Source organism: Hyla sarda, chromosome 3, assembly GCF_029499605.1.
Source record: "Hyla sarda isolate aHylSar1 chromosome 3, aHylSar1.hap1, whole genome shotgun sequence".
NCBI classification, from domain to species: domain Eukaryota; kingdom Metazoa; phylum Chordata; class Amphibia; order Anura; family Hylidae; genus Hyla; species Hyla sarda.
In genome coordinates this window covers 368,840,046-369,083,723 of record NC_079191.1, presented here as the reverse complement: position 1 = coordinate 369,083,723, position 243,678 = coordinate 368,840,046, and the positions used below count along the sequence as shown (strand labels likewise).

Genomic DNA, 243,678 nt, shown 5'->3' with positions numbered 1-243,678 from the left:
TTGACTTGTAAGGATCCCACTAATAAATATGTAGGTCAATTGCAATCACTGCTGCAAAGGTATGTAGGATTGGGGGTCATCTCAGAGAGGACAGCAGTAAAACTATTACCCAAGTACCCCCAAAAAAACATATTGGTATTACCTTCCTAAGATTGTTTTCCAAAGCGCTGGAGAGCCGGACAATATACAGTGTCTGCAGGCAATAGTGAGGCATGATGGAGGTTCCTAAAAAGTTTGGTTCTGTAGTCTACAATTTTGAAAAAGCAGGCAAATACTTACCCATCATGCAATACCATCAGTGAGATGTCTAATGGGCAAAATATATTCTGCAGCCGGACACCAACATACAACCAAGGTCATTAAGAACTATCTTTAGCATAAACAAGGAGTTCTGGAAGTGATGATCTGGCCCCCACAGGGCGATGATCTCAAAATCATGGAGTCTGTCTAGAGAAAGCAACAAGAGAAAACTTGGATCTGAGCAAGCCTACATCCACAGGAGATCTGTAGTTAGTTCGCAAAGATGTTTGGAACAATTTCCCTGCCCAGTTCCTTCGAAAACTGTGGGCAAGTGTAGAAGAACTAATGCTGTTTTGAAGGCAAAGGGCGGTGCATTTTGGTTATTGCTAAAAATAAACTAATAACTAGTGATGAGCGGTAGGGGCCATATTAAAATTTGCGATATTTTGCGAATATATGGATGAATATTTATCCTATGTTCGCGAAAATCCCATATTCGCTATGTTTGTTCTCTTTTTTCCATGCGAAAATTCGTAATGAAATTTGCATAGTGTGCATGCGCGATTATATCTGTCACCTAAAAGAAGGGAGGGATCAGTGTCCTCTCCTGGAAGTACCAATATTCGCGAATATTTGCATATTTGCAAATAATTCAATTTTTGCATATATTCGCATATTCACAAAAAAATGAATATTCGTCATTATGAATATATATATATATATATATATATATATATATCACTATATTCTAAATATTCTCGAAATCGCAAAGTGACGATATTCGTGGTAAAAATTTGCATTTCGAATATTCGCGCTCAACACTACTAATAACACTTTTTTTTTTTTAAAGCAGTCCTACTTTGCACCATGTTGTCCACTTCTGTCTAAAACATTTGCGCAACACTGTTAGTGGATATGGAACGGCACTGTGTAGCCAAAATAATAAGAGGGTGCAAAGCTATGTCTATGTGAAGCTATGTGATCTAATTTAGCATTTTCCCTGTGCTGTGACCATAATCACTTAACTTAAAGGGTACCTCTCATCAAATAAACTTTTGATGTATTTTAGATTAATGAATGTTGAATACCTTTCCAATAGCATGTTAACGAAAAATATGCTTCTTTCTATTGTATTTTTCCCGATCAGTCCTGTCAGCAAGCATTTCTGACTCATGCTGGAGTCCTAAACACTCAGAGCTGCCAGCCTGCTTTGTTCACAGCCAAAAAGGCTGTGAACAAAGCAGGCTGGCAGCTCTGAGTGTTCTCCTTTGTGAACAAAGCAGACTGGCAGCTCGTAGTGTTTAGGACTCCAGCATGAGTCTGAAATGCTTGCTGCCAGGACTGGTAGGGAGACCCCTAGTGGTCATTTTTTCAAAGTGGAAAATTAAATAGAAAGAAGCATATTTTTTTAATAACATGCAATTGTGAAGTTATTCTGCATACATTAATCTATAATTGACAAGTAAAAGCAAAATGTCCAGCGCGAATGTGAAGGAACTGGATGTTTATTCCAATAGCCAAAAAGACAAGGAGAACATGACAAGGTGACGCGTTTCGGTCCTAAAGCTGGACCTTAGTCATACACTAGTATACAGTGAGTACAAACCTTATATAGGTGGCCCCTCAAGCAGCGACCAGTAATCCGGCCGCATCTGAATAGGGTCCTCCTCCTTTTTCCGTGACGTGGGGGTGATAGGTAAAACCCGGAGAAAAGATAAGAAGGTGAGGAGGAAAAAACGGAGACAAAGAAGGAACCAGGGGAATAAAAATGGAAAAAAAAGAGAGAAGAGAAAAGAAAAAGCGGGGAAGAAAAGAAAAAAAGGGAAAAAGGAAAAGAGAGAAAAGGAAGGAAAGGAAAGGAAAAGAAAGGAGAAAAGGAATGAAATCTATAATATATCAAAAGTTTTTTTGATGAGAGGTACCCTTTAAGAGTGCAAGAGGGTGAGGTAATGGTGATTTCTGAGGATGGATAAGCGCTCAGAAAAGAATAATAAAACACAAAAAAATATTTTTTACCAGTAGCTCAATTTTCACATTTCACAATTCTCACAAGTTTTTTGTTTCTCTTTGAGCCTATAAACTGTGATACAGCCAGTTATATATTTACAGTGTCTGTCCAGTTTTCATATTTTAATTTCTTTTTTTTTTTTTGTAAAACACATTATAAGTTTGTGGTCACTTTTAAACTGATTTATGAATGAGTAATTTTTGGTGTTAGAGTAAGGGGTACTCCGGTGAAACACAATTTTTTACTTCTATTAAAAAATGAGCAGCCGGGAAGCATTTACTTTCACTTTCGATGCAGCGCTCAGCTTTGAGCGCCGCATCGGAAGGGTTAATAGCGCATGGCTGAACGATCGCGGCCGCGCGCTATTAGCTGCGGGTCCCAGCTGTGAATAGTCGGCGGGACCATCCTGCTATGACGCGGGGTCCCGCCGGGACCCCACGTTATAGACAGGGACCGGCCTTAGGACATACTCATACGTCCTAAGTCCTTAAGGAGCTATAGAATATAGGAATAGTTCAATAGATAAAATGAAACTTAGCCCCTGCTTCCAATGAGTGAATACAATTCCACACTTCTTTAAAGGGGTACTCCGGTGGAAAACAGAAAGTTAAACAGATTTGTAAAATAATTCTGTAAAAAAAAAAAAAAAATCTTAATCCTTCCAGTACTTTTTAGCGGCTGTATTCTACAAAGGAAATTCTTTTCTTTTTGGATTTATTTTCTGTGATGACCACAGTGCTCTCTGCTGACACCTCTGTCCATGTCTGGAACTGTCCAGAGCAGGAGAAAATCCCCAATCCCCATAGCAAACATATGTTGCTCTGGACAGTTCCTAAAATGGACAGAGGTGTCAGCAGAGAGCACTGTGGTTGTGAAAGAAAAGAAATCCCAAAAGGAAAGAATTTCCTCTGTACTATACAGCTGCTAATAAGTATAGGAAGGATTAAGGATTTTTAACAGAAGTAATTTACAAATCTATTCAACTTTCTGGCAGCAGTTGATCTTTAAGTAAAGATATGGGTGGGGGGGAGATTTATTAAAACCTGTGTAGAGGAAGAATGGTGCAGTTGCCTATAGCAACTTATTTTGTATACAATCATTTGAGAAAGTATTGGACCACAAATATTCGTAAGAAAAGGCACCAATAATTACTATTTCACCAGTTAAATATTGATGTCGACACAGTATGCAGCATATGTCTGAGAAAAGTAGCCAACAAACCCTAATGACGAAAACATTTTTGAATTGTATTTTCCATTGTCCTGAACCCTATCACCCTCTTCCCTGTTTGTCAAAACATACACAAGACCGAAATATTTGTTCTACCAGTGTTTGCTCCGTAAATACAAAGGGAAGCTTGATACTTTTTTCAGGCTGTTATGACACTTCAACAAAAACAGAAGTCGGTCAATGTGCAATATTTTCAAGTCTTTTTACATTTTTTGGGATCTACAAATGCAAAGGCCTTTTGCAAGCAGCGTTGTGTGCAACACATTTCTCGTATATTGTGAGATATTTTAATGCACAGATGAAAATATTGTCAGAGAAAACATTTGTGACCTTCCCTAAGTAACTACAGGGCACAGTCATATCCTTCATCCATGCACATGGGGGTCCTAAGTTGTTGACTGTGGGAGGCGGCAGTCACTTACAGCATGTTTTTATGTTCTATGACCTCACAGTGTGTAATACACCTTTCCTGTGATTTCATGTTTTTTTTTATATCCTGACAAATTTAGTTAGTTGTTTTTCCTGTTTTGTGATCTAATTTAGCATTTTCCCTGTGCTGTGACCATAATCACTTAACTTAAGGGTGCAAGAGGGGGAGGTAATGGTGATTTCTGAGGATGGATAAGCGCTCAGAAAAGAATAATAAAACACAAAAATAAATCAGTAGCTCAATTTTCACATTTCACAATTCTCACAAGTGTTTGTTTCTCTTTGAGCCTATAAACTGTGATACAGCCAGTTATATATTTACAGTGTCTGTCCAGTTTTCATATTATTTTTTTTTGTAAAACACATTATAAGTTTGTGGTCACTTTTAAACTGATTTATGAATGAGTAATTTTTGGTGTTAGGGTAAGGGGTACTCCGGTGAAACACAGTTTTTTTCAAATCAACTGGTTCCAGAAAGTTTAACAGATTTGTAAATTACTTCTATTAAAAAATCTCTTAAAGGGGTACTCCACCCCTAGATTTGTTATCCCCTATCCAAAGGATAGGATGTCTGATTGCGGGGGTCCCACCATACCAGATGACTGTCGATGCGGGGCGGATGCTCGTAACACCCCCTCAATGCAAGTCAATGGAACAGGGTGTGACAGCCATCACGCCCCCTCCCATAGACTTGCATTGAGGGGGCGTGGCCATTACATCACGAGCGGGCGTGACCATGACATCACGAGCCTCCATCGCTGCACCCGACGCTCTAAATGAATGATGGGTGCAGCAGGGAGATCACGGGGGCCCTCGCGATCAGACAACCTTTAACATTCTGCCACTGTTCCATTTGTTAACAGATGGAGAAGTCCCTCTTAAGGTTATAGGTGATAATCAAGGTTTGGAGTATTTAGGTATTAAAATTACATTGGATGTGGGAAAGTATAATTCTTTTAACTTGGGCCCCTTGTTAGCTAAGCTGGAGAAGATGGATCTTTGGAGTAAGTTACCTCTTTCCATGCCAGATAGGATGTCCTTGTCTAAGATAGTGATTTTGCCTCAAGTCCTGTTTTTTTAATGCATTTCCTATTTTGATACAAGAATCCTGGTTGAATAATTTTCATAGACATTTGAATAAATTTATATGGGGGCCCCAGAAGAGGAAGGAGGTTTTGGAATGCCTAACTTTAAACTTTATTTTCTGGATAGAATTTTAAATATGATTAAATATGAGCAATTAGGGTTTGGCACTTACCATATTCTTGTTTTGGAAAACAATAATTCTCTTATGGAAAGTCTGGAGGCAAAATACATAGATATATATATTTCTCATATGCCTGGATGACATAGGCGTGCGCACGGGGTGTGCCGGGTGTGCACAGGCACATCCTAATCACCGCAGCCGCGGCCCGCTGCTGCAGGACTTTTTTTTTCCCCTCACTACTAAACCCCAGCCCCACCGGACATCCCCGACATCACCAGCCGGAGGACGGGGGATAGATTGGCCGGAGCCGCAAATTAAAAAAAAAAAATGCATTTTTAAACATCCGGTGTGCCCTGAAAGACTTTCAGGGCACACCGGATGATTAAAAATGCATTTTTTTATTTATTTGCGGCTCAGGCCGCTCTATCCCCCCTTCCTCTGGGCCGCTCTATCCCCTTCATCCGGGCCGCTCCTCCCCCTTCCCCGGCCGCGCACACTGCTGCGCTAACTGCAGACGCAGGGGCTGCCCCGCAGCTGCGCACGTCTGCTTACACCTCCTGGGATGATCCTGGCCACAACTCCTGGCACCGAGTGTCCATTCCTCGGCATGAGGAAGAAGTGGGCGATGGTGCAAAGTGTGGAGCAGATGGGAGTGGACGTGCCCGGCCTCTGACCCCAACATGGCTGCCGCAGGTAAGAAAAGTGCACAGACCGAGGATGGGAGGGGGGGTGGGATGTGTGTAATATGTATGTATGGTGTGTGTGTAATATGTATGTATGATGTGTGTGTAATATGTATGTATGATGTGTGTAATATGTATGTATGATGTGTGTAATATGTATGTATGATGTGTGTAATATGTATGTATGGTGTGTGTAATATGTATGTATGATGTGCGTAATATGTATGTATGATGTGCGTAATATGTATGTATGGTGTGTGTGTAATATGTATGTATGATGTGGGTAATATGTATGTATGGTGTGTGTGTAATATGTATGTATGATGTGTGTGTAATATGTATGTATGATGTGTGTAATATGTATGTATGATGTGTGTAATATGTATGTATGATGTGTGTAATATGTATGTATGATGTGTGTGTAATATGTATGTATGATGTGTGTAATATGTATGTATGATGTGTGTAATATGTATGTATGATGTGTGTGTAATATGTATGTATGATGTGTGTAATATGTATGTATGATGTGTGTAATATGTATGTATGATGTGTGTAATATGTATGTATGATGTGCGTAATATGTATGTATGGTGTGTGTGTAATATGTATGTATGATGTGCGTAATATGTATGTATGGTGTGTGTGTAATATGTATGTATGATGTGTGTGTAATATGTATGTATGATGTGTGTAATATGTATGTATGATGTGTGTAATATGTATGTATGATGTGTGTAATATGTATGTATGATGTGTGTAATATGTATGTATGGTGTGTGTGTAATATGTATGTATGATGTGTGTAATATGTATGTATGATGTGTGTAATATGTATGTATGATGTGTGTAATATGTATGTATGATGTGTGTAATATGTATGTATGATGTGCGTAATATGTATGTATGGTGTGTGTGTGTAATATGTATGTATGATGTGTGTAATATGTATGTATGATGTGTGTAATATGTATGTATGGTGTGTGTAATATGTATGTATGGTGTGTGTAATATGTATGTATGGTGTGTGTAATATGTATGTATGATGTGTGTAATAGGTATGTATGATGTGTGTAATATGTATGTATGATGTGTGTAATATGTATGTATGGTGTGTGTAATAGGTATGTATGATGTGTGTAATAGGTATGTATGATGTGTGTAATATGTATGTATGGTGTGTGTGTGTAATATGTATGTATGGTGTGTGTGTAATATGTATGTATGATGTGTGTAATATGTATGTATGGTGTGTGTAATATGTATGTATGGTGTGTGTAATATGTATGTATGATGTGTGTAATAGGTATGTATGATGTGTGTAATATGTATGTATGGTGTGTGTAATATGTATGTATGGTGTGTGTGTAATATGTATGTATGATGTGTGTAATATGTATGTATGATGTGTGTAATATGTATGTATGATGTGTGTAATATGTATGTATGATGTGTGTAATATGTATTTATGGTGTGTGTGTAATATGTATGTATGATGTGTGTAATATGTATGTATGATGTGTGTAATATGTATGTATGGTGTGTGTAATATGTATGTATGGTGTGTGTAATATGTATGTATGGTGTGTGTAATATGTATTTATGATGTGTGTAATATGTATGTATGGTGTGTGTAATATGTATGTATGGTGTGTGTGATATGTATGTATGGTGTGTGTGATATGTATGTATGGTGTGTGTGTAATATGTATGTATGGTGTGTGTAATATGTATGTATGATGTGTGTAATATGTATGTATGGTGTGTGTAATATGTATGGTGTGTGTAATATGTATGTATGATGTGTGTAATATGTATGTATGATGTGTGTAATATGTATGTATGATGTGTGTAATATGTATGTATGGTGTGTGTAATATGTATGTATGATGTGTGTAATATGTATGTATGGTGTGTGTAATATGTATGTATGATGTGTGTAATATGTATGTATGATGTGTGTAATATGTATGATGTGTGTAATATGTATGATGTGTGTAATATGTATGTATGATGTGTGTAATATGTATGTATGATGTGTGTAATATGTATGTATGGTGTGTATTATGTATGTATGATGTATTTATGTATGACGTGTGTGTATATGTAATGGATTTGTGTATGTATTATGTATGGTGTGCATATGTATGTATGTATGTATGATGTTTGTATTTATGCATTATGTATGTATAATATATATATATATATATATATATAATGCATAAATACAAACATCATACATACATACATACATATGCACACCATACATAATACATACACAAATCCATTACGTATACACACACATCATACATAAATACATCATACATACAGAACATACAGTACATACATACCATATATGTGTTATGTATGTACTGTATGTTATGTATGTATGATGTATTTATGTATGATGTCTATGTATATATAATGGATTTGTGTATGTATTATGTATGGTGTGCATATGTATGTATGATGTATGCATGTATTATATATGTATGATGTTTGTATGCATATAGTATGTATTTATGCATTATGTATGTATGTGTGTGTATATATATATAATATATATATATATGTATGTAGGTTATGCATGTATGATGTGTGTATGTATGTATGACGTATGTATATATGTATTATGAATCAGAACAAAAGAAAAAAGAAAGTTTCCTCCAGCTCTTCCAAGGATAACGGTGCTTGTAGTATTAAACCATCAAACCTTTAATCTGTATACATTAAAAATAGAAAAAGGTGACATCATAAAAGAGAAGTGAAACTCCAGTGCGTTTTGGGCTACATATAGCCATGATTAAGAGCTACATTTTGCTCAAAACGTGTTGGCGTTTCACTTCTCTTTAATGATTGATGTCACCTTTTTCTATTTTTAATGCATACAGATTAAAGGTTTGATGTTTTAATACTACAAGCACCTTGAAAGAGGCAACTTTCTTTTTTCCTTTGTTCTGATATACGGGACACGGCTTGTTCTCTGCAGTCCGTGCTCTTCTACCAGCAAAAATACTAAAAACGACTACACCACCGACCCGGGAGCTGAAATAAACATTTTTTAATTTTTTTTATGTATTATGTATGTATTTTATATTATGTATGTATTATGTACGCAATCCCCCACACAGCACCCATAGCACCCCTCAAACACACACACAGCACCACCACCCCCCCCCCCCACACTCACACGCAGCACCCCCTCCACACACAGCACCCCCCCCCACACTCACACACAGCACCCCCTCCACACACAGCACCCCCCCCCACACTCACACACAGCACCCCCTCCACACACAGCACCCCCCCCACACTCACACACAGCACCCCCTCCACACACAGCACCCCCCCCCCCCCCACACTCACACACAGCACCCCCTCCACACACAGCACCCCCCCCACACTCACACACAGCACCCCCTCCACACACAGCACCCCCCCCCCACACTCACACACAGCACCCCCTCCACACACAGCACCCCCCCCCCCACACTCACACACAGCACCCCCTCCACACACAGCACCCCCCCCCCCCACACTCACACACAGCACCCCCCCACACTCACACACAGCACCCCCCCCCACACTCACACGCAGCACCCCCTCCACACACAGCACCCCCCCCCCACACTCACACACAGCACCCCCTCCACACACAGCACCCCCCCCCCCCCACACTCACACACAGCACCCCCCCCCCACACTCACACACAGCACCCCCTCCCACACTCACACACAGCACCCCCCCCCACACTCACACATTGCACCCCCTCCACACACACACACAGCACCGCCCCCCCACACACACACACACACAGCACCCCCCCCCACACACACACACACTCACACACAGCACTTCACACACACACACAGCACCCCCAGTGCAACATAATGGGAGTTGTAGTTTTGGTCACCATATATTGTATCAGGGCATGCTGGGAATTGTAGTTGGTAACTGCAAATCCCAGCATTGCATTCCTTGAAGGAATGCAATGCTGGGAGGTGCAGTTACCAACTACAATTCCCAGCATGCCCTGATACAATCTATGATGACCCAAACTACAACTCCACACATCTATATAGGAGTACAATTTAGATTATGGTGCAACATGCTGGGAGTCCTAGTTTTGGGTCAGCTGCAGACCCAAAACTACAACATGCATGCTGCTCCAAGCTTGCTGGGTGCCGCATCACTTTTTCAACCAATCTGGTGCAAAAAAAAATTCTATTTGGAATATTCCCCCCTCTGTGCCCCCATCTTATAGTAAAAGCGTTCTTCTGTAAAGAAAAACATGAGTTTTACCATTCAACTTACAATTTTTTTTTCAAATCCACATCAAATGCCTCCCTATAAACACCAGCAGCATACACACAAGTGGGAGGTCTAGTCAGGGCTGATGCATGGATTTTTGACACTCTAGGCAAAACCTAATTTCGACAACCCATTGGCTCCGCCCATTGAACCCCTTGGCAAATATAAGATCAGGGGTAGAATTAGTCCCGTAAGCCTCATGGTAAATTCTAGACTTGTCCTCCTCCCTACAATTATAACTATACTGCACCTAATGTGGAGAACTATACTGCACCTAATGTGGAGAACTATACTGCACCTAATGTGGGGGAACTGTACTGCACCTAATGTGGGGGAACTATATTGCCCCTAATGTGGGGGAACTGTACTGCACCTAATGTGGGGGAACTATATTGCACCTAATGTGGGGGAACTGTACTGCACCTAATGTGGGGGAACTATATTGCCCCTAATGTGGGGGAACTGTACTGCACCTAATGTGGGGGAACTGTACTGCACCTAATGTGGGGGAACTGTACTGCACCTAATGTGGGGGAACTATATTGCACCTAATGTGGGGGAACTATATTGCACCTAATGTTGGGGACTATACTGCACCTAATGTGGGGGAACTGTACTGCACCTAATGTGGGGGAACTATACTGCACCTAATGTGGGGGAACTATACTACACCTAATGTGGGGGAACTGTACTGCACCTAATGTGGAGGAACTATATTGCACCTGTGGGGGAACTGTACTGCACCTAATGTGGAGGAACTATATTGCACCTGTGGGGGAACTGTACTGCACCTAATGTGGAGGAACTGTACTACTAACCTAATGTGGGGGAACTATACTGCCAACCTAATGTGGGGGAACTATACTGCCAACCTAATGTGGGGGGACTGTACTACTAACCTAATGTGGGGGAACTATACTGCACCTAATGTGGGGGAACTATACTGCCAACCTAATGTGGGGGAACTGTACTACTAACCTAATGTGGGGGAACTATACTACACCTAATGTGGGGGAACTATACTGCCAACCTAATGTGGGGGAAATATATTTCCATCCTAATGTGGGAGATTTATACTGCCAACCTAATGTGGGGGAACTATACTGCCAACCTAATGTGGGTGAACTATACAAAAATATAAAATTGTACTATTTTGATCCCTATAGCACTTTTATTTTTCTGTATATGGGGATGTGAGGGTCATTTTTAGCGCTGTGATTTGTAGTTTTTATTGGTACCATTTTTTTTTTTTTTTTTTGCTTTTTAGATATTTTTTATGGTATTTGAAGTGACTAATAGTGCTAATCTGATTAGTGCACTATTATGACTTTTGGGACCCCACTTCTGATTTTGCCCATGGCCATGTTAAGCCTAAAACCGGCCCTGGATACAATCCTCCTACACTATGCAAGCAAGAATGTGTGTGTGTATATGTATGTGTGTGTATATATATATATATATATATATATATATATATATATATATATATACATACATAAACACACACACACGCATGCGCGGAGTGAGTTTGTGCTTTAGGGTGCACACCCTAATGCAATAGGCTGCGCACACCTATGCTGGATGATCATGAAGGGATGGATGTTATTTAGGAAAAAGTTTTTAGGGAAGAGCAGCACATTAGTCACACCTATTTGGAATAATTGGGAATTTCTTTGGAGTTTTCTTCTATTCCAGACAGTGTATTTTAGGTGAATTTTGGGATAAGATATATCACACAAATAGTTGAAGAGGGTGTCCTGATTCCATTTGTTAAATTAATTTATCAGTTTGGGTTAAAAAAAAATGTAACTTTTTTAGGTACTTACAATTAGCTTATGCATATTACAAGACGGATAATAAAACATTGTTTGATAACTCGCATGCACATTTACTTAAATTTTTATTAGATAACACTGTGGTTAAAGGGGTATTCCAGGCAAAACATTTTATCCTGCGGGGGGCCCGCTGTTGAGACCCCCCGCGATCTCCCTGCAGCACCCGCATTCTATGCAGGTGCTGAATCTCCAGTTTCGGAAACCTCCGGGTTTCCGGGACTGGGGACGTGACGTCACGCCATGCCCCCTCCATTCATGTCCATGGGAGGGGGGCGTGATGGCCCCCCCGCGATCAGACATCTTATAAAATGTTTTTGCACGGAATACCCCTTTAACCCCTTAACGACGCAGGACGTATATTTACGTCCTCCGCCGGCTCCTGCGTTATGCCTCGGGGTCACGCAGTGTCCCCGCGTCATATCGGGTCGGTCCCGTCGGCTATCAAAGTCCAAAAAAGCGTATTTTTGGTCACTTTTTATACCATTAAAAAATGAATAAAAAGTGATCAAAAAGTCCAATCAAAACATAAATCATACCGATAAAAACTTCAGATCACAGAGCAAAATATTTGTCCTCATACTGCCCTGTACGTGGAATAATAAAAAGTTATAGGGGTCAGAAGATGACATTTTTAAACGTATAAATTTTCCTGCATGTAGTTATGATTTTTTCCAGAAGTACGACAAAATCAAACCTATATAAGTAGGGTATCATTTTAATCGTATGGACCTACAGAATAATGATAAGGTGTCATTTTTAACGAAATATGCACTGCGTAGAAACAGAAGCCCCCAAAAGTTACAAAATGGCATTTTTTCTTCGATTTTGTCGCACAATTATTTTTTTTTCTGTTTCACCGTGAATTTTTGGGTAAAATGACTAATGTCACTGCAAAGTAGAATTGGTGACGCAAATAATAACCCATAATATGGATTTTTAGGTGGAAAATTGAAAGGGTTATGATTTTTAAAAGGTAAGGAGGAAAAAACGAAACTGCAAAAACTGAAAAACCCCGAGTCCTTAAGGGGTTAAGAAGTCAATGGTGCATATTTACAAATCACTTAATAGGGAAATGTCTGTAGGCACTAATCGAAAAATTCAGTCACGCTGGGAGAAGGAAGTGGGGTATCTATGAAGCAGTGGATTAATTGTACACAGAATGTAAGTAAGATATCTGTTAAAAGCAATTTCAGACTTTACCTATCGCCAAAACATATAAAAAAGTTTGGTTATGTGAATCAGGTAGCCTGTCCTAGATGTCACTTATAGAGCATATCATATGCTCTATATTATAAATATTATATTGCTCTATATTGGAAGGAAATATTTTCATACCTAAATGTTATTCTAGGCCAAGAGTTGGACATCTCTTTTTTTACATGCTATATTAGGGAGCATGGTTGAGAGCACGAAAAATAGCGTTCTTTTATTAAAACTACTCTTCTGTGCTAGGGTATTCATTTTGAGGATATGGTTATCGGAGGAGGTCCCTAGAGCTGAAGAGTGGTTTAAGATGATTGACAAAATAAAAAGCTATAAAGATCTTTCTGCTACGGGTTTTAGGAAAAGGAAGAAAAAAATTGAAAGAATTTGGGAGGCTTGGAAGCCAGAAAAGTAAAAAAAAAAAAAAAAAAAAAATCGCTGATACGGCTCTGAGGGAGTTTATTTAAAAAAAAAAATTCTCTATCTTTCTGGTTAGGGTGGGTAGGGATGGGGTGGGAAGTATTATGGTTTCTTATTGATTATGTAATTATGTAATTTGGAATGTCATGCAATTTAGTGATTTGTGTTCTTTGTGGATTTTCACTGTTAAAAGCAAACATTTTTTATTAAAAAAAATTACAAATCTTAATGCTTCCAGCATTTATTAGCTGCCGTATGCTCTAAAGGAAGTAGCATAGTTCTTTTCAGTCTGATCACAGTGCTCTCTGCTGACACCTCTGTCCATGTCAGGAACTGTCCAGAGCAGGAGAAGTTTGCTAGGGGGATTTGCTCCTACTCTGGACAGTTCCTGACACGGACAAAGGTGTCAGCAGAGAGCATTGTGGTCAGACAGAAAAGAACAACTCAACTTCCTCTGGAGCATACAACAGCTGATAAGTAACGGAAGGATTAAGATTTTTTAACTGAAGTAATTTACAAATCTGTTTAACTTTCTGGCACCAGTTGATTTGAAAACAATTGGTTTCCATCAGAGTACCCTTTAAGGACACTGTGAGAGCACTACATTCATGCTTGAAAAAGTCTTTTGTAAGTTGAGATGTTGCATCTGGTGGGAATAACAACCACTTTTTGGACATGCTGCCTCTATTACTGAATACATATATCTGTGCTGATGCAATATATACCCAAATTATAGAGAGGCCACCATGGCTTTTTAGTCAAGTGTCTCCAAATCCATGATTCCAAGATTTGTTTTTACATAACAACCAATAGCATATATTGACCTATTTATTGAAAGTAATCAAATATAGTCTGCACTCACCACGTCTTCTGATCATATCTTTTATTGAATACTTACATGTAAATGACAGGGTAGGATGACATACAGAGGGGGGGGGGGGGGGGGACCACAGGGCGACAGCTCTGTTTCGCACTTTCATGTGCTTCAACTGGCCTCTGATTCCAACTGGAGTGCAGATACACATATACAGGTGTTCATTAACTATAAACCACAAACTTCCACCTAATCATGCGACTACATGACGTAACTAATCTGGCATAGATGTCAAACAAAATAATTCAAGTCCACTCTATCGGTTAACCCTAGAGGGCCCGTCACTTCAGTTCTTATGATCCAGGTAGTTTCTCTCTGTAACAGCTTCTTATCTCTAAGTTCTCCTGGCTTAGCAATAACTAATTCTATACCGGCAAAGCAAAATACTTCGGGATCACCTCCATGGGTATTCATTACGTGGGACATAAGACGAGGCAAAAATGTTTTCCTCTGATACAGATTCTCAATTGCCTCTTTGTCTTGCCCACGTAATAATACGCACATGGGTATATACTATGTATTTAGAACGACAGGTTATCAATTCATCCACAGTATGTACATTTGCGCCCATTCTCAGAGTTTTTGCATTAAGAGTTTATTTACAAAAGTTACATGATTTGCATTTCAACCTTTTGGAATCATTTCTTTCAACCATGATATCTGTCCTCTACTGTCTGTCCCAGATTTATTTTTTAACAATAGGCGATGTGTTAAAAAATAAATTTAGGATAGACAGTAGAGGACAGAAATCATGGTTGATTCCAAAAGGTAATATGCAATACAAATCATGTAACTTTTGTAAATATAATCTTAATGCAAAAACTCTGAGGATGGGCACAACTGTACATACTGTGAATGAATTGATAACTTGTCGTTCTAAATACATAGTATATACCACCTGGGCAAGACAAAGAGGCAATTAAGAATCCATATCAGAGAACATTTTTATTCTGTCCGTTCTGGAAAAGGATCGCCTTGTCTCTGTTACACAAAGAGAAACTACCTGGATCATAAAAACAGAAGCGACAGGCCCTCTAGGGTTAAACGATAGAGTGGACTTTAATTCTTTTGTTTGACACCAATGCCAGAGTAGTCACATGATAAAGTAGAAGTTTGTGGTGATTGGTTTTTAGTTAATGAATACCTGTATCTGTGTATCTGCACTTGTCAAGGGCTGGATAGTGGATCCACTAGCCCGTGTGGACAATGACTGAACCGTACCAGGGAGCGGAGTCTAAGGTGCCGCTGGTTTTCACCAGAGCCCGCCGCAAACGGGATGGACTTGCTGCAGCAGGCGGCACCCAGGTCGCTACCCCTCACACGATCCAACTACACAGGTTGCCCAGATGTAACTCAGCACAGATGGTAAGAGTAGTCAGGACGAAGCACAGGTCAGAAGGCAGGAAGGGAGCATAGTCGGGTCACAGGCACAAGGTCAGGAGTCAGACGGCAAAGGAGCAAGGTCAGGTCACGAGTTGGAGGTCAAGAACACAAAGTAGGCTCTCTCTTGGCACAATGCACGTAGATTTGTTACCAAGATAGGGAGGTTCCGGGCTTAAATAAGGTCCGCCCTGCAGCTGACCAATTAAGGGCATACTGGCCCTTTAAATCTAGTAGCGCCGGCATGCACGCCCTAAGGAAAGGGGAGGCGTACGTCGACAATGCGCAGAGAGAGGGAGGCCAGATACAATGTTGGGTAAGGAGATGCCGGGACTCATATGCAGGCATGTCCCACTCAGCGAGTCCCGGAGCCGCCGCAGCCATAAGAAGGGGTGCGCTCACAGCCGGAGCGTCACCCATATCAATGCCCGGGACACGCGTGTGGCCGTGTCCCGCACCGCAAGTCCCAGGGCCACTGATACTAGCAAGGAGGGAGTGCTCACGGCCGGAATGAATGGCCGGAGCACTGCCCATAAAAGCACTCCAGTTGGAATCAAAGACAAGTTGAAGCACACGAAAGTGACAAACAGTGCTGTGGTGACTACATTTGATTACTTTATTCATGCAAGTTACAGTTTGTATCTGATGTCAGAGCACCACGAGACACTTCTATAATCAGTGACAGTGTCCTTCTATAGTGCAGCAGGAACCCGAGTGTCATAGCAGTGCCGAACAGATTCTTCTATACGAGTGACCTATTTATTGACCTAACATGGTGGCACTTTAGGGATGTGGAAAAGCTCCTGCCAGAGTCCCTTTAACATGGCTGCTTAATCTGCTTTACATTTGCAGAACACTTAGTTTCTTGGAACATGTGAGTCAGAGACAGCATCTGGATTCCCCTCCAGGACAGGAGAATGCAGAAGAAATTAGCTTTTACACGGAGACATAAATAAGGTATATATTGCTTTTACATAAACCACTAAGGCTCAATAACATTGTAAGTGAATTATCACTATGTACTGTGCTTTTCTTTCTGGGTCAGCCACATATGCTCCTCATGACCACATTTTGCATTTGCAATAAAATCAGGGAAGTAAACAATTAATAGCTGAGCTATCATTTAGACACAAAGTCATACATTGTCTTTGCCCTTTTTTTCCTACCCTCTATTCTTTCTATGGAATCTCATATTAGGGTTCACATTGCTACAAGAAATTACACAAACATTTCCTTGACCCTTAACCCCATCAAGCACCATCAAAATGTTGGGAATTATGGTTTCTCAACAACTGGAAAGCCATGGATTTTAAGGGGTACTCCGGGGAACTAAACCCATAGCCCATCCTTTCCCTCTCACCAACCTATTTAACAGTCCAAATATCATTAATTAGCTTTATAGAGCAATTAACCCTTTTTGGTTGTCACGTACATGATGTGAGAGAATGACATCAGCCAGCCATCTACTCTGTCTCTGTCCAAATCCCTCTCTGAAAGCAGCCCCACCCTCCTGACAGACACAGACCAAGTGTCGTCTACCCTACACTTATGATTCATGCTCTCTTTAGTGCTGAGAACTGGGAGGTGTGGGAGGAGACACTGAACCTGCAATGAACAAAGCTGCAATGATTGCTGGGAGATGTAGGCAAGGGGAGGGAGGGATGGTAAAGAATATCAAGCAGCCAGAGAAGGCAACTGGGGCCACAGGAGCCATGCATATCTGAAAGAACGGTTTACAGAGTACATCACCTGAAAGTGTGGTGGCTTTGGAGCTTTTTTATATATACTTCCCTGGAGTACCCCTTTAATGATCTCTGTTCAAAGTGAATGACAGTGTTAGAGGTTGTTGTCATCAGTTGGCTATAAACCATAAAGGCAGGACATGTGATTGGTATCAAGCCTGTGATGGGATGAAGCACATCTCCAAATTGCAACCATTACTAACCACAACAATGTCATAGCAACTATCTCACCACTGCAGTGATAAAGATACTACATTCATATAAGTAAAGCTCTGATTAGGTTCAGTTTTAGCTGTATAAATCCATATGCTGTTAACTCCTCAAACATGTGTCTATCCTATTACCATCTCTATAACTTTTCCCATGTTGCACCAGTTTTCAAGAATGCATACCCCAAACAATCAGACTAATAAGCAACATCCACAGTCCATACATGTCCATTCATTTTACCACCCCATCAGCACCTTTTAAATTTTTGCTCAAAATCTGATCCTGTTATTTACTGTGGTGTCTCGGGGTGTGAAGGTGAATTGTATGGGGCAGATGTTGTAGCCCAGTGGCAAGGTGTTATTAACCCCTAAATGTTCGTGATGCCAGGGAGTGGTTTTCCCAGTAACCACCCGAACAGTAGTACCGCTATCCCAAGGTTAGGCAGGGCAATAATAGCCCAAGACCAGGTTAGGGTTAACAGTAGCTTTACTGAGGTAGAGAGATGGAAATAGTCTTTACAGCTAGGCGAGGATGCCAGAGAGGTGGCCAGTAACATAGAAGGACCTTGCAGCTTGCTGGGACTTGCAGTGACTTTGACAGACTTTAGGACAGCCACGCTGACTATAATAGACCTGACAAGACTGTAGGTCTTTACTGTGCCTCAGTAGGAATGATAAAAGAGAGATTGTAATGGCTGCCGCTCTTATAAAGGGGGGCTGAGCCAGAAGCCCATAGGTAAAGCTGCAGGTCACCTGGTTAGCTGGTGCTCTCTGGGTAACAAACACATCATGTGAACACATTATTATGTGACTAACTCAAAGGTCCTTAAAGGTTCTTTATCAATAACAAACCTAACACTATACATCATAAATATATCACTATGGGGGAGACAATGCAGGAGATCCCCTAGGAAACAGAGGGACTCAACCTGACAGGGTCTAAGTACATGTGACATCACATTACCATTATCGCTCCTTACTCTAAAGCACTTCATATCTGTACATACATAGATAATGGTTAGTAGTTTATGTGCACTATTTTATGTTCTGGATCTGTGTCTTTTTTAAACTAATTATAGGTTATGGATTACTATTAATGCTTGTTTGTGTTTATTAAGGTGCAAAACATTTTCTCATAGGTCTTTATTACAAACTTTTTTTAGTTTCTCTTCTATGGCCTCCTGCAGTATTCCATTCCTACAGTTAAGTCTGGCAGGCTTCAGGCAGGTTCAGTCTGCAACTCTCATCTTTTCTCTGCTAAACATACTTCTAAGCTGGCGTTTCACACGCCTGTCTGTAGTAAAGTTTGTGCGACCGTAACTGTGGGCTCTTAATGAATCAGCTGATGCATGCCGCACTCTGAAATCTACACCAGCTCTGAGCTGGTGTAGAATTCAGATACAGTATAAGTCAGCTCGTTGGCCATGTCCCCTTTTTTACCAAGAAATGCTCACTTTAAAAAAAACAGGTGCAACTGCCATAAAAGGGCATAAACACGTCACACATTTTTGTGCAAACCAAGGTATTGGACAAAAATTTACGACTTTTCAACGCCTAAAAAACAAGAGTAGCAGCTTGATGATTTTTTTTGCAGTGGGGTCTTGTGTGCACTATAGTTGTCACTTCAGGCTGACAACTTTTGGTTTTTTAGACAAAGTTTTTATGGACAAATTGGACACCAAAAGCGAGTGATAAAAAGTGTACACTATAGAAAGATGAGAATAATTATATTTATAATAAAAAATATATTTATAATAAAAAAACAAACTCTAACAATGATTACTCATCAATGTATTACATAGTCACTTCTTAAATATACATGCCATTATCTGACTGCTGTGTGAATTATTCTTTCCTTCCCTTTCTATTACACTCCTGTCCTACCTTCACTGATCTTCTAGAGTTTTTTAGTTTGACCCTTCAACAAAAAATATCTGTGGCTAAAGATAAGCGCATCGCACTGCACAGAACACCCTGTTAACTATGTTGTGTAAAGATTGTAAGTACAAAGATGAAGAGCGCAATCTGCTGGTTATTTGTGGTAAAGTGATTTAAAACTAGAGTTGAGCAAATTTACAAACATAATCGGTTCGATACGAATTAATTTGTGGCTAATCTATATTAAAAACGGCTATTTCCGGGCTACAGAGAGCCTCAATAGGGGTATAGAACAATTTTCCTTGCCGTAACACGCATAGGGAGTGTGCTGGGTTAGTGAACTAATACTGTTATTCAGTATGATATGCAAATTACAGGTGTCGCTGTTAGAATCACTGCCACAGAGCGTCTGTATGTGGCAGCAGGGTCGGGAGACCATATGGCGTCACAATTGAAGAGATTAAAGAGATTTTCTTAATGTAATTTTTATTTAATGTAATGTAATTTTAATTTATCTTATTTTTTTTAAATCCTTTTTTGAGGACCCATTCTGGTGAGCATCAAGCTGGTGGTCCCCCGCGAGGCAAGCTACCACCTGTTTCAGACCCTGTCTCTCAGCGCGCCAACCCGCCCCCCCCCCGAATGTTTCATTTAATCAGTTATGGTTCATTTATATTGCTCCAACCTGTTTCATTGGATTCTTGTGGTAACTCCAGAGGTAACACATGACGACGACTATAGGGCCTCACAATTGAAAAGATTAAAGAGATTTTTTTTATTTAAATGGAAGGTTTTGAATAGATTCACAAGTTGTCCCAGCACCTAGCAGCATGAGGAGATCACATGGCGGCATAATGACAGAGCCTGATAATTGGAATGAGCAAACTTTAAATAATTTTTTGAGGACCTATTGGAGGGCAAGTCTGGTGCCAGCAGCCGCGGTGTATAATTGCTGTAGTGTAAAAGGTGCTGCAGTGAAAAAGCTCATACTTGTATCTTAAAATCGAGATGTGGTTTCGGGCTACTACCTGTTCCAGCCCCTGCCTCTCAGCGCCACCCCTCCCCCTCCCCCCCCCCCCCCCCCCCGCCCCCTGAAACTGCACATGAAACTGCAAATGTTTAATTTAAACAGTTATGGTTCATTTTTTGGCTAAAGGACTGGTCCACATCCTGTTAAACATATATGGGCAGGGCTGGTACTGTCTTTTTAGAAAATAAATGATGGCATGGGACTCAACACCTCGGTTCGGCACAAGTCATCAGTTCTCTGAAAGGTGCAGATTCCACCACTTGAAAAGGGAAGGACTGCATTGCCAGCAACTTGAACAGGAGCACATTCAGCTTCTGCGTAGTTGAGTGGGCGCATACTGTTGTCTCTTGGTCATGGCTTCGCTGATGGATTGCTGCCGGAATGACTGCCAGCTCCCTTTGGCTGAGGTGGTGGAGCTGGGCCTCATGAATTTAGGCCTCTGCCATGTCCTGGCACTTCTGTGCACGTCCTGGCACTTCTCTACCTGACATACTTATACACCAGCTGAGTGTATATATGTTACACTTATTAGTGGAAAATACGCCCCAGCACGCTTACACCTGAATAAGGAGTTAAAAGCAGGTGCGTAGGTATTGCTGGACTTTAACAGTAAGTGGCCCTTATGAGTTTAACAGGAAAAAAAACGTACATAGCCTGGGTGTACATATAGGTTACACCTATGTGAGGACAATACACCCTAGTATGGTTAACCTAATTATTGCTCACACTAACTAGCCCCTATTAGCTTTAGAGTAGTACACCCCAGTACAGCAACAGAAAAAAAAAGCTCTCCCTCCCCCACCCTGTAAAGCTTTTTTTTTTCTGGAACACACCACACACTGTCTTCTCTCTCTGTGAACAATCCCAGAAATGCCTGTTTGCAGCAATGGCTGACGATTATATAGGGCTGTGACATCACAGGGGCTGGCTGGCTGCTGATAGGCTGCATGCCACCATGTGATTGAGGGGGTCATCCCTCCCTCCCATCTTCCCAGAATTCCTTGCCCCATGTCCTCACACGTGGATCCGCCATTTTAGGCCCCCAGCCTGCACAGAATGAAGTTTAATGAAGTGATTAATTTTATCATGGCGATATTCAGAATCATTACGAATCAAATTTTTTAGGAAATTTGTAAGGAATTTAGATTTGTCCGATTTGATTCACTCATCTCTATATAAAACCATATATAAGGTATTATAAAAAAAATCTTATTTTGAAATACCCAAAGGCATTGAAAACAACTTTTGGCATGTCCATCAGACATGTTGATCACATAAGCTTGTTAATCTCCAATCGTGAGTCATTCTGCGGGTGGCATTGCCCTCTGCTCCCCAGCCGGCCAAAAGATTTGTACGTTTCTCTGCATAGACTTCTATAGACTTCTTCCTTGGCTAATAACTCAGGATTGTAGTTAGTCTCAGGAGTAAGACTGAATATCTGATCTACATGTCAAAAGTTGTTTTTAATGACAGTTAATACTTTAAGGGTTTTGATTCTAGTATCTTGCAAGACCAGACATTAATAAACACAAAAAACATTGGGGGGAATTTATCAGGGGATTTACACTGGATTTTTGGTGTATATTTGGCTCAAAAAAAAAAACAGCTGTTTTACACGAGATCTGTTTTTTACGTAGCTGTAGGCAGGGATTTACTAATCCCTAAAAGTCGCAAAAAAAAGTCTCAAACGGCCTAATAAGTTGCCTAACGGCCTAATCTTATGCGGGTGGCAGGGGAGATATGGGAGATATTGTGCACCTCACAACTACAACTCCCAGCATGCCTTTACAGTAAGGACATGCTGGGAGCTGTAGTCATTCAGCACAGGTGGTGGGACATAAGCGGGCTTCCCTGGCTGTTGCTAAACTACAACTCCCATGATGGGAGTTGTAGTTTAGGAACAGGGTTCCTCCAGCTGTTGCTAAACTGGAGACTCGCTGTTGCTAAATTACAACTCCCGTCATGGGATAGGGGTTGTAGTTTAGCAACTGCTGGAGGCACCATAAATGTATTAACATATTTTCTGTGTTTTTTTTTCTCATTTCAGATCAGTGTATGCAGAAGACTTCTTCACATTCGGTGGATTACGTCGATGACCAGAATTTTGTTTTTTGTTTAATATCAATAAAATGGTTCAAGGAGTTATCCACCATAAAATGATTTTAGTACGTACCTGGCAGGCAGTCATGCACATGCTTTGGAAGGATCTGCGCTTGTCTTGGGGCTAAATGGCTATGTTGTGAAATTACCATAACACTGTAGCTAGCTTTTTGTGAACTTGTATTTCCTGTTTGACTTTTCTTTTTTGACTACAAATCCCACAATTCCATTTTCCTCCCTCCCACACATCAGCCACCCCACCGATTGAAACAAAAGACCTGTGGTTTTCAATCAGGGTGCCTACAGCTGTTGCATTAGTTGCAGATTGATCTCTCTCCCACCAAGCGATCGCTCCACCCATTGAAGCAGACAGGCTCCCTGTCATCAGCTGACTAGTGAATCAGGTCTCGGCCGCATTGCAAGCTGGGAAAAATCCGAGACAACAATAATTTTGCATATTGGAGTGAAAATCACAGAAGAATTGTGAGAAAACCATCACAGACAGGTACAGACACTATATTATGAACTACACTAACTTTACAGCCCCTGTAGCATAGTCACATAAAAAAAATTCCTGGAATCCCCCTTAAACGAGAGCTTGTGGGGGAGTGTTTTTTGGAATAAAATTTTTTTAAACATGTGATGTTTTTTTTCTTCGTTTTTTTAACAGGATTAGTAGTGGAAGCTGTCTAGCAGACGGAATCCATTACTAAGAAGGGATTAGCATTAGCCACAAAAACAGCTAGTGCTAACCCCCAATTATTACCCCGGTACCCACCACCACAGGGGTGCCGAGAAGAGCCGGTACCAAATGGCCTGGAGCGTCAAAAATTGCACTAGCCCACCCTGGTAATGTCAGGCTGTTGCTGCTTGGTTTGTATTGTGCTGAGAATGAAAATACGGGCAACCCTATGTGTTTTTTATTTAATTATTGATGCAAAAAATGTGTGTTGTTCCCCGTATTTTCATTCTCAGCACAATATCAACCAAGCATCAACAGCCTGACGTTACCAGGGTGGGTTAGAACTATTGTTACTCTCCAGCCTAAATAATGCCAGCCTGTTACCACCTAGGCCCAGAAGGGCTGTTTTTGATGCTCCGGGCCTGTTTGTACCGGCTATTCCCGGAAACCCTGTGGCGGTGGGTACCAGGGTAATAATTGGGGTTAGCGCCAGCTGTTTTTGTGGCTAACTCTAAGCCCGGTTTAGTGATGGAATCCATCCACTAGATGACTTCCACTATTAATCCTGGTAAGAAAAAAATAATAATAATAATTTAAAAAAAAAACACACGTTTAAAAAATTTTTATTCCAAAAAACATTCCCCCACAAGCCCTTGTTAACCATTTTATTGATATTAAACAAAAAAATGCTGGTCGCCATAGTCCGAAGTAGTCCTTTGCATACCCGGAACTGAAATGAGAAAAAAACATACAAAAAATGGGTTACTTCATTTAGGGGAAAAAAAGTGGTAAGAAAATGAAATAAATACATATATATTGCACATTTTTGTCACAAATGGGGCTTTAAAGCAGAAAAGTCACAGAGGAGAAGAGGTGCTGTTACAAAGTTGTGTTCTGAAGTAATTTCTTGGTTTTTGCTTATGTATGCTAAAAAAGTATTTTTGCTTATGTATGCTAAATTTATCAGCCCCTGTGATAGTATGACAAATGTGTCACATGTAAGAAACACATACCCCATGGAAAAAAGTGTACAGAAGTCATGTACGTAAGCACAGCTTGATGAATTTCCCCATTGAGTGTCACCACGATCAGAATTGATAGACTGTTCTATCCAACAACTCTCTGTAGTGTACTGGGACATTAGACTGTTACATTGTAGTATAAGGACACCAAAGAAAAGGATCTATGATGCAATTGGCTTTAAAACTAATTTAAAGGGGTATTCCAGTGCTGTAAAATAACATAGGTCTGGGAGCCTGGTAAAATTGAAAAAAAATATCTAAATTTACTTATACTATCTTTTTATGCAAGTTGTGTATATGAATGACATCTTTTACACTAAAGTCAAAGCTTGTTAGCCTTTCACACAAAATACATAACTACACTAGAACTGCAGGATACAAGAAATGGTGTTCTACTGCTAGAAAGCGTGGGTGATACCATCAAAAACTCCTGCTTCCTTAGAAAGATTAAACTATTGTCTTTGTTACCTAAAAGCAAGACGTTCAGACACTCATTTACTTGCTGTAAATTATCTTTTTTAAGAGAATAGATGAATAACATATATTCCTGGAATGTGGGATTCATAGGCGCACACATATCTTTATGAACATAAAAAGACAACACTATTGTTACGCCGAGCGCTCCGGGTCCCCGCTCCCTAGGGCGCGCGCGCGCCGGGTCTCTGCGATTTAAAGGGCCACTGCGCCGCTGATTGGCGCAGTGGTTCCTATTAGTGTTTACACCTGTGCACTTCCCTATATCACCTCACTTCCCCTTCACTCCCTCGCCGGATCTTGTTGCCTTAGTGCCAGTGAAAGCGTTCCTTGTGTGTTCCTTGCCTGTGTTTCCAGACCTTCTGCCGTTGCCCCTGACTACGATCCTTGCTGCCTGCCCCGACCTTCTGCTACGTCCGACCTTGCTTTTGCCTACTCCCTTGTACCGCGCCTATCTTCAGCAGCCAGAGAGGTGAGCCGTTGCTAGTGGATACGACCTGGTCACTACCGCCGCAGCAAGACCATCCCGCTTTGCGGCGGGCTCTGGTGAAAACCAGTAGTGGCTTAGAACCGGTCCACTAGCACGGTCCACGCCAATCCCTCTCTGGCACAGAGGATCCACTACCTGCCAGCCGGCATCGTGACAGTAGATCCGGCCATGGATCCCGCTGAAGTTCCTCTGCCAGTTGTCGCTGACCTCACCACGGTGGTCGCCCAGCAGTCACAACAGATAGCGCAACAAGGCCAACAGCTGTCTCAACTGACCGTTATGCTACAACAGTTACTACCACAGCTTCAGCAGTCATCTCCTCCGCCAGCTCCTGCACCTCCTCCGCAGCGAGTGGCCGCTCCTGGGATACGCTTATCCTTGCCGGATAAATTTGATGGGGACTCTAAGTTTTGCCGTGGCTTTCTTTCCCAATGTTCCCTGCATCTGGAGATGATGTCGGACCTGTTTCCCACTGAAAGGTCTAAGGTGGCTTTCGTAGTCAGCCTTCTGTCCGGAAAAGCCCTGTCATGGGCCACACCGCTCTGGGACCGCAATGACCCCGTCACTGCCTCTGTACACTCCTTCTTCTCGGAAATCCGAAGTGTCTTTGAGGAACCTGCCCGAGCCTCTTCTGCTGAGACTGCCCTGTTGAACCTGGTCCAGGGTAATTCTTCCGTTGGCGAGTATGCCGTACAATTCCGTACTCTTGCTTCAGAATTGTCCTGGAATAATGAGGCCCTCTGCGCGACCTTCAAAAAAGGCCTATCCAGCAACATTAAAGATGTTCTGGCCGCACGAGAAATTCCTGCTAATCTACATGAACTTATTCACCTAGCCACTCGCATTGACATGCGTTTTTCCGAAAGGCGTCAGGAACTCCGCCAAGATATGGACTCTGTTCGCACGAGGCGTTTCTTCTCCTCGGCTCCTCTCTCCTCTGGTCCCCTGCAATCTGTTCCTGTGCCTCCCGCCGTGGAGGCTATGCAGGTCGACCGGTCTCGCCTGACACCTCAAGAGAGGACACGACGCCGTATGGAGAACCTCTGCCTGTACTGTGCTAGTACCGAACACTTCCTGAGAGATTGTCCTATCCGTCCTCCCCGCCTGGAAAGACGTACGCTGACTCCGCACAAAGGTGAGACAGTCCTTGATGTCTACTCAGCTTCTCCACGTCTTACTGTGCCTGTGCGGATGTCTGCCTCTGCCTTCTCCTTCTCTACAGTGGCCTTCTTGGACTCTGGATCTGCAGGAAATTTTATTTTGGCCTCTCTCGTCAACAGGTTCAACATCCCGGTGACCAGTCTCGCCAGACCCCTCTACATCAATTGTGTAAATAATGAAAGATTGGACTGTACCATACGTTTCCGCACGGAGCCCCTTCTTATGAGCATCGGATCTCATCATGAGAGGATTGAACTTTTGGTCCTCCCCAATTGCACCTCGGAAATTCTCCTTGGACTTCCCTGGCTTCAACTTCATTCCCCTACCCTGGATTGGTCCACTGGGGAGATCAAGAGTTGGGGGTCCTCTTGTTCCAAGAACTGTCTAAAACCGGTTCCCAGTAACCCTTGCCGTAACTCTGTGGTTCCTCCAGTAACCGGTCTCCCTAAGGCCTATATGGACTTCGCGGATGTTTTCTGCAAAAAACAAGCTGAGACTCTACCTCCTCACAGGCCTTATGATTGCCCTATCGACCTCCTCCCGGGCACTACTCCACCCCGGGGCAGAATTTATCCTCTCTCTGCCCCAGAGACTCTTGCCATGTCCGAATACGTCCAGGAGAATCTAAAAAAGGGCTTTATCCGTAAATCCTCCTCTCCTGCCGGAGCCGGATTTTTCTTTGTGTCCAAAAAGGATGGCTCCCTACGTCCTTGCATTGACTACCGCGGTCTTAATAAAATCACGGTTAAGAACCGCTACCCCTTACCCCTCATCTCTGAACTCTTTGATCGCCTCCAAGGTGCCCACATCTTCACTAAATTGGACTTAAGAGGCGCCTATAACCTCATCCGCATCAGAGAGGGGGACGAGTGGAAAACGGCATTTAACACCAGAGATGGACACTTCGAGTATCTGGTCATGCCCTTTGGACTGTGCAACGCCCCTGCCGTCTTCCAAGACTTTGTCAATGAAATTTTTCGTGATCTGTTATACTCCTGTGTTGTTGTATATCTGGACGATATCCTAATTTTTTCTGCCAATCTAGAAGAACACCGCCAGCATGTCCGTATGGTTCTTCAGAGACTTCGTGACAACCAACTCTATGCCAAAATTGAGAAATGTCTGTTTGAATGCCAATCTCTTCCTTTTCTAGGATATTTGGTCTCTGGCCAGGGACTACAGATGGATCCAGACAAACTCTCTGCCGTCTTAGATTGGCCACGCCCCTCCGGACTCCGTGCCATCCAACGCTTTTTGGGGTTCGCCAATTATTACAGGCAATTTATTCCACATTTTTCTACCATTGTGGCTCCTATCGTGGCTTTAACCAAAAAAAATGCTGATCCCAAGTCCTGGCCTCCTCAAGCAGAAGACGCCTTTAAACGACTCAAGTCTGCCTTTTCTTCGGCTCCCGTCCTCTCCAGACCTGACCCTTCCAAACCCTTCCTATTGGAGGTTGATGCCTCCTCAGTGGGAGCTGGAGCTGTTCTTCTACAAAAAAATTCTTCCGGGCATGCTGTCACTTGTGGTTTTTTCTCTAGGACCTTCTCTCCAGCGGAGAGGAACTACTCCATCGGGGATCGAGAGCTTCTAGCCATTAAATTAGCACTTGAGGAATGGAGGCATCTGCTGGAGGGATCAAGTTCTCCTGTTATTATCTACACCGACCACAAGAACCTCTCCTACCTCCAGTCTGCCCAACGGCTGAATCCTCGCCAGGCCCGGTGGTCTCTGTTCTTTGCCCGATTTAATTTTGAGATTCACTTTCGTCCTGCCGATAAGAACATTAGGGCCGATGCTCTCTCTCGTTCCTCGGATGCCTCAGAAGTTGAACTCTCTCCGCAACACATCATTCCACCTGACTGCCTGATCTCCACTTCTCCTGCCTCCATCAGGCAGACTCCTCCAGGAAAGACCTTTGTTTCTCCTCGCCAACGCCTCGGAATCCTCAAATGGGGTCACTCCTCCCATCTCGCAGGTCATGCGGGTATCAAGAAATCTGTGCAACTCATCTCCCGCTTCTATTGGTGGCCGACTCTGGAGACGGATGTTGTGGACTTTGTGCGAGCCTGCACTATCTGTGCCCGGGATAAGACTCCTCGCCTGAAGCCCGCTGGTTTTCTTCATCCTCTGCCTGTCCCCGAACAGCCTTGGTCTCTGATTGGTATGGATTTTATTTCTGATTTACCCCCTTCCCGTGGCAACACTGTTATTTGGGTGGTCGTTGATCGATTCTCCAAAATGGCACATTTCATCCCTCTTCCTGGTCTTCCTTCTGCGCCTCAGTTGGCTAAACAATTTTTTGTACACATTTTTCGTCTTCACGGATTGCCTACGCAGATTGTCTCGGATAGAGGCGTCCAATTCGTGTCTAAATTCTGGAGGGCTCTCTGTAAACAACTCAAGATTAAATTAAATTTTTCTTCTGCATATCATCCCCAGTCCAATGGACAAGTAGAAAGGATTAACCAGATCTTGGGTGATTATTTGCGACATTTTGTTTCCTCCCGCCAGGATGACTGGGCAGATCTCCTCCCATGGGCCGAATTCTCGTATAACTTCAGGGTCTCTGAGTCTTCCTCCAAATCCCCATTTTTCGTGGTGTACGGCCGTCACCCTCTTCCCCCCCTCCCTACTCCCTTGCCCTCTGGTCTGCCCGCTGTGGATGAAATTTCTCGTGACCTTTCCATCATATGGAGAGAGACCCAAAATTCTCTCTTACAGGCTTCATCACGCATGAAGAAGTTCGCGGATAAGAAAAGAAGAGCTCCCCCCGTTTTTTCCCCTGGAGACAAGGTATGGCTCTCCGCTAAATATGTCCGCTTCCGTGTCCCTAGCTACAAGTTGGGACCACGCTATCTTGGTCCTTTCAAAATTTTGTGTCAAATTAATCCTGTCTCTTATAAACTTCTTCTTCCTCCCTCTCTTCGTATCCCTAATGCCTTTCACGTCTCTCTTCTCAAACCACTCATCCTCAACCGTTTTTCTCCCAAGTCTGTTCCTCCCACTCCTGTTTCCGGCTCCTCGGACATCTTCTCGGTCAAAGAAATTTTAGCTGCCAAAAAGGTCAGAGGGAGAAATTTTTTTTTAGTGGACTGGGAGGGTTGTGGTCCTGAAGAGAGATCCTGGGAACCTGAGGACAACATCCTAGACAAAAGTCTGCTCCTCAGGTTCTCAGGCTCTAAGAAGAGGGGGAGACCCAAGGGGGGGGGTACTGTTACGCCGAGCGCTCCGGGTCCCCGCTCCCTAGGGCGCGCGCGCGCCGGGTCTCTGCGATTTAAAGGGCCACTGCGCCGCTGATTGGCGCAGTGGTTCCTATTAGTGTTTACACCTGTGCACTTCCCTATATCACCTCACTTCCCCTTCACTCCCTCGCCGGATCTTGTTGCCTTAGTGCCAGTGAAAGCGTTCCTTGTGTGTTCCTTGCCTGTGTTTCCAGACCTTCTGCCGTTGCCCCTGACTACGATCCTTGCTGCCTGCCCCGACCTTCTGCTACGTCCGACCTTGCTTTTGCCTACTCCCTTGTACCGCGCCTATCTTCAGCAGCCAGAGAGGTGAGCCGTTGCTAGTGGATACGACCTGGTCACTACCGCCGCAGCAAGACCATCCCGCTTTGCGGCGGGCTCTGGTGAAAACCAGTAGTGGCTTAGAACCGGTCCACTAGCACGGTCCACGCCAATCCCTCTCTGGCACAGAGGATCCACTACCTGCCAGCCGGCATCGTGACAACTATATAGACAATACTTAACTATACAATTTAGACAAAATACTTTAAAATTCTATTATGACTCTCTCAGATTAACAACTATCGATTCTTGTGAATACACATGTGAATACACATCAGGTAGTGACAAACATCCACTACCGAAATATCTGTGACAATAATGAAAATTACACCACAAAATAGAACACAAAAGTGCAAATGTAGGTCAGGAAATATGACAAACATAATAACTCCCAATGAACCTCACCCCCCCCCCCAGCCCCCCACCCACGCAAGAGAGCAAACAATAAATAAATAAAAGTATGAAAGCATAAACGTCATGGGCCTCCGAACCCACTCCCCGACAGTCATGAAGCAAACTAAAATATCCCTACCTAAGCAATACCGGGTCATCCCGCCATGTCTCCAGAAAGTCACTGTCTTCTACCCTCTGTACACCTCACCGCCAATCTACCTAGGGATCCCATCAATTCCCTCATCAGAAACCAGGAGGTATCCTTAAAAGGAGCAACTACCTTGCTATCTCAGAATCAGACAGAAAATAAATAATAAAGGTCTTTCACTTCTTTAAAAAGGCCTTGGCGGACTTCTCCTTTGTTCTCCCATATTCCATCTGATCCATAAAAAGATATTTAGTCATCTGCTGGATTACCTCCCCAACAGTAGGTATATCAGACATCAGCCAGTGCGTGAGCAGGCATCTCTTGGCTACCTTAATAAAGGAATGCAGAAGTAAAGTAACTTCCATGAAAACTAGATCCACTGGCAACCATACTCCAAGTTTATGGTCCAAGAGGGCAAACAACTCAGTCTATAAGCGGTGAGAAGGACCACAGTGGACAAGGCCATGAAGCAAATCGGTGGCTCACTCACCACAGCTCGGGCAATGCGGTCAGGGCATTTGGGCGTCTTTGGCAATGGAAAGTGCATTATCTTATACTGAGTTTCGTGTCACGTTTCACAAATTATAGCTTTACAAATTTTTGCCCAACTGTTCACAACCAGCAAAGTGAAGGACTCCTTCCCTAGCTTTCCCTCCCAATATCTGAACAGATATTCAGCAACCATACCGCTGCCCCTTATAGTTAAATGACACAGAAAAGACAAGGAATGATAAGAAGTGTCTGAACTGATCTTTGAGTCAAAAGAAGTTGGTTTACTCTCTCTGGTAAGATCAGACAAGCAAGGTCGAAGAAAGGCCATAAGCTGTTGGCTTTGGAGAAACTGTCCCTCTCCCAAGCCAAAAGTGTCCATGACTTCCAACAAAGTCTATGAGCGTGGTTCAAAGGAATGAAAGAGCTGTTTTGCTGTAAGAATTCCGGCCTCCCTCCACAGGACATACAGCCTATTACTCCTTCCTTCCAGGAACTCGGGATGTGATCATAAGAGTAAGGGTTTACTAACCAGAAACGTTAAATTCATTACCACCCTGCATTCTTTCCACACTGCAACTGTGTCTTTCAATAAGAAAGGCTGAGTATTTGGTGTGTAGTAAAGCAGCCAAAGACCAAGGCACCACCATAACCGATTCCAGGGACCAGTTAGAATACTGGCTTGTCGGCGTAAGGGTAGAGACAGATGGAGCGAGGTTCAACAGGACACTCTTAGATATATTTATCTTAAACCCAGAGGCCCTCCCACAGTCAGTAAGGAGATCAAGAACTAGACCCAGGTCCCTCCCAGGTTGGCTAAGGAATAAGAGCAAGTTGTCAGCAAATAAGGCATGTTTAAGTGACGAACAGCCCACAGCAATTCCCTCAATCACGGATTCAGCAGCCAACACTCGAGAAAGAGGCTCCATGGCCAGGAGCCCTGTCTCGTGCCCGTCTGAGGCATGAAAGGGGATGAGAGGACACCTGGAGTATGAATCCGGGCTTGCAGGAAAGTGTATAGAGCCTGCACCTAGCGCAAAAAAGTACCCTCATAACCCATAGTCCAGAGAACCTCTTATAGCCAACCCCAGCGTACATTGTCAAAAGTCTTTTCAGCATCTATAACCAATATAGCTGGGGTCGCATGGGCACCAGGCCGAAGTTGGATATCGTCCAACACAGCTACCACCTTCCTCACATTCACCACCACCAATCTGCCCTGTACAAAGCCTACCTGTGCCGGTGATATTATCCTGGGGAGTACCCTTGCCAGTCGGTCTGCCATGAGCTTAGACACTTTGAAAATGTACATTTATCAATGAAATCGGTGAATAACCATCAGGCACCTGAAGATCTTTGCCAAGCTTAGGCAGCACATTTATATAAGCGGTGTTCATATCCCTCGGGATTGGGGAACCCCAGGGAGGAATTATACAGGGCCAGTAAGGACAGACCCACCTCTGCTCTCAAGATTTTGTAAAAATCTTCTGTGAAGCCGTCCGGGCCAGGTGCTTTATGGGGGGGGGGTCAGGTTTTTAATAACTTGCTCCAATTCATCCTGAGGAACAGTAGTATTAAGAGAAAGCTTTTCTTCCTCCGACAGAGGCTAAACCCACTCATTAAAATAAATCTATGGTTGGCTGCGAAGGGGGGTTCATCTAAATAGAGAGACTTATAGTAATCCTATAAAACCATTTTGATGCTTTTAGGATACCTCCGAGGGAACCCTCTGACATCTTTCAGTACAGGGATTTTACTAGGGGGAGAACTGTCCTTTTGCAAAGCGTGCCAAAAGTTTCCCTGGTTTGTTCCCGAATCTGAATATTTGCACCTCAAAGTGAGAACGTGTGAGGTTTTTATCCCTTTGCTCAAGCCAGCTCTCATAAGCCGCCTTGGCCACCACCCAAACCCGCTTAGTAGTGAAGGAGGGGGACTCCTGAAAAGCCGTGCAAGCCATCTGAGATATTTGAGCGCCACCTTTGTTCTTTTTTTTATGTTACCCAAGTTATAAGAAAGTTTCCAAAGCTTTAGCAAAAACACATTTTTCATGTAGTTTTAGAAAAATAGAAAACACTGGTCTTTTATGTGTCTCTGTTTGGGAGCATAACTCTGCCTGTAGTTTTGGGTGGGTCTTTACAGTTCTCAATACGTTATACAGTGACATGTGACATAACTTATGTAGCGACCCACTGAAAAGTAAGTAACTGTATATAAGGTATAGAAGATATATCCTAATACTGTGCTGCTTTAATATGTATTGTTACTCAAGAGATTAATGTATTTAACATTTCCCCTGCATGGCAGTGATGCTTAACTGGGCTGGTGGATATATATGAATCTAAGCAGTCAGCAGTCTAAAGGCTCCATTAAGTTAGGATTTAAGAAAAAGTATATTAAAATTGCTTTAAATAGAAGTGTTAACATTTTATCAGCATTCTAGGAGAAAGTCTGAAGAATTTTGTAGAATTAAAAATAGTTATAAGCTTCCCGCACCCTACCCCTCTAGCAAAGAGATTATGCTTTTCCCCCATAAATTTGCAGTAAACTCACAGAGAAAAGCATCTGCTACCATATAATATATAGCAATATAGTCTATGATTGATCCTGCTAACAAAAATATAACTTATTTACCTGAACATAAAGAATCATAAAATGTAACCTTGGTTTTATTAATCACTAGCTGAATACCCGGCGTTGCCCGGTTTTTCCTTCCTAATCCTTGTTGGAGAGGAAAATAAACAAAGGAGGAAGCTTTTGACTTCATATCCCATCCTCATATATTGTTGTCATATCCCAACCCCATATCCCGTCCTCATATCCCGACCTCCTATCCTGACCTCCTATCCCGACCTCCTATCTCGACCTCCTATCCCGACCTCCTATCCCGTCCTCCTATCTCCACCTCCTATCCCGTCCTCCTATCCCGTCCTCCTATCTCGACCTCCTATCCCGTCCTCATATCCCGTCCTCATATCCCGACCTCCTAACTCGACCTCCTATCCCGTCCTCCTATCTTGACCTCCTAGCCCGTCCTCATATTCCGACCTGTAATATTTGACCAGGTATTGAAATATCTCCAGCCGTACAGAAGTTATGTGAGAAAATAAATTTCCCATTGATTTGCATGGGACTTTAAACAAAATCCCCGACCCTCACAAATGGGGGTAGTTAAGGGTTAAATGAACTATCCTATATTTTAAGTGGACATATAAGTAACATGTGACCAAGTATTATCGAAATATCTCCATCCGTTTGGAAGTTATGCAGTAACATATATTTCCCATTGACTTGTATAGGACTTTAAACAAAAACCCCGACCCTGGCAAATGGGGGTGGGTAAGGGTTAAATCACCTATCCTATGTTTGTTGTTGACATATAAATAACATGTGTGCCAAGTTTCATGTTAATATCTTTAGCCGTTTGGAAGTTTTTGTGGAACATACATACACACACGTTGAGTTTTATATATATAGACTAGCTGAGTACCCGGCGTTGCCCGGTTTTTCCTTCTTAATCCTTGTTGGGGAGGAAAATAAACAAAGGAGGAAGCTTTTGACTTCATATGCAGTCCTCATATATTGTTGTCATATCCCAACCCCCCATCCCGACCTCCTATTCTGTCCTCCTATCTCGACCTCCTATCCCGACCTCATATCCCGTCCTATCTCGACCTCCTATCCCGTCCTCCTATCCCGTCCTCCTATCTTGACCTCCTATCCCGTCCTCCTATCCCCTCCTCCAATCTCGAGCCCCTATCCCGACCTCCTATCCTGACCTCCTATCCCAACCTCCTATCCCGTCCTCCTATCTCAACCTCCTATCTCAACCTCCTATCCCGTCCTCCTATCCCAACCTCCTATCCCGTCCTCCTATCCCGACCTCCTATCCCGTCCTCCTTTCCCGTCCTCATATCTCGGCCTCCTATCTCGACCTCCTATCCCATCCTCCTATCTCGACCTCCTATCCCGACCTCCTATCCCGTCCTCCTATTCCGTCCTCCTATCCCGTCCTCCTATCCCGACCTCCTATCCCAACCTCCTATCCCGTCCTCCTATCTCGACCTCCTATCCCGACTTCCCATCCTGTCCTCACATCCCGACCCGTAATATGTGTACCAAGTATTGAAATAGCTCCACCCGTACGGAAATTATAAGGAAACATACATTTCCCATTGATTTGCATGGGACTTTAAACAAAAACCCCGACCCTCACAAATGGGGGTAGTTAAGGGTTAAATTAACTATCCTATTTTCTAAGTGGACATATAAGTAACATGTGACCAAGTATTATGGAAATATCTCCAGCCGTTTGGAAGTTATGCGGTAACATATATTTCCCATTGACTTGCATGGGACTTTAAACATACAAACACTGGCAAATGGGGGTGAGTGAGGGTTAAATTACCTATCCTATGTTTGTTGTTTACATATAAGTAACATGTGTGCCAAGTTTCATGTTAATATCTTTAGCCGTTTGAAAGTTTTTGTGGAACAAACACACATACATACATACATACATACACGTTGAGTTTTATATATATAGATTGAAATACTTAAAAAAACATTTAAAAAGGAATTCCTGACATCCAACAGTTTCTTCCAGACAAAGGCTGAGCCGAAAGTGCACTGGGGTGGCTCCATCCCTTTGTTCCGCATTCCTTATTGATTCTTAGGCTTTTGGTCTCCTATTATATGTTTTGATTTGAATTATTTATTTATTTGCTCAGAACCTTTGTATGCACATTGTTATATGTATACTAACTGCACTGTGGTAAGCAGGGGATGTCACCTTTTTCTTCCTCTGTAGTGGCAACTAGTGTTGAGCGGCATAGGCCATATTCGAATTCGCGAATATTCGCGAATATATGGACGAATATTCGTCATATATTCGCGAATATTCGCATATTCGTAATATTCTCGTTTTATTTTCGTATAAGTGAAAATTCGCAAATGCGAAGATTAACATATGTGAAAATTAGCATATACAAAATTAGCATAAGCGACAATTCGCATATGCGAAAATGCACACACCAGTCTCACACAGTAGTATTAGAGCCTTCTTTACACCACACAAGCTGGAAGCAGAGAGGGATGATCACTGTGATGTGTACTGTGAAGAAAAAAAAAATTAAAAAAAAATAAATAAACAAATATTCGTAATTACGAATATATAGTGCTATATTCGCGAATTCGCAAATATGCGATATTCGCGAATAAAATTCGCATTGCGAATATTCGTGAGCAACACTAGTGGTAACTGCTCTGTCTCCAATATTTTAAGACTTTTTTTAGATGTAAATGTTTAAAGTGTTAGAAAAAAAATTACTTTTGTATTTACATTTTCCAAAACAACTCTTGTTATTTGTTAGGGTTTCTTTATGTTTTTTTTTAACTCTCATAAAAGATGTCCAGCTCCCCACATGCCCAATCACCATGATTGCACAGATCCCCACTCTGGCTCCTATGTGTTATACCTGTAGTAGTACCTGTCATATTTCAGAAAAAAATTAAGTTTATATATGTTTCTCGCCAGGTCATGCAGATACTTTACAAGTCTTTTTTATGTGTCCAACTTTTGTATTTGGCTCACAAATCCATCTGTTCTGCTGCTTAGTCATCCTCAGATCCACTGCTCAGAAATGGGCATGTTTGAGGCAAGCACTGAGCCCACCCTCACTCACCCATGCATTCACTTCCTCCCTGAGTCTGCTGTGCTGTCCTGGGTCTCTTCACCCAATCACTGCAGGCTGCTCTCTTAACCCCCTTCTCTCTGTTTTCCGACAGGAATCTTATAGACAGGCATGAGCATAGAGCAAGGCTAGTCTCGCTCTCACTTCCTGTACTTTGTCTATGCCTAACATAGAATGTGTTGGCAGATAAGAACCATTTGGCCCATCTAGTCTGCCCAATATATATACTGAGAAAATGAATTAAAACAAAAAGGGAATATATGTAATGAAAATCATATATATATATATATATATATATATATATATATATATATATATATAACAAAAATACTCTTTAGCAGCAAAGAAAGAGGAGGGGCTTCACCTGAGGGGTCCTTATATTCACCTGGACTGTACGATTCCTGATAAAATGCTGGGCTTAATGTACTACTTCAATTTTTTCTTGTTAACTGTTTATGTAAGAGCGGGATACACGCCCCTTCCCTGCGGGGGTTGTAATTGCCACTTCTGGCAGACTTCCGGGGCCCCGTCCCAGCGGTCAGACCCCTGTGATCTATAACTTATCACCTATCCTTTGGATACGGGGTAAGTTATTTTTCATTACTCCTTTAAAGGGGTATTCCACTGCAAAACATTTTTTTACATCAACTGGTGCCAGTTTTAAATTACTTCTATTTAAAAATCTTAATCCCTCCAGTACTTATCAGCTGCTGTATGTTCCACAGGAAGTTCTTTTCTTTTTGAATTTCCTTTCTGTCTGACCACAGTGCTCTCTGCTGACAACTCTGACCATTTCAGGGACTGTCCAGAGCAGAATAGGTTTGCTATAGGGATTTGGACAGTTCCTAAAATGGACAGAGGTGTCAGCAGAGGCAGAACTTCCTGTGGAGCATACAGCAGCTGATAAGTACTAGAAGGATTAAGATTTTTAAATAGAAGTAATTTACAAATCTGTTTAACTTTCTGGCACTAGGTGATTTGAAAAAATCCCCTTTAATGTATTGTGTGCTGCTTCAAAGCCTGTGCTCCCCTCACAGTACATTCTATGTATGCTTATGACGGCTGATTGCTAAAAAAGTTATTTTTAATAAAAAAAAGTGAAGACACAAAATAATAAAATTTTATTAAAATGCTCAAAAAGTTAAAAAAGAAAAATGTTGGCAATCAATGTTCATTCTGATACAAATTTGTTCTAAAAGTTAAAATATTACTATATTGTTTTGTGATAGAGAGGTGTGCAAATCTCATCTTCTTTTCAAGTCAGCTTATAATTAAAGATACATTATTTGTGCCTTATAACAACACTCTCTTGGCCCAGGTTGGGTGACTTCTCTAACCTCAAGTGGATGCATATTAATGGATGTCACAGATTCTATATAATAATATATAATAAGGCTGCAATGAGTAAACACGGGAGGCAGCCGCAGGCTCTCACCGCAGCCTGTACGAGCGACTTAACACAACGTATCAGCCTTTGACTTCAGCCAGCTGTTTTCTGTCATCTCCACAGTTCAAATTATTTCATTATTGTAAACTTAATTATCCATCCTTGGCTGAAAATATAATACGGCTGACCTTTGCAACATTGATCCTAAAGAGATAATTCAGCTATGAGTAGAGATGAGCACATTTTTTTAAAAATTTGATTCGGCCGATTCGCCGTATTTTCAGAAAAAATGTGGTTCGGTCCAAATTTATTTGCGGCGAATCGCTATTAAAAACGACTATTTCTGGGCTACAGAGAGCCTCAATAGGGGAGTGTAACACTCATAGGGTGTGTGCTGTGTTGGTGAAATAATACTGTCATTCAGTATGACATGCAGATTATAGGCATCGCTATTAGGATCACTGCCGCAGAGCGTCTGGATATGGCAGCAGGGTCGGGAGACCATATGGCGTCACAATTGAAGAGATTAAAGAGATTTTTATAAAATTTTTATTTTATTTTGATTTATTTTAAGTTTTTTTAAAGGACCCATTCTGGTGAGCATTGAGCTGGCAGTCTGCTGCGAGGCGAGCCACCTGTTCCAGCCCCTGCCTCTCCGTGCCCCTGCCCCCTTACTGTCTTACTCTGTTTGGAACTGTGAATGTTTCATTTAATCAGTTATGGTTCATTGTTATCACTCCAACCTGTTTCATTGGATTCTTGTGGTAATTCCACAGGCAGTAATATGACGACAACCATGGGGCCTCAGTCTTGGAAAGAATACATAGATTTTTTAAATTTAAATAGAAGATTTTAAATTGATTCACAAGTTTAATGTGCCAGCAGCATGAGGAGATCACATGGCAGCACAATGATAGAGCCTGGTAATTGGAATGAGCAAACTTTAAATCCTTTTTTTGAGGACCCATTGAAGGGCAAGTCTGGTGCCAGCAGCCGCAGTTATTCCAGCTCCAATAGTTTATAATTGCTGCAGTGTAAACTATAGCAAAGCTCCTAGTTGTATCTTAAAAATCGAGCTGGCGGTCCGGCACGAGGCCAGCTGCTGCCTGTCACAGCCTCTGCTGCTCAGCGCACCCCCATACTGTCAGTGTCCACTTGAAAAGGGAGGGACTGCAGTACCAGCAACTTGGACAGAAGCACATTCAGCTTCTGTGCCGTTGGATAAGTGGGCGCATAAAGCTACAAGTGGCTGCAGTGAAAAAGCTCATACTTGTATCTTAAAATCAAGCTTTCGGTCCTCCGCGAGGTGAGCTACCACCTGTTCCAGCCCCTGCCTCTCAGCGCCTATGAAAGTGCAAATGTTTAATTTAATCAGTTATGGTTCATTGTTATCGCTCCAACCAGTTTCATTGGATTCTTGTGGTAATTCCACAGGTAATATATGACAACGACCATAGGGCCTCACAATTGAAAAGATTGAAGAGATTTTTTTAAATTTAAATTGAAGATTTTATATAGATTAACATTTTAAAAGTTTATTTAATGTGCCAACAGCATGAGGAGACCATATGGTGGCACAATGACACAGCCTGGGGGTAGCAGCAGCATGCGGAGACCATAATGTGGCAGAATGACCCAGCCTGGAAATGGCAACAGCCTGAGGAGACGATATGTCCTCACAATTGAAAAGATTAAAGATATTTTGTAAAATTTAAATTGAAGATTTAAAATAGATTAAGATAAAGTTTCATTTAACCCCTTAAGGACTCAGCCCATTTTGGCCTTAAGGACTTAGACAATTTAATTTTTACGTTTTCATTTTTTCCTCCTCGCCTTCTAAAAATCATAACTCTTTTATATGAGACTAGTGCACAGACTAGTATGAGGGCTTGTTTTTTGCGCGACCAGTTGTCCTTTGTAATGACATCACTCATTATATCATAAAATGTATTGCGCAACCAAAAAACACTATTTTTGTGGGGAAATTAAAACGAAAAACGCAATTTTGCTAATTTTGGAAGGTTTCGTTTTCACGCCGTACAATTTATGATAAAAATGATGTGTGTTCTTTATTCTGAGGGTCAATACGATTAAAATGATACCCATTATTACATACTTTTATATTATTGTTGCGCTTAAAAAAAATCACAAACTTTTTAACCAAATTAGTACGTTTATAATCCCTTTATTTTGATGACCTCTAACTTTTTTATTTTTCCGTTTAAGCGGCGGTATGGGGGCTCATTTTTTGCGCCATGATCTTTACTTTTTTTTGATACCACATTTGCATATAAAAAACTTTTAATACATTTTTTATAATTTTTTTAAATAAAATGTATTTAAAAAGTAGGAATTTTGGACTTTTTTTTTTTTCGTTCACGCCGTTCACCGTACGGGATCATTAACATTTTATTTTAATAGTTCGGACATTTACACACGCGGCGATACCAAATATGTCTATAAAAAAAAAATTTACGCTTTTTGGGGGTAAAATAGGAAAAAACTGACGTTTTACTTTTTTATTGGGGGAGGGGATTTTTCACTTTTTTTGTTACTTTTACTTTTACATTTTTTTACATTTTTTTTTACACTTGAATAGTCCCCATAGGGGACTATTCATAGCAATACCATGATTGCTAATACTGATCTGTTCTATGTATAGGACATAGAACAGATCAGTGTTTTCGGTGATCTTCTGCTCTGGTCTGCTCGATCACAGACCAGAGCAGGAGACGTCGGGAGCCGGACTGAGGAAGGAGAGGGGACCTCCGTGCGGCGTTATGAATGATCGGATCCCCGCAGCAGCGCTGCGGGCGATCCGATCATTCATTCAAATCGCACACTGCCGCAGATGCCGGGATCTGTATTGATCCCAGCACCTGAGGGGTTAATGGCGATCTCGCGGGCGTCGGCCATTGCCGGCGGGTCCCTGGCTGTGATCAGCAGCCGGGATCAGCCGCGCATGACACGGCATCGCTCCGATGCCCGCGGTTATGCACAGGACGTAAATGTACGTCCTGGAGCATTAAGTACCACCTCACCAGGACGTACATTTATGTCCTGCGTCCTTAAGGGGTTAATGTGCGAGCAGCATAAGGAGACCACATGGCCATGGTGTGTCTGGCTCCTCTGTCTCGTCTTCCTCATCACCCTGTAGCTCCACAGCCTGCTCCCGCTCTTGCTCTCCTGTCAGATGACTATAAAAACAACCCATTTTGCAAAACCTTGCCTGTGCTCCACTGTCCCTCTCCCCCTCCCTTCCTCCTTAAGTTCAGCCCCCACAGGGATTATGTAGCCTCGAAATGTAGGAGCCATGTCTCCAGTACCCTGACCAGCCATCATTTCCATACGTGTTGTAGGATATGAAGGAGGGGAATGACGTTGTTTATTCCGTAATCCTGGCTAATAATGTGCCTTCCTCTAAGGGCCTGAGCAAACGGCAGGTGTCACATATGAGCTGCCACTGGTTGATATTGAAGTTACACAGGGGAGTCCATCTATCATCAAGAAATCGGTGATGGCTTTTCTCTGTTCGTATAGTCGGTCCAACATATGGAGGGTGGAATTCCAACATGTGGAAACGTTGCAAATCAGACTATGTTAGGGGATGCCGTTCTGACGCTGCAGCTCAAGGAGGGTGTGCTTTGTGGTGTACGAGTGGCTGAAGTACGTGCAACGTTTTCTTCCTATAGTTAAGATGTCTTGCAGATGGGGGTGAAAACTTCAGGAATTGCTTGAAAACCAAATTGAACACGTGAGCCATGCAGGGAACATGGCTCAGGCTTCCTTGACGCAGCGCAAACAAGATGTTCTTAGCGTTGTCGGTCACCATGGTTCCCATTTCCAGTTTTTGTGGAGTAAGCCATGATTTGATTTCTTGATGAATCATTTTTGCAGTTCCTCCCCTGTGTGACTTCGTGCGCCAAGGCAAGCCATGTGAAGAACAGCGTGAGCACCCATGGTATGCTGGAGGGGCACTGAGACTTGTCTGTGCAGTAGTGGCTGAGGACACTGTGGAGGATGAGGAGGCAGAGTCGCACACTGTCGCAGGACTAACGAACGGCCTGAGAGAGTGGAGACGGAAAAGGCGTGACCTGTCCAAGTTGCTGTTGTGGCTGTGCAGGAACCACATTCACCCAGTGGTCCGTAAAGGACATGTATTTTCCCTGACCGTAGTTGCAGCTCCACACGTCGGCGCTTCCATGCACTTTGGTACACTTTGGTAGAGTGGGGTGGTGGGTGTTAATACCAGTACCCGGTGACGAAGGTGGGTGAAAGAAGGAAAACTTGGCATCAAATGTGTGGCATCAGGCGGACGGCAGGATCAGAACAGTAGTTGAGGCAGGTAGGCAGAAGAAAACGGCAAAGTGTTGATGTGCACAAGTAAGTATTGAGGATATGCATTAGCTAAAACTTAACTTTCTTAGGATAAAATATATGGATCAAGAATTTTTTAGAAATCTAACAAAAGGAAAGGTGTACAATAAAACACCATGTGCCACCTACACCATCAAGTATTGATGTGATGCAAAGACCTCTAAAAGGTGGAAGGGAACAACATATTGTCCATTGTAACAGGCAGGGGTAAAAACTTCCCCTGTAAGGCCCTACTCTCGCCCCATTAATTCCCTTTTTGGCAAGTGTTAACTCACCGGAACCTCTCCCTATTTCCAACTAAAGACCCTGGGAAATGGCAGTATTTTTAGGTGGAAATAGGGAGAGGTTCCTGTGTGGGGCTGCCCATTTTAGGGCAAGTAACATTTGCCAAGAAGGGAATTAATAGTGCGAGAGTAGGCCCTTACAGGGGAAGTTTTAACCCCCACCGTGCCTGTGCCACGTTTCTGTGCACGTCCTGGCACTTCTCTGCCTGACATACTTATACACCAGCTGAGTACGTATATGTTACACTTATGAGAGGAGGACAATACGCTCCACTACACTTAAAACTGTATTAGACTACAGAAACAAAGGCGTAGCTTTGGCTGGCCTTTCACAGTAACTAGGCCAAAATTAGTTTTCCAGGAAATAAAAAACACGTGCACACCTATGTACGCACAGGTTACACTTATGAGAGGACAATAAGCTCTGCTACGCAACCTGTATTAGGCACTGTAATCAGGTGACTATGGCTTTTCGTGCTCACCCTAACTGCAGCAGTACAGAATCGCTGTGTAGTAGAGCCCAGTACAGTATTATTAGGCACTAATAGCAGGTGACAATGGCTTTTAGTGCTCTGCCTAACTGGCCCCTATAAGCTTTAGAGTTGCTGTACAAGATGGCTGCCGCAAGATGGCTGCCGATTATATAGTGGCTGTGACATCACAGGGGTGGCTGGCTGCTGATAGGCTGCATGTGATTCAGGGTCATTTTGCCATGCCGCCTTCCCCGAGTTTCTTGCCCCATGTCCTCACATGTGGATCCGCCATTTTAGATGCAACGGAGCCTGGACCGCACTAAATAGAGTTTAATGAATCGATTTGTGCGATCGAATCGTGGCGATATTCGTATTTGTTGTGAAACAAATTTTTCCTGAAATTTGTAACAAATTCGGATTTGTCAGATTCGATTCGCTCATCTCTAGCTGTGAGCTCTGCCAGGTAAGTCAATCTCAACAGTAAATCAACATTCACCCATCCAAACCCCCAATATTCAAGTGTTTCTTGCTGGGGGGGGGGCTACATATACATATATACACATATATTACCTATGCAGATCTGAGGAGACATGCGGAGGGAGTTTTTTTTTTTTTTTTTTTTAGAAGTATGTCTATAGTGTAGTGTATAAAAATAAATAAACCTCTACTAATCTCCAGTGCTCCCGTCGGGCCTCTGATGTAGTGCCCTGGTCCATCTTTTTTCGGTTTCTGGGGGTCGACATGTCACACTGATGCTCAGTTAATCGCCACCTGCAGTAATGTCCCACCTTGGCCAGTGAACATGTGATGTTTTATGCCCGGGCCCCAGGAAGATGACCAGGACCAGGGCTCAATACATCACCCTCCCGTTCAGCCTATCACAGGCCGAGGCGGGGCACCACTGCAGCTGCAGCGTTATCTGTCAACCCCCCGAAGCAGGAGAGCAGACACACCAGGGACCAGAGCACAACACCAGAAGCCCTACAGGAGCGCTGGAGGGGAGTAGAGTTTTATTTTTTATTTTTTTATATGCTACACAATGGCTACACTCCATGCCAGCTGGGCCAGCCTATCTCCTCCTCCATGGCCTCAGTTTCTGCCGAAGGCCAGCACTGTGGGTTTTGGTCACATCACATCCCACAAAACATGGAACAGAAAAGTCTCATCTACCTCGAAATGGTCCTGATAAAAGCTACAGATCTGCCCACAAAGATTTCAGCAGACACACAGCTCTGTAGACGGAAAAATACTAATATTTTAGGGGTCAGAATATGTTGATGCACAGCAATTAAGAAAAACAAAAAACACTTTCTTATGTCTTTTTAAGGAGTAATATATACAACTCTATTTGGTATTGCTATGATTGTGCTGATTCAGAGAATAAAGTTCACATGTGTATTATACAGTCAGTTTTTTTTATCCCAAAAGTTGTTTTGTTCTGGATTCACAAAACATTATATGGTAAAATGAAGGGTGCCAAAGTATAGTTTGGCCTAAAAAACAAAGCCTTTAGAACTGCTAGCTTTAGAGTTCTGCCATTGTATTCATAGTTCAGCATAAAGAAAATAGGAGTGTGTGCTGCAGGGTAGGGATTTGTAGGGGGATCCAGGAAAAGTGATTCTGTGATAGTGAACAGACCGACATGCTGATCACAGTAAGAGTCAATCTCTCTCAGCACATAGCAGTCAGCTTAGTAAATTCACAACAAATGTTTATTAGACCCCTACCCTGCTGTGTGTATAGGTGGAGGAGGCAGCCATATATAAGGAGTGTGTGTTCATGCAAGGCTCAGACTTGATGCTGAAAGCACATATACCGTATTTTTCGCCGTATAAGACGCCGTATAAAGTCGGTGCGTCTTATACGGCGAATACACCCTTATCGCGGCGGTCCCTGCGGCCATCAACGGCCGGGACCCGCGGCTAATACAGGACATCACCGATCGCGGTGATGCCCTGTATTAACCCTTCAGACACGGCGATCAAACCTGACCGCCGCGTCTGAAGGGAAAGTGACACTAACCCGGCTGCTCAGTTGGGCTGTTCGGGACCGCCGCGATTTCACCGCGGCGGTCCCGAACAGCCCAACTGAATAGCCGGGTTAGTGCTTACAGGACACCGGGAGGGACCTTACCTGCCTCCTCGGTGTCTTCTCCGTTCAGGGATCCACTGTATGGCCGGCGCTCTCCTTCCTCGTCATCACGTCGTCGCGTACGTGCGTCGGCGTGCGTAACAACGTGATGGCGGCGACGGAGAGCGAGGATACCCGGCCGGCAGCAGTGACGTTCCAGAGCGACGGGGTCACGGCGACAGCGATGAAGCGACATCCAGGGCAGCGGTGACGGGTCCAGAGCGGCGGGGACACGTGAGTATTACCTCCTATGCAGTGGTCTTCAATCTGCGGACCTCCAGATGTTGCAAAACTACAACTCCCAGCATGCCCGGACAGCCAACGGCTGTCCGGGCATGCTGGGAGTTGTAGTTTTGTAACATCTGGAGGTCCGCAGGTTGAAGATCACTATTGGGTTCAAAATCTTTATTTTTTTAGATTTTGCACCTAAAAATTGGGTGCGTCTTATACGCCGGTGCGTCCTATAGGACGAAAAATACGGTACATCCTCCCAGACCCCCACCAAATGAAGTTTTCCTAGAGGTTTTCTGATTTACAAAGCTCCTTGTTTCTTTCTTACTGACAGCTGTCAGAGAGAAGTCCTGCACATGAAAAAACACCAACTCTCATTAACAAGTAGGACACATGGGGACCCTCCTTGGACGGTGTGGAAGTACCTAAACATCATGACTGTCCCATTGGAAGGGTTGGGAAATATGGCATTACCTATTTAAGGCTGTTTCGCCTGCCTAAGCAATACTTTGATTTTGCCATAGCAAAGGTTCTGATCGGCTATCCTGTATCTGGTGTGTGTCTTTTTACCTGATGTTGCCTCGGCCTGACCCTTGTGTAACTCACTTTTTGGACAGTTTAGCCAGCCGTTACCTATACCGGGGCAGGACCAATCTTGGGGGAATGACCTGGTATCCTCTAGCTGCAGCCTCCAGCTTCTGCAAACTGGAGCACGATAAAGGGACAAAATCCTAGAGAATACTTAGATTCCACTCCCGAGTTTGGCCCTAAGTCAAACTGGTAAGGTAACACAGTGGTTCCACAACCATTGGTGCGTTACACTTTGATGTAACCAAGACATCAACACTTGTCCTCTGTATTAACCCTGTGTTGTGATGTCACTTTATGATCGCTGTGGTATATACAGTATTATCTAGGTTCTGTGACAAAATAAAAAAAATATATATATCCTGTATGCTGACATTTTCAGGGGCCAGAGAGGTTGCACATGCATTTGGGAACTCATGCTTAAAGGGGTACTCCACTGCTCAGCATTTGGAACAAATTGTTCCGAACGCTGGAGCCGACGCTGAGAGCTCGTGATGTCATAGCCCCCACCCCCTCATGACGTCACACCCTGCCACCTCAATGCAAGTCTATGGAAGAGGGTATGACAGCAGTCACGCCCCCTCCCATAGACTTGCATTGAGGGGAGCGGGGTGTGACATCATGAGGGGACGGGGCTATGACATCACAAGCTCCTGGCACCGGCTCCAGCTTTCGGAACAGTTTGTTCCAAACGCTGAGCAGCAGAGTACCCCTTTAAGGAGGCACAATAATTAATTAGCCACAAAAGAATATACAAGTACGAATTTTGGAGCCTAGGAAAGTTATACCTCATACAAACGTAGCTGTGTGAATAGAAAATTAATATAACATGTAAAAATATTTTTACAGGCAATTTTATTTCAGGGGGAAATCCATTTTGAATTGAGAACCATCTGTAAGCTATGAAGAGGATTTACAAATAGTTCATGAAATATATAATCTTACTACTCATAAAAGAAAAAACTCCAAATCAACCTTTTTTGTCAGATCTACTCTGGTACACTTATGTCATTTCCAGCACTTTGATTCCTTTATATTACTCTCATTTTCTTAATTTCCTTTTCTTGCAACTGTCTTGATCATTTCCATTTATGATCTTTATGCTTTCAGAATGGTCCTCTGAGATGCTTCAATATCGTCATAATCAAAGGTCTCAATAAGACCTGCATTGATTATGAGTTAAAGGGGTACTCCGGTGGTCAACGTGTTTTTCCGTTTTTGACTTACCCTATTTGTTTTGTTTTGTTTCTATTTATGGTGTTTAGCCTACACTATTTCCGTTCCTTGTTGTCTTTTTATACCCCACTTTGTTTTCCTATCTTTGCTTCTATTTCCTGTTTCTTGCTGTGCTGAAAACTACAAATCCCAGCATGCCACATGCCTTGCTGGTTTGGGGCGGCTTTTTTTGTTTCTTTGTTTGTTCCGCCCTTTACCCATCCTACTATTATACACAGCACACTAATATAATCAGCCTTGGTTGGGATACATTGTCATACACACACAAAAGGGACTACAACTCCCAGCATGTGTCATTCAGGAGTCTTCAGTCTGTGGTATAACACCAGCATGCTGCATCTGTAGGCTCCTGGGGGTTGTAGTTCACCACACCTCTATAGGGCATACATCACTGTTTCCCAACCAGGGGGACTCCAGGTGTTGCAAAACTACTACTACCAGCATGCCTAGACAGCCAAAAGCTGTCCGGGCATGCTGGGAGTTGTAGTTTTGATACAGCTGAAGACACCCTGGTTGGGAAACAATGCACTTTGGGAAACACTGGCCTAGCCTATTCAGTATATTACAAACAACCAGTGTGCCTCCAGCTGTTGTAAAACTACAACTCCCAGCATGCCCAAAGTCTGTCCAGGCATGCTCGGAGTTGTAGTTTTGCAACAGCTGGAGTACACTGGTTGTTTGTAACAACACTAGCATACACATACATTACAGGGACTACAACTCCCAGCATATGTCATTCAGGAGTCCCCCTCCCCCCCTCCTTCACACACAGAAATCATCCCCAGTCCGAGATTTATTCCCCTGCAGTCTATACATCCCCAGCCCGTGCACCTTGTCATCCTCCCCTTCACATAACACTCTTATCTTCTCTGTCTTCTTTCAGTGCAGACCTGCGTCCTCAGAAGACAGAGCAGGGGGAGGGGAGATGAGGAGCTGTGTAGGAGCTTCTTGCTTTCATGCAGACCTGCATCCTCCAGGAGGGGGAGATGAGGGGCGTGGCTTATCTCTGTCATGCACACCTGTGTCCTCCAGGAGGGGGAGATGAGGGGGCGTGGCTTATCTCTGTCATGCACACCTGCGTCCTCCAGGAGGGGGAGATGAGGGGGCGTGGCTTATCTCTGTCATGCACACCTGTGACCACCTGGAGGGGGAGATGAGGGGGCGTGGCTTATCTCTCTCATGCAGTTCTGAAAGAACAGAGAAAAAATAAGCTATGACATCTTGTCCACAGCCTAATTCTAACCTGTGGACAACAGTAAGAGATCCAACACAGAACTACAGAACTTCCTGGCCCACAAACAGGTAAGAAAAAAAGACACATGCTACACATATAATACATGTCAATTGCAAAAAACATGAACATTGAAAGAAGATACAATATAGCCAAAAATCTTAACCACCAGAGTACCCGTTTAAGTACTGTTAGGTCTTTGCCAACTTATGGCGACCTGTTGGATGGCTTCCCGGAAATGTGTTCAGGGCTGGACTGGCCTACTGGGATACCGGGAAAATTCCTAGTAGGCTGCCCGGCCACTGACTGCCTTACTCCAGCATACAAGGTCCTGACACTAGTATCAAGACCTTGTATGATCTCCAGGCAGACAGTGTTTCCTCTCTGTATGAGCCGCATATGCGGCCTACATAGGGAGGAGTCGTGACCTGTGCCACCACGCAGTGCAGGCACCAATGACGTCACTCATCGGTGCCTGCACTGTGGAGGATGGAAGATGCGCTCCTTCGGAGATTGCTAATTGCTGCGTGGGACATCAGGTGAACATATTTTTTTTTTCATCATTGGGAGGGGGACTCTGCTGCCTGTACCTACTGTGGTCGAACGCTGCTGCCTGTACCTACTGTGGGGGAACTCTGCAGCCTACACCTACTGTGGGGGAACTCTGCAGCCTACACCTACTGTGGGGGAACTTTGCAGCCTGTACCTACTGGGGGGAATTCTGCTGCCTGTACCTTCTGTGGGGAAACTCTGCTGCCTGTACCTACTGTGGGGGAACTCTGCAGCCTACACCTAATGTGGAGGAACTCTGCAGCCTACACCTACTGTGGGGGAACTATGCAGCCTACACGTAGTGGGGGGAACACTGCAGCCTACACCTGCTGTGGGGGGACTCAGCAGCCTACACCTACTGTTGGGGGACTCTGCAGCCTACACCTAATGTGGGGGAATTCTGCTGTCTACACCTAATGTGGGTGAACTATGCTGCCTACACCTACTGTGGGGGGAACCTTTAGCCTAGAGCTAATGTGGAGGAACTCTGCTGCCTACACCTAATGTGGTGGACTATCTACTATGTCCCTGCCTAGCTAATATGGGGACAAACTACCAAACTAATTGGTAGTTTGGTATACAGGTAAGATATATATATATTATATATATATATATATATATATATATATATATATATATATAAAATAGGAAAATATGGATAAGTATCTGGGATCCGTGACCGGGATCAACTGGACGCTTGCACCCAACTTCAATGCTATTTGGCTTGGTAGTGCTGCTTATCCATTATTTCACTATATATATATATATATATATATATATATATATATATATATATATATATATAGCCATATAAAGTGATATGCCTGCGCTCAGTGGCCATTGGCTGGCACAATGACACAATGCTGTGGGGCTGGTATGCAATTATTTCTAGGGCTGGTTTTTATCCCCAGTCCGGCCCTGTGTGACTCGGTACTGATATCTTCATATCTGAAGGGGTTGGTATAAAGTCAAGGCAATGTGTGGCAGGTCTAATGCTCTCCTATTTTCTTTCCCAGTATGACGTCTTTATCAATCCAACTCTTTTTATAAAATAAGTTGAGCCTTGGTCATCTGAGCCTCCAAAGACATCTTAGTATGATCTCTTCTATCACAGACTGGTTTGTTCTAAGTCCAAGTATCCACAATATGGGGTAAGATCTAATACTTACTATAAATTCTTGAAGCCTTTCTGTAGTCTCTGTCTGCTTCCAACTCTTTGCAGCCACTCGTCCCTCATCTTTCCTTTTCCCCCTTCCCTCCTCCATGGACTTGCATAGGTAGCTCAAACATGATACTTCAGTGAGCCGACTTATCTCCAGACAGACCTGAGCTGTTTTCCAGAGTGAATGATGATTTTATGAGAGGGTTGAGCAACAAAGGAGCCAGATAAGTGGAAACGTAGCCATTTTTCTTGATAAGACACGTGACAACATTTCTTATGTTTATTATTATTTATTTATTTATGCAAAGTTTGTTGAAACAACAGTGCATTTAAATTATCATTTATGGTACAGATGTAGAGCTATTATCTTTAGGTATAGTCATTTTTGCAGTATGTATTATGAGGCAAAAAATACACCACGCCATTAGATATATATATATATATATATGCACTACTACAAGGGTGGAAAAATACATGTAAACTTTGGTTGTAAGCTAGACCACTCCTGAACACTCCCAAATCCAGGCCGATCTTCTTTAGTAGCCATAAAAGAAGAACTTCTATAGACATCAATAGATACAATAAATAAAATGTAAACAAAATACCACCAGCAAAGATCTAAGCAAATGGAGAACCTAGCTTCTAGGATTTGTTTTATTCTGCCCAAATAGGCCATCCAGGAAGGGTTAAAAGAGTTGCCCAGTGGGATTAATAAAAAAAAATAAAAGGGGGCAGGGTGAGTTAAACAAATACAAAAAAGCAGTACCAGTACTTACCTTATCCCCTACCACTACTATTTTGATGGTGCTTGAGTCCCAATTCCTGTTCTGCTCTCAACACCAAGGAAATGGGGCCAGAAAGTGGCGACCAGTGGTGACCAGGCAACAACAGCAGTGTATGGGGTTCAGTGAGGTGAGGAATGTTTTTTCTAACCCAGCTGGTCCCATTTTATTATATCTTGCCAGTTAACCCCTTTAAAGTAGGCAAGCACTTTAAATGAGTACTCTGCCCCTAGACATCCTATCCCCCATCCAAAGGATGTCTGTTTGTGGGGGTCCCGACGCTGGGGACCCCCACGATCTCCCTGCTGCACCCGGGGTTCGCTTAGATCGTTGGGTGCAGTGCCGGATGCTCGTGAAATCACAGCAACACCCCCTCAATGCAAGTGTATGGGAGGGGGAGTGACGGAAGTCATGAGTGGGCATGACCGTGATGTCACAAGCCTCCGCCCTGCATCACAAGTCATCTGGCACGGAGCGAAGTTCGCTCCGTGCACCGGATGTCTGGGGTGCCGCAGACGAGATTGCGGGGGTTCCCAGTGGAGGGACCCTCATGATCTGACCTCTTCTCCCCTATCCTTTGGATAGGGGATAAGATGTCTAGGGGTGGAGTACCCCTTTAACAGAAAAAGTACCCACTAACTAAACTAGTGTGTTGGTATAACGGACATGTATTGTATCTTTAAAAGCATAGCAAACACAATATACTTTTAAATAGGGGTTGTAACAGGACAAAACAGCTTGAACACAATGTACTCAAATAGCAAGCACTGAGCACAAATATTCCATGTTTCTGAGAAACCATCTGGATATATTTATCAGGATTTTTGTTAGAAATATTTATTAATCTATTTCTGTGAATTAAAGGCCCCCATACAACCTGTTTTATATTAATGTGTAAAACAGATGCGGAAAGAATAATTTGGAAAGTCTGTGCAAAAAGTATTTCCACTGGGGGCCCACACAATTTGCTTGATGGGTCAGGTAATCATGAAGTTTTGGTTGCACATAGTATATGGTGATTACTATCTTGGGTCCATTTTCAAAGTTTATGTTTATTTTGTGGGGCATACTGTATTTTTCGCCGTATAAGACGCACTTTTTCTTCCCCTAAACTGGGGGGGGGGGGAAGTTGGTGCATCTTACTCGGCGAATTCACACCTATCGGGTCGGTCCCTGCGGCCATCAACAGCCGGGACCCGTGGCTAATACAGGACATCACCGATCGCGGTGATGCAATGTATTAACCCTTCAATCGCGGCGATCAAAGCTGACCGCCGCATCTGAAGCTAAAGTCGGGCTGTTCGGGACCGCCGCGGCGTCCCGAACAGCTTACAGGACACCAGGAGGGGCCTTACCTGCCTCCTCGGTGTCTGCTCCGTGCCGGGATCCCCTGCATGGCCGGCGCTCTCCTTCGACGTCATCACGTCGCCGTGCACGCCGTCCCGTCATCCAATAGGAGCGATGTGCGTAGCGACGTGATGACGGCAACAGAGAGCGTGGATCCCGGGGAAGAAGACGTCCGGAGCGTCGGGGACACAACGGGGACGCGGCAACAGCGATGGAGCGACATCCATGGCAGCGGTGACAGGCCCGGAGCGGCGGGGACACGTGAGTACTATCTCCTATCCAGTGGTCTTCAACCTGCGGACCTCCAGATGTTGCAAAACTACAACTCCCAGAATGCCCGGACAGCCATTGGCTGTCCGGGCATGCTGGGAGTTGTAGTTTTGCAACATCTGGAGGTCCGCAGGTTGAAGATCACTGTTGGGTGCAGAATCTTTTTTTTTCTAGATTTTGCACCTTTAAAGTTGGGTGCGACTTATATGCCGGTGCGTCCTATAGGGCGAAAAATACGGTAAATGCTCAGCAAATTATGGTGTGAAGAAGGGGTTCCATAGGCCTTAGGTTGGAGGGTTGAGATGCTGGCAATATTTTTGCACGGCATGCACAGTACATTTCTTTATAAATGCCCTTTATATGTTTATACATCTTTTAGTGGATATGCCTAGTGCTACAAGCATGTGTTTGTCAAAGTGTCATTAGCCCTGGAAGACAGCTGTTTATTTGTGGTAAAATATGTTGAGAGGGCACTGTTGTGTGTTTTTAAGGCAGCAGTGAATATATTTAGTCAGGTAATGCATTTGGCGTGGCATTATATAGTCACAAGTGATATACTGACCTACTGCTAAAAAGCAGAGAGTGATCTCATTAGGATAGAAAAAAAATAATACATCACTGGTTTCCTGTTGCATTTTTCATGTTGGGTATAATTCATTCTGGTAAAAGTTTTAACAATCAGGCGATTGTAAGGTCCAAGTGATGTAACCGGTACTACAAGCACAATCAGGAACTGAGCTGCAGTACCAGGCACCACTATAACATGTATGGAGCTGTGCCTGGTAATAAAGAGGTGACAGTGCTTCTCCAAACATCATGGCCATTTCAATCAGCTGATCAGTGGGGGTGACCATCTATACTAAAGTACCAAAAACCACTTTAAGGGCATACATGTATAAAGTAGCTCTTGAAAAGAGTTTGAATACAAGAGAAATTCTACACATGTCTACCAGTGGCGGATCCCCTGGCTGCCGACATACCCTTACACACTGCTTGCAGCGTGTGAGCCGCGGAGACGCTGTCCCCAGCAGGCCAGCACAATGATGTGACATCATGGCGCCGGCTCAGAGATCACGTCCCCGTGGCTCACACACTGCAATTATGAAGAGAGGGAGAGAGCTGCTCGTGGGTTAGGAAGGCAGAATTTTTTATTTTTTTTAATGTTTGGGGCATTTAATAACATAGTTCAGAAGGTTGAAAAAAGACCAGAGTCCATCAAGTTCAACCTATATCCCTAATGAGTCCCTACTGAGTTGATCCAGAGGAAGGCAAAAAACCCTCATACTAGAGGTAAAAATTCCTTCCCGACTCCAAATATGGCATCAGAATAAATCCCTGGATCAACCTTCTGTCCCTATAGATCTAGTATCCATAAACAGCGATGTTATTACTCTCCAAAAATGCATCCAGACCCCTTTTGAATTCTTTTACAGAGTTCACCATGACCACCTCCTCTGGCAGAGAATTCCACATTCTCACTGCTCTTACAGTAAAGAACCCCTGTCTGTGCTGGTGTAGAAACCTTCTTTCCTCAAGACATAGAGGATGCCCCCTTATTATAGATACAGTCCTAGGTATAAATAGATCGTGGGAGAGATCTCTGTACGTCCCCCTGATATATTTATACATAGTTATTAGGTCTCCCCTAAGCCTTTTTTTTTTTCTAAACTAAATAACACCAATTCTGATCATCTTTCAGGGTACTGTAGTCCTCCCATTACCCTGATGGCCTTATTTGAGCCCTGTACACTGGTGCCCAGTACTGTACACAGTATTCTATGTGTGGTCTGACTAGTGATTTGTACAGCAGTAAAATTATTTCCTTGTTGTGGGCATCTATGCCCCTATTGATGCACCCCATGATTTTATTTGCCTTGGCAGCAGCTGCCCGACACTGGTCACTACAGCTAAATTTGCTGTTAACTAAGACTCCTAAGTCCTTTTCCACGTCAGTCGTCCCAAGTGTTTTCACATTTAATACAGCCCGGATTTTTCTTCCCCATGTGCATTACCTTACATTTATCAGTGTTGAACCTCATCTGCCACTTCCCAGCCCAAACCTCCAACCTATCCAGATCCATTTGTAACAATGCCCTGCCCTCTATAGTGTTTACCGCTTTATAGAGTTTAGTATCATCTGCAAAGATTGCTACTTTACTATTCAACCCCTCTACAAAGTCATTAATAAATATATTAAATAGAACAGGACCGAAGACTGACCCCTGTGGTACCCCACTAGTAACAGTCACCCAATCAGAATAAGTACCATTAATAACCACCCTCTGTTTCCTATCACTGAGCCAGTTACCCACTTACACACATTCTCCCCAGTCCCATCCTTCTCATTTTATGCACCAATCTTTTATGTGGTACCGTATCAAATGCTTTAGAAAAATCCAGATATACGACATCCAGCGATTCCCCCTGGTCCAGTCTGGAGCTCCCCTCCTTATAAAAGCTGATCAGGTTAGTTTGACAGGACCGATCCCTCATAAAGCCAAGCTAATATGGAGTCACACATTTCTTGTTATCAAGATACTCCAAAATAGCATCTCTTAGAAAACCTTCAAACAATTTACATACAACCTAGGTTAAACTAACAGGCCTATAAATCCCTGGGTCAGCTTTTGACCCCTTTTTAAATATTTGCACCACATTTGCCCTGCGCCAGTCCTGGGGAACAGTCCCTGTCACTATAGAGTCCCTGAATATTAAAAATAGGGGTCTGTCTATTACGTTACTTAATTCCTTTAGAACATGGGGGTGAATGCCATCTGGACCTGGTGATTTGTCTATTTTGATTTTTTGTAGGTGGCACTGTACTTCTTCCTGGGTTAGACAGGTGACCTGTACTGGAGAGTTTACCTTATCTCGCTGTATTTCACCTGTATTTCATTTTCCTCAGTGAATACAGTGGAGAAGAATTTGTTTAATATATTAGCTTTTTCCTGTTTTTTTTTTTTTTTTTTTTTTATATATGTTTGGGGTACAGGAGGCATTACTAAAACTTGGGGGGCACAGGATAGGGGCCATTATATGTGAGGGGCACAGAACAGGGGCATTATAGGTGAAGGGCATAGGACAAGGAGCATTTTATGTGAGGGGCACAGAACAGGAGGCATTTTATGTAAGGGGCACAGGACATTGGGCATTTTATGTCAGGGGAACATGACAGGTGGCATTATATGTAAGGGGCACAGGACAGGGGGCATTATATTTGAGGGGCACAGGGTTATTTGGGTGGGAGGAGGGGGGCACAGGATGGGGCATTACTATATGTAAGGGGCACTGAGTGTTTTTCATTTCAGAGGTATTGTTACAATCTGTGCTCCGGCAGCTCACGCTGGCCGTGAACGCACTGCCCCGCTCTCTCCTCCAGCGGGACGCACCCGCTTGCGCATCCCAGCAAGTCACTCACCTCGGTCCTCTGCTGTCTCCTCCCCTGCCTCTCAGCTCTGGCACACGTGTCCCCGTCTCCTTGGGCACGTGCACACCGGAGCTATAAGATTTAAAGGGCCAGTAAGCCCATAATTAGTTTTACACCTGTGCATCCCTTATCCTGCTCCATAAATTCCTGCTCCTCCCACATAACCTTGCCGGATCTTTGTAGCCTTGTGCCATTGAGAAAGCATTACTGAGTCTTGCCTTACCGAGTTTCTGACCCCTTGTTCTGGGACCTGACCTTGCTCCTGTGCCGCCTGCCTTCTGACCTCCTGCTACGTTCCCAACTAAACATCTGTGCTGCCTACCCTGACCTTCTGCTATCCTGAATATGAGTTGCTGTATCCCTCCTCAGCCGCCTGTGTAGTCGAGTCGTGCCAGGGGTAGCAACCTGGGTGCCGCCTGCTGCAGCAAGACCATCCCGCTTTGCGGCGGGCTCTGGTGAAAAACAGGGGCACCTCAGACTCCGCTCCCTGGTGCAGCCCACATCATCAGCCACACAGGTCCAGCAGATCCACTACCTCCAATGTTCCTGTCTTCTAACCGTGAGTGTTACAGGTATATTGTATATTATAAGGAACTTCTGGGGTAATGCGAATTTTATAGGGCACAATATGTTACAGTATTTTATCTAGAGGGTGCACTGTACGTCAAGGTTATATTCAGAGGGCGCAGTGTGTGGTATTATTATATTCAGAGGGACTGTGTATTGCAGGTTTATATTTAGAGAGTGCAGTGTGTGATAATATTATATTCAGAGAGCGCAGTGTGTGGCAGCATTATATTCAGAGGGCTCAGTGTTTGTCAGTATTATATTAAGAGGGTACAGTGTGTGGCAGTATTATATTCAGAGAACACAGTGTGTGGCAGTATTATATTCAGAGAACACAGTGTGTGGTAATATATTTAGAGAGCGCAGTGTGTGGTGGTATTATAATCAGAGGGTACAGTGTGTGGCAGTATTATATTCAGAGAATGCAGTGTGTGGCAGCGTTATATTCAGAGACCGCAGTGTGTGTTAGTATTATATTCATAGAACACAGTGTGTGGCAGTAGTATATTCAGAGGGTACGGTGTGTGGTAGTATTATATTCATGTGCACAGTGTGTCGTACTATTATATGTAGAGGGTAGAGTGTGTGGCAGGGTTATAATGATTATTGTTTTCATATAGAGGATCAGAATCTGCCATCTGGGTAGATTCATATAGAGGATCAGAAGAGCCAATGCTATCTGGGCATCAAGTTCTGCAGAGAGAAGATTTAGCTGGAGCAAGTCATGGCGGTATATACCAGCTGAATTAGATAAGGCAAGACTATAGAGAAGACAATTGTATAACACAAAGAGAAACAAAGTCACACATCCACCATTCGTATTTTGATCTACTTGCTTCTCAGCATAAAATTTTAAAACTAACAGGTTGTTAGTATACATTTTGATCAAAAAGTACAAGCCCACTTGCCACGTCAAGGCCACCTAGTCAAAGTGGGTCCCTAACCTAACACTGGCATAGCACCAAGCGGTGACCACTGCCTCCGAGACACCAAGCCCGCCGGGGGAATGACCCAGTGGCCAGGCAGCCCCACGGCTGCCCGACCAAGCCTATGGTACAATTGTAGTCTCTCCCTTCATCCACGGCCAGCACTCCACTTTACCCATTCGGCCCAGGCGTTTTTAATTAGCAGGAGACTGCATAAGGGTTTCCTCCTAACATTCTCCCAGCCCTCTGGTAGGGAGAACATGGTAGGTGTTCCTCTGTGGTGGCCAATGTTTCTGTGATGCTTTGCCTGTGGGGTGGTGTGGCCCAGAGTCAGGAGCTTGGTTGGGCAGTAGTGGGGCTGCCTGGCCACTGGGTCATTCCCCCGGTGGGCTTGGTGTCTCGGAGGCAGTGGTCACCTACTGGCGCTACGCCAGTGTTAGGTTAGGGACCCATTCTGACTAAGTGGCCTTGACATGGCAAGTAGGCTTGTAACAGGTGTGGGCAATATAAAAATCACACCTAAAAGCAGATAAAAAGGAGAGAAGTTCACTTAGTCTTTGCATTGTGTGTCTGTGTGTGCCACACTAAGCATGGACAACAGAAAGAGGAGAACTGTCCGAGGACTTGAGAACCAAAATTGTGAAAAAATATGAACAATCTCAAGGTCACAAGTCCATCTTCAGAGATCTAGATTTGCTTTTGTCCACAGTGTACAACATTATCAAGAAGTTTGCAACCCATGGCACTGTAGCTTATCTCCCTGGACGTGGACGGAAGAGAAAAATTTATGAAAAGCCCCAAACAAGTTCCAAAGAAATTCAAGCTGTCCTTCAGGCTCAGGGAGCATCAGTGTCAGCGCGAACTATCTGTCGACATTTAAATGAAATGAAACGCTATGGAGACCCAGGAGGACCCAGGAGGACCCCACTGCTGACACAGAGACATAAAAAAGCAAGACTACATTTTGTCAAAATGAACTTGAGTAAGCCAAAATCCTTCTGGGAAAACATCTTGTGGACAGATGAGACCAAGATAGAGCTTTTTGGTAAAGCACATTGTTCTACTGTTTACCAAAAATGAAATGGGACCTACAAAGAAAAGAACAAAGTATGAAATATGGTGGAGGTTCAATGATGTTTTGGGGTCGTTTTGCTGCCTCTGGCACTGGGTGCCTTGAATGTGTGCAAGGCAACATGAAATCTGAGGATTACCAACAGATTTTGGGTCACACTGTACAGCCCAGTGTCAGAAAGCTGGGTGTCTGAGATCTTGGGTCTTCCAGAAGGACAATGACCCCAAACATACGTCAAAAAGCACCCAGAAATGGATGGCAACAAAGCACTGGAGAGTTCTGAAGTGGCCAGCAATGAGTCCAGATCTAAATCCCTTTGAACACCTGTGGAGAGATCTTAAAGGGGTGCTCCAGTGCTAAGACATCTTATCCCCTATCCAAAGGATAGGGGATAAGATGCCTGATCATGGGGGTCCTGCTGCTGGGGAACCCCGTGATCTTGTACGCAGCACCCCGTTACAATCAGTCCCCGGAGCATGTTTGCTTCGGGTCTGATTACTGGCAATCACGGGGCCTGAGCATTATGATGCCCCGGCCCCGCCCCAGTATGGGACGTCACGCTCCGCCCCCTCAATGCAATCCTAAGGGGGGGGCCAAGTGTGACGTACCCCTTTAAAATTGCTGTTGGGAAAAGGCGCCCTTCCAATAAGAGAGACCTGGAGCAGTTTGCAAAGGAAGAGTGGTCCAACATTTCGGCTGAGAGGTGTAAGAAGCTTATTGGTGATAAGGGTGCCAATCATTTTGTCCAGCCCATTTTTGGAGTTTGGTGTGACATTAAGTCCAAATCCATTTCAAGAGTAGATCTAATAAAGAAAAAGAACAGAACACAAAAAGCAAGTGATCAGCAAAGTAGGATGAAAAATTACAGTGGTAAAAGATTCACGTTTTCTTTTACATATAGCCTTATGGAGAAGGTGGTAAAAACCGCTATATATAAAAACTGGCATATTTTACAAACAGATGAGGTTTTAAAAGACACTGCTTGTAATAGACCTCTTATTTCCTTCCGTAGATATAAAAACTTACATGATCATATAATTCGTGGAAGACTGCCGAAAAAAACACACATCCAACAGGTTAAAAGATCAGCTCCCGATAGGAAATTTTAAATGCGGGAACTGCAATTTTTGTGACTGGATATATGCTACTAACCAATTATACTAACCTATAATCAACGATTTCATCACTTGAAAAACTAAATATCTAGTATACACGCTAATCTGTGATTGCGTTTTTTATTACATAGGTTAAACCATCCGTCCACTATACATACAAGCAAGAGAACATTTTCATTCACTCACCACAGGCCGAGATTGTCCAAGAATAATGGAACACATGAGGACTGTTCACAACAATAACAAGATGCAGTTGCGATTTTTGGGATTATCTGTAGTGAAACCATGACGAGGAGGAGGGGATAGACATAATACATTCTAAAGACAGAAGCTGTGGGACCTTTGGGTCTGAATGAGTGAAGTTCTATAAATATTTTTCCATAAAAAAGTAATGGTAATAATTGTTTTAAAATTTGAAAACACTTAATGAGTGAGGATTTGTTTTTTGGTAATACCCAAACTTATTCCTTTGTTCTTTATGTCTATCCCAATCTCCAAATATATAATAAGAATATCTATATATATTAAGTGCATTAACCTTTCCATGAATAACTAGTGGTAGTAATATTTTATTACATTGTTTTTAATAGGGAAGTTTTTGTATTATTTCATGCGATTTAAATAAAGTAGTGTATAAAAGGAAGGGGTTGTACCTATGATGTCATGATTAAGCACCTGTAAGCGGTGAGAGACAGCACCTTCAGCCAATGCATCTTGTTCCCATACTGTCGAAATAAACGGACCTTGTTCTATGCCACCTGGTGAGCGCCATCATTCATTCATACCAAGAGATAGCTACATTTTTATGTCTTTGCCCACTTACATAAATTTGTCCCTGATTGAAAAATAAAAAATTTTGTTCTAAAAAATATAAATTTCGTTACCTACAATTTTTTCCATCTCTACTGCCTCATTTTTATTATTAAATTTTTTTGGTACCCAACAAAATTCTTACTCAAAACTGCCAAAGGGGCCAAAAATGCAATTTCCACACAAAGGTAAAAAAAACACCAGAAAAAATGCCAAAGCCCAAGAAAATGCTGTGGGTTCTTTTCTGATGTTTTTTTCTGGCCAGAGTGGGAATTTTACCCTAACTGCTGCTAGTATACATGAATCTATACTCTATTACTGCCACTACTGATTCTGTCTCAGCATATCATTGAGGCTATGTTCACACGTCTGAATGCCTGCACAGAAAATCTCTGAACGGACATTCCCCAGACTGTGGGCTGCGGCATAATATAGGAATGCACAGGAATGCGCTGTTTAAGAGAAAGCTAAGCATTATTTGCCGATTACACTGAAAGATTGAAAGGTTCATTCTTTTTGAGGAAGCGGAATTTGGAATTTCCGCATTAGAAACATCAGGCGCAGAAATTCCACCGTGTGCACAATGCAGCAGAATCCCATTGATTACAACAGGACTCTGCTGCTGCGGAATCTCCAGCGGAATTCCACATGGAAATTCCTGACGTGTGAACATGGCCTGAAAATGCAAAATATGCCAGTGCATCACAACAGTGAGAAAACTACAATCGGCTGTCCGGGCTTGCTGGGAGTTGTAGTTTTGAAACCTCTGGAGGTCCGCAGGTTGAAGACCACTGAGGGCGGAGAGTTCACTCCAGACCCCCCACCCCCATCCCCTTTAGTTTTGTACTCACCTCCGCTCGGCGGGACGTTAGGGTGCACTGGTCCGGTGCTGCAGGACTGTCCGGTGGGGAGGTCGTCCGGTGGGATAGTCGTTCCGGGCTGTCCATCTTCACCGGGGGGGCCTCTTCTCCGCGCTTCTGCCCCGGAATGGTCACGTTGCCTTGATGACGACGCACAGGGACGTTCATTAGCAACGTCCCTCTGCGTCGTCATCAAGGCAACGCCTCTATTCCGGGCCCGAAGCACGGAGAAGAGGCCCCCCGGTGAAGATGGACAGCCTGGAACGACTATCCCACCGGACGACCTCCCCACCAGACAGTCCTGCAGCACAGATGGCCCGGACCAGAGCACCCTAACGTCCCGCCGAGCGGAGGGGAGTACAAAACTAAAGGGGGTGAGAGGGTGGGGGGGCTGGATGATGTCAAAGGCCGCAGTGGCCGATGGCTGCCCGGGCTTGCTGGGAGTTGTAGTTTTGAAACATCTGGAGGTCCGCAGGTTGAAGACCACTGTATCAGACATTGACAAGCGGTGATGATGAAGGGGGGGGAGGGGGGGTGATGACATGTGGTGATGATGACAAGGGGACGATGATGGGGGGTGTGGAATGATGACAAGGGGATGATGAAGGGGGAGTGTGGAATAATGACAAGGGGATGATGAAGGGGGAGTGTGGGATAATGACAAGGGGATGATGAAGGGGGGTGTTGGATGATGACAAGGGGATGATGAAGGGGGGGTGTGGGATGATGACAAGGGGATGATGAAGGGGGTGTGGGATGATGACAAGGGGATGATGAAGGGGGGGTGGGATGATGACAAGGGGATGATGAAGGGGGGTGTGGGATGATGACAAGGGGATGATGAAGGGGGGGTGGGATGATGACAAGGGGATGATGACAGGCGGTGATGAAGGGGGGATGATGACAGGGTGATGATGATGAGGGTGTTAATGACGGGGGTCTGGATGATGACAGGGGGGATGATGTATTTCCCACCCTAGGCTTATACTCGAGTCAATAACGTTTCCTGGGATTTTGGGGTGAAATTAGGGGCCTCGGTTTATATTTGGGTCGGCTTATACTCGAGTATATACGGTATACATACAATTATTTTTCAGTTTCTCGTGGCTTATTTTTTTTGGAAAAATATAACAAATACAGTACAATCGGTTTGTGTCATCCTGAACTTCTTTAATCCATTACGTCTCGCCTGAGTGCGATAGGATTTTTAGATTAGCCTGGTAACATTGTATAAAGAACATTTAGGACTCTTCAAAATGGGATTTCTTTCCAGTCAAAGGCTTCAAAGAACTCCAGGAACTGATTACTTCATTATAAATAATTATTTTGCACTTCATAAGAACAGCAGATTTTTGGTAGAAATGGGCAACAGAAAACAGGCTGAATCACCAAAAATATTAACGTGTAAAGATAGGTATACATACACAGATTTCTAACCAATCACTCCGATTTTACAGATATGAAAATAAGTCTGGAAAGGGACAATTTTCTTGCTCATCTTTTGTAGTGTTCCTAAAATAAAACTCTCTATTCATTATAATAGAGAATCACTTTCAGATGCTGGTAAGGGCCCTTTTACAGTAGATGGAAGGACATATGCACAAAACAAATGCAGATCTAGTAAAACAGTGTTAACAGCAAAACAGTGTAAACAGTAAAACAGCAAAAAGTAACTTATCCTCTATCAGAACGACCCGAGTGCTATACTTAGGCATCTCCGTCACTCTCATAGAAATGTATGGAGCGCGTTCCATCGCTTGCATGTGTTCCTCTCAGAGAGCTGGGGCCCGTTCAGGAGATCATGGGGGGTTGCAGCGGTCACAACCCCCTGAAATCTGACACATCCTCTATCCTGTGGAAAAGGAAAGAGTTACACGTTGCACGTCTAGATCTGTGGATGGTCACTAAAGAGTCACAGCAGGAATCTGTGGTGAGTGCTTGGATTATTTACTTTCTTTAATGTATATCTCTTTAAAGTTGAGCATCTTCTCAGTCTACCGTATTTTTCACCCTATAGGACGCACCGGTGTATAAGACGCACCCTATTTTTAGGTGCTAAATCTAAAAAATTAATTGAAGATTGAAGACCACTGCATAGGAGGTAATACTCACGTGTCCCCGCCGCTCCGGACCCGTCACCTCTGCCCTGGATGTCGCTCCATCGCTGTCGCCGTGTCCCCGTCGCTCTGCTGCCGGCCTGCTGCTGAACGTCTCTGCTGCCGGCCGGGTATCCTCGCTCTCCATCGCTGTCATCACGTCGTTACGCACGCCGACGCACGTACGCGGCAACGTGATGACGAGGAAGGAGAGCGCCGGCCATACAGGGGATCCCTGAACGGAGAAGACACCGAGGAGGCAGGTAAGGTCCCTCCCGGTGTCCTGTAAGCACTAACCCGGCTATTCAGTCGGGCTGTTCAGGACCGCCGCAGTCCAGAACAGCCCGACTGAACAGCCGGATTAGTGTCACTTTCCCTTCAGACGCGGCGGTCAGCTTTGATCGCCGCGTCTGAAGGGTTAATACAGGGCATCACCACGATCGGTGATGTCCTGTATTAGCCGTGGGTCCCGGCCGTTGATGGCCGCAGGGACTGCCACGATAGGGGTGTATTCGCCGTATAAGACGCACCGACTTTTTCCCCCGTTTTGCGTCTTATACGGCGAAAAATACGGTAATTTCTATTTTCCTGCCTTTAGCATTATTATGTGCAGCAGGCAGGACATCTACTCTACTCTTGTATACGCAGTTATGCATATCTGTTTACTAAGCATTTATATGTTCTGTGATATTTTTGTACCAAGTGTCCTGCATGTTTCTACATAGAAAAAAGAACAAAAATGTAATTGTAATTGTGATCAGTGTAAATGCTTGTGAAGTGTTCATATCACTATTCTAAACTAAAGACTACTGCTTGAACTTTGTAAAATCACATTCAGCAAAATTATATCAGGACTTCTACCAACCAGAAAGAAGTGCTGTCCAAATAAAACTCTCATGAGGTCATATACAGTGGGGCAAAAAAGTATTTAGTCAGCCACCAATTGTTCTCCCACTTAAAGGGGTACTCCGATGGAAAACTTTTCTTTTTAATCAACTGGTGCCAGAAAGTTAAACAGATTTGTAAGTTACTTCTATTAAACAATCTTAATCCTTCCAATACTTATTAGCTGCTTAATACTAGAGAGGAAATTATTTTCTTTTTGGAACACAGAGTTCTGTGCTGACATCACGAGCACAGTGCTCTCTGCTGACATCTCTGCCCATTTTAAGAACTGTCCAGAGTAGGAGAAAATCCCTATAGAAAACATATGCTCCTCTGGACAGTTCCTAAGATGGACAGAGATGTCAGCAGAGAACACTGTGGTCATGATGTCAGCAGAGAGCACTGTGTTCCAAAAAGAAAAGAATTTCCTCTGTAGTATTCAGCAGCTAATAAGTACTGGAAAGATTAAGATTTTATAATAGAAGAAATTTACAAATCTGTTTAACTTTCTGGCACCAGTTGATTAAAAAAAAAAATAAGTTTTCCACCGGAGTACCCCTTTAAAAAGATGAGAGAGGCCTGTAATTTTCATCATAGGTATACCTCAACTATGAGAGACATAATGAGAAAAAAAATCCATAAAATCTAGTTGTCTGATTTTTTATGAATTTTTTTGCAAATTATGGTGGAAAATAAGTATTTGGTCAATAACAAAAGTTCATCTCAATACTTAGTTATATACCCTTTGTTGGCAATGACAGAGGTCAAACATTTTCTGTAAGTCTTCACAAGGTTTTCACACACTGTTGCTGGTATTTTGGCCCATTGCTCCATGCAGATCTCCTCTAGAGCAGTGATGTTTTGGGGCTGCCGCTGGGCAACACGGACTTTCAACTTCCTCCCAAGGTTTTCTATGGGGTTTAGATCTGGAGACTGGCTAGGCCACTCCAGGACCTTGAAATGCTTCTTACAAAGCCACTCCTTCGTTGCCCGGGCGGTGTGTTTGGGATCATTGTCATGCTGAAATACCCAGCCACGTTTCATCTTTAATGCCCTTGCTGATAGGAGGTTTTAACTCAAAATCTCACAACACATGGCCCCATTCATTCTTTCCTGTACACGGATCAGTCATCCTGGTCCCTTTGCTGAAAAACAGCCCCAAAACATCATGTTTTCACCCCCAGATATCTTCACAGTAGATATATTGTTCTTTGGATGCAAGCATTCTTTCTCCTCCAAACACAATGAGTTGAGCTTTTACCAAAAAGTTCTACTTTGGTTTCATCTGACCATATGACATTCTCCCAATCCTCTTCTGGATCATCCAAATGCTCTCTAGAAAACTCCAGACAGCCCCAGACATGTACTGGCTTAGGTAGGGTGAGAGGTTTGGCACTGCATGATTGAGTCCCTGGCGGCGTAGTGTGTTACTGATGGTAGCCTTTGTTACTTTGGTCCCAGCTCTCTGCAGGTCATTCACTAGGTCTCCCTGTGTGGTTCTGGGATTTTTGCTCACCGTTCTTGTGATCATTTTGACACCACGGGGTGAGTTCTTGCGTGGAGATTCAGTCTTCCCAGCCTGGCGCAGGTCTACAGTTTGGTTTCTGGTGCCCTTCGACAGCTCTTTAGTCTTGGCCATAGTGGAGTTTGGAGTGTGACTGATTGAGGTTTTTATACTGATAAGAAGTTCAAACAGGTGCCATTAATACAGGTAACGAGTGGAGGACAGAGGAGACTCTTAAAGAAGAAGTTAAAGGTCTGTGAGAGCCAGAAATCTTGCTTGTTTGTAGTTGACCAAATACTTATTTTCCACCATAATTTGCAAATAAATTCTTTCAAAATCAATGTGATTTTATGGATTTTTTTTTCTCATTCTGTCTCTCATAGTTGAGCTATACCTATGATGACAATTACAGGCCTCTCATCTTTTTAAGTGGGAGAACTTGCACAATTGGTGGCTGACTAAATACTTTTTGCCCAACTGTACATCTGTGATGTCATCATGGCTTGGATTTTCCATTGCTGTTCACAGGTTCTCTGCTCTTTCTTCCTCACATTGGTGGTGCAGAGCTACAGCCAGTACAGGAGCAGAATCTAGGGATGACCTAAAGTTCCCATCAGGCCACATACAAAGGTAACTATAGTAATTGCATCAGTGCTGATGTTCTAGTGTTTCCTGCTGCTGTGATGTTTAAGGGCAATGAGAAGATCACTGTTATATGTAGGTCATTTCTTCTTTGGTTTAGGTAGATGGAGACAAGCAGACTGGAGAAATAGATCATCCAGCACACGGATAAAAAAAACTCAGCTGCATTGAACTTCTGTAGAAGCAAGTATTCACAACACCAATTATAGTGTCTGGACGCGTTTCGAGTAGGCCCTCTGATCCAGTGGATAAATCATGACTTGTCAGAATGAATATACAGAGGCTCAGAGGATCTCTGAAGAGGAAAACAGACAACTTCACCATGTGACAAAGAAAAAACTCGGCAATCTAAAAAAAAGCGTCCGGTTGGTGGCAGAGAAAGAAAAAGAATCCATTTATTTTTCTATATCCTATACATTTTTTTAAATTAATTTATATATATTTTTACAAAGTTTATTTTATACATTTTAATTAGATATTTATTTATAGTTTTATTTATATATATTTTATATTGTTTCTTTATTTCTACTTTTTTATATTGCTTATTTTTTTATCAAAGTTATATATTTTTTTACATATTTTTATATATTTAAAATGTTATACATCTTGTTTATACATTTTGATATATTTATTTTATATATATTTTTTTTTTTTATTGTTAATTTTTTATCAAAGTTATATTTTTCTACATATTTTAATTTTTAGATATTTTAAATAATGTTTATTACAAAATGACACTTTTTATACATTTTATACATATATTTATTATGCATTTTATTTATATTTTGTTTATATCAAATGTATATTTTTATACGTTTTATTTATATACAGTCATGGCCGTAAATGTTGGCACCCCTGAAAATGAAGTACTTCTCACAGAAAAGGATTGCAGTAGCACATGTTTTGTTATACACGTTTATTCCCTTTGTGTGTATTGGAACTAAACCAAAAAAGGGAGGAAAAAAAGCAAATTGGACATAATGTCACACCAAACTCCAAAAATGGGCTGGACAAAATTATTGGCACCCATAACTTAATATTTGGTTGCACACCCTTTGGAAAAAATAACTGAAATAAGTGGCTTCCTATAACCATCAATAAGCTTCTTACACCTCTCAGCCGGAATGTTGGACCACTCTTCCTTTGCATACTGCTCCAGGTCTCTCTTATTGGAAGGAATTTTAAGATCACTACACAGGTGTTCAATGGGATTTAGATCTGGACTCATTGCTGGCCACTTCAGAACTCTCCAACGCTTTGTTGCCATCCATTTCTGGGTGCTTTTTAACATATGTTTGGGGTCATTGTCCTGCTGGAAGACCCAAGATCTCGGACGCAAACCCAGCTTTCTGACACTGGGCTGTACCGTGTAACACAAAATCTGTTGGTAATCCTCAGATTTCATGATGCCTTGCACACATTCAAGACACCCAGTGCCAGAGGCAGCAAAACAACCACAAAACATCATTGAACCTCCACCATATTTCACTGTAGGTACTGTGTTCTTTTCTTTGTAGGACTCATTTTGTTTTCGGTAAACAGTAGAATGATGTGCTTTACCAAAAGGCTCTATCTTGGTCTCATCTGTCCATAAGATGTTTTCCCAGAAGGATTTTGGCTTACTCAAGTTCATTTTGGCAAAATGTGGTCTTGCTTTTTTTATGTCTCTGTGTCAGCAGTGGGGTCCTCCTGGGTCTCCTGACATAGTGTTTAATTTCATTTAAAGGTTGACGGATAGTTCGCGCTGACACTGATGCTCCCTGAGCCTGCAGGACAGCTTGAATATCTTTGGAACTTATTTGGGGCTGCTTATCCACCATCCGGACTATCTTGTGTTGACACCTTCATCAATTTTTCTCTTCGCTCCAGGGAGATTAGCTACAGTGCCATGGGTTGCAATCTTCTTGATAATGTTGCGCACTGTGGACAAAGGCAAATCTAGATCTCTGGAGATAGACTTGTGACCTTGAGATTGTTATTTTTCCAAAATTTTAGTTCTCAAATCCTCAGACAGTTCTCTTGTCCTCTTTCTGTTGTCCATGCTTAGTGCGGCACACACAGACAAACAATGCAAAGACTAAGTGAACTTCTCTCCTTTTTATTTGCTGTCAGGTGTGATTTTTACATTGCCCACACCTGTTACTTGCCCCAGGTGTGTTTTAAGGGGCATCACATGCTTGAAACAATCTAATTTTCCACAATTTTAAAAGGGTGCCAACAATTTTGTCCAGCCTATTTTTGAAGTTTGGTGGGACATTATGTCCAATATGCTTTTTTTCCTCCCTTTTTTGGTTTAGTTCCAATACACACAAAGGGAATAAACATGTGTATAGCAAAACATGTGTTAATGCAATCCTTTTCTGTGAGAAATACTTAATCTTCTTGAAAAATTTCAGGGGTGCCAACATTTACGGCCATGACTGTATTTATATTTATGTTTATATAATTTATATTGTAAATTTTTGTTATCAAACGTCTATTTTTAATGTTTTAAATTTTACTTTTTTTTCCAAAATTAATTTTACAATGTATTTATATATTTTAATATATTTATATCTATTTGTATATATTTTATATTGTTTATATTTTTTACATTTATTTAATTATATATATATTTTTTTTTACAAAAAGGCTTGCAGTGTTGAACTATACGATGTATAGACACCCAAATAAATGCACTATACAGTGGGGATCAAAAGTTTTGGCACCCCAGGTAAAAATTTGTATTAATGTGCATAAAGAAGCCAAGGAAAGATGGAAAAATCTCCAAAAGGCATCAAAGTACAGATTAGACATTATTATAATATGTCAACAAAAGTTAGATTTTAAAATCCTTGTAATCCAATGTATAGGAGAAATACGGAACCAGCACCAGCTGCCTACTGCTGTACGGATCTTAAGGATATTACTGGTGTAGGTACGCTCATATAGGAAGTCACACCTGTGTAACTGTGTGGTGCTGAACACGCTGTAGATATAGTTCAAACAGTTCCAATGTAAAGAGATGAAGCGGAGCAACTCACCAGTATTGTAGTGCAGGGACTTCGTTTATTTCATATCAACATGAAAAGCAGGATACAGACAGGGGAGCAGGATGGAATATACGGGGGTATTCAAGCTGTGCAACAGGCCGGTATCGCGCCGAAGCGCTTTGTCAGGCAGCACCTGCCTGACGAAGCTCTTCGGCGTGATACCGGCCTGTCACACAGCTTGAATACCCCCGCATATTCCATCCTGCTCCCCTGTCTGTATCCTGCTTTTCATGTTGATATGAAATAAACGAAGTCCCTGCACTACAATACTGGTGAGTTGCTCCGCTTCATCTCTTTACATTGGAAAAGTTAGATTTTATTTCCATCATTTACACTTTCAAAATAACAGAAAACAAAAAAATGGCGTCTGCAAAAGTTTGGGCACCCTACAGAGTTAATATCTTATACTGCCCCCTTTGGCAAGTATCACAGCTTGTAAACGCTTTTTGTAGCCAGCAAAGAGTCGTTCAATTCTTGTTTGAGGTATCTTTGCCAATTCTTCCTTACAAAAGTCTTCCAGTTATTTGAGATTTCTGGGCAGTCTGTCACGCACTACTCTTTTAAGGTCTATCCATAGATTTTCAATTATGTTGAGGTCATGTAATGTTGAGGCCATGGCAAAACCTTCAGTTTACGCCTCTTGATGTAATCCCCCGTGAATTTCGAGGTGTGTTTAGGATCATTATCCATTTGTAGAAGTCATCCTCTCTTTAACTTCAGCTTTTTCATAGATGGCATCAAGTTAGCATCCGATATTTGCTGAAATTTTATTGAATCCATTTTTCCTTCTACTGTTCCATGTGCCACTGGCTGCAATACAACCCCAAAGCATGATTGATCCACCCCCATGCTTAACAGTTGGACAGAGCTTCTTTTCATTAAATTCTGTTCCCCTTCTTCTCCAAACGTACCTTTGCTCATTCCAGCCAAAAAGTTCAATTTTAACCTCATCAGTCCACAGAACTTGTTTCCAAAATGCATCAGGCTTGTCTATATGTTCATTTGCAAAGTTCAAACGCTGATTTTTGTGGTGAGGATGTAGAAGTGGTTTTCTTCTGATGACTCTTCCATGAAGACCATATTTGTACAAGTATCTCTTTATATTGGAATAGGGTACCACAACTCCAGTGTCTGCCAGATCTTTTTGGAGGGATTGTGCAGTCAAACATGGGTTTTGAATTGTTTTTCTCACGATCCTGCGAGCTGTTCTATCTGATATTTTTCTTGGTGTTCCAGATCTTGCTTTAACTTCCACTGTTCCTGATGACTGCCATTTCTTAATTACATTCCGAACAGAGGATATTGACATCTTAAAATGTTTTGCTCTCTTCTTATAGCCTTCTCCAGCTTTGTGAGCGTCAACTATTTTCAGTTTCAGATTTCTAGACAACTGCGTAGAAGAACCCATGGTGCTGATTGTTGGGGCAAGGTCAGCTGAGTCTGGGCATTTAAAACCTTTGAGATTGACATCATCTGGTCTTCCAAGATGATGATTGAGAACAATCCATGACACTGGCACGTCTCAGCTTTGCAAAGGGGCAGTGCATGCCATAAATTCTGCAGGGTGCCCAAACTTTTGCAGATGCCATTTTTTTGTTTTCTGTAATTTTGAAAGTGTAAATGATGGAAATAAAATCTAAGTTTTGTTGACATATATTATGTCTAATCTGTAATTTGATGCATTTTGGAGATTTTTCCATCTTTCCTTGGCTTCTTTATGCATATTAATACAAATTTTTACCTGAGATGCCCAAACTTTTGATCCCCACTATATGCACTGATCAACATTACGTTCACAACATTAGTTTGATAAACCTGGGTCATTACTGACATCACTATAAGGGCAATGTCCACACAGGATGGAATTCCTGCAGATTTTAGCTGCAGATTTCTATAGGTGAACTCTATTGCAGGTTACAATAACAGGATAATACATGAGATTTCAAAAATCATGATCATAGGGAAGAAGGAGCTGATGTTAGTACAGAACCCCACTGGGAAACAAGAAACCTGTTGCTTGGAAAGCCATTACTATGTTGGAACAGGGAGTTCCTGCTGAGTAACGGTGCGTTCACACTGAGTAATTCAAGAAGAATTTACTCAAGTAATTCCTCTTGAATTCTCCACTCCAAATTAATGCACATCTCCTCTGCCCATTGATTTTAACGTTTTTTTCTGCTGTCCTGTTCACACTGTGGAAATTCTGCTAGCAGAATTCAGACGCTGAATTTCTTTCCACTTGAAGAAAGAACATGCTCATTCTTCAAGCGGAATCCGTGAGCAGAATCCAATAGAAGTCAATGGTTAAAAAAAAATTCCGCCCGACATCGTTTTAAAGTGGAATTCAAGCGGAATTCAGAAAAGTAAATAGCCTCCTTCTTCATTCCTCTTCATTTCCGCATGGAAATTCAGCTCGAATTCCACTTAATGCATAAAATGACAGAAGGCAACAGTTTCCTGACCAAAATTATTCCTCGTGAATTTCTCCTTAAATTCCTCAGTGTGAACACACCCTATAACATCCCTAACCAGACATCTATCCAGAAGGGCACTGATTGCCTTATTCTGTGGACAGCTGTTATTGTGCTTTCTTTTGTATTGTACAAGGACTGCAGAAAAGGTTCTGTGGCTGAGCTCTGAACACACACTATTACTGAGTCTGACTGTCCCTCAGAGATCTTCTTCTGACCCTGACGTGACAAGGTGAATGTGGCCCACACCACCACAGTGCAGCTGCTATAGTGCTTTGGTGGTGTAAAGATGGAGTGCAGCACTGCACCTCTGGCCTCTGAATACACACACTGCGGGAAATGTATCATAACCTGTGGAGAGCAAAGTTGACCGGTTGCCCATAGCAACTAAGTAGATTGCTTCTTTCATTTTTAACAAGGCCTCTGGAAAATGAAAGAAGAAATCTGATTGGTTGCTATAGGCAACTGGTCAACTTTTCCTGAGCACAGGTCTTGATGAATCTCCCCCGCTGTCCTTACAGAGATGTTTGGACTTGTGATTCTGTCACGTCCAGTGTAGAGATCAGTGCAGACCTAGAATTCGTCCCAACCACTGTCCCTACTTACTTGGACGATCCGCCCTTAACAGTGGGCACAAACTGGGCAACAGTCCCTGCAATGGACTAAGTGCAGGGGCATCAGAAAGGTCAGTAACAAATGAGCATAACAGTACAAAACACGGCAAACAAGGGGCTAACAAACTGACAAACATAAAAAATGCCATGTCAAGAAACAAACAATGGGTCAAACTTATACAGCAGGGCACTACAAAAACAGCAAGACAGAAAAATAGTCAAGGTACAAGGTTATTATCTACACTATATAAAAGGTTTTTGCAAATGACAGTGCCAATTTAAAGGGATACTCTGGCCCTGATACATCTTATCCCCTATACAAAGGATAGGGGATAAGATGTCTGATTGCAGGGATCCTGCCGCTGAGGCCCCCCGCAATCTGTCATTCAGCACCAAACTTTGTGAGCTCTCCAAAGCACTGGAGGCTCCAAGTGTGCAGCGTGATGACCACCGGGCAAGAGTATCGTGACATCCCATAGACTTACATTGAGGAGGCGAGGCATGATGTCACATGGTGGCGGAGTCGTGACTTCACGATACTCTGGCCCCGTTGTCGTCACGCTGCACACTCAAAGCCTCCAGCGCTGCGGAGAGCTCTCAAAATTGGGCGCTGAATGACAGATTGCGGGGGTCTCCAGCGGTGGGACCCCCCGCAATCAGACATCTTATCCCCTATCCTTTGGATAGGGGATAAGATTAATTAGGGCCAGAGTACCCCTTTAAGTGTTATAGTGGGCAGAACAGAAAAGGCTCTCCCTATCTCATTATATATAGGGAGATTGTTCTGAGTAGTTCTTTGGCACTGACACTGAATGTATATATGTGTGTGTGTGTGTGTGTGTTTTCATACCTTGTTATATAGCTGCTGGCATAGTGCTGGTAATCATCATATTGATTGGCATTGGGGGTGTGGTGTCCCAGTACGGAATATGGTCCCATATGGTCCTACAGTCCCGTCAGGATGAGTCCCTGTCTGTCCCCAGGGCTCTCAAGGACCTTTATTGTTGGTCACATGATGATATTGTTACCCAGAGAACACCAGTGACCAGGTGACCTCCCAAGTAACCTATGGGCTCCTTGCACAGCCCCCCTATATAAGATAAGGAGGAGCGGCAATCTCTCTATCTGTTGTGATTCTCTTCCTGCTGATCAGTTTTGGAATATAAGGATAAGCCTAAAGGCAAGACGCAGAATAATGTTTTCTGCACATTCTGACATAGGTGGAAACTGCAGACCATCTAATGGGTTACTGACTCTCTTTTTCTTTTCAACTGCACTTATTTACTCTATTGCCATGCAAGTGTAGAGGTGGGTGGTCAGGGGAGATAGCTATTGGCCAAATTGGTTTAGTCTGTAAATATTTAAGATGTATGTGCAGCTTTATTAGACATTCCCCTGTAAGATTATCCAGGGTCCTGTTCTGGCATACTGAGCGGATGCTTATCCTTGTTGCTGTGACCATGCATGTTAAGCACACATACGTGGCAGGTGGTGAAGTCTGCCTGTCCTACAGGCCCACACAGGATCAAAGACAAACAGGGTAAAAACAGCAAAACACATCAGATATGTTTGGCACTTACCATGCACAGGGATAACAAACACTTTAGGTAAAGGATCCCATCATGGTGATGCTCAGTGCTTGAATGTAGAAGTATTGTATTACCATAGTCTAACAGTAAAGATGAATTACATGGCACTCACCATTTTTGTTAAAAGCTGTTATCTTTAATTCATGCTTCATAGCATACAGAATAGTTCATGGAAATAACACAAAGAAACTGCCCGGCCATTTTGCATACTTTAACACTTTGTCAGGGCCAAACAGCAGATGATGTGGTACACGTAGAAAACCCCTGTGGTGAGCCACAGGGTGTGAGGTGAGGTGTAAGGGGCAGATAGTGTTGCCCAGGGGCAGATGGTATGAACCCCTTTGTGTTCGTGATGCCAGGGAGTGGTTTGCCTATGTAACCGCCCAAAGGTAGTACAGCGAGTCTTAGGTTTGGCAGGGGCAATAAAGAGTCCAAGGCCAGGTTAAGGGTAACGGTAGCTTTTACTGAGGTTAGACAGTCTATACAGTTCAGTTAATATCCCAGAGAGGTGGCCAGTGACACAGAGAGACCTTGCAGGCTTGCTGGTACTTGCAGTAGGTAGACTGACTATAATGCAGGCCACGGTGACTAGACAGTAGACTTGACTTGACTGACTTGATGACTGACAATTAGATGACTTGAGCTTACTTGCAATTGACAGGTGTCTGCAGACTTTAGGCTTGAGGCCTCCAATGGGTGGACACAAACAGAGGTGGCAGCAGAAAGCACTGTGGTCAGACTGGAAATAACTACACAACTTTCTCTTTAGTATACAGCAGCTGATAAGTACTAGAAGGATTAAAGGGGTACTCCACTGGAAAAAAAAAAGTTTATCAACTGGTCCCAGAAAGTTAAACAGATTTGTAAATTACTTTTATTAAAAAAATCTTAATCCTTACAGTACTTATCAGCTGCTGTTATGATCCACAGGAAGTTCTTTTCTTTTTTAATTTCCTTTCGGCCTGACCACAGTGCTCTCTGCTGACACCTCTGTCCATTTTAAGAACTGTCCAGAGCAGGATAGCTTTTCTATGGGGATTTGCTCCTACTCTGGACAGTTCCTAAAATAGACAGAGGTGTCAGCAGAGAGCACTGTTTTTTTTTTTTTTTTAACATTGTTTTTTTTATAGTTTTTTTTTTTTTACATTGTTTTATTTAAAAAAAAAAAAAAGGCCCCCCTAGGGGCCTATCATAAGCCATAATTAGATGGCTTACATAGATCAATGTTATGCTATTGCATTACATTGATCTATGTTTTTGGCGATCGATTGCTGTCACGGTTCGGCTGGCAGGTGGTGGATCCTCTGTGCCAGAGAGGGATTGGCGTGGACCGTGCTGGTGGACCGGTTCTAAGTTGCTACTGGTATTCACCAGAGCCCGCCGCAAAGCGGGATGGTCTTGCAGCGGCGGTAGCAACCAGGTCGTATCCACCAGCAACGGCTCAACCTCTCTGACTGCTGAAGATAGGCGCGGTACAAGGGAGTAGACAAGAGCAAGGTCGGACGTAGCAGAAGGTCGGGGCAGGCAGCAAGGATCGTAGTCAGGGGCAACGGCAGGAGGTCTGGAACACAGGCTAGGAACACACAGGGAAATGCTTTCATTAGGCACTAAGGCAACAAGATCCGGCGAGGGAGTGCAGGGGAAGTGAGGTATAAATAGGGAGTGCACAGGTGAACACACTAATCAAGCCAACTGGGCCAATCAGCGGCGCAGTGGCCCTTTAAATCGCAGAGACCCGGCGCGCGCGAGCCCTAAGGAGCGGGGCCGCGCGTGCTGGGACAGGACCGACGGAGAGCGAGTCAGGTACGGGAGCCGGGGCGCGCATCGCGAGCGGGCGCCACCCGCATCGCGAATCGCATCCCGGCTGGGAGAGGTATCGCAGCGCACCCGGTCAGCAGGTCTGACCGGGGCGCTGCAATTGCGAGGATGTTGCGAGCGCTCCGGGGAGGAGCGGGGACCCGGAGCGCTCGGCGTAACAGTACCCCCCCCCCTTGGGTCTCCCCCTCTTCTTGGAGCCTGAGAACCTGAGGACCAGACTTTTGTCTAGGTTGTTGTCCTCAGGTTCCCAGGATCTCTCTTCTGGACCACAGCCCTCCCAATCTACCCAAAAAATTTTTTTTCCTCTGACCGTCTTGGAGGCCAGTATCTCCTTTACAGAGAAGATGTCAGAAGAACCGGAAACAGGAGTGGGAGAAACAAGTTTGGGAGAGAAACGGTTGATGATGAGTGGTTTAAGGAGAGAGACATGGAAGGCATTGGGAATACGAAGAGAAGGAGGAAGAAGGAGTTTGTAAGAGACAGGATTAATCTGGCACAAGACTTTGAAAGGACCAAGATAGCGTGGTCCCAGTTTGTAACTGGGGACACGAAAGCGGACATATTTAGCGGAGAGCCATACCTTGTCTCCGGGGGCAAAAATGGGGGGAGTTCTTCTTTTCTTATCGGCAAACCTTTTCATGCGGGATGAAGCCTGTAAAAGAGAATTTTGGGTCTCTTTCCATATGGTGGAAAGATCACGAGTCACTTCATCCACAGCGGGCAAACCAGAGGGCAAGGGAGTAGGGAGGGGGGGAAGAGGGTGACGGCCGTACACCACGAAAAATGGGGACTTAGCAGAAGATTCAGAGACTCTGAAGTTGTATGAGAATTCGGCCCATGGTAGAAGATCTGCCCAGTCATCCTGGCGGGAGGAAACAAAATGCCGTAAATAGTCACCCAGGATCTGGTTAATTCTTTCTACTTGCCCATTGGATTGGGGATGATAAGAAGAAGAGAAGTTTAATTTAATCTTGAGCTGTTTACAGAGGGCCCTCCAGAATTTAGACACGAATTGGACGCGTCTATCCGAGACGATCAGCGTGGGCAAACCGTGAAGACGAAAAATGTGTACAAAAAATTGTTTTGCCAACTGAGGCGCTGAAGGAAGACCAGGAAGAGGAATAAAATGTGCCATCTTGGAAAATCGATCAACGACCACCCAAACAACAGTGTTGCCACGGGATGGGGGTAAGTCAGTAATAAAGTCCATACCAATCAGTGACCAAGGCTGTTCGGGGACAGGCAGAGGATGAAGGAGACCAGCAGGCTTCTGGCGAGGAGTCTTATCCCGGGCACAGACAGTACAGGCCCGCACAAAATCAACAACATCCGTCTCCAGAGTCGGCCACCAATAGAAACGAGAGATGAGTTGCAAGGACTTTTTGATGCCCGCATGGCCTGCGAGGTGGGAGGAGTGACCCCATTTGAGAATCCCGAGACGTTGGCGTGGAGAAACGAAGGTCTTCCCTGGAGGAGTTTGCCTGATGGAGGCTGGAGAAGAGGAGATCAGACAGTCAGGAGGAATGATGTGTTGCGGAGAGGCCTCTACTTCCGAGGCATCCGAGGAACGAGAGAGGGCATCGGCCCTAATGTTCTTGTCGGCAGGGCGAAAATGAATTTCAAAGTTAAAACGGGCAAAGAACAAGGACCACCTGGCCTGGCGAGGGTTCAGCCGTTGGGCAGACTGGAGATAGGAGAGATTCTTGTGATCGGTGTAAATGATGACTGGAAATTTTGATCCCTCCAGCAGATGCCTCCATTCCTCAAGTGCCAATTTAATGGCCAGTAGTTCTCGATCCCCGATGGAGTAGTTTCTCTCCGCCGGAGAGAAGGTCCTAGAAAAAAAACCACAAGTCACAGCATGCTCGGAAGAATTTTTTTGTAGAAGGACCGCTCCAGCTCCCACTGAGGAGGCATCTACCTCCAATAGGAAGGGTTTAGATGGGTCAGGTCTGGAGAGCACGGGAGCAGAAGAAAAGGCAGACTTGAGCCGTTTAAATGCGTCTTCCGCTTGGGGAGACCAGGACTTGGGATTGGCATTTTTCTTGGTTAAAGCCACGATAGGAGCCACAATAGTGGAAAAGTGTGGAATAAATTGTCTGTAATAATTGGCGAACCCCAAAAAACGTTGGATAGCACGGAGTCCGGAGGGGCGTGGCCAATCTAAGACGGCAGAGAGTTTATCCGGGTCCATTTGTAATCCCTGGCCAGAGACCAAGTATCCAAGGAAAGGAAGAGATTGACATTCAAACAGACATTTCTCCATTTTGGCATAAAGTTGATTGTCTCGAAGTCTCTGAAGAACCATGCGGACATGCTGGCGGTGTTCTTCTAAGTTGGCAGAAAAAATCAGAATATCGTCCAGATACACAACAACACAGGAATATAGGAGATCACGAAAAATTTCATTAACAAAGTCTTGGAAGACGGCAGGGGCGTTGCATAGGCCAAAGGGCATGACCAGATACTCAAAGTGTCCATCTCTGGTATTAAATGCAGTCTTCCATTCGTCCCCCTCCCTGATGCGGATGAGATTATAAGCACCTCTTAAGTCCAGTTTGGTAAAGATGTGGGCACCTTGAAGGCGATCAAAGAGTTCTGAGATAAGAGGTAGGGGGTAGCGGTTCTTTACCGTGATTTTATTAAGTCCGCGGTAATCAATGCAAGGACGTAGGGAGCCATCTTTTTTGGACACAAAAAAAAATCCAGCTCCGGCAGGAGAGGAGGATTTGCGGATAAAGCCCTTTTTTAAATTTTCCTGGATGTATTCAGACATAGCAAGAGTCTCTGGAGCGGACAGAGGATAAATTCTGCCCCGGGGTGGAGTAGTGCCCGGGAGGAGGTCAATAGGACAGTCATAAGGCCTGTGAGGAGGTAAAGTCTCAGCTTGCTTTTTGCAAAACACGTCAGCATAGTCCATATAAGCCTTAGGGAGACCGGTTACAGGAGGAACCACAGGGTCACGGCAGGGAGTACTGGGAACCGGTTTAAGACAGTCCTTGAAACAAGAAGTACCCCAGCTCTTGATTTCTCCTGTGGACCAATCAAGGGTTGGGGAATGGCGTTGAAGCCACGGTAATCCAAGGAGAATTTCGGAAGTGCAATTGGTGAGGACCAAAAACTCAATTTTTTCGTGATGAGGTCCGATGCACATTAGGAGGGGTTCCGTGCGGTAACGCACGGTACAGTCCAATCTTTCATTGTTAACACAATTGATGTAGAGGGGTCTGGCGAGACTGGTCACCGGGATGTTGAACCTGTTGATGAGAGAGGCCAAAATAAAATTTCCTGCAGATCCGGAATCCAAGAAGGCCATGGTAGAGAAGGAGAAGGTAGAGGAAGAAATCCGCACAGGCACAGTAAGGCGTGGAGAAGCAGAGTTGACATCAAGAACTGTCTCATCTTTGTGCGGAGTCAGCGTACGTCTTTCCAGGCGGGGAGGACGTATAGGACAATCCTTCAGGAAGTGTTCGGTACCGGCACAGTACAGGCACAGATTCTCCATGCGGCGTCGTGTCCTCTCTTGAGGTGTCAAGCGAGACCGGTCAACTTGCATAGCCTCCACGGCGGGAGGCACAGGAACGGATTGCAGAGGACCAGAGGAGAGAGGAGCCGGGGAGAAAAAACGCCTCGTGCGAACAAAGTCCATATCCTGGCGGAGCTCCTGACGCCTTTCGGAAAAACGCATGTCAATGCGAGTGGCTAGATGAATAAGTTCATGCAGGTTAGCAGGAATTTCTCGTGCGGCCAGAACATCTTTAATGTTGCTGGATAGGCCTTTTTTAAAGGTCACGCAGAGGGCCTCATTATTCCAGGATAATTCGGAGGCAAGAGTACGGAATTGGATGGCGTACTCGCCAACGGAAGAATTACCCTGGACCAGGTTCAGCAGGGCAGTCTCAGCAGAAGAGGCTCGGGCAGGTTCCTCAAAGACACTTCGAATCTCCGTGAAGAAGGAGTGTACAGAGGCAGTGACGGGGTCATTGCGGTCCCAGAGCGGTGTGGCCCATGACAGAGCTTTCCCAGACAGAAGGCTGACTACGAAAGCCACCTTAGACCTTTCAGTAGGAAACTGGTCCGACATCATCTCCAAGTGCAGGGAACATTGTGAAAGAAAGCCTCGGCAAAACTTAGAGTCCCCATCAAATTTATCCGGCAAGGATAGTCGTAGGCCGGAAGCGGCCACTCGCTGCGGAGGAGGTGCAGGAGCTGGCGGAGGAGATGATTGCTGAAGCTGTGGTAGTAGCTGCTGTAGCATCACGGTCAGTTGAGACAGCTGGTGGCCTTGTTGCGCTATCTGTTGCGACTGCTGGGCGACCACCGTGGTGAGGTCGGCGACAACTGGCAGACGAACTTCAGCGGGATCCATGGCCGGATCTACTGTCACGGTTCGGCTGGCAGGTGGTGGATCCTCTGTGCCAGAGAGGGATTGGCGTGGACCGTGCTGGTGGACCGGTTCTAAGTTGCTACTGGTATTCACCAGAGCCCGCCGCAAAGTGGGATGGTCTTGCAGCGGCGGTAGCAACCAGGTCGTATCCACCAGCAACGGCTCAACCTCTCTGACTGCTGAAGATAGGCGCGGTACAAGGGAGTAGACAAGAGCAAGGTCGGACGTAGCAGAAGGTCGGGGCAGGCAGCAAGGATCGTAGTCAGGGGCAACGGCAGGAGGTCTGGAACACAGGCTAGGAACACACAGGGAAACGCTTTCACTAGGCACTAAGGCAACAAGATCCGGCGAGGGAGTGCAGGGGAAGTGAGGTATAAATAGGGAGTGGACAGGTGAACACACTAATCAAGCCAACTGGGCCAATCAGCGGCGCAGTGGCCCTTTAAATCGAAGAGACCCGGCGCGCGCGCGCCCTAAGGAGCGGGGCCGCGCGCGCCGGGACAGGACCGACGGAGAGCGAGTCAGGTACGGGAGCCGGGGCGCGCATCGCGAGCGGGCGCCACCCGCATCGCGAATCGCATCCCGGCTGGGAGAGGTATCGCAGCGCACCCGGTCAGCAGGTCTGACCGGGGCGCTGCAATTGCGAGGATGTTGCGAGCGCTCCGGGGAGGAGCGGGGACCCGGAGCGCTCGGCGTAACAATTGCTAAGGGCTGCCTTTTCCCTAAATGGGCACTGCCAGATACAAAAACTTTTTATATGTTGTACATCTTGGCAAAACATTAACTTCACAATATACTTCACAAGAAAATTTGATTACATTTTTATAGAAATCATGGCTTAAAAAACTGGCCATTAGGGGTCCCCATACCTGCTGGGATACCATCGAGTCCAGAGTCAGCATCATGATAACGCATTGACCCTGGACAAGGCTCTACTCCTGGCCTGTCACTCCTCCTACAGGAGCACACAGCAGCCGGGAGCAAGCACACAATAAGTGAGGTTTTTTTTACTACAACGGAGCTCCGCAGCAGCCATTAGCTGTTTTCCATTCCTAGCATCACTGATGCTGTAAGTGCTCGGAGCGCACGGGGAAAACAGCTTATGTCGGCTGCTGCGGAGCTCCAGAGACTGCGCTGCACATATCACATCAACACCGCTCCACTGCTAACACAGCCGCCCGCTGCCGCTGACTTCTCTGCACGCCGCTGACTTCTCCCGCCCACCGTTAATTTTACTGTATGCCCGCCACTTACATTTCCCCTAGGGTTATCAAGACTACAACTCCCAGCATGCCCTGACAGTGAGGAGAAGCTGAGAGTTGTAGTTTTGCTAATGCAAAGAGAGGTGAGCTGACAGCATACTGAGGGAGGAGGCTGAGTCCTGCGCAGTGAGGCCACACCCCCTCCCTTTGAGAGAAATTCAAGCAAGTGAGCAACAATTAAAGTGAAATAAAAAAATAATAATAATAATAAAGGTGCTAGACACATATAAATTATATATGCATGTTCAGGATTAGGTACTGAGTAACATATTAGTTTTTTTTAGTTGTTGTTGAATCTGACAGGTACGCTTTAAGCAATCGCTGATGCACAGAGCATCGGGAAGGACGGGTAAGTCCTCGTTCTTCCCCGGCAACCAATCTGCAGCCCATGATAATATCGCAGAGCTGTGGATGGGTTCCCTAGACCCCAGGGATTACCAGCATTTAATGTTTGAGGGTACGTTCCCACACGGCGTATTTTGCTGCGTATTTGCTGCGTATTTGGTGCTGCGTATTTTCCTACCCATTGACTTCAACAGAGAAAATAAAATACGCAGCAGCAAATACGCAGCAAATACGCCGTGTGGGAATGTACCCTAAAGGAGTAATCCAGGAAACAACGTAATCCTTTCAGTACTTATAAGCTGCTGAAGTTGAGTTGTTCTTTTCTGTCTAAGTGCTCTCTGATGACACCTGTCTCGGGAACTGTCCAGAGTTGAAAGAAAATCCCCATAGCAAACCTCTTCTACTCTGTGCAGTTCCCGAGACAAGCAGAGATGTCAGCAGAGAGAACTGTTGCCAGACAAAAAATAACAACTCAACTTCAGCAGCTGATAATTATTGGAAGGATTAAGATTTTTTAATAGAAGTAATTTACAAATCTGTTGAACTTTCTGGAGCCGGTTGATATATATCTATACAAAAAGTTTTTCCTGAAATACCCCTTTAAGTGCTGGGATCACCATTGATCATTACATTTATCCATTTCAATGACGGACATCGGAGCCAGCTCTGATGTCCATCATTATCGGCAGATGTCAGCTGCTGATAGCAGCGGGGATCTCCCAGTTATAATGCAGATCCGACCCGCAGGCCGCATCATGTTCCCCCCACTCGACCCATGATGTACGGTACGTCATAGGTCAGGAAGGGGTTAAACAAGGTAACTGTCTTCTTCTGAGGTTACAGCTCAGGACTCTAACTCTCATCAGAGGTTCCTCATAGCCTCTGATGACTCGGTTATACCTTTTGTAAGCCCAGTATTAATCGGCCTCAGCACCTGTGCTTACTGACTTGGGCTAACCTGAAAAACTGGACTGGCCCAGAAAGGGGAATAAAGGGCCTCACTACCAAACCTGTCTTTCATCCCATAAATATTGGGGCCCAATAAGATGACTTACCAAATTCCCTAGCAAACTAAGTCTTGCAATGGATTTTAACTATTTCCTTGATTTCCCATATCTCACCCAGCTTCCCCTGAATGGGATATGTGCTTCCTAAAACCTAATGTCCACATAAGGCTGGGTTCACACTACGTTTTGTCCCATACGGGAGCGCATACGGCAGGGGGGAGCTAACACCTCGCGCTCCCGTATGTGACCGTATGCGCTCCCGTATGTCATTCATTTCAATGAGCCGACCGGAGTGAAACGTTCGGTCCGGTCGGCTCATTTTTGCGCCGTATGCGCTTTTACAACCGGACCTAAAACTGTGGTCAACCACGGTTTTAGGTCCGGTTGTAAAAGCGCATACGGCGCAAAAATGAGCCGACCGGACCGAACGTTTCACTCCGGTCGGCTCATTGAAATGAATGACATACGGGAGCGCATACGGTCACATACGGGAGCGCGAGGTTTTAGCTCCCCCCTGCCGTATGCGCTCCCGTATGGGACAAAACGTAGTGTGAACCCAGCCTAAGACAGGTACCTTAGGTAAATATAGCGATCACAGACGACTATTCCTGTCACTGTCTCACACTGCACTTTCCAATGTTTGACCTATCTGACGGGCAATTTTACTAATGCACTTACATCTCTATTGGAGCCATCCTGACCTTTATTCAATATAAAAGAATGGAAAAAAACACAAGAAATATTTCCTTTTACAGGATCCTGAGATTGTGTAACATCTTTACCATGTATCAGATTTCAGTTGAATTAACGTGTATTGAACTTTGTATAATAAATGAACAATAACATTTTAGGATCATTTTGAGGGGGACCACGAGCAGAGCATCTATATGCAATATAGAGTGAACATTCCCTATGAGGGGTAATGGATTCCATGTTTACAATCAAATGCAGTTTAAAAATCGACCAGTTGTCAAAGTAAGGTGTCAGTTCGGGTCCTGAGAAACGTGGTCAGGCCAGGACTTGCCTCCTTGAAGCCAGTCTTAGGCCACTATACTATACACAACATTATTTAAATCAGTATTTTGCAAAGGTAGTTATAAGCCAATACTAGGCATAGATAGAATTCCATTATAGTTTTGCCTTGTGTAGATGATCCATTCCTAGTTTTGGCTTACAAATATCGATCGATGCAGTCCAACAGATACAAAAATGGAAACTGTGCACCCATTCGATGTATGCACCAGGAGAATTTTTGTGGCACATAAACTTAACCCCTTAAGGACTCAGGGTTTTTCCGTTTTTGCACTTTCGTTTTTTCCTCCTTACCTTTTAAAAATCATAACCCTTTCAATTTTCCACCTAAAAATCCATATTATGGCCTATTTTTTGCGTCGCCAATTCTACTTTGCAGTGACAGTCATTTTACCCAAAAATGCACGGCGAAACGGAAAAAAAAAAACGCAATTTTGTAACTTTTGGGGGCTTCCGTTTCTACACAGAGCATATTTCTGTAAAAATTACACCTTATCATTATTCTGTAGGTCCATACGGTTAAAATGATCCCCGACTTATATAGGGTTGATTTTGTCTCACTTCTGGAAAAAATCATAATTACATGCAGGAAAATTTATACGTTTAAAAATGTCATCTTCTGACCCCTATAACTTTTTTATTTTTCCACGTACAGGGCGGTATGAGGACTCATTTTTTGCGCCGTGATCTGAAGTTTTAATCAGTATGATTTTTGTTTTGATCGGACTTTTTGATCACTTTTTATTCATTTTTTAATGGTATAAAAAGTGACCAAAATACGCTTTTTTGGACTTTGGAATTTTTTGCGCGTACGCCATTGACCGTGCGGTTTAATTAATTATATATTTTTATAGTTTGGACATTTACGCACGCGGCGATACCACATATGTTTATTTATTTTTTTTACACTGTTTTATTTTTTTTAATGGGAAAAGGGGGGTGATTCAAACTTTTATTAGGGAAGGGGTTAAATGACCTTTATTAACACTTTTTTTTTACATTTTTTTTTGCAGTGTTATAGGTCCCATAGGGACCTATAACACTGCACACACTGATCTCCTATGCTGATCACTGGCGTGTATTAACACGCCTGTGATCAGTGTTATCGGCGCTTGACTGCTCCTGCCTGGATCTCAGGCATGGAGCAGTCATTCGTCGATTGGACACCGAGGAGGCAGGTAAGAGCAGCCGGGTCACTTTCACTTTCACTTTAGAAGCGGCGGTCAAAGCTTTAACCGCCGCTTCTAAAGGGTTAATACCGCACATCGCCGCGATCGGCGATGTGTGGTATTAGCCGCGGGTCCCGGCCGTTGATGAGCGACGGGACCGACGCAATATGATGCGGGATCGCGGCGCGATCCCGCTTCATATCGCGGGAGCCGGCGCAGGACGTAAATATACGTCCTGCGTTGTTAAGGGGTTAAAGGGGTACTCTGCCCCTAGACATCTTATCCCCTATCCGAAGAGATCTTGGCTGCAGTACCCCAGACATCCGTTGCACGAAGCAAACTTCGCTCCGTGCCGGATGACTGGCAATGCGGGGCGAAGGCTCGTGACATCATGGCCAAGCCCCCCCCCCCCCCCCCTCAATGCAAGTCTATGCATGTGGGCATGGCCGTGACGTCACAAGCCTGCGGCACTGCACCCAACGCTCTAAACGAACACCTGTTGCAGAAGGGAGATCACGGGGGTCCCCAGCGGCTATTAAAGGGATACCCAGCCCCTAGACATCTTAACCCCTTTGGATAGGGGATAAGATGTCTAGGGGTGGAGTACCCCTTTAACACTGACAAGGAAAGTGGTGTGAACATAAATATAAAATAAATAAAGTGAGCATTAAATGTATAAAGTGCGTAAATCATTGTCCAAGCCAAAAATCTTTCAGCATTACAACACCGGGTGGGACCAGATGTGCATTGCAGAATTATATATTTTTTATAGGATAAAAATGTTCCAGATGTAGCATCTCATTTATAGTATGACATCATTTGTATACCAGTTCTAGTTTAGACAGGTTCTGCAGCAGTTTCCATACATGAGGTCCAAACTATTCAATGATGTATATATGTCCTCTGATCAAACATTGTCCTGGGCGCTTAGTACAGGAAAATAGGAAAAAGTAATGTAGAGTGGCTGTGCCCTCTAGTGGCGAACACAAGAAAACAGGAAAAGCAGTATTTTAGGTCTACAAATTGTTGATTTGTAGTTTGTAAATGTGACCCAGATCACCCAGACTGTATTTCCCTGTGACTGGGGCTAATACATCAACCACAGATACAGGGAAATCAGCAATAAAATAAACAAACAAATTGTTAAATTTTCCCTTTCATGGCACCATGTATAAACAAAAAAATAAAGATACTACATTTTTCTTTTATGACAAATTAATTATAAACAATATATAAATTTATGAGCAAATGAAAAATTAAATTTTTCATTGTAACGGAACACTGTTCCTAAGATCTGTCAAATGGCAGTGGGGTGTAAATAATCACTGCACCCCTTATTAAATTCTGTGAGGGGTGTAGTTTCCAAAATGGGGTTACATGTGGGGGGGGTCCACTGTTCTAGCACCACGGGGGGCTTTGTAAATGCACATGTCCCCCGACTTCTATTCCAACCAAATTCTCTCTCCAAAAGCCCAATGGTGCTCCTTCTTTTCTGAGCATTGTAGTGCGCCAGCAGAGCACTTGACATCCACACATGGGATATTTCCATACTCAGAAGAAATGTGGTTACAAATTTTTTTTATTTTTTTTGGGGGGGGGGGGGACCCGGCATTTTAGTGAAATTTTTTTTTTTTTTTTTTACACATCCGACTTTAACGAAAAGTCGTCAAACACCTGTGGAGTGTTAAGGCTCAATGTACCCCTTGTTACGTTTCTTGAGGGGTGTAGTTTCCAAAATAGTAGGCCATGTGTTTTTTTTTTTGCTGTTCTGGCACCATAGGGGATTCCTAAATGCGACATGTCCCCCAAAAACCATTTCAGCAAAATTTGCTTTCCAAAAGCCAAATGTGACTCCTTCTCTTCTGAGCATTGTAGTTCGCCCGCAGAGCATTTTACGTCCTAACATGGGGTATTTCCATACTCAGAAGAGCTTGGGTTACAAATTTTGGGGGGCATGTTGTCCTATTACCCCTTGTTAAAATGTAAAGTTTGGGGGAAACCCAGCATTTTAGTAAAAAAAAATTATAATAATTTACACATTCAACTTTAACGAAAAGTTGTCAAACACCTGTGAGGTGTTAAGGCTCACTGTACCCCTTGTTACGTTCTTTGAGAGGTGTAGTTTCCAAAATAGTATGCCATGTGTTTTTTTATTTTTTGTTTTTTTTGCTGTTCTGGCACCATAGGGGCTTCCTAAATGTGAAATGCCCCCCAAAAACCATTTCAGAAAAACTCACTGTCGTTCCTTCCCTTCTGAGAGCTCTAGTGCACCCACAGAGCACTTAACATACACATATGAGGTATTTCCTTACTCGAGAGGAATTGGGTTACAAATTTTAGGAAGATTTCTCTCCTTTTACCCCTTCTAACAATTCAAAAACTAGGTCTACAAGAACATGCGAGTGTAAAAAATAAAGATTTTGAATTTTCTCCTTCACTTTGCTGCTATTCCTGTGAAACACCTAAAGGGTTAACACACTTATTGAATGCCATTTTGAATACTTTAAGGGGTGCCGTTTTTATAATGGGGTCATTTATGGGGTATTTCTAATATGAAGGCCCTTCAAATCCACTTCAAAACTGAACTGGTCCCGGAAAAATTTTTCATCAAATTTTGGAATTTTTCACCAAGAAATGATGCAAGTATCGAGAAAAATTTACCACTAACATGAAGTAGAATATGTCACGAAAAACAAACACGGAATCAGAGTGAAAAGTAAAAGCATCTCAGAGTTATTAATGCTTAAAGTAACAGAGATCAGATTTGCAAAAAAGGGCTGCGTCCTTAAGGTGAAAATTAGCTGCGTCCTTAACCCCTTAAGGACCAAACATTTTTCTGTTTTTGCGCTTTCGTTTTTTCCTCCTTATCTTTAAAAAATCATAACCCTTTCGATTTTGCACCTAAAAATCCATATGAGGGTTTATTTTTTGTGCCACCAATTCTACTTTGTAATGACATCAGTCATTTTACCCCAAAATCTACGGTGAAACGGACAAAAAAATCATTGTGCAACAAATTTGATGAAAGAACACCATTTTGTAAATTTTGGGGGCTTCCATTTCTACTCCGTAAATTTTTTGGTAAAAATTACACTTTATCTTTATTCTGTAGGTCCATATGATTAAAATGATACCCTACTTATATAGTTTTGATTTTGTCGTACTTTTGGAAAAAATCATAACTACACGCACGAAAACTAATACATTTAAAATTGTCCTCTTCTGACCCCTATAACTTTTTTATTTTTCCGCATAAGGGGTGGTATGAGGGCTAAAGTTTTAATCGGTACCATTTTTGTTTTGATCAGACTTTTTGATCGCTTTTTATTCCTTTTTTAATGGTATGAAAAGTGACCAAAAATACGGTATTTTGGACTTTTGAATTTATTTTGCGCGTACGCCATTGACCGTGCGGTTTAATTTACGATACCATATATGTTTATTTTTATTATGGTTATATATTTTTATATGGAATTTGGGAAAAGGGGGTGATTTAAACAATTTTTTTTTTTTTTTTTTTTTTTTTTTTTTTTTTACACTTTTAGTCCCCTTAGGGGACTTTTAGGAGGAATCATTTGATTCCTCATACAGATCAATGGGATTACATACAATCCCATTGATCAGTGTGCTCTGTGCTCGATTGATAAAGCCTGGCCCTGCCAGGCTCTATCATACTGAGCACCGGAGCCTCCGCAGCAGGAGAGGTAAGCCTTCAGGCTACCTCAGTAGTGGATCGCTCCCCCCCCCCCCCCCCCCCCCACAATCGCACTGCGGGGGGGGGGGCAATCCACTTCACCTGACCACCAGGGTCTGTATACAGGCACCTTTAGACGCTGCTGTAAATTTTGACAGCGGAGATCTAAAGGGTTAATAGTCGCCCGCGGCCACAGGAATAAGTTGGGGGCCGGTTGGTATGACGCTGGCTCGAGTCGGGAGCCTGCATCATACCCCGTTAACGGCCATTGGACGAGCATAGACGTCCATGGTCGTTAACGGGTTAATAAGGTACTCCACTGGCCAGTGTTCCGGCTGTGTTTGGAACATTTAGTTCTGAACGCTGTGCGTGCGCTGCAAGGGTCGGCCACACCCTCTCGTGACGTTAGGCATTGCCCCCTCAATGCAAGTCTATGGAAGGGGGCGTGACGGCCACCACAACCCCTCCCATAGACTTGCATTGAGGGGGTTTGGCGTGACGTCACAAGGGGGCGTGCCTGTCTTATTTTTTTACTTTTTGTATGTTGCAGGTCCTTTTCTGCCTATTTACCCTCAGACAGAGTTTGCCCTACTTAATCTCCAAAATTGATCAATAACATGGCGTGCCCCAAGTTGGAATAACAGAGAGCTGCCGCATCTGTCTGTTAAGGCACATGCACCAACCTTCAGACTAAATGCAGCTCACCTGTTACCAAGCTGTCTATCCCACAGCGTTTTCAATACCTAGGCCAGTGTTTCAACCAGTGTGCCTCCAGCTGTTGCAAAACTACAACTCCCAGCAAGCCCAGACAGCCAAAGCATGCTGGAAGTTAGTTTTGAAACAGCTGGAGACACTGATTGGGAGACACTGGCCTAGGCCATTGTGGCTATGATTGTCACCGCTCCCTGGTCTCAAAACCTGGGGCTCTCACTTTGCCCTCTCTAGTTTATTAGGTGAGCGATAATTTAAAGGACATCTGCAGCGTGATTAACACTTATCCCCTATCCACAGGATAGGGGATAAGTGTTTGATCGCGGGGGGGGGGGGGGGGGGGTCCGACCGCTGGGACCCCCTGTGATCTCCTGTACGGGGCCGCAGCTGTCCCGTGCAGGGGGCGTGCCAGCCGCAGCATGACGTTGCAGCCGGCACGCCTCCTTCATACATCTCTATGGGAGAGGCGGGGAGGCTGCGTTCGTGCCTCCCCTCATCCCCCATAGAACTGTATGGGGACGGGGAGGAGACGGGGCGTCACCGTCGACCTCTAGGTCGACGCTACGTCACCATGAGCGCTAATGGCGGCGCCCCGTTAGGGAGATCGAGGGGGGGTCCCAGCGGTCGGACCCCCGCAATCAAACATTTATCCCCCCTGTGGATAGGGGATAAGTGTCATATCGCTGCAGTTGTCCTTTAAGCCGATTTGGCTCATAGAGCAACCCAAATACATGAATACTCTCTCCAGCTGGTTGTTAAAAAATACAAAGATAGCCGTGGTGTCTCCAGCTGTTGCCAAATATGAAATAAAATTTAACATGAGAATACTAGCTTGTTTGGCATGTCCTAATGTACATAATAATATATTAATCTTAGTTAAGAATAATGTACTGTATTGATTTATTAGATGATCTGATTTGGTCACACAACTCTGCTTTGTGCTTATGGGGAGATTTATTTAAACCTGTCCAGAGGTAAAGTTGCTGAGTTGTCCATAGAAACCGTCTGTTTAACTTTCTGGCACAAGTTGATTTGGAAAAAAAAAAAAGTTTTCCACGGGAGTACTCCTTTAACCCTTCCAATTTCCTTACTGTCTGACCACAGTGCTCTCTGCTGACACCTCTGTCCATTTTAGGAACTGTCCAGGGTAGGAGAAACTCACCATATCAAACCTATCCTGCTCCGGACAGTTCCTAAAATGGACAGAGGTGTCAACAGAGAGCACTGTGGTCTGACAGAAAGGAAATTAAAAAAGAAAAGAACTTCCTGTGGAGCATACAGCAGCTGATAAGTACTGGAAGGATTAAGATTTTTAAATAGAAGTCATTTACAAATCTGTTAAACTTTACGGCACCAGTAGGTTAAAAAAAATAAAAAGGTTTTCCAGGGTCCATACTGGAAAGCCATTGACTTAAATGGGTGTGAAGCAAATATGCAATAGTGGAGGATTTGCAAGTTTTCTTTGAAGTCAAAGGGTTATAAAATCATTGAATTCTCTACATGTGAATGATCGCATAGGATACCTTCACACATTGGGATATGTTCACAAAGGACTGATATGCTGCAGATTTTGACTTCCCTACAGTTATTAATTGTGGAAACGCCACAACAAATCTGAAGCATTTTAGTCCTGTGTGAACATATCCAAAGCCATCATTGGAAGTTGTAGTTTTGCAACCACAGGTCTTGGAACAAGTTGCTCTATTGCTAATCATGGCAGCTTCCCAAAACAAAGATGGAAGACACACTGCCTTTTGTCATATAAAGACCTTTTTTTTTTTTCATACAGCCGCCATTTTGACGAAGCCTAAAACTAACTATAACAAAAAAAATAAGAAATACAGTGAGTGACCCCAGAGCATGGCTATAATCACTGCTGTGAAGATACTCATCACTATATCAGTATTTTAGCTAGACACCTCATTATACTTATCGTAGTCATTGCCTTTAGGAGACACCGACGTGGAGAACGCTTCTACCTCTAGTGTTTAAACTTCCCGGAGTGACGTGAAGGAGGGCGTGCGTCACGTGATCAGCGGCGGAGGTCGGCGTGCTCTCTAAAATCCGCAAAGAGGTAAACGCTTGTCATGCCGGGTGTCCTGCGGGAGATACCATTGTCGGTGTTATATCTAGGGGGGGCATGCTGCTCCTTGCAGTTCATCTCTACCTTTGGGTTAAAGTATTAATGTGGTCAGACTGGGGGGTTAACCCAGGTAGATGTCAGGGATGAGATCACGTGCACGTCCATGTAGCAGTGTTTCCCAACCGGTGCGGCAGTCAGGGCATGCTGGGAGTTGTAGTTTTGCATCACCTGGAGAGCTGCTGGTTGGGAAACAATGCTAAATAATAGCCAATAACAGAAAGAAAGAAAAAAAAAAGTCTTCATGCAGAGTTATGAGAGACATGACAGGTTTACAAACACCATTTCATGAGGATCACATGATGGAGGATGTTGTCCTGTCCTCCTTATACAGTCCTGGAGCTAAGTTTGCTGCTGGCACCCCAGGAAGTGCACTTGTGTGTGTAGATCAGTGTTTCCCAACCAGGGTGCCTCTAGGTGTTGCAAAACTACAACTCCCAGCATGCCTGGACAGCCTTCGGCTGTCCAGGCATGCTGGGAGTTGTAGTTTTGCAACATCTGGAGGCACCCCCGTTGGGAAACACATATATATGATACCTGTACCCCAATACAGCACCCTAAGTGAGGCCGAATTCACACAGTCTGTCAGTGTATGTTTCTCTGTGTTTATAGACGTTTCCTGGGGCGGACTATACAAGAAGATCCCCTGGTAGCGGCAAAGAGGAGGGTAAGAGACCTCCAACCGCCATTTTCCCTCATCAGACCCCAAAGTCATGCTGAGGCTGGTCCGTTGAGTGCCCCCCCTCCCAAAGCCCCACAACTGCTTAAGATGCTGTGATCAGCACTAATCGTGGCATCTAAAGGGGTTATCCAGGGAGAAGAAAAAAATTTTTATATATCAACTGGCTCCAGAAAGTTAAACAGATTTGTAATTTAGAAAAAATATATATAGTTGATAAGACAACTAGATACCAGTCCTCAAGGTATATGTGAAGGTATAGTAGAGAGTAGAGAATAGAAAGTGATCCAGATAACAATTAAATATATTTATTAGGAAGTATATGGTGGTCACTGGTATAAGATATCCATGCAGGGCCCTTGCATAGGACACAGACAAGGGCCCTGCATGCAATATACTGTTTTATTATAATTCAATATTACGCTGTGTCTGTGTCCTATGCAAGGGCCCTGCATGGATATCTGATACCAGTGACCACCATATACTTCCTAATAAATATATTTAATTGTTATCTGGATCACTTTCTATTCTCTACTCTCTACTATACCTTCACATATACCTTGAGGACTGGTATCTAGTTGTCTTATCAACTATATATATTTTTTTCTGCATTTTTAGACCTTTGGGTGAAGGTAACACCAGTTCACCTCAGGTATATGTTCTCACTGAGTGAGCTACACTATCTTTTATATTGATTTGTAATTTACTTCTATTAAAAAGTCGTAATCCTTTCAGTACTTATAAGCTGCTGAAGTTGAGTTGTTCTTTTCTGTCTAAGTGCTCTCTGATGACACCTGTCTCGGGAACCGCCCAGTTTAGAAGCAAATCCCCATAGCAAACCTCTTCTACTCTGTGCAGTTCCCGAGACAGACAGAGATGTCAGCAGAGAGCACTGTTGCCAGACAGAATACAACAACTCAACTTCAGCAGCTGATAATTATTGAAAGGACTAAGATTTTTTTTAATAGAAGTCATTTACAAATCTGTTTAACTTTCTGGAGCCAGTTGAGATAGATATATATATATATATATATATATATATATATATATATATATACACAGTGACCCCCCCCCCCCAACCTACGATGGCCCAGACATACGATAATTTCAACATGTGATGGCCTCTGAGAGTTGAAGGCAGCATCAACATGCGATACTTTTGTATGTCGGGGCCATCGCATAAACGGCTCTCCGGCAGCGCAGACTGCTTCAGCTGCCACCGGATAGCTGTTTACTGTGCCCTGTGTGGTCCGCTGACGATCCCTTACCTGTCCTCTGGGGTCCGGCGCGTCCTCTTCGGGATCCCCTCCATCGTAGTCATCACGTCGCTTCGCACACCGTCCCGTCATCCAATAGGAGCGGCGTGCGTAGCGACGTGATGGCGGCGACAGAGAGCGAGGATGCAGGGGAAGAAGAGGCCTTGCCGGAGCGTCGGGGACACCTCGGGGACGCAGTGACAGCGATGGAAGGCGACATCCAGGGCAGTGACGATCCAGAGCGGCGGGGACACATGAGTACAACCTCCAATACCAGTGGTCTTCAACCTGCAGACCTCCAGATGTTGCAAAACTACAACTCCCAGCATGCCCGGACAGCCGTTGGCTGTCTGGGCATGCTGGGTGTTGTAGTTTTGCAACATCTGGAGGTCCGCATGTTGTAGACCACTGTCCTATACTTTACATTGCACGGATCCCTCAACATACGATGGTTTCAACAAACGATGGTCCGTCTGGAATGGATTACCATCGTGTGTTGAGGGACCAATGGGGGGACATGTATCAAAGATTTGACCCCTGTTTTGTGTGTATTTTTTTGCGCAAAATTTTGCGCAAGCCCTTTTTTTGCGCAATTTTTTTGCGCACGTTTTGGTAGAGCATGTCCTCCAGATGTGGCTGAATCAGGGTACCTTGGAGTGACATCTATAGTACACATGGATTTATTAACTGCGTACTTTTTTTTTACACCAAAAATTTTGCCGCAAGAGCTGTTTTTTTTTGCGCAAGTATAAGCCATCTTGGACTTAACGTAGCAAGATGCTATAAATCATTGATTCTATTTTCCAAAGAGTGGATTGAGGAGATTACTATATTTACCCGCAATTTATGAAGCTCATTGCACTTGATTGATAAATTTAGCGCTTCTGCTCATAATTTAGAATTCGGGAAAAGGGGTAAAATGCTTCTACCATACACAAATAATGATACATGTCCCCCATTGTGTATGTATATATATATATATATATATATATATATATATATATATATATAAAAGTTTTTCCTGGGATACCCCTTTAATGGTGAAGTATGATCGCTGATGTCTGTCTTTACCAGTGAGGTCCTTGTTGTCTATGAAGCGAGGGCAGCTCTTTTGATCTCGCTTCATGTGCGTGACTAAATGTACATCATGGTGCGCTAAGTACCGGGGCACCATGACGTATTTCCGGTTAAAATTATTATTTATAAAAAAAATGTTATGCAATGGTCCTATGCTGCCTAATAACACACACGAAATGTTATCCTGAGCCTCCGGTATTAGTTGCCTGATCCCCGACAAACTTAGTTAGGGTGGGTTCACATCACATTTTGTCCCATACGAAAGCGCATACGGCAGGGGGGAGCTAAAACCTCACGCTCCCGTATGTAATTCATTTCAATGAGCCGGCCGGAGTGAGACGCTGACTTCGGCCGGCTCATTTTTGCTCCATATGCGGTTTTCCCACCGCACCTAAAATCATGGTCGACTACGATTTTAGGTCCGGTGGAAAACCGCATACGGAGCAAAAATGAGCCGACCGGAGTCAGCGTCTCACTCCGGCCGGCTCATTGAAATGAATTACATACGGGAGCGTGAGGTTTTAGCTCCCCCTGCCATATGCGCTCCCGTAAGGGACAAAACGTGATGAGAACCCAACCTTACAGACATGTCGTAGCCGCTCAGCCAATCACCTTCCTCAGCAATGCCCCGCCTCAGGCAGTGATTGGCTGTGCGGTGCTGCTATGTGACATCTGCAGCTTCATGAAGGGGAAGTTTGGCAGAGACTGAATAAATATGTAGAAGATTTTTTTTTGTGTTTTATTAGGCAGTCTGGGCGCATATAAAAATAAATGACTGAATATCCCTTTTGTGTCCATTTGACATAGGGTGCATTTCCATCACATGTTCTTTCTCCGTCAGTTGACCTCCTGCCATCTCCCCACCGGACCTGTGCCATCACAGCTCAGTGTCAGATTATATAAGGACAAATCCGAATAGTAGAAAGAGAGACCGATGCACTCACCACTTCAGTTGCTTAATTCTTCTTTATTAACGAAAGCATTCGTTACAAAACCAGACCACGGTGCAGGGAGAGGACCGGCGACGCGGTGTTCAGCGGGCTACGGAACCATCTCGCACTAACAAGTGCTTCTTAAGGGTCCCATTGATGCATCCGGTCTGTTAGTTTTCCGCTCCTCTAATGCCGTATCACTACGTCGCCGTCGCCCTCAGCCGCTGTCATCACGTCGCCACCTCTATTGGATGAAGGGGCGGCGTGAGCGGCAAAGTGATGACGGCAACATGATGATGATGATGATGATGACAGAGAGCAACGGTTGCAGGGCAACGGCAGTAGTGGAGCTGCAAAATGACGAGCCGCGGCAGGGACATTAACCCCTTAAGGACGCAGGACGTAAATGTACGTCCTGGTGCGGTGTTACTTAACGCACGAGGACGTACATTTACGTCCTGTGCATAACCACGGGCATCGGAGCGATGCCCGTGTCATGCGCGGCTGATCCCGGCTGCTGATCGCAGCCAGGGACCCGCCGGCAATGGCCGACGCCCGGGATCTCGCGGGCGTCCGCCATTAACCCCTCAGGTGCCGGGATCAATACAGATCCCAGCATCTGCGGCAGTGCGCGATTTGAATGAATGATCGGATCGCCCGCAGCGCTGCTGCGGGGATCCGATCATTCAGAACGCTGCACTGAGGTCCCCTCACCTTCCTCCATCTGGCTCCCGGCATCTCCTGCTCTGGTCTGAGATCGAGCAGACCAGAGCAGAAGATAGCCGATAACACTGATCTGTTCTATGTCCTATACATAGAACAGATCAGTATTAGCAATCATGGTATTGCTATGAATAGTCCCCTATGGGGACTATTCAAGTGTAAAAAAAAAAATTTGAAAAATCCCCTCCCCCAATAAAAAAGTAAAACGTCAGTTTTTTCCCATTTTACCCCCAAAAAGCGTAAAAAAAAAATTTTATAGACATATTTGGTATCGCCGTGTGCGTAAATGTCCGAACTATTAAAATAAAATGTTAATGATCCCGTACGGTGAACGGCGTGAACGAAAAAAAAAAAAAAGTCCAAAATTGATACTTTTTTAACACATTTTATTAAAAAAATTTATAAAAAATTTATTAAAAGTTTTTTATATGCAAATGTGGTATCAAAAAAAAGTACAGATCATGGCGCAAAAAATGTGCCCCCATACTGCCGCTTATACGGAAAAATAACAAAGTTAGAGGTCATCAAAATAAAGCGATTATAAACATACTAATTTGGTTAAAAAGTTTGTGATTTTTTTTAAGCGCAACAATAATATAAAAGTATGTAATAATGGGTATCATTTTTATCGTATTGACCCTCAGAATAAAGAACACACGTCATTTTTACCATAAATTGTACGGCTTGAAAACGAAACCTTCCAAAATTAGCAAAATTGCGTTTTTCGTTTTAATTTCCCCACAAAAATAGTGTTTTTTGGTTGCGCCATACATTTTATGATATAATGAGTGATGTCATTACAAAGGACAACTGGTCGCGCAAAAACAAGCCCTCATACTAGTCTGTGGATGAAAATATAAAAGAGTTATGATTTTTAGAAGGCGAGGAGGAAAAAATGAAAACGTAAAAATTAAATTGTCTGAGTCCTTAAGGCCAAAATGGGCTGAGTCCTTAAGGGGTTAAACGGCTATCCGGCGGCAGCTGAAGCTGTCAGCGCTGCCGGATAGCCGTTTTTTCGGTTGCACTGACACACAGAAGCATCGTATGTTTAAATGATTATATGTCGGGCCATCGTATGTCAGGGGATCACTGTATTTACTAAAACAGATATGTCAGGAAAGGCCACAGGCCCTCTTTAAATGGGGTTTAACAACCAAAAACTTTTTAAGGCCCATCAATAGTCAATCAGCATTGTGTCGGCACTCGGCACTGAAATGGCACCAGAAATAAACAGTGTATGGGGGCCAGAAGCCTACATGCGTTTTTTTGTAGCGGTGCTGCTGTTGAGCAACTACAGAGCAGCTCCCATTGACGTTAATGTGATGATCATATGCTCTGGCATAACATATGGACAGGGTTTCATTACTTATAGTGTTAAATCCAATGAGCCATGTTCAGAAGCTTTTTAAAGGAAACCGGTCACCCATTCACCCGCACTGTAACCCGATGCATCCAGGTTATAGTGCGGATGAACAGGAGCCTGATGCGGGGTGTGGGAGCAGGGCCGCTGGCTAGATTTAAATATTCATAAGCACCGGTCACATGAGCGCTCAGTAGGCACAAGCGCTCACGTGTCCAGCGCTGATAAATGTTTAAATCCAGCTGGCGGGCCGCCTCAAAGCGCAAGTCAACGCTGGAAGAGGGGGACCTTCGGAGGATCGGGTCTCCGGACTGCAGGTATGTATTGTAGTCCGAGACCCCGCATCGGGCTCCTGTTCACCCACACTAAAACCCAGTGTATCGGGTTACAGTGCGGGTGAACGGGTGACCGTCTTTGAAAGGTTTCTGTACTGTAGAAGCCTCTCTATATACTGGGTTGCTTCGCTTTAATCAGTCGATTAAATGGGAATGAATAGAACAGAAGAGTTAAGTATGTGATCGTTGGGGGAATATGAATAATCAGTCAGTTTCCATAAAATAATTTTTTTTATTTTCCCCCTTGTAGGAAAATGAACAGGAATATCTTACAGCGGATAGAACAAGTCGTCCAGATCCACAATGTTTGCCGACAGATGAATATCCCTTGCCTCAGAAATCTGTCCACCAGGCAATGGAGACCTGTACAGATCCCTTCTCATTCCTTGGCTGCCGTTCAGCATTGTCCTCAAACAAATGTATTCCTGAAGACAACAACACAGCAATGCAGGTTCTTATCTGCCAAGAAGGTACTAACTCCTGTGTCCCAAAGAATTATTCCTATGCCCTATAGTGCGTAATGCACTGGTCTTCACGTTAGGTTGGTACTTGTACAGTAAGGTGTCTACATCTGGTGCACTTTAGGTGACTAGTAGAATTTTGTGGTCTTTTTAGCTTGTGAACTATAAAAATTTCTAAAGACATACATTAAAGGGGTATTCTGGGGAACTCAACGTATCCCTTATTTACAGGATAAGTGTCTGATTGCTGGGTGTTACCACTGGGGCCCAGCGGTCACCCACCACCCTAGTAGGGCTCCTACCCCCCACCCTAGGAGATGAGTGACAGCTGGCTCAGCCCCATGCAGGAGATCGGAGGTCCCAGTGGTCAGACCCCTGTGATTTGACACTTATCCCGTATCCTGTGGATAGCAGAAAGGTTAAGATCTCTGGAATACTCCTTAAAGGGGTATTTTCACATTTTCAGGTGGTCTTTTTTATAGTTAGAAACTTTGACTCTGGTTTTATTATTTAAAAGGAGAAGGTGCAAAAGAAAGAGAAGCTGAAGCCAATCAAAGTGAAAGAGCAGAAGAAAGTGGTAGAAGTGTGGCACGGCATGACCATTCGTGAACTGGCCAAAGCCATGGACAGAGACATCGGTGAGTTTCTCCTGTGTGCTTCACATGTCCAGGACAGAGTTTTAACCCCCTGGAAATAAACACTGAAAAGTCTTATTGAACATCAACAAGCAGAGAACGTGAAACTAGTTGATACAGGAATTAATACAGAAAGCATATTGGCAAACTGTAAATCTCTTCATTATATAACACTTATTTGCAGAAACATAATACCACAAAATTGTATTAGTTACATATTTCCACATAGTTCACTAACAGTGAATGCCAAAAATATGCATAATAATTACTGGGAGTGATTGTATGCTCTTGTTCATATGTCTCATAACCCCTGAAGACGTGGTTAGAACCACGAAACATGTGGGGGAGACATATTGTTGTGGTTTTATGTCAGCTTAGGTCCCTTTATAAAACGTACTGCAGACGTTAGTATATCATTAGTTACTCCATATAGGAGAACTGGAACTTATTATCGCAGGGACTATGCTGGTAGTTTTAATTCACTTTTTTGGACCTTTTAATTATAACCAATAAAAGTAATGTTTTAATAATAACACTAATCCTATTAGAGGGGGAATTTGTTTGGTGTTTTATACCCCGTCACCTTTTGGTGATTGGGGTTTGGTTATTAGTTGTTTATCAACCCCTCCCCTCTCTGGGCGTTTTTTGTTAATCTCTATTCTCTTGTTAGCACTAGAGATGAGCGAATTTACAGTAAATTTGATTCGTCACGAACTTCTCGGCTCGGCAGTCGATGACTTTTCCTGCGTAAATTAGTTCAGCCTTCAGGTGCTCCGGTGGGCTGGAAAAGGTGGATACATTCCTAGGAAAGAGTCTCCTAGGACTGTATCCACCTTTTTCAGCCCACGGGAGCACCTGAAAGCTGAACTAATTTATACAGGAAAAGTCATCAACTGCCGAGCCGAGAATCAAATTTACTGTAAGTTCGCTCATCTTAGCACCTTTTTATACATTTAGTTTTGCAACATACCTGAATACATTGGTTGAGCGCAGGATGGATCTTGTCTGAGGCTTAGATTCTATTCTTAGTAATATAAAAAAATATATATATTGGGAACCCAATTTAATTTAAAATTGTCTTTTAAATCTATGTAGAAGAGCAGACATCCTTCTTATGATCCAAATGCCAAAAATAGAACAATATTTATACCTTTGCAGGGATAGTATTTATCCTGGTCATTTTCTAATGTTATTTTTCAGATGACGTTTACGAAAGTCTCATGTACTCGGACTTTGAAGTAGACGACTTAAAACCATCCTCCTCCCTCACTGCAGAGATGATTAAGGCGACCATAAAGAAGTCTGGGATGAAGTACGTGTACATGGAGAAGAAAGTAGAAAAAGTCATGGAAAATAAAAATGCTGTGAAAAGGTATACAAGTACGAAAAGTAATGTATAAACATTGTCTGTGTCTGTTCTTTCTTTAGGTAGTTTTCTGCTCACTAACTTTTGTTTTAAATTGTGTGGTTGTCTGAAGGCCAAGATAGGAGGTTCAGGGAAGATTTCTTTTAGCATCTCATCTTCTGCCAATATTGGCTGCAGGTCCTTGATAATTTTTCGTATTTCTTCAATGGCCGGATTGTATGTGGCTACCAGTGGTACGTGTGGTGATGGTTGTATCTCTCTGTATTGTAGCAGGTGTTCCCGTGGTGTTTGAAGGGCGGAGTGTGTTTTCCTATTTATTATCCTTTTTGTTTGAATTTCTCAGACAGTTTTTGTAGGTGCAGGTCTCTGTCTTCAGGGTTGGAGCAGATGCGATGGTACCTGGTGGCTTGGCTGTATATGATGCCTTTCTTTGTGTGTGATGGATGGAAACTGGATTTATGTAGATAGCTGGATCGGTCTGTGGGTTTTCTGTATACAGATGCCTGTATTGTGTCCTTGTTTATAGTTACAGTAGTGTCCAGGAAGTTCACACTTTCTGTAGAGAAGTCCATTTTGAGTTTGATAGATGGATTGAATGTGTTAAATCCAATAAAAAAGGTATTACAAGATACTGCAACATTTTTTGATTTGCATCTGCATCACTGGACTAATACGGCTACTCAAATTTACTACATTATGATCAGACCAGGTTGGAAGAGAGACTTTCCTTGTGACAGATTATCTTCTTTTACTTTCTGAACTTCAGTTCTTAGAAATAAGTCTGCACATACAACCATGTCACTAAGAATTATAATTTTGTTAAATCATTTGTTCAATATCCAGAGGTCCTGCAGACCCTTCTCTACTGGTGCCCAGACATCCTGTAGTTACTATAATGGGACATGTTGATCACGGAAAAACAACATTGCTTGACCAACTGAGGAAATCCCAGATTGCTGCAATGGAGGCCGGTGGTATCACCCAGCACATCGGAGCATTCAGCGGTGAGGCTTGCTTATACTTGCTACAAGCATGTAATGTAGATGTACTGTTTAGAGAGCATTTCCCCTTGGTATATAATACTAGTATGGACAATATAATATAAGGAAATTATTATTATTATTATGAGCTTTTCTTGTTTTTGCTTGTAATGAATTTTTCCATTTTTGTTTGCTAGTCTGTTTAGCTTCAGGAGACAAGATCACTTTTCTTGACACTCCTGGACACGCAGCCTTTTCAGCAATGCGGGAGAGAGGTGCTAACGTCACTGATATTGTTATACTGGTAGTAGCAGCAGAGGATGGTGTAATGAAACAAACCATTGAGTCCATCCAACACGCCAAGAATGCCAGAGGTAAGTTAAAATACTTTGCTCGGGTTGCACATCTCAAGATATTTTTATGAGAATTCAGCCTGATACCTCATGATATCAGAATATGATAGGCTGCGGGTTCTGGAAATGTATCTCTGCTCATTGTACCATATTTTGTGCACTTTCAATGTACAGAACACCACTGGGTATTAAATGCGTGCATAGGGCTGGGCGGTATGACTAAATGTGTGTATCGCTGTATTTTTAAAACTTTTGGCGGTTCCACGGTATATAACAGTATTTCCTAGACCCCCCCCCCATATTAATTATCAGCCCACATCCCCATCAGGGTACTACTCACATATGTCACCTGCATGCGCTGCCCTCCTCGTCTTGTTTGTTGCGGCCGCCGGCGCTCTACACTGTGCGGTAGCCCTATGCCCGGGCTGCAGAAGGTAAACAAAATAAACTTTAACGCACCTACGTCAGCCTTAACGGGAACGTCGTCGACGGGAACGTCGGAGAGCCGTCAGCCTATCACTGGCCGCAGCGATGTTCCGCCTCGGCCGGTGATAGGCTGAGCCCACTGTCCTGTAAGAAGCCGGCTTCTTACATGACAGTGGGCTCAACCTATCACCGGCCAAGGCGGAACATCGCTGCAGCCGGTGATAGGCTGACGGCTGTCCGACGTTCCCGTCACCAGGAAACAAGTGAGGCCGGTACCGGACCAACGGGAGGTGAGTTAAAGTTTATTTTGTTTGTTTTTTGCAGCCCGGGCATAGGGATACTGCACAGTATAGAGCAGTGGTCTTCAACCTGTGGACCTGTGGATGTTGCAAAACTACAACTGCCAGCATGCCCGGACAGCCAACGGCTGTCCGGGCATGCTGGGAGTTGTAGTATTGCAACATCTGGAGGTCCACAGGTTGGAGACCACTGGTATAGAGTGTCTGCGCCGGCGGCCGCAACAAACAGGACGAGGAGGGCAGTGCATGCAGGGGACATGTGAGTAGTACCCTGATGGGGACAGCGCTGGGCTGGGCTAATAATTAATTGGGGGGGGGGGCAGAACAGCGCTCGTGGGTCACATAGGATTAGTTCCCCGATGTGGGGACAGCACATCGCTGGGTGGTTCATTCATTCCCGAGGGGGAGGGGCCAAACCGGTATTGCGGTATGGGTTAAAATTCATATCGTGCAGCATAAAAATTTCGGTATGAACCAGTATACCGCCGATTCTTATGCGTGCAGTATAATATGTAAATTGTAGCAATAGTATGGTGCCTGAATATAACATGTAAATACCTTGTTTTGGTGTTTAAAAATTTGACTGTCCTTCAAACATGTTCAATGGATCGTGTCTTTAAAGGAGCTATCCATGATTAGAAAAACAGTGATTTCTTCAAAAACCGCACCACCCCTGTTCTCATGTTGTCTGTGGTATTGCAGCTCAATTCCTTTAACCCTTTAACGACACAGGACGTAAATGTATGTCCTGATGCCCTGGTACTTAACGCACCAGGATGTTCATTTTCGTCCTATACATGATGCGAGTGCTCGTATCATGAATGGCAGGTCTCGGCTGCTATCAGCAGCCAGGGACCCGCCAGTAATGGTGGACATCAGTGATCGCACTGATGTCCGCCATTAACCCCTCAGATTCCGTGATCGATACATATCACGACATCTGCGGCAATGCGGTGGTTAAACTGGATGATCGGATAACCCGTGGCACTGCCGTGGGGATCCGATCATCCAACATGGTGGCCAGAGGTCCCCTTACCTGCTCCAGCCGTCATCTCTGGGTCTCCTGCTCTGGTCTGAGATCGAGCAGACCTGAGAAGATCACTGATAATACTGATCAATCTAATCTATCTAATGATTGCTATAAGTACCCTATGTAAAAGTGAAAAGTAGAAAAAAGTTAAAAAAAACTCCTCCTCCAATAAAAATTTTTATGAACTTTTTTCTTATTTTATCCCAAAAAGCGTAACAAAAAATGTAGTAAAATAATTAATAAAAATATTTGGTATTGCCACACATGTAAATGTCAAATCAAAATATAATGTTTATGTTCCCATACATTGAGCGGTGTAAACGTTAAAAAAAAGTCCAAAATTGCTGCGTTTTTGTGACATCACAAAAACGCAAATAAATCAAGCAAAAAGTTACATATTGGCAAAATTGGTACCGATAAAAAGTGCAGATCACGGAGCAAAAAAATTTGCCCTCATACAGCTGCGTATACGGACAAAATGAGAAAGTTATAAGTGGTCAAAATAGAGTGATTTTAAAACATACTAATTTTGTTTAAAAAGTTTGAGATTTTTGTAAAGCGGTACAATAATAGAAAAGTATATTATCATGGGTATCATTTTAATTGTATTGACCCACAGAATAAATAAAACATGTCATTTTTACCGTAAAGTGTACAGCGTGAAAACAAAACCTTCCAAAATTTGCAAAATTGAATTTTCTTTTCAATTTCCCCCCACAAATAATATTTTCTCTATCGGCTCCATTGGGGGACACAGACCGTGGGGGACACAGACCGTGGGGTGTATGCTGCTGTCTCTAGGAGGTGTGACACTATGGTATTAAAAAAAAAGTCGGCTCCTCCCAGCAGGTGATACCCGCCTTCAGGAGGTGGACATGGTCTGGAATTCTCCAGAACAGGTCTTCTGATTTTTTGTTTTCCTAGTTAGGGACGTGTTAGTTTTTTATTCCTTTTTCTTTCTTGTTTTTAGGTGGGGACCCAGGGACTCTGGTTCCCTGTTTCCCCATTGCGAGTAAGGGGGCACAGACATTGCGCATATGCGCTGTTCACCCCCCCTCGCCAACGGTCAGCGCCTGGGTTGGTACCTCATGAGTCCGGGTCCCCCTATTTACCTGCTCGCCTCGCTTGCGCATAGCAGCTAGGCGTGATGCAGGTGACAAAAGCTGACTGAAGACTTCACTGTAGACTCCATTAGGTAAGTTATTCTGACTGAGGTAAGTACTTTCCCCCTTTTCTCCTTAGGTGCGGACTTGCAACCTCTGGAGACCCCCTGTTTTTGGCCCACCTTTTCAGGTTATAGGGCTGGCTTATACAGGAGCTGGACTTTTTATTCTGGGGGAGCAGTGGCATTTTAGGGGGTATGTAATCTGTGTTTTACTTCACTATGTGCGTGAGTGTGTGTGGTTACTTTGACCGCAGCACCTTATATGCGGCTGACAGCCACGGCGCTTGTACGGGCCAGGCACTCTGAGCGCCGGCTTACTTTCACTTTCTCCGGCAGTCTCTGCCGGCATATAGGCCGTCCGCTCTATTCCCCCGATCGCACATGCGGCTGACATGTGCGCTCGGGACAAGGAGCGGGCGCCATTACAGCTTCTTCTCGGCCAGTCTGTAGCTCCGCCCACAGGGCTGTCGGAGCTCTTCAGAGGCGCGAAGTAGCCTCCAATCAGCGCCGTGGGCGCGATTTTCATTTAGGAGGGGCCAATTAGTTAGTGCCTCTGCTTCAGGCACGCCCCTCTCTGCTATTGGCTGGCCTGTTTCTGTCACTCTAGCTGCACGGAGCCGGGTTCTCCTCACCGCTGCTGACAGGGGACACAGACTAGGGTGAGAGAGTTCCTGACGTCAGTGACTTATTTTGTCTGTAAGCACTTTAATACTAAGATGCCTGGCTCTACTGAGCCCACGTGCCCTGCCTGCTCCACTGCTCCCCCTGGTACCCCCTGATCCCCTTTCGGTTCCGGTGGATTCAGCCGCTCCACCAGCCTGGGTTTCTTCCCTGACCCAGTATATGGCTGACTTGACCCAAGTCTCCAGTTCGGTGGCTGAGGCCTCCCGGGAGGTGATGTCCGCCTTGAAGGGGTCTACCCTGCGCAGGGCCTCTGAGAGGGCCCGCTCCTCGTCTCCACATGCTTCACGCTCTCACAAGCGCACTAGGGGTGCCTCGTCTGACTCTTCCAATGAGTCTTCAGATAGACGTGGGCGTCCCCCTCGTGGGTCCCGCCCCCCCCCTCCCCCTGTCATCTGGGCACAAACGTCGCTCCTCCAGAGGACGTTCTTGGAGTCGCCGCTCTGCCACGCCAGAGACACGTACCCGGTCAGGGTCGCCCCCCCTCCAGGACTGCCTCCACTCGTTCACATTCTCCTAGTGAACTGGTGGACGAGGCTTCCGAGCTGGCATCTGACTCAGAGGACCGCTCGGATTCAGTTGAAACGGTGTAGTCATTGGTGACCGCCATAAGAGACACCTTTCACTTAGAGGACCCAGGATCTTCAGATGCCACTCCAGGAGTATCCTTTCATCGTGCTAAGCCAGCACCTCAAAGGTTCAGCTCTCACGCTGACTTTGACGCCATTCTGTAATCTGCATGGAAACATCCAGACAAGAGGTTCCCGGGAATCAAGAAGATTCAAGAACGTTATCCATTTGACAAGGACCTTGTCACTAAGGTGTTTTCCCCTCCCTCAGTGGATCCACCAATCTCCCGGATCTCTAAGGCGACTACACTGCCACTGGCAGATGCCGCTGCCTTCAAGGATTCCACGGACAAAAAGGTAGAATCCTTAGCGAAGTTTGCCTCTGAAGCAGCTGGCTTTTCTCTTCTTCCCATCTTCGCCTCGACATCGGTGTCCAAGGCTCTAAAGCTCCACCAGGGTATCTTAGCGGGATCCCCCCCAGAGGATCTGTCTTCTCTGGCTCTCCAATGTTCTAAAGCTGGGTACTTACTGTGTGCGGCTTCCATGCAGTCAGCCCGTTGTTCTGCCTTGCTGTGGGTCACCTAGCGGCTCTCCGATGCTCTATGTGGCTTAAAGCTTGGAATGCGGATGCCGCTTCCAAAAGGTCTCTCACTGAGCTTCCCTTTATGGGTGGCCATCTTTTTGGCAAGCGCCTTGATGAGATTATCTCTGAGGCGACAGGAGGTAAGAGTTCCTTGTTGCCTCAAAATAAGGCTCGCCCTTCTTCCCAAAGGAAGTCCTCTTCCTTTCGGTCCTTTCGGACTTTTGGCTCCAGCAAAGGGTTCGGGCAGGCGCCTTCGCGGGACAAGAAGGCTCCCTCGTTCCGGATGCGCCCGTCTTGGAAGTCGGACACCAACCGGTCCGGCCGGTTTGTGCCCAAATCAGGCAACCGCAAACCCACTTCTGCATGAAGTGAAGCCCCCACCCGCGGTTTTTTTCTCGGGTGGGAGGTCGTTACTTTTTCGAGACATCTGGACCTCACACATTCAGGACTCTTGGATCAGGGACGTGGTGTCAAACGGTTACCTAATCGAATTCGCCTTCCTTCCGAGGGATCGCTTTTTTCCGATCCCGGGCTCCCCGGTCTCCTTTTCTGGCGAAGCAATTTCGAGAGGCTCTCCAGCCTCTGCTTTTCCAAGGGGTTATCGTTCCCGTTCCTCCAGGGGAACGGTTTCGGGGTTTCTATTCCAATATTTTTGTGGTTCCCAAGAAGGACGGTTCTGTGCGACCAATCCTAGACCTCAAGCGTCTCAACCGTCATCTTCTTATCCGCCGCTTCCGAATGGAGTCTCTCCGTTCAGTGGTGGCGTCCATGGAACAAGGGGAGTTTCTTCCTCGATGGACATCAAGGATGCCTACCCCCTTTGGCCTGGCCACAGCTCCTCGGGTCTTTACCAAGATCCTTGCGCCAGTGATGGGCCTGTTACGGTCGAGGGGAGTCCCTACCTGGACGATCGGTGATACCCTACCTGGACGACCTTCTCATCAAGGCTCCAACCAGAGCCCAGACTCTGGAGAATGTGGACGTCTCTCTCCACACTCTGGATCGCTTTGGGTGGATGGTCAACCGGGACAAGTCAGTCCTCTCTCCTACCCAGTCTCTAACCTTCTTGGGACTTCGCTTCGACACGGCCTCTGCCTGAATTCGCCTCCCGCCGGACAAACGTCTGGCGCTTCTGTCGGGGGTCCGCTCCAGTCTCCATCCGTACTTGTATGGAAGTCCTGGGTGGGATGGTGGCAACTATGGAGGCCGTACCCATTGCCCAGTTTCATTAACTCCCTCTTCAACTGGCGATTCTCTCTCGGTGGGACAGGTCTCCTCTGTCCCTCGATCGTCAGATTGTTCTCCCTCGCAGGGTCCGTCAGTCTCTGCTCTGGTGGCTCCGCTTCCCCTGCTTCTCCAAGGGCGGTAATTTCTTCCCCTTCACTGGCAGGTAGTTACAACGGATGCCAGCCTGTCGGGCTGGGGCGGCGTGTTCAGGGATTGGACGGTTCAGGGACTCTGGTCTCCCCGAGAGGCCCTTTTTCCGATAAATATATTGGAATTACGGGCGATTCTTCTTTGTCTTCTTCATTGGGAGTCCCGGCTTCAGTCCCGTCCTGTCCGCGTCCACTCGGACAAAGCCACGGCCGTGGTGTACATAAATCGACAAGGCGGCACTCGCAGCTCGGCAGCCATGGCTGAGGTGACCAAGATTCTCATCTGGGCGGAAAGCAAGGTTCTGGCCATTTCGGCAATTCACATTCCGGGGGTGCTCAACTAGGAAGCGGACTTCCTCAGTTGGTCCTCACCCGACCCCGGCGAGTGGTCTCTACATCCAGAGGTCTTCGCGCAACTCTGCGACCTCTGGGGTCCTTTCCAGACGTGGACCTCTTCGCGTTCCGGCACAATCGGAAGATCCTTCCTTTTGTGTCCAAGTTCCGGGACCCTCAGGCTCTGGCCGTGGATGCCCTAGTGATTCCTAAGGAGTGGTTACTACACAAGCTGGATGTAGTTCAGGCCGTTCGGTCTCATCTCTCCATCACTTCTTCGTTTCGTCAGTGTGAATCCTTTTTCGTCCTTACAGAAGGTCGTCGTAAGGGATAGTCTGCTTCCAAGGCCATCATTTCTCGGTGGATTCGGTCCGCCATTTCGGAAGCCTATCGCTGTAAGGGGAAGATTCCTCCTTTCAGGGTTGTGGCTCATTCTACCTGTCCTGTTGGGGCATCCTGGGCTCTCCAGAATAGAGCCTCGGCCTTGCAGATTTGCAAGGCGGCTACCTGGTCGTCTTTGCTAATTTTTTCGAGGTTCTACCGAGTTCATACCTTTGCATCGCCTGATGCTAGTCTGAGCCGTAAAGTGCTGCAGGCGGCCGTGGAACGGCCGTCTGCCTGACTGCTTATCTGCCCACCCAAGGGATGGCTTTGGTACGTCCCACGGTCTGTGTCCCCCAATGGAGCCGGTAGAGAAAAGGAGATTTTTGTTTACTTACCGTAAAATCTCTTTCTCAAAGGATCCATTGGGGGACACAGCTCCCGCCCTTTTTTGGGGTTTCCTTTGGTTCTCTGTCCGAGGGTGTGTTCAGTTATGTTTTTTTTTTTTTTCTTTTGGTTCTCGGACAGTTTGGGTTTTCTTTGACCTGTTGGTCCTCTCCTATTGCTCTGGAACTTAAACTGATTACCTCAGAGCCTGAAGGCGGGTATATCCTGCTGGGAGGAGCTGACTTTTTTTATTACCATAGTGTCACACCTCCTAGAGACAGCAGCATACACCCCCTCGGTCTGTGTCCCCCAATGGATCCTTCGAGAAAGAGATTTTACGGTAAGTAAACAAAAATCTCCTTTTTTTGGTTGTGCCATACATTTTTATGGTAAAATGATTGATGTTATTACGAAGGACAATGGGTCGCACAAAAAACAAGCCCTCATATGCGTCTTTGGATGGAACTATAAAAGAGTTATGATTTTTAGAGGAGGAAAAAATGTAAATACAAAAATAAAATTATCTCTGTCCTTAAGGGGTTGAAATGAATGGAGCAAAGTTGTAATTCCACACACAACCTGAATACAGGAGTGGTGCTGTTTTTGGAAGAAATTATCTCTGGTTTTCAATTCCTGGATAACCCCTTAAAGCCGCAGTGAACGGTCATCCATGTAATGCGTAGAGATAGATAGCATTATCTAGCGATAATTTATGTAAACCTTTCATCTTCTGAGTTCAGAGCAAAATATAGAGCTGATAGATTCTTTTTAAGGTTTGCTGCATATAAAACATATTGGGCCTCATTTACTAAGCTGAAACCAACCAGTTTGTCGGGTTATTTTGGATCAGAGTGTCTGCAACATGTCTGCGCCAGTCTGCACCAGAGTGCGACAGTATGCACCAGGAAAATCCAACAAACCCGACATTGCACTGTGAAAAGCCTAAAAGGGGTGTAGTCTGCCGCAAAAGGGCGTGGTTTCACAACCCGACCTATTTACTATTGAATTCACAGAAAAACCTGTGGATAATTGGCTGGAAATTTCCACCTAGAAAAAGCTGGTCAGAAAATGTTCCCGACTTTTCCCCATAGTAAATCGAGAGGAATCCTGCAAGTCTGAAACTAAATTTCCACTAGTAAAAACCCAACACTCTTAGTAAATGAGGCCCACTCTGTTATTAATGTCAGGTTTTCTCTCCTACCTTTTCTACAGTCCCTGTCATCTTGGCTATAAACAAGTGTGACAAACCTGAGGCCAATCCAGAAAGAGTCAAGATGGAGCTCTTATCTCATAATATAGTATGTGAGGAATTTGGGGGAGATGTCCAAGCAGTTAACATTTCTGCACTAAAGGTAACGTCAATGCAAAACTACAAATAGACAGATTGTACCTATTATGCTGGTTGGAGTACAGTATGGAGCTATATTTTGGGAAAACATAAAAAAAATTGTCATTGCCTTTTAATAATACAGAGTAGGGTGTTTCATTTTGTAAGGCAAAAAATTAAATGTAACATTTTTGCAGACTTTGCTTACGCCCCGAGTCTCAGTGATGTAAAAGATTATATATGCCAAATTTCAAGAATGGATAATATTTAGAGGTTATTGTTGGATAACACTTTGATCAGTTTTGTAAAAGTAGGCGACAAACGATTTTTCAATGTTAATGACTTTTATTGGGAAAACTAGAAATCACAAACTTAAAATAATAAAACTAGACACTTAGATTAATAGGTAGTATAATAGACAAAACGTGTCATATTAATCAACTTTGAACGATGCAATCCCTTCTTTTGTTTGCTTGGTGATGACTTTTCTGTGATGCTCAACTACTCTCAACAAGAATTGTTTTTGTTGTTCTTCCCTGAACGATTTGTTAAACTCTTTTATCAGAGCAATTCATCTTTCTGCGGTATCCTTGACCACCTTAATGGAGAACTCCAGAATATAAAAATTGTCCCCCATACTGCCGGCAGTAAAAAAAAATAAAGATGTACATACCTTCCTCCGCTCCCCCGGGGCCTCCGGTAACCTGCTCCGGTTTCCGCCGCGATTCACTTCCTGGTTGCCGGTGGTCGGAGAGTCATACTGCGCTCAGCCAATCACCGGCCGCAGTGAAGTCCCGACTTGGCCGGCGATAGGCTTAGCGGCAGTGTGACGTTTTTGGCCCCGGCAGTAGTTGCCGGTGTAGTGAAGAATTTTGTGTCCTGAAGCGTTCTCACACTGCCGATCAGCCTATCGCTGGCCGAGTCGGACTTCGCTGCGGCTGGTGATTGGCTGAGCGCAGTATGACTCATCCGACCACCGGCAACCAGGAAGTGGATCGCGGTGGAGACCGGAGCCGGTTACCGGAGGCCCCAGGGGAGCGGAGGAAGGTATTTACATCTTTATTTTTTTTATTGCCTGCAGTATGGGGGACAATTTTTATATTCTGGAGTTCTCCTTTAAGAGCGTTCACATGGCTGTTCTCGATCCCAAGTAGAAGTGAGTGATCAAGAGGTTTTAAATTAGGACTTCAACGTAATTTTCTCGTTGCTGGGGGTGAAAACTCGGCCTCTTCGTCACTAGGTGCCGATGATGATGGAGAGGAGTCTTCCAGTATAACTGTCTTATTGATTTCAGCGATAGCTTTGTAATGTTTATTCTTATATGAATCATTTCTTCTTTTGTACACTTAGTTCTTATTTTCGAGGCAAAAACCTTGTCTACTCCACTCATTGACAAACTCATACGATCTTCTCTTTATGACCTAAGAAATTCTTTATCTTCTTGTGATACGCTAGTCGTGTCCATCACATTTTGCCAGGAAATGTCAAATACCTCGACGAGATCACCTTTCCAAATCTGCAGTTTCATATTTGCATTATCTGTGTTACTCAATTTCTCTTTACCCAGATTTTGGTATTCTTTGTACAGCTTCTGTATACCAGCACGGATATTCTCCTCCGTCTGTACAGAGATATATGATTTCCTCCACACTTGGTGCTGTAGTTTGGTGCTGGTAGATTTAGCAGCATCCGAAAGTGTTGCTTTCATTTCCTTGTGATGGTAAATAAAAACTAAAAAAGTCCCAAGATAAGATAGCCGACACTGCAAGCATGCATATGCTATAAATGGTAACACACTATGGATGTATTAATTGGACCGCTAAAGAGGTAGGTCATTCCAGCTGGTGCTCTTGTGGAAAATAAAGTCCATGGAAAGATAAAATGGGTACAGAATGTAAAACGGAGCACTCACCCGCTAGACTGAAGTTCCAATGATAATGCGAAAGTCCCCTTCGGACCAGAGCAGGGAGGCGGCAGGTAGTACCGGTGGCGTGATACGGTCCGTGGCCAGGGTCTGAACTCCCCCGATACCCCTGCTCTGGTCTGAAGAGGACTTTCGCATTGTTATTGGAACTTAAGTCTAGCGGGTGAGTGCTCCGTTTTACATTCTGTACCCATTTAAAAAACTGAAAGTACTTGTTCCTTTGAATGGAGGCGAGCTCCTAAAAACTCGCCACTAGGCACCTTTTCTAGCAGCCAAATTCCTCTTTTGGTTCCCAATGGTTTGGTTGAAAGAAATACATGAGAAACCCATTAGTACAAAGCACTTCAATATTAGAAATTTTACTAGTTTGAGATAAGTGATCAATGTGTGCAACCCCTAAATATTATCCAATCTTATTGAAATTTGGCATATATATCTTTTACATCACTGAGACTCGGGGCGTAAGCAAAGTCATATGAAAATCACAGCTTTGAGATAATGAAACACCATGAGGCTAAGTTTATACTTGGCCAAAAAACGCTGTGGCCAGATATTAGCTGTAAATCAATGAGAAATTGCAAAATTCTTTTTCCACTTGGCGTTTTTCAGTTTGGTGTTTTTTTTTTTAAACCTTTAGACGTTTTTTCACTCTTTTCTGGTGTTGTTCAGCTCCTTGGCGGTTATTTAAAATCGCAGCATGTTGAGCTACTGACGTTTTTTCCCCTGAAATCGTGGTGTTTTTCTTCTATAGAAGTCTATGGGAGTAAAAAAAAACGCCAAGAAAAACGCCATGTGAGTTTTAACTTTGGCATTTTTTCAGGCGGTTTTTATTCTCTTTTGGACTTTAGCGATCCAAAAAAGTGATAGAGATACCTTTTTTAATAAAATTTCGTAGGGTACCATTAAAAAAATAAAATAAATAAGATACAGTAGTGATGGAAAAATTTTTATTTACCGAAATGTATCTTCTTTTTTTACAACAACATTTTAATACATTTTTAAACAGGGATCAATTTATGTGTGCGGGCAGGGACCTAAAAATATAGCCGACAATAATAAAATGTAGTGTGTGTGTATTTCACTTTTTATTCTTTAGTTTTTAGGTGGTACTACTACTCTCAGCATGGAACACACACTGCTCCATGATGGGAGTAGTAGTACCTGTACTAATTGACCGTCCCGGGTTCCATTGCGATCCTTCTGTATAATGCTCTTCTATGGTCCCCTGCACTGATGTATATATACACCTATTCACATTTCCCGCAGAGAGCTGTAATTGGCCAGATGATTCCAGCCAATCACCGCTCTCTGTGGGAAATATGAATAGGTGTATATATACGTCAGTGCAGGGGACCATAGGAGCGAGGCCGGCCTCATCTATACATTATACAGGAGGATCCCAGAAGGTGTCAGAAGTGACATCCACTGTGATTTTTCCTTAACTACAGCTCCCAACATGGAGCAGAGTGTGCTCCATGATGGGAGTAGTAGTACCTGCAGTTAAGGAAAGATCACAGCGGGTATCTCTCCTGACATCCGATGTGATCGTCCTTTCTATTGCAGAGATTTGGAGTGGCTCTATACAGCGCTCGCATATCTGCACTATACTGTACTATCAGTACAATGTGTTCCATGCAGGGAGTAGTAGTACTACCTAAAAAATGACAAAAAAAGAGAGGGAAAAAAAAAAAAAGTGAAACGCGCACACTTTATTAAAAATTTAAATTGCGTTATAAAAAATATAAATTTCGTTAAATAATACATTTTTTTTTCCATCACTACTGCATCCTTTATTTTTGGTACCCAACAAATTTTGGGTACCAAAAAAAAAGCCAAAGGGTCCAAAAATGCAATTTCCACACAATTTCCACACAAAAACGCACTGGCGTTGTTTCTTGCTTTTTTTTCAACCCAAAAAATGCAGGACAAGTAGAAACTTAGCCTAATACATGATGAGTTCATGATGTTCAGGCTGCAAGTGACATTGGCTTTTATAAAGATGTTAGTGATGCCATGTGCAATTCAGATAACCTACAGCCTTCTGACCAAAGGCACTGATATAAAAAATACTGTCAGTTGCATTACATTATTGTACATATATTATATAGCCAACATTTTTTTATATATATATATATATTAGGGATCGACCGATATTGCTTTTTTAGGGCCGATACCAATAATCTGTGGCCTTTCAGGCCGATAGCCGATAATTTATACCGGAATATCGGTATAAGTTATCGGTCCATCCCTAATAAATAAATATAATGTCCTCATGTATGCTTGTTTTGTTTACAAACACAGGCTGGTAAGTCCATATGCCACGATTCCTTCCCGCCCTACATAATGATGCTCTTGACTGGTGTCAGCTGATGTAATTATGAATGTTTCTTGATTTTAATGTTCTTATCACTAGGGTTGTTATGTATACCACTTGCACTGTTTGATACTCATGCAGTATCCTTATTTGTACACTCTTGCTTGAAGATTATGTATTATCACTTTAATTATGTATGATGTATGCTAATTATTGTAGCACATGATGATGTATATTTAAACTGCTATTGATCACTTGCACTGTGACGTGAGAAAGGTGGTGTGAGACCACAGAAACGTTGTCTTATTTTTAGCTGGAATAAACCACTTTGTATTTTTGCTACTCCGGTGTGCTGCAGCCGCTTCCTTCTTTTTTCTGCATTTTTGAACCCAGGACCGGGGTCCCTGAGACTGCTTGCAACCACATACTAGTTTTCTTTTGCTTTGAGTGTGCTGCTTCGCCATTTTTTTCTATCTATATATATTACAAATGGTACATTACACACAGTTGGTTTTCTAGTAATTTAACATAGTATAAAGTATAATCTTTGAAAAGAGAATAGTCTAAGACAATGGTCTCCAAGTTGTGGCTCTTCAGCTTTTGCAAAACTACAACTCCTAGGCATGCTGGGAGTTGTAGTTTTGCAACAGCTGGGGGCCACAGTTTGGAGACCACTGATCTATGACATTCAACTGTCTATACGTACAACAGTACTACTCTTCCTGTCCATAAAACAGCGCAAAACTGCGTAAGTGGATGATTCTTCTACATATTCTTTTGTAGGGAGAAAACTTGCAAGCTCTATCGGAAGCTGTAATCACCCTATCAGAGCTATTAGAATTAAAGGCCGATCCCACAGGCTTGGTGGAAGGAACTGTCATTGAATGTCGCACTGACAAAGGGAAAGGGTATCTAACTTTACTTATTACTTACATGTCTCGAACTATGCTTGCACAGTGGTTCTTGACACTAAAAGAGGTAGCAGAACCATTGTGGGATTGCTGAATAAAGGCATTATCCCAAGATTAACACCTTAACGACTCAGGATGTAAATGTACGTCCTGGTGAGCTGGTACTTAACGCACCAGGACATACATTTACGTCCTATACATAACAGCGAGCATTGGAGCGATGCTCGCGTCATGCGCGGCAGGTCCCGGCTGCTGATAGCAGCCAGGGACCAGCCGGTAATGGCGGACATCCGCGATCGCGCGGATGTCCACCATTAACCCCTCAGATGCCATGATCAATACATGTCACGGCATCTGCAGCATCGCGGTCACTAAAATGGATGATCTGATCGTCCGCAGCGCTGCCTCAGCGATCTGATCATTACAACGGACAACTGGTCGCACAAAAAACAAGCCCTCATACTAGTCTGTGGATGAAAATATAAAAGAGTTATGATTTTTTGAAGGAAAGGAGGAAAAAACGAAAACGTAAAAATAAAATTGAGGTCAGTTGTTTGAATGAATAAAGTGACAATGTTCATGCTAGATGTTTATTCTCTGTAAGACCTATAAACATTGCCAAGCGCTGAACTCTGTATTTATAGTCCCATTGACACTTGTGAGACATCTAACTTGTGGGACATTACACCATTGTTTTCTTGATCAATGGCATTCCCAGTGGTCAGCTAGATATCACCTTTACTGTGGATAGGGTATAACTTTTAATCTTGGTATAACCTGAATGTGATAACCTGATAATTTGAATGTGTGTATCAGGACCTCTTACACCAGGGTACTCCAGGCAACTAAGCCCATGGGCCATCCTTTCTCTTTTACCAACCTATTTATAGGGTTATTCCAGGATTTTTTTTTTATTTGACTATGCTACAAGGGCTGTAAAGTTAGTGCAGTTCATAATATAGTGTCTGTACCAGTGTGTGATGGTGGCCTCGCAATTCTTATGTGATTTTCGCCCCAATATTTATTTTTAACTGCATACAAAATTACTCATGTCTCGGGACTTCCCAGGTTGCAGTTGCGTCAAGACCGGACATATCTAGTCAGTTGTGCAAAGGGAGCCTGTCTGCTTCAATGAATGGAGTGACAGAGAGATAATTTTGCAACAGCTGTAGGCACCCTGATTAGGAAAGCACTGATCTTTTGAGCTTATTTTTATTTTTTTTGCTGCAATGGGTGGGGTGGCTTATGTGTGAGAGGGAGGAATGTAACTTCACACCTACAAGCATGGAACTATGCGATGTGTAGTTAAAGAGACCAAACTCCAACAGGAAATACCCAGATAGCCTGGCAGGTATGTACTAAAATCACCTTATGGTGGATAAATGGTTATAAAAAATTATAATCTAACTATCATTAATTGTCTATATAGAGCAGTTTTCCCTCTTTCAATTGTCATTTACATGCATGGAGTGAGGGAAGATGTCATCCAGCCATCCACCATGTCACTTTCCAAGTCCATCTCTGAAAGTACCCCCCACGCTTCTGAGAGACAAAGACCACATGGTTTCTGCCCTGCACTGATTAGTCATACTCCCTTTAGCTGGTAGGTGTGTGCAGCTTTAGCAATCAGACATTGTATCTCTCTGCTCACAGAGAAGGAGGGTGTAAGCTGCTCTCGGAGATGGAGCTGTGAGGAGCTGGACCACAGAGAGAACAGAGCTACAATGGTTGTCGGGAAATTTAGTATTCATGCTGAAGAGAAGGGAAGGATGGCAAAGAATATCAAGCAGCCAGAGAAGACAACAGGGGCCACAGGAGCCATATAAGGCAGGGTCATTTACAGGAAACAAATATATTTTATATGTACTTCCCTGCAGCTGCTTTCTTTCAAAAATAGCACCTCACATATCCCCATGTTATGTGTAAGATTTGCTTAAAGGGGTATTCCAGGCAAAAACTTTTTTTTCTATATATACTGGCTCCGGAATGTTAAACAGATTTGTAAATTACTTCTATAAAAAAATCTTAATCCTTCCAATAGTTATTAGCTTCTGAAGTTTTCTGTTTAACTGCTCAATGATGATGTCACGGGAGCTGTGCATGATGGGAGAATATCCCTTGCATGATGGGAGAATATCCCCATAGGAGCTGGACAGCTCCCGGGACGTGAGTCATCAGAAAGCAGTTAGACAGAAAACAGAAACTCAACTTCAGAAGCTAATAACTATTGGAAGGATTAAGATTTTTTAATAGAAGTAATTTACAAATCTGTTTAACTTTCCGGAGCCAGTTGATATATAAAAAAAAGTTTTTGCCTGGAATACCCCTTTAACGAAATCTTGGTTTCCTGGAGTCTGTAGGCAGCACAAACGAGTGGGTTAACTGGACCTCCTTAACCCGGACAGAAGCTTGTATCTAGCAATAGAACACAACAATATTAGAATAATGCGCTTCACCTGGGAAGCCCTTATAAGAATCTACAAGGAGGAGACATACTCGTATTGTATGCAGCAAAACCGTTTATTGGGGGGGATATATTTGTGCTGCCTACGGACTCCGGGAAATCAAGATTTCGGTAAGCAAATCCTACAATTCCTGACCGTCCTTCGGCAGCACAAATGAATGGGACATTCATAGCAATGAAAAGCAGGGAGGGATATCACACAACTGATGCGCCTTGCAATACACTATTGCCAAAGGCTGATCACTCAGACGATGACCCGTCCAAACGATAATATCTGACCAAGGTAGATGGAGAGGACCATGTTGCGGCCTTACTAATCTGGTCAAGAGGAACGTGGCATTTCTCCACCCACGAGTTTGCTGTGGATCTTATCGAATGAGCTTTAACAGAAAGAGGACTCTGGACCTTCTGATTCATAAGAGAGATGGATGACCTCCTTAATCCACCTGGCTAAGGAAGCTTTGCTGGCTTTCTTTCCTGAGTTTATACCTTGGTTCTGAACAAATAAGGCTTCAAGTTTTGTTCAGGTAGGCTGTAATGGCTCGACCTACATCCAGAAGATAGAGATTTTCATCTTGACTCGCCGAGACTATTGGGAGAACAATCTCCTGATTGATGTTCAGGGGTGTGGAAATTTATTTAAAAAACTACTTGTCCACGGGACTAAAAACGGAGCAAAATCTACTTGTGCGGGCCAATTATCGCTTTTACACTCTCTCGTTTTTCCTCCTCGCCCTATAATAGCCATAAATAACTACTATAATGATACCTTTTAATTTTCTTATAACATATTCTCCGAAACAAACAAAATAATATTGAATAGTGAAGTTAAATTGAAATAGTAAAAGATAATTTAGCAAATTTAGTGGTTTTCTTTTCTACACCATTTACCTTGTGGTCAGCTAACATGTTATTTTGATACTTTAGGCCGGTCTGATTACAGCAATACCAGATTTGTATATTTTCTGTCATGTTTTAGTAATAAAAAAAAAATTCTGACCAATTTTTTTTGAATTGCCTTTTTCTGACCCCTGTAGCATTTATTTATTTATTTATTTATTTTCGCATACCAGGCTGTATGAGTGCTAATTTTTTGCGCCATAATCAGTTTTTTGTATCGGTACCATCTTGGTATTGATCGGACTTTTTAGGGACTATTCACACTTACAGTATTCTGTGCAGATTTGATGAGCAGGATTTTCTGCTGCAGATTTCAATGTAAACTTAATGACTTGAAATCCTGCGCATCAAATCTGCACAGAATACTGTACGTGTGAATAGACCCTTAATCGCTTTTTTCTTGGATATTATAAAAATTGCAATTCTATGTATTTTTTTTTTTTTTTTTTTTTTTTTACATTTACGTTATTTACCGTACGGGATGCATAATGTTATATTTTAATAGTTCATACAGTTACGCACGCAGCAATGTTTATTTATTATGTGTACATGTTTTTATATAGGAAAAGGTGGTGATTTGAACTTTTAATATTGAAGGGGTTAATGTCTCTTTTAAACTTTTATAAAAACTTTTTTTTTTTTTTACACTTTATTAGTCCCTTAGGGGACTTTTAGGAGGAATCATTAGATTCATCATGCAGATCAATGGAGTTCTATTGAACTCCATTGATTGGTGTGCTCTGTGTGATCCATTGACAGAGCCACGGACACCAGGGAACAGAGTTAAGCTCTCCGGCTAATTCTTTGACAGCGGCGATGTAAAGAGTTAATAGCCGGCCGTGGCGATTGCCGCATGCTGGCTATTAGCAGCGGCCCCCAGCTACTGAAAACAGCTGGGGGCTGCAGAGTATGGAGCGGACTAGAGACTGGAGCCCGCTCCATACACCCCTCTGAGCGCCGCCGTGCTTGTCGGGGGCTTTCAGGTCCAGCCTTGCTTGCCCGAAGCAGGACTAAGGGCCTGAAAAATTCACCATCCCGGAACTGCATGTCCCGGGCGTCGGGTGATAGGAATTCTACATCCCTGGATGTTACTTGTGGTAGCCACTTTAGGGCATGGTGCACAATATTACTGCATCCAGACGGAATCTCAAATATGGCTCTTTACAGGAATGTGCTTGTAGCTCACTAATACATCTTGCTGATGTTATGGCGATTAGGAACAGTGTTTTCAGAGACACCATCTTGAGGCTGGGCGATTGTATTGGCTCAAACGGTTCTTGAGAAAGATGCTTCAAGACTATTGAAAGGACTGAGCTTAGAAGAATCTAGAAATCAGAGGAACTCTAAAAAAGATCCCTTCCAGTCTGGCATTGCTTTAAGTCAGGTTTACTTTCAGTGTGTTCGGTTTCAAGCCTTTCTGGAAACTTTCCTGAAGGAAGTGTAAGAGCGAAGGCACTTCATTAACTTGGCAATTTCTTGATGAGCACCAGGACAAATAGATGCTCCAAACTATATTATATACTTTCAGAGTCTCCTGGTGGCTAAAAGTGTGCTGATGACCATATCAGAAAGGAATTTGGACCTCAGGGTCTGGCGTTCATGTTCCATTCTGCCAGTTGAAGAAGCGGAGTTCCGGGTGATAGAGACAGGCCTGGAGCAATAGATCTTTGAGCTTCGGTAGTTTCCAATATTCGCCTCTTGATAACTCTAACGCGAGAGAAAACGACACTGTCATACTTCCACTGTGGCCGAGACTAATCACTCTGACTTGCTCTTCTCTGATCTTTTTCAAGACCCGTGGGATCATTGGAATTGGAGGGAAGGCGTAAACAAAAATTTCGCTCAGTATGATGGAAAGACAGTCTAAGGCATCCTCATAGAGCAAAAGGCCGGAAGCTGTGTATTGTGACAAGATGCCATGACATCTAGAGACGGAGTGCCCCACTTGGCAGTAATCTGGAGGAAAACTTCCATATTCAGCTCCTGTTCCCCAGGCAACACGGCAGTCCTGCTGAGCCAATCCGTTTGTAGAATTCAAGTCTCCCTTTATGTGGACGGCCGAGATGGAGGATAACTTGGTCTCTACCAACTTCATTAGACGGTCGTACTCCTTGTTCAGGTAATAGACTGATGTTAAGTTGTCTGACTGAACTTACACCGACTTGTGGAGGAATAGGTTTCGAAAGTGTCTGAGAGCCAATCTGATGGCCCTCAGCTCCCTCATATTGGACGACATTTTCGACTCTGCTTGCTACCAAGTTCTCTGGACATAAGCATTCCCTACATGGGCACCCCAACCCCAGCTGGAGGCATCCATTGTGAGGACTTGAGGGTGGGAAGGAAGAAGAAGAAGAACCCCTTGCAAGAAACGAGTGGGGTGAAGCCACCACTTTAAATCTTCCTTCACTGCTTGAGGAATTGACAGGCAAGAATCGAGACTCTGAGGTGTCTTTTTCCAGTGTTTCAAAATATGAGATTGTAACACCCGGATGTGAGCCTTTGCCCACGGCAGAGTATCTATTGCTGATGTTAACTGGCCCAGGACTTGCATCGCCTCTCAGATTTTGCAGGACTGGCATGCTCTGAGATGCTGGATCCCTTCCTTTATCTTCACAACTCTACTGGGAAAGAGAAATAAAAGCATCTGCTTGGTGTTGATCACAAACCACAGGTAGATAATCTGTGGAGGGATGAAGAACGGACTTCTTCCAGTTTGTGAAAAAACCATGAGCCTGAAGAGTCTGGATCATCATCTCCAGATGATGATGAAGTATTTGCTCTGACGGGGCTCGCACCAGCCAATCGTGGAGGTACGGAGTTATATAAATCCCCTGGGACCTCAGGTGCGCAGTCAGTACCACAGCGATCTTTGTAAAGACTCAGGGGGCTGAAGTTATCCCAAAGGGAAGATATGTGACCATCTGATGATGGAGAATCACTACTCTCAGAAATTTCCTGTGGGCTTCCAGAATCGGCACATGGAGATATGCATCTTGCAGGTCTATTTTGGCAAGGAAGTCTCCCTGACAGATATTGAGAACAGCTGACTGTATGGTCTGGAACAGATGCAGAGGCAACCTTAGAAGCGGCTGCTGACACCTCATAAGCCCTCTTGCTGGCTGAATCTGTTTTGAGCTCCATAGGGTCAGATAGCAGCGAAGACTCCTCTGAAGGCAAAATAGCTTATTTTGGACAAACGTGCAGCCGCAAGGTCCACTTTGGGAGGTGTATCCCAGGAGGAAGAAGCAGATGGTTCCAGTACATAAGTTGTTTTGAACTTGGCTCCTGATTCAGATCTCTTTTCATGTTTGGGCCACTCCCATTTGAACCAGTCCTTAACCAGAGGTTGGGCTGGAAAATCCTTACCAGATGGGGGAAAGTAGTAAAGCTGTTGTGCATGTTTGACAAATCCTTGTCAGATTCTACTGCCCTTTTATCAGTGTGAATTAGCTTAGGAACTTTTTCCTTCAGTAGAAGAAATATGTTATCCACATTCTCTTATACTGAGACATCAGACAAAAGGTCACTCCCTTACTCATCATCTGAATGTGAGGCAGGTTCTGAGGCTGCAGGAGAGTGTGTCTGGACTTGGATCTCTTAACTCCCTTATCTAGAGAGGGTTTGATCTCGGAAAAGGTGTCCACCATCTGATCTTTAAACCAGCTAAGGTAGGAGCCTGGGTTAAACTGAGATGAACCAGACTGAATACGCTGGTCACATGCAGAGTGTTCCCAGAACTCTGGAAGAGGCTGACCACAATCATTATACATATTGGCCGACATTTATCATTGTCTTTAGACTGTTTTTTGTGTCTAGAAAAGGCGCAAGCAGGGTTTATTTGTGCCTTTTTTGTGCCTTTTGGTTTACACATTTCTACTGATTTTGAGTTGCAATCCACTGATTTTGGCAATACACATGATATAGAAAGGATTTATGAACTGCGCCTTTTTGTGAAAAGGCGCAAAGCCACTGAAAAGTCTCTAAAACTACATCAGCCCAGACTTAGCTTAGCTTTTTAGTGTATGTGAAGAGAACAATTTCAGAAAATGTGACCTGCACAAAATGTATCAAATGCTCTGCGATAATAAATGTGGTGCTCCTACACATTACCAGCACACACACAAAAGGTGTAGAAAAATGCTTCACTTACACCTACAATGATAAATGCCGGCCACTATGTTTTTCCTTTCCTCTTTCCTCCAGGATTCGCCATATAAAAAGAAGAAAAACAAACAATCAGTCAGCAAGGAGAACATCTCCAATCAAGGAGCAGGAAGACACCAGGACTCCATTTACCATGACCGTCTGAGGGATCTCCTGCCCGGCAGATGGAGATCCCTCGACTGAATGAATGCACCTTTTATGCGAAAGACGCACAACAGGTGCAACAGTTCCACATGTGCAATAGACCAGGCTGCTCACCAGGAGAAGACAAAGACACAGCACTTCTCAGGCGATCAGCACAGCAGACACCTCTGCTGAAGCCTGGCCCGCAGATCAGCCAGAATAGGGGAACATGCACCAGTAAGAAAAAAACAACTTGCCTAACGGTGCATACATTCCTCAGCCCTTAGGAACAGCGGTGCAGGGGCAATATAAGGAGGAACCTTAGCTGAGGGACCCAGGAAAACTCCTAAGTATGCAGCCGCACTTGAGTCCCCAGGGAAACCCCAGGTGGTATAGCGGAGGCACCGACTTCCAAACTTGTGTCCATGCAGGATGCTAGAAAAACATACAAGTGTGTTTCCTCCTTGTAGAGTCTAAGGGCTTCCCAGGTGGAGTGCAATATTCTAATATTGTTGTGTTCTATTGCTAGATACAAGCTTCTGTCCGGGTTAAGGAGGTCCAGTTAACCCCTTTGTTTGTGCTGCCGAAGGACGATCAGGAAGTGTGGTATTAAATCTTGGCTCCAATTACTAGGAAATAAGCTGCAGGCTTGTTGCTGTTTCTGGAAAAAAAGCAACTATATTTTTTGAATCCTGGATAAACCCCTGTAATGGTCACCTACCTCAACACTGTCCTAAATTGGCCCATCAGTTTTTCAGGATAATTGTCTAGCACTTCAGAAACTCCAGCACTGAGCCTGTGACATATTTCCAAACGATCCATCCTGCTTACTACTCCATCCATAATCTGTGATCACAATGCAGTCTGGTGTACTTTGGTTTGTAGTCCTTACATTGCGTTGCCATCTAACTTCATCTACTGTTCTCTTCTACCCAAGTCCAGTGACCACAGCCATTGTGCAGAGGGGAACTCTCAAAAAAGGAGCAGTGCTGGTGGCTGGAAAAGCCTGGGCTAAAGTGCGGTTAATGTTGGATGAAAACAACAAAATGTTGAATGAAGTGTTACCTAGCATGCCTGTGGAAATAGTTGGCTGGAAAGAGCTACCATCTGCTGGGGATGAAATCTTGGAAGTGGAATCTGAGGTAAAAAGATTTTTCTATTTTTTTCTTTTAGCATATTGAAATCTAGTTGTTTTTTCTATTACAAATTCACAATTGTTAGCCCTACATTCATCCTTCACATTGATGCAGATGATTGTGATCAAAATGTACTTGATGTGTAAAAACAATGTCAAACATTTGAAGTTCTTCCATGAAGAAGAGCTTTTTTTTGTTATTGTACATGTCATCGAAAGCATTTTAAATGGCTTCAATCTTTGATCCAGATCTGTCTTGTTGCCTTATTATAAATGGAGTAAATGTAACAGTCTAGTGGGTGAGGTTCACACAATGCATTTTGCAGCAGTTTTTTTTTTTTTCTAGCTAAGGCTGTATACTTGACATTTGCCCCATGTGAAAGGCCCTATTAAAATCATTGGGTTGGCCATATAATGATGTGGCCCTACAGAGTAAAAGTCTCTCTTTGCACCCCCCTCCATTGACAGATTGCTGAGTGCCCTGCATACTGTGGTTGTAGTTTATAAAAATCATTTTCATATACAAATATTTACGTCCTTTTGTTCAGGATTCTCATTTCTTGGCTAAAAGGAGGAGTAGTTATAAAGAGCGTCTTTTGCTCTGAGAACCTGCCCTGCCCTGCATTACACAGACATCCTATTGATATCATTTAACTTGTGTAATACATCATTTCCACTGTGGTGGCTCTGCAGGAAAACTGAACACTTACTCCCATGTTCCCAAAGATTACAGCTGATCTCTCTAGGTAGACACGTTGTGATGTCCTTATTGCCAAGGTCCCCCTTTTAACAGAAAGGCTTGTCCAAGGTGAAGAACCCCAAATTCTTTAATAGGGTACATGGAAACAGGTTTTCCAGACATTGTAAAATATCAGTTCATTATAAAGCATCTAATCAATCTGGAAGTAATATCTCTGGAGTTCAGTATCAGTGTAGAACCGAAGACTAGTTTCAGATGTGTATTACCGCTGCAAGTCCCAGCCCTACCATGTGGTAGTGCCAGAACTTATGGCCATAATACAGATGCAAAAATCTATGCGTATTACAATTGGCCAAACACTCCTTACATGCATGCAGTCAGACCTAATATCTTTAACATCCTCATTATAATATTTTATGGGGGTAAACTTTGGATTTCTAGCAACGAGCCAAAGAAGTTATCCAGTGGAGAACATTTGTAGAGGAACAGGAGAAAATGAAAAAGGATATGGAAGTGATTGAAGTCAAACAGAAGGAACACAGAGAAGCCCATCGGAAGCACCTGGATACTTTTATTGGCATGACCTGGAAAGAGAAAAGTGGTGTCTTGTATAGGGCTAGGAAAAGTCTCATGAACAAGAGACCAGGAGAGAAGACAACACGGGATAAACCAATAGTCCCCATTATAATAAAAGGTCAGTGTTAAATTGTTTTGTAAGATGTAGCTCTTTTCACATTGATATTCTTGTGGTAAGGACACCTGTCCTATATTAGGAAGCAATTGACCTGCCAGTTACCTACAAGAGGATCATGGTAACACAAGACTCATTGCTGCACTTGGGGAGCATAGGCTAGCCCATATGGTCTGATCCCACAGAGGAGATAATGTTGCATGAATTACTGAAAAATGTTATGCTGGCTAAAGTAGAAAGGACACACGCAGTACATTGCGACTATAATGGACACAAGGTCATTTGACTGGACCATGGCACAATGGAAAAAGGTGGCTTGCTGTAATGATTGACGTTTTCATTTACATTATGTGGACAATGTGTGCATCACTAACCTGGGGATGAGGTAGCACTATGGGAAGAAGGCAATCCAGAGGGGGCAGTGTGATTCTTTAGGCAATGTTTTGCTGGGATACCATGGGTCATGATATTTATGTGAATATTACTATGACACTTACCACCTATGCATTATTTGTACATAAAAAAATACCCCTTCATGGCAACAGTATCCCCTAATGGTAGTGGCCTATTTTATCAGTATCATTCCCCTACCAATCTACAGAATTTATCACAAATGGTTTGAGAAACATAGAGTTCAGGGTGTTGACTTGGTGTCAGGTACCACAGAACTATTTTAAAGGTCTTGTAGGGTCCGTGCCTCAATGGGTCAAAGCTGTTTTGGTGGCACTAGCGGAGCCTACACAAAATTTGGCAGGTGGTTTTAATGGTATTGCTGATCTGTGTATATGCCGATTTAAATAGAATCAGTATTCTTGACATGTTTACTCACCACTTCTAACTGTGTTGCGCCATGAATAAATTGACAGCTGGGTGTTTCCATTCGGTCTTCTCAGTAGGGTGTGTTGACAAGGAAAAAACAGTTACACCCATTTGTCAATTTATTCAATAAGTCCTAGTAGAAATAACAGGAATGTCACAAATAAAATAAAAATCTCCAGAATTATTTAATAGGAAATAGACTACATTTTTTTTTTTTTTTTATATCCTGTTGTTCTTTCTCTCAGGGGATGTTGATGGATCAGTGGAAGCCATTCTAGGTGTATTGGACACATATGAGGCAGATCATGAATGTGGACTGGAATTGGTCCATTTTGGAATCGGGGACATCAGTGAGAGTGATGTTGATCTTGCAGAAACATTTAATGGTAAGAAAACTTCCGACTTGTTCTGTTTCCTCAACTAGTATTGCAGTATTAGAGTTAAATAATAAGCAAAATACCTGCTGCTCTGTTTGTTACTGTTTAAGCTATTAGTATGCTTCTGATTTCATAACATTTTTACACTCAGCTTCTATATACGGATTCAATGTAAATGTTAGCAAATCCATTCAGCAAACTGCTGCCAAGAGCGATGTCCCCATTAAACTTCACAAGGTTATCTACCATCTCTTTGATGAATTGAAAGAAGAGCTCAGCAGTACATTACCAGAATTAACAGAAGAGTCTGTGAAAGGTATGTAGAACAATGGTTTAGATAGTTCACACAAGTATTTAGGATTTTCCTAATAAGAAACAAACAAATGACAACCCTATTATACCTAGCAAAAAGAAGATCTCTCACTATGCAGGATCAGGTTCGCTCTACATTACATGCGTTGCAGAGGAAATTAAGAATTTGCCTGGTGCTTTCTGATCTTGGGGTTTGCCTTGATTAACATCTTGTCATGGGACCCTCCTAACAAAGCGTTCCAAGCATTCTCTCAACACTTATGACCTATCTAGTGGATAGGGGAGACACGTTTGATTATTGGGGATCCAATCCCTAGGATTCCCACTGATCATGAGAACATGGGTCCAATGTCCCCTGTATGAATGTAGTGTTGGTCAATTTATAGCCGAAGAGACTAATAGTTAAGTACAGCACTTGCCTGTCTTAGTCACTTTGAATGGAGCAGCCGACTCAATAATCGGAACCATAATGTGAAAACAGCCTTATGGCTTTAGTGAGAAGAGACAAAGGTAACATCCGCACTCACCGCTGGTAGACTCGTACGCCTCTGAGCGCACAGTTTCTGCAGCCTGGCGTCCCTGGTTATGTCCCGTGGAGGAATTTAGAGTCTACCAGCGGTGAGTGCGGATGTTTGTCTCTTCACTAAACCATTACTCATACATTTTTTTTTTTGTATACGTCCTAGCACCTCCATATTCGACTCAATATCATTGGTCCGGATGACTACTATAGGGTCCGGATGACTACTATAGTGCTACAGGCTCACACATCATACCTCTGATTCTATACAATTAGGTGGTGCCATCTTTCATCTCCTCACCTACAGCCTTATGGCTTTAGGTAACCATATAAATCTTTGGCATGATCTGTATAACAATTCAATGTGAAAACTGCATTAAAAGGGTTGCCCCACAATCAACACTTTATAAGTAATCGCTGGTATCCCGAAGAATACTAGAATAGAAATCCTGTGTATCCCAGTTAACTGGGGACTTTGTTGCTTCATTCAACCTCTATGGGACTAATGGAGATAGTTGAGTACAGCACTTGGCTGTCTTCATCAGTCTCATAGACTTTAAATGGTGTAGTAACATACATGTCCCACTGCCACTCTCTATTCAAATGGGGTATATGGGTGTTTCTTTTTGTAAGGCAAAAAATAAAATGTAAAATTTTTGCAGACTTTGCTTATGCCCCGAGTCTCAGTGATGTAAAAGGTATATATGCCAAATTTCAAGAAGATTGGATAATATTTAGAGGTTGCACACTTTGATCAGTTTTGTAAAAGTAGGCAACAAAAACGATTTTTCAATGTTAATTACTTTTTATTGGGAAAACTAGAAATCACAAACTTAAAATAATATTAAACTTGACACTAAGATTAATAGGTAGTATAATATTCAAAACGTGTTATATTAATCAACTTTGAACGATGCAATCCCTTCTTTTGTGCGCTTGGTGACGACTTTTCTGTGATGCTCGACTACCCTCAACAAGAATTGTTTTTGTTGTTCTTCCCTGACCGATTTGTTAAACTTTTTTTATCAGAGCAATTCCTCTTTCTGCGGTATCATTGACCACCTTAAGAGCGTTCACATGGCTGTTCTCCATCCCAAGTAGACGTGAGAGATCAGGAGGTTTTAATCTAGGACTTGAACGTAATTTTCTCGTTGCTGGGGGTGAAAACTCGGCCTCTTCGTCACTAGGTGCCGATGATGATGGAGAGGAGTCTTCCAGTATAACTGTCTTATTGATTTCAGCAATAGCTTTGTAATGTTTATTCTTATATGAATCATTTTTGTCTTCTTTTGTACATTTAGTTCTTATTTTCGAGGCAAAAACCTTGTCTACTCCACTCATTGACAAACTTATACGATCTTCTCTTTATGACCTAAGAAATTCTTTATTTTCTTGTGATACGCTAGTCATGTCCATCACATTTTGCCGGGAAATGTCAAATAACTTGACAAGATCACCTTTCCAAATCTGCCATTTCCCATTTGCTTTATCCGTGTTTCTCGATTTCTCTTTACCCAGATTTTGTTATTCTTTGAACAGCTTCCGTATACCAGCACGGATATTCTCCTCAGTCTGTACAGAGATATTTGCTTTCCTCCACACTTCCTGTAGTTTGGTGCTGGTAGATTTAGCAGCATCCGAAAGTGTTACTTTCATTTCCTTGTGATGGTAAATAAAAACTGAAAGTCCAAGTAAAGAAGTGACAGGGGAGGCACGGCTCATTCATAAAATGAAGGCAGGAGAAAAATGGATGCAACTCAAACAGTAAAATAATACAAGGATGGTAACCAGTAGTGCACGGATCAGAAAAAGAAGCACAAGCAATAGCTGTGGTTTCGTGCTAATTAGCACAAAACCACCGGTGTTTGCCTCTGAGCCCCCGTCTACCTCTCCACCCTTATTCCTTCCATGTGCCTTCCCTGACCTAGCGATGGACGCGGTGAGTGCGGGATCATCCCGTCTTTTTTACTGCTAAAAGCTGAAAGTACTTGTTCCTTTGAAGGGAGGCGAGCTCCTAAAAACTCACCACTAGGCACCTTTTCTAGCAGCCAAATTCTCTTTTGGTTCCCATTGGTTTGGTTGAAAGAAATACATGAGAAACCCATTAGTACAAAGCACTTCAATATAAGAAATTTCAATAGTTTGAGATAAGTGATCAATGTGTGCAACCCCTAAATATTATCCAATCTTCTTGAAATTTGGCATATATATCTTTTACATCACAGAGATTCGGGGCGTAATCAAAGTCATATGAAAATCACATCTTTGGAAAAATGAAATACCCTAGCACCCTAGGATATATGGGATCTGAACACTGTTTTCATATTAGGATTGGGATCATGATACATGGCACCACCAGTTGCTAACATAAAGTATTTATCTTTTTAGGTGAGGCTTCTGTTCTTGCTTTATTTGATGTCTCAGTTGGGAAGAAGACTGTACAGGTGGCAGGCTGCAGAGTGCAGAAGGGCTTTCTAGATAAGAAGATGAAGTTTAAATTAATCCGTAACAATACCACTTTATGGGAAGGTAAGATATACAGATTCTGATTTTTAGTACAGTGGTCCCTCAAGTTACAATATTAGTCGGTTCCAGGACGACCATTGTATGGTGAAACCATTGCATGTTGAGACCAGAACTCTATGGAAACCTGGTAATTGGTTCCACAAATAGGAAAAAGTGATGATGAAAAAATAATAAATAGTTAACTAATACAGATAAAGCAAGTCCTTACATATAAAAGTAAGAAAGATCTGCTGGGAGCTGTAAATCACTGTCTGTAGAGGACAGGAGCTCCCTGTACAGTACTCGCAATGTCCTAAAAAGTAAAATGGAGCTGCCCCCACCTGGTGTCCAAAGCTAATCCTGGCACAGGTAAAGAGTAGTAGAGAACATGTAATACCTCCCTGTACTGTTGGGAGGCGCTACTAGACAGCCATACGCTTCAGTAATACAGGTGTTTTACCAGTGAATGCCCATTCTGATTGGTCAGTTCTACCAGTCATTGACATGTTTCACAGATCTGGACTGTCCTGAGGCATTAGATATTGAGTCTGGTATCAATTTACATTGGTCCAGAAAAGACCATTGTATGTGGAAAATATTGTAAACTGGGGGGCATTGTAAGTTGAGGGATCACTTCAGATTGTAAATGTTGGCTTGTCCTGTAATATGACGTTTTCCACCTCAGGATCATTAACTTCTCTTAAGCACCATAAGAACGATGTGCCAACAGTAAAAACCGGGGTGGAATGTGGCCTGAGTCTGGACCAAGATGTGGAGATTAAAGTTGGAGATGAAATCATTTGCTTTGAAGAAAAGACCGTACCTCAGAAAATATCATGGGATCCTGGATTCTAGGTGTGTATCACCGGCTTAGAGAGTCCTTGTCTACCAGTCCAGTAAACCATACCCTGCTTCCATGGGGATCAAATTGTGGTAGTATAAATAACATATTTAGCCCCTTAACGACCACGGACGTACATTTATGTCCTGTGTATGACCACGAGCATCGGAGCGGTGCTTGCGTCCTACTCTATCAGCAGTCGGGGACCCGCCGGTAATGGCCTACATCAGCGATCGCGGGGATGTCCACCATTAACCCCTCAGATGCCGTGATCAATACAGATCACGGCATCTGCGGCAATGCGCATGTTAAAATAGATGATAAGATCGCCCGCAATACTGCCGCGGGGATCTGATCATCTGTAATGGCGGCCGGAGCTCCCCTCACCTGCCACCGGCCATCTCCCGGCGTCTTCTGCTCTGGTCTGAGATCGAGCAGACCAGAGCAGAAGATCACCGATAATACTGATCAGTGCTATGTTCTATGCATAGCACTGAACAGTATTAGAAATCAACTGATTGCTATTGATAGTCACATAAAAAGTATCAAAAAAAAAAATTGTCCCTTTTTCCCATTTTACCCCGCCCCCACCCCCCAAAAAAAACATACATTTTTTTTTTTATAAACATATTTGGTATCGCCGCGTGCGTAAATGTCTATCAAAATATAATGTTAATGATCCCGTGCAGTGAACGGCGTAAACGTAAATTTTATATATGTACATTTTATTATAAAAAATTTATAAAAAGTGATCTAAAAGTTTTATATATGTAAATGTGGTATCAATAAAAAGTACAGATGACGGCGCAAAAAAGAAGCCATCATACCACCCCATATACGGAAAAATGAAAAAGTTATAGGTGGTCAAAATATGGCGATTTTAGATTACTGATTTTGTACAAAAAGTTTGAGATTTTTTTAAGCGGTACAAAAATAGAAAAGTATCTAGCCATGGGTATCATTTTAATCATATTGACCCACAGAACACATATCATTTTTACTGTAAACTGTATGGTGTGGAAACAAAACCCTCCAAAGTGTGCAATATTTTGGTTTTCATTTAAATTTCCTCCCTAAAATAATGATTCTTTGGGTTCGCCATACATTTTTTGGTAAAATAAGAGGTTTCATTACATAGTACAATTGGTTATGCAAAAAACAAGCCCTTATATGGGTCTGTAGATGGAAATATAGAAGAGTTATGGATTTTAGGAGAGGAGGAAAAAACTAAAAACTTTAAGCATTAATAACTCTGGGATGCTTTTACCTTTTATTCTGATTCCGAGATTGTTTTTTCGTGACATATTCTACTTTATGTTAGTGGTAAAATTTTGTCGATACTTGCATCATTTCTTGGTGAAAAATTCCAAAATTTGATGAAAAAATTGAAAATTTTGCATTTTTTTTACCTTGAAGCTCTCTGCTTATAAGGAAAATGAATATTCCAAATAAATGATATATTGATTCACATATACAACATGTCTACTTTATGTTTGCATCATAAAGTTGACATGTTTTTACTTTTGGAAGACACCAGAGGGCTTCAAAGTATAGCAGCAATTTTCCAATTTTTCACAAAATTTTCTAAATCGAAATTTTTCAGGGACCAGTTCTGTTTTGAAGTGGATTTGAAGGGCCTTAATATTAGAAATACTCCACAAATGACCCCATTATAAAAACTGCACCCCTCAAAGTATTCAAAATGACATTCACAAGGTTTGTTAACCCTTTAGGTGTTTCACAGGAATAGCAGCAAATTGAAGGAGAAAATTCAAAATCTTCATTTTTTAGACTGGCATGTTCCTGTATACCCAGTTTTTTAATTTTTACAAGGGGTAAAAGGAGAGAAATCTTCCTAAAATGTGTAACCCAATTTCTCTCGAGTAAGGAAATACCTCATATGTGTATGTAGAGTGTTCGGCGGGCGCAGTAGAGGGCTCAGAAGGGAAGGAGCGACAGTGGGATTTTGGAGAGTGAGTTTTTCTGAAATGGTTTTTGGGGGTATGTCGCATTTAGGAAGCCCCTATGGTGCCAGAACAGCAAAAAAAAAAAAACACATGGCATACTATTTTGGAAACTACACCCCTCAAGGCACGTAACAAGGGGTCCAGTGAGCCTTAACACCCCACAGGTGTTTCACAACTTTTTGTTAAAGTTGGATGTGTAAATGATTTTTATTTTTTTTCACTAAAATGCTAATTTTACCCCAAATCTTAAATTTTTACAAGGGGTAATAGGAGAAAATGCCCCCCAAAATTTGTAACCCAATCTCTTCTGAGTATGGAAATACCCCATGTGTGGACGTGAAGTGCTCTGCTGGTGCACTACAAAGCTCAGAAGAGAAGGAGCGCCATTGAGCTTTTGGGATAAAAATTGTTTGGAATGGAAGTCAGGGGCCAAGTGCATTTACAAAGCCCCCGTGCTGCCAGAACAGTGGACCCCCCCCCCCCCCCACATGTGACCCTATTTTGGAAACTACACCCCTCACAGGTGCAGTGAGTATTTACACCCCACTGGCGTTTGACAGATGTTTGGAACAGTGGGCTGTGCAAATGAAAAATTTAATTTTTCATTTTCACGGACCACTGTTCCAAAAATCTATCAGACACCTGTGGGGTGTAAATGCTCACTGCACCCCTTGTTACATTACATGAGGGGTGTAGTTTCCAAAATGGGGTCACATGTTGGGGGGGGGGGGATCCTTTGTTCTGGCACTATGAGGGCTTTGTAAACACACGTGGCCTTCAATTCTGGACACATTTTCTCTTCAAAAGCCCAATGGCGCTCCTCCTCTTCTGAGCATTGTAGTTCGCTCGCAGAGCACTTTACATCCACATATGGGGTATGTTCTTACTCAGAAGAAATGGGGTTACAAATTTTGGGGGGCTTTTTTCCTATTTTATCTTGGATAAATGAAAATTTTTGGGTAACACCAGCATTTTAGTGAAAAATGTTTTTTTTTTTTTTTTTTTTTTTTTTTCATTTTTCCATCCAACTTTGAAGAATTTTCATTAAACAACTGTGGGGGGTGTTAAAGGGGTACTCCGCCCCTAGACATCTAAGATGTCAGAACGCCGCGGTCCCACTGCTGGGGAACCCCGGGATCGCCGCTGCGGCACTGCACTATCATTGCTGCACAGAGCGAGTTCGCTCTGTGCGTAATGACGGGCTATGTAGGGGACGGAGCAGCGTGACGTCATGGCTCCGCCCCTCGTGACATCACGGCCCGTCCCCTTAATGCAAGTCTATGGCAGGGTGCGTGACGACCGCCACGCCCCCTCCCATAGACTTGTATTGGGGGGGGGGGGGGGGGGGGCGTGACGTCACGAGGGGCGGAGCCGTGACGTAACGATGCTCCGGCCCCTGTATTGCCCGTCATTACGTGCAGAGCGAACTTGCTCTGTGCAGTAATGATAGCGCAGTGCCGCAGCGGGGATCCCCAGCAGCGGGACCGCGGTGATCTAACATCTTATCCCCTATCCTTTGGATAGGTGATAAGATGTCTATGGGCGGAGTAACCCTTTAAGGCGCACTATACCCCTTGTTACGTTCCGTGAGGGGTGTCGTTTCCAAAATGGGGTCACGTGTGGGTATTTCTTTTTTGGCGTTTATGTCAGAACTGCTGTAAAATCAGCCACCCCTGTGCAAATTACTGAGCCTTGTTGTGCGTCCACAGAGCATTTTACGCCCACATATGGGGTATTTCCGTACTCAGGAGAAATTGCATTACAAATTTTGGAGGTCTTTTTATTTTCACAAGCATTAAAAGGAAAAAAAGTATGGGGCAACACCAGCATGTTAGTGTAAAAAATTTTTTTTTTTTACACTTACAAGCTGGTGTAGCCCCCAACTTTTCCTTTTCATAAGGAGTAAAAGGAGAAAAAGCCCCCTAAAATTTGTAGTGCAATTTCTCCCGAGTACGGAAATACCCCATATGTGGCCCTAAAGTGTTTCCTTGAAATACGACAGGGCTCCGAAGTGAGAGAGCACCATGCGCATTTGAGGACTAAATTAGGGATTGCATAGGGGTGGACATAGGGGTATTCTACGCCAGTGATTCCCAAACAGGGTGCCTCCAGCTGTTGCTAAATTCCCAGCATGCCTGGAAAGTCAGTGGCTGTCCGGAAATGCTGGGAGTTGTTGTTTTGCAACAGCTGGAGGCTCCATTTTTGGAAACACTGCCATACAATACGTTTTTCATTTTTTATTGGAGGTACAGTGTAAGGGGGTGTTTATGTCGTATCTTACCCTTTATTATGTGTTAGTGTAGTGTAGTGTTTTTAGGGTACATTCGCACTGGCTGGTTACGGTGAGTTTCCCGCTAGGAGTTTGCGCTGCACAAAAAATTTGCCGCAGCCCAAACTTGAAGCAGGAAACTTACTGTAAACCTGCCTGTGTGAATGTACCCTGTACGTTCACATGGGGGGGGGGGGGGGGGCAAACCTCCAGCTGTTTCAAAACTACAACTCCCAGCATGTACTGACAAACCGTGCATGCTGGGAGTTGTACTTTTGGAACAGCTGGAGGCACACTGGTTGGAAAACCTTCAGTTTGGGTCTGTTACCCAACTCAGTATTTTCCAACCATTGTGCCTCCAGCTGTTGCAAAACTACAACTCCCAGCATGTACTGATGGCCAAAGGGCATGCTGGGAGATGTAGTTATGCAACAGCTGGAGGTACGCAACTACAACTCCCAGCATGCTGAGACAGCTGTTTGCTCTACATACTGTAGCCCTCCAGATGTTGCAAAACTACAAACCCCAGCATGCACAGACAGCAAACAGCTATGTGAGCATGCTAGGAGTTGTAGTTTTGCAAGATCTGGAGGGATACAGTTAGACACCGCTGTATAGTGGTCTCAAACTGTAGCCCTCCAGCTGTTGCAAAACTACATATTCCAGCATGCCCAAACCGCTGTCTGGGCATGCTGGGAGTTGTAGTTTTGCAACATCTGGAGGGCTACAGTTAGACACCGCTGTATAGTGGTTTCAAACTGTACCCTCCAGATGTTGCTAGGCAACTCACCGGCTTCTGTAGGATCCAGCCGCACTACATCGTCACTCGCCGATCACCGTCACCCGCAGCCTCCGGACGGGTAAGTGGATCTTCGGCGCCCGGTCCCTGTCATTTCCTCGTTCTGCCCCGCCAATTGTGGGTGGGCAGGACTGGGAAAACGAAAGTTAACCCCCCCCTCGATCTGCTATTGGTCGTCGCTTCTGGTGACCAATAGCAGGGATAGGAGGGGTGGCACCCCTGCCACCTCGCTCCTATTCCTTCAGGGAGATCGTGGGTGTCTTAGACAACCGCGATCCCCCTTATATTCCGGGTCATCAGGTCACCATAGACCCGTAATGACCCGGAATCGCGCAAATCGCAAGTGTGAATTCACTTGAGATTTGCCACGATCGCCAACATTTCAGTAATTTTTTCCAAAGGGTGTGCATCCAAATATTAAGTTAAGGGTGCCAATAGTTTTGTCCAGACCATTTTTGGAGTTTGGTGACCTTATGTTCAATTTGCTTTTTTTCCTCCCTTTTTTGGTTTAGTTCCAATACAAACAAAGGGAATAAACATGTGTATAGCAAAACATGTGTTACTGCAATCCTTTTCTGTGAGAAATACTTCATTCTCAAGAGAAATTTCAGGGGTCCCAACATTTACGGCCATGACTGTATATGTGTATATAATGTTAATTTTACAGTAACAGACAAGCATGTAAAGATGTATTGATTACATTTTATTGACCACACAGAATAAAAAGTTTAAAGGGGTTCTCCACTGGAAAACTTTTGTTTTCTAAATCAACTGGTGCCAGAAAGTTAAACTGATTTGTAAATTACTTCTATTAAAAAATCTTAATCCTTCCAGTACTTATCAGCTGCTATATGCTCAACAGGAAGTTCTTTTCTTTTGGAACTTCCTTTCTGTCTGACCACAGTGCTCTCTGCTGACACCTCTGTCCATTTTAGGAACTGTCCAGCGTAGGAGCAAATCCCCAGAGCAAACCGATTCTGCTCTGGACAGTCCCTGAAATGTGACTAAAAAATATATACAACAAGTGTATAACCAGTCCTCAAGGGATTACAAAGAGTAAAGAAAAAAGAGGATGGGGAAGGGAAGGTGTAGGATGTGATGTATAGTGTAAATGTATAATAAGTGTAGATATACAATCAGAATAATGTGTAGAATAAATCTGTACTCATTAGGTGATAGTAGGTGTGCTCAAACTAAATTCATGTAATGGCACAAATAATACAGTAAAAATTGATTAACAATAGTAGTATCAATCTATCTGCATAAAAATTCCACCCACACCTGCACAAAGGGCATGTATGAATAGATATATATGCATACAGATTGGTAGAGAAGAACAATAGAAAATATGATAAATTGCAGCAGATAAACTAAAACAAATAAAAATAAAAAGCTGAGAATAGATATATAAAAAATATAATAAAAAATGTATTCCATATAAATCATCATGGATACCTGGGCAGGGCCCTTGCTCCACAGAACACCACAGAAAAAATGAATAAAAAGATGGCTCAAATAATGATGGAAAGCATAAGAATAAAATTAATAGTCCATCTTAATACTTGCAATATACTGGAGAAAAATGGATACAAAATTACTCTACGTTCTGTTCTTGAAGAGGAAAGATGTAGCAAACATTAGTTTATAATTTGTATCGAGGAGGGTGACTGCAAGCTTCCACAGAGTGTTGCCGATCGTTAGATGGTACCTGCAGTGCACTGAGGTTATGAAATATATGACCAAGGATGATAGTACCTTGTTTTCAAATGCCGTTACAATATTACCGTAGATAGATGCAGTTGGTCCCCTTCAGAGTGGCGTGCTCCGTAGGATATAGGGATCGTTGCTGGCACGGTCCTGCGCCCGGCCTTTTTACGGTACTGGATGGCAGGAGGCAAACAGTAACAATAGCACGGCAATAGCGTAGCAAAGTACTGTGAATGGTCAGTGTCCCTCGTGTCTGTTGCGCGCGAACCGCACAGTTGGGTTTAAAATGTGGCACTCCAGCGCTGCCGAGGTAAGTAAAGATGGATCAGATAGTCTTTGATCTAGAATATAGGCTATACGAGTTTCACGGCTGACTGCCGTATTCCTCAGTAGCCAAAATATCTAACAGAGGTGTTAGCAGAGAGCACTGTGGTCAGACAGAAAGGAAGTTACAAAAGAAAAGAACTTCTCGTGGAGCATATAACAGCTGATAAGTACTGGAAGGATTAAGATTTGTTAATAGAAGTAGTTTACAAATCTGTTTAACTTTCTGGCACCAGTTGATTAAAAAAAATTTCTTCCAGCGGAGTACCCCTTTACAGAGAAGTAAAACCGACATCCCACAAAAGTTGCAATATTGTGGAGTTCCGACCCCACACACACACACAAATATATATATTTTTTCTTGTTGTGTTGTACATTATATGGTAAAATGAAAGGGGTCATTACAAAGTACAATTGGTCATGGAAAAACAAGCCCTCATATGGCTCTGTGGATGGAACAATAAGAGTTATGGCTCTTAGAAGGCAAAAATGCAAAATGGCATCAAGGGATTAGCAGTGTTCTCATCATAGGGGATTATAAATGTTTATGTACATTACATAATATTCCCTCTTTATATAATGCTGTGCTATATATATTGTATGTGAGAACTGACCAACAATAATATACTGTATAATTTGTATATGTGACCTAGTCCAGGACCTGTCTAATTCACATGTCTGCTCTTTCTGTTTACAGTTCACCATTCTCTCATTTCTTTACTGTTGCATTGGGTTCGGACAAATCTGATACCACTTTTTTTTGCATTAATAATCCTTAAAGTGGCAAAGAAAATAACCCATTGATCAAGACTGTAACTTAGGCTTTATATCTCAGTATTGGAAACGCACATACTTGCTCTCCATTTGCATCATGGGACTTTTTTGTTGAAAAACAAGTTCATCATGGTCTTGTAAAAACTGTTGTAAAATCTGTCAATTTTTTATATTTATTTTTGTAAAAAAAAAAAAAAAGACTTGTAAATTAAGATTAAGGACTATTAAAATATTACAGCTCTAGTGTTTTATATTTATACTGCTTGTCTTATTATCGTGTAATGTGATTAAAATGAAGATGGAGTTGTGCTTGTAAACATATGTAACTTACTGCTGTTGCTTTTCTTCATTGTTGGTTGCTTGATCTGTCTAGCTCTGCTTTTGTGGGGCACAACTATGATTAGTGGCTACAGTCAGAGCTCATCTACAACCCATATCATGATCCATCATAGACTCAGTCCATTTCTTGTTTTGTTGCTGTATTATATACTTCCGACCAGAGCTCTGCATCGGGATTGGGATCCATCAAAATCCAATAAAAAGCTTGTGGGTGGGAACGGGAGGTAACAGAACATGAACTGGGTCCTGCAAACCTCTGAAATGACACAAGGGGGTGAAGACATGGCACAGGGGGTAATGAAATGGTAGGGGGGGGCACTATTTCTAAAAACTGACAAAAATGTTTGCGGAAGCAGGCAGGATTGAAGACACATTGTGGGAATGGGCTGGAGTGGAACACTTACCTTGTGGGAGCTGGCTGTAATGGTCAGAAATCCAGCAGGAGCGGGATTTAACAAAACAGATCCCACGCAGGTCTCTACTGCAGACCACCAGAACTGACTTTGTGAGTGTGAGATGGCAACAAAGAATATAGCTGGTTCACCTGTATGTGCAGCTTGATGGGACACACAGACTAACACACTATAAGCAAGTGCAAAAAAAACAAAGGTTTGTCCAGCATCCCTATTGCTGTAGCACTAGTCACATGTTCATCTCATCACAAGACAGGATATAGTATAATTGACACATTTCATGTTGACATGCAACCCTTATTCATCATACCTTATACTGTGTTCTGTGTTGTGAAGATACAAATATGTGAATCAAGTTACAGCAATAAGGCTTGCACTTGTGATAACACACACCAGAGTGGTCTAAAATAACATTTTAATATACTGTTCCTTGTGTAATTAACCAAAATTTTCCTATTCACTTGCTTTTAAAATGATCAACATAAAAATGTTTAAAATGTAATGGGAAAAACGGCCACTAGGTGGCTCTGTTCTGTTCCCTGCCACAAATAATACAGTGAGTTTGGTCTCCTCCCAGCCTGACAGGAGTCCAAACTCAGGAAGTGCTTTTCTCTGCACTTAGCTTGATTTGAAAGCTGCACAGAGCCTGAGGTCTTCTATTCTTCACAGCACTGCAATTATGTGAGGGTGGAAGTGGTCCCCCAGCAGACTTCAGTGATGTCATACCTGCTGGGAAACACCCACTTTCTCCTGCTTGGAGACTGCACTGTGTGAGCAAGAAAGTCGGAATTATTACTTACCGATAATTCAGAACCATCACAACAGAACCACATGAGATTACCCCCTATCTACATAGGAACAGGAAGTACAAGAGAGGTTAAAAAGCCCCTCCCTCCAAACCCCCCTCAGTGTTTATAAATTACTAAGAGTGCAATTATTAAATATACAAATACATATATAAAATAAGGGCGGTAATAAATAAGTAATAATTCCGACTTTTCAGATTGTCCCTCAGGACAGCACCACATGAGACATACCAGATAAATGTAGACTTAGGGAGGGACCAAGGCCTTCAGCACCTTTTAGCCAAACCCAAGGTCCTTAGAAGAGGCCACATCCAGCTTATAATACTTGAAGAAGGTGAGAAGAGAAGACCATGTAGCCACTCTGCATATCTGTTCTAGAGAAGCCAAAGCTCTCTCGACCCAAGAGACTGAAACAGCCCTTGTGGAATGAGCTTTAATGCCTACCGGAACATCTTGACCCGCAGCAGTATATGAATGACAGATTACAGACTTGAACTATCTGGAAATTGAGCTTTTTGATGCTTTCTTCCCCCTATTTGGTCCTTAATATTGAACAAACAGGTTTAAGTCTTTCCTCCAGGTCTTAGTAGTCTCCAGATAATGTAGACCACTCTCCTGAATTATGTCCTGAGATCTATGAAAATTAGATACGACTTTTGGGAGAAAGGCAGGATTAAGCTTAGGCTGGCTTCTCACCACGATTTGACCTTCCGATGCACAGATACGATTTCGGAAGCTCAAATCGTCTGAAATCGTATCTGTGCAGGGACAGGTACAGACAGATATGGAGCCGTTAACTATTATGGGGCTGCGGACCCGATTGTAGTCAGCTAGTGACTATGATCTGGTCATTTTCTCAGGGGATCTGATTTTTGACTCGGACTGAAAATCGTGGTCTGCCACGATTCTCAGTCCGTGTCAAAAATCTGACATGCTGAGAAAATGACCAGATCATAGTCACTAGCTGACTACGATCGGGTCCGCAGCCCCATAATAGTTAACGGATCCGTATCTGTCTGTACCTGTCCCTGCACAGATACGATTTCAGACGATTTGAGCTTCCGAAATAGTCTGTGCAGCGGACACTCAAATCGTGATGTGAAGCCAGCCTTAAGAATAATCTTATCATCAAGCACTGTAAGGTTAGGATAATCAATAGACCAGGCTTGGATTTCACTTACTCTTCTGGCAGATGTTATTGCCACTAGAAAAACAGTTTTCCAGGTAAGAAACTGATTCCGATAAAGGCTCAAAGGGACTTTTAGTTAGATGATAATACAAGGTTCCCAAGAGGAAGTAAGATTACATACATTATTCTTTTGACCCATTTGTGTTCAGCAATACTGAAATATACAAACAGCCAAGGGCTGCCATCTGAACTTTAAATGTACTTGAAGATAAACCTAAATCAAAACCATCCTGCAGGAAATCTATCATTCTGGGAATATCTGGGTTAACCCCTTAAGGACGCCGCCCATTTGGGCCTTATGGACGCAGACAATTTAATTTTTATGTTTTCGTTTTTTCCTCCTCGCCTTCAAAAAATCATAACTCTTTTATATTTTCATCCACAGACTAGTATGAGGGCTTGTTTTTTGCGCAACCAGTTGTCCGTTGTAATGCCATCACTCACTTTACCATAAAATGTATGGCACAACCAAAAAAATACTATTTGTGTGGTGAAATCAAAAAGAAAACCGCAATTCTGCAAATTTTGGAAGGTTTTGTTTTCACGCCGTAGAATTTAGGGTAAAAATGATGTGTTCTTTATTCTTTGGGTCAATACGATTAAAAGGATACCCATGATGACATACTTTTCTATTACTGTTACTGTTGTTAAAAAAATCGCAAACTTTTTAACCAAATTAGTACGTTTAAAATCCCCCTATTTTGAAGACCTATAACTTTTTTCAGTATAAGTGGCGGTATGAGGGCTAATTTTTTGCGACGTGATCTGTACTTTTTATTGATACTATATTTGCTTATATAGAACTTTTAATCTATTTTTTATAACATTTTTTGGGAATAAAATGTTAAAAAAGCATCTATTTTGGATTTTTTTTATTTTCACGTTCATGCCGTTCACCGTACGGTATTATTAACATTTTATTTGAATAGTTCAGATATTTTTCACTTTTTTTTACTGAATTTTTTTACCTTTTTTACTTTTATTTTTACACTTTAATAGTCCCCATACGGAACTATTTATAGCAATCACTCGATTGCTAATACTGTTCAGTACTATGTATAGGACACAGCACTGATCAGTGTTATCGGTCATCTTCTGCTCCGGTCTGCAGGAAGGCAGATCAGAGCAGAAGACGCCGGGGAGGCAGGTGAGGGGACCTCCGTCTGCCGTGCTGGATGATCGAATCGCCGCGGCAGCACTGTGGGCGATCCGATCATCCATTTTAGTGACCGCGATGCTGCGGCTGCCGTGATCTGTACTGATCACGGCATCTGAGGGGTTAATGGCGGACATCCGCAGGATCACGGATGTCCGCCATTACGGGCGGGTCCCTGGCTGCGATCAGCAGCCGGGACCTGCCGCACATGATCTGGGCATTGCTCCAATGCTCACGGTTATGCTTAGGACATTAATGTACGTCCTGGTGCGTTAAGTACCACCTCACGTACATTTACGTCCTCCGTCGTTAAGGGGTTAAGAAGATCCGGAGGAGAGGAGCCACACCATGATAAAAAAAAAAAATTTAATTGCTTTAGGTAAATGGAGGATGTAGAATACTTTTTAGGACGGTGTCAAGCACTTTCTTAGAGAGACCCTTTTGTTCTAGCACAAGCCTCTCAATAGCCAGGCTGACAGTTGGAGATCCTTTAGATCTTTGTGGAATAGAGGGCCCTGGCACAATAGATCGTCCCTCCGAGGAAGAAGAATGGGCTCCACTATGGCAAGTTCTTTTAGAAGACTGATATGAGAATAGAAGATTGAGGAGGCACTCATGGTTAAAGGGTACCTCTCATCAAAAAAACTTTTGATATATTATAGATTAATGTATGCAGAATAACTTTACAATTGCATGTTATTTAAAAATATGCTTCTTTCTATTTAATTTTCCACTTTGAAGAAATGACCACTAGGGGTCTCCCTACCAGTCCTGGCAGCAAGCATTTCAGACTCATGCTGGAGTCCTAAACACTACGAGCTGCCAGTCTGCTTTGTTCACAAAGGAGAACACTCAGAGCTGCCAGCCTGCTTTGTTCACAGCCTGTTTGGCTGTGAACAAAGCAGGCTGGCAGCTCTGAGTGTTTAGGACTCCAGCATGAGTCAGAAATGCTTGCTGACAGGACTGATCGGGAAAAATACAATAGAAAGAAGCATATTTTTCATTAACATGCTATTGGAAAGTTATTCAACATTCATTAATCTAAAATATATCAAAAGTTTATTTGATGAGAGGTACCCTTTAAGGTGCAGCAGGCTTCTTTATTTTCAGTGCATACTCGAACAGCAACAGCAGGACGCCATCAAAATACACAGGTGTAGTGACAATTGTTTCACGCCCCTTCCGGGCGATTCATCGTTTGGACCTACTTGTATTTCTGTAATGAAGTTTAGTTATTACTTTCCATGTCTGTGTATAGTACCTTATGTGTGTTTTGCTTTTAATGTGATTTTAACTCACTTCTAGCTACACCCTACACACCACACGTCACCATGAGAGGTGTATTTACCTGTTGTGACGGTGGAGTGGAGGCAGTCTGATGAAACACCTGGAAGGGACATGAAACAAATGTCACTACACCTGTGTACTTTTTGATGGCGTCCCGCTGTTGCTGTTCTAGTATGCACCAAAAATAAAGAAGCCTGCTGCACCTTAATCGTGAGTACCTCCTCAATCTTTTTTTCTGATATTGGACTTTGCATGTTATTTCTCAGAGGATTGAGCACCGTGACCGATGCGGTTAGGAACCTGCTCCGCCGTAACGCTGTATTGTTTGCCTGAGCCTGCTAGAGATTTATTTTGCTAGAGACACCAGTGGCAGTCTTTCTCTTTTCATGTGTCTTTTAGAAGACTGAACCAGAAATTTTCCCCTTCCTAGTCTCACCTTCTAAAGAGCTCTCATGATTAGAAGAATTGGGAATACGTATGCGAGATTGAAGGACCATACTTGTTGAAAAGCATCCGCCACATCCAGGTTTACTCTTGGGTTGAGAGAGAAGAATAGGTCTATCTCCGGAAGGCCCCAGCTTTGAGTCAGGGAGAGAAAAACTTGAGCATTCAGGGACCATTCCCCTGGATCTAAAACATGGCGACTTAAAAAATTGGCTGCTGGGTTGTCTTCCCTTCAGATGTACTGCAGAAAGGTATAACACATTTTGTTCTGCCTAAATGAATATTTTCTCAGCTAGAATCTTTGGGCATGTGTCGTGTTCTGCCCTGATGATTGATAAAGGCCACTGCTGTAGTGTTGTCCGAATAGACCTTTACATGAAGGCCCCCAACTAGATTTTTTTGAGTTTTAAAGCTTTCAATATTGCTTTTAATTCTCAATTCAAGGAACAGGTTCGAGTTTCTTGAGACCAGGAACCCTGAAGTTGGAGATCTTCTACCACAGCTCCCCAGCCCCACAGACTGGCATCTGTTGTTATGGAGATAGATGGATGAGAGATCCATGGTACCCCAACAAGATTTTCTTTCTTCAGTCACCACTTTAGGGATTTCTTTACAATAAGAGGAACCTTCATCTTGTTCTCTAGGGAGAACTGAGAGCAATTCCAGGTCTTCAGTATTTGTGACTGAAGAGTTCTGCAATGACTCTGACACCAGGGCACAGCTGGTATGCAGGAAGTCATTGACCTCAGCAGGGACATGGCCTTCCTCAAGGCAACAGTCCAACCCCCCCCCCCCCCCCCCCCCGTCGTTTCCTACCTGTGTCTGTCTCCAGCGATGATCAAGGGTCCCCACGCATCTGTTCCCCGTGACATCCAGGGGTGGGCAGAATGGGGGTTGTCCTGCGCTGCCATTGGTCAGAATCAGTTCTGACCAATGGCAGCGGATAGGATGAGATCGCAGCACTGCGACCTTGCTCCTATCCCTCAGGATGATCGGGGCTGTCACTGACAGCTCCGATCATCCCTATTTTCCGGGTGATTGGGTCACCAGAGACCCGATCAGCCCGGAATAGCAGAAAATCGCATGTCTGAATTGACATGCGATTTTCTGCAATCACCAACATGGGGGGGGGGTCTCAGGACCCCCCTGGGCGATGTGCCGATATCCCTGCTGAATGATTTCAGCAGGCATCCTGGTCTGGTCCCCAAACGGCTAGCGGCGGGGACCGGAATTCCCACGGGGGTATGCATACGCCCCACGTCCTTAAGGACTCGGGATGCAGGGCGTAGGCATACGCCCGGCGTCCTGAAGAGGTTAGTAGTGTCATGAACAGTGAAAACCTGTTGTTTTTTTAGGTTTCAATCCTGAAAACATGAGATCTTGGATAGAAGTGGATTCTGTGGTTTCACGAATGTTCATAGCATTTCTGACAGCATTAACCAGAATTTGTGTGTCCTCAGAGGAGAAATAATATCTCTTATCATTCCTCTGGGTACAAGGTTCAATAACTTCACCTATCTCTTGAGAATTGGAACCCAAAAAAACAATATCTACTTCAGAATCTGAGTCAGAATTTACAAAATACAGGGGTTTTTAAAGGAGGAGGATCTGAAAAAGAAAGATCTGAAATATGTGAGGGATCAACCGGTGGAGATGGATCAATAATCGGAGCTTTAGGCAGAGCCGCAGCAACAGAAGTTTGAACTTCAGATTTTATATAAGTTCCTTCAAAAAAGATGGGGAATCCAGCTGAATTATCTTATCCATACAGGCTTTACATAAGGGTTTATTATATCCTTCATGCAGTATAATAACACAAACCCCACATTTCTTATGTTTAACTTTAGGTTCTTTATCCTTAGATTTCTTTGGGCCTCCTTGTCTCCCTGAAAGGAGAGAAAGGAACCCTTAAGAACAGGGAATTATAAAAAAAAAAAAAAAAATGTCCCCTCCAAATGGGTCAGAAACATAGAATGTGTCGGTAGATAAGAACCATTTGGCCCATCTAGTCTGCCATGTAAAGACAGCATAGAGTAGGCCTTCACCAGCGGATCCGCAGCGTAAAAAACGCTGTAAATCCGCTCGTGTGAACGTACCCTAAGACAGAGAACTTCCGCTTTCTGGAACTTACTGAGTTGCTGGGTCCTGTGCGCTCCAGAGATGCACAGCGGGCAGATACCGAACTATCCATGGTGATCCAGAAGATGTTGGATAGAACTGGGTTTCCTTATATGTCCCAGGGTTTGAATTTGGCGCCAACCTCCCGAAATCCTAATCCGGCGTCTTCAGGTAGGCGCCTCCATCTTGGAGGCAGGACTTCTGCTCTCCGGCCAATGACAAAGGGCGTGCGTGCATGACATCACCTGCTCACGCGCAACGTCTCCGCCGGCAGGACCCGGAAGTGACCAGACACAGAGCTGTTTTGTTTTTTTTTTTGTTTTTTTTAAGTGGTAGGTGTGTTAGGAGTAGTTAGGGAACATAGAGTTAGTTTAGAAACGTTTATTTGGTGACTGGTACTTTTTTCAATAATGAATGATAAATTCGCATATAAACAATAATTGTGTGATCACAGCCAACAACAGTGTGAGCATTGGCAGAGACAGGAGATGTTGATTTCAGCTAAAGCTGCACGAGCCAATCTCTAATTTTTGCAATGCCTGGGTGCCCTCCAGCTGTTTCCAAACTACTAGCATGCCTGGACAGTTATTTTTTTCAAGATGAAATGGCCTCTATGCGGAATGCATACTGGATTGAGTGTGGGAGGGGGGAATATATAAACTCCATCCTGCTGTTGTCCATGGCCATCCTATGGAATTCTGTGTCCTCTAAACACAAAATCCCACTGAAATTCAAGCCTCATTAACTTCAATGGGATTCTGCAAAATATAAGGCTGGTGTTATATTTTTCCAGAAAGCGGAAGTTCGCTGTCTTAGGGTACGTTCACACGAGCGAATTTACAGCGTATTTTACGCTGCAGATCTGCTGGTGAAGGCCCACTCTATGCTGTCATTACACGTGCCTGCTGGTAGCGGCAATACGCAGGGACGAGCAGACACACTGCGGCGATGTGCACAGCGTACTCGCACATTGCGGCCACTCTCCCTGCTCTGAGCTAGGCAGAGAGCTCCCGCGATATGTGAGTATACTGCGACTCGCACATCGCAGTGTGTCTGCTCGTAGCGGCGTACAGCCGCTACGAGCAGAAACATGTAAAGACAGCATAGAGCAGGCCTTCACCAGCAGATCCGCAGCGAAATACGCAGCGAAAATCCACTCGTGTGAACGTACCCTTAGGCTGCATTCACATCTCATTTTTACAATATGGGTGCCGGATCCAGCTGGGGGAGGGGCAAACTGGGCTCTCCCGTACCCCAGCCATACCAGCGCTGAACTCCATTCACTTTAATGAGCCGACCGGTGTCAAACGGTGACTCCGGAAAGCTCATTTTTGACCCGTATCCAGTTTTGTGACCGGACCTAAAACCGCAGTATAATACAGTTTTAGGTCCGGTCACAAAACTGGATACGGGTCAAAAATGAGCCGTCCGGAGTCACCGTTTGACTCCAGTCGGCTCATTAAAGTGAATGGAGTTCAGCGCTGATCCGGCTGGGGTACGGGAGAGACCGGTTTGCCCCTCCCCCAGCTGGATCCGGCACCCGTAGTGTAAAAACGAGATGTGAATGCAGCCTAAGTGGGACTGGAATCCCATTGAAGAGAATGTACAGTAAATTTTGGCAAAATTCCACACAGAAATTCCACTGTGTGATCACAGTCACGCTCAAACCCAGGACCACGGTGCTGCAAGGTAACACTAACCATAGTTTCCTTCATTGTTTACCGGGCACAACTCTGCACTCAAACTATCTTCTGCAGCCTCTAGTGATCTCCAGTCTCACAAATAAAACATTTTCTCTTAATCTCCCGTTGCAGACAAGGACTTCTGCTGTAGCAAACTGCCATAGAGCCAAGTTTACCTGCCAAGACAGTGCTTAAAGGGAAACTGTCAGCCTGTTCACCCACACTAAACTCAATACACTGGGTTATAGTGTGGGTGAACAGGCGTCCAGGGGGTCACTTAAATATGTCCTGAGATGTCCCCAGGACCTACTGGACATATTTAACCTCTCAAGGACTCAGGGCATACCTGTACGCCCTGAGTCCGGTCCCGGTGTTAAAAAACGGGTGACCCGGCATCACACCGGGTCGGTCCCGGCTGCTAACGATAGCCGGGACCCTGGGCTACCGCGCGCTGTTAACCCTTCAGACGAGGCGATCAACTTTGAAAACGAAAGTAAACCCTTCCCAGCAGCTCAGTTAGGCTGATCGGGACATCGCGATAAAATCGCGATGTTCCGATCAGTTGGGACGCAGGCGGAGGTCTCCTTACCTGTCTCCGCCGCGTCCGATCGGGGTTTGATTGCTCCAAGCGTGAGCTACAGGCTTCAGCAATCGAGCCCCTATCTCGCTGATCCGTATAGAGCTATGGCTTTGCAGGGATCAGCATAAGAGATCAGTGTGTGCAGTGTTCTAGGTCCCTATGGGAGCTATAACATTGCAAAAAAAAAAAAAGTGAAAAAAAAATAAAAGTTAACAAAAGGTAATTTAACCCCTTCCCTAATAAAAGTTTGAATCGCCCCCCTTTTCCCATAAAAAAAAAATAAAAACTGTAAATAAAAATGTACATATGTGGTATCGCTGCGTGCGTAAATGTCCGAACTATAAAATTATATAATTAATTAAACCGCACGGTCAATGGTGTACGTGCAAAAAAATTCTAAAGTACAAAATAGCATATTTTTGGTCACTTTTTAAATCATAAAAAAAATTAATAAGAAGCGATCAAAAAGTCCAATCAACACAAAAATGGTACCGATAAAAACTTCAGAACACGGCGCAAAAAATGCCCTGTACGTGGAAAAATAAAAAAGTTATAGGGGTCAGAAGATGACATTTTTAAACATATAAATTTTCCTGCATGTAGTTATGATTTTTTCAGAAGTGCGACAAAATCAAACCTATATAAGTAGGGTATCATTTTAATCGTATGGACCTACAAAATAATGATAAGGTGTAATTTTGACCAAAAAATGCACTGCGTAGAAACGGAAGCCCCCAAAATTTACAAAATTACATTTTTTCTTCAATTTTGTCAGCTTTCGATCAGCTAATGCTGAGTACGAAACTTGCTCTAGCAGAGACTCGTATCTGAGATTACAGGGGCAGGAGTGTCCGAGCGGTTGGACCCCCACAAGCAGCCATTTATCCCCCATCCTGTGGATAGGGGATACATTTACCGCTGGACATCTTTAACCACTTAAAGTTCAACTGTCATGAGTTTTAACCCCCATAAACCAGCCCCAGCTTGACAGTTAGAAAGAACAGTTAAATCATACCTTTTGCTGCTTTCTAGCAGCTTTAATGATGCTAAAAATTATTTTAACGATAGTTGGCAACAGTCGGATAAGCATGGCTATGCCTGCAGCCGCCACACCTATCCCCTGTATGTCAGCAGGGCCGGCGTTAGGGCGGGGCAACCTGGGCAATTGCCTAGGGCCCCCATCCAAAAAGGGGCCCCTGAAAAGATTTAGGGCATTACTAACAATACTCCATTTTGCGCAAAATCGCAGTAAAATGACGGCTTTTTTTTGCGCCACGATTTTACCGCAAATTTGTGCAAAATGCAGTATTCAGGGCATAAGGCACTAACACTCCTCCCCCACCTCACGTCACCACGTTCGGAGAAACGCAGCAGGCAGCACTCCAATAATAAATCCCCCTCACATTCTGCTTGCGCTCCACTGCTCGGGGGCCCGGGCAATGGCTGCCAGCACTTTATATTTTTCCTTCTACTATCTGCGGCCCTGCAGGGCTGAGGAGGCCAGGGGCTGCTGGGAGCCGCTGCTGACCTGACCCTGGCGCAGAAGCAAGGCAGCCTCAGCCAACCCGATCTCCAGCTATCATCTCCTGGGGGTAAGGAGAGGCTTTGGGTTGGGGATGTGTATTGTATATGTGTGTGTATGTATGATGTGTGTATATGTATTATGTGTGCATATTAGATTTATGTGTATGCATGATCTGTGTATGTGTATCTATGATGTATGTAGTATGATGTGTGTATGCGGTTTGTTACAGTGTGTCACCCCATTAGTAAGGAGATTACATGAGGGGGAGGTTTGTTACAGTGTGTCACCCAAGTAGTAAGGAGATTACATGAGGAGGAAGTTTGTTACAGTGTGTCACCCCAGTAGTAAGAAGATTACATGAGGAGGAGGTTTGTTACAGTGTATCACCCCAGTAGTAAGAAGATTACATGAGGAGGAGGTTTGTTACAGTGTATCACCCCAGTAGTAAGGAGATTACATGAGGGGGAGGTTTGTTACAGTGTGTCACCCCAGGAGTAAGGAGATTACATGAGGAGGAGGTTTGTTACAGTGTATCACCCCAGTAGTAAGAAGATTACATGAGGAGGAGGTTTGTTACAGTGTATCACCCCAGTAGTAAGGAGATTACATGAGGGGGAGGTTTGTTACAGTGTGTGACCCCAGTAGTAAGGAGATTACATGGGGAGGGGGTTTGTTACAGTGTGTCACCCCAGTAATAAGGAGATTACATGAGGGGGAGGTGTGTTACAGTGTCACCCCAGTAGTAATGAGATTACATGAGGGGGAGGTTTGTTACAGTGTGTCACCCCAGTAGTAAGGAGATTACATGAGGAGGAGGTTTGTTACAGTGTGTCGCCCCTGTAGTAAGAAGATTAAATGAGGAGGAGGTTTGTTACAGTGTGTCACCCCATTAGTAAGGAGATTACACGAGGAGGGGGTTTGTTACAGTGTGTCACCCCTGTAGTAAGAAGATTAAATGAGGAGGAGGTTTGTTACAGTGTGTCACCCCAGTAGTAAGGAGATTACATGAGGAGGGGGTTTGTTACAGTGTGTCACCCCATTAGTAAGGAGATTACATGAGGGGGAGGTTTGTTACAGTGTGTCACCCCAGGAGTAAGGAGATTACATGAGGAGGAGGTTTGTTACAGTGTGTCACCCCTGTAGTAAGATTAAATGAGGAGGTTTGTTACAGTGTGTCACCCCAGTAGTAAGGAGATTATATGAGGGGGAGGTTTGTTACAGTGTGTCACCCCAGTAGTAAGGAGATTACATGAGGAGGTTTGTTACAGTGTGTCACCCCAGTAGTAAGGAGATTACATGAGGAGGAGGTTTGTTACAGTGTGTCACCCCAGTAGTAAGGAGATTACATGGTTGTAGGCTGTATGTTTGTGGGGGAATATACTGCCAGTCTAATGAAAGGGAACTATACTGCCAACCTAATGTGGGGGAAATACTGACAACCTAATGTGGGGGAACATACTGCACCTAATGTGGGGGAACTATACTGCCAACCTAATGTGGGGGAACTATACTGCCAACCTAATGTGGGGGGAACTATACTGCCAACCTAATGTGGGGGGAACTATACTGCCAACCTAATGTGGGGGGAACATACTGCCAACCTAATGTGGGGGAACATACTGCCAGCCTAATGTGGGGGAACTATTCTGCCAACCTAATGTGGGGGGACTAAACTGCCAACCTAATGTGGGGGAACAAACTGCCAACCTAATGTGGGGGAACTAACTGCCAGCCTAATGAAAGGGAACTATACTGCCAACGTAAGGTGGGGGAACTATACTGCCAACCTAAGGTGGGGTAACTATACTGCCAACTTAATGTGGGGGGAATATACTGCCAAGCTAATGTGGGGGAAACTATACTGCCAACCTAAAGTAGGGGGAACTATACTGCCAACCTAATGTGGGGGGAACTATACTGCACCTAATGTGGGGGGGAACTATACTGACAACCTAATGTGGGGGGGAACTATACTGACAACCTAATGTGGGGGGGAACTATACTGCCAAACTAATGTGGGGGAACTACAACCTAATGTGGGGGAACTATACTGCCAACCTAATGTGGGGGAACTATACTGCCAACCTAATGTGGGGGAACTATACTGCCAACCTAATGTGGGGGAACTATACTGCCAACCTAATGTGGGGGAACTATACTGCCAACCTAATGTGGGGGAACTATACTGCCAACCTAATGTGGGGGAACTGTACTGCACACCTAATGTGGGGGAACATACTGCCAGCCTAATGTGGGCGAACATACTGCCAACTTAATGAAAGGGAACTATACTGCCAACTTAATGAGGGGGAGCTATACTGCCAACCTAATGTGGGGGGAACTATACTGCCAACCTAATGTGGGGGAACATACTGCCAAACTAATGTGGGGGAACTATACTTCCAAACTAATGTGGGGGAACTATACTGCCAACCTAATGTGTGTGTGGGGGGGACTATACTGCCAACTTAATATGGGGGGGAACTATGCTGCTTAAAGGGGTAGTCCACTGCCCCAGCGTTCGAAACATTTTCAGCAGGCCAGGGGCGGGTGAGGCAGGGGAAGGGGGGTGGCAACAGCTGGAGGCACAAAATGGGTCGGGTCACTGGCAGATCCACAGATGTTTCTGGCACGGAAATTCCATTTTCTGTGTCCGCACAGAATGCATGGCTGTCTATGACCATACATTTTATGATGCTGTTTTGCGCTGGATTTCTCTGTGTTTCCTCACAAGTTGCTGTTGCTCCACACCTGTCCGTGCACTTCGCTCTTGCAAAGGGGGGAGCTGAGCTAATCTGCACTAAATGGGGTCACATTGCGACCCCAAATTACCACAGCCACAAATTCATCCTGGATGGAATTATTACGTTTCTCATGTTGTAGTCACAGCCATTTGTGGTTTGCTGGGCAGCCTCATTTACTCGCATTAGCCGAGATGCAGCACAATTCAGGGGGCGCAACATAGTGATCTTTGAAGAAAGAGAAGAACTCCAGCTCAGCTCAGGAAGATACGGCTTTATTCACATAAACGAGGCAACAGGTAACAGGGAGGAAGTGACGCGTTTCGGCCAGGTGCTGGCCTTAGTCGTACAATAATTAGACGTTCTAAGAACCCTCATATATGGTTCCGAGAGTGAAGGCAGGTGCTCAGGGACATACAATCACCGGCAAACTCTCATTCACGATCGGAGCCATTCACATAGAAAAAGACGCAAAAATATAAGAGAGTGCACATGTTGATGTCATAGTATAAACAAATAGTTAAAGGAAAAACATTTATTATATTTAAAATATATGAAAAGTCCACAATGAATAAAAATATTAGTATACTTGTGAGCAAGATAGTAAATGTGCATGAAAAACTAAGCAATACATGCAATAACTCAGAAGTATAAAAATGGATATAAAAATGAACGCACGCATTCATTTTTATACTTCTGTGAGCTATTACATGTATTGCTTAGTTTTTCATGCACATTTACTATCTTGCTCTCAAGTATACTAATATTTTTATTCATTGTGTACTTTTCATATATTTTAAATATAATAAATGTTTTTCCTTTAACTATTTGTTTATACTATGACATCAACATGTGCACTCTTATATTTTTGCGTCTTTTTCTATGTGAATGGCTCCGATCGTGAATGAGAGTTTGCCGGTGATTGTATGTCCCTGAGCACCTGCCTTCACTCTCGGAACCATATATAAGGGCTCTTAGAACGTCTAATTATTGTACGACTAAGGCCAGCACCTGGCTGAAACGCGTCACTTCCTCCCTGTTACCTCGTTGATGTGAATAAAGCCGTATCTTCCTGAGCCGAGTTCTTCCCTTTCTTCATGATTTATCCGGGTGAGGTCCACACCCACTCCGCGCCCAGCATCCAGACCAGGGATTGAGCCGGAATATCTGCTTTCTGTATGCAATCTGGGGGCCCCATTTTTCATTTTTGCCCAGGGCCACACTTAGTCTAAAACCGTCCCTGTATGTCAGTGCTGAGGACGTTGTGTGATTGGTCCACAGGTCCCAGCACTGAGAAGCCTTATTACTGAACTGTTGGAAGAATAAATGGCGCCCATTCATCTATGCACTCCAGTGATGCGGGCAGCCAGCACATACAGCAAGCACTAGCTCTTTCTGCTTGTACTTGCTCCCTATAAACCAGCGCGCGGCGTAATGCTGTAGCGGAATGATCTGGCTGCCCGCATTGCATCACAGCAGTAGATGAGACCGGGTAGCCAGATCATTCCGCTACAGCATTACGCCGCGCGCTGGTTTATAGGGAGCAAGTACAAGCAGAAAGAGAGCTAGTGCTTGCTGTAAGTGCTGGCTGCCCGCATCACCGGAGTGCATAGATGAACGGGCGCCGTTTATTCTTCTACAGTACAGTAATAAGGCTTCTCAGTGCTGGGACCTGTGGACCAATCACAGTGTCCCAGCACTGACAGAAAGGGGATAGGCGTGGCAGACTTGCCAACTATCGTTAAAAGCATTTTTTAGCATCATTAAAGCTGCTAGAAAGCAGCAAAAGTTATGATATAATTGTTCTTTCTAACAGTCAAGCTGGGGCTGGTTTATGGGGGTTAAAACTCGTGACAGTTGCGTTTTAAGGATGGAGGGCATACAAGTACACCCCCGATCCAGATTCCTTAAGGACCCAGGGCGTACCTGTACACTCTGATCCCACTAACAGGGTTTAAACCATTCTCAAGCTGAGAAGAGGTTAAACCCCGTGGGTCCTGGTTGCTACAGGCAGCCAGGACCCACAGTTAATGCTGGCACCGCCGATCGGGCCGATGCCCGGCATTAACCCTTTAGATGCCGCAATAAAAGTTGATCACAGCATGTAACTGAAAGTAAAACTATCCTGGCAGTGGATCGCGACATCCCGATCAGCTTACTGGATGACGGGGAGGGTCCTCACCTGCCTCCTCGTTAATGATCGGCGATCTACTACTCCATGCCTAGAGAGCAGCAGAGTGCCGGTGACACTGATCAATGCTATGCTACAGTGTAGCATTGAACAGTAGCATCGAAAGATTGCATGGTATAGCCCCCATAAGGTGGCTAAGAAAAAAAAAAGTGAAGCCTCTTTTCCAATTTTTTTTTAAATAAAAAAAAATAAATCCTATGTGGTACCACCACATGCATAAGTATTATAATTAGAGATGGTGCAAAGTTACAGCAATTCTATTCGTCATGAACCTCGGCAGTTTCGGACTTATCCTGCATAAATTAGCTCAGCTTTCAGGTGCTCCAGTGGGCTAGAAAAGGTGGATACAGTCCTAGGAGAAAGCTGACAGCTCCCTCCTGTGGATAGGGGATATATTTTTTTTTGCCAGACTACCTGTAACATTACAAGAAGCAACACAAGTTAAGTTTGGGTGGACACTTTATTAACACATGTACATTTATTTGTCCTCAGGCTTGTTGAAGCAGTATGTCAAACAGCACTTTCCACAGTAATGCCTGTCAAAGTGACTGGCCATGAAGACTCCAGCGCCGCACTCGTCTGATGGGCACTCACGTCTCAAGCGGTGGATTTTTCCATTCTCATCAACCTTAAAAAGAGGAAATGTTCACATGAGATTCCATACGTTAACCAAATAAAACTGTAGGGCTACTGAGAGTGATCTTCATGGGTACTGAACTTAGGCCTTTAAAGAGTCATACAAGTCAAAATTCCTGCCACAATATGCAAAATGTTTCCAAGTGCTGCAATACTTAGCCAGAGTGCCAGTGATTTAGCATTTCATGCAGAGGTGGCCCAAAAATGGCCACCACACTGGAAGTTTACAGCTTTACTATCACACAATGCTTCTTTCAATTATACTTTTAAAAAGGGGTATTCCGGACGCCGCTTCCGAGATGGGAACGCGACGTCATGTCACACCACACCCCCTCCATTCACGTCTATGGGAGGGGGCATGACAGCTGTCAAGCCCCCTCCCATAGACATGAATGGAGGGGGCATGACAGCTGTCACTATCTCAGAAGCAGCGCCTGGCACAGATCGCAGGGGCCACCAGCAGCGAGACCCCTGCGATCATACACATGGGGGTTAAGATGTATAAACCCAGAATACCCCTTTAATAAACCCAACATGAAGGGCCAAGGTAGAGTAGGAGCCCTACTACATTCCGTTAAGATTTTACCTTGTAGTACTTGAGCACAGCAAGCTTGACCTTCTTTCTCTTATGCTTGTTCTTCTTGGGTGTGGTGTAAGACTTCTTCTTTCTCTTCTTAGCACCACCACGGAGCCTCAGCACTAAGTGCAGGGTGGACTCCTGTAGAAGGTAAAGAGCATGAAAAATATTGCCAAAGATTTTAGCACCAGTAAGCTGACCATCAATGAATCCACTAAAACAGCCTCTGTACATTATAAATGAAAGGCCATCACTTATACTGATACTAGGGTGAAAGAATGTCTACCACCAGGCTTACACTACAGAATTTCAGAGCAAAAGTACATTTTAAAATTACACTCTGTGCCCTGCTCTAGAACAAAACTTCTATCTGCACAGCAGTAGGAGACTGCACATGGCCAAATAGGAAACTATCGCATTCTTCCTATTCTTAAAGGAATATTTACAAATTTCCCCCAAGTACAGAAAAGTAAAGAAAAGTCAAGTCCCCCCCCCCCCCCCCCTTAAAATAGACCAACCTTTTGGATGTTGTAATCTGAGAGAGTGCGGCCATCTTCCAGCTGCTTGCCGGCAAAGATCAACCTCTGCTGATCAGGAGGAATACCTGGAGAAACAGGAAGAAAATCAGGTCAACACCACCCAAAATATAATACAATAGCAAAGAGTCAGCCGCCCCCCCCCCCCCCCCCCCCCAACAAAAAAAAATCCCAGAATGCATTGCTTTCTCAGCTTTTCATCACAACTAGAGATGAGCGAACTTACAGTAAATTCGATTTGTCACGAACTTCTCGGTTCGGCAGATGATGACTTATCCTGCATAAATTAGTTCAGCTTTCAGGTGCTCTGGTGGGCTGCAAAGAGTCTCCTAGGACTGTATCCACCTTTTCCAGCCCACCGCAGCACCTGAAAGCTGAACTAATTTATGCAGGATAATCATCAACTGCTGAGCCGAGACGTTCGTGACGAATCAAATTTACTGTAATGCTCATCTCTAATCCCAACTATCCTGCCAGTTCCCCACCCACAGATTCTACAGTTTCTTTCAGGGTACATTCACATTCTGCAGATTTTTCTGCAACTGCCTTTAATAATATTTGCCTTATTATGCAGAAACTACACACTGTCTACATCAGATCCAGAGCATATGAAACCTTAGGGCAGTGTTTGCCAACCAGTGCACCTACAGCTGTAGCAAAACTACAACTCCCAGCATGCCCAGACAGCCAAAAGGCTGTTTGACAACAGTTGTAGGGCACCCTGGTTGGAAAACACTGCCCTGGGGTATGTTCACATGTACTGTATATGCTGTCAATTTTATGGGGTGTAAATCAAAAATAGGGACTGTTCACATGTTTTGTACACTGCAGATTTTATGCATTATATCTAAGAGTGAATTTACAGTCCAATATCCCTGGCAAGATCAAGGGCAAGGCAACAAAAAGAGCACCGCCGCCTCAATTTACGTATTTATTGTCTGTGACTACACATCCTAGTGACATGGAGATGCTGGTCACGTGAGCGTTCAGTTGGCGCTTACGTGAACAGCGACTCCACATCACTAGGACATGGAGTCACAGACAATAACCGACATCTCTGACCAGAGCAGCATATGTTTGCTATGGGGATTTTCTCCTACTCTAACAGTTCTTAAAATAGACAGATGTCAGCAGAGAGCACTGTGATCGTGATGTAAGCAGAGAGCTCTGTGTTCCAAAAAGAAAATAATTTCCTCTGTAGTAATCAGCAGCTAATAAGTAGTGGAAGGATTAAGATTTTTTTTTATAGAAGTCATTTACAAATCTGTTTAACTTTCTGGCACCTGTTGATTTAAAAAAAATAATAAATAAAGTTTTCCATCAGAGTACCCCTTTAACCCTGTAATAAATGCCCCAATGAGAGGTAAAGCAAAACAGAACAAAGGGAAGGATCACAGCCCCAGTGCCAACAGACTGGCAGCTGCGGGGGACTAAGGGAAGGAGAGTATGCTCCCTTATCTTTATAGCACCCTAAGTCCACTATGAAAAAATTCTCAACAGGATACCCCTTTGAAGTAAAAAACTTAAAAGGAACTTTATAGGTTTCTGTAATTCAAATGAGAATTATGTAGAACTCACCTTCCTTATCCTGAATCTTAGCCTTGACATTTTCGATAGTATCAGAGGGTTCAACCTAGACAAAAAAAAATGTTATAAAACCGTCTCAAATCATTAACCTACATGAAGGAATTTACAAAATGGCGGATTTATCCAAAGCTGTATAGACGAGTGGTGCAGTTGCCCATAGCAACCAGATTGTTTATGTTTAAAAAAGTAAGGCCTTTGCAATAAAAAAAATAAAAGCACTGATTGGTTGCTATGGGGCAATTGCACCACTCTTCCTATCGATCTCCCTTTTCTATAAAAACGAATACAGACAGGTCAACAGGACAAACCCCTACATATTGGGGTCAGGAGCTTCTGCTGATGTAGAATTCAGCTCATGAGAGGGATATGCTTTCACACCAGTATAAGGCCAAGTTCACACTGCGTTTCTGCAGAACCCCAGAAGTAACCACTAGATAGAGAGAATACACATACATACCATAAACATTAGGGATCGACCGACCATCGGTTTGGCCGATATTATCGGCTGATATTCATGATTTTGGACATTATCGGTATTGGCAATTACCTTGCTGATAATGCCCCCACCCAGAGACCGCTGCCCCATTGACTCCCCCCATCCCCGGTTTTATAATTACCTGTTCCCGGGGTCCGCGCTACTTCTGTGTGTTGCGCAATGACGAGCGACGTCCTCAACGCGACATCACCGTCAATGCGCACAGTGACAGCTCAGGACGCCGCGGGAGCCCGAAGTAGCGCGGACCCCGGGAACAGGCAATTATAAAACCGGGGATGAGGGGAGGCAATGGGGCAGCGGCGGTGGTTGGACTAGGGAGCACCCCAGGACAGGCAGGGGGAGAGAAGTGGGTGACAACGGTCTCTGGCCCCGCAAAAGCCGCTGCAGTTCATTGATTTAAATCGCCCGCTTTAAATAATTGATCTGCCGCAGCTCCTGTGGGGCCGTTGGGGGGGGGGGGGGGGGTTATCAGCCTGAAAGGTCCCAGATTATCGGTATCGGCCCTAAAAAAAAAATAAAAACTATATCGGTCGCTCCCTGAGAGACACACACACACACCTCCCAGCCAACGTATACCAGTGTTTCCCAACCAGGGTTCCTCCAGCTGTGGCAAAACTACATCTTCAGGCAAGCCTTTGGTTGTCCGGCCAAGCTGGGAGTTGTAGTTTTGCCACAGCTGGAGGCACCCTGATTGGAACACTGACATACACAGTGTGCTGCAGCAGGCCCCTTTCATTTCAATGGCCCAGATTCCTTGTGACAGGCCTCAATAGTAAGAATTAGCCCGAAAGCAGTCACTATAAAAAGGGGCCACCACAGAATACATCCGCACCCTTTGACAGGACACACTGACCCCTCTAGTGCACTTCAGAAACAGCATGAAAGCATCGAGTCCCGTGAGGATAATAGGCACAAACTGAAGTCCATGTTGTGTGTGAACAGGTCCTAGATAGACACTTGTGACACTTTCGGAGAAGACATCATTGGGAATAAGTTCTCTCTTTCATCAGACAACCCCTTTTTAATGTCAATGGGGTATGCGCAGATTAAAGGGCTATCCCTAAAATTTATTATCTGGGGATAACTAGGGGATTCATGGAGAGGTCAATCACTGGGACCCCCAATCCTCAGACTAGAGGAGAAATTGCCCCCCACAATGAAATGAGCTCAGCGCTCGCCCACCCCAACTCCATAGAAAGTGAGTGGAGTACTGGCCTTACATGTTGGGGGTCATTTCTCCATTCTTGTGATCCACAGGGGTCTCAGCAGTTGGATAAGCCTAAGGATAGGTCAGTGGTCTCAACTGTGACCCTCCAGATCAGGGTTTCCCAGTCAGGGTGTCTCCAGCTGTTGTTAAACTACAACTCCCAGCATGCCCGGACAGCCAACGGCTGTCCGGGCATGCTGGGAGTTGTAGTTTTGCAACAGCTGGAGGCACCCTGACTGGGAAATACTGCTCCAGATGTTGCAAAACTACAACTCCCAGCATGTCCAATTTGGCAACATCTGGAGGTCCACAGTTTGGAGACCACATGTCACTACCCCCATATATCACCCAAGCCTCTCCATACAGGCTGGACAGCTGAGCCCCCTCTCTTTACAGATCTGTCAGGGCATGCTGGGAGTTGCAGTGTTGCTGGAGAGCACTGTGCCTTCATAGGATTCCCAAGGCTCCATGTCCCCAGCACTGCGGCCTGTACCCACGTGGCTGAGCTGACCGCACATGGCCCCCGCACAGACACATAACGCTGTCCCCATTCACACGGTGCGGTCAGGTCACGTTTCCGCCAGCACACGCCGCGCGCACGCACCTCGAGGGTGATGGTCTTCCCCGTGAGGGTTTTCACGAAGATCTGCATCTTGGCGCCGGATCCACCTGCAGAATATTAAACGCGGTTAGAAAAGCCGCCAATACCGCATCCCTCCCGAGTCCCAGAGCCCCCGGAATACTGGATAAATACCGCAACACCCCGGAGCCGATCCGCCACACTCACCTCCTGCTAATGGCGGATCCTGGAGAGAGGGCCTCCTTCCGGCGGCTACGGGGTTTTCCTAGCTGCGCAGCAGGGAGGGGGGCGGGGAGGGCTGTCTGAGCAGATGCCTGACAGAATATTCTCCGTCTTGTAGTGTGAGAAACCGGGAGCCCGAGCTGGGAGCGACTAGTACGGGCGCCGGTGTGTGATATAAAGTGTAACTATATAGAATTGTGTCATTATATATGTTTTACGGCTCAGGGGGGGCCTTCCGTGCGCAAGGGATTGTGGGACTTGAAGTCCTTGTGGTTTCCCAGCGTAGTGTTTTAGTTTATGAATGGGCAGGTTCTTAAATGACACGTTTGCGCTTTTATTTTGTCAGATACTAAACCTAAGTACACCGGTCATTGATATGAAATATAAGACAGAAACGGAATAAAAGTCTTGTGTGACCTCGCTGCAGACTACAACTCCCATCATACATCTGATTTACTTTGATCACGCCCCCTAGCGACGGCCCTTAGTAACGAGAGTCTGTATACAAATGTCCTATACCTGAGATGTGGGGCAAGATGGAGAGGTAACAGGGCAGGGATGGTGGAGAGTATCTGTGAAATAACTTGTATCTTATCTAGATATTTTGTTCCCTGTTATCAGCCACTTTATATTAAAAATACCGGCAATGCAATAGCAATATTAATCCAACCAATCCTCCAACTATCGGAATGTTGCACCATATGCTATAAGGCTGGGTTCACACCACATTTTTGCAATACAGTTTTTTTTCAGGTAAAAAACGGATTCCTCAAAACCTGACTAAACTGTATCAAAACGTGTGTACAAAGTTTTATCTGTATACGGTTTGAAAAGTGATGTCCGGTTGCATCCGTTTTTTAAGAAAAAAAAACCGCATACGTTTTTAACTTTTCACTCCATTATGAATAAAGTTTCACTTGTTTGATTGAAATTCCAAGAAAAAAAACTGTGCAAAGTCAAAAACCGTATGGTTAAAACTGGATGGAACCGTACACACATACAGTTCTGTACAGTTCCCATTGACTCTTATGTAAAAAAAAAACAAAAAAAAACGTATGCTGGTCAATACGGTTTTTCACCTGGATCAAAAACCGTGGTAGGCCACGGTTTTCTGTCCAGAAAAAAAAAAAGTAAAAAACCGCGTGGTGTGAAAAACGGAGACAACCGTATACAATATGGTGCATACGGTTTTGAATGGAAAGTTTATGGGCACGGTTTTCTGTACAGTTGCATACTTTTTTTTGTTTTTTTTTTAAAACCGTATCCAAAAACTATAGAAAATCGTGGTGTGAACCCACCCTAACAGTGTTTCCCAACCAGAGCGCCTCCAGCTGTTGCAAAACTACAACTCCCAGCATGCCCGGACAGCCGTTGGCTGTCCGGGCATGCTGGGAGTTGTAGTTTTGCAACACCTGGAGGCACCCCTGGTTGGGAAACACTGACCTATACTATATACTACTATATAGTCCAACATGCTGGGAGTTGTAGCTTTGCAACAGCTGGAGGTACCCTGGTTGGGAAACACTGACCTATACTATATACTACTATATAGTCCAACATGCTGGGAGTTGTAGCTTTGCAACAGCTGGAGGTACCCCTGGTTGGGAAACACTCAGGGCTCAAGTCCTGCAGGAACTCATGGGAACAGAGTTCCTGCACTTTTTCCACAGCGGGAACGCAGTTCCCATTAGCCCTTAAAGGGGTACTCTGCCACTAGACATTATATCCCCTATCCAAAGTATAGGGAATAAGATGTCTGATCGCAGGAATCCAGCTGCTGGGGACCCCCGCGATCTCGGCTGTGGCACCCCAGACATTCAGTGCACGGAGCGAGCTTCGCGCCATGCCGGATGACTGATGATGTGGGGCAGAGGCTCGTGACGTCACAGTAATGCCCCCTCAATACAATTCTATGGAAGGGGGCATGACTGCCGTCACACCCCCTCCTATAGACTTGCATTGAGGGGCCTTGACGTCACGAGCCTCCGGCGCTGCACCCAACGCTCTAAACGAACGCCGGGTGCAGCAGGGAGAACATGGTGGTCCCCAGCAGCGGATTGGGTATAAGATGTCTAGTACCCCTTTAAGTGGAAATCTTGGGTGAGTTCCCACACTTTTTTCCCCAGGACTTGACCCATGCCTATACTATATAGTCCAACATGCTGGGAGTTGTAGCTTTCGTTTTGGGTCAGAATAGGACAAAATTCCCCTCCCCCCCTGCATATGTGTATCCTGTGATGTCACGCATCTATAATTAATTATGCAAATTAGCATGGCCGGTATTTTTATTGCAAAAAAGGTGACAACCATACAAGCAACCTGGATCCAATGCTGTTCATAACTGGTAATATAATAGGCCGTGTTCACACTGTGTGTTTTTGTAGCATTTTTAACCCCTGGCCTTTCAAGAGCCATGGCCAATATTTATCATTGTCTTTAGACAGTTTTTTGTGTCTTTTGTGTCTTGTGTGTCGCGGTGCGGTGCGTCGGGGGCGGTCGCGGTGCGGTGTGGGCGATGCGGGAGGCGGGGCATTATCGGCAAGGTAATTGCCGATACCGATAATGCCCAAAATCGTGATTATCGGCCGACAATATCGGCCATACTGATAATCGGTCGACTACATAATAATTTGGTGCATATAACCAAAAGCTACAAAGACAAGTTAGTGGGATACCAACCAATATAAACGTGCTTGAAAAGTAAGACACACTGGCAGAGACCTGGACAGCACCACTCCAACGTACGTTTCGGTACATCACCTTCATCTGGCTGTTGGCTGTCCGGGCATGCTGGGAGTTGTAGTTTTGCAACAGCTGGAGGCACCCTGGTTGGGAAACAATGGTTTATGTAGAGGACAGGAGCTTCTTCAGGGTCCTATACAGTACACACAGTGTCCCAAATGGAGCCGCCCTTACTTGGTGTCCAAAGGACCAACTTACCCTGGCACAGGTAAAGAGTAGTACAGAACTTGTAGTTCCTCCCTGTACTGTAGGGGGCGCTACCAAACACCAGTCAGTGCATTCACTTCAGTAATACAGGTGATTTACCAGTAAAATGCCCATTCTGATTGGTCAGTTCCTCCAGTTGTGACACATTTCACAGATCTGGACTGTCCGTAGCATTGTATGTTGAGTCTGGTTTCAAGTTACAATGGTCCAGAAAAAAACATTGTATGTTGAAACTATTGTATGTTGAGGCCATTGTAAGTTGAGGGATCACTGTATGTCTTTTATCATTGCACTTTCTACAGAAATAATATATTTTGTGTGTTAATTCACACTTAACTTGTTTCAAAAGTGACTCCTCTTTGTTCTGTTTGTTTTTGGTATTGTATATTGGAGTTCATCATACTTACAGCCCATATTTATAACTGGGGTATCACTAGATATATGATATGTCATCTATATATACTATTGGTGCGTTAGCAAATATTGTAAGTTTCTCCCCAGGACTGTTGTCCTTTTGTGCTTCATATACCTTTTGGTTTACACATTTCTGCTGATTTTCAGTTGCAATCCGCTGATTTTGGTAATACACATGATATGGAAGGGTTTTTATGAACTGCACCTTTTTGTGAAAAGGAGCAAAAAAAGGCGCAAAGCCACTGAAAAGTCTCTAAAACTACACCTGCCCAGACTTAGCTTTTTGGTGTATGTGAAAAGAGAAATTTCAAAAAATGTGACCTGCACAAAATGTATAAAATGCTCTGTGACCAATTAATAAATTTGGTGCTCCTACACATTACCAGCACACACAAAAAAGGTGTAAAAAAATGCTTCACTTACACCTACAATGATAAATGCTTCACTTACATCTACAATGATAAATGCTTCACTTACACCTACAATGATAAATGCTTCACTTACACCTACAATGATAAATGCTTCACTTACATCTACAATGATAAATGCTTCACTTACACCTACAATGATAAATGCTTCACTTACACCTACAATGATAAATGCCGGCCAATAACTCTATTATCTGTCCATCCATAGTGTTATATGAGGGCTTGGTTTTTGCAAGTTATTTCTGGAGTTACTGTATTTTCTGTCTGTCCACAGTGCTCTCTGCTGACACCTCTGTCCGTATCAGGAACTGTCCAGAGCAGGATATTTGCCATTTGGATTTGCTTCTACTCTGGACAGTTTCTGACACGGACAGAGGTGTCAGCAGAGAGCACTGTAATGCCCGCCTGGAAATGTGCTGTCTCCATAGAGAGCAATACATTTCCGAGTGGATTCCACAGAAAGAATTCTAGAATTGGGAAATTCCAGCGTGTGCATTGAAATCTCATTGAAAGCAATGGGATTCTGCTGGAACGGTATCTCCAAGCTGAATTTTTCCAATGGATTCTGCTTGGAAATTCCATTATTTGAACATGTCCTTTTGTGTATAGGTTTCTTAGTCATAGGCTAGAACAGCGATTCCCAACCAGGGTGCCTCCAGCTGTTGCAAAACTACAACTCCCAGCATGCCCGGACAGCCAATGGCTGCCCGGGCATGCTGGGAGTTGTAGTTTTGCAAGAGCTGGAGGCACCCTGGTTGGGAAGCACTGGACTAAAAGCTATTTACACTGATGTACTGGTTCCTATTTGTAGGTATCCATGGCTGATATGATCTGTATTCTAAAAAAATTCCATTCAATTTCTGTTGTTACAGGATAGGAAATATCTAGTGGATTGGTGGGGGTCCGACTGCTGGGACCCCCACTGATTCCAAGAATGGAGGACAAATGTTTTCTGCATGAATGGAGTAGCAGTGCGCATGTGAGGTCAGCTCTTCGTTCATTCTCTATACGACATACGAACAGTACCAAGCCCAGCATTTGGAGCACCTTCAATCCACTAGTTATCCCCTATCCAGTGTATAACTTTTGAAAATGAGAATACCCCTTTATAGTGTGCCAAATGTCTGTGTCTGATATAGGAAACTTACACTGTCAGCTCTGTAGGAATTTAAAGTGTACCTGTCGTCAACAAAAACTTTTTATATAATGTAGATAATACAAATATATGTATATTTGTTATATACATTGGTTAAAGCATGTGTATATTTATGGGTGAAAAAGTGCTGTCCTTGCAGCTATTGCCTGTGAGGAGTCCAAATACAGGAAGTGAGGGCAGGACAAGCAGGGATCTGTGCAGGCTACTGGCTTGTCAATCATCCTCATGTGTGAGCCGGGAGCATGTTGTGGTGGCCACGAGTGAAACCCGCGACCGCCACTACGCTGGGGTTAGCTACTTGGTTCTTGGGGGTTTATGAACCCAGGGTCGGATGGTATTACCCTTAATGTCATGTGACGCCACTGTAGTCTTGGTATCTCCTGGGGTACTACAGGTCCGGGGAACTCCGTCTCCCCACAGGCTAGCAAGGAAAGAATTGACTCCACACTAGGTTGCAGTTTAACGGAGGCTTTACTAACTTGAAGATAGGTGGTACAATCTCCACAGCGCTCAACCAAAGTCTCCCAAAGGTTTAACAGACAGTCTCTAGAAGACCACACAGCTTGCAGTGCCTGGACTTGATATTGCATATATGCTTGGCTCTTACGGCCGGACTAGGAATGTTAGGTCTGCGCTATATTAGGCTTGAGATTAAAGTCACTTACTGAAGTGTTGGTAGATTGGTGGCTTTTCGCCGGAAGATAATGAGTTGTCCTTTAGGAATTCTCTGATCAAGGCTGAAGTAAAGGCTTGATGTTAGTTGGGGTTACTTCATGCTTTTCTGATCTCTTTCTCATCTTTGCTCTCACTCCTCTGCGGATTCTCTCTGCTACTCCGAAGCTTCACCTCCTCTGAACTTGCTCGGACCTCCACTCTGTACTCTAAATTGAAATGAACTGCTGATTCTTCACTCTGAACCCTGAACTCCACTCAACTTCTCTACACAGGAAATGCCACCCCTTATAAGGGAAGGCTAAACTAAAGCCCATTGGCCAGGCAGCTGTGGATCATAGAGTTGTTTGTATCCCCTTTAGAATTTACAATAAAGTTACATACAAGTAATAACATAATATAACACCTTACACAAAAGTTTAGTCTAGCCCTCAGTCCTCCACTCTCACATACCCTGACTAAGCATGAGGTTGCTACGTAACATACTTAAAGCTACAGACACCTAATAACGGATTGCTAAGTTATAACAGTGCAAATACACATTAGAAATGGTGGAGTCCCTGCAGGGGAGCCCCCAGGACACCGGAGGTCTCAATCTGACAGGGCCTACAATACCTTGATACAATATACCTGTACTGGGACACCACAATGTCACAGAGCCTCACTGTGTGCAGTGTGTGCCCTGCTTGTCCTAAGTGCACAGAGCCCTGCTTGTCCTCGGTGTACAGAGCCCTGCTTGTCCTCAGTGTACAGAGATCTGCTTGTCCTCAGTGTACAGAGCCCTTCTTGTCCTCATTGTACAGAGTCCTGCTTGTCCTCAGTGTACAGAGCCCTGCTTGTCCTCAGTGCACAGATCCCTGGTTGTCCTCAGTGTACAGAGCACTGCTTGTCCTCAGTGTACAGAGCCCTGCTTGTCCTCAGTGTACAGAGCCCTGCTTGTCCTCAGTGTACAGAGCCTGCTTGTCCTCAGTGCACAGAGCCCTGCTTGTACTCAGTGCACAGAGCCCTGCTTGTACTCAGTGCACAGAGCCCTGCTTGTCCTCAGTGTACAGAGCCCTGCTTGTCCTCAGTGCACAGAGCCCTGCCTGTCCTCGGTATACAGAGCCTGCTTGTCCTCAGTGTACAGAGCCCTCTTGTCCTCAGTGTACAGAGCCCTGCTTGTCCTCAGTGTACAGAGATCTGCTTGTCCTCAGTGTACAGAGCCCTTCTTGTCCTCAGTGTACAGAGCCCTTCTTGTCCTCAGTGTACAGAGCCCTGCTTGTCCTCAGTGTACAGAGCCCTGCTTGTCCTCAGTGCACAGATCCCTGGTTGTCCTCAGTGTACAGAGCACTGCTTGTCCTCAGTGTACAGAGCCCTGCTTGTCCTCAGGGCACAGAGCCCTGCTTGTCCTCAGTGTACAGAGCCCTGCTTGTCCTCAGTGTACAGAGCCCTGCTTGTCCTCAGTGTACAGAGCCCTGCTTGTCCTCAGTGTACAGAGCCCTTCTTGTCCTCAGTGTACAGAGCCCTGCTTGTCCTCAGTGTACAGAGCCCTGCTTGTCCTCAGTGCACAGAGCCCTGCTTGTCCTCAGTGCACAGAGCCCTGCTTGTCCTCAGTGTACAGAGTCCTGCTTGTCCTCAGTGTACAGAGTCCTGCTTGTCCTCAGTGTACAGAGTCCTGCTTGTCCTCAGTGTACAGAGTCCTGCTTGTCCTCAGTGTACAGAGCCCTGCTTGTCCTCAGTGTACAGAGTCCTGCTTGTCCTCAGTGCACAGAGCCCTGCTTGTCCTCAGTGTACAGAGTCTTGCTTGTCCTCAGTGTACAGAGTCCTGCTTGTCCTAAGTGTACAGAGCCCTGCTTGTCCTCAGTGTACAGAGCCCTGCTTGTCCTCAGTGTACAGAGCCCTGCTTGTCCACCCACACTTCCTGTATTTGGACTCCTTATAGAGACACATATGTTATAGCTGCAGGGACACAAATATACATATTTTTTCATCAATGTATATTACAAATATACATATAATGGTATTTTCTACATTATTTAAAAAGTTTTTATTGATGACAGGTATACTTTAAGTGAATGACGCCAATCACTGAAGAGCACAGAGAAAATAAATAGATACACAAACCATGATGTCATTGTAGGTAATAAACCCTGTATAGTCACTTACTCTGTATCTTTTCATGTAACCAGGTGTAATGAAGCACGGAATACATCTCCAGGAGTCATGAAATCTTTCCATGGAATACCAAGCCCTCCAGTCCTTCTACCCATAACTAGTGCCAGGGATAAGAAATTTCTTACCAGCATTGAGGAGAATATAAAGTCTGAGGTAGAGAGACTCTCTGCTGTGGGTCAGCTTGATGCTGAGCAACAGTATATCATCTATGGACAGGCTTTTGATAAGGTGAACTACATGACACGATAAAACGCATCCACTTTGTGATTTCTGTGCATCCCTTATGTCACTTACCATTGCTCTTGGTGTCTAATGTTTGTTTCCAGGTCATTGACTATTGCACTGACTATAAAAGGCTTCTTACTGCAATCAAACAGGAGTACGATGAGTTTATCGATGCCACCAAGCAAGGAGAAATCAATGCAATTCATGTCCATGCAAAATTGAAAAAACTGGCATCTGAACCCACTACACTAATGTATTACAGGAAGCGGGCAGCAGAGCTGGAGGACAGGTAACACTGCTACTAAACAGTGATAATAAGGGTGTGTTCACACTGAGTAATTTCCTCATGGACATTTCCAACAAAGATCCAAATTACAAATGAGTATGTTCATTCTTCCGCCAGAATCCAGTAATAAAAGACTGTTTAAGGATTACTCCGCCCTAAGACATCTTATCCCCTATCCAAAGAACCCCCACAATCTATCATGCAGCACCCACCTGTGTGAACTGCACACCAGCACTGGAGGCTCTGTCATGGCCCTCACGCCCCCTCCCATAGACTTTCATTGAGGGGTGGGGCGTGACGTCACACGGGGGCGGAGTCGTGATGTCACGATACTACGGCCCTGTAGTCGTGAGGCTTCAGACTTGGAGCCTCCAGCACTGGCATGCAGCTCACACAGGTGGGTGCTTCATAAGAGATTGTCCCCAGTGGCGGGACCCTCGTGATCAGACATCTTATCACCTATCTTTTGGATAGAGGATAAGATGTCTTAGGGCCGGAGTACCCCTTTAAGTCTGTGGTACTTTAAATTACACACTAAGTTCTGTGGAAAAAAAGTACCACATCTTTAGTGCTCCATTTTACCATGAATTCTAAGTTAAATTCTATAATGTGAACTAGCCCATTGAAGTGAAAATTAAAGGGGTATTCCGGCCTCAGACATCTAATCCCCTATCAAAAGGGGATCGCGGAGGTCCTGCCACTGGGAACCCCCACGATCTCGGTGCCGCTCCCAGCATTCTGTGCCGGGCACTGCTCCCGAGATGGAGACGTGACGTCATGCCACACCCCCTGCTACGATAGACAGGAATAGAGGGAGCATGGCATAACATCACGAGGGGGCGTAGCGTGATGACACGTCTCCATCTTGGGAGCAGATGCCGGGCGGAATACCCCTTTAAATCCATCTCAGATTTACACTGAAGCCATAAACTACTGTGAAGCTCGTCTTGCGACATACATAACAGATATAAAAAAGATGCATCAAAAGGCAGTGGCTAAATGTGTCAGTGAGGGGAGGAAATGTAGAATTTGGCACACAGTACCGATACAATAATGACAGATATGAGGTGGCATAGTAAAGACTAGTGTCATGTCACAGTCCATATGTAATATATAGCGTGCGCCATCTTGATAAATTTGACGCCATTGATGAATGTACAATATTGCGTTTTATGCGGACACCACTAGAAGTTTCAGTAAATCTGTTCTTCTGTATCTTTATTTTGTGTAGAATAGAGATAATCAATAAAGACTCGATCAGAATTGAAAAGGAATTACAGAAACTGAAGGATGAGAAGAGAGTAAAGACCCCTCCTATAGAAGAAGCTGGACCACCACAAGATGAAATAGACCCCTCAGCTCCCATTCCAGGTATGCTATTCCTTCCATTGACTTATAGCAGTGACATTTACAGCCTTCACTGATGTAAATCAATCATAGCTGTAAAGTTGTATGGTTTATCATTCCCTGCACCAGCACAGATCAACACAATTGCAAAATCTTTTCGTGCAGACATGTTTTATGTAAAAATAGAGTTTTCTCGAAAATATTGCCGCTCTACGCTGGCATGGAGAATTATAACTTCCCCCCAATGTATGGCATAGTTTTACAAAATGGCCAAAGATGTCTGCTGTATTAGACTAGTTACTGGGGTTGTGCCATAAATATCTAGATATTAGTTGACCATAGAGCCTTGACCAACAGTGCGTTCAGTTAAATGGGCACTGTTATCAAACTTTATTTTTGATATACCGTATATACTCGAGTATAAGCCGACCGAGGCCCCTAATTTCACCCCAAAAACAACCCAGGAAAAGTTATTCACTCGACTATAAGCCTAGGGTGGGAAATACATCATCCCCCCCATGTCATCATCCAGACCCCCCGTCATTAACACCCCGTCATCATCCCTCCCCCCTTCATCATCACCGCCTGTCAATCCCTTCAGTGGTCTTCAACCTGTGGACCTCCAGATGTTGCCAAACTACAACTCCCAGCATGCCCGGACAGTCATCGGTTGTCCGGTCATGCTGGGAGTTGTAGTTTTGAAACATCTGGAGGTCCGCAGGTTGAAGACCACTTCGGGCCTTCGTTATCATCCAGACCCCCCCCCCCCCCGTTTCGTTTTCTACTCACCTACCCTCGGTGGGAAGGAAGGGTGAGCTGGTCCGGGCCAGCTATGCTGCATGGACCGTCTGGTGGGGAAGGTTAGTCGTTCCGGGCTGTCCATCTTCACCGGGAGGCCCTCTTCTCTGCTCCGGGCCCGGCCCCGGACTAGTGACGTTGCCTTGACGACGACGCACAGGGACGTTCACGCGCAGGGACGTCCCTGTGCGTCGTCGTCAAGGCAACGTCACTAGTCCGGGCCCGGAGCGGAGAAGAGGGCCTCCCGGTGAAAATGGAAAGCCTGGAACGACTAACCTTCCCCACCGGATGGTCCCTGCAGCATAGATGGCCCGGACCAGCTCACCCTTCCTTCCCACTGAGGGGAGGTGAGTAGAAAACGAAAGGGGGGGTCTGGATGATGACGAAGGCCCGCAGTGGTCTTCAACCTGCGGACCTCCAGATGTTTTAAAACTACAACTCCCAGCATGCTCGGACAGCCGATGGCTGTCCGGGCATGCTGCGAGTTGTAGTTTTGCAACATCTGGAGGTCCACAGGTTGAAGACTACTGAAAGGGATTGACAGGCAGAGAGTTCACTCGAGTATAAGCCGAGGGGGCATTTTCAGCACGTAAAATCGTGCTTAAAAACTCGGCTTATACTCGAGTATATACGGTATTATTCCTTACATTATTTAAAACATATTTCTAATATATTCTATCAGTCAATTCTCTCTATATTTGTGTTTTTTTTCCTTTGAAAAGCCGGCCACTAGGGGTCTCCCTCCTAGTGCCAGCTGCAGTGCGGCTGATGTCACCTCTGAATTCGGACTGATGCCCAGCCTGCGTCAGTTACCTACGGTCCAGCGCTTACTGTCCAGCACTTGCTCCCTGCCTATCAATCAGACAGGTGGGAGCGAGCGCTGGACAGTAGGTAACTGACTAAATTTGGACTGATGCCCAGCCTGGGTCATTCCGAATTCAGATGTGACGTCAGCCACACTGCAGCCGGCACTAGGAGGGAGACCCCTAGTGGCCGGCTTTTCAAAGGAAAAAAAAAAACACAAATATAGAGAGAATTGACTGATGAAATATATTAGGAATATGTTTCAAATAATGTAAGGAATAATATATCAAAAATAAAGTTTGATAACAGTGCCCATTTAAATGTAATACTACAGGAGAAGTGTAACTGGACGAGACTTTTTCTAGTGCTATATCAGCTGATCACATTGATCGGAGGTCAGATCTGCAGCAGCCAGACGTTCTTTCTGTTGGCAATCTGCAATTCTGCCACTATTGTGGACTTTCAGAGGACCAATTGAAGTGAATGGTAGCGAAACTTTCAGTGGATTTCTCTCAGAAGGTAACCTGCTGCGTGTTATGATTGTGTAAATGTACCTTAAAGGGTAGGGGGGGGGGGGAGATACTGAGCTCAGATGTATACATGTTTCCATGTCACATTTTATCTCCCCAAGTGCCACCTTTACTCTCTTATTACAGTATGGAGGCCACACTGACTGTAACCCAATAAACAGTGGGAAATTTTGGGGGGCGGACATGAAGACATGCAAGAGTAGCAGCACAACAATCTTAGCACTGTAGCCTCTTTAGTACCTGAATCCTGTACTGGAACATAGCAGAGCACCTCCATGATAGGCACAGGAAGAGAAGAGCACTATGCACAAAATACACAAGCGACCAGGGTTTCCCAACCAGGGTGCCTCCAGCTGTTGCAAAACTACAACTCCCAGCATGCCCGGACAGCCTTCGGCTGTCCGGGCATGCAGGGAGTTGTAGTTTTACAACAGCTGGTGGCACCCTGGTTGGGAAACACTGCACTAGACACGCTAGACTGCTGTACAAACCAAAATAAAGATGGCACCAAATGCAAACCAAAAAATCGAAGGGGCTTGTATTAAAGGGGTACTCCCCCGGAAAACATTTTAATTTCAATCAACTAGTGTCAGAAAGTTAAACAGATTTGTAAATTACTTCTATTAAAAAATCTTGATCCTTCCTGTACTTATCAGCTGCTGTATGCTCCACAGGAAGTTCTTTTTTTTTTTTGAATTTCCTTTCTGTCTGACCACAGTGCTCTCTGCTGCCACCTCTGTCCATGTAAGGAACTGTCCAAAGCAGGAAAGGTTTGCTATGGGGATTTGCTCCAACTCCTAACAGTTCCTAAAATGGACAGAGGTGTCAGCAGAGAGCACTGTGGTCAGACAGAAAGGAAATTCAAAAAGAAAAGAACTTCCTGTGGAGCATACAGCAGCTGATAAGTACAGGAAGGATCAAGATTTTTTAATAGAAGTCATTTACAAATCTGTTTAACTTTCTGGCACCAGTTGATTTAAAAAAAAAAAAAAATGTTTTCCAGGGGAGTACCACTGTAAAGGGGTTATCCAGGAATATGTCCCAAAACTTTGCCACCCCTGTCCTCAGGTTGTGTGTGGTATTATAACTTGTCTCCCTTCACTTTAATGGAACTAAACTGCAATGCCACACAAAACCTGAAGACAGACATGGTGCTGTTTTTGAAAAAAATTGGCTCTATTTTTCTAATCCTAAATTGGAAGTTTACTTAAGAAGATGTAAATAACTGTATATGGGGGAATGGCCTTACAAGTTCATGCTGGTGGGAATTATGGAATAATTTACTGATCCCCAACATGTATTATATTTAAATGGTATCAGACTGATCCATCTTACAGGTATGACAGTCGAGGATTCTCTGAACATGGCCGCCCTTACAAAATACCAGCAGCTCTTAGAAGAGAAGAAGCGTGCACTAAAAGCTGCTATGAAGACGAAGTACATCCCCATCCAGAGAAAGCAAGAACTGGACGTCAAGCTCTGCACCGCTTTACAGGAAAGAGACCAAGTCGAGTTAGTCAACCAGAGATTGTTGGACAGGTATTTCTAATAAAATATGGATGTAGTGGGATTAGATTAGTCCCATAGTCATCCAAATGGATTCTACTTTGTATACAATGTATCACAGTCTGTGGGTTTCCTTTGTACAACAGAAAATATTTAGTATTCTGAGGGACCAAAGAGATACGCACCAGTACTCTACCCTACTACAAACCTTATTGTTCTGATCGTTTGACTGGTTTTTAGTTATTGAGTAGTGAGTGTTGTAACTCATTGGAGGGAAGGGTAGGGGTGAAGTCATGACAGCAGTTAAAGGGGTTATCCAAGAAAAAACTTTTTTTAATATATATATATCAACTGGCTCCAGAAAGTCAAACAGATTTGTAAATGACTTCTATTAAAAAAAATCTTAATCCTTTCAGTACTTATGAGCTGCTGAAGTTGAGTTGTTCTTTTCTACTCTGATGACACGTGTCTCGGGAACCGCCCAGTTTAGAAGCAAATCCCCATAGCAAACCTCTTCTACTCTGTGCAGTTCCCGAGCCAAGCAGAGGTGTCAGCAGAGAGCTCTGTTTCAAGACCGAAAACAACAACTCAACTTCAGCAGCTGATAATTATTGAAAGGATTAAGATTAAGTAATTTACAAATCTGTTTAACTTTCTGGAGCCAGTTGATATAAGAAAAAAAGTTTTTTCCTGGGATATCCCTATAAAGGGGAGACCCCTGTTCCTCCTTACTTGCAGTTGGAGTGGTGATTGAGCATGGCCACTCCACTCAGTGTCCCGGGGGCTGCTCTAAATAGTGAAGTACATAAGAAGAGCCTATTATAACCTCAGCAGTTAAATACATTATAATACTCTTATGTAACATCTGTTCACTGCAATGAAATATTTAGTACAAGAAAGAAGACTATTACATAACTCTACTGAGATAGGCAGGGGATGTGTCATGCTAGCAAAGGCCCCAGAATGTCTGATAGCAATCCTAAGTATTTTTTATTCATATAAAATTCCTGGTTATTTGGCCACAGTTTTTACTGTCATTACAAAAAATTTTGACACGTCATAGAAACATGTTGAATGTTTGATTGGTCGTGATCTGGGTGGTGAGTGCCCCACCTATGGCTATAGCAAGTTGGGAGAAGTGCTTGGCTCTCCTTGTCTTCCTGCTTATTACAGACTCCGTAGATGTCTATAGATCAGTGTTTCCCAACCAGGGGGCCTCCAGCTGTTGCAAAACTACAACTCCCAGCATGCTCAGACAGCCAAAGGCTGTCTGAGCATGCTGGGAGTTGTAGTTTTGCAACAGCTGGAGGCCCCCTGGTTGGGAAACACTGCTATAGATCCATCTCCTGCAGCGCAGGGAGGGAAGAGATTAGCTGAGCGATTGTCCCCACTATTTAGGATTTGAACACCCAGAACCTTACTGTTCAAAACTTTTGACATCCTTAGGATAGGCCCACAATATTCCAATTTCTGAGACCCTCATCGATCAGCTGATTGAAGGAGTTGCTGTATTCAGGGAACGAGCTAGTGCTGGCACTACCTAGTGTATGGTGCTGTGCCTCGCAGGAAGGGAAGAGGCTGCAGCTGTCTCTTACATCAGCTGATCAGCAGGGGTGCCAGGAGTTGGGCTCCCACCAATCTGATATTGATGGCCTATCCTAATGATAGGACATTAGTGAAATTAGTCAAAATAATAAACCTCCAGAAAAAACTGCCCTAATAAGGAGATTTTTTAACACTTACCGTAAAATCTCTTTCTCGAAGGATCCATTGGGGACACAGACCGTGGGTGTATCTTGCTGTCTCTAGGAGGGGCCAAAACAGGGGGTCTCCAGCTGCTGCGAGTCTGTACCTGTCTGTGTCCCCCAATGGAGCCGATAGAGAAAAGGAGATTTTTTAACACTTACCGTAAAATCTCTTTCTCGAAGGATCCATTGGGGGACACAGACAGGTACGGACTTGCAGCAGCTGGAGACCCCCTGTTTTGGCCCCTCCTAGAGACAGCAAGATACACCCACTGTCTGTGTCCCCCAATGGAGCCGATAGAGAAAAAACTATTTGCAAATGAAGATTTTTATTAATACATTAAATCAAACAAATCCTCCCATAAAAAACAGAAACACTGTGAACATAATAAAACCAGCAGTGGGAACACGAGAATCTAAGGCTAGGTTCACACTACGGAATCTCTGGGCAGAAAATTTCCGCCCGGAGATTCCGAGTGCGGCCAGCGCCGACTGATAGGACCGTACCGACACTGCAGTCTCCAATAGACATAGCAATGTGTTCCGCAAGTATTTCCGCCTGAAGAATGAGCAATGCCATACTTCAGGCGGAAATTTCCAAGCGGATTTTCCGTTCACAAATTCCGCTTCACAAATTCCGAAGTGTGAGTTTGTGAACAGAAACCCATTCACTACACTATACATTTTAGTAAGCGGAATTTCTGCCTGCAATTTCAAAGCGGAATTGCAGGCGGAAATTCCGTAGTGTGAACCTAGTCTAAATGTACTCAATACTAGAATGTTACTCTGCCCACTATATATAATGTAAAAATTCATATGCATGTAACAATTCTAATCATGATAACAGTTACTACATGTGCAACAAGACGCATAGGTGAAACCTAGATCCAAAGGTACATTTCAGCACTGAATTTTTCTATTAAACATAGTGAGTGCAATTCATTTATCCTCTTAGATTTTGTGTTCCCCCTCCGCTGGTTTTAATATGTATATAGGGGGAGATTTATCAGAACCTGACCAGATGCCCATAGCAACCAATTAGATTGTATCTTTCTTATTTCAGAGGCCTTTTCAAAAATGAAAGAAGCGATCTGATTGGACAACTGGTCAACATTTCCTCTGGACAGGTTTTGATAAATCTCTCCCATAGTGTTTATGTTTTAATGAGACATTTTGTGGGATTTGATGAATTAACCCCTTAAGGACTCAGGGTTTTTCTGTTTTTGCACTTTCATTTTTTCCTCCTTACCTTTTAAAAATCATAACCCTCTCAATTTTCCCCCTAAAAATCCATATTATGGCTTATTTTTTGCCTCACCAATTCTACTTTGCAGTGATATTATTCATTTTACCCAAAAATCCACGTCGAAACAGGAAAAAAAATGTGAGACAAAATCGAAGAAAAAACGCCATTTTGTAACTTTTGGGGGCTTCCGTTTCTACGCAGTGCATATTTCGGTAAAAATGACACCTTATCATTATTCTGTAGGTCTATACGGTTAAAATGATACCCTACTTATATAGGTTGGATATTGTCGTACTTGTGGAAAAAATCATAACTACATGCAGGAAAATGTATACGTTTAAAAATGTCATCTTCTGACCCCTATAACTTTTTTATTTTTCCACGTACAGGGCGGTATAAGGACTCATTTTTTGCGCCGTGATCTGAAGTTTTTAAAGGTACAATTTTTGTTTTGCTCTGACTTTTTGATCACTTTTTATTCATTTTTTAATGGTATAAAAAGTGACCAAAATACGCTTTTTTGGACTTTGGAATTTTTTTGCGCGTACGCCATTGACCGTGCGGTTTAATTAATGATATATTTTTATAGTTCGAACATTTACGCATGCGACGATACCACATATGTTTATTTTTTATTTTATTTACACTGTTTTATTTTTTTTTATGGGAAAAGGGGGGTGATTCAAACTTTTATTAGGGAAGGGGTTAAATTACCTTTATTAACACTTTTTTTAAACTTTTTTTTGCAGTGTTATAGGTCCCATAGGGACCTATAACACTGCACCCACTGATCTTTTACACAGATCACAGGCGTGTATTAACACGCCTGTGATCAGTGTTATCGGCGCTTGACTGCTCCTGCCTGGATCTCAGGCACGGAGCAGTCATTAGTCGATCGGACACCGAGGAGGCAGGTAAGGGCCCTCCTGGTGTCCTGTAAGCTGTTTGGGACGCCGCGATTTCACAGCGGCGGTTCCCGAACAGCCCGACTGACTAGCCGGGATACTTTCACTTTCGCTTTAGAAGCGGCAGTCAGCTTTGACCGCCGATTCTAAAGGGTTAATACCACACATTGCCACGATCGGCGATGTGTGGTATTAGCCGCGGGTCCCGGCCGTTGATGAGCGCCGGGACCGATGTGATGTGATGCAGGGTCGCAGCGCGACCCCGCTTCATATCGTGGGAGCCGGCGCAGGGCGTAAATATACGTCCTGCGTCGTTAAGGGGTTAATAAAAATCTTTATATTGCTTATTTTTGGTTTGGTTTATTTGGGCAAGTCTTCTGTAGATTCATTATTTAAAGGGTCTTTCTTGCCTGTTTTGGTACTAATGACTGGTAGGTGTTATAGTAAAAAAACATTATTTGTGTATATTGAGAGAAGTGTCACTCAGGGCTGGCGGCTTCTTTAAACCATAATTTATAGGGGTCCATTTAACCTATTTAGGAGATCAGGCGGAAAGTCAGCCCCTTGATGTCCTGGACTTATAGGGGTACTCCACTGCTCGGCATTTGGAACAAACTGTTCCGAACACTGGAGCCGGCGCCGGGAGCCTGTGACCTCATAGCCCCACCCCCTCATGATGCCCTTCCCCCTCAATGCAAGTCTATGGGAGGGGGCGTGACAGCTGTCATGCCCCCTCCCATAGACTTGCATTGAGGGGGTGGGGTGTGACGTTATAAGAGGGCGGGGCTATGAGGTCACAAGCTCCCGGCTCCAGCGTTCAGAACAGTTAGCTCCAAACGCTGAGCAGTGGAGTACCCCTTTAAGGCACCAGGAAGTAAATGTATACCCTGAAGCGCTGAGTGACTTTGAAGCGAGCGCAGGAGATGCAGTGAGTGTCACTGCTATCAGTAGTCGAACACTCACCACTAATGACAATCCCGCCGCACCCTGTCATTAACCCTTTAGACGCAGTGATCAATGCCATTCACAGAGCCAAAATAATGAAATCATAGATGGCTAGCTCAGGGGGCTCATCAGCCCCCCTTGACGTGGTCGCGGGAGTCCGATGAGCTAAAATAGAGGGTCCCCTTACCTGCCTCCGGATCGCTGATTCATCGATGTAGCTTCTAGCTGATAATCACCCTGGTTAAAGCCTATCCAGGTGATTGAGCGAGGATCTGACCAGTAGATTTTCTGACACATTGGATGATCCAATAAGCTTCTGTTTGCTTTCTTTTTTTCTTATAGTTACAGAAAGAAAAGAATTATTGCGGACACGATTGCTTCTTGGGCAAGATCAGATAAAAGCGTTTCTCTTTATGAGACATTAGCGCAAATGGCAGCAAAAGAAAATGAAATGAAAGGTATTTTACCCACTCTTGCAAAAGTCAAAGACAAAAATTGTCACTGGATATTAGGGCAACAAAACTACAGTATAACCCCTAATATCACTAGTAGCATAGACATGGAGGGGGGACATATTTTTACATGCAGCTTTACAGATCGCTGACTTTATTTTCCCATAGATGATACCTCTTCCACAAATGTATTTGAGGATCTGGATCCACGCAAAAGCCAGGAGGCAGAGGCTTTGCTGGAATATGTTGAAAGGTAATGTTGGGTTCATTGTATTGCTTGAGAATAAGCTCTGCATGGTAGCTAGTTCATAGGCCACACATACTTTAATATTGGATAAACAAGAGGCAAAAGCATTGCAGTCCAGAAACACAGCAGACCCCTGTCCACACCTCTTTGACACTCTGGGCCCTCCAAAAAGTGGGGGTTCTAGCAAAATATAGGCACCTACAGCTTATAAAAAGGGATGGAATGTATCATACCACTAACTGTGCCACGCTTTCATATGCATAAACTATATGACAAATGCACTATATAATTATATGACAAGAAAGAAATGCAGATATAAAACATATTTAATCCTGTGAATTGATTTATTGGACTTCTGAGATTGGGATTATTTTTCCACAAAAAGAATGAATGCATTGATTCTGGATCTGTTACTGCACTGGGCACTTGCCCATAATATTTTTATTGTAGTCCAGACAACTAGTTGAGTGTGGCTCACAAGGTACAGAAGGTTGGGGGCCAAATGGGGCCCACACACATGAGATAACTGTAATCTGAACGGGTGATCCCTTCCTTTTCCTATTCTGACATTCACTTGAACATTCAGCTTGGTCAAGTATTCTTGTTCTGAATAGAGAGAAAACAAAGGGGTCAGGCAGTTTAAATCCCCTCAACATCATCTGTTAGGGTCTGGCCAGAGGCCCCCATACACATAAGACCAGTGTTTTTTAAACAGTGTGTCTCCAGCTGTTGCTAAACTACAACTTCCAGCATGCCTGGGCAGCTAAAGGTTGTCTGGGTATGCTGGGAGTTGTAGTTTTGCAACAGCTGCAAACACATTGTTGGGAAAACTTCATAAGTCATCTGGTCCTGCTGAAATTGGCAGATATGGGCAACTTTTTTTTAATATGTATGGGGTCTTTAGGATATGCCATCACTTTATGATCCACAACAATCCTGACACTGAATGGGAAAAAGATTTGAAGAGGAATCAGTGCTAAACCAGTACTCAGATAAGAAGAGAAAAAAAGGAACACAATAGCGCCCCTGGTGAAGTACGTTAGGCACAGGTAGGGAGATGCTGGTAATAACACTCACCCTGTGGTGTTGCGCTCAGAGCACAACATCTGATATCGCATCTATCATAGAATGGGATCCTTCAGCTTGATTCCCCCGATCTGGTCCGGTAATGGTATAGGCAGCAGAAGAAACAAAAATCGGAAGCAGAAGAAACAAAAATCGGAACTAATTCCAAGAGCCAGATCCCTTGAGGTAGTCAGTCTAACAAAGTAGACCAATTTCAATAAAAGATAACATTTATTCCAAGCATAGATCCTAGATCTATGCTTGGAATAAATGTTATCTTTTATTGAAATTGGTCTACTTTGTTAGACTGACTACCTCAAGGGATCTGGTGCTTGGAATTAGTTCCGATTTTTGTTTCTTCTGCTGCCTAAACCAGTACTCAGGGAAACTCAGGTACATAACATCTTATCCCCGATCAAAAGGATAGGAGATAAGTGTCTGATCGCTTGATGGGAGGGGGGATATGACTACTGGGACACCCCACAATCTCCTTCCCATCTTCCCAGCTCTTCTCTTTCTTGGAGTGGCCGAGATCCCCGGCTCTCCTTGCATCTCTATGGAGGGGGCGTGTTGACCACAGCTTCGTGTGGTGGTTGACAGTCTCCTTGCACGGAGCAGAGATCAGACACTTATCCCTTATACTGTGGATAGGGAGTAATATTTTAATTACCGGAGTTACCCTTTAATCTCAGAAGTGGAGAGGTGCTGGCAGTCGTACCCCCACCAATGAGCCAGATGTCAGTATTGTGTCTAGTGGCCAAATAACGTGTCATGTCTATGATCAGTTTGGATCCCTTCAGCAATCCCTTTTCCTTACATATCGCTGATAGGCCCTAGAACAAATGCACTGTGTAAGATAATTTAGAAAACATCACTATCAGTTCAGACATTTTTTCTCTCAGGGGGTTATGGCAAACTATTTCAGACAAAGGAAACCCGGTGTAGAGGCAATTAACCTTATTAACTGTGATGCCCATGTGGCTGATGATAAGTGAATTCTTCTGAACACAGTGTTATTCTCCCGGCTGCTCTGACATTGACGTTTTGTCCTCACAGATTTAATGAGCTGTTTGTTAATGGTCAGTACAAAGCTGCCGCAGTCTGTGCCGCACACAGCCCCCGGGGAATCCTTAGGAACATGGAGACCATGGAGAGATTCAGAGGTAAAGAAGGAAGATGAAACTGCAAAAATACAGCAAATGGAGCAACTTCTGTAATGCAAGCAAGGTTTAGATCTCTAGATTTATCAAATTAATAACGCTGTTTTCTACACTGATGGCAATGAAAACAGTAACAAAGTTGAAGTTTAAAAAGACATTCATACAATTCAGCCTATTACCCTCCAGAAGAAGAGGTAAAGGATAAAAAATTCCTTCCTAACTCTAAATCAGAATCAGACTAAATACCTGGAGCAATGACCCTTTCCCTACAATGTAGTAACTATAACTTGTTATATTTTTACATACCAAATAATCATCCAAGCAGTGGCGGATCCGGAGTCTAGTCACGGCAGGGGCACTATCAGAGTATTTTGTGTTGGCGGACAGAAAATAAGGTGTTGTTTACAGAACTTACAGGCCCCTAGTAGGTCATGCCCCCAGGTAGGTAATGTCCCTAGCTAGAAAGACATGCCCTTTGTAGGCAAATCTCCAAGATAGCTGTCCCGTGTATGAAAACCCATATAAAAGCTGTAGTTCCCATATTAGCTTGGCAGTTAGTCCCCATATTAGCTAGGCAGGAATGTAGTAGATAGTCCCCAACATTAGCTAGCCAGCAGAAGACCCCCATATTAGTAAGGCAGCAGATTGCCCCAACATTAGCTAAGCAGCAGTTCCCCCACATTAGGTAGGCAGCAGATGTCCCCCACATTAGGTAGGCAGCAGATGTCCCCCACTGTCACGGATCGGCAGGCTGGAGGTGGATCCTCTGTGTCAGAGAGGGTTTGGCGTGGACCGTGTTGGTGGACCGGTTCTAAGTAGCTACTGGTTTTCACCAGAGCCCGCCGCAAAGCGGGATGGTCTTGCAGCGGCGGTAGCAACCAGGTCGTATCCACCGGCAACGGCTCAACCTCTCTGACTGCTGAGATAGGCATGGTACAAGGGATAAGGCAAGAGCAAGGTCGGACGTAGCAGAAGGTCAGGGCAGGCAGCAAGGCAGGGGCAACGGCAGGAGGTCTGGAACACAGGCTAGGAACACACAAGGGAACGCTTTCACTAGGCACAAGGGCAACAAGATCCGGCAAGGGAGTGCAGGGGAAGTGAGGTATAAGTAGGGAGTGCACAGGTGGAAACTAATCAGGCTAATTGGGAAGATTGGGCCAGGCACCATCATTGGTGCACTGGCCCTTTAAATCTAGAGAGCTGGCGCGCGCGCGCCCTAGAGAGCGGAGCCGCGCGCGCCAGAGCATGACAGCCGGGGACCGGGACAGGTAAGTGACTTGGGACGCAATTCGCAAGCGGGCGCGTCCCGCTGTGCGAATCGCATCCCCGACGGCCATGACAGTGCAGCGCTCCCGGTCAGCGGGACCGACCGGGGCGCTGCAGGGAGAGAGACGCCGTGAGCGCTCCGGGGAGGAGCGGGGACCCGGAGCGCTCGGCGTAACAGTACCCCCCCCCCTTGGGTCTCCCCCTCTTCTTGGAGCCGGAGAACCTGAGGATAAGACTTTTGTCCAGGATGTTGTCCTCAGGTTCCCAAGATCTCTCCTCTGAGCACTCGACTACAAAGGGTCCAAGATAACGTGGTCCGAGATAAAAACTGGGGACACGGAAGCCGAAATACTTGGCGGAGAGCCACACAAAAATAGGAGGAGCTCTTCTCTTTTTCCCGGCAAGCTTCTTCACCCGGGATGAGGCCAGCATGAGGAATTTCAGAGTCTTCTTCCAGATGGTGGCGAAGCCCCGGGAAACCACATCAACAGCGGGCACACAAGAAGGCGTGGGGGTGGGGAGGGAGGGAAGAGGGTCAAGCCCGGCACGGGGCAGAGTGTCAACAGGACGGGAGCCGTGAGGAGGAGACACAGCATAGTCCAGACAGGCCTTGGGGAGGCCAGGTAAAGGGGGAGACACAGAGGCTTGACTGACGGGACTGGGAGCAGACGTGAGGCACTTTCTGTAGCAAGAAGCACCCCAGCTCCCGATCTCCCCGGTGGTCCAGACAAGGGCAGAGGATGGGGGTTGGAGCCATGGCAGACCGAGGAGGACTTCAGAGGAGCATTTGGGCAAAACAAAAAGTTCCATGCTCAAGAGCAGGGGTTCTGTGCGGTAACGCACAGTGCAGTATAGAAGTAAATCTTCTTTCTTCCTGCGGCGAGTCCTCTCTTCAGGGGTCAGGCGGGACCGATCCACTTGCATAGCCTCCTCGGCGGGAGGCACAGGGGTGGATTGCAAAGGATACTGTGAGAGAGGTGCTCCGAGCGGTGTGGCACATGGCAGGGCCTTCCCAGGCAGGAGACCACGGCAGAGTCTAGAGTCCCCATCAAATTTGTCCGGCAGGGACAAGCAGGGGTTAGGAGCGGCCGGTCGCTGCGGAGGAGTTGCAGGAGCCGGCGGAGGAGATGGTTGTTGCTGTTGCAGCTGCTGTGTCTGTGACTGAAGTTGCTGTATCTGCGGCAGCAGCTGCTGTATCTGTGACTGAAGTTGCTGTGTCACGGTGGTCAAGTATGCCAGCTGGTGATTTCGTTGGGTGATCATTAAGGATTGCTGGGCAATCACCGTGGAAATGTCGGCAAGACTTGACAGCGGCACCTCAGCGGAATCCATGGCCGGATCTACTGTCACGGATCGGCAGGCTGGAGGTGGATCCTCTGTGTCAGAGAGGGTTTGGCGTGGACCGTGTTGGTGGACCGGTTCTAAGTAGCTACTGGTTTTCACCAGAGCCCGCCGCAAAGCGGGATGGTCTTGCAGCGGCGGTAGCAACCAGGTCGTATCCACCGGCAACGGCTCAACCTCTCTGACTGCTGAGATAGGCATGGTACAAGGGATAAGGCAAGAGCAAGGTCGGACGTAGCAGAAGGTCAGGGCAGGCAGCAAGGATCGTAGTCAGGGGCAACGGCAGGAGGTCTGGAACACAGGCTAGGAACACACAAGGGAACGCTTTCACTAGGCACAAGGGCAACAAGATCCGACAAGGGAGTGCAGGGGAAGTGAGGTATAAGTAGGGAGTGCACAGGTGGAAACTAATCAGGCTAATTGGGAAGATTGGGCCAGGCACCATCATTGGTGCACTGGCCCTTTAAATCTAGAGAGCTGGCGCGCGCGCGCCCTAGAGAGCGGAGCCGCGCGCGCCAGAGCATGACAGCCGGGGACCGGGACAGGTAAGTGACTCGGGACGCGATTCGCAAGCGGGCGCGTCCCGCTGTGCGAATCGCATCCCCGACGGCCATGACAGTGCAGCGCTCCCGGTCAGCGGGACCGACCGGGGCGCTGCAGGGAGAGAGACGCCGTGAGCGCTCCGGGGAGGAGCGGGGACCCGGAGCGCTCGGCGTAACACCCACATTAGGTAGGCAGCAGGTAGGCAGCTCTGTTGAACCCCCCCCCTTGGACTGCTATTGCTTCCAGGACCATTTTGCACTAATAAGTCTGGCAGAGAGTTCCACAGTTCCCTTCTATGTTAGCATATAAACCTTCTTCCTTCAGATATAGAGCATGCTAATTGTTCTAGATATAATCTTGGGTTTAAGTAGATTGTGGGTGAGATCTTTTTACTGCACCTTGATATATTTATACACAGTTATTAGCTCACCCTTCAGACTATTTTTTTTCTAAACTAAATAATCCTAAAATGATGCTATACATTCATAGCCTGCATCATAGTCCCCAACAGACATATATCATGTTGGCTTATCGGGTTCACATTATGAAGAAGACTCGTGTACCCACAAGCAAAAGGCCAGTCTTTACAAATCTGCCTATTTTGTTCACTGAATAGTAGACAAGTGTCAGCTCAACTGTGATGGTGATGGTGGTGCAGGTGGTGGCATCAAAGCCAATAATAGCAGCAGTACGAAGATCCCAGTCCTTAACAAGTTGGATGCAATAACTAAAGTGTTCCTTACCCATCCGGTCATAGTGGTACAGACAGTATGCATTTTGGCGCAGCAAACTTTGCTCAGTTGACAGCCTGCTACGCTCAATGCATAAAAGAATCTAACATCTTGCATATGTGATTTGAGAGCTGGAAGTTGGCCAGTTAGGGCTCTGAAAAAGTAAAAATGTATTTTGCCAGCAATGTTGGGCATTTTTTATCATATGTTTATTTATTTGATTTCACTCTCCCAAAAATTATCCAATTTTCTGTCCCCATTGTTTTTTCAGCTGTTGTAGTTGGTAAGGATGATGTTTCTCCTTTGATGATGTTTTTCGAAGCTCTTATGGAATCCAGCAGCTTAGCCAAGCATCCTGTTAATGCAGCTCTTACACTGGAGGCTATACAGTGTGCTCTGTCCTTTGAGAAGATGGAGCTTGTTGTTCACTGGGTAACCCAACAAAGGTAAGTCTTATATATTATCATCTTATAAGGAACACATGTTGTATGTTTAGAAAACCCATATTGAAGAATTACAAAAAAATGGACCACACATCCAGTTTTACAGCGGTATTTTGATGATGAGCAAAAGGATCAAACATTAGTACACTTCTCGATCTGTCCACACCCACTTGTCCCAGTAAAGCCCCCATACAAAATATAAAAAAGTGAATGGCCAACTGTCTAATGCACATGAGCAGTCTGGTAGCGCCTTACCTTTGTCGCATGTGTATGGATATGTTAAGTCTCTATTATGTGCAGTACCACATTACAACCGCCAAAACCACTACAGGGGAGCAACTCAGCAGCCCGTTTGGTTCCCCTAAGGTTAGGGTCACACATAGCGTATTTTAGGCTGCGTATTTCAAAGCTAACAAAGTCTGTGGATGTTTGTTATTACTTTCATAGAGTTTTCTAGCACAGAAATATGAAGCGTACTTCAAATCTGAAATACACAGCATAAAATATGTAAATGTTACATGTGACCCTACCATAAAAGTGTCATGTTCTTGTGGCAGCTGCCAGAGCTTGATGTTCTTAATGAATAATACCATCATTCCACTACTAAATAATACCACCACTGCAGGCTATACATTACTACCATAATTTTACCAAATAAAACACGCTATACATGGGCATATATTCCTCTATACAGTGATTATATATTTGCAGTCCATATAATTACAGTGCAGTTACATCCAGGGACTACATGTGACATATTCTCTTATTGAGGACTTTCACCTTCCCTATTCTCTATCCGCTACACCGCCATGATGACTTTTTCCAGTTACAAGGTGTCTCTGCAGTTTCCCATGCCAATATGTTTGACTCCTTGCTTCTCCAGCACCCTCCCCACCTATTCTCCACCCTTAACGCATCCTGCTGCCCATCCTGTGCCTGCTGCTGTCCCACAGTGCCACCCTAATTGTAGTATTTGCAGTAATCCACAATGTGTGAACACAGTCTTAGGGAGATGGGGTGCACTGTGATAAATGATGCCAAAGGCAGAGGAGCACACAGAAAAAGGAAAAATCTAAGTAACACTGAAATGACATCAGCACACTAAATTTATTAATGCAATTGAACAATTCTTTATTATACACAAACAACCCGCTGCAAACACCACAGTTGTTGTGCTAGGGAGGGAACAATAATAAAACCAATTAAAATAGGCTCACTGAGAGCCTGAGCACACCCTAGGGAGGGGCCATGAACCCCCTCTCCTAGAAACTGGCGCCCGTCCAATATTGCTAGCTGATATTCATCTCTATCCAGGTTATATACACAACATAGATACAATATGTAAACAGGACAACACAGGGAATGAAAAATGACTATATGTCTTAATTGTAGTAAACAGCAATACCAATAATAGCAGCAGTTACGCCTCCAATTCCCAACTAGTATTGCTACAATCCCATTATACTTGCAGCCATATAAAGTGCATAGGAAACAAGTGTCCCAGACTGAATGGAGAAGCCAGATGATTGATGGTGTACAGATAAGGACGAGCCCACAGGAGGCCCCACGCGTTCCATCGCTGCCAAGGCGACTTCCTCAGGGCTGTTGTCAGAGGCAGAGAAGCAGACAGGCAGTAAATGCAGCAGGTGCTGCAATCTCACAGATTTTGCAATAGTCTGTTGTGAAATTATATGTTCTTCAACAGCTCTGGGAGGGAAGTAGGTAGGGTGGGAGGACTGAGAGTTAAGAGTTAAGGGAAAGCGATGCATTCTGGCAATTTTAGTTCTGCCCAACTGGGGAGCACAACCACAATTAAGACCCCCCCCCAAAAAAAAAATAGATTTTAGGGGGATTTTAGAACTGAGGCAAATAAGTAAGCAGTGATATATGCTTCTGCAGTTTGTTTTTTTTAACCTGAAGTCAGAGTACCCCTTTGCACAATGGGTCATTTTTTATAGACTGGATGGCTGTTTTACATTTTACACATTTCAAAATCAGGAATGGGCAGTGGCATTACTTGCCTTTTTTAGCAGGTGCACTAACAGGTAAAGGAATCCTAAAATGATACATTCATTTCTGATATATATATTATAATTTTAGAGCAGCAAATCACACGAAAAAGGATAAACTCATCTTCATTTTACACCGTACAGTCAAGGCTTTTTAAAGGGGTGAACATTTTTTTTTAAATCAACTGGTGCCAGAAAGTTAAACAGATTAGTAAATTACTTCTATTAAAAAATCTTTACCCTTCCAGTACTTTTAAGCAGCTGTATGTTACAGAGGAAATTCTTTTCTTTTTGAATTTCTTTTTTGTCTTGTCCACAGTGCTCTCTGCTGACACATGATGCCTGTATCAGGAACTGTCCAGAGCAGGAGAAAATCCCCATAGCAAATTGGACAGTTCCTGATACGGGCATTAGGTGTCAGCAGAGAGCACTGTGGACAAGACAAAAAAGGAATTCAAAAAGAAAAGAATTTCCTCTGTAACATACAGCTGCTTAAAAGTACTGGAAGGGTAAAGATTTTTTAATAGAAGTCATTTACAAATCTGTTTAACTTTCTGTCAGGAGTTGATTTAAAAAAAAAAAATGTTTTCCACCAAAGTACCCCTTTAAGAATTAAGTCTGATTTACATAAGTAATTGTGTTGGTGACATCTCTGTTCCAGGATAACATTTTCTGAAACTCTTGGGGATGTAATTCTGGATTACGGAGACAGAGAGCCATACCACAAGGTCACATGCCTGGCACTGGCTCAGCTCATCTACCGAAAATGTTCTAGCCTGCGGAAGGCTGCTCTCTCTATGTGCTTACAAGGTCAGATCCAAGGAGCCCTTGACTACACTTATCAGAGCAAGCGCTTTTTATTAGGTAATGCATTTTTATTCCATTTTTTTTTTTTAACTACAGAGTTTAAAAAAGAATAGAATAGTACATCATCCACTTCTGCTCACTAGATAATATATTATTTTGTGAGGCTAATATACTGAAGCCAGTAAGGAGATAAATTCACTGTCATGAACTTGACAATCTGGACATTCCCATCAAGATGCTCATCCAGCCGTCATGTTCCTTTGAACTTGCCTGGCTTTTTTGGGAGAAACATGGTTGTCCCATAAACAGTAGTGGAGTATTCAGTGCAGTGTACAAAGCATCCTACCAAAAAATTCTAAACTAGAATCTGGGGGAGAGCCTGGCAAGTGCTGGGTTTTCCTGCACCCTAGGCTGGTCAGGAGAATTAGCTGGCCAACCATGAATATCCAGGTCATACATTTATGGCAGTGTTTTCCAATCAATGTGTCTCCAGCTGTTGCAAAACTACAACTCCCAGCATGCCCGGACAGCCTTTGGCTGTCCAGGCATGTTGGGAGTTGTAGTTCTGCAACAGCTGGAGACACACTGTTTGGAAAACACTAGTTTATGACATACCCTAGCAATTAATATGGAGGGAGAACCCTACTGTTTCTTACAAAACAATAAATTACCCAAAGTCATGCTAAAGCTTTCTCTTTAATTAGGTTGTCTTTCCAAGGCTTTTTCATTAATGGCCATTTCTCATAATTAAAGTATTAAAGTAAAGTATAATTAGAGTATTAAAGAGCAAAAAATGGTTTTTCAAAAAACATAGCCAGCCTGTCTGCTTAAAAAAAAAAAAAAAAAAAGAAAGAAAATCCTATACTCACCTCACTGGGTCCCTGTAGCCTCCAGTATCGCAGCTGCTCACGAGCTCTGTTGCGCTCCACATCCTGGTGCCAGGGCCCAATATGTCACATTACAAATCAGCCAATCACTGGCCACAGTGGTGTCCCACCTTAGCCAGTGATTGGTTGAGCAGCACTGATGTTGTGGGCCCCAGCACCAGGAAGTGTAGCACAGTAGAGATCTGGAGCAGCGATACCGGAGGCCACAAGACCCTGTGAGGTGAGTATAATTTTTTTTTTTTGTTTTTGTTTAAAGCATACCTGTCATATCACAGAAAAAAATTTCACTAGGTCATTTAGATGCTGTCCAGTTTCTATATATAGATCACAAATCCCTCTGATCTGCTGCTCACTCATTCTTGTATTTACTGCTCAGGAAGGGGCATGTCCGAGGCAAGCACTGAGTCCGCCCTCACTCACTATGCATTCACCTCCTCCCTGAGTCTGCTGTGAGCTGCAGAACAGAGGGATTTGTGAGGCAAATGCAGAAGCTAGGCACATAAAAAAGATATTGAAAGCATATGCATGACCTAGTGAGTAACATATATAAGCATTATTTTTCTGTGATATGACAGGTATGCTTAAAAAAAATATATAAAAAATATACTCACCTTACAGGGTTCCTGTGGCCTCTGGTATCGCTGCTCCAGATCTCTACTGTGCTACACTTCCTGGTGCTGGGGCCCACAACATCAGTGCTGCCCAGCCAATCACTGGATAAGGTGGGACATCGCTGTGGCCAGTGATTGGCTGAGTTGTAATGTAATATCTCATAATATCATATGCAGTGTCTGTACACGTTAAACATACCTTCTTATTATGGTCCTTATCTATAAACACCTAAATATTTCTTTCCATACAGAAGACTACTTGTTCTTGCTTAAAAAGTGCCCCACTGCAGAACTCATCAATGGCTTGACCAAAGAGTGGAACGGTAAACCGGCAGTACTGTCTGTAGGGCAGGCGGTGCTATCCCTGCTCTGCACTGATCATAAGGAGTATGGATTTCAGCTGCTGGAGAGCATATATCAGTGTGGAGAAGGTGAGTCCCAAAACAAGAGGCAAGGTGTAACCATAGAGGATGCAGGGGGTACCAGGAGCCTGAGGGACCCATAAGGTCTATCTTTTCTAAAGGAGTAGACCAGTACTATCAATGAAGCATTATAGCTGGGGGCCCCATAACAGTTTTTGCATTGGGGACATGCATCTTAAAGGCGTACTCTGGTGAAAAACATTTTTTTAAGTCAACTGGTGCCAGAAGGTTAAACAGATTTGTAAATAACTTCTATTTAAAAATTTTTAACCCTTCCAGTACTTGTCAGCTGCTGTATACTACAGAGGAAGTTCTTTTATTTTTAAATTTATTTTCTGTCTGACCACAGTGCTCTCTGCTGACACCTCTGTCTGTCTCAGGAACTGTCCAGAGTAGGAGCAAATTCCCATAGCAAACCTCTACTGCTTTTGACAGTTCCTGAGACAGACAGAGGTGTCAGCAGAGAGCATTGGGGTCAGACAAAAAAGAAAATAACTTCCTGTGGAGCATACAGAAGCTGATAAGTACTGGAAGGATTAATATTTTTATATAGAAGTAATTTACAAATCTGTTTAACTTTGTGGCACCAGTTGATTTAAAAAAAATAGTTTTTCACCGGAGTACTTCTTTAACGTTACGCCAGCAAGAGTCCTTATACTACCAGGCAAAGAATAGAAAAAGTTTATCTTTTGATCTACGCTATGCTGCCCTAGAACTTATATCTGAATATGCACATTTTTAATAACTGTTAAGAGGGTCATTGAGAATAAAGCGGATAAGGATATGTTTACACCTGTGGTGTAAATCCCATTAGAAGCGACGGACTCCATTCAAGTCAGTGAGGTCTATCGAAAGCCATCCATGTCTGGCATGTAGGGGAATCCAGAAGTTCTGTAATGTTTGTTATTCGGTTACTGTGTTGGAGCAGGACAATTAAAATTGAAATGCAGGTGTGAACACAGCCTAAGGGTCCTATTATACAGAGCTAATGCAGTGGTGACCTTATGGATGTCCCTCCTGATGTGGTATCTGTGGCCATCTGGATCCTTAAAAAACCATGAATATAACCTTAATGAGCTATATATCAGGAAATTATCTTCAGTACTGTCACCATCACCTGTATTCAGTAAATGTTAAAGGGGGTACTCCAGTGGAAAATTATTTTTTTCAGATCAACTGGTACCAGAAAGAAACAGATTTGTAAATGACTTCTATTTAAAAATCTTAATCCTGGGGCGTAACGCCACTGAAGATGGCTGCTTAGTTCTAGTGCTCCCAGACCACGAGGCCCTCTGCCTGCTATAACCAGCCCTGACTTCATGCCACCCTATAGGGGAAACCTCCAGGAGAACCCCCCAAAAGATCCTCAGCTGCCCGCCTCCGGTGCCTGGCAACATCCGGAGATACCTGCACTTCCGGTCGGCTCCCTCCATGGACGTCCCGCCAGCCATTACAGGGCATGCCGCAGGCTTGTGATCCCGCTCTGAGCCTCCGCCATCACTGCCGCAGGTGTTGTGCGGGACCTCCTTAAGCCCACAGCTCTCAGACTGCCACATGGTGGAGGAGGACTCTACCATCCCTCCCCTGCTTTTTTCACCTCTTGGCCCCCTTTTCTCTAGGCCTCCAAACTCCCCATCGCCCTCCTGGGCGGCCATTGTGAAAGGCCCACTCACACAGCCCCCTCCCACCACGGGTCTGCCTGCTGCCTCCCAGACCTCTCTGGACTCTCCCCAGGGCTCTCTGACAACCACCCTGGATTGGGCCTCTCCACCTCCCTCACTGAGGCTACCTGGGAGGAAGATCCTGCATGTCACCTTGGAGGCCATTTTTTAACTTATCCTGGGTGAACCTCCATCCAACAAAATTAAGTTGGATAGAGCCCACCGAGCCCTCTGCCCTAATTCCTCCAATGGCCCTTCTAGAGATGTCATTTGTTGCGTGAATGACTTTGAACTGAAGGAAACTATCATGGCCCGCTCCTTGCAAAATTTTTACTTTAACGGAGCACCTATCCAGCTCTACCAAGAGCTCTCATGGATCACCCTCAGGAAGCGACGTCTGCTCCAACTCCTGCTGACTGTCCTCCGGGAACACCATGTTCCCTATTGCTGGAACTTCCCTTTTGCCTTGCATGCCCGCAGAGATGGACGCTCTGCAGTTCTTCGCTCCTACTCTGATATCCCCTCTTTCTGCTCTGCCCTGGACATTCCTACCCCTCAAGTGGTGGTCTCTCCGTCCACCCCCTCCCCTCCCTCCAGTGTGGCAACCGGTCCGCAATCGGCGGTCCAGAGGGCAAAAGAAACAGGCCCCCCCTGGGCGCCGTGACCCCCCTCCTTCTCCATCGTGAGATGGTGTCTGGACATTTGGGGGGGTTATCCCTACGCCTGTGGAACTTTATTGTTCTTCTGTTCTCCCCTGGGTCACTTCTCGACTTATTGTTATGTTACCTGCTTTCTGCTGTTGAGTAATTATTGCTGATGTATTTTCTAACCATGTTAGCGGTCATAACTTTTGCTTCCTTTAGCAGGGCCTCGTGGGTGGAGCCTCTCTGACCCGGTTTATATCTTCGGGTAGTCGTTCTCTCATCTCCCCACTGAGGCCTTACCAATAGGAAAGGTATTTTGGAGGCTCTCTTACCTCCTTTCTGATACCGTTTTGTGCCTCTTCTTTGACCAAGTGGTCACTGGTTTATCATGACTTGTTGTTTTACTGTTGTGTTGTGTATGTCTGTCTTGTCTTGCCCTGTTGGGTTCGTTTTGTCCCCCCCTCTTGTGTCGTCCCTTTTTTTTTTCTCCTCTTTCTCCAAAGGTTCCCTGAGGTGGCCATTTTCTCCCTTGATCCCCTTTCTTGTCGTTGGCGCTGCTGGATGGGGGTAGTTCCTGACTGTGTATGGGTGAGTGCTTTCTCCGCCTCTTGTTTTCTCGCTCTTGTCCCCTACAAATTTCTTCTTCCTATGCTGACCCTCTGGGACGCTGTGTTATAGTTGAGGGCTCCCTAGGTGGTAAACCCTTGCTTCTCTGCAACATTTATGCACCTAACTCCTCCCAAATCCCTTTTTTGTGCCAGGTCCTTGCTCAGTTACACAAGTACCTCCCCTCGGCCTGGCTTTTTGGCGGCGACTTTAATCTTATTTTTTCCTCCCTTCATGGATCGCCACTCCCCGTTTGGTAGTCACACACCCCATCCCCCCCGCCTAATTGCACTTCGCCTCCTCAGTTCGGTGTCTGATACGTTCCTCTGCCCTATATGACCTGTGGTGCATTAACCACCCAAATAAGTCCTTTTTATCTCATTCACATAAGCTGCACACCCATATAGATTATTTCTTTGGTAATCTGCCCATGGTTGGCATGCTTTCTGCTGCCTCGCTTGACCCTATCTCCAGGTCTGATCATAGTCCAGTCCTCCTCTCTTTCTCCCCTTTCTCTTCCTCTCCCCGGCACTGCCATTGGCAGCATAATGATTCCCTGCTTAAATCTCTGCCCTCCTGGGACTTGATCAGGGCTGGTATTGTTGACTACTTTGCTCTTAACCAGGGATCAGTCTCCTCTCAGCAACCAATCAGATCGCTTTTTCCATTTTTTTAAATAGACCTGTGAAAAATGAAAGAAACAATATGATTGGTTGCTATGGACAACTGCACCACTCTTCCCCTACACAGGTTTTGATATATCTCACCCTATGTCTTTTTCCCGTTATGTATGGGGGTATTGCTCCAGAAAGTTTAAGCTTTTTTCTTCTCTTTCTCCTCTACAGTCCTTTCTCTATCATCCTGCGTTCCCTTCGGGTTTAACCTCCTGCATGGTTAGGGAGTGGGGTGGTAGGGGCTCTTCTGTTGGGCTGATGTTGTAGATCCTCTTTCCCGCTCTTTACTGTCTTTTTAGGATCTGGTTTCTAGGCATGGTCTTCCCTCATCCGAACGGCTTCATTATGTCCAGCTTAGACATTATATGTCTTCTGCATTGGGAACTAATGTGGTTACTTTACCAACGACTTTTGAACATCTGTGCTGCTCTGGCCCACAGACGATAGGCCTTATTTCTGATATCTATTCTATTCTTAGTGCTCTTTCGGATGGGGGTCCTCCGTCTCACTGGTATACGAGTCATTGGGAGGAGGCCTTGGACACCGCTATAACGCTCCCTTAGTGGCAGATTATCTGGGAAAGAGCCTCTAAGGCCTCCACAGCCTATAAAGAAACACAGTATAAAATGCTCATGAGGTGGTATCATAACCCTGAATTGCTAAATAAACTGAACCCAGACATTCCTCCTCAGTGCTGGTGTTGTGGGGCTGGGCTGGGTACAGTCTTCCATAATTTCTGGCCTTGTCCTCTGATTACTCCTTACTGGGAAATGGTGAGACACTTGGTGTCTGATGTGTTGGGGGTCCTGGTTCCCTTGGATCCTCTTGTTTACTTATTGCATCTTTCCAGTAGGGCCTTATCTAAGCGGCCTTTCAAGTTGTTTATGCAAATTGTTCTGGCAGTCAAAACCCTCATTGCTAAGTGTTGGAAGCAAACCCTTCCCCCATCTGAGATGGATCTTCTGGGGAGCATTGGGGAGATCAGATCTCTCGAGTCCCTCACCGCCTCTCTTAACAATACCTCGCCTCTCTTTCTTTCTGTCTGGGAACCCTGGGACCGCTTCTCTGATAGACAACCTCCTTAGTTCTGTTATATTTTTCCAACTTTGTCTTTAGTTTCCTTCTTCCTCTCTCTAAACCCCCCTCCCCCCCTCTTTTTCTCTTGTTTTTCTCCCCCCTTGTAATTCCTTGTCTAAGTGGTGTGTGTTTTGTCTATTTATGTTTGTCGAGTTTTTGTGATTTTTACATAAAGGTATGTTCTGGCTCCTAGAGGGCCTTTTGGGGCGATTTATTTTTTATCCTATGCTGGATTCAAGCGGAGTTTGCCTGTTGTGGGCCGCATGGGCGGAACACTTAGGGTCCTTTACATTATGGTTGGCTTCATTATTGGCCCTCATATGTTACTTTATTACTTTGTTTTGTTTGGAATTCTTGCTGGATTCTTTTCATTGTATTGTAAAACTAAAAAAAAATCTTAATCCTTCCAGTACCTATCAGCTGCTGTATGCTCTAGAAGAAGTTCTTAGGAACTGTCCAGAGTAGAAGCATATCCCCATAGCAAACCTTTCCTGCTCTGGACAGTTCCTAACAACAGTGTGGACTGTGCAGCGGAATCCCATTGACAGCAATGGGATTCTGCTGAACCGGAATTTCCAAGTGTAATTTCAAAGCGGAATTACAGTCGTAAATTCTGTAGTGTGAACTGAAATGGAACAAATATCGCAGGGAACAGTACTACGTGAGGGTGTCCTAATCACAGAAACAGCAAACAATGCATAAAAACATAAGAAAGCCTAAAAGGAAAGCAAACAACACTTGTATGCCACGTGTAGGGCCAGACCCATGTATACCTACCCTGTTTGATGCTTCATCAGGGAACGCCCAATAAGCATCCAACAGTGGAACGTGCGTTGGAGTAAGTATACATTGGTCTTGCCCTACACATTACGTACAAGTGTTGCTTGTATTAGGCAATTTAGGCGTTCTTATCTTTTTATGAATTGTTTGGTGTTTCTGTGAATAGGATACGCTTATGCAGTACAGTTCCCTGCAGTATTTGTTTTATTCCAGTCATCGGAGGCCAGAAGAAGCGCATGCCTATGCGTGTAACCGCCGGCAGTTGCCTCTGAATTTTTTCAATTTTTTCTTCACTGGAGTACCCCTTTAAATCCCCATAAGTACCAGGTAATGAATGGAAAGAATTGATCTAATTGAAATGAAGGTACTGCAGTTACTTCTGCCATACGTGTCTTCATAATGAGAAGCCTGAGGTTACTGAGTATAAAAAAGGGCAAATGTATTAACCCTACATGACTCCAACATCTCCATAGTGAACATTCCCAGAGCTCATCTTATGGAAAATATTCTGTATAATGTTGAAAAGAGCTTGCAGCAATGGTCAATGAGGCTTCCACTATATGGAGGGTTATTACCTCTGATCTTACATCTTAATATGTTAAAAGCATATAAATATAATTGATGCTGTTATTATTAGTATTATTCTTATGCATCTGTCTTTCTATATTCAAGTCATTTAATCTATCCTTTTATATATGAAGCTGCTTTGGAGCAAGTCATCCTCAATGACGTTGTCTGCACCCCCGAAGGCTGGGTAGAAATTGCAGAGGAATGTTCCAACAATGACTACAGGCAGCTGTCTGAGAAGATCAAATCTATCGTCATATCACAAGATGGAGTTGTGGAGATTTCCTCCAAGGATGAGGATGCAAAAATGATGGAGCATGTCTTTTTGTAATGCCTGCTGTGTGCCAGTAGAGGGAGCACTAGCACTAACATGCCAGCATACAGGTTTGGTTGTTTGTCTTTTCTCCCAGCTTAGATAGCGGTATTCTTGTAAGGGAATGTAGCTGTAGACATTCTGTCTAAATTTAATTGCAAATTTTGTATACAAAGCTATTAAAATGGTACAGTATGATACTGCATAAGTTTTTATTAAGTCACTGATTTAAAATTCTGCCTACATTTTAGCCAGGCTTTCTCAGATCTAGCTTTTGATTCAGAAGAAGACAAAACACTCCTTCTACCATTAGGAATAATAGGTTTTATTAAAACAAGCATATTGTTTCATATGAAATAAAAAGTCCCCTCACTGTCCGGCTATTGAACTCATTGCTCTCTGGAGCCCTCCTGCATTGTTGCCATAATTATTACCATCAGTCATCAATATGGACATCTCTGACAAGCCAGTAGGTGAGTGTAGACATGGCAGATCTCACTACAAATCCATGGCAATTCTGTAGCAAAAAACTATTTGCATGTGGTACCTGTGGGTTTTGCTGAAGATTGTGCCTAAAATTCACTGCAGATTTCATCCCTATACACTGACATTGTAAATCCGCTCTGAAGATCCATGGGGTTTCTACAACAGAATAAGCATGCAGTGGATTAAATAAAATGCTCCCTTTTCCATTCCGAAAGCTTTCAATAAATATTAATAAAAAAATTTAAAACCCCTCTACATGTATTGTACAATTTGCTGTACAGTAGATTTGCAAATAATCTGCCTGGATTAAACATTATATAGCCTTTTCTTGCAAAAATATATATACTGTACCAAAATATAGTGATATCCCTTTAAAAGGGGTGTTTCACCGTTATGCATCTGCAGGGTAAGGGATACCTGTCTGATCATTCCAGAGGTTGGACCCCCACAATCTGAAAAATGGGGATCCAACATGACCACAGCTCCTTTCATTCTCTATCTGCCACAGAGCTGGACTGGCCTACCGGGATACCGGGAAAATTCCTGTTAGGCCAGCTGTTCTCTTCTGCCAGAGCGCTTTACTAGTCTACCTCTACTAGTTGCCTTAGAGAATGAATGGAACAGTGGTGCGCATGGATACTGGCAACTCCTTTTTGACAGAAGACTTGGGTCCCCATTCTTGAGATTGTGAATGGTCCTAGGGGTCTGCCCCTCCCCTTTTAAAGGTGGAACAACCCATTTAATCTTCTATCCTATAGTAATTCTGATGTTATAGCAGCAGATCTTGTGCTAGTATTTTAACCGTCAAACAGTGAAGCTTTATTGACAGAATAAAACTGATACAAGATAAATTGGAGAACAGGTCGAAGGGCCAAACAAAAATATAACAACCAGGTACAGAGCAGTCATAGGTAAGGCATATCAATGTATCAAGACATGGTCATTGTCACGATTCGGCTTCCAGGTAGTGGATCCTCTGTGTCAGCGAGGGATTGGCGTGGACCGTGCTAGTGGACCGGTTCTAAGAGGCTACTGGTTTTCACCAGAGCCCGCCGCAAAGCGGGATGGTCTTGCTGCGGCAGTAGCAACCAGGTCGTATCCACTAGCAACGGCTCTACCTCGCTGACTGCTGAGAAGGCGTGGGACAGAAGGACTAGGCAGAGGCAAGGTCAGACGTAGCAGAAGGTCGGGGGCAGGCGGCAAGGTTCGTAGTCAGGATGGGTAGCAGAAGTTCAGGTACACAGGCTTTGGACACACTAACGCTTTCACTGGCACAAGGCAACAAGATCCGGCAAGGGAGTGCATGGGAGGAGGTCAGATAAAGGCAGGGAGCAGATGGAAGCCAATTAAGCTAATTGGGCCAGGCACCAATCATTGGTGCACTGGCCCTTTAAGTCTCAGAGAGCTGGCGCGCGCGCGCCCTAGAGAGCGGAGCCGCGCGCGCCAGCACATGACAGCAGGGGACCGGGACGGGTAAGTGACCTGGGATGCGATTCGCGAGCGGGCGCGTCCCGCTGTGCGAATCGCATCCCCAACGGCCATGACAGTGCAGCGCTCCCGGTCAGCGGGACTGACCGGGGCGCTGCAGGGAAAAAGACGCCGTGAGCGCTCCGGGGAGGAGCGGGGACCCGGAGCGCTAGGCGTAACAGTACCCCCCCCCTTAGGTCTCCCCTTTTTTTTGTCCGGTAACTGCCTCCCCTGGAATGAGGACACCGGGAAAGAATGCGGGGCTTCCTCAACGGGAGGCAGTACAGCAGGAGTTGGAATGGGGAGGGAGGGCAGAGGGTGAAGTTTGGCACGGGGCAGGGAGACACAAGGACGGGAGCCATGAGGGGACACAGAGGCTTGCCTGATGGGACTGGGAGGGGGGGAGAGGCACTTCCTGTGGCAGGCAGAGTCCCAGTTCTTTATCTCCCCGGTGGTCCAATCAAGGGTGGGGGAATGAAGCCGGAGCCATGGCAGACCGAGGAGGACCTCAGAGGTACAGTTGGGGAGAATGAAGAACTCAATCCTTTCGTGGTGGGGTCCGATAGACATCAGGAGGGGTTCTGTGCGGTAACGCACGGTGCAGTCCAATCTGGCTCCGTTGACCGCGGAAATGTAGAGCTGCTTGACGAGACGGGTCACCGGGATGCTGAATTTATTAACAAAGGACTCCAAAATAAAATTCCCGGAGGCACCAGAGTCCAAGCAGGCCACGGCTGAGATGGAGGAGTTGGCTGTAGGAGAAATCCGCACGGGTACCGTGAGACGTGGAGGAGCAGACTTGGAACCAAGAGACGCCACACCCACGTGGGCTGGGTGCGTGCGTGCGTTTCCCAGGCGTGGAGGACGGATAGGGCAATCCACCAAGAAATGCTCGGTACTGGCACAGTAAAGACAGAGATTTTCTTCCCTACGGCGATTCCTCTCTTCCTGGGTCAGGCGAGACTTATCCACTTGCATGGCCTCCTCGGCGGGAGGCCCAGGCGTAGATTGCAACGGATACTGTGGGAGAGGTGCCCAGAGATCTAAGTCTTTTTCCTGGCGGAGCTCTTGGTGTCGCTCAGAAAAACGCATGTCAATGCGGGTAGCTAGATGGATGAGTTCTTGCAGATTGGCAGGAATCTCTCGTGCGGCCAGCACATCCTTGATGCGACTGGATAGGCCTTTTTTAAAGGTCGCGCAGAGAGCCTCGTTATTCCATGATAACTCGGAAGCAAGAGTACGAAATTGGATGGCGTACTCGCCCACTGAAGAATTACCCTGGACCAGGTTCAACAGGGCAGTCTCGGCAGAAGAAGCTCGGGCTGGCTCCTCGAAGACACTCCGGAGTTCAGCGAAGAAGGCCTGGACTGTGGCTGTGGCAGGATCATTGCGGTCCCAGAGCGGTGTGGCCCAAGACAAGGCCTTTCCTGAAAGAAGGCTTACTACGAACGCCACCTTAGACCGTTCTGAAGGAAACAAGTCCGACAACATCTCCATATGCAGGGAACACTGAGACAAAAATCCACGGCAGAGTTTAGAGTCCCCATCAAATTTGTCCGGCAGGGACAAGCGGAGGTTAGGAGCGGCCACTCGCTGCGGAGGAGGTGCAGGAGCTGGCGGAGGAGATGGTTGCTGCTGTAGCAGAGGCAGAAGTTGCTGTAACATGGCGGTCAACTGCGACAGCTGCTGTCCTTGTTGGGCAATCTGCTGCGATTGCTGAGCGACCACCGTGGGAAGATCAGCGAGACTTGGCAGCGGCACCTCAGCGGGATCCATGGCCGGATCTACTGTCACGATTCGGCTTCCAGGTAGTGGATCCTCTGTGTCAGCGAGGGATTGGCGTGGACCGTGCTAGTGGACCGGTTCTAAGAGGCTACTGGTTTTCACCAGAGCCCGCCGCAAAGCGGGATGGTCTTGCTGCGGCAGTAGCAACCAGGTCGTATCCACTAGCAACGGCTCTACCTCGCTGACTGCTGAGAAGGCGTGGGACAGAAGGACTAGGCAGAGGCAAGGTCAGACGTAGCAGAAGGTCGGGGGCAGGCGGCAAGGTTCGTAGTCAGGATGGGTAGCAGAAGTTCAGGTACACAGGCTTTGGACACACTAACGCTTTCACTGGCACAAGGCAACAAGATCCGGCAAGGGAGTGCATGGGAGGAGGTCAGATAAAGGCAGGGAGCAGATGGAAGCCAATTAAGCTAATTGGGCCAGGCACCAATCATTGGTGCACTGGCCCTTTAAGTCTCAGAGAGCTGGCGCGCGCGCGCCCTAGAGAGCGGAGCCGCGCGCGCCAGCACATGACAGCAGGGGACCGGGACGGGTAAGTGACCTGGGATGCGATTCGCGAGCGGGCGCGTCCCGCTGTGCGAATCGCATCCCCAACGGCCATGACAGTGCAGCTCTCCCGGTCAGCGGGACTGACCGGGGCGCTGCAGGGAAAAAGACGCCGTGAGCGCTCCGGGGAGGAGCGGGGACCCGGAGCGCTAGGCGTAACAGTCATGTCAGCATACAAACATAACAAAGAGTACAACAGGAGTATAAACACTGTAATTACAAAGATAATACAAATCCCCCCCAACTGCCAGCTACCCTTGCTAATGACAGTGCAACAGTCCCTCCATTGTGTAGTTATGAGAGTCGAGCCGAGATCAGCCTCGCAGTCCAACAAAATTTGAGCTTGGCATCCGGTGGAGGAGCATTAAATTGAGCGTATAACAAGGATAGTAGACCGGACATACCTGGTCTATATAACATATGGCGTTCAAAGGGAGTAGGTAGAAATAAGGCTCCCCGAGAAAGCCCAGAATTTTAAATGATAAGATCTGTCATGCCCTAAAGTGTTCCTGACCAGGGATGTTGTTGATGTAAGGGAGTATAGTTGGCGCTATACAGGGATGACCATTTAGGTGTGATACGTAGGCCCAGGTAAGATAGTCCTGAGGAAGCATCCCTAAACCCAAAATTTAAGGAGATCAAGTCTTGTGCTGGTATTTTACTTTGGATTTTACTTCATTCATGTTTTGTCACTTACGAAGGATAAAGGGGGGATATTCAAAGCTGAATTCACAGGGTTTTTTTTTTGTGCACCAGTTTGATTGAACAATTGGTGCGGCACACATTTTCTAAATATTTTTGCCCTGTGGCTTAACTCAAAAAATCGATAGTATTCACCAAATTAAATAGGTGTTAACTATCCCTCCTCAGAGGTGGTGTAAACTGAGCACACGGTGTAACATGCGTCAGATTTTCAAACCTCTGAACTCTGAATGTGGCCAAGTATGTGGGTCAGGCCCAGATCCCAAACCTGTTCCATACACCCTTAAAGGGGTATTCCAGAAATAAAAACAAAGGCATTTTTTGGCACCCTCCTAGTCTCCACTTTGGGTGTGGTATTACAACTTGACTCCATTCACTTCAATGGAACTGAGCAGCAGAACCACACCCAACCTAAAATAAACAGCAAGAGGTCTTTGAAAGAAAAAAGGCCTGTTTTTTTTATTCCTGGAATACCCCTTTAACGGCACTAAGACAAAAATATCATGGGTTATTTGGGTTTCATCAGTTTCATAAATTTTAAGAGAAGCATGAAACACTGACAGGTTCCCATGTACAAAGATGTATCATTCACTGTAAAATGCTGTGGCATTTTTAGACTAATCATAGTTATAACACAGGCTCCCAGCCACTGCGGGCGGTCACCAATGGCTTCTCCCTGCCCCACCAGCTCTGATCGATAGAGCTCCCTTTTTTTGGGGGGTATAGGAAAAAATCTGTCAGTGGGGTTGGTGGGGCAGGAAGAAGTCACATTGGACCACCCTGGGAACTGGGAAATCATCCCTGACTACTGTTATAACTAGGATCATTCAACACAGAGGAACCAATGACAGGATCCCTTTAAATGAAGAAGTGGGAAGAAGTCCACTGGAGATAGAACAACGTTGATTTCAGCACAATGCTGCTCTAAGCCTGAACTCAACATTAGGAAGTTAACAAGACCGGACAAGACGATCCCGCTTCTTCATTGCACGCTTCACTGCCCCTGCTGATGCATGCCAGTTTGTTGATGGCTGCACCCTGAGTATGATCTGCCAAAGACTATTTATGGTGTTATACTCATATCACACCCACAGGTGAGCCCACACCTATTTTGATACAGTTTATAACCTTTTTTTTTTTTTTTTAAAGGCTTTATTAAGATTTTGCAATAAACAAACAACAAACAGAGAGCAAGGTCAGCCACAACAGCTGCTCACTACACCAAAAGAACCACATGTCTGGTGGAACAGAGAAACACACATTGTAAAATATAGCTGTAATCAGTCAGTCCACAACGCAGGAATCAGGTGCTCCTATTCCGAGCTACACAAATGCAAAGGAGCATAACACGCCCAACAAGACATACACACCAAAACACACAAGACAAACAAAACACCCTGTGCTACACCCCCAACCGCAAGCATCACTGCCTAGAATAGGCAAAATGAGTAATTTACGGGACAGCAGACCGCCCGCGATCCACAGAGGCCTCCAACATCAGCCAGGGAAGCCACATTTTATTAAACTTCATAGGGAATTTACGACTCATAAAAGGGCCTTGTAAAGGAGAACATACTTGTTAAAGGGGTTATCCAGGTATAGAAAAACGCAGCTACTATCAGAAACTGCTACCCTTCTGTCTCCAGGTTTGGTGTGGTTCTGCCCCCTGTGCCTTTATACAGTAATAATTCATACAATAATTGGCAAAGTGATTGGTACAGCTCCAGCTCCACCAATCTACTTTACTGCATCTGCGCCCAGAGGTTGGGCCCGGAGATCTGATGCATTAGTGTTGAAAATCTGAGGCTTGCGCCAAGATGCCCTATGCTAATGACTCTGGTGCTGCAGGACTCATTAAGTCGCTATTCAATTGTTTGGCAGATATTCAGGCCATGACTGCTTCTATAACCAGAAGGAATCATTATCCACCACAAAGTGTTGTGCCAGGGTGTGAGAATGGAAAGGTGTTTTAGAGATCTCTTATCTGGCCTCGCCAGTGGTTGTATCCAGTGTTCCTACTCCGGTTCCCCCTGCTGGCTTTGTTTACTTGGCTGCAGTGATGATGTGCCCCTGTACCCATGTCACTGCTGCAGTCAATCACTGGCCCCCGTGGTCTTATGTCATACACCGCTTTAAGCCAGACAACCCTATGTTTTGTGACAAAAAAAAAAAAACTCAAGCCTTTAAAGGGGTACTCCACTGGAAAAAAATGTTTTTTAAATCAACTGGTGCCAGAAAATTAAACAGATTTGTAAATTACTTCTATTAAAAAATCTTAATCCTTTCAGTACTTATCAGATCCACAGGAAGATCTTTTCTTTTTGAATTTCCTTTCTGCCTGACCACAGTGCTCTCTGCTGACACCTCTGTCCATTTTAGGAGCTGTCCAGAGCAGAAGCAAATCCCCATAGAAAACCTATTCTGCTATTCTGCTCTGGACAAAAGGATTAAGATTTTTTAATAGAAGTAATTTACAAATCTGTATGACTTTCTGGCACCAGTTGATTTAAAAAAAAAAAAAATCAAAGGGGTGCTCCGGGGAAGTTAATAAAAATAAAAATGCCCCAAAGCCACCACAATACCTGTTCTGTGTCCCCTATAGTTATACATGTGATTTTGCCAGCTTCTGTGGCCCCTGTTGTCTCCTAAATATTATGTTGTGAAGCCAAAGCCCTAGACCAGACAAAAATCATGTGGTGTTTGTCTTCCAGGAGGGTGGTGTTTGTCTTATTGAGGGGTTTGCAAAGAGACAATTAGGAGCAAATAATGACGTCTTTCTCTCACTCTCTCACTATGTAAGTGACAGCTGAAAGAGGAAAACTGCTCTATATAGCTAATGAAGAATGATATTTAGACAAATAGTTTTTTTTTTTGAGAGGGAACGGATGGGCTATTGGTTTGGTTCCCCGGAGTACCCCTTTAAATGTGGCCGACTTACTGAAAAATAGCAGCACTTGACCTATTGTATCAATGTCTTCTTGACGTTCTGCTGGGTACAATCCTCTCTCCTTTTCTTCATTGTTTGTGGACGGTTTAGTCAGCAATTACTAGCGTTCACCTATTATTATGAACAAACAGCGCCTTGCAGATCCAATGCTTCAAATTTTGCATATTGGTTCCTAAGGTGACAGCTTCAAAAGGAAATTAGATTTTATTGTTCTTTATATTACATTCATGTATTTGCTCATATCAGTATTTCCCAGCCAGTGGGCCTCTAGCTGTTGCAAAACTACAACTACCAGCATGCCCGGACAGCCTTTGGCTGTCCGGGTATGCCGGTAGTTGTAGTTTTGCAACAGCTGGAGGCACATCTACTCACAGAAGAGATATTAAAGTAGGCAAATGCAGCTTCTTATACATAGAAACAGGATGTTATACACAGAAATGGGATTTAGTTTTTTTTAACAAATATATTGTATTGACTGCTGGAGTCACTGATCTCCAGTGTCCTCCAAAATTATATTACTACGTCTAATATAGATATCACTGTGGCGGTAATGGAGGATTTTATGGCTATTAACTGCAAACAAGATGCAAAAAAAATGAAAACACAGTCATATTATTTTAATCTAAATCCCCATTGGGGAATATCAGTTTTGGCATTGAGGATTGCTATAACTTTATTAAGAAATCTCAACTTTGCATTTTAAGGGTAGGTCACATCTGCCGTACTTTGCTGCATATTTGCTGCTGCGTAGTTTCCTACCCATTGAAGTTATTGGGTAGCAAAATGCAGATAATTTTGCTACCCATTGACTTTAATGGGTAAAAAAACACGCAGCAGCAAAAACGGCAAGTGTGACCCTACGCCAAAGGGAACTTGTCATCAGTTTCATGCTGCCTAAACCACGGGAAGCTTGAAACACTAACAGGCTTGCCCTCTGTTCAATAATGTATATTTAAGGACAAATACAGGTGTTCCCCGCCGCTGAGGACCCCCGCAATCTCCGTGATGATTGGCAAAGCAAGCCACCATTCACGTCTATGACTGGCAAAGCCCCCTCCATTCACGTCTATGGGAGGAGGCATGATGGCTATGTACTAACCATTACATCCCCTACCATAGACATGAATGGAGGGGGTGTGGCATGACGTCACGAACGCGGAAGCTGCAAACTTCTGTGTTCCGGATGCTGCCGCTGCCCGCCCGGAGATCGCTGGGGTCCCCAGCGACGGGAACCCCGCGATGCAACATCTTATCCCCTATCCTTTGGATAGAGGATAACTTGTTTCAAACAGAGTACCCCTTTAAATATGGTTATAAACTAGATGAGTGCCCATGGGCACCTACTTATTCAAATCCTTCTCTTTTGTACTCGTAACATAGTGGGTATGTCCTGGAAAGATACGGTGGCTCCCCTACTTTCACGAATGATCAGTTTGGGTAAAGGGGTTATCCAGGAATAGAAAAACACAGCTAAATTATTTCAAAAACAGCTCCCCGTCTGTCCCCAGACTGTGTGTGCTATTACAACTTGTCTCCATTTACCACAGGGGGCATTATTACTGTATAAAGGTACAGGTAGTGCTGGGCGGTATGACCAAAAATGCATATCACAGTATTTTTGTGAGTTATGGTGGTTCCACGTTATTTAACGGTATGTAACAGAGATGCGGGCCGCCGGCGCTTTACATGAATGAGATGCAAGCCGCGGTACTTTAAATGAATGATATGCGGGCCGCCGGCGCTTTAAATTAGTGAGATGCGGCCGCGGTGCTGGAAACTATTAAGTTGAGAGCCGTTAGCTGTCACTTCCCCCTGCAAGCGCTAAAAGAGATCCAGGAGAGATTCCGTTCATAAGAAGAGGTGAGCGTTACTTTGTGGCACTCCCTGCTGTCCACAAATAAAAAAAAGTATTTATTGTATCAAAATGGGACAACATAATTTGAGAGTCAGAATACCCTACTTGCCAGGTGTCTTTTTATGATCAGGATTTCCCCTGGATCTTCTCTCAAGTTTGACAAACCACTCCAGCCCTTGGAGATTAAGGGTGGGAACACACTATGTTTTGGCCCCCGTTAATCATGCCGTTGGCATCCTGCCTCAGACGGGAGGCCGAAGTATACTGTTTACAGCGCTGCAAACCCCATTCAGTTAACTAGGTGACTCCTTTCGGGACGTGTGCACTATTTCAAAAACGCAACAGCCCCTGTCATGAGTGCTTTTTTTTTTAAATATCTTTTTATTAACGGTTTTATAAAATTTTACAAATATCTGCCTCAGGGCATACCCTGAATCTGGCTGAATCAAAAGCATAAAATATAGACAACATAACACCCCACAAGACAATCAATCCCACAGCTTCGGGGTAGACCCCCTCAGCCCAGATCTGAATCACTAGGAGAACAAAAGCCTTAGCTTGTAAAACCAATAGCAAAGGGCAACATGCGTGCCTCTAAAGGATCAAAACTTGAGTGTCTGCGAAAAGAAAAGAAAGAAGGGGAATGAATGAGGTGGACCCCCCATCTACAATGCGATCAATACTAGACCCTGTAGTAGTGTCCATAAACCACTATACCCCGCCCAGCCCCTTACATCAGTCAGGTATCCGCAGCCTGCCCATGTAACCCGAGAGAGACCTAGACAGGTACCACACCGTATCCCTGAATGGAGTCACAATACGGACAATTTCCTTATCAGAGAGGAAAGTGGTTATATACTTGCCCCACTTCCTAAAGAAACCCTTTGTCGATTTGTCTTTTGTCCGTGAGAATTCAATATGATCCATATGCATGTAGCGCGTCATCTGGGTAAGAACCTCAGTCTCTGAGGGCATCACTTGTGTTAACCAGTGAGAGAGTAAGCATCTCTTGGCTACCAAGAGAAGGGTATGTAATAGCAAGGGTAGAGGCGAGTCCTCCGGAGCCACATGCAGAAGGGCTATCTTGGGAGTCAGAGGGATAAACATGTGCAGTCTACGCATCAGAGGATACACCACCGTCTTCCAAAATCTCTGAGTCAGGCTACAAGTCCACAAACCATGCATAAGGTCCGATCTAAATTCCCCACAGTTCGGACAATGTTCTAACCTGTCAGGGTTGTCGGGTGTTCTAGGTAGTGTAAAGCCATACGTGGCGTGATGCATTATCTTAAATTGAGTCTCCCTCCATACTTCGTTTGACACAGCCCTCCGCAACCCAGCCCAGCCCTCCAAAATAGGGATCGTTAGAGCAGATTAAGAAAGTTTCCTCTCCCAGTACGAGAAAAGAGGGGTACGAACGACATCACCACCTCTCGATCCCAGATATCTATATAAGCAGGAGAGAGAGTGTATGGGCTCAGACAAGGAGACAAAACCGTCAAAGGAGGTATGGGTATGTTCTTTAGACAAGTCAATAAGTCGCGGGCGCAGAAAGGCCATCACCTGGTAATACGGCAGGTAATGACCCCCAGACAAACCGCACCTCTCCTGAAATTCAGGGAAGAGCAGGTAGCGGGGCTCCGTATCGTGCAGCAGCTGTTGCACCCTAAGGATCCCTTTTCTCCTCCAGCTCACGAACATACCATTAGACCGACCCGTAGGTGAACTCCGGCAGATCCCATAGCGGCAAATGCTTGCTAACCGAATAGGATAGCCCTATCATTTCCCTGCACCGCTTCCACGCTTCTATTGTATCTCTGAAGAGGACACTCCTCCTTATATTAGCAGGAATAGCGGCAAATCTAGAGTGTAACTGTCACGATTCGGCTTATTCACCAAAGAATCCAGAATAAAATTCCTAGAGGCACCAGAGTCCAAGCAGGCCACGGCTGAGAGGGAGGAGTTGGCAGAAGAAGAAATCCGTACGGGCACCGTGAGAAGCAGACTTCGTACCAAGAGACGCCACACCTACGTGAGCTGGGTGCGTGCGTTTCCTAGACGTGGAGGACGAATAGGGCAATCCACCAAGAAATGTTCGGTACTGGCACGGTACAGACAAAGATTTTCTTCCCTACGGCGATTCCTCTCTTCCTGGGTCAGGCGAGACCGATCCACTTGCATGGCCTCCTCGGCGGGAGGCACAGGCGTAGATTGCAAAGGATACTGTGGGAGAGGTGCCCAGAGATCTAGGTCTTTTTCTTGGCGGAGCTCCTGGTGTCTCTCAGAAAAACGCATGTCAATGCGGGTGGCCAAATGGATAAGTTCTTGCAGGTTGGCAGGAATCTCTCGTGCGGCCAGCACATCCTTGATGTTACTGGATAGGCCTTTTTTAAAGGTCGCGCAGAGAGCCTCGTTATTCCAAGATAATTCGGAAGCGAGAGTACGAAATTGGATGGCGTACTCGCCTACTGAAGAATTACCCTGGACCAGGTTCAGCAGGGCAGTCTCGGCAGAAGAAGCTCGGGCTGGTTCCTCAAAGACACTACGGACTTCAGCGAAGAAGGACTGGACTGTGGCTGTGGCAGGATCATTGCGGTCCCAGAGCGGTGTGGCCCAAGACAAGGCCTTTCCAGAAAGAAGGCTCACTACGAACGCCACCTTAGACCGTTCTGTAGGAAATAGGTCCGACAACATCTCCATATGCAGGGAACATTGAGACAAAAATCCACGGCAGAGTCTAGAGTCCCCATCAAATTTGTCCGGCAGGGACAAGCGGAGGCTAGGAGCGGCCACTCGCTGCGGAGGAGGTGCAGGAGCTGGCGGAGGAGATGGTTGCTGCTGTAGCAGAGGCAGAAGTTGCTGTAACGTGGCGGTCAACTGCGACAGCTGCTGTCCTTGATGGGCAATTTGCTGCGATTGCTGAGCGACCACCGTGGTAAGGTCAGCGAGACTTGGCAGCGGCACCTCAGCGGGATCCATAGCCGGATCTACTGTCACGATTCGGCTTACAGGTTGTGGATCCACTGTGTCAGCGAGGGATTGGCGTGGACCGTGCCGGTGGACCGGTTCTAAGAGGCTACTGGTGTTCACCAGAGCCCGCCGCAAAGCGGGATGGTCTTGCTGCGGCGGTAGCAACCAGGTCGTATCCACTAGCAACGGCTCAACCTCGCTGACTGCTGAGAAGGCGTGGGACAGAAGGACTAGGCAGAGGCAAGGTCAGACGTAGAAGAAGGTCGGGGCAGGCGGCAAGGTTCGTAGTCAATATGGATAGCAGGAGATCAGGTAACACAGGCTTTGGACAACACTAAACGCTTTCACTGGTACAAGGCAACAAGATCCGGCCAGGGAGTGCAGGGGAAGTGAGGTGATATAGCCAGGGAGCAGGTGGAAGCCAAACAGGCTAATTGGGCCAGGCATCAATCATTGGTGCACTGGCCCTTTAAGTCTCAGAGAGCTGGCGCGCGCGCGCCCTAGAGAGCGGAGCCGCGCGCGCCAGCACATGACAGCCGGGGACCGGGATGGGTAAGTGACTTGGGATGCGATTCGCGAGCGGGCGCGTCCCGCTATGCGAATCGCATCCCCGCCGGCAATGTCAGTGCAGCACTCCCGGTCAGCGGGTCTGACCGGGGCGCTGCAGGGAGAGAGATGCCGTGAGCGCTCCGGGGAGGAGCAGGGACCCGGAGCGCTCGGCGTAACAGTAACAATGCAGGGAGGGACCAGGGGGCCGCCAATTGTCCCTCCAGGTGAGTTTTGGAGAACCAGGAGTCACCCCTCAACCAATCCACACAGTGTCTAAACAGGCTTGCTAGGTTATAGGATTTTATATCGGGGAAACCCAACCCCCCCCCCCCCCCTTCACCCTTGAGAGCACCAACTTGCATAAGGCAATCCTAGAATGGCGGCCGGCCCATATAAATTTTGTGAACGCAGTAGTCAACAATTGGATATCAGCACGTTTAAGCAACATTGGAATATTTTGCATTGGATACAGCAGCTTAGAGAAACTGAGCATCTTGAGCAGATGACACCGTGCGAGAAGAGGTAGAGGGAGCGTATTCCAGCGACCAAGTTCACCCAGTATCTTATGAAACAGCGGGGGGTAATTTAATGCATTCAGAGAGGACGGCGTTCGCCCCACCCATATGCCCAAATACTTGAACGACGTCCTACACAAGTTAACCACTCTCGGCAACTCCTGACTCCTCAAGGCTGTGTGGGCGGGGGAGAAGTCAAAAAGCACACTCTTGGAGGCGTTAACCTTAAGTCCCGAGACCTCCCCAAAGTCCTCCAACACTGCAAACACGTCATCTAGGCGCCCGGCCTAGGGTTAGCCAAGAATAAAAGCAGGTCATCTGCAAACAGGATATGGCCTATTCTCTGACCCCCCCCCCCCCCCTTCTTTGAGCGATCTAAGCTTTCTCGAGAGGGGCTCTATGGCCATATTGAATAGTAGGGGGGAAAGTGGGCAGCCCTGTCGAGTACCCTTCTGAGGGGCAAACGCTGACGAAAGGAAGCCAGTAGTATGGATTCATGCCCTAGGAGCCTGCACATATCTAAGGAAAGGGCCACCAAAACCCATACGATGCAGGACTGCCCATAACCAGTCCCACCTTACGTTGTCGAAAGCCTTTTCAGCGTCTATGGACAACAAGGCTGTGGTGGGGTGGCCATGGGGGTTCTGCTGAATGTCATCAAGTAGAGCCAAAACAGTGCGAATGTGAGTCACAGAAGAGCGTCCCTTGGTAAAGCCCACCTGGTTGGGTAGCAACAGTTTAGGCAGAATGCTCGCAAGCCTATCCGCTTGGATTTTGGAGACTAACTTTAAATCCACGTTAATCAGGGAGATAGGCCTGTATCCTCCCGGAGTGGACGTATCTTTCCCTGGTTTGGGGAGCACTTTAATGTAAGCCACGTCGGACTCTGCTGGAATACCACCACTGTCAAATAAGAGCTATATAAGGAGAGTAGGGTAGGTGAGACTTCCTTGCTCAGTATTTTGTAAAAGTCACCCGAAAACCCATCCGGCCTGGGGGCCTTCTGAGACTGGAGATTCTAGATAGCCTCTCCCAATTCCTCCCCGGCTATCGGACGTCCCAAAAGATCCCTCTCCTCACCAGTCAGCGTCGGCAAAGACGTTTGGTTTAACCACCGAGCGAAATTTGGCGAGGGACCCTCTTGGCAAGAGTACAAGTCCTTATAGTAAGACTGAAGAATATCGTTAATACGTCTCGGGTCCCTTTGGGGTGCCCCAGACGCGTCTCGTAGGGTGGTAATCTGAGTGAACGGGAGGGTTCCCTTGGCGAATCTGGCTAACAACCTGCCCAGTTTGTTACCGAATCGGAACAACGAGGCTTCAAAATGCAATCGTTTAAGGTTATCCCTCCGTTCAATCCAATTATCATAAGCCGTCTTAGCAGACAACCATGAGCTTTTGGCTTGAGGAGACGGGGAGTCGAGAAAGGACGTGTAGGTCTGTCTCAGGGTAGCGCTCAGTGATGTCAATTGTCTAGCTATAGTCTTTTTTAGGGAGGATGTGTACCCCATTATTCTCCCTCGCAAGACCGCATTAGCAGTGTCCCATAATAGTTGCGGATTCGCAGCGTGTCCTGCATTGTCTGTCATAAATTCCCCCCACCAACCCTTCAGGAGAGAGTGAAACCGTTCATCCCGGGCCATGCTGGTTGGGAAGCGCCATAGATAGTCCGTGCCCCTAGGCATGGAGTCAGCGATCCACACCACCAACGGAGCATGGTCCGAGACCACCAGATCCCCAAACTCCCAGCTCTCAATACGGTGTTGTAAATGATGGGAAGTGAAGCAGTAATCTATCCTGGACCAGGATTCATGAACGTGAGAGAAGTGGCTGTATTCCCTACCGTCAGGGTGTTCCAGTCTCCACGTGTCAACCATCCCCCGGGAAGTCGCCCACTCAGCTAAACCCTCGTCTTGTCTCCTAGGGCAAGGGGGCGGATACCTGCTACTTCTCTGGTCCTCCATGACATTATGAACTGCGTTAAAGTCTCCCAATATCACCATGTGAGTACTGTCACGCTGCGCCATATCAGCCGCCATATACATTATAAATGTCAAACTCCTCCCCAGCTACCCTCAGTCGAATCACACACCGCCGTCCCTGAGAGTCATGATGTGAGGACAAGACGTCACACGTGAAATTTTTATGGAGCAAGATGAGTACCCCTGCTTTCCTTGCCACAGCAGGAGAACCTTCTACCCTTCCCACCCACCACTTGCGCATCCTGTGAAAATCCGCCTCCTCAAGATGCGTTTCTTGTAGTAAAGCCACATCAGGCAACAATTTTCTCAAGTGGCGCAAGACCCGACTATGTTTCTGGGGGGACCTAAACCCCTTCACATTCCATGTTACTAATCACATAAAAAAGAACAGAGAAAGGGAATAGAGCGAGGCAAACAATCGAGCAGCAGATCCCAACAAATTTGTCCCCTAACCCCCCACAACTGGACCCCATATCCCCTTGCATCAACAGAATCAACCACCAGATTAGGCGGGAAGCACAGCACCCCCTCCACTCCTATGCCCCTAGTCACCTTCTCGACTTCCGCATTGCCATAATGTGAAACAACCATCCTGCTTAATTGCCACACCCTCTCCCCCCCCCCCCCCCATCAACCACTAATAAATGAAACAGCTCTGGCCATCTAAGGTGCCCTGAGAACAGAACGTCACAGAACAGGTAATATCCACTATGCGAGACACATGTCGCCCGCCCCCTTATGAAGATCAATAACTGAACGGACCCCCCGCAGAGCAAAACCGGGAGCTAAACCGCGAACCATCCCCTGACCGGTATATAAGATTAAAGCGCCCTTAAATGCCACAGCACCTGCCCATCTCGCTGCCAACAGAGGAATGCTACAGAACCCACCGTGGAGTGAAGGACCAGATAATCCCTACCATGCGTGATAGAACAGCTACCCCACCAAGTACACAAAAGTTTAAATATAACATAAACAGCATATGTGAAAAAAAAATTTCCCCTTCCCCCTTTACTTTTCTTCCCCCCCTAAATCTTTTTATTATATTCCCCCCTCCCTACGCCCTCCCCCCGCCCCGTGGAACAGTAAACACTGCCAAAATACGAACCTCTTACCCCCCCCTCCCCCCGTAAGACATAACCCCAGCATAATAAACAATCCCCCCCTCCCCTCCACCCTCAACCAAATAAACTGCAAATGAGAACACTTATCACAGCACAGTAGGTATGGCAAACGACAGCAACAGAGTGGTCCGGGAGGGAAAACATCAATTCAACCCCTTCAGCGTCCTGAGCTAGGTGGGGAGGTCCACAGAGACATCAAAGGAATCATCCACCATCTTTACCACGATCTCCTCCGCTGGTCCTTCGGCAGCAGAGGTTTTCGGGCCTCCGAGATCCCCATGCCTGAGAACGGAGCTGCTTCAGGATTCAGGTTGGCATCTAGAGGCTGCGGTGAGCTGCTCCTCGCCACGGCTCCAGAAGAGGGGGAGTGCGCGGCGATAGGCCCTGGCTGTGCGGGTGATCCAAGATGTCCGACAATCCGCTGCTGGCCGCCTCATAGGAGTCGTAGGTCGCACACTTGCCATCGGGGAAAAATACTTTGAGAGTAGCGGGATACAGCAAGGCAAATCTGATCTGTTTCCGGTGTAAAGCAGTGCAAAGTGGGGACATGGCCTTGCGCTTTTTAGTAACCTCAGCGGAGAAGTCACCAAATATGAGTATCTTTGCCCCCCCGATGATTAGATCCTCCCTGCGGCGACGAAATGTCCGCAGCACGGCTACCTTGTCCTGATAATCCAGATATTTGGCTATCACCTGGCGGGGACGTGGTCTGACAGATGAGCCCTGAGAGTTCCTCAATTCAGCATCCCCTCTCAGATCTGAGCCGAGTCTGTGCGCCCGTTCGACCTTACAGGGCCGGGGCATCCCCAGGTGTTTTGGGAGCAGGAATTCGCAGAGATGCAACAAGTCCACCGCAGGGACCGATTCTGGAACTCCGACCAACCTTATATTACTTCTCCGCGACCTGTTCTCTAGGTCATCCACCTTTTCCCACAAGCGGCGACACTCTGCCTCCAGGGAGGACATTTTGGGCCCAGACGTCATAACCTTGTCCTCCACAGCCTGAATCCTATCATCCACTGCCGAGATGCTGGCGCCATGTTGGGTAAGTGCAGACCGAAGTTCCGGCAAGGCCGGCTTCAGCGTCTCCGTAAGGGTGTCTTTGACTCGCGGCATGATGCGATCCGCCATAGCATCGGCTAGTGTCCCATAGTCAATGCCCGGTTGCTCCTTAGCTCCATCAGCCTCCATCAGTCCAGACAGCGAGGGCGCCAGGGAAGCCGCTCTACTGGAAGCGGGAGAGGAGGCCATGCTGGATCTGTCGCTGCGGCTGCTAGCACGGGGAGTTTGGCCACCTGTTCTCTTCTTGTCGTATCATCCCATCGGAAGCAGGTACCGTTCCATGCAACGGGCGTGCTCACCCCCCGACAGTAATACTGTGATAGGCACCAGGAATGCAGGTATTTAGGCCGATTTAGGGAGAGCAGGAGAGGAGCGAGGTCTCCGCGCGTCCTGACCGCATGGCGCCGGAACCAGAAGTCCGTCATGAGTGCTTTTAAAATAGCACATGTGTCCCGAACAGAGTCACTAGGGGTGACTCCATTCGGCAGCAGAAGTGAATGGGGCATGCTGCTCCCATTAACAGTAAACGTCGGCACCCTGTTTTCAGCGAGATGCCGACAGATACGATTAACAGGGCGAAAATGTAGTGTGTTCCTACCCTTAGAAGTGGGCAGCACCTAAATGGTGCAATGTAGTGTTGTGCCCTAGTGAGTGCAATGCTAGAAAGTGAGAGCATTACCTTTCTTACTCATTCATTTTTAGGAATTAAGAGGAAACGGCATATATAGCACACTATTGTGTTCTTCTTTTTCATATTCAGCATATGAGTTATTGTACATTTGTATTACTGTATTCAAGCACAGGGAGCATTATTTTTGTTTGGGGCACAGGGGACATTATTACTGTATAGTGGCATTAATTCTGCATGGGAACACTATGGGGCACTGTTACCGCTATATGATCGCTGAATAGGGCTGCACACCTTCACTAAATTCTACCATGTGTATACCCTTGCGTCAGGTGATGCCGGTTTGTGTCGCAAGGTGTTGCAGGCGGCAGTGGCTCAGTCTTCTGCCCGATTCTGAATTGTTTTTTTTTCCCACCCTGAGGACTGCTTTGGTACATCCCACGGTCTCTGTCCCCCCCCCCCCCCCACCCCCCCCCCACCCCCCTAATGGAACAGAGAAAAGTAGATTTTTTATGCTTACTGTAAAATCTCTTTCTCGGAGGATCCATTTGGGGGACACAGCACCCACCCATTACGTTTGCTGCTATGGTTCGGTTTTCTGTCCGAGGTGTTGTTTTTGGTTGTTTTTGTCTGGGTCCCTTAGACACCTTCTTGTTTCTTTCTCTGTCTGTACTCTCCTACAGCTATGGGACTAAACTGATAAGCTCAGAGTCAGTAGGCGGGGTATATCCTGCCAGGAGGGGCCAACTTATTTTTGTATGCCTAATGTCAGCCTCCTAGAGGCAGCAAGATATACCCACGGTCTCTGTGTCCCCCAATGGATCCTTCCAGAAAGAGATTTTATGGTAAGCATTAAAAAATCTACTTTTTTTTATAGACATCGTGACTCATAAAAAAAAGACCACTAGGGGTCCCCATACCATCCAGAACATAATCCTGTCTAGCTACAGCATCATCTTTGTCTCAGCTGAAGCACAGGCTGGGGCAAAGTCCAGTAAGTGAGGGTGTTACTAGCACTCCTCTGTGCTCACTCCTGTCCTGTTTATTGGACTCCTGTCTAAAAACAGAGAGGAAGGAGTAACAGAGCAGGCTGCAGTGATTGGAACAGAGATTTGTGAGCCAAATATAGAAGCTAGACACATAAAAAAGACATATAGAGCATCTGCATGACCTAGTGAGTAACATATAGAAGCATCATTTTATTTCTGTGATATGACAGGTCTTTGAAGGGACTAATGTAAGCAGTGACAATCTCTATAGAGCGCTGTGGAATATGTTGGCACTATATAAACTTTGGGAAATAATATATATAAATATATATATATATATATATATATATATATATATATATATATATAGGCAGGATGATATACACTGATATCAGGGGACACTAATAGAAGTAATAAACATTCTACACAGTCCCCATTATACACTTCAGTGGCTTTGTTGCTTTTTCGCAGCATCAATACTGTTATCTTTCCAGCAGTACTCAGCGTGGTAAGAAAATATTATTTTAGCGGCTGAATTCCTTGTGGTCTGAGTACACTTGGATGACTTCCAGGATGTTCGTCTGTGATAAGATTGACAGCTGGTAATCCTCCAGGTTAGGAAGTCTGCAGCTAGAGCTATATGACATATAGGTACTGTTTTGACAGCCGACTTAGAAAATTTCCAGTAATGATATAACTATAAAAAAAAATGTATATCTGTAATTTACTAATATTAGCCTAAAAGAGCATAGGGATTCCTAAATTATATATTGTATTTCTAACATTTAAAGCAGTGTTTTCCAAACAGGGTGCCTCCAGCTGTTGCAAAACTACAACTCCTAGCATGCCCGGACAGCCGAAGGCTGTCTGGGAATGCTAGGAGTTGTAGTTTTGCAACAGCTGGAGGCACACTGTTTGGAAAACACTACTTAAAGGGGTACTCTGGTGGAAAACATTTTTTTTAAATCAACTGGTTTCAGAAAGTTAAACATATTTGTAAATTATTTGTATTTAAAAATCTTAATCTTTCCAGTACTTATCAGCTGCTGTATGCTCCAGAGGAATTTCTTTTCTTCTTGTATTTCTTTCCAGTCTGACCACAGTGCTCTCTGCTGACACCTCTGTCCATGTCAGGATAAGTTTGCTATGGGGATTTGCTCCTGCTCTGAACAGTTCCTGACATTGACAGAGGTGGCAGCAGAGAGCACTGTGGTCAGACTGGAGAGAACTACACAACTTCCTTTGGAAAATACAGCAGCTGATAAGTACAAGAAGGATGCTTCTGCGCATGTGCCGCTTCCACAGTCTAAAATGGCTGCTGCTGTAAAGCTGCGCCACACGCCGCTTCTGGGTGTTTCCTGGAAGCGGCACATGTGCAGTAGCCGCGGATAGTAGCAAGCAGGCAGATGGAGCTTTATGAATATGGATTAGCCAGGCAGATGGAGGTCAAAGCAGTGGTGACATCACACCTTTGGTTATCCGGGCATGCTGGGAGTAGTTTTTCAACAGCTGGAGGCACACTGTTTGGAAAACACTGCTTAAAGGGGTACTCTGGTGAAAAACATTTTTTTTAAATCAACTGGTTTCAGAAAGTTAAACATATTTGTGTATTATTTCTATTTAAAAATCTTAATCTTTCCAGTACTTATCAGCTGCTGTATGCTCCAGAGGAATTTCTTTTCTTTCTGAATTTCTTTCCAGTCTGATCACAGACTGCAACAGCTGGAGACTGCTGAAGTGGCTCTGTAGAAAACAGAACAAAGGCTCAGATTTATTCATTTTAAATCATGTTTGTCTTCAGGGAATTATGAACCACCAAACATTATGTTGCATATACTAAAGTGTCACATGACCCATAGTTTATGAGGGAGTTTTTTTTTATTTTTTTATGTTTATAGCCTAGATTCACCCACAGCAACCAAGCACAGGTCAGCTTTCATTCTACAAGAGCTTGTTACGATATGAAATGTATATAATTTTGACAAATAAATCTGGGCCCATTTTGTGTTTTTGCTTTAAAGGGTACCTCTCATCAAAAAAACTTTTGATATATTATAGATTAATGTATGCAGAATGACTTCACAATTGCATGTTATTAAAAAAAATATGCTTCTTTCTATTTAATTTTCCACTTTGAAGAAATGACCACTAGGGGTCTCCCTACCAGTCCTGGCAGCAAGCATTTCAGACTCATGCTGGAGTCCTAAGCACTACGAGCTGCCAGTCTGCTTTGTTCACAAAGGAGAACACTCAGAGCTGCCAGCCTGCTTTGTTCACAGCCTGTTTGGCTGTGAACAAAGCAGGCTGGCAGCTCTGAGTGTTTAGGACTCCAGCATGAGTCAGAAATGCTTGCTGACAGGACTGATCGGGAAAAATACAATAGAAAGAAGCATATTTTTCATTAACATGCTATAGGAAAGTTATTCAACATTCATTAATCTAAAATATATCAAAAGTTTATTTGATGAGAGGTACCCTTTAACCTCTTAAGGACCCATGACGTATGCATACGTCATGGGTCCCGGTCCTGCGATATAACGCGGGGTCACACGGTGACCCCGCATCATATCGCGGCGGGCCCGGCGTCATAGTGAAGCCGGGACCCGCCTCTAATAGCGCGCGGCACTGATCGCTGTGCCGCGCGCTATTAACCCTTTAGCCGCGCGCTCAAAGCTGAGCCGCGCGGCTAAAAATGAAAGTAAAAGTGCCCGGCTAGCTCAGGGAGCTGTTCGGGATCGCCGCGGTATAATCGCGGCATCCCGAACAGCTGTAGCACAGGAGGAGGTCTTCTTACCTTCTCCTGTGCTGTCCGATCGCCGAAAGAATGCTTCAAGCCTGAGATCCAGGCTTGAGCATTCAATCGCCGAAAACACTGATTGATCCATTCCTATGGAGATGGATCAATCAGTGTAAAAGATCAGTAAATGCAATGTTATAGCCCCCTATAGGAGCTATAATATTGCATTAAAAAAGTGTAAAAAAAATCATTAACCCTTTCAATTATCCCTTCCCCTAATAAAAGTTTAAATCACCCGGCATTTCCAAAAATAAAAAAAACATTGTGTAAATAATAATAAAAATGAACATATGTGGTATCGCCGCGTGCGGAAATGTCCGATTTATAAAAATATACTGCTTTTTAAACCGCTCGTTCAATGGCGTATGCGCAAAAAAATTCCAAAGTCCAAAATAGCGCATTTTTGATCACTTTTTATACCACAAAAAAGTGAATAAAAAGTGATCAAAAAGTCTGATCAGAACAAAAATGGTACCGCTAAAAACTTCAGATGACGGCGCAAAAAATGAGTCCTCAAAGCGCCCTGAACACAGAAAAATAAAAAAGTTATAGGGGTCAAAAGATGACCATTTTAAACGTATAAATTTTCCTGCATGTATTCATGATTTTTTTCGGAAGTGATACAAATTCAAACCTATACAAGTAGGGAATCATTTTAACCGTATGGACCTACAGAATAATTATAAGGTATCATTTTTGACAAAAAATGTACTGCGTAAAAATAGAAGCCCCCAAAACTTACAAAATAGTGTTTTTTCATCAATTTTGTCGCACATTGATTTTTTTTCCCGTTTCACCGTAGATTTTTGGGTAAAATGACTGTCATTACAAAGTAGAATTAGTGACGCAAAAATTAAGCCATTATATATAATTTTAGGTGAAAATTTTTAAGAGTTATGATTTTTTAAAGTTAAGGAGGAAAAATTGAAAATGAAAAAACGGAAAAAGCCCGGGTCCTTAAGGGGTTAAGTTTTTTGTATGAGAGTCCACAGACTCATCATTAATACAAATATATGGCTGGTTACCTAATGCGCCACATATTTGTCGACAGAGTATAGAAAGGGCCTTGTGTTTATCCACAGTGTATGAAGCAAGCCCAGCTTCATTAAAAACACTTAAAGGGGTACTCCGCCCCTGGCATCTTATCCCCTATCCAAAGGATAGGGGATAAGATGTTAGATCGCCGCGGTCCCGCTGCTGGGGACCCCGGGGATTGCTGCTGCAGCACCCCGCTATCATTACTGCGCAGAGCGAGTTCACTCTGTGCGTAATGACGGGCGATACAGGGGCCGGAGCAGCGTGACATCATGGCTCCGCCCCTCATGACATCACGGCCCGTCCCCTTAATGCAAGTCTATGGCAGGGGGCGTGACGACCGCCACGCCCCCTCCCATAGACTTGTGTTGACGGGGGCGGGCCGTGACATCACGAGGGGGGTGGAGCCGTGACGTAACGATGCTCCAGCCCCTGTATTGCCCGTCATTACGTGCAGAGCGATCTCGCTCTGCGCAGTAATGATAGCGGGGTGCTGCAGCAGCGATCCCCGGGGTCCCCAGCAGCGGGAGCCCAGCGATCTGACATCTTATCCCCTATCCTTTGGATGGGGGATAAGATGTCTAGGGGCGGAGTACCCCTTTAATGAAGGAAAAAGAGCTCTCCTGTTGTCTGGGCCCTGGTTTTCTTTTGCATTCTAGGGCCCAACGTGTCACACTTTACTTCACTGAGCTTGCAGACAATGGGCACCAGCAGAATACGCCGGCACTAGGGCCGCTTGGTAATGTGGCGTCTCCATAGATGGCAATGCATTTCCAAGTGAATTCCACTGAAAAAATTGACATGTGTTTGGGGGAAGCCGAAATCAGGATTTCTGCCGCAGGAGTTCCGCCGTGTGCACTGTGCAGCAGAATCCTATTGAAAGTGACTGGATTCTGCTGCAACAGAATTTCTGAGCAGAAGTTTTCAACTGGATTCTGCTCCAAATTCTGTCATGTGAACATTTTTGTTGGGGTGTGTTGTGCGGCGAACACATGCACCACTTTTATAACTCACAATTATAAAAAATTTCAGGCTGGGTTCACACGTCTAAGTTTTTTATGTAATTACCAAAATTGTGTTAAAATAAAAATAAAAACTGTGCAAATCGTAGTTAAAAACATGCAATCTTACTGCGATTCCAGTTTATCTTGGTAAAAACTCCACGGTACCGCAATGTGGTAATACAGCATTGGAACACAGCCTGCGAGATATTTATTTTGTGTGAAACACCACCACTGGTTTGGGAGGGTATATGTCAGGCTCCTCGCATCTCATTTCTGGATCGAACACGTTATGAATCTGTCGTAAATTTTATGTTCCAAAATCTTGGGGCATTACCCACCAAGAAAGAGATAAAATTAATATAACACACAGCAGCAGCTGCGGAGAATGACTTAAATGGGCACTGTCATTAAAACTAATTTTTGCTAAATATTTCTAATGTACTTTGTGTAAAAAAAAAAAAAAAGTTTTCTATGTTTTATTTGTGTTTAATAATGCTGCCACTAGGTGTCTCCCTACTTGTCCAGAGCACATTTCCCCCTATCTCTTTGGACTCCTGCCGGCCCTGCAGAAGTCCAAAAGCAGGAAATTCTGAGGGGGGGGGTGCAGCCTTATCCAATCATAGCTAATCTCAAACGCTGAACTGCTCTGGGCTGTGTGTAGCAGAGTGAGGGAGGAAGTTCTCCCCTGTATGGCTTTAATTGATGTCACGCCTGCTGGGTAACACCCCTTCCCAGTCTGTGAATCTGACTGAGCAGAAAATACAGAGCAATATCAAGGTAGAGATTGAAGTGAGTCTGACTTATTTATTACTATCCCAGTACACTGCAGCTTACATGTAAAATATCGCCACACAGTAACATGTATACTTCATAGCAATATAGAAAGACCCAGTAACATTTCAAAATAGTCCTTTATTTCGTATTTTAAAAAACAAAACAAAAAGAAAAACCTGTAAAGTGAATTGTAGCTAATTGTAGCCGAAGTGAAGGAACAGTAAGGGATAGAGAACACTTACCGCACATGCATAATGCAATAGGATGTGTCAGGTTCCTCCCTGTGGGTTCAGTTTCCTGCCACTTGACCTTGTTTGGATTTGTTGAGAGATCTGGAAAGTTCATGATTGCAAGTAGTAATGTGCAGAGATCATGAATATTCTATGGCTCTAAATGGATATTGTTATTGTAAATTTTCTTTTTTATACAATAAGTAATAATTTTAGGCTACATGTATCTATAAATAATCGTGCAGTTGTTTTATCTGCCAATTTGGCACTGTTTGGGTACCAGTGTGTCGCTGTACATATGCTTGTCCATTCCTCTGCCTCTATGGTTCAGCTATACATTTTTGGGACGAATTAACCCCAATTAATCACTTCCTTTAATAGTGTGACCCCTGTCACAGATTGTTGCATCACTGATAATACTATAATGTGTTATGATACCCCATAATGATACTGTGATACTGTGACTTATAGTGCCTGAATAATAACTCCCTGTAGTAAATGAATTATACCAACAAACAGTAACCAAATACAGTGGTCCCTCAACATATGATGGTAATCCGTTCCAGATGAACCATCGTTTGTTGAAACCATCGTATGTTGAGGGATCTGTGCAATGTAAAGTACAGGAAGTTGTACTCACTTGTCCCCGCCGCTCCGGACCGTCCCCGCTGTCCTGGATGTCGCTCTCCATCGCTGTCGCCGCGTCCCCGGGGTGTCCCCGATGCTCTGGACGTCTCTGCTTCGCCGGGATCGTCGCTCTCACGTCACCGCCATCACGTCACTACGCACGCCGCTCCTATTGGATGACGGGACGGCCTGCGCGGTGACGTGATGACGACGATGGAGAGTGCCGACCATGCAGGGAATCCCAAAGAGGAGCTCCGGAGCCCGGAGGACAGGTAGGAGACCATCACCGGAGCACAGGGGCACCGTAAACGGCTATCCAGCAGCAGCTGAAGCAGTCTGCGCTGCCGGATAGCCGTTTATGCGATGGCCATCGTAGGTCGGGGGGGGGGGGGTCACTGTACATATAGGGGAAATTATTTATGTAGGCACAGAGGGCATTGTCACTGTATGGAGGCACAGGGGGACATTATTACTGAATGGGGCACAGCACAGGGTAAATTATTACTGTACAGAGCACAAAGGCCATTATTACTGTATGGGGCACAGGGAGTCATTATTACTGTATAGAGGCACAACACAGGGGGACATTATTACTGTATGGGGCACAGGGAGTCATTATTATTGTATGGAGGCACAACACAGGGGGACATTATTACTGTATGGGGCACAGGGAGTCATGATAACTGTATGGAGGCACAGGAAGACATTATTACTGTATGGGGCACAACACAGGGGGACTTTATTACTGTATAAGGCACAGAGGGCATTATTATTGTATGGGAAACAGGGGTGTGCCCCAGATTGTTTCTTTAATCCTCGCAATGTCCCAGCAAATATATGTGTTTTTATGACTGAACAAAAGCCTCAATGTAGTAAATGAATAATACCAACAAACAGTGACCAAATACATATAGGGGAAATTATTTCTGTAGGCACAGAGGGCATTATTACTGTATGGAGGCACAGGGGGACATTATTACTCTATGGGGCACAGGGAGTCATTATAACTGTATGGAGGCACAGGAAGACATTATTACTGTATGGGGCACAACACAGGGAGACTTTATTACTGTATAAGGCACAGAGCGATTTATTATTGTATGGGACACGGGTGTGCCCCAGATCGTTTCTTTAATCCTCGCAATGTCCCTGCAAATATATGTGTTTTTATGACTGACCAAAAGCCTGAATGTAGTAAATGAATAATACCACCATACATTGACCAAATAATACTACCTTATTGTCATTGCATAATATCTCCATGTAGTGAATGAAAACCACCATTCAGTGACCAATTAATACCACCATATAGTGAATTATTTATACTGCCATACAGTGACTAACTAATTGTGGCGCCACAGGGGGTGCAAGAAATACCTAATCCCTTTGAGACGCCAGGGCACCGTTAGCCTATACACGGTCCGAGGTTGGAGACAGCTTCTCCTGGGCCAGACATGGTGGGTAAAGAAACACACTGACGTCATGTTACGGATAACTGCTTTTTACTGAGCAGAGTGCAGATGGTCTTACACGCCAACAGTATGATGTAGAGTGGAGAGGATGCAGTGTAACCCCTTGGGAGCCCTGTTGCCTTGCTGGGACTTATGGTGCTTTTCACCCAATTGATTAATACTGACTTGATATAAGACTGAAGATTGTCCCAGGTCGCTAGGGTTCTGACTAGGTCCTGAGATTCTCTCTGCTCAAGGCTTGAATTTCCTCTATATGGGGGATCCTTGCAGAATGGCTGGATAAGACTTGAGATTATATTTGTTCTAGACTTCCCTCCACATACAACTCACACCTTTACCACACTTGATGTGATTAGCACTGAACTGGGGCAACTCCCCCCCTCACTATTCTATATACCTAACAGTTTAGGGGTTCCCATTGGCAGGCAGGGTCACATGGTCTTGCACAGCTCCACACTCTTAAAGGTATAACACATATATAAATAACGCAGATCGCAGATCTGCCCGAGGAAGTCCAAAGCCACAGGACAGCCTTTGGTGCTGGGACACCACATAATACCACCACACATTGTCATAGAAAGGCGTACAGTATACTCTTGTCTTGTGGCTGTGATATCACATTTTCCTTACTTTTAAACATAGGTAATAGCTAATACAGTGGTCCCTCAAGTTACAATATTAATTGGTTCCAGGACCACCATTGTATGTTGAGACCATAACTCTATGGAAACATGATAATTGGTTCTGAAGTGAGGATTAAACAAAAATAAGTAGATAACTAATACTATAGGGGGCACTGTACTATACGGGGCGCTACCAGACAGCAATTCAGTGCATGCACTTCAGTAATACATGTGTTTGACCAGTGAATGCCCATTCTGATTGGTCGGTTCTTCCAGCCATTGACAGGTTTCACAGATCTGGACTGTCCGTAGCATTGTATGTTAAGTCTGGTTTCAAGTTACAATGGTCCAGAAAATACCAGAAAAGACAACTGTATGTTGACACCATTGTAAGTTGAGGGATCACTGTAATGTTTTTAAACCAAAAGGTATAAAATGTGACATTGACCAGATCTGAACACTAGATGGCGCCTTTAAAAGCTGTGAGAAACACAAATCGGAGGCCTAGCAGCATGATGCCCATGTGCTTTTATATTGTCACTTCCACACTTGGCCTTTGATATTCTAAGCTCGGATACAGTTTTATAACATCTGCACTAAGGTTATATGGGTTTCTTCTGAAAACTCCTTCATTCCGTACTTCATAATACGCTCCAACTAAATTCCTATTATGAGGCCTACTGTCTACAGCAGGCACAGGCAACCTTCGGCACTGCAGATGTTTTGGACTACATTTCCCATGATGCTCTTACAGCCAAAATGCTGACAAAGCATCATGGGAGATGTAGTCGAAAATATGTGCAGTGACGAAGGTTGCCTATGCCTGGTCTACAGTGTAAGCATTGTGAGTGCCGCATTTTGGTGAGGCTGTAGTCTCCAAACTGGGGACCTCCAGATGTTGTAAAACTACAACTCCCAGTACTCCCAGGAACTGTATGTGGACTAATGTTTTTACCACGATCTGTAGTTTTTATTGGTAGCCTTTTTTTATGGGACTTTTTGATCACTTTTTATTCATTTTTTTCTGGATAGGTATTTTATGTTTACACCATTCACTATGCGGTTTCATCAACTATATATTTTAATAGTTCAGACATTTCCACGCAGAGCGTCACTATGTTTGTGTATTTTTATTTACATTATTTTATTAGAAAAATGGGGAAAGGGGGTGATTTTAAAAGGAACCAATCAGGAAATTTGACCATATATTAAGTATGGCAACGCATTATATATGGTAAAATCTTCTACCCCACTATCCCCAGGGGACTTTGCTGCCCACAGAAATGGTCTCCCCCACCTGCCCAGTCCCCTGGGTGTGCAGCTATACTTACCTAGTCCCATCTGCTGCACTGTAAACATGCCCCCTCAGCATGATTGACAGCCCTCCTCACCGATCTGCTCCCTAGGCAGACGCAGCAGAGCGATGACGCAGGCCATGCACATGTGGAGGGGGCATGATAAACGCTGGAGAAGATGGGACTATGTGAGTATAACTCCCCACACAGTGGACAACTTACAAGGCCAACAGAGAAAAGTTTCTAACTTCATATCCTCACCCTCTCTGTGGGCAGGAAAGTCCCCCAGGGATGGTGAGGAAGAAGAGTTTACCATACATAATGCGTTGCCACATGTTATATCTGGTAAAATCTCATGATTGGTCCCCTTTAAATGTTATTAAGGGAGAGGTTCCCGAGGCTGCCTCTATTTTCAGATCGCCGATCCGGCAGCATGGAGGCAGATGAGAGCCCCCTGCTTATTTTCTTAGATGTTGGGTTCCTGATCAGCCCCGACAATGGCTGTACTAACCAGATTTTGGAATCTAAAGGGTTAATGCAGGTGGCATCAGAAAACAAGTCTGGGGGGGGGGTCAGAAGGGACATGTGTCTTAGGTCCTAGCTGCTTACTGCCTGGAAGGGGGAGGCCATACAAAAAAAAGCCCTTTGCCTTGGCCAGGGTATACACAGGGTAAGGGCAATAAGTTGAATTTATGTCCTGGGTGACAGATAGTCAAGCCATGGCTCTGCACCAGAGAGAACGCCCTTTTCCTTCTGTAAAACTCTGCATACTATTGGCCGCAACACATTTCTCAGCAGCTAGTTCCTTATTATGGCTTCTGCTTTACTAGGAGAAAATATTTGACAGGTTTAGGAAATATGCACAACAAGACAGAGTAAGGTGCAGCTCAATTCACATACCTACAACCGAGGTGTCTGCCTAAATCCACTACACATGGAATAGGAAAAATTCAAATATACAGAAAAGGCAGTCCTCTAAGTTGTAGGGATAATAACTACAGTGACCTCCCGACCTACGATGGCCCCGACATATGATGAAATCGACATACGATGGCCTCTCAGAGGCCATCGCATGTCGATGTCAGCATCAACATACGATGCTTTTTTATGTCGGGGCCATCGCATTAAGTGCTATCCAGCAGCGCCAAATGCTTAAGCTGCTGCCAGATAGCAGCTTAATGTTCCCAGTGTGGTGCGGTAAGTATTACTTACCACTCCACGATGCTCCGGGGTGCCCTCTGGGTCCAGCGCTGGTCTTCCGGCGTCTTCTCGGCCCTCTCCGATGACGTCAATACGCTGCTGCGCACGCCATCCAATAGGAATGGCGTACGCAGCGGCGTAATGACGTCGCTACGCAGGCCCAGTAAGGCCTTGCGGAAGACAGAAGATGACCGGAGAAGACAGAAGAGGACCGGAGAAGACAGAAGAGGACCGGAGAAGACAGCGGAGGACCGGAGAAGACAGAAGAGGACCGGAGAAGACAGAAGAGGACCGGAGAAGACAGAAGAGGACCGGAGAAGACAGAAGAGGATCGGAGAAGACAGAAGAGGACCGGAGAAGACAGCGGAGAGCCCAGCGGAGGCCCGGGATCACCATCGGGAGCGGCGGGGACACCATCTCGAGCGGCGGGGACAGGTGAGTACAGCTTCCTATACTTTACATTGCACGGATCCCTCAATATACGGTGGATTCGACAAACGATGGCTCGTTTGGAACGAATTACCATCATATGTTATATGTTGAGCGACCACTGTATTGTTTTATTTGTAAATAGTAGATAAAACATGGTATCAATTAAAAAGTGTTATCTCATACTAAATAAGAGACCGCAGGGCCCTTGCGGTTTGTTCTCTCTTAAAATAATATGAAATATTACATAAAATGGTACAACAAATAAAATTTAATATGTAAAACACTATATGGAGTACCCAGTAAATTTACTAAAGATATATATATATAGTGACCCCTCGACCTACGATGGCCCCGACAGAGGCCATCGCATGTTGAAGGCAGCATCAACATACGATGCTTTTGTATGTTGGGGTCATTGCATAAACAGCTATCCGGCAGCGCTGACTGCTTTAGCTGCCACCGGATAGCCCCGTGTGGTCCGCTGACGATCACTTACCTGTCCTCGGGGCTCCGGCGCGTCCTCTTCGGGATCCCCTGCATTGTCGGCGCTCTCCATCATCGTCATCACGTCGCTGCGCACATCGTCCCGTCATCCAATAGGAGCGGCGTGCGTAACGACGTGTTGGCGGCGGCGGAGAGCGACGATGCCGGGGAAACAGAGGTCTTGTCGGAGCGTCGGGGACACCCCGGGGACGCAGCGACAGCGATGGAAGGCGACATCCAGGGCAGCAGTGACGAGCGGTGACGGTCCGGAGCGGCGGGGACAGGTGAGTATAACCTCCAATACCAGTGGTCTTCAAGTATAAGACAGTGGTCTACAACCTGCAGACCTCCAGATGTTGCAAAACTACAACACCCAGCATGCCCGGACAGCCGTTGGCTGTCCGGGCATCCTGGGTGTTGTAGTTTTGCAACATCTGGAGGTCCGCAGGTTGTAGACCACTGTCCTATACTTTACATTGCACGGATCCCTCAACATGCGATGGTTTCAACAAACGATGGTCCGTTTGGAACGGATTACCATCGTATGTTGAGGGACCACTGTATATATATATAAATTAGTAGTAATGTTATATAACACAGGGGAGATTGGCAATGATGTGATCTGCGGTATAGAAAATTGCTAATATTAGCAGCAGTAGCAAACTTTTTGCAGCAATAGGAGAAATATATACTGTGGCTTAAAAGGTGGGTGTGTCTTTGTGAGATGGGGCATGGCATGTGGGGGTGTGTGGCTTCCCGACCTCCTATCCTGACCTCATATCCCGTCCTCATATCCTGACCTCCTATCCCGTCCTCCTATCTTGACCTCATATCCCATCCTCAAATCTTGACCTCCTATCCCGACCTCCTCTCTTTGTGAGATGGGGTGTGGCTTGCAAGCCGGATTGACACATTCACCAGGAGATGCAGAGCATACTCGCTTGGGACCTGAAACAAAAACCCATCTTTATGTAAGGGTGTAGGTAAGGATTAATTTAACTATCATATCTTTTTATTTGACATATAAGTAATATGTGTACCAGGTATTATTGAAATATCTCCAGCCGTACGGAAGTTATGTGGGAACATACATTTCCCATAGATTTGCATGGGACTTTAAACAAAAACCCGACCCTCACAAATGGGGGTAGTTAAGGGTTAAATTAACTATCCTATATTTTAAGTGGATATATAAGTAACATGTGACCAAGTAGTATCGAAACATCTCCAGCCGTTTGGAAGTTATGCAGTAACATATATTTCCCATAGACTTGTATAGGACTTTAAACATAAACCCCGCCCCTGGCAAATGGGGGTAAGTAAGGGTTAAATTACCTAGCCTATGTTTGTTGCTGACATATAAGTAACGTGTGCCAAGTTTCATGTTAATATCTTTAGCCGTTTGGACGTGATGCTGGAACATACACACACACATTGGCCCTCATTTACTATTGCAAACCCGACATGTTTTGTCGGGTTGTGCGCCAGATTATGTCGCATTGCGACAGAAATTCTGTCTGCGCCAGATTTAGTGCCAGAATTTGTGCCAGAATTGAAAACCCCAAATGGGGCATGGCCACCAGGGAAAGGGGGCGTGGTCTCCAAAATTTTCACAATGTTCCCGACATTTTCTCAAAAACCCAATGTATTTACTAAGGTTTCCACATAAAATGTGATGGATTTCAGCTGAGGAAAACCCTACAGATCAGAACAGGTGTAAAAAAAAAAAAAAGCAAAATGTAGGGAAAGTGGAAAATGTAGGGAAACCTTAGTAAATACCGTGGAAAATAAATTGTAGGGAATTAAAACCCACAAAGAAACCTACACAACACTCTTAGTAAATTAGGGCCATAGGGGGAGATTTATCAAAACCCGTGCAGAGGAAAAGTTGTCCAGTTGCCCATAGCAACCAATCAGATCGCTTCTTTCATTTTTCACAGGCCTTCATGAAAATGAAAGAAGCGAACTGATTGGTTGCTATGGGCAACTGGGCAGCTTTTCCTCTGCACAGGTTTTGATAAATCTCCCCAATTGAGTTTTATATATATAGATTACAATAACAGGATGTGACACACAGCAGATACATTTATACCTTATGCTCTGCAATCTAAATGCCTGAATGTATTTCTTTAGTTGATGCCTCCCGGATGCCATCAGTCCTGACAGTCATGTAGAAGGAGTCCTGTGATTATGATAACCTCTGGGGACAGTATCAATCCGGGAGGAGGCTCCATTTCTTCTGATTCAGCAGGAGGAACAGTGATCAGCTACAATGGAGACTACAGTATTTTATGTATAAAGGAGGCCTCTCTAAAGTGGGACCCCTTCTGTTATTCCTGACTGGACCCTTTCTAAAATATCTACTATAAGTAAATGAAAACAATCTTGGGCAATGACATCATTCTGAGTCACCAGGCCTGTTAATAGAAAGACGAAAGCTCCTCCGATCCTACTTGTCTCATCATTTCATGTCTCATTTCCAATAAATGGGCACATCTGACATCAAGAAGCAACTTACATGATTTTAAAAGCCTAGTACTTCATTTATAAAACCAATTACGACGGCAATAAAAGCCTCATCTGCTGGAGTTACTGTATATAATGCCAGATCTACAGATTTCATGAAAACTAGGGTAGTGTTTCCCAACCAGAGTGTCTCCAGCTGTTGTGAAACTACAACTCCCAGCATGCCCGGACAGCCTTTGGCTGTCCGGGCATGCTGGTAGTTGTAGTTTCGCAACAGCTGGAGGCACCCTGGTTGGGAAACACTGAACTAGGGGAAGACAAATGGATGGTAATAATATGGAAGATTTTCATACACCAGTCTAAACAAAAAGCTCAAAATGAGTAATTTCTCTTAAATATGTTGTCTGTTCTTTCCAAAGGACCAATTTCTGCATGATACTGTATAAGGATTCATTGTAATTCTTACATTCATTGTAAATGGGGCCCCTTATAACAGTAATCACTACTTAGAAACAATAGTAATAACAGAGGGGCTCAGACTCTACCTTATATAAGGATCTGGTTGTTCTATCGAGGGCACAACAAACTGATTCCCACCGTACCTTTAGGAATTTTAATAATTACAATGTGTGTAGCGTTGGCTCTCAGGTAGTTAGATATAAAGAAAGGGAACGTAATAACATTTATAACAACAATTTCTAAAGTTATATATCATAGTTGCGCACTAGGATAATGTCAACCATTGTGATTATGATAGGGATGACCCTTATGTTTCTAATGACTGATCAATATATGTTACGCCGAGCGCTCCGGGTCCCCGCTCCTCCCCGGAGCGCTCGCTTCACTCCCTCCGCTGCAGCGCTCCGGTCACGTCCTCTGACCCGGGGCGCTGCGATCCCGCTGCCAGCCGGGATGCGATTCGCGATGCGGGTAGCGCCCGCTCGCGATGCGCACCCCGGCTCCCCTACCTGACTCGCTCCCCGTCTGTTCTGTCCCGGCGCGCGCGGCCCCGCTCCCTAGGGCGCGCGCGCGCCGGGTCTCTGCGATTTAAAGGGCCACTGCGCCGCTGATTGGCGCAGTGGTTCCAATTAGGGTTTTCACCTGTGCACTTCCCTATATTACCTCACTTCCCTTGCACTCCCTTGCCGGATCTTGTTGCCTTAGTGCCAGTGAAAGCGTTCCTTGTGTGTTCCTTGCCTGTGTTTCCAGACCTTCTGCCGTTGCCCCTGACTACGATCCTTGCTGCCTGCCCCGACCTTCTGCTACGTCCGACCTTGCTTCTGCCTACTCCCTTGTACCGCGCCTATCTTCAGCAGCCAGAGAGGTGAGCCGTTGCTAGTGGATACGACCTGGTCACTACCGCCGCAGCAAGACCATCCCGCTTTGCGGCGGGCTCTGGTGAAAACCAGTAGTGGCTTAGAACCGGTCCACTAGCACGGTCCACGCCAATCCCTCTCTGGCACAGAGGGTCCACTACCTGCCAGCCGGCATCGTGACAGTAGATCCGGCCATGGATCCCGCTGAAGTTCCTCTGCCAGTTGTCGCTGACCTCACCACGGTGGTCGCCCAGCAGTCACAACAGATAGCGCAACAAGGCCAACAGCTGTCTCAACTGACCGTTATGCTACAACAGTTGCTACCACAGCTTCAGCAGTCATCTCCTCCGCCAGCTCCTGCACCTCCTCCGCAGCGAGTGGCCGCTCCTGGGATACGCTTATCCTTGCCAGATAAATTTGATGGGGACTCTAAGTTTTGCCGTGGCTTTCTTTCCCAATGTTCCCTGCATCTGGAGATGATGTCGGACCTGTTTCCCACTGAAAGGTCTAAGGTGGCTTTCGTAGTCAGTCTTCTGTCCGGAAAAGCCCTGTCATGGGCCACACCGCTCTGGGACCGCAATGACCCCGTCACTGCCTCTGTACACTCCTTCTTCTCGGAAATCCGAAGTGTCTTTGAGGAACCTGCCCGAGCCTCTTCTGCTGAGACTGCCCTGTTGAACCTGGTCCAGGGTAATTCTTCCGTTGGCGAGTATGCCGTACAATTCCGTACACTTGCTTCAGAATTGTCCTGGAATAATGAGGCCCTCTGCGCGACCTTCAAAAAAGGCCTATCCAGCAACATTAAAGATGTTCTGGCCGCACGAGAAATTCCTGCTAATCTACATGAACTTATTCACCTAGCCACTCGCATTGACATGCGTTTTTCTGAAAGGCGTCAGGAACTCCGCCAAGATATGGACTCTGTTCGCACGAGGCGTTTCGTCTCCTCGGCTCCTCTCTCCTCTGGTCCCCTGCAATCTGTTCCTGTGCCTCCCGCCGTGGAGGCTATGCAGGTCGACCGGTCTCGCCTGACACCTCAAGAGAGGACACGACGCCGTATGGAGAACCTCTGCCTGTACTGTGCTAGTACCGAACACTTCCTGAGGGATTGTCCTATCCGTCCTCCCCGCCTGGAAAGACGTACGCTGACTCCGCACAAAGGTGAGACAGTCCTTGATGTCTACTCTGCTTCTCCACGTCTTACTGTGCCTGTGCGGATGTCTGCCTCTGCCTTCTCCTTCTCTACAGTGGCCTTCTTGGACTCTGGATCTGCAGGAAATTTTATTTTGGCCTCTCTCGTCAACAGGTTCAACATCCCGGTGACCAGTCTCGCCAGACCCCTCTACATCAATTGTGTAAATAATGAAAGATTGGACTGTACCATACGTTTCCGCACGGAGCCCCTTCTTATGAGCATCGGATCTCATCATGAGAGGATTGAACTTTTGGTCCTCCCCAATTGCACCTCGGAGATTCTCCTTGGACTTCCCTGGCTTCAACTTCATTCCCCAACCCTGGATTGGTCCACTGGGGAGATCAAGAGTTGGGGGTCCTCTTGTTCCAAGAACTGTCTAAAACCGGTTCCCAGTAACCCTTGCCGTAACTCTGTGGTTCCTCCAGTAACCGGTCTCCCTAAGGCCTATATGGACTTCGCGGATGTTTTCTGCAAAAAACAAGCTGAGACTCTACCTCCTCACAGGCCTTATGATTGCCCTATCGACCTCCTCCCGGGTACTACTCCACCCCGGGGCAGAATTTATCCTCTCTCTGCCCCAGAGACTCTTGCCATGTCCGAATACGTCCAGGAGAATCTAAAAAAGGGCTTTATCCGTAAATCCTCCTCTCCTGCCGGAGCCGGATTTTTCTTTGTGTCCAAAAAAGATGGCTCCCTACGTCCTTGCATTGACTACCGCGGTCTTAATAAAATCACGGTTAAGAACCGCTACCCCTTACCCCTCATCTCTGAACTCTTTGATCGCCTCCAAGGTGCCCACATCTTCACTAAATTGGACTTAAGAGGCGCCTATAACCTCATCCGCATCAGAGAGGGGGACGAGTGGAAAACGGCATTTAACACCAGAGATGGACACTTTGAGTATCTGGTCATGCCCTTTGGACTGTGCAATGCCCCTGCCGTCTTCCAAGACTTTGTCAATGAAATTTTTCGTGATCTGTTATACTCCTGTGTTGTTGTATATCTGGACGATATCCTAATTTTTTCTGCCAATCTAGAAGAACACCGCCAGCATGTCCGTATGGTTCTTCAGAGACTTCGTGACAACCAACTCTATGCCAAAATTGAGAAATGTCTGTTTGAATGCCAATCTCTTCCTTTTCTAGGATATTTGGTCTCTGGCCAGGGACTACAGATGGATCCAGACAAACTCTCTGCCGTCTTAGATTGGCCACGCCCCTCCGGACTCCGTGCTATCCAACGCTTTTTGGGGTTCGCCAATTATTACAGGCAATTTATTCCACATTTTTCTACCATTGTGGCTCCTATCGTGGCTTTAACCAAAAAAAATGCTGATCCCAAGTCCTGGCCTCCTCAAGCAGAAGACTCCTTTAAACGACTCAAGTCTGCCTTTTCTTCGGCTCCCGTGCTCTCCAGACCTGACCCTTCCAAGCCCTTCCTATTGGAGGTTGATGCCTCCTCAGTGGGAGCTGGAGCTGTTCTTCTACAAAAAAATTCTTCCGGGCATGCTGTCACTTGTGGTTTTTTCTCTAGGACCTTCTCTCCAGCGGAGAGGAACTACTCCATCGGGGATCGAGAGCTTCTAGCCATTAAATTAGCACTTGAGGAATGGAGGCATCTGCTGGAGGGATCAAGATTTCCTGTTATTATCTACACCGACCACAAGAACCTCTCCTACCTCCAGTCTGCCCAACGGCTGAATCCTCGCCAGGCCCGGTGGTCTCTGTTCTTTGCCCGATTTAATTTTGAGATTCACTTTCGTCCTGCCGATAAGAACATTAGGGCCGATGCTCTCTCTCGTTCCTCGGATGCCTCAGAAGTTGATCTCCCTCCGCAACACATCATTCCACCTGACTGCCTGATCTCCACTTCTCCTGCCTCCATCAGGCAGACTCCTCCAGGAAAGACCTTTGTTTCTCCACGCCAACGCCTCGGAATCCTCAAATGGGGTCACTCCTCCCATCTCGCAGGTCATGCGGGCATCAAGAAATCTGTGCAACTCATCTCCCGCTTCTATTGGTGGCCGACTCTGGAGACGGATGTTGGGGACTTTGTGCGAGCCTGCACTATCTGTGCCCGGGATAAGACTCCTCGCCAGAAGCCCGCTGGTTTTCTTCATCCTCTGCCTGTCCCCGAACAGCCTTGGTCTCTGATTGGTATGGATTTTATTACTGATTTACCCCCTTCCCGTGGCAACACCGTTATTTGGGTGGTCGTTGATCGATTCTCCAAAATGGCACATTTCATCCCTCTTCCTGGTCTTCCTTCTGCGCCTCAGTTGGCTAAACAATTTTTTGTACACATTTTTCGTCTTCACGGGTTGCCTACGCAGATTGTCTCGGATAGAGGGGTCCAATTCGTGTCTAAATTCTGGAGGGCTCTCTGTAAACAACTCAAGATTAAATTAAATTTTTCCTCTGCATATCATCCCCAGTCCAATGGACAAGTAGAAAGAATTAACCAGATCCTGGGTGATTATTTGCGACATTTTGTTTCCTCCCGCCAGGATGACTGGGCAGATCTCCTTCCATGGGCCGAATTCTCGTATAACTTCAGGGTCTCTGAATCTTCCTCCAAATCCCCATTTTTCGTGGTGTACGGCCGTCACCCTCTTCCCCCCCTCCCTACCCCCTTGCCCTCTGGTCTGCCCGCTGTGGATGAAATTTCTCGTGACCTTTCCATTATATGGAGAGAGACCCAAAATTCTCTCTTACAGGCTTCTTCACGCATGAAGAGGTTCGCGGATAAGAAAAGAAGAGCTCCCCCCGTTTTTTCCCCTGGAGACAAGGTATGGCTCTCCGCTAAATATGTCCGCTTCCGTGTCCCTAGCTACAAGTTGGGACCACGCTATCTTGGTCCTTTCAAAATTTTGTGTCAAATTAATCCTGTCTCTTATAAACTTCTTCTTCCTCCTTCTCTTCGTATCCCTAATGCCTTTCACGTCTCTCTTCTCAAACCACTCATCCTCAACCGTTTTTCTCCCAAATCTGTTCCTCCCACTCCTGTTTCCGGCTCCTCGGACGTCTTCTCGGTCAAGGAAATTTTGGCTGCCAAAAAGGTCAGAGGGAAAAATTTTTTTTTAGTAGACTGGGAGGGTTGTGGTCCTGAAGAGAGATCCTGGGAACCTGAGGACAACATCCTTGACAAAAGTCTGCTCCTCAGGTTCTCAGGCTCCAAGAAGAGGGGGAGACCCAAGGGGGGGGGTACTGTTACGCCGAGCGCTCCGGGTCCCCGCTCCTCCCCGGAGCGCTCGCTTCACTCCCTCCGCTGCAGCGCTCCGGTCACGTCCTCTGACCCGGGGCGCTGCGATCCCGCTGCCAGCCGGGATGCGATTCGCGATGCGGGTAGCGCCCGCTCGCGATGCGCACCCCGGCTCCCCTACCTGACTCGCTCCCCGTCTGTTCTGTCCCGGCGCGCGCGGCCCCGCTCCCTAGGGCGCGCGCGCGCCGGGTCTCTGCGATTTAAAGGGCCACTGCGCCGCTGATTGGCGCAGTGGTTCCAATTAGGGTTTTCACCTGTGCACTTCCCTATATTACCTCACTTCCCTTGCACTCCCTTGCCGGATCTTGTTGCCTTAGTGCCAGTGAAAGCGTTCCTTGTGTGTTCCTTGCCTGTGTTTCCAGACCTTCTGCCGTTGCCCCTGACTACGATCCTTGCTGCCTGCCCCGACCTTCTGCTACGTCCGACCTTGCTTCTGCCTACTCCCTTGTACCGCGCCTATCTTCAGCAGCCAGAGAGGTGAGCCGTTGCTAGTGGATACGACCTGGTCACTACCGCCGCAGCAAGACCATCCCGCTTTGCGGCGGGCTCTGGTGAAAACCAGTAGTGGCTTAGAACCGGTCCACTAGCACGGTCCACGCCAATCCCTCTCTGGCACAGAGGGTCCACTACCTGCCAGCCGGCATCGTGACAATATACTAATACTAATATGCCATTGCTGCTGGAAAAATATTTTTGTTCCCTAGTCCTTAACCCATATACATCAGCTTGCAATATGCTCGTGACTACAATGGAGGCCTTGCCATGATGCCGATATAACTGAGATGAGGAGTAAAAGACTAAATATCTGACGAACAGAGAACTCTGGAATTTTCCAGTAGAGAAACTTCTGCCAAGAAATTAATGGACACTAGATATACTAATATATCTGGACACAATAATCAAACAACCAATCAAAATGTAACATACTAATTTTGATGTCATAACTAAACCTCCTTCTTTGTCCAATGTAAAAACTAAATGTACTTCCTAGATTAAATAGAACTCTTTTGGGGCAGCTACGAGTATGCTAAGAAAGAGTGTATACCAACATCCTGTCTGGTGTATATTTTCTTATGTCGACACTTAGCAATAAATAGCAGCACAGTCAATCACATTTGAAAGCCTCCCCTTGGACCATCCCTGACAGTTATATCTATTCAAATGTGCTGTGACCAAGGGATTGCATTATATGTATATAATGCAGTGTGTTACCAAAACGTATAATCCATTATATTTTCTAACATGTAATGCCCACATATTTCTACAACTTTCCTCCTCATATGAATGCCACAAGGACCATGTGGCAATGTTTGAGACAATTTGTTGGGCACCGTACATTATACATTTTTTGTAGTACAAAAATGATACTAGCTAAAAATTGTTGTTACATTTTATTAATTTTTTTATTTTTTTAATTGTTGATCTCTTTTTATTGTTATTTGTTAAAAAATAGTCAGTAAAAGGAAGGGTGAGGAACATTTTATTCCTCAGCCCCAGAGGTAGGCATTAGGCACTCTGGGATCGCTTGGGGCACATCTACTTCTGTCAAATAAGGATCTCACCTTCCCAATCCATTCTCAGGGATCAAAAGTGGAGAGCGGCTAAAGAGACAGAGGCCCTGATTTACTAAAGTCCAACAGACTTTTTTTCTTGGTTTATGGGCCAAAATTTTTGTCGCACCATCCGTGCGACTATTTCGCCTCCAAAATTTTACGCCGCACAACCTACACTTTTGAAAGCACTCAGAGTGTTGTTTTTTTTTACTCGGAAATGGGCGTGGTTAAACCAAAAATGGGCGTGTTCCCAACAAAAAAGCCGAAAATACTCAGGGTACTTAAAAAATCACTCCAGAAAAAGCGTGAGTTTGGCTCACAGAATAACCAACAGCCAAGTGGACGAGTGAAAATCAAAAAATGGAGTGATTTGTAACAAGGGACTGTTTACCATTGTGGTGTGTTAAAGTAAGGTGCGTTTTCTAACCTGAAAACAATTTGTACAGTTCAACACTTTTATGAATAAAATATTGAATGCTTTTGTGATAGATAATTTTACTTTTTTTTTTTCTTTTTAACACATTTGCAATATTAGGTTTAAATTTATTTAACACCCAAGCTGATAAACAAGGATAATTGTTGTAATGTTTGAAAAATAACACATGAATACTTTTGATTCATGAAAACATTTTTAAACAAACAAGTCTAAATCATTTTGACTCACACAACTAATTTCTTTAGCTCAGAGTTTGTACGACACAATTGACTAGTGCCACACAAAAAAAAGTGTGACATAAAAAAAACAAAATGTGCGACAGAATAGTAAATAAGCCTGAAAAAAAAGATGAGTGATATTGAAATTACTCCAGAATAAACACTCCAGGGCCAGATACTCTGTGGGAGAGATGTACAGAAGCCCCATAGAACAGTTAAAGGCATTAAAGGGTGCCAGAAAGTTAAACAGATTTGTAAATTACTTCTATTAAAAAAAATCTTTACCCTTCCTGTACTTTTAAGCAGCTGTATGCTACAGAGGAAATTCTTTTGTTTTTGAATTTCCTTTTTGTCTTGTCTTGTCACAGTGCTCTCTGCTGACACCTCTGTCCATGTCAGGAACTGTCCAGAGAAGCATAGGTTTGCTATGGGGATTTTCTCTTGCTCTGGACAGTTCCTGTTACGGGCATCAGTTGTCTGCAGAGAGCACTGTGGACAAGACAAAAAAGAAATTCAACAAGAAAAGAATTTCCTCTGTAGCATACAGCTGCTTAAAAGTACTGGAAGGGTAAAGATTTTTTTTAATAGAAATAATTTACAAACCTGTTTAACTTTCTGGCACCAAGTGATTTAAAAAAAAAAAATTTCACCCAAGTACCCCTTTAAGTCAGGCATTGTTACTACAATGCTACAGCTTTACCAAGGGCCTGCACTCAACAGTGGGCATGGAAACACAACTCACTCAGTACTACTACTACTGGGAGCCAACAATTGTGCATTTACCTAAAGGGTCAGAAGTCACATGTTACACTATGCGCTCTGGCCTCACATGCTGCCCGTGAGCGCCTGGTCCCCTTACCTTCTACTGCCGACGAGGCTGGGTCTCGCACTGCGGGACGCACCCGCATGCGAGCCCCAGTCCGTCACTCTCCGGGTGTTTCCCCTGCCTCTGCTTCCACCTCTCTGCTCCGGTGCACGTGTCCCCGTCCCTTAGGGCGTGCGCGCGCCGGAGCTTTAAGATTTAAAGGGCCAGTATGCTCATTAGTGTAACCACCTGTCTCTTGTTGATAAATTCCTCCACCCTCCTCAGTTCTCTGCCGGATGTTTGTTGCCTTGTGCCCTAGAGAAAGCGTTCCTTTGTATTGCCTTGCCATGTACCAGATCTCCTGCTCTTGTGACCTTGACCTTGCTTCTCTGCCGCCTGTCTACTGAACTTCTGCTATGTACCAACTACGCTACTGTGCCACCTGCCCTGACCTACAGCTATCCTGACTACGAGTTGTCTCATCCCTTCTGTGCTTCGCATCTCCTCAGCCGCCTGTGTGGTCGAGCCGTTGCCGGGGGTTACGACCTGGGTGTCGCCTGCAGCAGCAAGCCCATCCTGCTTTGCGGTGGGCTCTGGTGAAGACCAGCGGCACCTTAGACTCCGTTCCCTGGCACGGTCCGAGTCATCTGCCACACAGGTCCAGCGGATCCACATACACCAGAGTTCCTGTCTTCAGAAACGTGAGTGTTGCATTACATAGTTACTAAATTTGAAAAATATATGTCCACCAAGTTCAACCAAGGAGGTGAAGGGAAGGGGTATGAGTAAATGAAGGGGAGGGGATTCTATATTTCTGAGCATGCATAAATGTTATTTTGTTCTAGAAATGTATCTAACCCTGTTTTACGCCCTCAAGGGTTCTTGCTGTGACCAGTTCCTGAGGCATAGACTATAACTTGAACCTCACACATTACCTTAATTTTCTTAAAGGGGTTATTCCAAAAGGTAATTTTAGTACGTACCTGCCAGACAGTAATGGACATGCTTAGGAAGGATCCATTCTTGTTTTGGGGCTCAATGGCTGTGTTTTGAGGATACCATAAAGCTGAGGCTATCTTTTTGTGAACTGGCTATTTCCTGTATAAAACCTGAGATGACACTCATGTTGTATGCTGTTAAAAATAAACCTTGGGGCAAAAGTCACAGAAGAATTGGGAGACCTTCCTGAAACACAGGTACAGACACTATATTATGAACTACACTAACTTTACAGCCCCTGTAGCATAGTCAAATAGAAAAAATCCTGGAATACCCCTTTATGGTTGCTTCCCTGCTCCAGCCATTGCACACAGCAATCCCACAGGCAATGTCCCCTGCTATGGTTCATCTGGGTTGCTGTATATGTAGATACTTTGTTTTACTATGTCAGGACTCTATACCTCGGACATATAAACCACAAGTATGCCATGTAAAGCCATGGATTATGCAATTGTAAATTTATTGTCCTATTTGCTACTGGGCTTGTGTATGCAAACCCACTAAAGCATACTGCTGCCATGTACAAGTGCAATAACAAATATGATTACACCTTTACAATGGTTTATACCTCTGGACATCTGCCTCTATTGTCAGTGTATTAAAATAATCAGCGTACTTGCCAACATCTGCAGTTAGGGCCCTGTTCATGCCGTATGTCACACCAAAGTTATTTACTTATTTTTACATTAGCCAACAGTTATCTCTTCACCTCCCATACACATGAACGCTGAGCTCAGCCAACCATACATGTGCTCTCAAAAGGGGGAAGGAAAAAACAGCTGCAAGACAACCCCCATCCCCCATGAGAACAAGAGGACCCATTGCAGAAAAGTTGGGGCACCTACTACTTAGATGGTCGGCTGGTCCCACCAAAATTTCAACAAAAATTTATCTAATAAGAATAATGTCATAATACAAGTTTCATAGTTTGTTAATTTGAAAATGAATAAAAGAGTCCACGAAGTTCAACCTAAAGCCCTACTGTGTTGATCCAGAGGAAGGCAAAAACCTCCCATGAGGTTGATGTCAATTGCCCCATGAGAGAAAAAAATTTCTTCCCGACTCCAATATGGCGATCAGAATAAATCTCTGGATCAACGTTCTATCCCCGTAAATCTAGTATCCATAACCTGTAATGTTATATTTCTCTAGAGAAACATCCAGGCCCCCTTGAACTTGTTTAGTGAGTGAGACATCACAACATCATGTGGCAGAGAGTTCCATAGTCTCACTGCTCTTACAGTAAAGAATCTCTATCTGTGATGATGGTGAAACCTTTTTTCCTTTAGATGTAGAGGATGCCGCCTTGTCATGGTCACCGGCTCAGGTATAAAAAGATCACTGGAAAGATCTCTGTACTGTCCATTCATATATTTGTACATTGTGATCAGATCACCCCTAAGACGTCTTTTCTCTAAACTAAATAGCCCCAAGCCTGATAACCTGTCTTGTAATCCTCTCATACCATTAATTATCCTTGTCACCCTCCTCTGCACCCTCTCCAGTTCCTCCGTGTCCTTTTTATATACAGGTGCCCAGAATTGGACACAATACTCCATATGTGGTCTGACTAGTGATTAATACAGCAGCAAAACTATGTCCCTTGATACATCCCATGACTTTGTTAGCCTTGGCAGCCGCTGCCTGGCACTGATCACTAAAGTTGAGTTTACTGTCTACCAGTACCCCCAAGTCTTTTACCTTATGTCTTATTATTTAGCACATAATTGTACATTTTGTTTTTACTGCCAAAGTGAATAACCTTACATTTATCCACACAAAGTTAATTTGCTATGTCTGTGCCCAAGC

At 44.5% G+C, this 243,678-nt stretch overlaps 3 protein-coding genes and 1 long non-coding RNA gene across 12 annotated transcripts; 2 read left to right on the top strand and 2 right to left on the bottom strand.

Annotated features, from left to right (window-relative positions):
• The first annotated feature begins 72,863 nt into the window (after positions 1 to 72,863).
• MTIF2 (mitochondrial translational initiation factor 2) lies at positions 72,864 to 139,615 on the top strand. Of its 6 annotated transcripts, XM_056567777.1 has the most exons (17): positions 72,865 to 73,037; positions 91,932 to 92,054; positions 92,733 to 92,787; positions 98,733 to 98,952; positions 99,461 to 99,581; positions 100,779 to 100,950; positions 101,788 to 101,948; positions 102,122 to 102,298; positions 110,660 to 110,799; positions 115,796 to 115,920; positions 124,512 to 124,716; positions 125,851 to 126,103; positions 127,165 to 127,305; positions 127,448 to 127,612; positions 130,517 to 130,657; positions 131,319 to 131,488; positions 139,238 to 139,615. In XM_056567777.1, the coding sequence occupies exons 4-16, from the start codon at positions 98,737 to 98,739 to the stop codon at positions 131,486 to 131,488; spliced, it is 2,187 nt and encodes a 728-aa protein (XP_056423752.1). In that variant the 5' UTR covers positions 72,865 to 73,037; positions 91,932 to 92,054; positions 92,733 to 92,787; positions 98,733 to 98,736; the 3' UTR covers positions 139,238 to 139,615. The 6 variants fall into 6 exon arrangements, with proteins under 6 accessions (XP_056423754.1, XP_056423756.1, XP_056423752.1 ...); XM_056567779.1 differs by lacking the exon at positions 92,733 to 92,787 and having other exon boundaries at positions 72,864 to 73,037; positions 98,733 to 98,933; XM_056567776.1 differs by lacking the exon at positions 92,733 to 92,787 and having other exon boundaries at positions 72,866 to 73,037; positions 139,238 to 139,614.
• A 16,611-nt stretch (positions 139,616 to 156,226) lies between these two features.
• RPS27A (ribosomal protein S27a) lies at positions 156,227 to 161,647 on the bottom strand. Its single transcript, XM_056567774.1, has 6 exons — positions 161,612 to 161,647; positions 161,429 to 161,493; positions 159,113 to 159,167; positions 157,517 to 157,602; positions 157,008 to 157,139; positions 156,227 to 156,413 (listed from the first exon to the last, which is right to left on the bottom strand). Exons 2-6 carry the CDS (start codon positions 161,474 to 161,476, stop codon positions 156,264 to 156,266), a joined length of 471 nt encoding a protein of 156 aa, XP_056423749.1. The 5' UTR covers positions 161,477 to 161,493; positions 161,612 to 161,647; the 3' UTR covers positions 156,227 to 156,263.
• Positions 161,648 to 161,662: 15 nt separating this feature from the next.
• CLHC1 (clathrin heavy chain linker domain containing 1) lies at positions 161,663 to 198,301 on the top strand. Of its 4 annotated transcripts, none has more exons than XM_056567764.1 (13): positions 161,699 to 161,791; positions 166,290 to 166,401; positions 169,414 to 169,627; positions 169,726 to 169,913; positions 171,142 to 171,281; positions 174,727 to 174,928; positions 180,079 to 180,194; positions 180,357 to 180,441; positions 182,557 to 182,663; positions 186,813 to 186,987; positions 189,655 to 189,857; positions 191,550 to 191,729; positions 197,864 to 198,301. In XM_056567764.1, exons 2-13 carry the CDS (start codon positions 166,352 to 166,354, stop codon positions 198,058 to 198,060), a joined length of 1,857 nt encoding a protein of 618 aa, XP_056423739.1. In that variant the 5' UTR covers positions 161,699 to 161,791; positions 166,290 to 166,351; the 3' UTR covers positions 198,061 to 198,301. The 4 variants fall into 4 exon arrangements, with proteins under 4 accessions (XP_056423742.1, XP_056423739.1, XP_056423738.1 ...); XM_056567763.1 differs by lacking the exon at positions 161,699 to 161,791 and adding an exon at positions 161,823 to 162,170; XM_056567767.1 differs by lacking the exon at positions 166,290 to 166,401 and having other exon boundaries at positions 161,663 to 161,791.
• A 262-nt stretch (positions 198,302 to 198,563) lies between these two features.
• LOC130362771 (uncharacterized) lies at positions 198,564 to 225,572 on the bottom strand. The gene is made up of 3 exons (XR_008891562.1): positions 225,493 to 225,572; positions 223,501 to 223,590; positions 198,564 to 198,684 (listed from the first exon to the last, which is right to left on the bottom strand). It is a non-coding gene; the product is annotated as an uncharacterized LOC130362771 (long non-coding RNA).
• Positions 225,573 to 243,678: the final 18,106 nt, after the last annotated feature.

Bases quoted from the DNA above. Each gene is read 5' to 3' on its own strand.
- MTIF2 (XM_056567778.1), top strand. From the start codon at position 98,737: ATGAACAGGAATATCTTACAGCGGATAGAACAAGTCGTCCAGATCCAC. The intron at 101,949-102,121 runs GTGAGGCTTGCT...TTTGTTTGCTAG, and splicing joins GCACATCGGAGCATTCAGCG to TCTGTTTAGCTTCAGGAGAC. The intron at 115,921-124,511 runs GTATCTAACTTT...CTTCTACCCAAG, and splicing joins CGCACTGACAAAGGGAAAGG to TCCAGTGACCACAGCCATTG.
- RPS27A (XM_056567774.1), bottom strand. From the start codon at position 161,476: ATGCAGATCTTCGTGAAAACCCTCACGGGGAAGACCATCACCCTCGAG. The intron at 159,168-161,428 runs GTGCGTGCGCGC...TTTTTTGTCTAG, and splicing joins GGAAGACCATCACCCTCGAG to GTTGAACCCTCTGATACTAT. The intron at 157,140-157,516 runs GTTGGTCTATTT...TACCTTCTACAG, and splicing joins CAGATTACAACATCCAAAAG to GAGTCCACCCTGCACTTAGT.
- CLHC1 (XM_056567764.1), top strand. From the start codon at position 166,352: ATGGAGGACAAATGTTTTCTGCATGAATGGAGTAGCAGTGCGCATGTG. The intron at 174,929-180,078 runs GTATTTCTAATA...TTTTTCTTATAG, and splicing joins AACCAGAGATTGTTGGACAG to TTACAGAAAGAAAAGAATTA. The intron at 186,988-189,654 runs GTAAGTCTTATA...TCTCTGTTCCAG, and splicing joins CACTGGGTAACCCAACAAAG to GATAACATTTTCTGAAACTC.